The following is a 288,358-nucleotide window of genomic DNA, read 5'->3' on the forward strand; positions in this document are numbered from 1 at the left end:
CTAGTACAAAACATTTCTAACCCAAAAATCTATACAGTCATGTTTAAAAATAGCCATATACTTTTTAAACCTTTTGTCTGCCATTTGTTGTATCCAAAAATGTCACACACACGCCTACATTATTGGAACAGGTGTGCCTTACTTGAAAACCTGGGGAATTACTTTAAATAACAACGTTAAGAGGCCGGTATCGATTTTAGACGCAAAAATGTAAAATTGATAGATTTAGTCGATGAAATTGTACACCTTATGTTACGTAATAGAAATAACAAGTACTGGTATCTATTGGCACGTCTTCTCATCTTGCATTTGTACAGATCATTTTTTGAAAACGGACTCACTAAATTAGTAATGATTTTTTTTCTGATGGACGTTTAGATAAACGCGCGTAAAGCACTGATTTAGTCGATCTTATTTGTAAATGTCGTAAAGTTTTGACTGCTAAAAATGGTAATTTTGTATTACACATATCCTGTACTCCAACTTGCATAGACTACATTTTTGTTATATGATATTGAACAAGAGTAAATGAAAGTTAGACGAAATCAATTTTCACCAGAAATTACTTCAAAACAAGTGAACATTTTTCGTGAAAATCGACTTAATTTCAACGTAATTTTGATACCTAAACAATCTACAACATTTCCTGAAACTGTTCTTATACATCATTTTTTATAATTTATAACTATAATTTTTTGATGATTTTTTAAAAACTGCCCCTTCTCGTCATATATTGCCGGTGACGCTCGGGACCTTATTATTAAAAGGCAAGATGAGAAGACGTGTTAATAGAAACCAATACTTGTTATTTAGATATTACGTAACAAAAGGATTTCAATTTCAACGACTAAATCTATCAATTTTACATTTTGGCTCTAAAATCGTTAACGGAGCCTTATCTCTAGTGTCTTGTATAATTTTACGTCACATCAATTGTCTTTGACTAGAACCTAAATTACAAATAATTTCTAGCTTTGAACAAACTACCTAGGTTTAGGTCCTAATTATTGGTTACAGTTACATGGGGTCAAACCGGGGGGGCTAGCCAAGATGACAATTGTTTGAAACGAAACGAAACGCCGTTGCCTCTATCACTCTTCCATATTAGTGTATAAGAGACAGATAGCGTTTCGCTTCGTTCCTCTGCGAATTGTCACCTTGGCTAGTCCCCCTGGAATAAATAACATCAAGAGAGAGTGTTGTACGATGTCGAAAAAAATCGAAAAATAATGTCATTTTTCCAGTTTACTATAAAATTTACTACAGCAATGCATCAGGTATATCTATCATCATCGGTTATATACACACAAGTTGGCAAAAGTTGTTCCTCGGAGATATATAAAGTGCGTACGTTAACTGTAGGGGGCAGCACAGACGCCCCGTATTTATTAACGTATGTTTAGGTTCTGTTTTAAGCCACACACGCCCTCCAACCTCCAACGCATTAAGGACCGTGCATAAAATGTAGGAGGCATCTGCTCACTGAAGTCTGCTATTGGACTTATGTGCTTATTGTGTCTTTTTTCTTTTTCTTGCTTGTTTTATTTTGTTACTGTGTTTTGCGACAATAAATGACTTTTTTTTTGAAGTTCCAAATTTTCGGTTTCGATCACATGTGAAAGAACTGTAAACGCGCGGTGCTGGCGCTGCGCAGTGCCACAGAATAAATAATAGTACTAGGTACAGAAGATTCACTCTCTAACAAAACGCGTCTGTTACGAGTAGGACAGATATGACCGGTAGATGGCGCAAGCGCCACGCGCGGCTTAAGCTTTGGATTGCTCCGAAAGCGGTGCCGTCATATAGCGGCCGCAAAAGACGGCCGTCTTTACGGTGGCGACATGTGGAAAGTACCACGGCGTCATAACACACCGTCAGCCACCAAGGTCAAAGCGGCAAATTTGAAAAATGTAGGCGCGATGGGATAACGTCCCATAGAAAATTTGAATTTCGCGCCTTTTTCTACTGACAAGATTTGCTTGACCATCTATAATTTACTTGGAGGATGAAATATCATCAGAAGAGGAAAATAATCGTAGTACGGAATCATTTATTCAAATCTCGTGTCATTTATTCAAAATGGCGTCACCGCTATCTAATAAAACGTTCACGAAACTATCGACACCGTCATGACGACCGTCTTTTTACGTTACGTTGACAATCAACGCCGTCTAGGAAACCGCGCCATCTTGTTTACATAGACAACGTTCTAGTGACGTCATTCACCGCTATATTACGGCCGTAATATGACGGCACCGTTTTCGGAGGAATCCAAAGCTTTATGGCTAGCCACCAATAGGGAGTATTACTGCAATGTTTTGCCGCCAGAGTGCAGCACTAGTGACTTAAGTATACCATAGAGTAACTTATACATACTGTTTATACTGTTTTTTGACAAGTTTTCACAGACAATCAAATATGACATTGATACATCAAGGCGGTTTGCTTACAAAGGGCCTACCGGGGAACGCGAAATCGAAACTCAGCTATCTGCCTCTTTATCGCTCGAATATGCAAGAGTGATAGAGAGGTTAGATAACAAAATGTCAACTCTCTCGTTTGCGGTAGACCCTTAGATTGTTTACTTGTTGTTGATGTGGCGCCACCTACGCAGACTTTCGCGTAATATTCCCTATTGGTGTGGAACGGATGTACTTTTAGGTACTTGTTGCGACGCGACGAAATCGCGGAGTGAGCCACGCCTGGCAGTACTTATACTACGAGTATTATGTATATTAGAAAATAGTTTAGAAAGCTTTCTTGCTCCGTTGCGGCAGTATAGAGTCCTTGGCGAAACTGAAGAACGAGAGCAGCGAGTAGCGCTTGGACTTGCGAGACAGGTAATCCGTCACTACGTTGTTGTCGCCTGAAGAAAAAAAAAATTACTTTATCAGATACACCAGGGCCACAATCATCTACAATAATAAATACTTTATCGCTCAAATATTCGTTTATTTTAAGACTGTTTTTCAAATGGATGATGGAAGTAGATGAAACGATGAAAGTATTTCATAATTTAAAAATTAAATTAGTTCGCAATTGTAACATTGTTAAGTTATTTTGTACCAGGGATGTCGCGAATATCCGCATCCGCAACCGCGGAACTTCCGCATTATTTTCAACATCCGCATCCGCATAAAATCGATGCGAATTAAATGCGATGTGGAACAGGTCGGTACAGGAACGTCTTAGCATCGGCGTAAGTGCTAGACTGCTAGGTAATTTAGTCATTAACCAAAAAAAAACCTATTAGAAATGAGCAGTCAAGCGTGAGTGGAACTTAATGTACGGAACCCTTGGAACGCGGGTCCGACTCGCACTTGGCCGGTTTTTTGAAATAAAAATTACTAAAATGTAATAGTTGACGTTTTTTATATACCTATCTTGACATCCGCATCCGCGGATGTGAGCCTTTAAAAATCCGCATCCGAGGATGTCAAAAAATCGGCATCCGCAACATCCCTGTTTTGTACTATAGGCCAGTTTCGGCGACTACTAGCGACGTCTATCAGTAGAAGACCACATCATTCATCAGATTGCTATATAAAAAATAATTGCGTGCGTAATGTAATTAAAATCTATGTTACTGTGTTTCATATACTACAATAAACTACAATTACATTTCATTTTCAGACATATTAGTCCATAGTCTATAATTTGTCGACTTTTAGCTTCACTTGTCGATTACTACTAGCGACATCTATTTTAAGTTGGTACGCAACTAAGCTTGTAACTTATCTATAAATAAGTAAACTTGCACCGTAATACAGCCGTGGCAGTTCCTTAAGCTTTGGATTCCTCCGAAAACGGTGCCGTCATATGACGGCCGTCATATAGCGGCAGCAAAAGACGGCCGTCTTTACGGTGGCGACATGTGGAAAGTACCACGGCGTCATAACACACCGTCATCCACCAAGATCAAAGCGGCAAATTTGAAAAATGTAGGCGCGATGGGATAACGTCCCATAGAAAATTTGAATTTCGCGCCTTTTCCTACTGACAAGATTTGCTTGATCATCTATAATTCACTTGGAGGATGAAATATCATCAGACAAGGAAAATAATCGTAGTACGGAATCATTTATTCAAATCTCGTGTCATTTATTCCAAAATGGCGTCACCGCTATCTAATAAAACGTTCACGAAACTATCGACAAGGTCATGACGGCCGTCATCTTACGTTACGTTGACAATCAACGTAACGTAACGCCGTCTAGGAAACCGCGCCATCTTGTTTACATAGACAACGTTCTAGTGACGTCAGTCAACGCTATATAGCGGCCGTAATATGACGGCACCGTTTTCGGAGGAATCCAAAGCTTTACGGACTACGATGTCATTCAACATATTTTTGTTTATTTTATTGATTCTCTTTTAAGGATTTTAAATTTTTATGTGCTATTTCGAGTACTACTAGCGACATCTATTAGATTTGGGAAGACAACAAAATAGCGAAACGCGAAAGTACAGATGTCCTATAGAGTCTGTTCGGAAAGAGAAGAGTCGTGGAATGTATTGGACCCCATATGGGACCCCGGACCCCGGACTAATATATCAAAGGTATGCACACGGCCAGTATTTTAAAGCACAAGGATATTTTGTAAAAAATATACATTTTGTCATCATTTACATGCTTCCGCCGATCTTCGGTCTACTAGAACATGGTACGGCACCCAACTACGGCCAAAGTTGTCGTTTGAGTCACCTGTATATTAATGAAATAGCACAGCTACATTTAAACGTGTATGGCTAAATAAAACTATCAAATACATGCGACAGATCACAGTTTAAAAAAAAATTCAAAATTACATTTGTGATAAATTGATAATAGATGGCAGTTTAAAGTACTACTAGCGCCATCTAGTAACAAGACAACAACATTTCAAAGAGTTGCGTAGTTCATGGCAAGACAATATTTCCTATTTCTTTCGCACAGTATTCAGGCTAATTATCTAAGCTGGGACATCACAACCATAGAGAAAAAAATACATAGATTGCTCACTCCATACATCAGTTTTAGTATCAAAAAGACTATTAGCATCTAGCATCGAGTAGCGGAACTATCAGTACTGCTACTTGACAATAAATGTAGCACCGACCGGAAAGTCTTATGCTGTTGAGATAAGACTTTCCGGTCGGTGCTACATCTATTGTCAAGTAGCAGTACTGATAGTTCCGCTACTCGATGCTAGATGTAGACACTGAAATTAATAGTCTGAACTGATGTATGGAGTGAGCACTCTTGTCTTACTTATTTCTCTATGTCACAACACAGATAAATTAGCTCCAACAGGCACAAGATAAATAATGATATCTGGATCATAATTCATAAAGGAGTACCTAATGTAATGTCTGTACTTTTTTCTGTATTCTTTTTCATTATGTGGTGCACGATAAAGAATATATTATTTTTATAATGAAAAAAATTCCCAGTAGTTACCACAGTTTGGTAGTAAGGTTACGAAATATAAAGTGAGCCGATCTCCCGAACAAGTTTAAACAAGATCGGCTCACTTTATATTTCGCCAACTTTTTTTTTTTTTTGTTCTGGTTTGAACTGCCATCAGTCGGTAACGACTATAATCAGTTTTGCTGTATATAGTTATTAAACAATTTCGCCAACTTTAACTACAGAATAAATAATAGTACTAAGTACAGAAGACTCACTCTCTAACAAAACGCGTCTGTTACGATCAGCACAGATATGGCCGCTAGGTGGCGACAGCGCCACGCGCGGCTTATGGCTTTCCCTAAAATTGGGGCCGAACGGATGTACTTTTAGCTACCTGTAGCAAAGCGACGAAATCGCGGAGTGAGACACGCCTGCTTTAACTACTGGCCTATTGAGATTTTCTTCTCCAGTAGTTACCACTGGTAAAAAAGTGGGTTTTTTTTTTCAAGTAGTTTACTTACTAAGTAGCGGTTGTTTCTCCCCAGTAGTGGGCAGCACGTAGTCATTGGCTGACAGAGACACGAACAGAGCGAACGGCACCATCCACAGGCAGAGTGTGAAGTATGCCAACACCTGGAAATACGTAATTAATTTCCAATCACATAAATTTAGCTTTAGAGTGAATTTTGGACGATGGGCCATTCTCGGCGACTACTAGCGACATCTATTAGAAATAGACAACATCATTCATCAAGTTTCTTTATAATTATGAATTATTTGCTTGCGTATTACACATATCACATTATGTTTGAGATGTTACAATTTTATTACATTATCAGACATAAATTTAGTCCATCCATATATAGTCTATATTTTGTCGACTTTTAATATCATTTGTCGATTACTACTAGCGACATCTATTGTAAGTTGGTAAGCAACTAAACTTGTTGTCCAATGTGCATTGCGTCTCACTCTCTCATTGAGCAAAATGTGAGACGCAAATACACACTGGACTCCTACTATGAAAGCATGAATCTAGTATCTGGATCAGGCATGAGGGGTGAAGGGAAAAGGCCGAACGGGATAGTCTTATGTATCTTTCAGTAGGAGTAGCAGCGAAAGCGCTATATTGTTTGTCCTTGTCACAGTCTCACATTTTCTTTTATTCCCCACCATAAATTAGTATGTATTATGGTGGGCAACAAATAAATTCGACCAATCATAGTGTCGCATTGCCTATGTTTTGTCCCTCAAGGACGCACGCGTATACCACATCTATTAGGATCCTACCATCTATGTATGAGAGATTTGTTTCTGGGCTATAACCGCGAAAATCGAAGTTCATAAATTGCGGGCATTTTTCTCTGTCACTCTAGTTACGCCTTCATTGGAGTAAAAGAGAAAGATCCCCGCAATTTGCGAAAAACGGTTTTCGCGGTAGCCCCTCTGTCCTTATCACCATAGAGAAAAAAATACATAGAGTGCTCACTCCATACATCAGTTTTAGTACCAAAAAGACTATTAGCATCTAGCATCGAGTAGCGGAACTATCAGTACTGCTACTTGACAATAGATGTAGCACCGACCGGAAAGTCTTATCTCAACAGCATAAGACTTTCCGGTCGGTGCTACATCTATTGTCAAGTAGCAGTACCGATAGTTCCGCTACTCGATGCTAGATGTAGACACTGAAATTAATAGTCTGAACTGATGTATGGAGTGAGCACTCATCACTAACCTCCGAAAACGTGTAATGGACAGTGCCAAAAAACTTCAAAGCATAATAGTGCTGTGCTATCAGCGTCCCGACTGCCGCTATAAAAGGTGCGCTGGCCACCCGCACCGCGGGGAACTCTCTGAGCAGCAGCGCATGCAGCGCCTGCTGAATGATGCCCAGGATGTCCAGGTGGAGGGGCAGGTCTTCGAAGACTAGCAGGCCGATGTGGATGAGTGTGACTACCTGGAGAAATTAGACATAAAAATGACATTTTATTTATTTACTTATTTATTTATAGCCTTATATCAGAAATACATTTTTTTAGGGTTCCGTGCCCAAAGGGTAAAAACGGGACCCTATTACTAAGACTCCGCTGTCCGTCCGTCTGTCACCAGGCTGTATCTCACGAACCGTGATAGCTAGACAGTTGAAATTTTCACAGATGATGCATTTCTGTTGCCGCTATAACAACAAATACGTACTAAAAACAGAATAAAATAAAGATTTAAGTGGGGCTCCCATACAACAAAAGTGACTTTTGACCGAAGTTAAGCAACGTCGGGCGGGGTCAGTACTTGGATGGGTGACCGTTTTTTTGCTTGTTTTGCTCCATTTTTTGTTGATGGTGGGGAACCCTCCGTGCGCGAGTCCGACTCGCACTTGGCCGGTTTTTTTTAATACTCTAAAGCAGCGGTCGGCAACCCGCGGCCCGCGGGACGCATGTGTCCCGTGAACCTGTTACTTGCGGCCCGCGAGCCTCCCTAGTTATTTTGTATGTAATATTGACAAACGACAATGTCTGATAAAGTCATAAATATTAACAAAGTGCGGCCCGCGTCAACTTCGTTAACTACTATGTGGCCCTTGGCTGCTAAAAGGTTGCCGACCGCTGCTCTAAAGTTTCTTAATCTACGATAACCGTTCCTGTGTGCCTATGGGCAAAGGCATCCCCCAATCTTCTCCACTCTTATTTTGCACTAATCTGGTCCATGTTTTAGTCCTTCCAGCCATGTCTTCTATCTCATAGGACCATCTTTTAAATTGCCTACCTCTGTTTCTTTTATGGCCAAAAATGACATAAGACATGATAAATCTTTATACTTCGTTTTTTTTAGCATTAGAAATTTGGTAAACAATCTTTATGTGTCTTTTAATTGAAAAACACATTTTAAAAATAAGTTACGCTAAATATGTAACAATTATGAATCTAATACGATCTTTTATAGTCTTCTGCTTTCATAAGTAATAGTTATTGATTTTTAAAAGGTGTTTTTCAATTAAAAGACATGTCAAAATCGCTTACCTTCTTTGAAGTTCTATCTAATGCAAAAAAAAACGAACTATAGTGGCTCATCATGACATCATGACAAACCGTATAGTCATGATGGTGAGTGGTCACAATCAAATATTAACATTTGCAACTAAAAGTGATAGCAGGTCAATCTCAGCAAATTAGGAGAATAAATTTATTTTATTTTATTTTATTTATAAGGCACACTTTACAGACGACATTCAATACATGAATACAATAAAAGTGGTAGGCTATGTATAGAAATGCCACCCAAAATAAGTGAGCACAGCAAGAACAATAAATAATAACGAGCAAAAACTATCCTAAAATTATAAAATTATAAAAAAAAACACTACTACTTAACTACTACTGTTATTCTTTTTGAGTTTTTTCTTATTGACCGTAGTTCTGTTATCTGTAGAAAGCGACCAACTTTTTATTTTTGTCAAAGTGACTTACACCGTAATTCAGTGGCTTTGGTCGTTTTCTGCATGGATAAAAAAATTGTGTTGGTCGTTTTCTGCATAACTACGGTCTATTATGAAATATGGAAACACGTCATCATATTCATCATCTTCATCTCATCATTTATCTAGTTTTCATCATTTATCTCACAAGGAAGGGTACCCAACTGTCCGGCTCCGATTTGTTTTATTTTTCTACGAGGGGCGTTCAAAATATTCTCGGTATTGATATCTTACGACCTCTTCTAAAATTTCTTTCGTTACTGGCCGCTAAGGTTTATTCATTGACATTAAAAAAAAGTATAATTCGAACCGAGATAGTCTTTTGTTTTTCTGCAATTGCTGAACAAACATGAACATCCTGTGCGAATTGACAATGTTAACTAAATTAGAACATCGATGCGTGATAAAATTCTTGACAAAACAGGGTAAAAATCAAAAAACCATAAAAGAGGAAATGGATTGTGTTTACCGTGAGTCTGCTCCTTCTTTATCTACCATTCAAAAGTGGTCAAGCGAGTTTAAACGCGGAAGGGAGAGTATTGAAGATGACCCTAGACCTGGCCGGCCTGTAGTAGCTACTTCACAAGAAAATATTGATAAAGTGGAAAAACTTATATTGGAAGATGGTCGAGTGAAGGTAAAATCTATAGCACAAGTAACCAATCTCTCTATTGGTACCGTACATGATATTATACATGACCATCTTAATTTGTCAAAAGTAAGTGCAAGATGGGTTCCGCGAATGCTGACTCGGCTTCAAAAAGACATGCGTGTAGCTTGTTGTTCCGATTTTATTGACCTGTGCGGTGAAAATCCTGATGAGGTGCTGCAAAGAATAGTTACTGGAGATGAAACCTGGGTTCATCATTATGACCCAGAGAGTAAACAAGAGTCCATGCAGTGGCACATTAAGGGTTCAGCTCATCCCAAGAAGTTGAAGGTCATCCCTTCAGCTGGCAAGGTCATGGCCACGATATTTTGGGATTGTGAAGGAGTATTACTAATCGATTATAAAGAAAAAGGTGTAAATATCACAGGACAGTACTACGCTAACATTCTACGTCAATTAAAGGATTTAATTAAAGAAAAGAGGCGAGGAAAGTTAACCAAAGGTATTCTGCTTCTGCATGACAACGCCCCCGTCCATACTGCTCATATTGCCAAGGCAGCTATTGTTGAACGTGGGTTTAAAACTGTTACTCACCCACCGTATAGTCCGGACTTAGCCCCCAGCGACTTCTTTTTGCTCCTCAATCTTAAAAAGGATCTGCGTGGAAATAAATTTTCTGACGATGAAGCATTGAAGGCGGCAGTGGAGGAGCATTTTTACACGAAAGATAAAAAATATTTTTACGAGGGATTAAAAAAAATAATTGATCGATCTTTTAAGTGTATGAACATAGGGGGGGAGTATATTGAAAAATAAAAATATCAAACTTTTCGTACTTGTTTGTTTTCATTCTCATACCGAGAATATTTTGAATACCCCTCGTATATGTTATTGAGTAGTCTAAAATGACTGACACATATTTTTTTTAGCTGCCCATACTATACTCAACCTACTTGCGAGAAGTTGGCCTCCAAAGTACTGAAAAGTGACAAAACCCTCTAACTTTTGTAGAGTTTTGTTCAAGCAAATTGCAAATTAATTACTGGTTTGAATATATACAGGCTGCTTCCTGTAACAGGAGCAATGAATTAAACTAAAGGCTGTACTCCTCAAACTGACCAACATTTTGTTCAGCAACTTTTAAAAATTATGAATCCTTTAGACTTCCTCTTTTCCATACAAAATAAATATTGCCTTCAATATACGCTGACATCAGTTTGTTTGACGTTGCTTGTCACGCTTTAAACATAACAAAATTTGCAATACATTGCGTCTTAGAATAAACTTTAAAGTGTAATAAAAATCAAAACATGAGTTTTTTTCAAAAGTTGCTGAACAAATGTTGGTCAGTTTGAGGAGTACAGACTTTAGTTTAATTTATTGCTCCTGTTACAGGAAGCACCCTGTATATATTGGAGAACATGAAAAAATAATGGACACGTGTTTTGTTGGTCCGTATATGCATGCTTTTATAAAATAGCTTGTTACTTATTCTATACATTACTACTTTAAGATTCCGTTGGACTAAAGATGGATCAAATGTACTTACTGCAACTGTCCATGAGATCACATATTTGGCCATCACTGTATACTCTTCCACCAGCTCTGCTAAATAGTAGAGCCCCGCCGCTGCAAAAAGAAAGGTTTTATAAGTTTGACCAATATGTGTGGTTTTCTGTGGCACTGTAGCTCTTAAACAAGTAGGGGTAGGTAAGCGGTTGCTTTGGCAGTTTTTTTTATTTGAAAGCAGGTTTTCTAGTGCTGGTTCTTAAACATGTTCTATTAAAATCGGTTAATCCGTTTGATTACGTTCTGTGGCACTGTAGCTCTTAAACAAGTAGGGGTAGGTAAGCGGTTGCTTTGGAAGTTTTTTTATTTGAAAGCAGGTTTTCTAGTGCTGGTTCTTAAACATGTTCTATTAAAATCGGTTAATCCATTTGATTACGTTGGGGTTTTTTTATATATTTTATTTATAACATAGTAACTCGATTTGAAATGTAGGGACGTATTAAGTTTCCGCGCTTATGAATAGCTTTGAATAACGACATTAAAACTTTATTGTAGGTAATTAATTGCCATTAATGCCATTATAAATCAAATACAGCTGCGTCCAACTGCGTACATTTAACGTCACAGATTTGTCTACTATTCACTATTATAACACAAATTTATACTACAAATTAAACGATAAGCTGGTTTTCTATAAGAACAATTCAATAATAGTTCTATTCACACCGTTTTAATACATAAAACTATATTTTTCTAATATATTTACTACGAAATAAATTTTGCTTTTAATGTAAAAATACACACCCAAAGCTAGCGTTGCAAATACCGCCTGCACTACTAGTGATATAATAGTTAAAAAGTAAAAGAACCACATGTTATATGTATGTATTTTTACGTTTGTTTTGATATTTTTTGAGTATTTTTAAGGCTATACGCGTTGTCAAGTGCTAGGTCAATGACAAATGTTACGTCAACGTCAGTTCAATGTCAGATGCGTTCATAAATAATCGATTTAAAGCTTGCTATTCGTTGTAAATCACTTAAAAACAGGTGTCTGCAATTTGAAGTGTGTTCCCACTGTCGAAATACTAGGCGACGAAGGGAGCGCGGGGGCAGCGGCAGGATCTCAACACTGCTTTCTATTGGACAGCTATTCTCTAGGTGCACGACTGGTGCTGCCCTCATTTTGGCAGACTTTCTACGTTAAATCTTATGGAGTAAAATTAGTTCAAGCGGCTGCTGCTAGTACTAATGGCGGCCATTCCATAAGATTACCTGTGTTTGTGACGATCAGCGCCACTTCCCCCTCCACCGACTTCGCACCAGAGGCGTATTTACAAATTTGGCGCCCCGGGCCATTTTGATTTGCCGCCCCCCTTCATCAGTGACGATAAAGTATTTCATTTAAGAAAAAAAAACCTGCAACAAGTACCTTTGGGGTGTGAAATAAAAAAAAAAGTAAACATTTACCATTTACTCACATAGGCATTTTAGTTCAGTCATTATAGATTTTGACCCGTGAATAATTCGTTCTTGGTGTAAATTAAAAAAATAGACTGAATCAGGCTCCTGTGTATACCTATACGAAAAATGTTAAAAAAAAAAAAGAAAACGTTTTTCTTGAATAACTCGGCCATTTTTGATTTTACAGTAAAACCGCGAGGAAAAAATTGTAGGAAATTTGATTCTCTACAAGTTTGGTTCTCACAATTTTTCCTCTAGGATCGATATTTTGGGGGAAAAAAGATGGGAACCAAATTTATTCAGAATTTGATTCTCTACAAGTTTAGTCCTCTTCATTTATGCCGTAAAGTTGAAAATAAACGAGATAATGATAATTTTTAGGTCCAATTCAAAAAATATCGTTTTGGTGCAAAAAAAGTTCGAACAAAAATTGTTCAGAATTTGATTCTCTACAACTTTGTTTCTCTTCATTCATGCCGTAAAACGTGGAACATAGGAGATAATGATAATATTTTGAATTTGTCGCGTTTTTCAGGTTTAATTTCCAAAATATCGACTTTGGGGGAAAAAGGTGGGAAGCAAAATTGTTCAGAATTTGATTCTCTACAAGTTTAGTCCTCTTCATTTATGCCGTAAAGTTGAAAATAAACGAGATAATGATAATATTTCGAATTTGTCGCTTTTTTCAAATTTAATTTCCAAAATATATCGATCCTAGAGGAAAAATTGTGAGGACCAAACTTGTAGAGAATCAAATTTCCTAGAATTTTTGTCCTTACGGTTTTACTGTAAAGTCAGAAATGGCCGAGTTATTCAAGAAAAACCTTTTTTTTGGAAAAAAACATTTTTCAAATATACACAGGGGGCCGATTTTTGAATTTCGACTGTTCGATTTCGTGTATTTCGTTCAATAATATCTCCACTGCTAGGCATTTAAATTCTACTAATAGAATTGAAATCGAGTGGTCAATACCACTAGATTCCAAATTTCTATCACTCGTATTTCAAAAATCAGCATTTCGCCGTTTACCACCGATTTTCGAGTGACGAAATCGAGCGATCGAAATTCAAAAATCGGCCCCTAGGAGCTTGATTCAGTCTACTTTTTGAATTTACACTCCCAGTGACCCCCCCCCGAGGGACCTACGAAAACAAAATCCAAGAACTAATTATTCACGGCTAGGGTCGGTTTTTTGGATAAAATGACTGTACTATTTAGGTACATTGTTTTCCTATGTACAATATGTACAAATTGGTTGACAAAATCATCAATGACGCTGTCGTAATTTAAAACGTTTGTCAGCTCAGCTTCTATATTAAGAAGAGCTAAGCTATTCAGGCGCTCTTCGCTGATAGTGGAACGTAGATATTTTTTTATTCTTTTGAGTGCAGAAAATGATCGTTCTGCACTGCAATTAGTCACTGCGGTGCAAAGAAAAATGAAAATGGAATGCTTCTTTAAGGCCCTTATGCCCCTTATTTTTTATGAGTACCTAAGCTTAGTTGCCTTAAGCTCATTTTATTGTCGTAGGCGGTCAAAAAATGTTTTAATAAAACACATTCGTCTTGTAGGTCTACCGCGAGATCTAACGGGTATAGGTACTCTTTTAAGGTTTACGGCTTCGCCGCCCCCTCGAGGCCTGCCGCCCCGGGCCATGGCCCCCTTGGCCCTAGGGTAAATACGCCCCTGCTTCGCACCTTGGAATGACGGTACCGCGAGGGCATAGATCAAAGAGTAAAGTAAGTATTGGCATAGATAGCAAGAGATCTAAGGTCCACCACCTTGAATTTTGGAGACAAAGCAAACCGCTTGGAACAGGTGTTCCTGGGGGTGATCTGAGCTGATTTACCCCGGTTGCCGAGAGGTCCCCCCCAGCAGGTGGGCAGGGGAGGGGGGGCAAAAGTGCCTCCGGCGCGCATCACTCTAAATTTTATATCTGCATACATCTAGCAACTATATCAAGTTTGGTGTCTTTTTCGTATAATTCGAGGATGGAGAATTCATTTCTGTGACTAAACTTTCACTCACCCATACAAAAAAATCGAGAAATTCAAAATTCAAAAAAAGTCTTTACACTTTTTTTTTTTGAAAATCCTCTACAAAATTAAAACTACGAGGATTTGCTCTACAAAAAAAATACCTGTCAATAGCCTAGTTATCCTTATATATAGAATAGTAAACTTCTCAATCATTTTTCTTTTATAACTCTGTAAAAAAAAATATTTATGTCGCGCGGCGTACCTGCATTGTAAGAGCAGTATGCAGCTTTTAGGATTTTTAAGTATGTTTTGATGGTTTCTTATAAGTTATTATGCTTCTTTTTGTAGATTACATTAATATATTACTTCTTGACGTGATATATATGCAAATATAAATGAAATATATAAATAATAATAATAAGTGGCAGCACAATTCCAACAAGCCCTCGAGCTTGGTTCTCTCCCACCTTCCTGCTCTTCAAGTCCGGTAGTACCACGGAAGCAAAAAACTACAGACCCATCACATGCTTGCCTACACTCTACAAGCTCCTTACATCCATTTTGAGAGCAAAAATCAATGCGCACATTGTCGCAAACAATATTTTGGCTTCCGCTCAAAATGGATGTAGGGTTGGGTCCCGTGGTACTAAAGAGCTCCTCCTCATAGACATGACCATATGCCAACAAATCCGGCGGAACAAGGGGGCCCTCTCAGCCGCTTGGATTGACTATAAGAAGGCCTATGATTCGGTGCCTCATTCATGGCTGGGGAGGGACTTAGAGCTGTATAAAGTTGATGCAGCTTTGAGAGCCTTCCTAAGCGCGTGTATGAGGCAGTGGACCACAGTCCTTCGTCAACCAGGAGGCGGGGATGACCGCTCTGGCCCGCAGGATTTTATAAGGATTGAGCGAGGAATCTTTCAGGGTGATAGTCTGAGTCCCCTGTGGTTCTGCCTAGCTCTGAATCTCCTCATGAACCTCACCCTGCTGAAAGATTTGGGACTAGGTTGCCGGCTTCGGTGAGGGAATGAATGAAGGGTGAAGTCATTTCTCACCTTTTGTACATGGATGACCTCAAATTATTTGCACAAAATAGCCAAGACTTGTTGGACCTACTGAAAACTACCGAAGTCTTCAGTAGTGCCATCAACATGGAGTTTGGTGTCGATAAATGTGCGGTTATACATGTAGAGCGGGGGAGGGTTGTAAATTCAACAAATTTACAACTCTCTGAGACAATGGCTTTCAGATCTATCTCTGAATCAGAAACCTATAAATACCTTGGTATGTCACAGTTTCTGGGTATTGAGGACGAGGGTATTAGACGGTCGGTGAAGGAGCGCTTTTTCAGTCGGCTCACAAAAGTCCTTAACAGTCTTTTGTCAGGAGGCAACAAAGTGCGTGCCTTCAACGCCTGGGTAATGCCCCTACTCACATACTCCTTTGGCATACTAAGGTGGACTCAGACCGAACTGGACGCCCTAGATCGGAGGGTCCGATCACTGCTCACCATGCATCGCATGCTACACCCACGCTCGTCAGTTATGAGATTGTACATCCCACGGAAGTGTGAAAGCCGAGGCTTCCTAAACGCTAAGGATCTCCACAACCGCCAGGTGTACAATCTCAGGAATTATTTCCTTAACAACGAGTGTGGGATGCATCGTGTTGTGGTGGCAGTAGACAGGAACCTCACGCCGCTCTCCTTGGCAAACGAGAACTGGCGCAAACCTGTGGTACTAAGTACTGCGGATCGCAAGGCGGCATGGGAGAGTAAGGTGCTACACGGGCGGTTCTACAAGGCCCTCACGGGACCCGATGTGGACCTGCTCGGGTCGGTGAACTGGTTACGATTCGGGGATCTCTTCGGAGAAACCGAGGGTTTTGCCTGTGCAATTGCGGACGAAGTAATGATGACGAACAACTATCGGAAATATATCCTGAAGGACGGTACGGTCGACATTTGTGGGGCATGCCGCCGTCCCGGAGAGTCACTCAGGCATATCATTTCCGGTTGTTCTCATCTTGCTAACGGGGAGTACTTGCACAGACATAATCTGTGCAAGCTCGTAGCCAGGATTATTCACCAGCAACTTGCTCTTCTATATGGTCTTGTGGACCGCGAAGTACCGTACTACAAGTATTTACCTGCGCCTGTTGTCGAGAATGGTCGTGCCACGCTCTATTGGGATCGATCTATCATCACTGACAGGACTATTGTAGCCAATAAGCCTGACATTGTGATAATAGATCGATTGCAATGTCGGGCCGTGCTCGTTGACATCACCATCCCCCATGATGAGAATCTCGTGAAGGCCGAGAAGGACAAGTCCAGTAAGTACTTGGCTCACGAGATAACCGCCATGTGGGATGTTGATTCGACGATCATTGTCCCGATAGTCGTTTCAGTGAACGGTCTAATAGCGAAGAGTCTCAACCAACATCTTGAGAGACTCTCGCTAGGTGGTTGGATCAAGGGCCAGAAGGCGCCAGATGCAGAAGGCGGTGATCTTGGAAACGGCGCGGATAGTCCGCCAGTTCCTCTCTCTGCGGCCCTGACCACCGGCAGCTTGGGCCTTGCCCCGCTGCTGGCGGCACCCTAGGTTAGGTTTTTTATAATGTGTTTATATGTATTTTTTTATTGTTTTGTAAGTGTTTTTATATTTTACTTTTATATTCATATTATAAAAAACCTAACTTAAGATGAAAGATAAATAAAGTGAATAATAATAAAATGCTTTATTGCACACTACAAAAGAAATGTTACAAAAGTATGAACAGGTACAAAAATGTAGGTAACAACAGGCGGACTTATCGCTAAATAGCGATCTCTTCCAGACAACCTTCAGATAGTGAGACGGCGGAAAAGATTCAAGTTGACGGAAGTTAAATAAAGATGTTGGGAACTAATACCAACGGTCCCTGAGCGCGAGCGCCGCTGCACTGCACCGCATTCACCTCCGTTTAGATACCTACACTACACGCAAATTTAGTATAATTTTTATGTATACATAGATAAGTATCTCAAAAGACGTAGAAGATAAAAGGTCACAATAACTAAATAAAAAATTGATCTGTCGTGAAACTATCCAGTAGGTAGACAACTCATTCTGCATAGGATAAACCAATATTCAGTTATATCGTACTTATTGTAAATTCCTTTATTGTTTTAAATATTTACTTTCTGTACCTACTTGCTTTATGCTGAATAATGTTTTGAAGTAAATGCGTGTCTAAACTAAATGCGTGTAGGTATACCTACTTCAGCACGGTCCGCCGTGCGACACAAAACATTTTTTTAAATACAATTATTAGTTAAAAATGGTTGATAAGTTTATTATTCTATATAGTAGAATAACTGGGCTATTCACATGTATTTTTTTTAGAGCAGATCCTCATAGTTTTAATTATGTAGAGGATTTTCAAAAAAAAAAAGTGTAAAGATTTTTTTTTAATTTCGAATTTCTCGATTTTTTTGTATGGGTGAGTGAAAGTTTAGTCACAGAAATGAATTCTCCATCCTCAAATTATACGAAAAAGACACCAAACTTGATTTAGTTGCTAGATGTATGCAGATATAAAATTTAGAGTGAGGCGCGCCGGAGGCACTTTTCCCCCCCCCCCCCTCCCCTGCCCACCTGCTGGGGGGGACCTCTCGGCAACCGGGCGAAATTAGCTCAGATCACCCCCAGGAACACCTGTTCCAAGCGGTTTGCTTTGTCTCCAAAATGCAAGGTCCCCTTAGAAAACGGGATCTTAGATCTAGTACTAAGATGGTAGGATTCTCGGGAGGGCCGCTAATTTTCGATGTTGCCATTTAGTTCTGGACGACACAATTTAACTACTGTAATAAACGCCATTAAAAAAAAAAAAAAAACATAGATCTTCTAAAGATAGCGGGAAATGGAACACGGCATGTATAAATAGTACATTACTGCAGACGCCGGGAAAGAAGGGCTTGCCGGGTGAGTAGGTATAGCCGGCCGACCGTAGGGAGGCCGGATAGTGATACGAAGCCGGCAAGACCTTTTCACGGCTAGGCATGTATAGTGCTTTTCTCAAACATGCAATGAAATAAAAAAATACACCACTCAAAAAAACAAATTTATAATCTTTATAATAAAAATCCAACTTCACAACAAAAGTTTTTTAATTTTCCTTCCAATCCCGCCATAATTGTTTTTTTTTACGGAAGTCGTCCGTATTTCGCGAGTGTAGTGTTCGAATAGACCTTATTAGGGCCATTATACACAATCTGATAATAAGAATCTCAATTTCTATCATAGATGGTAGTATTTCTATAGATGTGGCCTACCGCGTGCCCCCGTAAGGGATAGACATAGATGACGTCACAAACCCGGGGATACCATATAGTTAAAAATTACCCCAATATTATCAAATACTGGGGTAATTTTAATCACGTTCGCGAGTTGTTCGCCTACGTAAGACGCAGAGATAAATAAAATATCAATGGGCCAATTTTCTTTTTTTTTTTTTAGATAACAAACAGCCTTTTACAAATAAGTCTTACAAAAATGACTAAAAATAGGCCTAAAGTTTCATACGTTACTAAGTAAACTAAGTTGACTATTACAATGAAAAGTAAATAGGTTACTTAATTATAAATTACCCGTAAGTATAGTTGTGAGTACAACACGCAAATAAAGTAAGAAAACAATGCAAAATATTTACTTGAAACAATTTTTCAATTACTAGTAAACAAAATATGCCGAACTTTATTCTTGAAAACGGACAAACTATGAACAAAAATGTCTATATCATTAAGCGATTCATTATACATCTTGGAGGATACAACTAAACGGAGTAGCCATTAACAGGCTTTCCCCTCTGTCGAAAATAGGCGGCCAACGGTCATACACAATGTATGGACTGACGTTTATCTGACATGGCTATTTTTACGTTACGCATACATTTGACGTTCCCCTCCCCCGCAAAAATCGGCAGACTGTTTTGTACAGAAAATTACAGACATGGCGTCTCCGTTTGATTATATCCTCCAAGTTATACATATTACAAGTACGCCTAAAGAAAGAATTTTTAGTATACTGTGTGCCACAGGAAGAAATAGAAAAGGTAGGTTTTCGTAATATGCTTTGAGCATATTCGGCAGTTTTGCGTCGGTGCCCAGTTTCTCCTTCCGGTTGCTAAAATCCATTTAGCACGCGTGCCTGCATCTTGTGGAAATCTGGAGGTAATAAACGAAATATTCATTTTGTAACCTGTCACTCTTATTGCATAATTAAGAATTAGTGCCTGCAGCATATCAATTAGATTCTCTGAGTCGTGGCAAAACCCCCTATAACGTTAGAAAGAATCCGTAATGCTTAAATAAATATAATTTACATTCTAATTTAAACACAGTTCAATTTTATGCTTCGTATATGTCCAGTTCTACACCAAAATTATTTATAAAAATGTTATTAAAATACAAAATACCCGAATTTTTGGGTAATTGTATGCATCACGGGCTGGTATCCCTCGAATAATAGCAATGCGACTAAATTGAATACACGTTATTAAAAGGGTGACGGCTTACTGTCAATATGCGTACGTAATTTGGTCGGTTAATTTATCAGGAAATATTTATAGGTTAATTTTTTTACCCGAGTTATTATTTACTGTAAATGCTTTTTCTACTCAGATTTTAATTGATATAGATTGTAGGATGCTGTTACTAAGCATGATAATGTGACCGAAGTATAAAATACTGTATTTACCTGTGAAATGTTACGTTGTCCTGTTTTTGCCGGCAGTCACTTGTACAGCGCAAAACTGAGCAATTCACCATATTTGTTGAATTGTTAAGTACTACTACATGCACACGAAACACTGATTTCAATATTTTTCCTGATAATCTTTGCACTGTTCATATGTTTCACACCAATTTGACGTTTACGCATTGTTTGTATCCCACCATAAACTACGGTGGGGAATAAAAAAATATGAGACTGTGACAAAGACAAACAATAATAGCGCTTTCTCTGCTATTCCTAGTCAAAGATACATAAGACTATCCCGTTCTGTCAGTTATCCCCACCACTCATGCCATGCCCTCGATTTCTATAAATAAAATAAATGCAGAGGATTTTAAATATTGTCTATGGTTTCTGGTGACTTACGTATAGACAAAATTTTAAATTTATTCATCAACACATTGAATCATACAGATTCGTATTCTTAATATCAGTACGTTCGTGTATAACAGGCGTTAACACGGATATTTCGGTCCGATAACCATTCATTCACCAAAAATATTTAAAAAAATATATAATTCGGCTGTTTAGTCTGTTCATGGACACAGACCCCATGTTTACATTAGAATTAAAAAAAAAATTACTTCCCGGCCTAGGCCTTCAATTTCGTATGAAATTCCTTTACAGTTCTCTGGAGTTGCTCCGCCCTAAACGTGATACTTCGAAGCCTGATATAACGCCCGGAGCGACGACATTTCATTGCATGTTTGAGAAATATTTTTTTATTTACTACTTATAAGTATAAGACACGGTAAAGATCCAACTTCGTTTTGTGCCGAAAAACGCCGGCGACATGCGATTTACACCAAATCAAATAATGACCCGCCCGACGTTTGTCTGATACGTAGTATCTTCTTAGTAGTTTGTGCGTCGCGTATAGCATAAAATAGCAGACCATAGCCTTATATATTATTTACGTCACCCTAGGCCCGTAAGTAGGTTTTTCTTCCCGCTACGCGAGAAGTAAATCTCACTTCCTGGCCAAGGCAAGACGTAAAACTTTATACATGGCTGGCGGTAATTCGTAAAGCCCCAGATCACCTCCCTAGGTATGTAATGTACTATTGAGATAAACTGATGAAATAATCACGACTAAATTGATTTTAATTAATGGTTATAAACATTAAAAAGTATCAAATGAAAATTAAACGGTAAATTGGTAAAGTTTATTTATTAAATTCCTTATAAAGTAGCAATACAAAAATTTCTTCGTTAGGTCAATAAATTATTGGTATGATACACCTCTTTCTAAATAGTTTATCTCAGTTTTTATATATTTGGTCCTAATTTGAAATACACTGAATTCGAAACTAAAAGTTCAAAGTTGTTTTGTCTCACGAGTAAATAACATAGAAACATATAAGTTCCCGCATGTCGAGCACTACATATTAATAGTCTTAAACAGTTCCTCGACAGTATAGGCCTCGGCATTTAACTTATCAACCTAACAACAGCCAAAACAACACACCCTTCACAATAGCCTTTGTACAAATAGCAAACGTTTTTCCCCCGAAGGGATAAAAACGATATATTTCATGTCTTGCCTAGGCTTGACCTGTGAGATTACGCCATTCAAACAACTATCGAGAACACGGAAATCTTATGTCCCCGCGCCGTCCAGCCGCGCGCGCGCTCCTCCCCGCCGCCCTCGCCCCGCGGGGGCGGCCGAGCGAAGGCGCGCGGGCGCGGTTCCTCAGTACCTTGAGATTGTAAAGTCGTCAAGGCATTACTTGGGTCAAGCCTAGGCAAGACATGAAATATATCGTTTTTATCCCTTCGGGGGAAAAACGTTTGCTATTTCATGGTCTGTGCCGTCGGCTTGACCTGTGAGATATGTTTAGGTTCTGACGACGCGGGGAAGCGTACTGTGAATGTGTTATATTATGCCTACATGTAGTACATAAAGTAGGAAAATATGGATTGAAAGGTAGGTAAGTTAAGTAAGTGCTTGTAATTAAACGAAAATGAGTAATCAACATGTTTGTAATCAACAGCCATTTCAATTAATAGCTAGCGCGTTTCATATATTAATGTTATTAGTTATTATAGAAATAATCATGTAACACAAGTTTAAAACAATAGACGGGTATGTCGTACTGATGACTTAATGTAATGCACATTAAGAACTATAACAAAAATAATCAACAGAAACTTACATTTTTGTTAACAGAAAACAAAACAAACTTAATGCATCCAACTCGGATGAAAAGTAACTCCTGTATTAGTTGTGTGTTGTGTAGGAATTGTAAGAATAATTAAAAACAGTATATAACTGACAATGAGATCTGGGGTTAACAACGCGATAACTGGTTGTTATACTTAACTAAAATAATGAATTTCAGTCTAAACATTTTTGATTGAGATCAATAGAAAATAGGCAATCTAATCAATCTGTTAAGTTACTACATTAACAGAACTGGACTTTAGAAGTCGATCACAATGTATTAAAACTAGAATCAATTAAATTGACATTAACATTACGTACTAAGTCAGGGGCTCTTATTACTTCCTTAAAGTAATGCTTGAGCACATTGCGTTCGCTTCGCCAATTCCCATTTCTAAGAATGTTATCTATAGGCATGTTGTTGTCCCTCCTGGAAGAGGCGACTGCCGAACGAATACTTCCAGGGGGGAAAGGAAGACTTAGTTCCACAAAGGCTGTCTTGATCCAGCCTGCAATAATTGCTCTTGAAGCTGCCTTAACTGGCCCCCGTGAGGTGATGAAAAGAGAATCAATCTGAGTATTTCCTGTTGATCTTCTGGTCTCTGAGAGCGACAGGTGTAGTTTTGTCCAACGAACTGGATCCAATTTCTCATTAGGTATCATAGAAAGCTGCCAAGCAGACTGTCTATGGGTTGTACTGTCAGTTTTGGAACCAAAATCAGGCCAGAATGTAACAGCTGTATCAGTAAGTAGCATGCTTGTCTCGTTTATGTTTAGTAGGGTAAGATCATGAACTCGCCTACCAGATGCCACTAACAATAATAGTGCAAGATGACGAGAGACCTGAAAGATGCTGTCTTCTTGTACGGGCGTTCTCTCCATCCAATCAATTAGTTGTTTTATATCCCAAATACGTTTTTTAACCAAAGTTGGTTCTGCTAAGTCGATAGCTTTAACCATCTGTTTTACTAAAATATTGTTAGAGATGGATTCTCTCTTTGTTGGGTTAGCGAAATTTGCGATGACTGACTTATGTAATTTTACCGTATTGGCAGACAGTTTCTTTATCCTAAATAAGTAGCTTAGATGTTGAGCTACAGAATTGCCATCAGGGTTGTATGGGTCAAGTCCCAGAGCTTTGCACCGGTCTAACCACGTTTTCCAAGGAGCTGAGTAAGTTTTTAGCGTAGACGCTCTCCAAGATTTTTCTAGCAGTTCTAAATCTTCACCATGCCAGTCTGCAGTTATGGTCGACCACCCCGTATCCTCCAAGCCTCCAAGCGTAAGTTTTGGGCGTTCGGGAGACCCGCTTGGGTTGTCATGTCTAACAAGTGATGATTGAGGTTGCGAATCTGGAACGGGGGATCCACTGCTCTCATCTTCAGATCCGACCTCCAAAATACTTTCTCCCACCGTGGCACAATTATGATGTACGTTCCTTTCGCATGGTTTAGGTGAGCTAATACTCGAGGAATTATTGACGGAGGTGGGAAAATCCAGGCCAGATCGAACTGCCATACCCTGCTGAAGGCATCGACGAACTGGGCTTCTTTGTCTTTTGCGTCTCGAGAGACATAGGCTGGAACCACCCTGGATTCTTTCGTTGCGAATAAATCTATTTCGGGTGTTCCCCATTTGCAAAATATCAGGTTCGTCACCTGCTGGGAAAGATGCCAGTCCGCCAGGGGTTTCTGACGAGATAGACTGTCTGCTATGTCGTTGTAGATGCCCGGGATATATTGAGGACATAGATCGGTTCGCAGGGTATTTGCCGTATGGAGTAGTTGTGAAACGAGCATTGTCAGATGACGAGAACGAGTTCCTCCTTGCTTCTTGATGTACGCCACAACCGTCCGATTGTCCGACTGAACTATGACCCTTTTCTCCCTTAGATAGGTCATTTCCGATCTAAAAGCTTGTAATACCGCATATAGTTCCTTTCTGTTTATATGCCATCGTTTTTGAGTTGGGGTCCATAGACCGCTGATCATTTTGTCGTCTATCTGAGCTCCCCAACCTTGGTCTGATGCGTCTGATGTTATAAAAGCTGTCTTTCGGTACTTTACGAGAGTTCCGTTTTGTTTCAAGTTCGCTAGCCACCAGACACATTCCTGAAGGGTCTGTGATGTTATAGGGAACATTCTCTTTTTTTGCTGTTCTGGTAAGTGGTTGGCTGCTCTTTGAAGATCTCTGGAGTGTAACCTTCCTAGGGGGATTACGAAACTGGCAAAATTTAGTTTGCCCAGTAAGCTCTTGGCGAGCTCCCAGCTCCACTTTCGATCCTTTAAGATTTTGTTGAAGTCTTTTTCTATTGATTGGATTTTCCTTTGAGGCAGTGAAGTTACGTTTCGCAAAGTATTCCACGTAATTCCCAGATACTCGATTTGTTGCGAAGGTTCGTTTAGGGATTTTTCTTTGTTTATAATCCAACCGAGTCTTGTCAAAAAGTTTACTGTCTTGATGGCATCCTCTCGTAGTTTTATTGGATCCTGGCAGGCCAGGAGGAAGTCGTCGAGATAGACTATGACCCTTATATTCATATCCTGGAATCGTGATGCCACCCAGTTTGACAGCCTTGCAAATGTGAGGGGAGCTGTAGAAAGGCCGAAAGGTAGGCACGTGAATTGTAGGATTTGACCTTGATTGAAGATTGCTAGAAATCTTCTGTGCTGAACTTTTATGGGCACGTGAAAGTATGCCTGGGAGATGTCGATCTTTACCAGAAAATCTCCAGGTTGCAGAAACTGAGGTACCTTGAAATGGTTTAACAGGCGAAATTTCTTTGGCAGAAGGTATTTGTTTAGACCTCGAAGGTTGATTATGGGTCGATTCTTTCCATCTGATTTTGGGACCGGAAACATCGTTGAAAGAAAACCTGAATGAGCTGATGTGTGTTCCAAAATGTCTTGATCTATGAGGGAGTTTATCTCTTGCGTCATTTCTTTGGTTTCGAATTTTTTTATAATTTGAGCATGAAATGGAATCAGAGGAGGTTTTGATACAAACGGGATTGTGTACCCTTTTACGATGTTTAGAATACTTTTGGGGGCTCCCTCCTTTTTCCAGACTTCTAGGTATGAGCGAAGCCTGCCTCCTCTGAAGAGCCGTATTTCAGGTACTTCTATGTTTCTTCGAAGAGTGTCCCTTGGACGAGCGCCCTCGGGCTGAGGAGGGATTAGAGTGATTTCTTTTGTCGGCACGTCTAGAACTCGATCCCGTTTTTTCGGATGGGCGACTTCTGGGCTTGACAAACGACTTCTTTTTGGCGGTCTTTCCCTGGGAAAAGCCGGTTGCGCTATTGTATTGTTTCGGTTGTGCCGGTTTTTTGTAGTGGCTGCGAAAGAAAGTCTGCTGTGGTGGTTGCTTAAGAACCTCTGTGAGCTTAGATTCACAGAAAAGATGAGTCGTTGATGGAGGGACGGAATTCAAAAGTGACGCCTGATACTCATCCTTGGGGATAAGAAAATTCCTTCTCTGTTCTATAATTTCGTTCCTACGCCCGCATGCAAATTGAAGGAGATCGTCTGATATGGTCTTCGTGGCAGAACCAGTAGATAGGTGGCTCTTGAGATCTTCTTTGAGGCCAGGGTGCTGATTCGAGAGTTCTTTGAGAGCCCCATGCATTGCATCTCTTTGCATCAAAAGCCCATGGATCATGGTACCCAGGACATAATCCATTTTACCCAGTTGTTCCTGGAAAGGGTTATGTGCTGTGTGCTTAACCAGGACTGGGTTGGCCTTTAAGGCACCAAAAACCGGCGCGGCGTGTAATTTTTTCTGTACTTCGACATACCTGATCTGGTTATACGCGGTGTCGCCTAGTCTTAGTACCTTAACCCCCTGTTCTGCAATGTGTGGTTTTGGGTTGGGTATAACAGGGTCCTGTGGCTTAGTGCAGGGTAACCAGTCAAAATCTTCTTCGGAGCCAAACGGAGCCTCAGGGGGCTCCCACGTAAGGGTAGCTTTGTTTGGAGGTTGTTCAGGAACAATAGTGTCGTCGATATCTGAGCAGTGAGCTGAAACGCAGTCATCATCGGAGCTTTCGTAAGCAGAGTTCTCCTGTGAGTCAAATGGTGTTTCAAATTTTTCCATGAAGGACTCCAGCATCTCCTTTAGCGCCACTTGATTTTCCTCTAACTTACTTAGTCTGTCTTGACGTTTAGTTGTACGAGCAGAGCTGTTGCTGCGCCGAGAAACATTCGTGACAGAGCCGCTGTCTTCCAGGTCACCGGATAACTCGTGGTTTGCCTCCTCTCTGCCGATCAATAGGGGTCTCATGTCTGCCAAAGCCGCGACAACCAGTTCATTCTGTACTGCAGAACCCCGTATCCGCGCTGCTAGAGAGGCAGGGCCGGTAATTAAACCGACACACAAAGGCCACTCCAGTAACTTGAGTTTAATATCTCTATAAGTTCTCTCAGAAAGAGAGGAACAGTTCGGCGAAAATGCGCGTGCCAAACCTACCGTCGGGATCGCGAACCTGATTTTGTTCAGAATTTGAGGGTCTAGTTCACTTCCCAGCAAATCTTCTTTGGAGTAGGTATGTACTTTCCATTCTTGCCAGCCGTCCGGAAGATGCGCTGCAATGAGACGTGTCAGCCTGCCGAGGACCACATTGTCTCCAGGGTCATCCGCTTCCCAGTCGAGTAGTGCTCCAAGGGAGCACATAGCTCCTGAACCCGATGCCTAAAACACAAGGATGAGTTACTGCGGGTTGGGACTAATACGGCTCATTTAATGATCTACGCGTAAAATTACGGAATAAGATTGAGCCGTACGACGTGTCAAAATGAGCCGCACGTGTCGCGAAAGTCACCCGTACGGCTCCAAAAAGTGAGCCGTAGGGGGTCATCGTCTGAGCCGTACGGCTCAGACTGACCCGTGCGGCTCACCAATCTGGCCCGTAAGGCTCATAAAACTGGTCCGTACGGGTCACTAAGCTGGCCCGTACGGCTCACTAGATTGACCCGTACGGCTCACTAGATTGACCCGTACGGCTCACCAGATTGACCCGTATGGCTGACCATTCTGACCCGTATGGTACAGGTCTATGTGACTCTTAAAAGAAAGGAGTCACGCGGTTCGCCACAATGGTACGTACGGATCGCTATAAAGCCATCAAAGTACTCGAGGTGCAAATATAAATTTACCGCTCTAGGTTGGAAAGACCGCAGAGACAGCAAATTAAATCATAGATCGAATCGGACCCGAAAGGGAAACGCGATTCACAGATTTGCGCCTGTACACGTGTACATCGAGCCTTGATTTTTGAAAGTTACTTGTATGTTGGCACAGTACAAGTAGGTATTTAACCTTAAAAGGTTATTATACAAATAACTGAAATAAAAGTCACAAGCACTTACAAATTAAAAAGAGAGTTCACTTACCATCGATATTCGAAAACAATCCTATAACACAATATTGTCGATCTAAATGATCTCGAACGAACTTCGTCGTTGTTAACTAAAGACACCGTGCACTCGCGTAGCGTAATGAAAGCGTACTGAGGAACCGCGCCCGCGCGCCTTCGCTCGGCCGCCCCCGCGGGGCGAGGGCGGCGGGGAGGAGCGCGCGCGCGGCTGGACGGCGCGGGGACATAAGATTTCCGTGTTCTCGATAGTTGTTTGAATGGCGTAATCTCACAGGTCAAGCCGACGGCACAGACCATGAAATGATGTGTTTTTCATGTTTCCTTGGTTCTTTTGAAAAATAAAGTGTTTTATTCTCGTTTTATTACTACTAGGTACTACTACAGCTGTGTCCAGACGAGACAATTTTTCGCCAATCTGATGAAATTGTCCGATCAAATCAGGACGTGCGGACGCAAACGCCAATTTGGCTCGCCGAATTTGACCGCCGATTATAACCGATAAAATGGGCTGCGGACGCAATAATACCAATTTGTGATGCTAGTATTTTCGTTTTGGAGCATTTTTTTTTAACTTAGAGGGCTCAAATATCACCATAAATCTTTAATTTGGTGATTAAATTGGAGATTGGCGCCAATTATTTTCCTGATCAAATCGGTCGATTTGCCCAGCCCGTCTGGACACGGCTTACAACAGAATGAAGTAAAAGTTGTCCATCTAAGCGACGTGCACTAGGGTCTCCGCGTAGACGTCCCCGACGGCGCTGGACCCCACGCAGGCGTAGTAACCGTTGTCCTTCTTCTGCACCTTGCTCAGGGTCAGGGTGTCCGCGGGGTCTTTGACTGGGGGAAAATATAGCTGGTCAACCAAATCTTGTCAGTAAAAAAAGGCGCGAAATTCAAATTTTTTATGGGACGATATCCCTTCGCGCCTACATTTTTCAAATTTGCCGCCTTTTTCTACTGTCAAGATGGTTGACCTATTTTTAGTAACTAATGTTAGTGAGAATCATAGACTAGGAATCCTCTAGACTGAGTTTAGAGTAATCATTTCATGAAACTGATGCTGCCAAAAATACGGGGGTGCGGGGGACGAGGTGAGCGAGTCCCGTGCCGTGATTGGTCCGTTCAAAGACACGGACCAATCACGGCACGGGATTGACTCGAAGATGGAGTAAAACTACCGTATAAGTGGCAGAGGGGGTAGCGTTACTATGCTCAGTCTAGAGGATGTCTTGTCTGTGGTGAGAATAGTACAAATTGACAATCTTGGGCTTTTTCTAAAAAAAATATCGAAAACCTGATTCTTTCAGATCTGGACGTTCTTGGGCTCATTCTACTCAGAATCGACAGCATTCTCCATTCCGCCATTAAAAAAAGATGTCCCAAAATGTCCATTCCATTACGTCATGTTATAGTATGAGAAAAATTTTCACTTGTATGGACGTGACGTAGTGGAATGTACAATTTTCATACAATTTTTTTTATCATCAGGATTGAATATGCTAGTGATTCTGAGTTGAAAGAACCCAAAAACACCAGGATCTGTGAGAATCAGGTTTTCAATATTTATTTTAGAAAACGCCCTCTTACGTTTAATCAGATTCTCTGGTAGCAGATTATGCGAACGAAGCCTAAGGGCCGGTAAACTCAGAAATTATGACAAGATGACGGATTATCAAAACGGTTTGTTGGATTTGATTACGTTTCAGAATAATACCACTAATCATGTCATCATTTCTGAGTTTCTTAGAAAGAGGCTACATTCAGAGGGATGCCGTTGCTAAGTTTCATGAATAAAGGAGAAAGAAAAAAAATCGATGTGAGACAGCTAAAATAGATAACGCTGTATTGGGCGTTTTTTTTTGTTGTCCCCTACACTTTTTTTCAAATTTGGGATTTTTTATGTTATTTCTACTCAGAATCACGAGCTCTTTTATCCTAATAGGAGAAAAAAAGTGTCCCAAAATTTCCATACATTTTTCGATCTTTCCATTACGCGACCACCATACAAAGTCGTGAAAAATGGTGACGGAATGTGGTGCTGATAGCACCAGCGCATCTTCATGAGTCCTGGACGCTCGGAGCAGAACCGGTCGTCCATCCGCGGCCGCGCCCGCGCACCGCGCCCCGCGCACCGCGTACGCCATTATCTCACCAACCGCGACACACGAAACACGACGGCTCGCGCCCGTCCCGCTCGCGATAGACTGTACGCGCCGCGCTCTGATTTATTGTAACGGTCAATTGGTAGTTTTTAATATATTTTTGCATAAGTTTTACAGTCCACTTATTTCTCTCCAGTAGCTAGACCAACAGAATGGAAATAAAAACCTTAGGACACTTTTTTTCTCCTATAAGGATAGAAAGAGCTCGTGATTCTGAATAGAAATGACATAAAAAAATCTCAAATTTGAAAAAAAAAAGTGTTTGGGACAACAACAAAAAACGCCCTATTGCGCCACGTTTTGTTGTCACTAGGTTGTCAAAATGTCAAGTTTCGATAACCAGAAGCCCGCTCCACACTCGTGCGCAGCGCAAGATTGCAGATCTGTGAAATCGACTTCAACTCCACACTCGCGTTCGCGGCTTCGCGCCGTGATTCGCGCACGAGAGTTGAGCGGGCTAGATGTATACCAAAGGGCAGTGCCGGCCCGAGCTCTTGATCAGGGTAGAGCGAAATCGGGTTTTGGCGTCCTTCGTTGAAGTTTTCAAGCGTATTTTCCACGCCCCCCCCCCACCCCTCCTCGCCACACTCGCGTCTTTTATTTAAAACTTTTTTTCTCATTCCCATCCGGCGCCTGGAGCGGTCGGTCCACTAGCTCTACCCTAGATCCGGCCCTGCCAAAGGGTCTACCGCGAACACCGAAATTCGCCAATGCAATTCTTTTATACCATAATTAATTCGGTGTTCACGGTAGGCTCTCTGAGTTACCATCTATATGAGCTGTCAAATTCAAAGCACGCATTTTCCCACTCAGGCCTTGAATAAATAAGTTTTTGGCAAAAATTTCATTTTTGGTACAAGCTTTTATCGCTGACTGTACTTTTCTTACGACAGACAACTAATACCCATTGAGCTATTATTACTAACGTAGTACATTATACTTCAATGCTAATACCTACTCATCGAGACAGTTCTAAAAACCCCAAACACAATTAGGTTGCGTTGTTTCATCACAGAGTTGGTCACCTCCTGTCTCCATCATCAGATCAGCTCGATGGTACCATAATATTGCATTGTCACCCGACTTACATGTGTATGCAAAATTTCAGCTCAATCGGAAACCGGGAAGTGGATCAAATTTAACTTGCAAGATTCCATTACATAGTTACATACAGGTCGACCTAATAAAAGCTTGTTAAAAATCTATAAATGTTACCTGCAAGGGGTTGTCCGTTGAACGACCAGGAGATTCTTTGGGCGCCGCGCACTTTGCAGGGGATCGTGATGTCATCTCCGACCTTGGCCAGCATCACGGGCTCGGGCTGCTTCGTGAACTCAGGGGCCTCTGTGAAAAAGAATTATGTAGGTAAGTGAGTTTTCATTCTGTAAACTACCAAGTGGTTCTAACCATGACAGGTTAAAAGGAACACTCCTTGATGTAAAAGTACGGTAGTAGTACTATTAGTTAATATTCTGTGGTAAAAGTAAGTAAGTACTATTATTATCTGGGGACTGCTGCAAATTGTCTCTAAATGCAATTAACTAGATTTACTATAATATTATAATCTGTTGCTGGCGTTGTCGTTGCTACTCTAATATATCGCTCAGCTTCAAGAGAGTAAGATAGTTATAATTTTATTTCTTGCATCTTATAGCACTAACAGTCCGATGAGACATTCGGTGAAGAATTGCATAAACAATCTAAGTAAAAAAAGGGGGTAAGTTTGACCTTATAGCTTCTTCTTCGTCAAACCATTCCTGTTTCTAGGCTGTTAAAGATATCTGAGAGTGGTAACTTAAAACTCTAACAAGCGGATCCTTAGGGCCACCCCACATCTAGCGTCTTTCGAGCGTCGGCGTCTGGTCAGCGCTATGGAAAATGACGTCGCTGCGCAGTTGCGTCGACGTTGCGTCGAGCAGCGGCCATTGAGTTGTAGACGCCGACGCTCGAAAGACGCTAGATGTGGGGTGGCCCTTAGCCGTAGTAACCGATAACCGTTGGGGTAGACGAGTTCTTCAGCGGAGACCGCGTATCGGCAAACGTAACGTAGGACGCCCTCAAACTATTAGCGATGACCTTCGCAAGGCGGCTGGCAAGAGCTGGATCAGAGTTGCCGGAAATCGTGCTCAATGGCGTGCAATAGGAGATGCCTCTGTTCAGCAGTGGACGAGAGTAGGCTGATGATCCTACCATTTTTTGCAGAACTTTAAATACTCACGTTGAACAGTCAGCTTGATCTTATGGCTCTGCGGCTTGCCAACTCCATTGTTCGCGACACACTCTTACGTCGCGTCATCTTCGGCCAGCGCCTTGGTGATCCAGAGGCGGCGTCCCGCGCTAAGGTTGCGGTGCGTTTATTTTGAATACTCACGTTGAACAGTCAGCTTGATCTTATGGCTCTGCGGTTTCCCAACACCATTGTTCGCGACACACTCATAGGTCGCGTCATCTTCGGCCAGCACCTTGGTGATCCAGAGGCGGCGGCCCGCGCTGCGATTGCGGTGCGTTTATTTTGCATTTTGAATACTCACGTTGAACAGTCAGCTTGATCTTATGGCTCAGCGGCTTGCCCACGCCATTGTTCGCGACACACTCATACGTCGCGTAACGTCATCCTCGGCCAACGCCTTGGTCATCCAGAGGCGGCCAGCACTGCGGTTGCGGTGCGTTTATTTTGCATTTTGAATACTCACGTTGAACAGTCAGCTTGATCTTATGGCTCAGCGGCTTGCCCACGCCATTGTTCGCGACACACTCATACGTCGCGTAACGTCATCCTCGGCCAACGCCTTGGTCATCCAGAGGCGGCCAGCACTGCGGTTGCGGTGCGTTTATTTTGCATTTTGAATACTCACGTTGAACAGTCAGCTTGATCTTATGGCTCTGCGGTTTCCCAACACCATTGTTCGCGACACACTCATAGGTCGCGTCATCTTCGGCCAGCACCTTGGTGATCCAGAGGCGGCGGCCCGCGCTGCGGTTGCGGTGCGTGACGCGGTCGCCCGGCTGACCGTTCACGTTCGTGCGGGTGCCGTCGCGCGAGATCTTGAACCAGTCGGGGTGGGCCATAGGGCTGGAGGATATAACATTTTATGAGATGCAATTTTTTTTTATCTACATATTGAACCCTTCGTATGTCCAAGCACTGATCAGTGCGAATAAATTTAAACCAATGGGTAATTACAATGGTAATTAAACAATGGATTTAAATTCATGCGCACCGAACAGCGCTTAGACATACGAAGGGTTAAAAGGAGCCTAAAAAATCTTTATCAATGAGACGTGTCGGCTCCGTTGGGCTACATGAGTTTGAATAAGTGTTACTAGATATCAAAAAAACTGTACACGAATTTCGCAGTTTTAGACAGGGGTTCCGCCAATATCGATTGGCAAACCCCAACATCAGTTACTGCATGTATACCTAGCCCCTAGCTTCAAATAGTTGTGCCCTCTTGTGTCGAGTCCGAACACATTGCATTCCATATAGGAAGTCATCTCGACATAGTCGCAGAGTCTAGTTAAGGTTTTAAGTAACAAAAAAAGGTCGAACCTTTTTTTGCTTGATTAAAGCATGAAACTTGGCACAGTTGTTCCTTATATCAAAATAAGCCGATTAAGATCGGTAGCCCGAGGGACCCCCCGCTTAAGCCCGAGAGGGGGGGGGGATCAAGTAGCGCCTCGCCCGGCTTCATTCTAAAAATTCTAACAGGCCCCGTTTAGCTAATAGGTCATATTTGGTATCAATTTCGGATAAATAAATAACGTAGAATTCATTTCTGGTATAAAAAATTGCAATTTGTTGACAAAAAATTAAAAAAACACAAAAAATCTAATTTTTCAAGTGTAATTTTTGTTTTTTATTTATTGCCAAAATTAAACTGCTTGGTTTTTCTACATACAAAAAATATGACAATAAAGCCTATTTAATGCAGATTTTAAAAACATAACTTTTACTAACCTTTATGAAAAAGAAATTGCATTAAAAAAACATATATCGTCCCGCGCCGGTGAATATCTTGTTACCGACATAGGCATCGATATAGACAACATCCGAAGTACACACTCTGGAGACCGACTAAATGTGTTGTTTATTATTGTAGATCATATATTAAAGATAGAAAGGCGTACATCATATTTGATTAGAAAAAAAATGTGTCGTTCAGTGAAAAAAGGGACCTTGGAAAAATTTATCATAGAGCCTCTCTTTTGTATAGAAGCATAGTTAATTCCAACTACTCCATGGACTCCATGGTCCCTGTTCTCAATGAATAAGAAGTAAACTGTAAGTATTATTTAATCTACTTACTTATTACATTATAGAATAATTTGCCAGTAACTGGCCGCTTTAATAACTAGCCGCTCTAAACTAAAAATGAATTCTATTCACCTATAAACAGAATTCATTTTAGTATAAGGTTCCAAAAACTGGCCAGCTTTCAATAACTGGCCACTGGCTAGGCTAAAATGAATTTTTGGTTTTGGGTGGCCAGTTACTAAAAGTGGCCAGTTACTGGCGAATTACCCTACCACACTTTAATTTTGCGTCTTGTGTCGTAATACAGTTCCTTCCCCAGACACATAAATGCGTACATTTCATCATTCATGTAGTTGCATCGCGTTTTTTATTCCGGTTTGCATTTACTTCTGGTCAGTTCCAACCATATTCTGACCAAAGCAGGTGTCAGACCAGTGTCGAACCTGTCGTCTGCTTCTTGCTTCCATTCCCAAGAAGTCTGACGGACTGAGCAAGTTTGACGACGAACTAACGTCTGAACTGAACCTAAACATCAACCCCTCGGTACACTGCGCGTAATAGGGCATTTATATGGCTCCCTTTTGTTAGAAGTAGGTATACATTATGGAATTTAATAATAAAATAACTTAGCAGTGACTTAATCTCATAGAACAGGTATAACATTATACAACTCTTCATTTCAATATCCCGGTGTAACTTGCCTTCTTCAATATTGCACTTATTACCGATCATATAATAACATTTTAGTATTTTAGGGGAATGCTTTTAGCCACTGCTATTGCTCCATCTTGTAAGGGCTTGAATCCTTGTAGTGGTTTGGTTGAACTCTGAACAGATTCCATGCTTCGAATTCACTTTTTCTCCCCTTTCCACTGAATGCTCGAAACAGGGCTAAGACTTCCGCTCTTTTAGGGTAAATAAAAGATAGTTTACTTAGCTTATATAATAGATAATTTTATTAGCTTAAAATATAATTCCCTGACCTGGATGCAATGGTGTGTCATGTGATATAATTGTGTTTTCCACTGTGTCAACGTGAGCCCACAATTCCTGTAGTTGGGGAAATATTCGTACGCATGAATCTAGTCTAGCTGCTATGACTACGTTCGTGTCTACTGTGCGTATCAATACCTTGCAATGACTGTTTTACAGCATCTGCAACTAGGGCCATCATATTAAATGAATCGGACTTTTCATGGTTCTTGGACTATTCGGAATCTCACGAGGAACATTACTTGTGACATGTTTCTCTACACAATTTCGCGATGGCATAAATAAGGACTTTTAACTCTTCGAAGTTTTGTCAACACAGTGTCTGAAAATGATTTACCTAGTGGTAAAGAAATGAGTTTCACTAAAAGATCAGTGGTTATAAGTGAAGCTTACCGTCATGGTAAATTAAACTCTAATTTATTTCTATCGGGCCCTGAAAAACCAGGAGTCGTACTCGTATTCCAAGCATTCTCTCGATCGACCTTGTAATACTGTAAGCTCAATAAGACTTGTGATGTGGGTACTACGTGATATATATCATATATATTTGATACATACACTCAAAACATCCATAGGTAATTCAGGAACAAGTATTCACGCTAAACAGACAAATAAATGCCTTCTAGAATTTGAACCCGGGTTCCCCATTCAATATAAGGTGTATAAAAGTGAGATCTAAGCATGGACCCTTTTTAGCCTGGCCGATACAAGGATTCAAGCTCCTACAGGATGGAGCAATAGCAGTAAATAAATAGCATTCGCCAAAACTTTATTATACCTTTATATGATGATAGGTGAAATAACCTTGTAAAGCAAAGTAAAGTGATACTTACAGATAAAGCCGTTGCAAAATAATTAAAAAATGCCCGAAATAATTCTTTACATGAATCGACTACTGAAATAGAAGCAGCCTTATCAGGATAGGATTATATGTTTGGGGTCAGACTTTAGTTCCTCTTTAAACTTGCTCAGTCCGTCTTCTTCGGAATGAAAGCAAGGAGCAGACGACTGTTTCCAAACTGTTCTGACAACCCTGCTGTGGCCAGAATATGGTTGAAGTTGAAACTGACATATATACGTGAATGACGAAATTTACCCATTCATGTGTCGGGGGAAGGAACTGTATTGTATTTGTATTGTATTTATTTATTGCAATTCACATGTACATTACAGGTTTTCCAAGTACTTAAGAGTATAGGTAGGTACACAAATGACACATGAAACCCTGTTGGGCGCAGCAATCAGGTAGATATGTAAACAATACTAGTCGTTTCGAGCATAATTTCATCAATTGCAGGGTGGTTGAATAGGTATTAATACACAAGACGCAAAATTTAAGTGTGGTATAATGTAATAAGCAAGTATATTAAAGAATACTTACAGTTTACTTCTTATTAATTGAGAACAGGGACCATGGAGTCCATGGAGTGGTTGGCATTAACTAAATACGAGTATGCTTCTATACAAACACGAGGCTGGCTGTGATAATTTTTTTAAGGTCCCTTTTTCACTGAACGACACATTAAAAAAAATTGTACGCTTTTATATCTTTATAATAGAATCTACAACAATAAACAATACATTTAATCGGTCTCCAGAGTGTGCACTTCGGATGTTGTCTATATCAATGCCGATGTCGGTAAAAAGATATTCACCGGCGCGAGACGATATAAGTTTTTTTTATGCAATTTCCTTTTAATAAAGGTTAGTAAAAGTTATGTTTTTAAAATCTGCATTAAATAGGCTTTATTGTCATATTTTTTGTATGTAGAAAAACTAAGCAGTTTAATTTTGACAATAAATAAAAAACAAAAATTACACTTGAAAAGTTAGATTTCTTGTGTTTTTTTATTTTTTTTTCAACAAATTGCAATTTTTTATACCAGAAATGAATTCTACGTTATTTATTTATCCGAAATTGATACCAAATATGACCTATTAGCTAAACGGGACCTGTTAGAATTTTTAGAATGAAGCCGGGCGGGGCGGTACTTGACCCCCCCCCCCTCTCGGGCTTAAGCGGGGGGTCCCTCGGGCTACCGATCTTAATCGGCTTATTTTGATATAAGGAACAACTGTGCCAAGTTTCATGCTTTAATCAAGCAAAAAAAGGTCATTTCACTTAACACCCTCACTAGTCGCAGATATCGCAGTTGGCCGACTCTGCTTTCCTCATCAGATGAGCAAACTTATGCTAAAATAGAGTTAGACCAAGAAAAGTCTGCAGAGATTTTGACAGCACACACAGTGCAGGTGTTATTTTAAAATTCAATCTTCTATGAAATTTTGACGTATAAGGTATAAGTAACACTTGCACTGCGTTTGCTGTGACACATGTCACAAATCTCTAGACTTTTCTTGGTCTGACTCTATTCACTAACAATAACAATATCCCCCTTTTTAGGGTTCCGTACGTGTCCGGTTTTTACATTTTTTTAATATGTTAAAAATTAAGTTATACCATTTAAATTTTATTTTAATATGGTCTTTCTTTTTTCAGGAGACTTCCTGCTCAGAGGGCAAGAAAATAATGTTGTTTCCCTGTCTTTCTTAGTAGCTAGAGTAGCTTAGTACTTATAGTGGATAGTGGACGTATTTTTACGGAAACGTACGAACGTGTTTTGCTATTTCAATCAGTTTCGGTACAAAAAGTACTGAGGTTGACTGAAGTAGCACGACAAATACCAACGTTTCCGAGAAAATACGATGGAAAACAATTATGCACTACATCTGTACATACCTACCTATACCTACGAAACGAAAACAATGAATGAATGAATGAATGAAAACCGAAAGGTGTTGTGTTTCGGAGGTTCCAGGGCAAACTGCCGTATCCGACACAAGAGCAGCCGATGCAACGGAGCCACGCCGTTTTATCGTTTTGGCGTTGTGTATATAGTGTTTAGTTTTAAGTTTATAAAATACATATGTATGTTAGTCTGTAAGGTATTTGTAATATGGGCCTTGTTGCCTGATTAAAATTTCTAATTAAATAAGTAAATATACCCCAGCTGCACCAAAAACACGATCACTTAGTAAATAGAAGCCATTTTCTAAAAACTCACGTGCCCCCGTAGATGCAGTACATCATGACGACGATGTCTCCAGTCTTGGCTGTCATGTCCTTGCTCAGGTACTGAGGGGTCAGCTCCCCGCTCTTGGGGCCCTTGGCTGGAGTCACGTCCTACAAGCAAACGTTGATAGGTATTCATACTATTAAATTGTACAACGGGACTTAATCGCGTATCTAAGTTTTAAGATTTACCTCAGGCGTTTCGAGGATGGCGTTTTCCCCGTGGTCTTGGAGACCACGAACGAATATCGACAGTCGATAAATCGAATATCGTTAGTGTTGTGTGTCGACAGAGTGACATCCCTAGTGCGCAAAACGTTCAAGCGGATAAACAAGACCAAGTGCGGGTAGTTCGAAAAACTCGCGCGGTTAAAAGATGCTGATGTCAACTTAAGCCAGTCTTCTCCGAGACCACGGGGACAACGCCGTCCTCGAAACGTCGGAGGTACTTAAATCTTAAAACTTAGATACGCGATTAAGTCCCGTTGTACAATTTAATAATGTGTAAAAATCGTGAAAGTTTAAATCAGTGTTAGGTATTCGTCATACCTACTTTTGATGTAAAACATAAGGGATTAATACATCTACAGATGTAGTGCATTTAAATTGTTTACCATCGTATTTTCTCGGAAACGATCGTATATGTCATGCTACTACAGTAAACCTCAGTACTTTTTGTACCGAAATAGAAGTACCTATCCGTGAAATTACGATAGAAAGTAATTATGCACTACATCTGTAAGTAAATATCCTTTCGTACTTTCTCTGTCGTTCTCAATAAAAAGTGTCCCGAAAAAGGCTAGATGTTTTAATAAAATAACCCCTTCATAGAGTTGGGCCAGCGACTCCAGCGAGTCGTGCCTTTATCACTTTCACTGCGCCTTATAAAACAAAGTCCCCCGCCGTGTCTGTCTGTTTGTGTATTTGTACGCGATGAACTCAAAAACTACTGAACGGATTTTCATGCGGTTTTCACCTATCAATAGAGCGATTCTTGAGGAAGGTTTAGATGTATAATTTGTTAAGGTTTTGTGTAACCCGTGCGAAGCCGCGGCGGGTCGCTGTGTCATAAGAAACACCCTTACCTACTTAACAGTTTGTTTGACAGGCAAATTTGTTCACAAAAAAAAAATTGTTTTTGATGGTTTCTGAATATTGTCTTCGGTTACCGCGATAGTTACTCATGAAATAAAACTATTGAAACGAATTATATCGTGTATAATCCGTTTCAATAGTTTTATTTCATAAATTGTTTCTGAATATTAAACGAAACAGGCAAACGATTAAACTTTCACGATTTTTACACATGATTAAACCACGGGGACAACGCCGTCCTCGAAACGTCGGAGGTAAATCTTAAAACTTAGATGCGATTAAGTCCCGTTGTACAATTTAATAATGAAACAGGCAATAGTTAACATAAGTTGGGGTAGAGCTTTAAGTTACTAACCTCAATGATATGTTCCGCAGCGACCAACTTATCATCCGCCGCCTGAGTCGCAACCAAGCACACATACTTCACATCCTTAGAAACATCTTCCTTAGTCACATTAGTAAAGTACAGATCACCCTCAGGTGATTCCAGCAGCCTCTTCTCCATAATATCCAAGAATTTGCCATCCTTCCCTTGTCTGAACCATTCAATGACCGGTTTAGGGTAGGCCTTGGTTACTGAGCATTCCATTTTGAAGGGCTTGCCTTCTTCAGGGGTGTGCTTCTGAAGGGTGTACTTCGGGATATCTACGAAGGTTTTCTTGACGCTGATGGGTCTAGAACCAGCGACGCCTTCAGTGGATGTGGCTAAGCATCGGTATACGCCCTCGTCAGAGTCGTTGGGGTTGTTGAAGATGAGCGTCCCTTCGCCGGCGCGCATTTTGATGTCTTCGGATTTTTCGTTGACGGGGAACGGTTTGCCGTTTTTGGTCCAGGTGTAGCTGTTGCAAATTGTTGAATTTAGAAATCTTACAGAAATTTACTGAGATATAAACTGAGCCTCGTTATACTAGCTTATGTAGGTACTATGACAAAACAGTATGTACCTACCTACGTACCTACCTACCTACCTACCTTATCTAGGTATACTGACTCAGTCTGACTCAAACATGAATGAAGTAAAGGGAAGTTTACGTTTTAACCTAGGGTATATATATACCTATATATAGTCCTCCTCATCGTTTTCGATGACGGCGACCCTAAATAAACATCATGGACGTTGTCTAGCGTGAGCCCTTATGTGGCTGGCCAGGCCGAACTTGGTCTTAATTACTTTGTTGCACGCGTGGCAATAAAGTTGGCCAGCTGCGTTGACCGTGTACACGTAGGAGGGCTTAGGTCTCTCTTTTCGTAACTGGCGTTTTGTGTCTAAGCTTGTGAGGCGGTTATCTTCAAACATTTTGACACCTTTATGGATGGTAGAACGCCAAGATGACCTTCTTCCAGCATGCTCCTCCCCTAACCTAGGGTAGCATAGCAGCTAATAGCAGTGTAAAAAATGTGAACTATATCCATTGGTGCAGCGTTAAGTTAAGTGGCGAATTTTTAAATTATTTTTTAATAGTTCTTCTGAAATGGAGTGGACAGGTTTCTAAAATTTCCGCGGCGGGCATGTTAAACTCGAAGGCGTCCATAGTCTTCGACTACCTCTTACCAAGTCTGTATGGTATGTATCTATAGGCCTTTTGTTGCCTGACAATTTGGGGCATTATCTATGAAAAGGGACCTTGCATTGCATTTATATCCGAGCATCGTTAATAATGGCGTAAGCGCCATCGATAATAATGTCCCTTTTCATAGATAACGTCACTTTTTTCTTTTTATAATAGTGGACTCACACAACTTTGTCGTTGGGCGTGGTAGTGGCGCAGGGGATGGTGAAGGGGTGAGCTTTGGCGGAAGACACCCGGAAGGTGACTTCGCGGGGGGGCTCCTTGAGAACCGGCAGGTTGCTGTCCACGGGCTGAGCGGCGCCTGGATTCAAATAAGAACGTTTTAACATTTTTGAAACTTAACGTAAGGGCGCGTGTACACGGTGCCGCCTCCGCGCCGCCGCCGCGCCGCCGCCGCACCTTCGCGCTATGTACACGAGACGCGTAAAACCCGCGGCGGCGGGATATACGAGTCTCGTGTACATAGCGCGAAGGTGCGGCGGCGGCGCGGAGGCGGCACCGTGTACACGCGCCCTAAGACTCACGATGATGGTGTAAATTCGAAAATAAGATATTAAAACAAAATATAAAATAAAACTTACACAAAGCGGCGCTCGCAGCGAAGAGGAGAAATACTTTAACAGCCATGATTATCGAAAACCTAGAAATATACAACATTTATTCATAATCTAGCCTGCCATTCATGCCCTCTTGAAAAGAAGGCCTAATTAAATAAAAAATAAAACTACTATATAGCAATAAACCTATGACATCTAGATTAATTAAAAAAACAGTTATGATACTACTGTCGGCTAGGCATAATATTCGGTAAATGTGTAATTGAATTTATGATTTATTTTTATTAAAAAATAAAAGATTAATAACTGAACGCACCCGTTAGTGTAGACACTTTGGCGGGAACCTAACCACTGCAGCAATGGCCGACGCGGAGCGTATTTATACGGCACAATATTTACAGGCGCTTTCCTTGTTCGTCACCATGCCATCATCACCCGCAGTCTGAATAATGTTCTAGTACATTATAAATACCTATACCGCAGGTAAAGAACCGGGAGACAACATGACAACAATCGCGTGATAAACAATTTAGTAATACAGTCTCTATCATATATCGGAGCGGCCAAGGTGCTCAAAAATACCTGAACATGCACTAACGTCATGATAAAAGAGGGCTTTACTGGACTGAGATAGGGTTTGGGTGATATAACACAACCCAATAATTGGGCCCACATAGAAAAGGTTAGATACAGTCAGTAGCAATTATGTAGAACGTTGCTAAGCGAGGGGGTTCAAAATGTTTTTGACGCGCCAAACGCTCTTTTAGCTGTATTTTGAGGTCAATTTCAAGCGGTTAGGACCTTGTGATTGTGACCCTTTTATCTAATCATCTAATGTGAGTAGGTAATTATTAATTAATATGTTACAGTTTAGTACCTATCGGAAAATATAACTTTTCCTTATTATGACTGTTAGTGATCGAGAATTGAGCGTGGAAATGTTCTAATAGTAGGTAAACAAAAGTACCTTATATTTTCCTTAAATACATTCATAAGTTGGATGGCGCATATGACTACTGGACTACTGCACACTTTTTCTAGAACAACGATCCACTTTCAGAGCATGAGAAATGAAAATAAAAAAATCGGCCCATTTATCTGAAGTATCTGATACCACCTACCAAATATTGCAAAGATTGTTGACATGGTTAAATCTGGTTATCGGTACCGTTGAAGCTAATTACCATAAAGTCTCATTAGTAGGCGGTTCATTGCGCCAGGGGATTACCTGGGAAGGTGGCTCGTAAGGCGAGTCACACACTGACATGCCATGAATTAACCATTTTACAGGCCACACGAATATAGGTATGTATATACAATGTTTTCCCAAAAATTGCAATTATACAGGGTTACCTGTAACACGAGCAAATAATTAAAACGTATATTATTCCTCAAACTATAAAACTTTTGTTAAACAACTTTTAAAAATTATGAAACCTTTAGACGTTTTTTCTTTTTCATATAATAATAATAATAATGTGAGCCTATATACGTCCCACTGCTGGGCACAGGCCTCCTCTCATGCGCGAGAGGGCTTGGGCTATAGTCCCCACGCTAGCCCAATGCGGATTGGGGACTTCACATACACCTTTGAATTTCTTCGCAGATGTATGCAGGTTTCCTCACGATGTTTTCCTTCACCGAAAAGCTAGTGGTAAATATCAAATGATATTTCGTACATAAGTTCCGAAAAACTCATTGGTACGAGCCAGGATTTGAACCCGCGACCTCCAGATTGAAAGTCGGACGTCATATCCACTCGGCACCACCGCTTTCTTTTTCATACAAAATAAATATTACCTTCAATGTACGCTAACATCAGTGTGTTTGACGTTGCTTGTCACGCTTTAAACATAACAATATTTGCAATACATTGCGTCTTAGAATAAACTTTAAAGTATAATAAAAATCAAAACATGAGTTATTTTCAAAAGTTGCTGAACAAATGTTGGTCAGTTTGAGGAGTACAGCCTACAGTTTAATTTATTGCTCCTGATACAGGAAACACCCTGTATTCCTATTACCTTATCAATCCAGCTTCTTGGTGAATCATTTGAATACAAATCCTAAAAGTGCAATCTAATTTGAACCTTAAATCGGAGTGCTAAAGTTGAAATTCTATTTGCGCGTATGTGTCAATAAATCGAACTATTAGGCGGGGGAAGAAAAAAGTTTGCTTGCATTAATTCGTACAGTTTCGAAAGCTTTTTCTAATCAATATTTAGGGTTTACAGATGCCCACGATACGATTATCTCCAGTACCGTAATTGAGCTCTTCATGAAATTAATGACCCTAGGGTCAATATCTAGAACACTATACAGACTAAGTCATACAGTCGGGATAATGTATCAATTATATGTCTTAAGTTAGTTCATGATTAATAACAAAGAAATCCCGAGAGTTTCCAATGAGCTGTGTACAGTAAGCTCAATCTATAGTTTTTTTTTTAAATAATCGATATAAATGTAACTTAAAAATTCCTACACAATTCGAAAATTTTATGATTAGGTCATAATATTAATCTCAATTGATATGGAAATTTGCACCACTCGGATACCGTGAGATCTATTTATTATGATTTTTTATTTTTTATTTTATGCTTAAAAAATATGTTTATTCATCCTACACTCGAAAATTTTATATTTCTACAATTATCTGTTTATTTAACACGTGTTATCAAAAAAATATTGGAATAATAACAAGTGCTTTGCGAGAAATCAAAATAAATAACAAATAATTTGAGACCAGTACTTTTAAAATTGCTACGCTCAAAATAGCTACGTTCAAAAAGGCTAATGACAATACTTTGAAAGTCAATATTTATAAAAAAAACGTCACCTTTCTCACTTGTTTGACCCTGACATATCCCATCCATACAAGTGTCAAGAGTGACGTTCCTTCAAAAACGTCACTTTTGTCACTTGTTTGACACTGCCATAGTCCATCCATACATGTCAAAAGTGACGTTTCTTCAAAAACGTCACTTTTGTCACTTGTTTGACACTGACATAGCCCATCCATACAAGTGTCAAGAGTGACGTTTCTAAAAAAACGTCACTTTAGTCACTTGTTTGACACTGACATATCCCGTCCATACAAGTGTCAATAGTGATATTTCATAAAAAACGTCACTTTTGTCACTTGTTTGACAACGACATATATCCCATCCATACAAGTGTCAAAAGTGACGTTTCTTAAAAAAAAAGTCACATTTCTCACTTGTTTGACCCTGACATATCCCATCCATACAAGTGTCAAGAGTGACGTTTCTTCAAAAACGTCACTCTTGTCACTTGTTTGACACTGACATAGCCCATCCATATATGTCAAAAGTGACGTTTCTTTAAAAAAAGTCACTTTTGTCCATGACATATCCCATCCATACAAGTGCCAAGAGTGACGTTCCTACAAAAACGTCACTTTTGTCACTTGTTTGACACTGACATAGCCCATCCATACAAGTGTCAAGAGTAACGTTTCTAAAAAAAAACGTCCCTTTAGTCACTTGTTTGACACTGACATATCCCATCCATACAAGTGTCAATAGTGACGTTTCATAAAAAACGTCACTTTTGTTACTTGTTTGACACCGACAAATCCCATCCATACAAGTGTATTAGTGACGTTTCTTAAAAAAATTTCAGCTTTCTCACTTGTTTGACCCTGACATATCCCATCCATACAAGTATCAAAAGTGACGTTTCTTAAAAAAACGTCACATTTTCACTTGTTTGACCCTGACATATCCCATCCATACAAGTGTCAAGAGTGACGTTTCTTCAAAAACGTCACTTTTGTCACTTGTTTGACACTAACATAGCCCATCCATACATGTCAAAAGTGACGTTTCTTTAAAAAAAACGTCACTTTTGTCACTTTTTTGACACTGACATGTCCCATCCATACAAGTGTCAAGAGTGACGTTTCTTAAAAAAACGTCACATTTTCACTTGTTTGACCCTGACATATCCCATCCATACAAGTATCAATGGTGACGTTTCATAAAAAACGACAATTTTGTCACTTGTTTGACACCGACATATCCCATCCATACAAGTGTCAAAAGTGAAGTTTCTTAAAAAAAGTCACCTCTCTCACTTGTTTGACCCTGACATATCCCATCCATACAAGTGTCAAGTGACGTTTCTTCAAAAACGTCACTTTTGTCACTTGTTTGACCCTGACCTGACATATCCCATCCATACAAGTGTCAATGTCAAGAGTGACGTTTCTTCAAAAACGTCACTTTTGTCACTTGTTTGACACTGACATAGCCCATCCATACATGTCAAAAGTGACGTTTCATAAAAAACGTCACTTTTGTTACTTGTTTGACACCGACAAATCCCATCCATACAAGTGTATTAGTGACGTTTCTTTAAAAAAAAGTCACTTTTTTCACTTGTTTGACACCGACATATCCCATCCATACAAGTGTCAAAAGTGACGTTTCTTAAAAACAAACGTCACTTTTCTCACTTGTTTGACCCTCACATATCCCATCCATACAAGTGTCAAGAGTGACGTTTCTCCAAAAACGTCACTTTTGTCACTTGTTTGACACTGACGTAGCCCATCCATACATGTCAAAAGTGACGTTTCTTTAAAAAAAGTCACTTTTGTCACTTGTTTGACACTGACATATCCCATCCATACATGTAAAAGTGACGTTTCTTTAAAAAAAGTCACTTTTGTCACTTGTTTGACACCGATATATCCCATCCATACAAGTGTCAATAGTGGCGTTTCATAAAAAACGTCACTTTTGTCACTTGTTTGACACTGACATATCCCATCCATACAAGTGTCAAGAGTGACGTTTCTTCAAAAACGCCACTTTTGTCACTTGTTTGACACTGACATAGCCCATCCATACTTGTCAAAGTGACGTTTCTTTAAATAAAAAGTCACTTTTGTCACTTGTTTGACACTGACATATCCCATCCATACAAGTGTCAAGAGTGACGTTTCTTAAAAAACGTCACCTTTCTCACTTGTTTGACCCTGACATATCCCATCCATACAAGTGTCAAGTGACGTTTCTAAAAAAAACGTCACTTTAGTCACTTGTTTGACACTGACATATCCCATCCATACAAGTGTCAAAAGTGACGTTTTTATTTGAAGAAACGTCACTTTTGACAGTTCATGAACGACCAAAAATCGTGATGTTGAATAAAATTATCAGTTTCGTACGGTAGTCCCCACGCTAGCCCAATGCGGATTGGGGACTTCACATACACCTTTGAATTTCTTCGCGGTACGGTAGACTTTTTAAACTTAGGTCAGCTAAACGTGGGACACATGTCGTTACAAGTTTCGCAATTTATACATTTTAAACTTAGGTCAACTGGACGTAGGAAAAAAGGTCGTTAGTATTTTCGTGCACTAGCAGACATTTAATTGCTGGTGACTGTACGCGTACGCTCGTATAAAACGCTACTCTGTAACCGCCCTAAGATACCTTCATCCTATCCAATCCGTTGCTTTGCGGCCGTGCGGCCTTGAGGTATCGCCATCGCTTCCCCTCCCGCCCCGCGCCGATCATTTAAATAATTTATCGATAGCCAATTTTACAATTGTGACAAAAGCTCATTGTATTAATAGGAGATTCTTTGACGTTGTGATAACATTAATTACAGGCTGTATGGTGCATTAAAAAAATATACTGTAGAATTAATGCGCGTGGGGTAAAATACGTTATAATTGTTTAAAAAATAGTAAAAATAAAATCCCCTGGTTTTTTATTTTATTAGATTGAGTAGAATAATTGGCGTAACAATATAGTGGAAAATCACCAAGTGTTTAATTATTGTTGTATTGTAATTATTTATTTCAAACATTTTTATTGCTCGTGACGTATGCACCACTAAAAAAGTGGTGCATATTTTACTTACAGTGTAAAATATTTAGTTATGCCTTTTGAACAAAAAATCGCTACTGTAGAATTTGATGTTTACATCTTTTTAAAAACTAAATTTTTAAATTTTTTTTTTCCAAAAATCTCAATATATTTTTTAGAGATAACTTTACACATACATTCACAAAATAGTGTTCTATTATATTCCAAACACAAATATACTGTAGGATATAATGTGATGCTCTCGAACAATTTAAAGTTTAGTAACCGGCCTATTAACCGCGCCTGCGGAACCCGCGGTCGCTAATCAAATCACAACAACCTAACTTATGGCTCCTCTACACGATGGGCCAGCGCCGGCTACTCCAAGGGACGCAGCTATGCGGTAGAATGAGATAGAAATATCACTTGCTCCCTCTAATAGGCGGATTAGACTCTCGCATGAGCCACGAGACGAGCCGCGAGCCGCGCCACGAGACGCGAGTGTAAGCGGTGGGCTCGCGGCTCGTCTCGTGGCTCGCAAGCTCGTCGAGCTAATATAATTTAAACACTAACGGCACGGCATAAGGTTTATAACCGAATGACAAGCTGGCCCGCTGGCCCATCGTGTAGGGGAGCCATTACCTACCTAACCGCCGCCATGACAATCGAGGTTAAACCACAATATCTGGGAGACCGAGCTTTGCTCGGAAAACATAAAAACTCAAAAATGCGCGTTTTCCCAGAGATAAGACCTAATAGGTCTTATGGTTACACGATGGACCTAGGTCTTATCTCTGGGAAAACGCTAGCTGGCTAAATCGATTTCTCGCCCCCGAAAACCCCCCATATAGCAAATTTCATCGAAATCGTTAGAGCCGATTCCGAGATCCCCGAAACAAGAATTGCTCGTTTCAAGGTATTAGATTTAGACGGTTCAAGTAGGTACTTGCATGCGATTTTTGATTGCGGTATTTACTCATCAATCATCATCGATTGACTGAATTCGTTACATTTTAATGTATCGAATATTGCATGCAAGTTCTAAAGCCCCCTCCACACTCGTGCGCGAATCGCGGCGCGAATTTCACACATCTGCGAACTTGACTCCCCACTTGCGTCAGGCGTGTCTCACTCCGCGATTTCGTCGCTTTGCTACAGGTAGGTAAAAGTACATCCGTTCGGCCCCAATTTTGGGGAAAGCTATAAGCCGCGCGTGGCGCTGTCGCCACCTAGCGGCCATATCTGTGCCGATCGTAACAGACGTTAGAGAGTGAGTCTTCTGTACTTAGTACTATTATTTATTCTGTGCTCGCGTTCGCGGCTTCGCGCCGCGATTCGCGCACGAGTGTGGAAGGGGCTTATTACGTCTGCTTTAATTCAACAGTTTTATAATATTACTATTTTTTATTGAATAAATATTTTACACAATTCATTATTGTCTAATCATGTGCTTGTGTAACTAGCTAATCCTCTTCCGAATCTTTCTCACAGCTAGAACGCAGCACGCAAACGGTATCAACACCCGGTTTTTTGTTACCATCAGTCTCTAAATTCTTAAAAGGGATGAGGCTCGCTGCCAGGACAGGAAATAAGATACAGGCGTTTCTCAAAGCAGTCACCAAAGGACCAAGATATAGGGCCAGGGTCACAGGATTCACTTTAGTCGCTTTGTTATAGCCTGGGCGGTTGTCAGGGGTTATGGGCTCTGCCTTGCGAGGATGCGGGTTCGCAACATGAGGGTACATTGGAAATGGATGGCTGTACTCGTGTGGATTATTATGGGGTTGGGGATGCGGCCAGGCCCATGTAGGTGGCGAATGTGGCGATGGATTGTTGTCACGCTGAGGGAAACCGGTCCTCCCAGCCATAACACTATCATCCGTCGTGGAGGCATTCAGTTGACACTCTATATCGCGACAGCGGAGCAGCCGATTTCTCTCGCGAACGCGTTTCATTAAATCCATAAGAGACAGTTCCTCATCCTCGTTGACATCTGGCACGGCGTTTAGCGTGATAAGATCATTTATGTTAGGCTTATTGCAATCTTCTTTTTCGAAATAACTACGAATTATGTTTGGAGTCGCCGGTTGTTCCTCTTGGCAATGCATTAAAGGTTCGCTCTCAGGGTCGTCTCCAATCTGAAAGTCTGAATGCTTGCCAAACTCTTCACAGTCGGAACTAGACATGTTCATTACAGCCGGCCCTGAGGTTTGTGGCGGTTTAATGACATCGGGATCAGCCTCGACTAGCGGCACTTCTTCAATGGTTTCTAATTTCTGCGTGAGCTTTTCTTCTTCTAAATTCCTTGTTGTTGCATTTAGCGTAGCTTTGGCTGAGAATGTTTCTCCCGGACATGTTTCTTCTATCATTGCAAAGCCAGATTTCTTGACCGTCGGTGAAGTGAACGCTTGCAATTCAGAATATGCCCGTAGTATCGCATCTAGGTGTCGTCTATTTGTGACTTCATCATTCAGATTCTTCTCTATATTTTTATCGGTTTTAGTGCGGTCGTTTTTGTTATGGTAACACAAGCAGCACGTTGTAAAATTCCCATTTTTCGCGAAAGCATTGAAGATTTCATATTCTATGGTAAACCACGCTTTCCACAGCTCGACGTACCGAACTAAAATAGCAAAAAAGGTAATGAACACAATTGCAAATATTGCGATTGCGAAAAATGTCACATCAGTTTAACATAGTTGCAAGAAAATGAGTTGAAATATAAGTAAGTAGTGGATATTCTCTGAAGACCCTGAAGTGTTTTTCCAAGCAATTTTGGTTTCTCCGGGCATCTGATAGTCTGGAGAAGCTCATGATTACTGGCCGCATGGCTAGAAAGTATGGCCGTACAGAATAACGACAGACTAAAACATTACAGGCTATGACAGGCTAGCATACCCCAGACCCAAGAAAGAGCGGCTTGGTGAGCACTGGTGAAGTGTCCACAGTCGTCACGTCCCTCAGTCATCAGTCAACCTCAGTCAGGTTACGACAAAGAAGACCATCTTTAAAGCATTCTCCCGATTCTTTGGTCCCTTTGACAAAGTTTATTAGGGGACCGACCCAACACCATAATGTCCATAACCGGTTAATAAGTACCTGATTTATGTCCCGGGGTGTTTTGGACGACCAACGGCAGATCGCTGCGGTGCTCGGTGTACGGTTTGTGCACGTGCTTCGGTTTCGTCCATTCGGTCTTGCAAAACCCCCGCGTCACCAGTTTATTGTGCACTGAAAAGGGAGAAAGGATAACTCGGGTATTCCATTTTACTTTGGCGTTTGATTTGAGCGCGATACACATATGACGGTAAGAGCGCACCGCCAACAAATTGTTATACTTTTTGTTATATAACAATAAATAAAAATAAAAAAATCTTCGCCCTCTTTTTCCTTTCTCCTCCATCTTTCCGGAGTCTTTTTCAAGGCCATCTCTTTCCATTATACATACCTACAGTGAAATATTGCATACTGTGCAACGTCAGCCTGTAGTGACCGAGTTTTAATTTGAAAACTATACACGTTGAGCAAAATATTTCAACTCCCGTCAGTTACTGAATTGTGGCTTTCCATACAGAAGGGTCCTTATGCTTCAATGCAAAAGCAATATAATGAACAAATTATGCAATATTTTGTTCATTATATTGCTTTTTTTGTAGTCGGATTATTTAGCTTAAAAATCGGTACCTATGAGGATGGATACTGAATAAATTAAATGATTTTTCCCTTTCGTTCTATGCAATATGTATAATGATCTGCCAAGTGCCAGTTAATAAAAATATATTACCTGCTAATTACATAACCGCCAATTTAGTATTTCATATGTATTTTTAGTCTGTCTTGAGAAGGTAGTGAATATCAGCTTTCGAAAAAGTCAGGCGCTTAGGGAAACCACCGCAAGGTAGCTCAGGGCAGTTTGGTCGGACTGGGCCCGGCTTGGGAAACGGACAGCCGTGGTACGGACACTGCAGCTTCCTCTTCTCGTACTGTACGGGGAAGGGCCACGATGGAACCGGTGTCCAGGGCTCGAAATCCTTTATCCTATTAAGTTTTAACGCCGGAATTTTAAGATAGCGATCTTTTTTCACTGGAAAGATCATATTTCTAGATTCTAGAAAGCCTCTTTTTATTAATTCGATTACAATTCTCAAATAGCCAGTGCCAGTGTCCAAAAGAGTGAGGTAAGGAGTTGTGGTCACAGGATCATCAACATTAGTGGCTTGGCATGGGCATTTAGGAGGCTGAGGAGGACATTTCGGTGGTGGTGGACAAGGACAAGGACATTTTGGTTCTGGAGGGCATGTGGGTGGCTCCGGAGGACATTTAGGTGGGTCAGGTGGACATTTAGGAGGATCTTTAGGAGGCGGACATTTAGGCGGCTCTGGTGGACACTTAGGTGGGTCAGGTGGACATTTAGGTGGCTCCGGTGGGCATTTCGGTTTCGGTGGCGGCGGGCAGGGCTTAGTGCATTCAGGTGGAGGTGGGCATTGCGGTCTGTCGCTCGGGGGACACCTTTTCTCAGAGTTCAATATTGTCATATTTTCGACTTGTGCTTTTATTTCGTTGAGGAATTGTAAACGATTACGCGCCTGTACGCGCCTTAGGAGCTCTGAAAGTGATAGATTCAAATCTAGCCTGAGCTTATCATCAACATCGATAGGTGCTGTCTGCACGCAACTCTGTACCATAGTTCCAGTTTCTCGAGACGGTTGTCTTGTTTCTTCCGCTATTATAGCTGATTTTGTATTTAGCTGTTCAGTGTTTTCCTCCGTGGTTTTTGACGTAATCTGAGCTTTTTCATACTTTGGAGTTTTTTGGCAAGTATCATCGTGATCTATTACTTTTGTTTCAGTTAAAAGCTCATTATGTGCCACTTTTTGCGGTTTGATTTCAAACTCTGGTTGAGGTTGCATTTGAATAATTGAATCGATACCTAGTATCGAATTGGTTGTGTGTTTCAATGGAGGTGGTGGTGCTCCCACTTGTTCCAGTACTTTGGCATGTATTATACTTGTGACTTCGTTATGTGGGACTGATTGAGGATTAATTTGTACAAGTCTATCAAATCTTTCATGGGGTTGTGTTGTGTTTTCCGACGCAGTATGTACATGTGCACCAACCTGTTCCATAATTTTGGCATTTATTAAGTTCCTTAGTTCAGTTCCAGTGTTCGGGTACGTTTCAGTTGTATCAGGTTTCATGTCATTGGGTGCTTTCTGCACGTTCTGAAAAACATCAATTTGCTGCTCCGGAAACTTTGGTTTCACTAAATTCTCGTGAGACAAAGGCTTTAATTCGTGATTTGGGAGTGATTGAGGATTAATTTGTACAAGTCCATCAAGTTTTTCATGGGGCCATGCTGTATTCTCCGATGGAACCTGTTCTACAACTTTGGCTTTTATAAAGTTCCTTAGTTCAACTTTTTTCGGCATGGTTTGGTCTTCAATTTGTATAATTGTCCCAGATTCCTGTGATGTATCTTTCACCGTTTGTACTTTAGGGGTTTTATGTTGATTATTACTCAATGAGACTTCAACATTGGTGTAATCACGCGGAAAAATATAATCAAATTTTGTAACGTCTGTGTCCTGATATAATACAGAGCTGTGAAAAATGTCAGCTACTGGTTTACTTGTGGTATCACAATCGTATAATCCTTCGAAGGATGTATTTTGTTCCAGTGTTTCAACAGCGTTCGAAGCAGGAGCAACCTCGTTAATCAAATTTCCTTGATGGGCAAAGTGAATTGGCTGAATGTCATCAACCTTTATACTCTCAATGGGTGATTCAATCTTATCTTTATCATCACTAACTCTCAGATCTAATTGGATAAAATCCTGGCACTGTAATAGATGAAATGGTAACATATCATCGTGTTCTTCAAATCCTAATTTCTCGATAAGCTTATTATTTTCGCTACTTTTATCGGACGAATTGAAATCTAAGAAACAATGTAACGGTAGCATATCGTAATGGAATTCATTAGGCCCATACATTTTTCGGTTTTCAGTGACACCATCCTCTGGATTTTCCGATAGATTATCTTTAAAATAAATATTCCACCAGCTTATTTTATCGTAGTACTGTGGATTGCTTACAGTCGCCTCTTTCTGTTGAGACTCTTCAGTCTTCGGCACAGGCACTTCACAAACATCTTCCTTTCCTAAAGAAACGTTAATGTTGATAGAGGGACTCGTAGCTCCGCTTGCTTCAATGGGTAGGCCCTGACGCTCCATATCTTGTAAGAGCCGTTTGTCAATTTGATCTCTTTCCATGGTCAAATATTTTTTTGCCAGTTCGTCAAAAGCCTCTGCTTCGGATTTCACCTCGTATCGGTAGCGGTTATGCGCGGGACGTGCATTAGGTGGATCAACAACAACTCTACTCTCGTCATTCTCACGAAAAGGTTCGGGTTTCTGTAGTAGTTTGTCGTCTTTATTTGCATCACTATAATTTCTGGTTGCAAATCGCCAAACATTATCTGTTTGCAGCGAATCATCTTTTGCTAAATGGTCTGTCTTCTTGTCTGTTTCTGCTGTGACCTCGTCATCAGCTGATGCCTCATTTTTTTGCGCTTCGTTAACAGCTAAATTTTGTCTAATTTTTTGCTGCAATGCAAGTTTTCTTTGTAAACTTTCTAATAACGTTTCAGTGTTTTTCTCACCATCATTACTCGTGTCAAATACTGTGGTGTGTGCTATGTATACTGTGGGTCTTAATTTATTGGGGTCGTCATAGTTGTGAGAGCCAAGGGTATAGTCATTTGTTCTTTGGTACTTCTTGCACATATCTACTCCATCTGGTGGCTGGTTAGAGCTCGTGCTCCTCACAATACCGTTGAATTTTGCTGAAAATAGCGAAAAATAGCCATGTTAAAAACGAAAAAAGTTCTCCTAAATTTGTTATTTTTTAATTTTTAGTGTGCTTGGGCATAACTTTGAGTGGCAACATCACAAAGTTACACATGGATATTTTTCGCAACTTTCAATCAAATATGGACAGTTGTATGGTTGTTATTGAAAATGAGAATCAAATTAAGTATTACTTTTTATAAGGATGAATAAAACTGCAAAAATAGGCAAACGGTTCTTTGCACGCACGCCGATAGATTTCATACATTTTTGACTGATATTAATAAAGCGATAGAATGAATACAGATATAGGCTACAAAAACGAACGCATAACTTACATACAAGAATAATTATTGTACGTATTCTTGTCGCTTCTAGATAGACACAATCTATCTAGAAGCGAGCAAAATTAAAATTATTTATATGCGTACTTACTGCAGACGGCAGACCGGACGGAATTCATAGGATAGAATATATGTCTATGTACGGTCGAAGATTTTAATTTATGACCCATTTCGTACCTCGTCTCAGTGACAATCAATATGAGGGTGGATCAATTATTTCTTGTTGTTATTCTGTCCGGTCAGCCAAGAGACAATAGTTTGCTAAAAGACATTGTACACCACCTTCTTCTGACACGCTTGTAAGACGACCCTCTAAGGAAAGGTTTATAAGTATCACAAAAAAGCGTGTTTGGTGAATTTAAATGCCTAAAAATCAGGCTTTAAAGAGTGACCCAGGAGAACGTAACCATGGCAACGAGTGACAAGAAAAAGTTGATTCACCCATGAAACTCGCTAGAGACCTCATACTATTGTCACTGTGACAGTGTAGGTACAAAAGGGGTCCGAACTTTTACAGTACAATTGGCCCTTTAAACTTTCGACATAGGCACGGAAATTCTTCATTCCCACACTTGCACTAGTGCAGGAAAGTAGCATCATATGTACTGTAAAATTCGCTTTCATTCTCATCATGCTCTGAAACTGGGTCGTTGTTGTTCTAAAAAAGTGTGCAGAAAATGAAACATTTCTCCTCTAGAGCACTGGATGTGTACGTTTATCTGTTTTATTGTTTTGCGATACAAAATTAAAATTTTGGTTTTGAATGGATTAGTTACCTACACAATTTTCATGCTGATAATTACTCCCCATTCCAAAAATAACGATATTTTTACCTAAATTGTTAATTGAAAGTACCTACCCTCAAGAAATACTACTCGCTTCGCGCGTGCATTATATTTCTCGCTTGCCTGGGCGCGACTAAAGGCAACTTGTACAATTTGTCACAAGGTGAGTGCTTCAATTTTGGAGCGTGTAGGTAGCTCAAATTTTAATGGAAATTAAAAAGGATCTAACTTCGAAGCTGTCTACGACAATCAGGTAAGTACTTTAGTAAATAATTAAATAGCTACTTACGCCTGCGGAACTTGCTAGGACTGCAGATCCCTTCACGAAAGATTCTCGGAACCATATTAATTTAACGAACTCTGTTTAATATTTGGCGCGTGGTTGGATACATTGATAATTTGGAGAAACTAAGTAAATTATTTTATTTAAAATTACACAACTACACAGCTCTACATTTTTTTTATTTGTCATTTATTTTAATTTTTACTTTGAAGTTTTCGTTAAGTTCTAGAAAGTACTAATGCTTTTGGCCAGTACTATGTTAAATTTATGTTTGGTGATAATGAACTCCTGAATTTGTTGGATAATGCATGGGCACCTTAAAATTAAATATTTTGAACGCATTCATATTCGCGTTTTGTTTACTGTATATGGAAAATTAATTGCCTAAACGAGATGTAAGAATAAATTTTACTCATTAAATTTTAGTTTAATTTATAGTAGTAGGTATTAAAATTTAAAATACTTTATTACATTCATTATTGTAAGAATTTGTTTCAGTGAATGTGTATACCTGACAATCCCGAAATGCGCACTACATGTGGCATACTTAACCTTAAGCAATATCAAAACGTCATTTCAAATGCGAGAAAATAACAAAGATGGCCGAAGAACAGGTGAGTACCAAAATATTGCGATTTTTATGCAATATTAACTTAATTCAGGCTCTTTGAGATTGACAGATGATCCTATAATACTCCAAAATTCAGGCTATCAACTTATTTTCAATGTTCGTGCATAACTTGCACGTGTTTTTTGAAGTGCATTTCCGGACTCCATACTATGGTTTGACACAGTTTTTGCTCTACATTTTCATGTTATTTACCTATTATACGTGATTATGTGGTGTGCGGTTATGCGTCAGATGAAGCAATATGAAACATTGGTGACATATACCGGCGCTTTGGTTATATTTTGATGTTAGTTGTTGACGTATTTCATGTATCCCGTACCCTTGAATTTGGCTTGTCAATGTTTTCATTTAGACACAATAAAATAATAGTACGAGGTACAGAAGATTCACTCTCTAACAAAACGCGTCTATTACGACAGATACGACCGTTAGGTGGCGCAAGCGCGAGCAGGCGTCCGTTCCGTAGCGGAGCGCGGCAACTACTATGGCTCGACACCAAAATTGGTGTGGGCCGCATGTACTTGTAGGTACATGTTCAGACGCGACGAAATCGCGGAGTGAGCCACGCATGATTTAGATGCCATTCTTATCGCAATATTTCGACATCCGAAACACGTCCACTAATCAAATCAAATCTACCTTACACTCAAATACTTAGGTCAGCTGTACTATTCTTATTCCTGATTCAATACTTTCTTTGTGACCAATATTTTGACCAAAAATTTAAACTTAAAATTTTATGCTTAAAATGTAAACATAACATATCTATGAAATTGATGTACAAATAAGTTCATCCAAAGTTGCCAGCCCCTTAGGTAAAATAACAAGCATCTGCCTACTTCTGCAGGTCAAAAGTTAACGCTGAAATTAGTATTGAATAGTGAATTATAAATACAGTAGGGGCTCGATAATCCGTACACAGGCTAATCTGTACAGTATATTAAAATTGGAGGTACAAATTAATGTTAAAATATTTAAAAACACCACACAAAAATGCTGACCGCACATTGTTTATGATCCCTGATGAGTTTTAAACAGGTTGTTATACAGTGAACCTTCTGTACCACAGACAAGACATCCTCTAGACTGAGCATAGTAACGCTACCCCCTCTGCCACTTATACGGTAGTTTCACTCCATCTTCGAGTCAATCCCGTGGCGTGATTGGTCCGTGTCTTTGAACGGACCAATCACGGCACGGGATTCGCTCACCTCGTCCCCCGCACCCCCGTATTTTTGGCAGCATCGGTTTCATGAAATAATTGCTCTAAACTCAGTCTAGAGGATTCCTAGTCTATGTTCTGTACATAGTACTATTATTTATTCTGTGGTAATGTTGACCTTTTTGCGCTTGTGTGCATTTTTGTATCGGTTTAACATTAAATTCATGAGTGTCTGACGTGTCTGTTTGTTCAGGAGGTGATACAGATAGAGTTGCTGTGCAAGCAACTTTACGAGTCTCAGGACCCCGAGGTGCGGGACCGGGCTGAGAAGGCCGTTGTCGCTTTTCAGGTAAAAAATTTAACATTTAATACACCCTGTTACACTCATCTTCCTCGCGTTGTCCCGGCATTTTTGCCACGGCTCATGGGAGCCTGGGGTTCGCTTGGCAACTAATCCCAGTAATTGGCGTGGGCACTAGCTTTACGAAAGCGGCTGCCATCTGACCTTCCAACCCAGAGGGTAAACTAGGCCCGTATCGGGATTAGTCCGGTTTCCTCACGATGTTTTCCTTCACCGAAAAGCGACTGGTAAATATCAAATGATATTTCGTACATAAGTTCCGAAAAACTCATTGGTACGAGCGGGGGTTCGAACCCGCGACCTCCGGATTGCAAGTTGCACGCTCTTACCGCTAGGCCACTAGCGCTTCTTACACCCTGTTACACTGATCCTTGTTATTTGTTTTAAAATCATAGATGGTAGGATCCTAATAGATGTGGTATACGCGTGCGTCCGTGAGGGACAAGACGTACGCAATGCGACACTATGATTGGTCGAATTTATTTGTTGCCCACCATAATCCATACTAAATTAACGGTGGGGAATAAAAAAAAAGTGAGACTGATAAGGACAAACAATAATAGTGCCTTCGCTGCTACTCCTACTGGAAGATACATAAGGCTATCCCATTTCCACCCACCTCTCATGCCTGATCCAGTGATACTAGACCAGTGGTTCCTAACCTTTTCAGTCTGGTCACCCCTATGACTAACTAGGGAACCTGATTTTACCCCTCCTCCCAATGGTAATAAAAAATAAAACGTGTACGTTTGTTGTATTGTTATATTAGGTTAGCTTATTACCCCCGTAAAGTACCAGTTTTACCCCCACGGGGGTAATTACACTAATTACCCCCAGGTTAGGAACCACTGTACTAGACTAATGATTCCACAGGAGTCCCCGGACACCCTGAGCAAATGCCAGGCGCTCCTGGAGCGCGCGGACTCCGCGTACTCGCAGCTGCTGGCCGCCACTACCCTCGCCAAGCTCATCAGCAGGTGAGAGCATCACCAGAATCCCCACTTTGTTCGTTTTTTTAGCATTAGAAAGAAGGTAAGCGATCTTGACACGTCTTTTTATTAAAAATCACCATTGATGAATAAGTCACAGCAAACATGTTGGAATTATAAATCATATACGATCTTTTACATTCTTTTGCTTTCATAAGTAATATAAACTATTTTTTTAAGCGATCTTCAGTATTGTTTAATAAGACACGTCAAGATTGTTTACCTTCTTTCTAATGCTATAAAACCGGCCAAGTGCGAGTCGGACTCGCGCACGGAGGGTTCCGCACCATCAACAAAAAATAGAGCAAAACAAGCAAAAAAACGGTCACCCATCCAAGTACTGACCCCGCCCGACGTTGCTTAACTTCGGTCAAAAATACATCATCTGTGAAAATTTCAACTGTCTAGCTATCACGGTTCGTGAGATACAGCCTGGTGACAGACGGACGGACGGACAGCGGAGTCTTAGTAATAGGGTCCCGTTTTTACCCTTTGGGTACGGAACCCTAAAAACGAACTATAATATTAGCGCAGAAGTTGTTTTAAAATGTAGGTCACGAAAACTCTCTATCTTCAGTCACGAATTTTTATTTGCCAATCATTTCGAATTTTGGTCGATTATTGCTCGTTATTCCACAACACAAGTCTATCCATCGTGTGTCATTATGTTAACTTGCAAGATGTAATGAAAATGATAATTGTAAGTTTAGATAAATTAGATAAAAATCAAAGCCAGCATGTGCCTTATCTGTACTTGCAAATACTTGCAATTTGTATTTGTCCTTACTCACCTAACATCCTAATTACTATATGCAAATATATATTACACCTTCTAGTCTATATACATATACCTAGTAGTAGTAAACTGCTGCAAAAATATCTGGCAAATAGACTTCTGGTGCATCCGGTTATAATATTAGCTGAAAATTGTTGAGCATTAAAGTTTTGCTTTGGAGCGACATCTATTGTCAACTAGGAGAACTGATAATGTCCGCTACTTGACGCTAGATGTCGACAGCGAAATAATTTGCGTTTTGGTAAGAAAACTGATGTATGGAGTTACCACTCTTTCTTTGCTTAGGGACCTTAGGGTTCATTTAGACGGCGCGCGAACTCGTATACGATTTTAGTTACATTGCGGACCATTGAGGTTACATCAATTCAGCCGACCGATCAAACGACGCAATGTAATGAAACTCGCATGCGAGTTCTCGCACCGTCTAAATGAGCCCTTATATTTCTCTATGGTATGATGAAATAAACGTAAACGTTACGAGCCAACAGGAGTGGTCATTTCTCCATACAAACGTACGCGACTGTTTCCTCCGTGGGTTTTAAAGCTAGAGCAATGATTTTTTCAACATAGATTAATATTGTCAATAGCTGTGTCGGACCGTTTTGCTTTTTTTTTAATGCGCTAGAGCCCTTCAAAAATGGCCAAAATGGCCTAATTGACTATGCCGCAATGAGAGGCGTGGTATTCAAAACTGATATCAATTAGCCAAAAAAGCAAAACGGTCCGACACAGATAATTTCATAATCATTTCGATTTCCAAATTTGGTTACGATTGGTTAAGCTTTGGAGGAGGAAACAGTCGATTTTTGAGATTTTTACGCAGGATTTTTCGCCTTGTCCTTATCGCACTAGTTTTAGGAGCCGCTTCCGTTTGCGAAACGGGTATATTTACCTAAAATATTTAAATCTCAGCTCCTGTTTCGTCTTAAAATGCTGTCTGTTTCAGGTCCACGACGAGTTTGACGGTGCAACAGCGTCTGGATATCCGCAACTACGCGTTGAACTACCTCGCCACCCGCCCCAAGCTCGCTAACTTCGTAGTTCAGGTACACCCGGGTCATAAGGACAAGTTAATTCAATTCAATTCAAATATTTATTAATAAAATACAATTTTACACGTCATAAATAATTACTATTCTATATTTAAATTACATTACTATATTTACATTTAATTATCAATATTACACTAGGTACATTATTTATTATAAATTAATATTACGTGCAGCCCTCATGTGCCATTCCTACATGAAGAATTCATTCAACGAATAGTAGGCAGCAGAGACTAGGTATTTTTTGAGTTTCAGTACGAATGAATTATTGCTATTCACAGTTTTTGTCTTCGGAGACACGGTTATAGATTTTGGGGCCGATTGTGTACAGACATTTTTTAGATTTCGCTAGCCATGTGCGGGGTGGACGAAGTTCGTCGCGGTGCCTAAAGTTGTATTTGGGTTCCGCAGCATTAGACTGGAACTGTTCCAAATTAAGCCTTACCTGTTTAGCTACCTCTAGGATATAAAGGCAGGGCAGAGTTAAGATTGTGTTGCTAATTAACAGTTCTTTAGCTTGGCAACTGTCAAAGGTTTGCATAGATGGCGCCATCATCATCATCATAACTTAAGAGCTGAGTATAGTGATCAGGGATGTTGCGAATATCCGCATCCGCAATCGCGGAACTTCCGCATTATTTTCAACATCCGCATCCGCATAAAATCGATGCGGAGTTTAATGCGGATGCGGATGTGGAACAGGTCGGTACAGGAACGTCCTAGCATCGGCGTAAGTGCTAGACTGCTAGGTAATTTAGTCATTAGCCAAAAAAACCTATTAGAAATGAGCAATCAAGCGTGAGTGGGACTTAATGTACGGAACCCTTGGAACGCGAGTCCGACTCGCACTTGGCCGGATTTTTCCAATAAAAATTACTAAAATGTTATATAAATATTTGACGTTTTTTATGTATCTATCTTGACATCCGCATCGGCGGATGTGAGCCTTTAAAAATCCGCATCCGCGGATGTCAATAAATCAGCATCCGCAACATCCCTGATAGTGACCAACTATAAATCTGACCGTTGATGTTATCTGCAGGCGCTGGTGGCTCTGTTCGCGCGCATCACCAAACTGGGCTGGTTCGACATGGTCAAAGAGGAATTCGTGTTCCACAACGTCATGGGAGACGTCGGGACCTTCTTACAGGTGAGTGTTATACATGTCGGCGGCCGATCGTAATATCCGCCAGATCATGAAATTCCTAGGCATGTCGTGAAACGTGAAAATCATTGTCTCATTCCCACTCGGGGGTCCGTATTTCTGGAAAGTTTGCCCTTCGGCATAGAGAAATATAGTAAGACAAGAGTGCTCACTCCATACATCAGTTTTGGCACCAAAAAGACTATTATTTTCATAGTCTACAACTAGCATCGAGTAGCGGAACTGTCAGTACTGCTACTTGACAATAGATGTAGCACCGACCGGAAAGCTAATGCTCAACAACATAAGACTTCGCGGTCAGTGCTACATCTATTGTCAAGTAGCAGTACTGATAGTTCCGCTACTCGATGCTAGATGTAGACTATGAAAATAATAGTCTTTTTGGTACCAAAACTGATGTATGGAGTGAGAAATCTTTGTATTTTTTCTCTATGCCTTCGGACATCATCTGAAGCACCCTAACGAACCTATCCCACCTATCTATTGGTTTAATGTGACTACTGTCAAAACATTACACAGGAACTTTACAATCGGGCGGATATTACGATCGGCCGCCTACATACTTATTAAAGATACAATTTAAGAGCCGACAGTAGCATTTTTGTCATGGATGGGATATTTTGTAGTGTAATATTTAAAACTTTCGCGTTTTGAACACATATTAACTCACATTTATAGACGGGTCTATCGCGAAATTTATTTTATTACCTTTATTTACCGACGTTCCGACACAGGTTTCACTGGTCGTGGTCGCGGCTAACTGGTGTCCCAGCAAAATGAAAAAAGTGTTTGAACAATCTGTAATTTTTTGATGATGGTTTTTAACCTTTGGCGTGACCGAATGCGTCACGTTGGTGTCGCGCGGTCTGTGTGACCGAATCTTTATGTTAAAGGTCAGGTTATATCCCCGGCTATGCGTCACGTTGGTGTCGCGCGGCCTGCGTAGCCACAGCTTTACGATAAAGGCTAGAGTCTGTTCGGAAAGACAAGAGTCGTGGAATATATGGGGCCCAATACATTTCACGACTTTTCTCTTTCCGCACAGAGTCTAGATCATATCTCTGGCTTTTTGCATCGAGCATAGCTTGCGTGTACGAACATCTACGTCTACGCAACGCAAGCCATGTACAGATATGTTTACTTTTTTCGCCTTGTTACAAAGGAGTAAGGTCACAGAATAAATAATAGTACTAAGTACAGAAGACTCACTCTCTAACAAAACGCGTCTGTTACGATCAGCACAGATATGGCCGCTAGGTGGCGACAGCGCCACGCGCGGCTTATGGCTTTCCCAAAATTGGGGCCGAACGGATGTACTTTTAGCTACCTGTAGCAAAGCGACGAAATCGCGGAGTGAGACACGCCTGGTAAGGTGCAAAAGTGTTAACATATCTTTGACGTTGACTGTACTACAGAGGGTGCCAGAGATGCTACATTGTTAACATTATGTTGTGAATATCTGCCTTTACTCAGACATCTGATAATCTATTTGTATCATTTTTAATCCAGGGCCCAGCAGAAATGTGCACAATAGGAGTGCAGCTACTATCGCAGCTGGTTCTGGAGATGAACCAAGTGTCGGAAGCTGATGCCAACCGCTCGCTGGCCAAACACAGGAAAATCGCTTCTTCATTTAGGTATGGAATGTTTCTAATTATAGTTGGTCTAGCAAATCTTGTCAGTAGAATAAGGCGGCAAATTTGAAAAATCTACGTTTGAATTGTTCGAAAATCGCGTGTCATTTATATCTTACTAGCGACCCGCCCCGGCTTCGCACGGGTTAACAAATTATACATAAACCTTCCTCTTGAATCACTTTAAAATATCTATTTAAAAAACCGCATCAAAATCCGTTGCGTAGTTTTAAAGATCTAAGCATACATACAGACAGACAGACAGCGGGAAGTGACTTTGTTTTATAGTATGTAGTGATATGTGGAACTGTTTTGTTTCCATTTCATCGTTCGATGTATATTGCTGCTTTTTGTTCGTTTCCTAGGGATACCATACTATAGTTTGCTTTACATTGCTACTGACATATCCAGCTTGACAGACTATATATATGATGCTTTTTCAGAGTTGCATATTGTACGCCGAATGGACAAATGTCAGACAAATTCCATGAAGGCGTTTTTATCAACTCGTGATATGCCTCTCAGGCTCTCGCTATAAAATAAAATCGTCTTTCTTAAGTAGTTAGTGTTTTGAAAGTTGAAAAAAGTTACTTTTCACTTAGGAGCGCAGAATGTCCCTAACTCTAACCTTTTCGACGCCGTGTCAAACACAAAAGCTGTCACGCTGACGCCACGTCACCGAAGTGTCAAAACTGAAATTGAACTTTATGCATATGCACGTAGGTCTATGTTGCTCTGTGATATGTGATCGATTAATCGGTCTTTGGCGTTGAACCTACCGTGCGGATATATCTGTCATTGGCGTCCAAAAGGTTAATCGACCTTAAGTATAAAATAGTACTTGCCTTTCCTCAGAGACACACAACTGTTCGAGATGTTCCGCCTGTCCTGCTCGCTCCTCTCCGGCGCGAGAGGGAAGGCACTAGATCCGCTCGACGCCAGCCAGCACGCCTTGATAGCGAGCCTACTCCGGCTCGCCCACAACTGTCTCACGTATGACTTCATCGGCACCGCCGTCGACGAGTGCTCCGACGATCTGTGCACCGTGCAGGTACTAATAATAGCTTATATTCCAAAAATAACAACAACTAGGAACTAGATTCCAGAAATAACCCTCAAGATTCCAATAATAACAACAGATATTATCCTGGTGCTATAAATAATAGTTAAGATTCCAAAAATAGCATTTCGACATGGAATCCAGTTTTATGCACGAGTACGACCTTAGCGAGCCTACTCCGGCTCGCCCACAACTGTCTCACGTACGACTTCATCGGCACCGCCGTCGACGAGTGCTCCGACGATCTTTGCACCGTGCAGGTACTAATAATAGCTTATATTCCAAAAATAACAACAACTAGGAACTAGATTCCACAAATAACCGTCAAGATTCCAATAATAACAACAGATATTATCCACGTGCTATAAATAATAGTTAAAGATTCCAAAAATAGCATTTCGACATGGAATCCAGTTTTATGCACGAGTACGACCTTAGCGAGCCTACTCCGGCTCGCCCACAACTGTCTCACGTACGACTTCATCGGCACCGCCGTCGACGAGTGCTCCGACGATCTTTGCACCGTGCAGGTACTAATAATAGCTATATTCCAAATATAACAACAATTAGGAACTAGATTCCAGAAATAACCAGGTGCTATAAATAATACCTATCTTAGATTCTAAAAATAGCAATCTAGTTTTATGTACGAGTACCGTGCGCGTTGGAGGGTTTGCATCTTTGTCCTGAATCGGAAACATACGTCATAGCAAGTGCTACCATCTACCGTTCTCGTACGTTTACTTCTGCATAGTAGGTTCTGCCATCTTGTGGGCTACATCGGAAGCATACATTTCACATTTACGCCTTGCGCCAAGAATCTGACGGCTCTAATGCTGCCCCTGCCCCCTATAGTTCATGCACGCTATCGGCACGGCGGTCGACGAGTGCATAACAATCTATCCACCGTGATGATAAATAGAGATAAAAACTTTGCAATACAGGTTGATTCAGGAAATGTGAGCAAGATCAACTCTGTGCATCCAGTAAATATTTATAAGCAACTGTTTGTGCCAGTATAAATAAATAAATGAAAAATTAGTATTCATGAAAGTAAAAGTAAATAATCGTATATGATTCATAATTGTTACATATTTTCCGTAACTTATTTTCAAATGTGTTTTTCAATAAGAAGACACGTCATGATTGTTTACCTTTTTTCTAGTCCTAAAAAAACGAACGATACATACCAATCATTTAAAAAAGCAATAATCTAGGAGCTAGACTGTTTCTCTTAGAGCTAGTTTTTAGGGTTCCGTACCTAAAGGGTAAAAACGGGACCGTATTACTAAGACTCCGCTGTCCGTCCGTCCGTCTGTCACCAGGCTGTATCTCACGAACCGTGATAGCTAGACAGTTGAAATTTTCACAGATGATGTATTTCTGTTGCCGCTATAACAACAAATACTAAAAACAGAATAAAATACATATTTAAGTGGGGCTACCATACAACAAACGTGATTTTTAACCGAAGTTAAGCAACGTCGGGCGGGGTCAGTACTTGGATGGGTGACCGTTTTTTTGCTTGTTTTGCTCTATTTTTTGTTGATGGTGCGGAACCCTCCGTGCGCGAGTCCGACTCCGACCGATTTTTTAAAATAACCTTTTGTTTTGAGATCCCCACCTCGTGGCGCGGCTCGTTCCTCGGCGGCGGTACGCTGGAGCTGTTCTTCGAGCTGCAGCAGTCGCTGAGCGGCGGCGGGCTGGCGGGGCTGGCGCTGGCGTGCCTGGTGCAGCTCGCGTCCGTGCGCCGCTCGCTGTTCGGCAACAACGAGCGGGCCAAGTTCCTCAACCGGCTCGCGCACGGCGTGCTCACCATACTGGAGAACACGCAGGTCAGTGCGCGGCTCGTTCCTCGGAGGCGGCACGCTGGAGCTGTTCTTCGAGCTGCAGCAGTCGCTGAGCGGCGGCGGGCTGGCGGGGCTGGCGCTGGCGTGCCTGGTGCAGCTCGCGTCCGTGCGCCGCTCGCTGTTCGGCAACAACGAGCGGGCCAAGTTCCTCAACCGGCTCGCGCACGGCGTGCTCACCATACTGGAGAACACGCAGGTCAGTGCGCGGCTCGTTCCTCGGAGGCGGCACGCTGGAGCTGTTCTTCGAGCTGCAGCAGTCGCTGAGCGGCGGCGGGCTGGCGGGGCTGGCGCTGGCGTGCCTGGTGCAGCTCGCGTCCGTGCGCCGCTCGCTGTTCGGCAACAACGAGCGGGCCAAGTTCCTCAACCGGCTCGCGCACGGCGTGCTCACCATACTGGAGAACACGCAGGTCAGTGCGCGGCTCGTTCCTCGGAGGCGGCACGCTGGAGCTGTTCTTCGAGCTGCAGCAGTCGCTGAGCGGCGGCGGGCTGGCGGGGCTGGCGCTGGCGTGCCTGGTGCAGCTCGCGTCCGTGCGCCGCTCGCTGTTCGGCAACAACGAGCGGGCCAAGTTCCTCAACCGGCTCGCGCACGGCGTGCTCACCATACTGGAGAACACGCAGGTCAGTGCGCGGCTCGTTCCTCGGAGGCGGCACGCTGGAGCTGTTCTTCGAGCTGCAGCAGTCGCTGAGCGGCGGCGGGCTGGCGGGGCTGGCGCTGGCGTGCCTGGTGCAGCTCGCGTCCGTGCGCCGCTCGCTGTTCGGCAACAACGAGCGGGCCAAGTTCCTCAACCGGCTCGCGCACGGCGTGCTCACCATACTGGAGAACACGCAGGTCAGTGCGCGGCTCGTTCCTCGGAGGCGGCACGCTGGAGCTGTTCTTCGAGCTGCAGCAGTCGCTGAGCGGCGGCGGGCTGGCGGGGCTGGCGCTGGCGTGCCTGGTGCAGCTCGCGTCCGTGCGCCGCTCGCTGTTCGGCAACAACGAGCGGGCCAAGTTCCTCAACCGGCTCGCGCACGGCGTGCTCACCATACTGGAGAACACGCAGGTCAGTGCGCGGCTCGTTCCTCGGAGGCGGCACGCTGGAGCTGTTCTTCGAGCTGCAGCAGTCGCTGAGCGGCGGCGGGCTGGCGGGGCTGGCGCTGGCGTGCCTGGTGCAGCTCGCGTCCGTGCGCCGCTCGCTGTTCGGCAACAACGAGCGGGCCAAGTTCCTCAACCGGCTCGCGCACGGCGTGCTCACCATACTGGAGAACACGCAGGTCAGTGCGCGGCTCGTTCCTCGGAGGCGGCACGCTGGAGCTGTTCTTCGAGCTGCAGCAGTCGCTGAGCGGCGGCGGGCTGGCGGGGCTGGCGCTGGCGTGCCTGGTGCAGCTCGCGTCCGTGCGCCGCTCGCTGTTCGGCAACAACGAGCGGGCCAAGTTCCTCAACCGGCTCGCGCACGGCGTGCTCACCATACTGGAGAACACGCAGGTCAGTGCGCGGCTCGTTCCTCGGAGGCGGCACGCTGGAGCTGTTCTTCGAGCTGCAGCAGTCGCTGAGCGGCGGCGGGCTGGCGGGGCTGGCGCTGGCGTGCCTGGTGCAGCTCGCGTCCGTGCGCCGCTCGCTGTTCGGCAACAACGAGCGGGCCAAGTTCCTCAACCGGCTCGCGCACGGCGTGCTCACCATACTGGAGAACACGCAGGTCAGTGCGCGGCTCGTTCCTCGGAGGCGGCACGCTGGAGCTGTTCTTCGAGCTGCAGCAGTCGCTGAGCGGCGGCGGGCTGGCGGGGCTGGCGCTGGCGTGCCTGGTGCAGCTCGCGTCCGTGCGCCGCTCGCTGTTCGGCAACAACGAGCGGGCCAAGTTCCTCAACCGGCTCGCGCACGGCGTGCTCACCATACTGGAGAACACGCAGGTCAGTGCGCGGCTCGTTCCTCGGAGGCGGCACGCTGGAGCTGTTCTTCGAGCTGCAGCAGTCGCTGAGCGGCGGCGGGCTGGCGGGGCTGGCGCTGGCGTGCCTGGTGCAGCTCGCGTCCGTGCGCCGCTCGCTGTTCGGCAACAACGAGCGGGCCAAGTTCCTCAACCGGCTCGCGCACGGCGTGCTCACCATACTGGAGAACACGCAGGTCAGTGCGCGGCTCGTTCCTCGGAGGCGGCACGCTGGAGCTGTTCTTCGAGCTGCAGCAGTCGCTGAGCGGCGGCGGGCTGGCGGGGCTGGCGCTGGCGTGCCTGGTGCAGCTCGCGTCCGTGCGCCGCTCGCTGTTCGGCAACAACGAGCGGGCCAAGTTCCTCAACCGGCTCGCGCACGGCGTGCTCACCATACTGGAGAACACGCAGGTCAGTGCGCGGCTCGTTCCTCGGAGGCGGCACGCTGGAGCTGTTCTTCGAGCTGCAGCAGTCGCTGAGCGGCGGCGGGCTGGCGGGGCTGGCGCTGGCGTGCCTGGTGCAGCTCGCGTCCGTGCGCCGCTCGCTGTTCGGCAACAACGAGCGGGCCAAGTTCCTCAACCGGCTCGCGCACGGCGTGCTCACCATACTGGAGAACACGCAGGTCAGTGCGCGGCTCGTTCCTCGGAGGCGGCACGCTGGAGCTGTTCTTCGAGCTGCAGCAGTCGCTGAGCGGCGGCGGGCTGGCGGGGCTGGCGCTGGCGTGCCTGGTGCAGCTCGCGTCCGTGCGCCGCTCGCTGTTCGGCAACAACGAGCGGGCCAAGTTCCTCAACCGGCTCGCGCACGGCGTGCTCACCATACTGGAGAACACGCAGGTCAGTGCGCGGCTCGTTCCTCGGAGGCGGCACGCTGGAGCTGTTCTTCGAGCTGCAGCAGTCGCTGAGCGGCGGCGGGCTGGCGGGGCTGGCGCTGGCGTGCCTGGTGCAGCTCGCGTCCGTGCGCCGCTCGCTGTTCGGCAACAACGAGCGGGCCAAGTTCCTCAACCGGCTCGCGCACGGCGTGCTCACCATACTGGAGAACACGCAGGTCAGTGCGCGGCTCGTTCCTCGGAGGCGGCACGCTGGAGCTGTTCTTCGAGCTGCAGCAGTCGCTGAGCGGCGGCGGGCTGGCGGGGCTGGCGCTGGCGTGCCTGGTGCAGCTCGCGTCCGTGCGCCGCTCGCTGTTCGGCAACAACGAGCGGGCCAAGTTCCTCAACAGGCTCGCGCACGGCGTGCTCACCATACTCGAGAACACGCAGGTCAGTGGACAAGTAATCAATGAGATTCCATTCATTACACTGAAGAACGCGTGCCAACTACCAAATCAAGACGAGATTCCAGAAATAATCGACGAGATTCCACAAATAGCAGTATTATCAGGCTGACGGGAGGCGTGTTGCAGATATTGCATGGAATACACCCAGGTGAGGTATAGAAATAATCGACGACATTCCAGAAATAATCGATGAGATTCCAGAAATAATCGATGAGATTCCACAAATAATTCACTCAAGAACAATGAGAACAGGTCACTACAATATTAAATTACGTATACATAGAAGGATTCCCTTAAGTGCTTTCACACGCCTTATTCATAACTGACGACTTTTGTCGCACCTATACATTAGACTCAGTAGAGATATCTGTATCTCACGTCTACGTATTGCTGCGTCCTTAACATCAGTTCCTGAATTAAGTAAGACGTGTGAAGCGTTTTAGAACCTCTCATTTCTCAAGTCTTTTATTGACTTTATTTTCTTTTCCTTTTGTAAGAATTTGATATGTTTTCTGAAAGAGCTACTTACGTATTTGTATGATTTCATGTTAATATATATTTTTTTGAACCCAATATCTATAAAGAAAAGTACCTACAGTGTATAATTGCATGAATTCTATAGTAATTTAAATTGTATCTTTCTTATTTATTCGTAATGCATGTTAATTATAAGATGTAATAATGTTTTGAAAGACGTGTCCCGCCGAGTTTGTTGCCGGTCCCATATTGGGATACCCTCCTCTAATTGAGGGGGGATTTAAATCTCGAGGCAGAGGTGTAGGGTTGGAGCCGGTGTAGCTTTATTTGGGGTCATCCATTAATTACATCACACGTTTAGGGGGAGGGAGGGGGTCAAGAAAATGTGACATGGGGGAGGGGGGGGACACAAACTTTGTGACGTCACTTTAACTTCATCAGTAACCGAAAATTTATTTAAATTATTTTATTCGCTTTACATTTAAATAACAAGTTTTTAAAACGATAATCGTTTTTATTCGTCAATTTTTTTTCCTAAGCAGTTTTGGGTTATAAAATTATTAATATTTATATCGTCAAAACTATTAATAATATAAAATATTAATACTTAGGTACTTAATTCGATTTGGCGATTTCGTAGAAAAAATGTGACGTCAAACTAGGGAGGAGGAGTTTGCCAAATGTGACCAAGTTTAAACAATTGTTGTTAAAACAATTTCAAATGTCATTCGACCTACTTGTCTTTTTTGATTTGTCATCATAATCGCCATGCATGTTCGCTTTTTGGATAGTATGTATTTAAGTTTAGTATATAGTGCATTAGTGCATAGCATAATATTTATGTTTAAAACTTAAAAATGAGCGCGATCTCGCCAACAAACTGCAATCGCAGTTTGGCGAGGAATATAAATTGTTAAAAATTGTTGTGTACTTTGTGATAAAAAAAAAAAAAAAAAAGTGTGACAAGGAGGGGGGGGAGGGGGTCTAAAAACCTAGAAACACGTGTGACGTAATTAATGGATGACCCCTTTGACGTTCATAAGCGCATTGTATATGCCTACTTGAATAAACTATCTTTTATCTTTATCTAAAATGTATCTTTTTTCTCGTTCCAGGGCTTGTCCGACCCTTCAAACTACCACGAGTTCTGTCGGCTGCTGGCGCGGCTCAAGTCCAACTACCAACTAGGCGAGCTGGTCATGGTCGACAACTATCCGCGTCTCATAGAACTCATAGCCAAGTTCACAGTTCAGAGCTTACAAGTACGTACCCAAAGTGAAATGAAAATGGACAAATGAAAAAATAGTGTGTGTGTATGTGTGCGTGTGCGTGTGTGTGTGTGAGGTTATGTTGAATGTATATTCAACGTTTTCATAATTTAGGTATTTTAGGCATTCAGATACTGAAAGTATGTTTTATACCACATCGGTGGCAAACAAGCATACGGGCCGCCTGATGGTAAGCAGTCACCGTAGCCTATGGACGCCTGAGGTGTGTTACATGCGCGTTGCCGACCTTTTTAAAAACCTGAACACTCCTTTTTTGAAGAACCCCATACTGTAGACCCTCAGGAAAACCTCGGAAGGGAGCTCATGTTGATTTGTTTCCAAAGTTGTGTATAGATGGCAGCACCAGTCTCTGTCGCTATATCGTAATTCCGTATGGAGATAGGAGGTGCAAGCGCATATTGCTTGCCCTTAGAATTGGTCAAAGACGCCTAGTCAGCTATGATGGCGCCATCTATGCAAACCTTTGACAGTTGCCAACCCCATACCATCCACATATCAATGATTATCTCGGGTCTCTATTGTTTCCCAAATAGTTTTAAGTCACAATATATTGTTTGCCCACGTTTTCGTTAGTCATAATTGATTTGGTTCAGAAACGCGTCACCTTTCAGGATTGCCATAAAACAAACCTAACCTAACCTATCTATAGGATAACCTGACGATAATCCTGAAGAGTTTACGGTTTCAATTTTATCACTAATGATAATATGATAAAGAATAGATTATGACTTAAAACTTTATGGGAAACAAAGGGACTCCGATTATCTCTAATGGAACGTTTACTGTCATCAAACCCTATAATTAATCATTAAAAATCAGGGTTGTTATCACTACATAGTATAAAACAAAGTCGCTTCCCTCTGTCTGTCTGTATGCTTAGATCTTTAAAACTACGCAACGGATTTTGGTGCGGTTTTTTTAAATAGATAGAGTGATTCAAGAGGGTTTATTTATAATTTGTTAACCCGTGCGGAGCGGGTCGCTAGTGCAGTATATTGAATCAAATTATTTTTTTAATTCCAGATGTGGCAATTCGCCCCCAACTCAGTACACTACCTCCTGTCGCTGTGGCAGCGTATGGTGGCGTCCGTACCCTACGTCAAGGCCACGGAGCCACACCTGCTGGAGACGTACGCCCCGGGCGTCACCGCCGCGTACATAGAGTCCAGACTCAACTCTGTGGCCGTCGTGGTCAGGTGGGTGGCTAACAACCACACTGTATATAGTGCCGTCCGTACCCTACGTGAAGGCCACGGAACCACACCTGCTGGAGACGTACGCCCCGGGCGTCACCGCCGCGTACATAGAGTCCAGACTAAACTCTGTGGCCGTCGTGGTCAGGTGGGTGGCTAACAACCACTCTGTATATAGTGCCGTCCGTACCCTACGTCAAGGCCACGGAGCCACACCTGCTGGAGACGTACGCCCCGGGCGTCACCGCCGCGTACATAGAGTCCAGACTCAACTCTGTGGCCGTCGTGGTCAGGTGGGTGGCCAACAACCACACTGTATATAGTGCCGTCCGTACCCTACGTCAAGGCCACGGAGCCACACTTGCTGGAGACGTACGCCCCGGGCGTCACCGCCGCGTACATAGAGTCCAGACTCAACTCTGTGGCCGTCGTGGTCAGGTGGGTGGCTAACAACCACACTGTATATAGTGCCGTCCGTACCCTACGTCAAGGCCACGGAGCCACACCTGCTGGAGACGTACGCCCCGGGCGTCACCGCCGCGTACATAGAGTCCAGACTCAACTCTGTGGCCGTCGTGGTCAGGTGGGTGGCTAACAACCACACTGTATATAGTGCCGTCCGTACCCTACGTCAAGGCCACGGAGCCACACCTGCTGGAGACGTACGCCCCGGGCGTCACCGCCGCGTACATAGAGTCCAGACTCAACTCTGTGGCCGTCGTGGTCAGGTGGGTGGCCAACAACCACACTGTATATAGTGCCGTCCGTACCCTACGTGAAGGCCACGGAGCCACACTTGCTGGAGACGTACGCCCCGGGCGTCACCGCCGCGTACATAGAGTCCAGACTCAACTCTGTGGCCGTCGTGGTCAGGTGGGTGGCCAACAACCACACTGTATATAGTGCCGTCCGTACCCTACGTCAAGGCCACGGAGCCACACTTGCTGGAGACGTACGCCCCGGGCGTCACCGCCGCGTACATAGAGTCCAGACTCAACTCTGTGGCCGTCGTGGTCAGGTGGGTGGCCAACAACCACACGGGACAGTACAGACAGCAGCAGAAGATGCTAAGCGGGCGAGGTGTTCAAAATGACCTTGACGCGCTCTTATTCTTTTAACAATAAAGCCGCGTCAAGATCATTTTGAACACCTGGCCCGCTTAACAACTTCTGCTGCTGACTGTACTTGGGGCACAACCGCGTCTAGTAGAGACGCGTCTACTGCTGGCTGTATGTCCTGGGCGTTACATCTCATATCACAATTACTAATTTTTATTCAAGTTTTCTAATTTTGCACTATTTGTTTTCAGGACCCCTACCCTTAAACTCCTAAGGGTGGTACCGTAAAACACCCTATTTTCGCCTACTTTTTGACATATTTTTGAAGTTTCCTCTTAGGGTACATGTTTATTGTGTCATCACTAGTATCTAAATGGTACATATAATGATAACACCTAAATTTAATTTAAAAATAACCCAATTATATGTATAATTATACCTAAAAAAAGAGCTCAAAAACAATAGGCGAAGTTTCATCTTTTTGCCTAATTTCGCCTACCATATCAAACATGACTAAACATAGGCACACTCCATTAAAATTAAGTTCTACCATCTGTATGATTCACGTAATTTATATTGAATCGTAAGCCGGTGTTATTAAGGTCCTATTACGCACATATTTTCATCATAGGCGAAAATAGGATGACATCCAGCGTTGTTTTCATACATATTTCTACGATCGTTCAGGGTTGTCAAAAATAATGTTTTTAACCAACTGTCGCAATTAAAGAGGGTTTTTGGTTCTCATGTCATAAATCATATAGGTATGAGAAAAAAAAAACATTTCAAAATCAACCACAAAATGTATTTAAAGAGTAATATTAATTAAGTACTTACTTAACAAAAATCCCGCTTACGTTAGGTGAAACATAGATAAATCAAGCTGCATAATTGGATGTACCTCTATCAAGTGTCCATGCAATTTTGCAACTGGGTGTGCATGATCGAAAATAAAGATTTGTAGTGACCCAATAAGTAACTAAATATTTTATATCACGATTCAAGTTAATCTTGTAAAATACCACGACACAAGAAAATAACCATGGTCTAGCTAGGTACTCAAAAAACAATGTCAACAAAAACACCACATGACTCAGTTAAAATTTCAGAATGACCTGAACACAACACAATAAACACGTGAATCGGCCATTCTGAAATTACTGAGTCATGTGGTGTTTTTGTTGACATTTTTTTTTCAGACTATGTGTTTGTAAATGGATTATAAACTATATCTATATCAATAAGAAAAAGAAGAGATTAACTAGTTATATAATTAGATACTTAAAAAAAACGATGAATATTATTGTACGAGATCATTAGGATGTAGTTATTTAATCATATATTATTTATTTAGTAATTTTTCATAATACTACCCAATTTAACGGATAGGGATAGTGGAGAAAAACAACAAAACTTAAGTACGTAACAAATTTTGACATACAAAAAAAAACGCAACGAGAACCTATTTTTTTTTCATTAAAGTGACAACCCTAGGGGTAGGCGAAATTTGGAAGGAAGATGGCGTTTTGACCTCCCAGGTGACATATTACAAGATAACTTTTTAATTACGAGGGATACGTGAAAACTAATTATTTCACGCGAAAGGTCATTAAATTTCGATTATAGATTGAAGTATTTTGTTGACTCACCTGTTAAACATGTGCCGCTGGAGACAGAAGTATTCACGAGCAAAAAAATCTTTGTCACACCTAACACTCTTTAAGACACTCTAAAAGTGAATAAGCTGAAGGTAGACACAAAAAAGTAACAGCAGTGTTGCCACAAATAAATTTCCTAATAGATATGGTAGTTAAATATGCCACGTTTGATACCAATTTAAGTAGAAAATTTAATATTTTTAATTTAGGCGATGTTTGGCTTGACAGGCGAGATTAGGGTGTTTTACGGTATTCCACCTGTCCAATTTCTTTGTCATTGTCAAGAGGGCGCCGATATTCTCATGTATAGGGTGACAGTTCATTATAGTATGAAAAATATAGCAGTGAAATTCCGCAACATGGCGCGTGATCATATATTCCCGGTCAGGCTTTATGGACGTGACATAATAGGGATGATGACACATGTTGAATTGTATAACAAAATCTAGTAAAATAGATAGCAAACGAGCAATTTATCACAATAATGTGGATCTTAAAATAAAATATTGAAAAATTACAAAAATACAGGACCTGAAAGTTTCAAAATTTAAGTTTTTTTTTTTCTAAAAACGATAAAAGTAACGATACCATTCGATTCCTTACATTTCATCCAAAAAAATATTGTATAGCAACTATATACATAAACGCAATATTTCACCGACAAAAACGCAATTTTCTTGTTTTGTCCATACTACAAGATGGGCGATGACGTCACGGCCTCTGGCCGTTTTGTATAGGGCGTTTCGCGAGTGAAGTGCGACTGTCGGCCTTTGACTACAATTTCTGACTTTCGTGTTACTTTAATGCAATGGATCCCATATAGACATTTGATCCTAAAAACAAACCCGACCGATTGATACCATAAAAAAAATTAGTCATGTAGCCTATTAACAAATTTGAATTCAACTATTTCCAGGGACGGCCTGGAGGACCCTCTCGACGAAGTGGGCTGCGTGCAACAACAGTTGGAACAGCTGTCGGTGATCGGGCGATGCGAGTACGGCAAGACGTGTCAGCTGCTGGTTTCACACTTCGATCGCGCCGCCGCCGCGTACAGCGTCGAGGGAAACGCGCACCAGCTCACTGTACTCAGAGGTACGTAGAATGTTCTAGAAGCTTTCATTGACACACGAGATACCCGCTAGCGCGCGTTCGGTGCGCGCTGATTTTTGAATTTGGAATGTTCTACATCGCGCTATCGACATTTTTTAACGCGTGGATATATACCCCGTGCATTGTAAACTTTATTGCAACGACATAAGAGCTGAAGCTCTATCCGTTAATGCGTTTAACTATAAGTGATCGGGCGCTGCGAGTACGACTGTACGACAAGACGTGTCAGCTGCTGGTGTCGCACTTCGACCGCGCCGCCGCCGCTTAGAGCGTCGAGGAAAACGCGCACCAGCTCACTGTACTGAGAGGTACGTAGAATGTTCTAGAAGCCGGTAGAAGCTTCTATCAACACACGAGATACTCGCTGGCATTTTGGGCGAGCGGGTCACGAGCGCGCGTTCGGGGCGCGCTGAGTTTTGAATTTAGAATGTTCTACATCGCGCTATCTACATTTTTTAAGGCCGTGCATCGAAAAATAACAGGATCTTAGAAAGGTGGCAGTGGCTAGCCCCGGAAACAAACAGTAGTGATTTTCGGATATATGTTTCTTGACTATATGATAAGAGATTTCGTAGTAGTCGAAACACGAATGCTTAAAATTTTCTCGATAGAAAATAAATCCAAACTTACGTGTTCATTTTTCGGTTTTAGCTTCGTGCAACTAGAAAACACATCCATATCCAGCACAACCCACCTTACAGCAAAGGTTTTCATCTCGTCTTAACTTTCAAAGAACTAAATATTAACTTATTATCCTTTACCGATGGATTTATTATCGATTTTTGATTTTATGAATTCAACAGCAAACGCCCATTTTACGCAGTTCGGTTTCTCATTCTGTCATGCGTCAAAGTCATAAATGCATCCTTTATGCCAGTAATGTTAGATGGCCGTCGTGCCTCAAAGAGGTAAGACCTATGTCACTTCGCGCAGCGCTCCGAATTACGTAAAATTTTAATATCCAATAAACGTTGAGTCGTAACTCCATTGAGTAGTAACGGAATCGGAGGTAAACCTATGATTGTGCCTTCTTACAGGCCTATACGTTACGCATGTGTGCGTGTTTGCTAGGCTACGTCATGCTACGTCGAAATCTATACTCTTTGTCAGTTACAACGGGTTAGGAAATTTCGACAGACATTGAAATGTATCGGTAGCTGTTTGGTATTTAGTCATCAGAATCTAACCGTAACTTTTTGCTTTATTTTTGTTTGAAAATAAAATATCTATAAGAATATATTTTTTGCTTTTTTTCTATTGTAATGATAAAAATAAATCTAGTATGTTTCATGCTCAAATAATTTAAAATATATGAATAAATATTAAAAACTAATTGATATTATTCGTTTTAATTATTATATTATTAAGTTTGTTTGAATAAAATATTTTATTTCAATAATACGAAAAGTTATTATATTTAAGTACCACTAAAAAAAGGTCCCTACTTACAAAAACTCACTTGCACGGGCCGGCGGGGTTCGAACCCGTGACCTCCGGTTTGAAAGTCGCACGCCACTACAATTTCACATAAGTAATTTACAATGACATGATACCGTGGAAAAAGTGAATATTACAATGTACTGTGTTACTATCATTTTATAGTTTATTTTGGCTTGACAAGGAGGAATGAGAAAAACGTGCAGAGCGAGAGGATTAAATCTCTCTGTCCCTTTCTTAAAGTAGCCAATCCTAATTATGACATCTGTTTTGATATTAATTCTTTGAACATAATTTGTCGATGTTCTTTTTAGGGTTCCGTAGCCAAATGGCAAAAAACGGAACCCTTATAGATTTGTCATGTCTGTCTGTCTGTCCGTCTGTCCGTCTGTCCGTCTGTCTGTCCGTCCGTATGTCACAGCCACTTTTCTCCGAAACTATAAGAACTATACTGTTGAAACTTGGTAAGTAGATATATTCTCACACAAAAATAGAAAAAAAAACAATAAATTTTTGGGGTTCCCCATACTTCGAACTGAAACTCAAAATTTTTTTTTTTCATCAAACCCATACGTGTGGGGTATCTATGGATAGGTCTTCAAAAATGATATTGAGGTTTCTAATATCATTTTTTTCTAAACTGAATAGTTTGCGCGAGAGACACTTCCAAAGTGGTAAAATGTGTGTCCCCCCCCCCCCTGTAACTTCTAAAATAAGAGAATGACAAAACTAAAAAAAATATATGATGTACATTACCATGTAAACTTCCACCGAAAATTGGTTTGAACGAGATCTAGTAAGTAGTTTTTTTTTTATACGTCATAAATCGCCTAAATACGGAACCCTTCATGGGCGAGTCCGACTCGCACTTGGCCGCTTTTTATATCATCGAAAAAGATTTTTATTAAAAAAATGTGTTGAATTTATATGTTTTATTTATGTTTTTTTGGCATAAATTTCATTACTTTTGACAAATTTTGATTGTGATGACAAACGATTTGATGTGATGTGTGAAACGAACCATGTGATCAACGATTTATCTAATAAAACTTCATTTAGTCGAAAAAAATAGTTGTCTACTACCGGGTGGAAAAAAATTATGGGCCCTGGAGGGAAAGTGCCTTAAAACCTTAAGTTTGCTCATTTTACTTAAATGAAACATTATTGTTTTTTAAAGAAACAACTGCATTCAAAGATTTTTGAAGTGAAAACTTCTTTAGCGGCGCTAGGCACTTTTTGAGGTGGGGAAAAAATGATAAACTCGAGACAGCGTAAGGCGATCATGTGACCGTAAGGTTTAGATGGCCAATCATTTAGATGGCATTTAAATCAATAAAGAAAAACTCATTGACATTACATGAAAAAGGTTATAATCTTGTACGGGCTGAAATATGAGGATCTCACAGTATTATAACTTTATATCACTCAAATATAATTCAATAAAGCTACATCTTGATGAAATCGCTTATTTATTTAGTCGTATGGCATTAGTAAAATTCATAGTCGCTTTCTTTACAAATTAATATCTAGGTTCTTCACCCAATGGGCTGCGTTTCCGCTTAACTTAAGTAAGTCCAGAGGATCTCCTTGGTACTTTCTTTTTGGGCACTCGTGGACAATGTGGGAAATGGACTGTACAGGTGCTCCGCAATCGCACTTCGGAGTATCTCGCCACCCACACTTAAACATAAATTCTCCGCATCGCCCGCTTTCAGTGCGGAGTCTATTTAGTTGGCACCATTCCCGTCTCGGAGCCGAAAAACCTTGCGGTTTGTGGGTGGGATCGTATGAATGAATAGGATGGGATGCCCTGGGCGAGTTGGCAGTCCAGTCCTCTCTCCATTTATCCTTGATGTTAAAGCTGCTCTCTTTAAGTTCCTGTGCCGTATTGTAAGGTGGATGCCGGGATTTTAAGCGTAGCCTGGGCGGACAGAAAAATTCCGAGTAGACGGGCAGCTTTGGGTTTGAGGCAATTTTGTTTGCTTCCTTTAGCAGGGCTTGTTGTCTCCTAAGATGCGGCGGAGCAATGTGGCTCAGAGCTGGCAGCCACTGTGTCGGAGTTGACTGTATGGTGCCGGTTATGCACCGCATGGCTTTTCGCAGCTGGACATCGACCTTCTCTACGTGCGCGCTATTGAGCCATACGGGTGCGCAATATTCGCCAGCGGAATAAACTAGACTGAGACCCGTCGTACGGAGCACGTCAGCGCTGGCTCCCCAAGTAGTTCCAGTCAGCTTGTGCAGAATATTATTACGGGTTCCTAGTTTTTTGCTCAAGTTACAGAGATGGGAGCAATATGTAAGAGAGCGGTCTAAGGTTACGCCGAGGTATTTTGGCTGTGGATTGTATACAAGGGTGTTACCGTCAAAGTTTACTGAGGGGGTGTATGAGGCCAGTCTGTTGTTTAGATGAAATGTGGAAATTTCTGTCTTGCTAGCATTTGGTACCAATCTCCACCTTTTAAAGTACAAGTTAAGCAATTGCAAATCTGTGGTGAGTTGCGTTTCCGACGATTTGAAAGTGCTGTGCTGGTGCGTTAAAGCAATGTCGTCAGCATAGACAAATTTTCTGGATGAAATCGCTAATAAAAGTGAACTCTAGTACTGGTGAATAAAACTCAAAATATCATGACCAAATATATTTAGATGCGAGGTCTGCAAGGTAACTTTACAATTTCTATTCGAATTTTAAACAATTAACGCTATAAATTTGAATTACGAATTTTAAACAAGCTCACTGACCAGCAATTTCGGAACCAAAAGTTTTCAATAGAAAGGAGGATTGGTCAATTATACATAGTGCTGCAGACATTTTGGACTAGTCATTGAGTTTTCACTTCTGTCGGCACTCCCGGAATGCAACACGTTGTTTTTTTTAAATTCGCTTAGTCGCGCCCGGGAATCGAACCTACTTTTTCCACACTGTATAAAAGAACACAAATGCTTTTCTTCTGGTAACTTAAATGTTCTATCTATCTTGGTGATATGTCAATGCAATCAAATAATCTGAAAAAATAATAATAACCCAATTTATGAATTCCGTTCCTTCAGAAAAATGCGAAATGTACGTACAATTTTTAGGGATATCGTACTTTTCCCAGAGACAAATTTAGTTGGCTAAGAGACATTTTCACTGATTTGGGGTCTGTACTAAAAATCTAACATAATATGATAAGGACTTAATCGTTTTAAGCTCAAGAGTGAGTTTTCCTAAAGCTTTTTCTAAAAATTATGTCTTTATTAACGTTAGGAGTGCACTGCAGCATGTCAAATGTATGCCAAAATGTCAAGGGAGAGAACAATAAATTAAGTTTCAATTCCACTTCCACTCATCAGCAAAGTGATATAAGTATATCAGCAGTTTAAAGTTATTTTAGATTACAAAATTAGCGCATCAAAAAAATCAAAGTGCATAGAAAAAAAGTCTCCTGAGTCATAATAAAATTGATGTCTCTTGGGTCACCAGAAAAGTCACCAGGGAGAACGATCACCCAAATCACATTTAAAAGAAAATGTAAATTTTGTGTACTACCTACGAACATTTTTCAAAAAACTATGTTTTTATAACATATTAGACCCAGGATAAATCTAATACCTCTTTTCGTACCCCGGATAAAATGGTCGGCGACTAAAAAAGTAACTGCGTTGTACCCTTGCCTTCGTTGCGATATGTTTGGTAAGTCAGGAGACTTAAAAAATGAGCCATGATTTTGGGACATATTAAAAAATATTTTTTTGAATAAGTATATATTAATTTTAGCGGACTTTAATAATTTACCAGTTAAATTAGATGTAAATACCGTTTTAGTTAATCGTTAATATGATATATTAAGTAGCAGTAAAACACTTTATTGTACAAAAAGACACATAAAACATGAAAAAACACACATCCTTCGTATATGGTAGAATATATTTTTCACACTTATAAGTACAAACCAAAACCGATACGCGATTGGGATACGCTCTCTTTATATGGGATACAAAAAAAAATTCTCCTGGGTCACCAAGACTAATCGACATATTAAAATAATTCAGTTCGTTTTTAAGTTCTAGTCAGATTGACTTTTTGGTTATTTGAGATAAATTACAATAACGCTTAGATTTGAAAAACATGATTTTCTATTTTGTTGCGATCGACCCGGGTAATAAAAATACGGCGAATTTGAACTTTTGTTTGTTGTCGTTGTAAAATGTATTAAAAAATAATGTACCCCTGACAATTGAAATTCAAAATTATCCAGAAAAAGCGGCCAAGTGCGAGTCGGACTCGCCCATGAAGGGTTCCGTATTTAGGGGATTTATGACGTATTAAAAAAAACTACTTACTAGATCTTGTTCAAACCAATTTTCGGTGGAAGTTTGCATGGTAATGTACATCATAAATTTTTTTTTAGTTTTATCATTCTCTTATTTTAGAAGTTACAGGGGGGGGGGACACACATTTTACCACTTCGGAAGTGTGTCTCGCGCAAACTATTCAGTTTAGAAAAAAATGATGTTAGAAACCTCAATATCATTTTTGAAGACCTATCCATAGATACCCCACACGTATGGGTTTGATGAAAAAAAAATTTTTGAGTTTCAGTTCTAAGTAAGGGGAACCCCCAAAAAAATTTTTTTTTTCTATTTTTGTGTGAAAATCTTAATGCGGTTCACAGAATACATCTACTTACCAAGTTTGAACAGTATAGTTCTTATAGTTTCGGAAAAAAGTGGCTGTGACATACGGACGGACAGACGGACAGACAGACAGACAGACATGACTAATCTATAAGGGTTCCGTTTTTTGCCATTTGGCTACGGAACCCTAAAAATGAGTGTTTCAAAAAGGCACCCTGTATTCATTACATACCTAAATAATCTCTTATTCAATAAAACATAAACTAAACACTGTGATTTATTTCAAATAAATGCAAATCGATCGGATAAAAGATATTAATACCTACCTATACAACAATGAATACGAGTACAGTCAGCTGCAATAATATGTTACACACCGAAGGCCGTTTTGCGGTAGATCATGTTAGATCTTATTTGTAGAGCCATAAGAGCGAGCGTGTCACATATTTTTGCGGCCGTCGAAGAGTAACATATTATTGCAGGTGACTGTACCTATGAAAAATTCGAGGGTTAAAAAGCATTTCAACCAAAGTATTTATAATAATAACGACTATGGACGCCTGCAACCCCAGGGATATTGTAACCCCATAACAATAAGGTTGAAATTTGCATTTAGTGACCGCAAAGTCAGGTGAGCGTAATCAAGTAAATCTGTTTTCATCATATTTTATCAAAAATAATCTCTTTTCTGTTCTTGTGCTATTTTCTTATTATCAATACTCTTAACTTATATGCTATATACGCTGCTGCTTCTATGCTGTTAACATCTTCCAAAACAACAATAAATATTCAGATTTATTAATTAATTATTTTATTGTTTGCTATTATGAACAAGTAACAACGCCATCTGTTTAAATTTTTTCCGAATTTAAGTTTCTGGCCGACCGCAGCGACCGCGTATAATGGTAGTTAACTTCTGTAACGTTAGATGGTGCTAAAGGTTCACACAAACTTCACGTGCGGCGCGAAGCGTTTCCATGTGTGCGTGTTAGCGGGGAGGGAAGAACTAGCGGGCGTGGTTTACGAAGCGCCAGACGCGGCTGCAGTAGGCCCTTAACGCGTGGATTATATACCCCATGTAATGTAAACTTTACTGCAACGACATAAGAGGTGCCGCGTACAGCGTCGAGGGTACCGAACCAACCGGGGTGTACCGACTATGGTTTTGGCCGACTAATCGGCGCTCGGATGGCCAATTAGTCGGCCGACTAGTCGGCACATCACTGCTTGTAATACATGAAGTCCCTTTCTAACAAAAGCTGTCAAAAAGGGACTTTCACTTGTATTACAAGTAACAAGCTTTTGATAAACAGGGCACAGGAATTTAACCCCTCGTTTGCTTTAGACACGGATCCGTGCGTGGGAATTCAAATCTATTGTTTTAAATGTCAAGGTCATTTTTTCCTATTATCAAATCTGACAGGCCGCATACGACGGATATAATGTCGACAATCGCACAGCAGTAAGCTACGGATGCCGTTCAAAAACTGAATAAATAAATAAATAAATGAATCTGCCCGCCGAACAACCACACTGTACTAAACTAGGATAACCCCTCGTTACGCAGTTTACTCGCGGGTACAGCTACATCTAGCGTGACATTGGAGAAACCAGAACAATGTATATTATACCATTATGAGTAATTCTTGTTTATTTATATATTAGCGACCCGCCCCGGCTTCGCACGGGTTAACAAATTATACATAAACCTTCCTCTTAAATTACTCTATCTAAAAAAAAACTGCATCGTAGTTTTAAAGATCTAAGCATACATAGTATAAAACAAAGTCGCTTCCCGCTGTCTGTCCCTATGTATGCGTAGATCTTTAAAACTACGATGCAGTTTTTTTTAATAGATAGAGTAATTCAAGAGGAAGGTTTATGTATAATTTCTTAACCCGTGCGAACCCGGGGCGGGTCGCTAGTATCTAGTATATAAATAAATAAGAATTACTCGTAAAGGTATAAGATACATAGTTCTGGTTTCCCCAATGTCACGCTAGATGTCGCTGTACCCGCGAATAAACTGGGTAACGAGGGGTTATCCTAGTTTAGTACAGTGTGGTTGTTCGGCGAGCAAATACATTTATTTATTTATTTATTTATTCAGTTTTTGAACGGCATCCGTAGCTTACTGCTATGCGATTGTCGACATTATATTAAACTAGCTTTTGCCCGCGACTTCGTCTGCGTGTAGTTAGTAATTTGGGTAGCTTATTTATACCCAATCTGCTTTTCAACGATTCCCCATACAAACTTCTAGCGATGTGACGAGTCCACTTTTTTTCAATTCGAATCATTCGAATTGATTCGGCCGCTGATTCGAATTCAAAATCGAGTTAACTCGACTCGACGATTCGCGTGGTTCGCGACAAGGTCACAGGCACAGGCGCGGAGCGAGTTGAGACGGCGAGTTACGCGGCAGTTGTTGTAAAAAGAACCTTCAGAGCACGGAATTAAGGTTTATTTTTGAATGGCCATACTAGCAGTGAACTCGAGTTGGTATACTTGGAATAGCGAATCAAGCGGCAGTTGTTGTAAAAAGAACCTTCGGGTTACGGAATTAAGGTTTATTTTTGAATGATCATAGTACCAACTCGAGTTGAGATGGCGAATCGAGCGGCAGTTGTTGTAAAAAGAGCCTTCGGGCTACGGTATTAAGGTTTATTTTTGAATGGCCTTAGTAGCAGTGTGATAGCGTTGGCTCGGCGAGTTGGCGATTTCGCCGAGTTAGCTAGTGGTCGAGTTGATTCGAATTGCCAATAGTCTTGATTCGAATTAACTCATCTGTAGACTGATTCGAATTATTCGAATCAGATAACTCGACTCGCCCATCGCTACAAACTTCCTCCCCTCTTTACACCCCCTTAAAGGGAAATTTTTGGGATAAAAACGACCCTATGTCCTTCCCCGGGACTCAAACTATCTCCATACCAAATTTCAACTAAATCGGTTCAGCGGTTATTGATTGCCCATACAAATTTCCACCCCCCTTTTCACCCCCTTAAGAGGTGAGTTCTGAGATAAGAAGTATCCTATGTCCTTCCCGGGACTCAAACTATCTCCATACCAAATTTCAACTAAATCGGGTCAGCGGTTTAAGCGTGAAGAGGTAACAGACAGACACACTTTCGCTTTTATAATATTAGTATGGATTCCTGTGCCCTGTTTATCAAAAGCTTGTTACTTGTAATACAAGTGGAAGTCCCTTTTTGACAGCTTTTGTTAGAAAGGGACTTCCGCATGTATTACAAGTAACAAGCTTTTGATAAACAGAGCACTGATCTCTCCTTGTAAGTACTTCTTATTCGCAAGTTTCGAAAGGATAGGGTTAGTCATTTTATTATTAATTAATGATTATAATTATATCTAGATTATTATCGTGACTATTCTAATTTAATTATGTATAGGAATGCAACATAATTAAATCAACCGGCCAAGTGCGAGTCGGACTCGCGCACGGAGGGTTCCGCACCATCAACAAAAAATAGAGCAAAACAAGCAAAAAACGGTCACCCATCCAAGTACTGACCCCGCCCCACGTTGCTTAACTTCGGTCAAAAATCACGTTTGTTGTATGGGAGCCCCACTTAAATCTTTATTTTATTCAGTTTTTAGTATTTGTTGTTATAGCGGCAACAGAAATACATCATCTGTGAAAATTTCAACTGTCTAGCTATCACGGTTCGTGAGATACAGCCTGGTGACAGACGGACGGACAGCGGAGTCTTAGTAATAGGGTCCCGTTTTTACCCTTTGGGTACGGAACCCTAAAAACAAGCAACAACGGTTGCACTCCGGGAGTGCCGATAGAAGTGAAAACTCACCTCACTATGTTACCGACGCCCGGTAACACGATACATACGTTTAGCGGAGGTATTCTATTTATTTATTACATATTATTATCATTCTCAAATAAGATCACACTTTTTCATTGACATGTTTATTTACATACTGCCATGACAACGTCAAATTATTTGAACATAGGTAGAGTCTTGAAAAGGAGCCCGCAATAAATGTCAAATAACATTGAGTATTTCTTTATTGATTTAATTGCCATCTAAATTATGATTGGCCATCTAAACCTTACGCCCCTTACGGTCACGTGATCGCCTTACGCTGTCTCGAGTTTATCATTTTTCCCCACCTCAAAAAGTGCCCAGCGCCGCTAAAGAAGTTTTCACTTCAATAATTAATTGTAAGTTTCTGTTTGGCCCAACGGTTGACTGGTAGAGAATGCCTTATGGCATTAAGTCCGCCATTTATACTTTCTTGTATTGTGCAATAAAGGTTTAATAAATAAATAACTATTAACTCACATTTATAGACGGGTCTAACGCGAAATTTATTCACGTACCTTTATTTACCGACGTTTCGACACAGGTTTCACTGGTCATGGTCGCGGCTAACTGATGTCCCAGCAAATTGTCAAAACAGAGATTTGTGCATTTGTGTTTGACAATTTGCTGGGACATCAGTTAGCCGCGACCATGACCAGTGAAACCTGTGTCGAAACGTCGGTATATAAAGGTATGTGAATAAATTTCGCGTTAGACCCGTCTATAAATGTGAGTTAATATGTGTTCAAAACGCGAAATTTTTAAATATTAAATAAATAACTCTTCTAACCCGCAGGGCAGCTAACGTGGTTGGTGTATATGATAGGGGCCTGCATCGGCGGCCGCGCGTCCGTCAACATATGCGACGAGAACGACGCCATGGACGGGGAACTCGTCTGTCGGGTGCTGCAGCTCATGGATCTCACCGACTCCAGGCTCGCCTCAGTAAGTCACGGGGAACTCGCGTGTCGGGTGCTGCAGCTCATGGATCTCACCGACTCCAGGCTCGCCTCAGTAAGTCACGGGGAACTCGTGTGTCGGGTGCTGCAGCTCATGGACCTCACCGACTCCAGGCTCGCCTCAGTAAGTCACGGGGAACTCGCGTGTCGGGCCCTACAGCTAGCTGCAGTAGGGGAGTAGCTAGTCTGTGGCTGTGTGCATGATCGGAGCCTGAATCGGCGGCCGCGCCTCCGTCAACATATGCGACGAGAACGACGCCATGGACGGGGAACTCGTCTGTCGGGTGCTGCAGCTCATGGATCTCACCGACTCCAGGCTCGCCTCAGTAAGTCACGGGGAACTCGCGTGTCGGGTGCTGCAGCTCATGGATCTCACCGACTCCAGGCTCGCCTCAGTAAGTCACGGGGAACTCGTGTGTCGGGTGCTGCAGCTCATGGACCTCACCGACTCCAGGCTCGCCTCAGTAAGTCACGGGGAACTCGCGTGTCGGGCCCTACAGCTAGCTGCAGTAGGGGAGTAGCTAGCCTGTGGTGGCTGTGTGCATGATTGGAGCCTGCATCGGCGGCCGCGCGTCCGTCAACATATGCGACGAGAACGACGCCATGGACGGGGAACTCGTCTGTCGGGTGCTGCAGCTCATGGACCTCACCGACTCCAGGCTCGCCTCAGTAAGTCACGGGGAACTCGCGTGTCGGGTGCTGCAGCTCATGGATCTCACCGACTCCAGGCTCGCCTCAGTAAGTCACGGGGAACTCGTGTGTCGGGTGCTGCAGCTCATGGACCTCACCGACTCCAGGCTCGCCTCAGTAAGTCACGGGGAACTCGTGTGTCGGGTCCTACAGCTACAGCTAGCTGCAGTAGGGGAGTAGCTAGCCTGTGGTGGCTGTGTGCATGATCGGAGCCTCCATCGGCGGCCGCGCGTCCGTCAACATCTGCGACGAGAACGATGCTATGGACGGGGAACTCGTCTGTCGGGTGCTGCAGCTCATGGACCTCACCGACTCCAGGCTCGCCTCTGTAAGTCACGGGGAACTCGCGTGTCGGGTCCTACAGCTACGGCCGCGCGTCCGTCAACATCTGCGACGAGAACGATGCTATGGACGGGGAACTCGTGTGACGGGTGCTGCAGCTCATGGACCTCACCGACTCCAGGCTCACCTCAGTAAGTCACGGGGAACTCGTGTGTCGGGTCCTATAGCTACAGCTAGCTGCAGTAGGGGAGTAGCTAGCCTGTGGTGGCTGTGTGCATGATCGGAGCCTGCATCGGCGGCCGCGCGTCCGTCAACATCTGCGACGAGAACGACGTTATGGACGGGGAACTCGCCTGTCGGGTGCTTATGGAACTCACCGACTCCAGGCTCGCCTCAGTAAGTCACGGGGAACTCGTGTGTCGGGTCCTACAGCTACAGCTAGCTACAGTAGGGGAGTAGCTAGCCTGTGGTGGCTGTGTGCATGATCGGAGCCTGCATCGGCGGCCGCGCGTCCGTCAACATCTGCGACGAGAACGACGCCATGGACGGGGAACTCGTCTGTCGGGTGCTGCAGCTCGTGGACCTCACCGACTCCAGGGTCGCCTCAGTAAGTCACGGGGAACTCGTGTGTCGGGTCCTACAGCTCACTAGAGTGCACAAAGTAATTTGACGACAACTTCTTCATGTTGGCTGGTAGCTGCTGGTAGATTTGACTTCAAGTGATGATTTTAAATGATAATAGTACATTGTGCAACGTGGGAGGTAAGTGAAATATTGTACGTCTATATATTCTATATATTGACTTAAAGATTCGAGGCATTGAAAATTGTGTATAAAATAATTTAACCGGCTATTAAATTAATCTAATTAAATATTTTTAAGCATAAACAAAAATAACAATAGATAAAAGTCAGTATTTTCAAAGTAAAACTTATATAAACCTCACTTTATTTAACTCTCGTGCCTTGAAACCCTCGCAACGATCTAAATTCCACTTTTCGATTCTATCGCTTGCTCGGGTATCAATATTTAGCACTAGGGGCTAAACAACAAGTTTGCCCCCTTGTAAAACAAATGACTATTATAATAGGCTACAATCGGCTACATGACTAATTTTCAATCATCATACAGGATTGTGACTCTTGGAGACCCTATACATCTCTAAGGATAATTTGATAAACTATGTTATTTTTTAGTTCTGACACTTAGAGACATTTACACCTCTAAATAAGTTTAGATTTTTTTTCCATGTATCTGTTTTGTTTTTATTTTAATATTATTATTATAGTTTTTTATGTAATTCGACATTAAGAGACCTTATACATCTCTAAGTAATTGTATTACGTTAGTTTGATTTGGTAGTTGTAGTTGTATTTAATAATTGTTGATGTATAATTATTATTATTTTGCTTGTATGTAAATTCAATGTTGACGTGTAAAAGTGCCCTTGTGGCCTATTTGCTGAATAAATGTTGAAGTTGAAGAAGTTGAAGTTCATTTATGGTAGCAATCGATCGGGTTTGTTTTTAGGATCAAATGTCTATATGGGACCCATTGCATTAAAGTAACACAAAAGTCAGTCACGTCAAGGTCTCTGGGAGCCCAAAATTATTGTCGTATGGACAAAACAAGAAAATTGCGTTTTTGTCGGTGAAATATTGCGTTTATGTATACAGTTGTTATACAATATTTTATTGAAATGTAAGGAATCGAATGGTACCCTTACTTTTATCGTTTTTGGAAGTTAAAAAAAAACTTAAATTTTGAAACTTTCAGGTTCTGTATTTTTGTAATTTTTCAATATTTTATTTTAATATCCACATTATTGTGATAATTTGCTCGTTTGCTATCTATTTTACTAGATTTTGTTATAAAATTCAACATGTGTCATCATTCCCATTGCAGGGTGGCTGTGAGAAACTAGAGCTGGCCATGATGTCGTTCTTCGAGCAGTTCAGGAAAATATACGTCGGAGACCAGGTCCAAAAGAACAGCAAGGTGATACAGCTTTCAATTTTATAAATACGCGAGCGCTGGTGGCCTAGCGGTAAGAGCGTGCGACTTTCAATCCGGAGGTCGCGGATTCAAACCCACCGCTTCGTACCAATGAGTTTTTCGGAACTTATGTATGAAATATCATTTGATATTTACCAGTCGCTTTTCGGTGAAGGAAAACATCGTGAGGAAACCGGACTAATCCCGATAAGGGCCTAGTTTACCCTGGACAGGCGTGGCGCACTCCGCGATTTCGTCGCGTCGCTACAAGTACCTACAAGTACATACGGCCCACACCAATTGTGGTGTCTAGCCATAGTACCTAGTTGCCGCGCACCGCTACGGAACGGACGCCTGCTCGCGCTTGCGCCACCTAGCGGTCATCTATCGTAATATACGCGTTTTGTTAGAGAGTGAACCTTCTGTACCTAGTACCATAGAGAAAAAAATACATAGATTGCTCACTCCATACATCAGTTTTAGTACCAAAAAGACTATTAGCATCTAGCATCGAGTAGCGGAACTATCAGTACTGCTACTTGACAATAGATGTAGCAGTACTGATAGTTCCGCTACTCGATGCTAGATGTAGACACTGAAATTAATGGTCTAACTGATGTATGGAGTGTTCTTGTTTCACTATATTTTTCTATGCTATTATTATTATTTATTCTGTGACCGTAGACAAGAGGTTGAAAGCTTTTTAACATGTAAGTTTCAGTAAATTGTAATCTTCTTTAACGTGATATGTTTCGTTGCAGGTGTACCGGCGGTTGTCCGAAGTGCTGGGTCTCAACGATGAGAGCCGGTTGCTGAGCGTGCTTATGAGAAAAATGTGAGTGAACCTGTTAACAGTTGGTAGCGCCGTCCACGAAACTCGGTTCCTATGTGTACATGCATGCATACAGTGGACTAGACCAATAGGCTACATGACTAATTTTCATTTATCGTATCAATCGATCGGGTTTGTTTTTAGGATCAAATGTCTATATGGGACCCATTGCATTAAAGTAACACAATAGTCAGAAATTGTAGTCAAAGGCCGACAGTCGCACTTCACTCGCGAAACGCCCTAAACAAAACGACAAGGGAACGTGACCTCAAGGTCTCTGGGAGCCCATCTTGTAGTATGGACAAAACAAGAAAATTGCGTTTTTGTCGGTGAAATATTGCGTTTATGTATATAGTTGCTATACAATATTTTTTTGGATGAAATGTAAGGAATCGAATGGTACCCTTACTTTTATCGTTTTTGGAAGTAAAAAAAAAAACTTAAATTTTGAAACTTTCAGGTCCTGTATTTTTGTAATTTTTCAATATTTTATTTTAATATCCACATTATTGTGATAAATTGCTCGTTTGCTATCTATTTTACTAGATTTTGTTATAAAATTCAACATGTGTCATCATTCCTATTGCATGAGGCATGAGGCCTTGAGCGGTCGCTTGTCGCCCCGCCTGTGGCATACGTCCGGCCGGTAAAACGGCCAGGCAATGAGGCAAATGCAGGTTTTGCCGGTCTCAAATTAGCGTCTAATGAATGGCCACATTTATTGGGTCTCTATTGTTTCCCAAAAAGTTTTAAGTCATAATGTATTTTCGTTAGTCATAATTCATTTGGTTCAGAAACGCGTAACTTTTCAGGATTGCCATAAAACAAACCTAACCTAACCTATCTATAGGATAACCTAACCTACCTAATCCTGAAAAGTTAACGATTTCAGATTTATGACTAATGATAATATGACAAACGATACATTATGACTTGAAACTTTATAGTACTTTAGGGTCACAGACAAGACATCCTCTAGACTGAGTATAGTAACGCTACCCCCTCTGCCACTTATACGGTAGTTTTACTCCATCTTCGAGTCAATCCCGTGCCGTGATTGGTCCGTGTCTTTGAACGGACCAATCACGGCACGGGACTCGCTCACCTCGTCCCCCGCACCCCCGTATTTTTGGCAGCATCGGTTTCATGAAATAATTGCTCTAAACTCCGTCTAGAGGATTCCTAGTCTATGTTTAGGGTAGACTAAGCGACGCGTATACTAAACTTGTCTGATGCGTCCTGCCACATGTTTCCAGCATCACCAACCTGAAGTACTGGGGCGGCTCGGAGCAGATCATAGCGAAGACCCTCGGGCTGCTGAGCGACCTCAGCGGCGGGTACTCCTGCGTGCGGAAACTAGTCAAGCTGGAGGAGGTGCAGTTCATGCTGACACATCACACGGTGAGTGTTGTACAGAGCGAAGACCCTCGGGCTGCTGAGCGACCTCAGCGGCGGGTACTGCTGCGTGCGGAAACTGGTCAAGCTGGAGGAGGTGCAGTTCATGCTGACACATCACACGGTGAGTGTTGTACAGAGCGAAGACCCTCGGCCTGCTGAGCGACCTCAGCGGCGGGTACTGCTGCGTGCGGAAACTGGTCAAGCTGGAGGAGGTGCAGTTCATGCTGACACATCACACGGTGAGTGTTGTACAGAGCGAAGACCCTCGGGCTGCTGAGCGACCTCAGCGGCGGCTACTCCTGCGTGCGGAAACTGGTCAAGCTGGAGGAGGTGCAGTTCATGCTGACACATCACACGGTGAGTGTTGTACAGAGCGAAGACCCTCGGGCTGCTGAGCGACCTCAGCGGCGGCTACTCCTGCGTGCGGAAACTGGTCAAGCTGAAGGAGGTGCAGTTCATGCTGACACATCACACGGTGAGTGTTGTACAGAGCGAAGACCCTCGGGCTGCTGAGCGACCTCAGCGGCGGCTACTCCTGCGTGCGGAAACTGGTCAAGCTGGAGGAGGTGCAGTTCATGCTGACACATCACACGGTGAGTGTTGTACAGAGCGAAGACCCTCGGGCTGCTGAGCGACCTCAGCGGCGGCTACTCCTGCGTGCGGAAACTGGTCAAGCTGGAGGAGGTGCAGTTCATGCTGACACATCACACGGTGAGTGTTGTACAGAGCGAAGACCCTCGGGCTGCTGAGCGACCTCAGCGGCGGCTACTCCTGCGTGCGGAAACTGGTCAAGCTGGAGGAGGTGCAGTTCATGCTGACACATCACACGGTGAGTGTTGTACAGAGCGAAGACCCTCGGGCTGCTGAGCGACCTCAGCGGCGGCTACTCCTGCGTGCGGAAACTGGTCAAGCTGGAGGAGGTGCAGTTCATGCTGACACATCACACGGTGAGTGTTGTACAGAGCGAAGACCCTCGGGCTGCTGAGCGACCTCAGCGGCGGGTACTGCTGCGTGCGGAAACTGGTCAAGCTGGAGGAGGTGCAGTTCATGCTGACACATCACACGGTGAGTGTTGTACAGAGCGAAGACCCTCGGCCTGCTGAGCGACCTCAGCGGCGGCTACTCCTGCGTGCGGAAACTGGTCAAGCTGGAGGAGGTGCAGTTCATGCTGACACATCACACGGTGAGTGTTGTACAGAGCGAAGACCCTCGGCCTGCTGAGCGACCTCAGCGGCGGCTACTCCTGCGTGCGGAAACTGGTCAAGCTGGAGGAGGTGCAGTTCATGCTGACACATCACACGGTGAGTGTTGTACAGAGCGAAGACCCTCGGGCTGCTGAGCGACCTCAGCGGCGGGTACTGCTGCGTGCGGAAACTGGTCAAGCTGGAGGAGGTGCAGTTCATGCTGACACATCACACGGTGAGTGTTGTACAGAGCGAAGACCCTCGGCCTGCTGAGCGACCTCAGCGGCGGCTACTCCTGCGTGCGGAAACTGGTCAAGCTGGAGGAGGTGCAGTTCATGCTGACACATCACACGGTGAGTGTTGTACAGAGCGAAGACCCTCGGCCTGCTGAGCGACCTCAGCGGCGGCTACTCCTGCGTGCGGAAACTGGTCAAGCTGGAGGAGGTGCAGTTCATGCTGACACATCACACGGTGAGTGTTGTACAGAGCGAAGACCCTCGGCCTGCTGAGCGACCTCAGCGGCGGCTACTCCTGCGTGCGGAAACTGGTCAAGCTGGAGGAGGTGCAGTTCATGCTCACGCATCACACGGTGAGTGTTGTACTGTAGGGCTAAAGCTTTGGATTCCTCCGAAAGCGGTGCCGTCATATAGCGGCCGCTATATAGCGGTGAATGACGTCACTAGAACGTTGTCTATGTAAACAAGATGGCGCGGTTTCCTAGACGGCGTTGATTGTCAACGTAACGGTCGTCATGACGGTGTCGATAGTTTCGTGAACGTTTTCATTAGATAGCGGTGACGCCATTTTGAATAAACGACACGAGATTTGAATAAATGATTCCGTACTACGCTTATTTTCCTCGTCTGATGATATTTCATCCTCCAAGTAAATTATAGATGGTCAAGCAAATCTTGTCAGTAGAAAAAGGCGCGAAATTCAAATTTTCTATGGAAAGATATCCCTTCGCGCCTACATTTTTCAAATTTGCCGCTTTGCCGCAATGTCACGCTAGATGTCGCTGTACCCGCGAGTAAACTGGGTAACGAGGGATTATCCTAGTTTAGTACAGTATGGTTGTTCGGCGCGCAAATTCATCTATTTATTTATTTATATATTTAGTTTTTGAACGGCGTCCGTAGCTTACTGCTGTGCGATGTCGACATTAAATTAAATTCTCGATCTCTCTTCATAGTCCTTAGTCCTTATTCTCATGTTTCGAAAGGATAAGGATTAGTCATGCGCAAAATGTGTCACTAAAAAGAAAAGATTGATATGCATCTTTCGTACGCTCTGAAGTACTTCACTCCTTTAGTTCACTAGTTCAGTTTAGTTCAGTAGCTCAACAGATCCATCTATATCAACAGTACTGGTTTTATATCTCTCATTCGCGGATATATATTGAGTAAAATATAGAATTTGATAGATTATTTCATTCAGAATATGACGTAATGAAATGAAACGAAGGTTGTAGAATGTAGGAGTGGGTCAATTAAATCTTTAAAAAGGTCACTTCTGTTGACAATACAAAACAGCAATTCTGGTACCTACATAAATATCGCGTTTTTCTTATTTGAGTCTCAAGTACGTAAAAATTTGCTTTAGATTCCCTTATTTTTGCGATGCATGTCTACATGAAAAGACGCGAACGAGTTAAGCACACTATAAAATGTGTATGACCGGAATTGTGGAACTCACAGAGTGATACATTTTTCATAGTAATTAAATACATTATAGTTTTTTTCTGTTTGACAAGCGTGTCATTAGGAAACAGGTTACGGGTAAAATAAGACAAAACACTATGACAACTATGATAAACCAGTTTATTTTCTATATTTGTTAACAAGAACGTTTGATATAAGTATAACTTTCTCGCGCAAGTGCAAGGAGTTTTTCCGATTTTGACGCCGCTCAGCTCACGGCGGTTCGCGCCAAAAGCTTTCGTGTTGCTTCGGCCGCGTTCGGGATTATTCGGGGTTATGGCGTCGGGACGCGATACGCTGTCCTTGTCACTTTATGAGCGAGTGAGCAAGTAAAAGAAAAGATAGATAAACTGAACTGCTGAAGTACAGTACTAAATGAATCTGAACTGAACTAGTGAATGAGTGAGTTACATCTAATGAAGTACTTCATTTGAATCGTTCATTCGCGAACTACCCATGTCTATTTAGTACCAAAAAGACTACTAGCATCTAGCATCGAGTAGCGGAACTATCAGTACTGCTACTTGACAATAGATGTAGCACCGACCGGAAAGTCTTATCTCAACAGCATAAGACTTTCCGGTCGGTGCTACATCTATTGTCAAGTAGCAGTACTGATAGTTCCGCTACTCCATGCTAGATGCTAATAGTCTTTTTGGTACTAAAACTGATGTATGGAGTGAGCAATCTATGCATTTTTTTCTCTATGCCCAAATTGGTTATTTGAAATACTAATTTGTGTTTAAGATCTGCCCCAATTCCTCGCTAGATGTCGCTGTACCCGCGAGTTAACGTGATAATGAGTTGCGAACCAAATTCCTACTTGGTGGAAGCGTACCGAATTTTCGTTATGTATTTAAGTATTTATATATTTTTTTTGGACGAAGGCTACTAGCTTTTCCTGCTAAGGAAGTCTCGTTGTATGATATCAAAAACCGGCCAACTCGGCCAAGTGCGAGTCGGACTCGCGCACGGAGGGTTCCACACCATCAACAAAAAATAGAGCAAAACAAGCAAAAAAACGGTCACCCATCCAAGTACTGACCCCGCCCGACGTTGTTTAACTTCGGTCAATAATCACGTTTGTTGTATGGGAGCCCCACTTAAATCTTTATTTTATTCTGTTTTTAGTATTTGTTGTTATAGCGGCAACATAAATACATCATCTGTGAAAATTTCAACTGTCTAGCTATCACGGTTCGTGAGATACAGCCTGGTGACAGACGGACGGAGGGACGGACGGACAGCGGAGTCTTAGTAATAGGGTCCCGTTTTTACCCTTTGGGTACGGAACCCTAAAAACAACGGCTTGCACTCCGGGAGTGCCGACAGAAGTGAAAACTCAATGACATCTTACGTCTTACGCTCTCGTGAGTTTAACTCTTTTTTTCCCCATCACAAAAAGTGCACAGCGCCGCTAAAGAAGTTTTCACTTCAAAAAAAAAATCATTATTGAAAAATAAGTCACAGCACAGCAAATATGTCTCACTCTCTCATTAAGCAAAATGTGAGAGGCAAATACACATTGGACCAAGATATTGGACAGATGAAATACCAACCTTAGTACCCGACCTTTCAAGTTACCAGATTCCTCGCTAGATGTCGCTTTACCCGCGAGTTAACTTGCTGACGAGTTGCGACCCAAATTCCCTCTTTAGTGGAAGCGTATCTCATTCGGTATCGAATAGTATTTAAGTATTTTTCGAATGGTATTTAAGTATTCATCGAATGGTATTTAGGTATACAAAAATTTTTGAACGACGGCTGTTAGCTTGCTGCTAAGTTGCCGTTGTATCACAAAAATAGGGCTCCCGATATCCGTGCTAAAGTGTCATTCAATAAAACTTGCTAACCTTCGATCAACACGGAAGGGATGCGGCATTCGCACTATTCCCCCTCTGCCTAGGTACAAGATCAACTGATCTAGCGCGGGTAATAAAACTAGTTGCGCTCGGATTTTAAACTAGACCGAGTCCAGTCGCGCGAGTGAACACAGCCGCAGAAAAAAATGCCTAATTGCTCGGTTTTTGTTGTAAAAAGAGGTCGGGGACATCAAATTTACAATAAAAAGGTGTTACATTTCACATCTAATATTTTTTTTACATGTCATACGTTTAATTACATTTAAACAATTATTATATTTTAGTCTCATGTAATTACTGGATTTATCGATTTTGCTCGCCCAGTACAAATTGCGAATCGGTGGAGCGACAAATCCGACTTCTCATCTCTCAGAAAACAATAAAATTCTTTGACGAAAATGTGTTAGTGTGCGTGTTGTGACACTTGTGGCTCGTCCGTACACAAAAACGAGGTGTGCTAGATTTGTCTGTGTAGGGTGTCATTTTCTATGTATTTGTGTCGTCACTACAGATTGGATTTTGTATGTAAGTGTGTGAGAAGTGCGACTGTGTGCACGTTCCCCCCCGCGAAAAATGGCAGAATGATTTGAATGTCAAGATATCGCTTGGGCCTATCCCTTCCGACGTGTCGGAAGCCCGTGTTGATCGAAGTTGCTAACTATGTAAACAAACCGCCATACTAAAATTGACACTGAATGTCAATTTACTAGTAACTTTTGTTTACATAGTTAGCAAGTTGTATTGAATGACACTTTACACGCCAACCCGTGCGTCCGTGTTCTTAGCCCCGGCGGTGCTAAGCGTCCGAACTACACGAACCCGACAAAGTTATACAGAACGCGTCCGATCGTCACTTTACCTCGAGAACTGGACGGACCCGCGTCAGGCGTGTCTCACTCCGCGATTTCGTCGCTTTGTTACAGGTAGCTAAAAGTACATTCGTTCGGCCCCAATTTTGGGGAAAGCCATAAGCCTCGCGTGGCGCTGTCGCCACCTAGCGGCCATATCTGTGCTGATCGTAACAGACGCGTTTTGTTAGAGAGTGAGTCTTGTGTACTTAGTACTATTATTTATTCTGTGCCCGTGTATAATTAATGTGGGTCGGGCGAACTCAAAATAACTTTAAAAACTTATATTATTGAAAAAAAAAAACACAGAAATATTACACCCGCGCTTCGTACGTCCGAAATCAGTCTCCCCGAATTCCCGGTTACAATTCAAAATCTGCCCATGGCGTTTTGCTATCTCGCTCCCAGGCACTTACACTCGGCATCATACTCTCTCATTCACACATCGTTCATTCCACAGTTCGTTCTCTCACTCACTCGTTCATTCCTTACGTTCCAATCCGCGCATCCTACATCCGCGGATCCGGACACACGGGTACACGGACCCTAATTACCCGTTCCGAACGGGCCACAAATCCGGTTTCGTGTAACACGAGAACGGGGGGGAACGGGTACACGAAACACGGGTGCGACCGCGAGCCCTAGTAATTATGTAGTAGATCTAAATAGGGAATATTACGCGAAAGTCTGCGTAGGGGGCGCCACTCCCACAACGAGTAAACAATCTAAGGGTCTACCGCAAACGAGAAAGTTGACATTTTGTTATCTAACCTCTCTATCACTCTTGCATATTCGAGCGATAAAGAGGCAGATAGCCGAGTTTCCATTTCGCGTTTCCCGGTAGGCCCTTTGTAAGCAAACCGCCTTGATGTATCAATGTCATTTTTGATTGTCTGTGAAAACTTGTCAAAAAACAGTTTAAGGTACAGTATGTATAAGTTACTCTATGGTATACTTAAGTCACTAGTGCTGCACTCTGGCGGCAAAACATTGCAGTAATACTCCGTATTGTATTTATCATGACATTAAATAGTACCCTCTGTAAAACCTGAAAAGTACTAAAACTATACTTAGTTAAAATTCGCCGCTAGATGTCGCTATACACACGAGTCAACTGGTTAACAATATACGCCCCCAGTATCACCTGACTTCATCAAAATTCGTTAAAACTTTGAGATTATGACAAACAATATTTTTGTAAAGCTTCACTTTATTTTAAGTGGCGCTTATTAGTACCAAAGAGAATAGTGTATAGAGAATTACTAGAAATATGGCAGTAAATTTACTGTGGCTACATTTACTTTGACAAAATCCGCCCATAGACTAGGAATCCTCTAGACGGAGTTTAGAGCAATTATTTCATGAAACCGATGCTGCCAAAAGTACTGGGGTGCGGGGGACGAGGTGAGCGAGTCCCGTGCCGTGATTGGTCCGTTCAAAGACACGGACCAATCACGGCACGGGATTCTGACACTTTGACTCGAAGATGGAGTAAAACTACCGTATATAGTGGCAGAGGGGGTAGCGTTACTAGAGTAAGACCAAAGAAAGTCTGCAGCGCCAGATTAAAAATAGTTTTTAAAAATCAGTATGTGACAACACCACAGAAAATGGATTAAATAGTCTTGGAAAAAAATCAGTTGTGCATTATAGTTATAAATTTAATTCCAACTATAGATGCCACTATATTAATATGTATACATATACAAATAAAAAATATATAATAATAATTTGAGCCTATATACGTCCCACTGCTGGGCACAGGCCTCCTCTCATGCGCGAGAGGGCTTGGGCTTATAGTCCCCACGCTAGCCCAATGCGGATTGGGGATTTCACATACACCTTTGAATTTCTTCGCAGATATTAATAACATATACAAATATTGATAAATAATATTGGGAGAATGCGATTTTGGCTTCATCAAAATTATTGAGCTTTTGCAATATCCGTGACGGCCTAGTGGTAAATAGGTACACCGGGCCTACCGCAAACACCGAAGTTCGCAAATTGCGGGCATCTTTCTCTTTTACTTTAAGGCGTAATTAGATTGACAGAGAAATTGCCCGCAATTTGCGAACTTCGGTTTTCGGAAAAACGAAATAAACCATTAAAACACCATTTGTACATTTTATTTGTATTTTGTGCAATAAAGTTTAAATAAATAAAACAATAAACATATATTAAAAATAAATTTAAGCTTTAACTAATAGGTACCCATGCCGTAAGCATAAGCATGGAGGTTGTGGGTTCGAGCTCGAAATCCGGCTAGTACCAAAGAGTTTCTCGAAATGTTAGAGGAAGTTCATATAGTCATACATGCCTATACCTATTAGGTGTGTTCAATTTGCTGTGAAACCTTAGTCTAAACCAATATTATATTATCTACATATGGTGCAAGTATTAGGATGTTTCATTCCACTTACCCGTCATCAACTCCAAATTTTGTAAACATTGTCGTTTATGAGCTTGAATCGCCTCGTGCTGATTTTTTACATGTGTAAAATTATTCTTCATGCCGAAAAGTAACTCCCGCACGCCGGTTTTGTAAGGGTTCACCACCTGATGCTGCCAAAAGTACTGGGGTGCGGGGGACGAGGTGAGCGAGTCCCGTGCCGTGATTGGTCCGTTCAAAGACACGGACCAATCACGGCACGGGATTCTGACACTTTGACTCGAAGATGGAGTAAAACTACCGTATATAGTGGCAGAGGGGGTAGCGTTACTAGAGTAATACCAAAGAAAGTCTGCAGCGCCAGATTAAAAATAGTTTTTAAAAATCAGTATGTGACAACACCACAGAAAATGGATTAAATAGTCTTGGAAAAAAATCAGTTGTGCATTATAGTTATAAATTTAATTCCAACTATAGATGCCACTATATTAATATGTATACATATACAAATAAAAAATATATAATAATAATTTGAGCCTATATACGTCCCACTGCTGGGCACAGGCCTCCTCTCATGCGCGAGAGGGCTTGGGCTTATAGTCCCCACGCTAGCCCAATGCGGATTGGGGATTTCACATACACCTTTGAATTTCTTCGCAGATATTGATAACATATACAAATATTGATAAATAATATTGGGAGAATGTGATTTTGGCTTCATCAAAATTATTGAGCTTTTGTAATATCCGTGACGGCCTAGTGGTAAATAGGTACACCGGGCCTACCGCAAACACCGAAGTTCGCAAATTGCGGGCATCTTTCTCTTTTACTTTAAGGCGTAATTAGATTGACAGAGAAATTGCCCGCAATTTGCGAACTTCGGTTTTCGGAAAAACGAAATAAACCATTAAAACACCATTTGTACATTTTATTTGTATTTTGTGCAATAAAGTTTAAATAAATAAAACAATAAACATATATTAAAAATAAATTTAAGCTTTAACTAATAGCCATGCCGTAAGCATAAGCATGGAGGTTGTGGGTTCGAGCTCGAAATCCGGCTAGTACCAAAGAGTTTCTCGAAATGTTAGAGGAAGTTCATAAAGTCATACATGCCTATACCTATTAGGTGTGTTCAATTTGCTGTGAAACCTTAGTCTAAACCAATATTATATTATCTACATATGGTGCAAGTATTAGGATGTTTCATTCCACTTACCCGTCATCAACTCCAAATTTTGTAAACATTGTCGTTTATGAGCTTGAATCGCCTCGTGCTGATTTTTTACATGTGTAAAATTATTCTTCATGCCGAAAAGTAACTCCCGCACGCCGGTTTTGTAAGGGTTCACCACGTTTTTTCCGTTCATCACAAAACACAACGAATATATAAATGATTTTGACAAACTCATACCATAGTGCATGACGTTTACTGACTGCTAAAAAACATTGCCATATATAGTTTTTTAATTCGCTGTCAGATTATTGCGCTGCAGACTTTCTTTGGTCTTACTCTATGCTCAGTCTAGAGGATGTCTTGTCTGTGAATCCGCCTCTATTTCAAATTCTCTTTGTTAGTACTGCATTCGCAGTTTTCAATCAGATTCGGCGAATAGGGTTGGTCGGTCGAAGTATTTAGCAGATGGCGCCAGCATAGCTTGCCCTGACAATCCCTAGAATAGGCTACATGACTCATTTTTATGTATGGTCTCAATCGATCGGGTTTGTTTTTAGGATCAAATGTCTATATGGGACCCATTGCATTAAAGCAGCGGTCGGCAACCCGCGGCCCGCGGGCCGCATGCGGCCCGGTAACCTGTCACTTGCGGCCCGCGAGCCTCCCTGGCTATTTTGTATGTAATATTGACAAACGACAATGTCTGATAAAGTCATAAATATTAACAAAGTGCGGCCCGCGTCAACTTCGTTAACTACTATGTGGCCCTTGGCTACTAAAAGGTTGCCGACCGCTGCATTAAAGTAACACAAAAGTCAGAAATTGTAGTCAAAGGCCGACAGTCGCACTTCACTCGCGAAACGCCCTGAACAAAACGATAAGGGAACGTGACGTCAAGGTCTCTGGGAGCCCATCTTGTAGTATGGACAGAACAAGAAAATTGCGTTTTTGTATATAATTGCTATACAATATTTTTTTGGATGAAGTGTAAGGAATCGAATGGTACCCTTAAGACAAGAGTGCTCACTCCATACATTAGTTAGACTATTAATTTCAGTGTCTACATCTAGCATCGAGTAGCGGAACTATCAGTACTGCTACTTGACAATAGATGTAGCATCGACCGAAAAATCTTATCTCAACAGTATAAGACTTTCCGGTCGGTGCTACATCTATTGTCAAGTAGCAGTACTGATAGTTCCGCTACTCGATGCTAGATGCTAATAGTCTTTTTGGTACTAAAACTGATGTATGCAGTGAGCAATCTATGTATTTTTTTCTCTATGATATGGTGCTACTTTACCGCCCTAGTGCGGTAATTAGCACAATACGTGCCTATGTAGAAAATTTAAAGGGCCATATGTAATGTAAAACGTTGTACAATACACGTGCGATATAGTACATTACATACCTAGGGAGGTGAATTCGTGAATGCTCCAGATCGCAGGTGTTTGTGGCCCGAACCGAAGGTGAGGGCCATAAATATGCGATCTGGGGCTTTACGAATTACCGCCCGTGGTTTGTTTAAAGTTTTACGTCTTGTCCTGGCCAGGAAGTGAGATTTTCTCCTCGCGTAGCGGGAATAAAATCCCACTTACGGGCCTAGGGTGACGTAAAGATAATTCGCAACCCATGTCGATTTAAAACACTCCCTTCGGCCGTGTTTCAATTTATCGCCACTCGTTGCGAATTTCCTACTTTTCGCACGTTTATCGTAATGTACAATTATTGCACACCTCACACAATTTACAATACAAGTACAGAAACAAATAAGGACATACATTTAAAGTACTGCAACAATACTTTCTTATTCGCCGCTAGATGTCGTTGTACCAACGAATCAACTGGGTAACAATATGCGTCCCAAGTATCACCTGACTCTATGATTTTGACTAATTTGTCAGATAGACTGATAGGTTGTCATAGTTTGACAAAGAAAGCGTCCCTGTTTATGTAGTGTCGCTTTTACAAGTTATATTTTGAAATTTGAATTGTTAAAAGTAAATAAATATACGTTAAGTATCGTCTGGCAAACACAACACGTAGGTCAGTTAAGAACAAAGAAAACTATACTTAGGCATCCCTTTCTATTGGGTACTAGTAAGACAAAGACAGTATGATTTTTCACTGTCTAAAGCTTTGGTTTCCTCCGAAAGCGGTGCCGTCATATAGCGGCCGTCTCCATACAAATACTACAACATCCATATTTAGCCGTATTATTTAGTATGAAGACGGCCGCCATATGACGGCACCGCTATCCTAGGAAAACCGATCTAATACCTTGACGACACGAACTTTATTCGCGAACTGAAATAGGCAGTTACCCAATTCCTCACTAGATGTCGCTATACCCACGAGTGAACTGGGTAACGATGTGTGTCTCAAGTGTCACCTGATCAATGATTTTGTTGACTTGTTAAATTTTTGTCTATGTTGTCAAGATGACACTATTGTTTTTGGAAAGCGTCACTGTTTATTAAGTCTCGCTTTTATTAGCTATGTGCACGACTGGTGCTGCCCTCATTTTGTCGGACTTTCTACGTTAAATCTTATGGAGTAAAATTAGTTCTAGCGGCTGCCGCTAGTACTAATGTCGGACATTCCATAAGATTACCTGTGTTTGTGACGATCAGCGCCACTTCCCCCTCCACCGACTTCGCACCTTGCCAATATCGAAACATAGAGAAATCTAAGTAAAAGAAGGAGTGTTAACTCCATACATCAGTTTTCTTACCAAAACCACAGAATAAATAATAGTAGTAAGTACAGAAGACTCACTCTCTAACAAAACGCGTCTGTTACGATCAGCACAGATATGGCCGCTAGGTGGCGACAGCGCCACGCGCGGCTTATGGCTTTCCCCAAAATTGGGGCCGAACGGATGTACTTTTAGCTACCTGTAGCAAAGCGACGAAAGCGCGGAGTGAGACACGCCTGCCAAAACGCAAATTATTTCGTAGTCGACATCTAACGTCAAGGTAGTGAAACTATCAGTACCGCTACTTGACACCAGATGGCATAAGTTTCGCTACTGACGAAAAATGTACTACTACAACAATTTACAACTAATATTATAAGCAGGAGTTGAAAATAGAGTTCCGGTTAATCTGCTTATAATATTAGCTAAAAATTGTCGAGCATTAGGGTTTTAGTTTGCCGCTACATCTGTTGTCAACTAGCAGTACTGATAATGTCCTACTTGACGTTAGATGTCGACTACGAATTACGAAATCATTTTTACATTTTTCTTAATTACAATACAATACAATACTCTTTATTGCACACCTCACATACACGTAGTTTATAATAAATGTACAATAACATAAACAAAGACAATAGAGGTAACAACAGGCGGTCTTATCGCTTAAGAGCGATCTCTTCCAGACAACCTTTGGGTATCGGAGACAAAAAAACTTAATTGTAATGTAACTCCGTATAAGATATAAGTCTAAGATAAAAACGTGCCATCTCCCAGAGGGGAAACTAGGTCTTATTGGGATTAGTCCGTTTTCCTCACGATGTTTTCCTCCACCGAACAGCAAGTGGTAAATATCAAATGATATTTCGTACATAAGTTCCGAAAAAACTCATTGGCACGAGCAGGATTTGAACCCGCGACCTCCGGATTGAAAGTCGCACGCGCTTACCGCTAGGCCACCTGGCCCCAATTTCACATCGGTGGCAGGTGCGACAATTGTAAAACATCACTGTTGCTCTCGTCACAGGCGTCCATGGGCTACGGTTACCGCTTACCATAGGCCACCAGCGCTTATTGTATGTAAAACCATAGAGAAATATAGTAAGACAAGAGTGCTCACTCCATACATCAGCTAGACTATTAATTTCAGTGTCTACATCTAGCATCGAGTAGCGGAACTATCAGTACTGCTACTTGTCAATAGATGTAGCACCGACCGGAAAGTCATATGCTGTTGAGATAAGACTTTCCGGTCGGTGCTACATCTATTGTCAAGTAGCAGTACTGATAGTTCCGCTACTCGATGCTAGATGCTAATAGTCTTTTTGGTACTAAAACTGATGTATGGAGTGAGCAATCTATGTATTTTTTTCTCTATGCCATAGGCCATCAGCGCTTATTTTATGTAAAACATCCATCTCGGTTTTATTTACCCAATTCGTCGCTAGATGTCGTTGTTGCTATGAACAAACTGGGTTACGAGACGCTGATGACGCTATGCTAAGCCCGCTTAGTTCGCTGCATATGCACTTACTTACTTACTTATTATACATTTTTTGTGCGGCGTTCGGTAGCTTATTGCTAAGTGAACGTTGAAATATTCAACACTAGCGACCCACTAGCTTCGCACGGGTTAACAAATTATACATAAACCTTCCTCTTGAATCACTCTATCTACTTATTAAAAAAACCGCATCAAAATCCGTTGCGTAGTTTTAAAGATCTAAGCATACAGACAGACAGACAGGGAAGCGACTTTGTTTTATACTATGTAGTGATACTAATGTTAAATGTAAATGCGAAAATGTGTCTATGTTACCTCTTCACGCTTAAACCGCTGAACCCATTTAGTATAGAGATGTTTTGAGCCCCGGGAAATGGAACAACAGGATAGTTTTTATTCCAGAAATCATTCTACGAGGTGGAATTTAGTATGGGGTACCAGCAACCGCTGAATGGACTGAGATGAAAAAGTTATAGAATAGTTTTCGTCCCCGAAATCATCCCTTAAGGGTGTAAAAAGGAGGCTGGACATTTGTAAGGGGCATCAATATATTTCTTAAAATAAGTTTTTGGCAAAAATTTCATTTTTGGTACAAGCTTTTATCGCTGACTGTACTTTTCTTACGACAGACAACTAATACTCATGGAGACAATTCTAAAAACCCCTAACACAATTAAAGGTTGCGTTGTTTCATCACAGAGTTCCTATGGCCACCTCCTGTCTCCATCATCAGATCAGATCGATGGTACCATAATATTGCATTGTCACCCGACTTACGTGTGTATGCAAAATTTCAGCTTCATTGGAAACCGGGAAGTGGATCAAAAACTTGCAAGATTTGATTACAGACCGACAGACAGACAGACAACGGGACAGGTGAAACTAAATAAAAGCTTGTAATAAAAAGGAGATCCCGTTATGTGTGGTTGAGACACCTTGCAAATCTACGATTATGTATTATGCTTATGACAAATAATATTAACATATTTTTTGGGAATAGAATTATAATGAGAATGACAACTGTCAAAAGTTTATATAGATGGCGCCTGCATAGGTATCTGTCTCTAGTTTTTTTTAATGATATTTGGCTGTAATGGCATCCCGGCCTTAAAATTTCAAAAAATAAAACAAGGTATTGACACTATTCGTAGGATTGACAGGAAAACCTATGCTGGCGCCATCTGTAAAATCCTTTGACCGGTCAACCCGATTAAGGGTTACAAATGAGTAAATAATCTTTTGACGACAGAGAATATAGTAGCCAGTTACTATTTGAACCCTTTACGTTATAAACAAAAACGTCGCTCACACGCTAACGTCCCGGGCGCAAGCAAGCTAATGCAAACCTTACTTGAATGTGTTAAGGTCACTTTGACAGTGTACGCCATAACACCTATAGTTGTCCATGGCGCGGTGAGCACGACTAGTACAGATCAGGGATGTTGCGGATGCAGATTTTTTGACATCCGCGCATTTAAAGCCTCACATCCGCGGATGCGGATGCGGATGCGGATGTCAAGATTTGGTACTTTAAAAATGACAAATATTTCATTATTAGTAATTTTTATTTAAAAAAAAGCGGCCAAGTGCGAGTCGGACTCGCCCATGAAGGGTTCCGTATTTAGGCGATTTATGACGTATTAAAAAAAAACTACTTACTAGATCTCGTTCAAACCAATTTTCGGTGGAAGTTTACATGGTAATGTACATCGTATATTTTTTTTAGTTTTATCATTCTCTTATTTTAGAAGTTACAGGGGGGGGGGGACACACATTTTACCACTTTGGAAGTGTCTCTCGCGCAAACTATTCAGTTTAGAAAAAAATTATATTAGAAACCTCAATATCATTTTTGAAGACCTATCCATAGATACCCCACACGTATGGGTTTGATGAAAAAAAAATTTTGAGTTTCAGTTCGAAGTATGGGGAACCCCAAAAAATTATTGTTTTTTTTCTATTTTTGTGTGAAAATCTTAATGCGGTTCACAGAATACATCTACTTACCAAGTTTCAACAGTATAGTTCTTATAGTTTCGGAGAAAAATGGCTGTGACATACGGACGGACAGACAGACGGACAGACAGACAGACAGACATGACGAATCTATAAGGGTTCCGTTTTTTGCCATTTGGCTACGGAACCCTAAAAACGTAACATTTAGTATTTGAGCAAGAATATAGGTGCGTTTTATTAATAAATAGTAACTTGGTCGACTTTTCGGGATCTAGAAGATTTCGTTATTATATAATGACGAAATTACCTAGCCTTACGCCGCCGCTAAGACGTTCCTGTTACCGACTTGGTCGACATCCGCATCCGCATGAGCTCCGCATCGATTTTATGCGGATGCGGATTATTTATTTATTGTATTTATTTATTAGAGATAAATCACAATTACATAATATTTAGATCCAAAAGCATCGTTAAACCACAGTGGTTTGTCTCGATACTCCATTCCGCAGTACTTAAATAATTAAATATACAATAGGCACTTAAAAACACATCTAATTCGTAAACAGCATAATGAATATAACTATTGCAAAAAATTACAAACTGAGCGCATCTGTTATCACACCGGCCGGCCGAGCAAGACAAGAACCGGTCGGCGCATACTCGGTATCATCATCATCATCATCATCCTGGCGTCAATCCCAGCTGTGCCGGGGCGCGGGGCGCGAGGACCCGGGGTCCGCCTTCCGACTCCTTCGTGTCCACTTTGCCCGATCTTCGGCGTCCCTGGTGGTGAGTCCGTTGGCACGCATGTCCTCCTTAACGACATCAAGCCATCGCTTCCTGGGCCGGCCTTTTCTTCCCGTACCGGGAGGAGGCGGCATGGCCAGGCATTTGTTACCCACGTAACTTGCCGGTCTGCGCGAGACGTGGCCATACCAACGAAGGCGGCACTCTTGCAGTTTGTCAGCGATGTCACGGACGCCAAGACTACCCCGGATGTGGGCGTTTCGGACGCGATCCTTGCGTGAAACTCCGCACATCCACCGCAGCATCTTCATTTCCGTGACACGCAGTTCCTGCTTGTGCCGCTCGGCGCATACTCGGTATATTTATGCTAAATGGAATAACATAATAATGCATTTTAGTTAAAATAATTTAGTTGTTTAAGCATTTCTTTTTTAAGAAATGCTTAAACAGATGGATGCAGATGCGGATGTTGAAAATAATGCGGATGTTCCGCGGATGCGGATGCGGATGGGAATATTCGCAACATCCCTGGTACAGATGTAGTGTATAATTGTTTTCCATCGTATTTTCTCGGAAACGTTAGTTTTTGTCATGCTACTTCAGTCAACCTCAGTACTTTTTGTACCGAGACTGACTGAAATAGCAAGACACGTTCGTAAGTTTCCGTGAAAATACGATGGAAATAGTATTTCAAATAGTTATTTGTTTTACAAGGGGGCAAAGTTGTTGTTTAACCGCTCGTGCTAATATTGAAACCCGAGCAAGCGAATGATTCCAAAATTGAACCACGAGCGTAGCGAGTGGTTCGAAAAAAATGGAATCTTGAGCGTTGCGAGGGTTTCAAAGCACGAGGGTTTAAAAAAAATTTGCCCGCGAGTGAAACACATTTTTTTTACCAGACCAACCCGAAGCAAATATTAAATGTTATATATGAAACAAAATCAAATACAAATGAATGTTATTAGATATTTATCATCCAAAATCATCATTTAATAGTATTTTATACCAGCAAACATAAGAAAACAATTCAAAATTAGCATTTGATTACTTTGCCTCACATGTGCATAAAATGCAACTTTGCTATCAGTTTTTGAAGTGCAAAGTAAGCCTTTCCGAGCGGGTGTGGTGAAAATAATTATGCACTACATCTGTAACTAAAAGCGCTGGTGGCCTAGCGGTAAGAGCGTGCGACTTGCAATCCGGAGGTCGCGGGTTCAAACCGCCCCCCCAGTTTTTCGGAACTTATGTACGAAATATCATTAGATATTTACCAGTCGCTTTTCGGTGAAGGAAAACATCGTGAGGAAACCGGACTAATCCCAATACGGGCCTAGTTTACCCTCTGGGTTGGAAGGTCAGATGGCAGTCGCTTTCGTAAAAAAGTTTATATTTATGCTGTAACTAAGTTTCTCTGTAGTGAAATGTATAATTTCTTTGAGAAAAAATAAAGTTCTATAAACCTAAAACTAGTGCTCACGCCAATTCCTGGGATTAGTTGCCAAGTGGACCCCAGGCTCCCATGAGCCGTGGCAAAATGCCGGGACAACGCGAGGAAGATGTTGATGATCTGTAACGATGATTTTAGGTTTTAGCGTTGAAAATATTAAATGTTGTACGTAATTTCACAATCCCCCGCTAGATGTCACTATACAGATCAGCAAACTGGCCAACGATGTGCGTTTTAAGTATTGCACAGTCGACATTTTGTTGGTTGGCGTAAATTACGTTTAACGTTAACAGACAAATATTTTTGTAAGCGAATACTTTTACATTGAGTATTGCTTTATTACAAGCTTTTTTTTTAGTTTCAAGTTTTCAACTGTCCCGTTGTCTGTCTGTCGGTCTGTAATCAAATCTTGCAAGCAAGTTAAATTTGATCCACTTCCCGGTTTCCGATTGAGCTGATATTTTGCATACACATGTAAGTCGGGTGACAATGCAATATTATGGTACCATCGAGCTGATCTGATGATGGAGACAGGAGGTGGCCATAGGAACTCTGTGATGAAACAACGCAACCTAATTGTGTTAGGGGTTTTTAGAATTGTCTTAGTAGTAGTAGTATTAGTTGTCTGTCGTAAGAAATTTACAGTCAGCGATAAAAGCTTGTACCAAAAATGAAATTATTGCCAAAAACCACGGAAGAAAGAAAGAGCGCGCCGCGCTCTAAGGGGAAACGGCATGTGCCTGGATTAGTATGGGAACCTATGTCGCCAACACGCTGTCACAAAAATTGGCCATATTTTCTTATTTCGAAAGGGATTATGAACCCTCACCCATCACAATAATTTGAACCTTAAGTAAAGAAAATTATGTCGAAATTGCACTACGATTTTTATTTATTGTAAATAGTCATTTATGCTCTATCCCTTTTACACTTGCATGGCTTTTCCAAGAGTGAATGCGATAGGATAAAATATTCGACTATGGCGTTCACATATGCGATAGGGATGTGCATGATTCGGTGTGATATCGATAAACGCTTATTAATATATAATTAGTTTAAGTACACGTAAACTACTCAGTTTTTTATACATATGTATACTATATTTTCTGGCGAAGATTAGGTTACCTACTTACTTTTTAATAAAAAGCGGCCAAGTGCGAGTCGGACTCGCCCATGAAGGGTTCCGTATTTAGGGGATTTATGACGTATTAAAATAAAACTATTTACTAGATCTCGTTCAAACCAATTTTCGGTGGAAGTTTCCATGGTAATGTACATCATATATTTTTTTTAGTTTTATCATTCTCTTATTTTAGAAGTTACGGGGGGGGGGGGGGACACTTAGGACATTAGAAACCTCAATATCATTTTTGAAGACCTATCCATAGATACCCCACACGTATGGGTTTAATGAAAAAAATTTTTTTTGAGTTTCAGTTCTAAGTATGGGGAACCCCCAAAATTTATTGTTTTTTTTTCTATTTTTGTGTGAAAATCTTAATGCGGTTCACAGAATACATCTACTTACCAAGTTTCAACAGTATAGTTCTTATAGTTTCGGAGAAAAGTGACTGTGACATACGGACGGACAGACGGACAGACAGACAGACATGACGAATCTATAAGGGTTCCGTTTTTTGCCATTTGGCTACGGAACCCTAAAAATTAGACGTGTAACATCACATAAAACTGCCCTGTCAGTTTATCACGGATACGTGTGTTCTGCTCTCAGATATGGAATTGTATTGTGGGGCAACTCAACTGACATATCGAAGGTTTTCATAACTCAAAAGCGCTGCATAAGAGCGATATTCGGATTAAAGCCTTTAGACTCATGTATACCTATATTTAAACAACACAGGATTCTAACGCTCACATGTTTATACATTCTGGAGGCATGCACTTTTGTAAAAAAACACATGGACCTGTTTCTGATTAAAGACAATAATAATAAGCGAACAATTACACAAAAACCTTTGAACATGCCAGTAGCAAATTTGAGCCTATTTAAAAATAATTCCTATTATATGCTAAGCAAAATTTATAATACAGTGCCGAAATCTATTACTAGTTTAGTTGGACATAAAGGGTATAGCCGGGTAAGCATGGCCAAACTGCCCTTAGCGAAAATAACAATTTCCTTTTACTGGATTATTAACCTATATATAAGTAGTGCTTTCACCAAATATTAAGCCTCAAATGCTTCAGATTTCAAAAAAAAATGCAAAAAAAGAAAAATCATTTTTATTTTATTACAGCCAAAGTACTAATGCGATTTCTTTGTAATTTGGGTATGTTGTATATACAATTAAGGTGGCTTTCTGAAAAAAACAATATTGAATTATCTCTTTAAATAATAGTAAAAAATTGAGATGAAAATTTTCAGAAAAATAAAAAAAATACATGCGAGATAGCGACAGTTATCAAATTTACATATTTCATGTAGAATTTAATAATGTTTAACATATATTTTTTTCAAAAATTAAAATCGGGATTAACAGTGTTAAAAATTCGAATTTGTAACGTCCCATAATACCTTCTCTTCATACAAAATAACTTGTACGTTATACTAGAAAGTTATATTCCCAACGCAATTTGAATTTAGAACGCGACTTATTTTGCTGAGCGCGGACCTTAAACTCCGTGGCTGTATGCGGCTAGGGCGAACGGCATTCAGAGATTTAAAAAACAAGTGCGAGTCGGACTCGCGCACGGAGGGTTCCGCACCATCAACAAAAAATAGAGCAAAACAAGCAAAAAAACGGTCACCCATCCAAGTACTGACCCCGCCCGACGTTGCTTAACTTCGGTCAAAAATCACGTTTGTTGTATGGGAGCCCCACTTAAATCTTTATTTTATCCTGTTTTTAGTATTTGTTGTTATAGCGGCAAAAGAAATACATCATCTGTGAAAATTTCAACTGTCTAGCTATCACGGTTCGTGAGATACAGCCTGGTGACAGACGGACGGACGGTCGGACAGACGGACGGACGGACGGACGGACGGACGGACGGACGGACGGACGGACAGCGGAGTCTTAGTAATAGGGTCCCGTTTTTACCCTTTGGGTACGGAACCCTAAAAAGCGCGGGAACAGGAAAATAGGCACGAATTTTATACACAGCGTTAACGATTGAAAAATGTCTGTTCCTTTGATGAATAAAATACGTCACATTCTAAATTCAAATTCGTAAAAACTGCGTTCACAATATACTTCATTCGTTTATGACTACTTAAGTACTTAGCTTTGCTTGTATGAAGAGAGAGTATTATGGGATGTTACAAATTCGAGTTTTTCACACTGTTAATCCCGATTTTAATTTTAAAAAAAAAATATATGTTATTATATATTTTTCTTTTTTTGCATTTTTTTTTTAAATCTGAAGCATTTGAGGCTTAATATTTGGTGAAAGCACTATTTATATATAGGTTAATAATCCAGTAAAAGGAAATTGTTTTTTTCTGTTAAGGGCAGTTTGGCCTTGCTTACCCGGCTATACCCTTTTATATAAATCTTAAGACATGGTTAATTGAAGAAAGTTACTATTCATTAAATGATTTTTTTAATAAAAATAACTCATAGAAATTGACATATTCATTACGTATTCTGACATTTAGTATTAATTAGTGGTCAATATGGCTCAATTGCTTACAAGAAATACTATATTATTTATAATTGCTTTATTTCTATCATTTATATAAATTTAGATTTAATAATAGCCAAATTATTAATGTATTTAAATTCATGTTTTTCTTGCACTCAACTCTTAGATAGGTATATTAATTGTATATAAGCTTGTGTACATATTGCAAGAGATTTTATAGATATATATAAGGTGTATATTTTGCATGCTGCAATTCAGCTAAATGTGTGATACTTTGCAATTTGTAATATTTAAGACCTTTTGTTAACCACATTAACGAAAATAAAGCTTTACTTTACTTTCCGCTGTCCGTCCGTGTGATAGCTAGACAGTTGAAATTTTCACAGATGATGTATTTCTGTTGCCGATATAACAACAAATACTAAAAACAGAATAAAATAAAGATTTAAGTGGGGCTACCATACAACAAACGTGATTTTTGACCGAAGTTAAGCAACGTCGGGCGGGGTCAGTACTTGGATGGGTGACCGTTTTTTTGCTTGTTTTGCTCTATTTTTTGTTGATGGTGCGGAACCCTCCGTGCGCGAGTCCGACTCGCACTTGGCCGGTTTTATGAATCACTCTTGTCTTTACGAATCCGAATGTATCAGTATATCCGTACGTCTCACTCCCTCAGCAACAATTTACTACAGCGGTAAGCGATGTCTCGGTCGCGCGTCGACCGAAGTAAGTGTGAGGCCTGAGTGGACGCTCGAAGCGGCGCGTTCGGCGGGGCGTGCAGCGTGGCGTCGGGCTCACGCGTGATGTGAGCAGCGTGCACTAACGCTACGTCTTAGGCTATGGTCTGCTATTTTATGCTATACGCGGCGTCTGACGTTAGCGTCAACGTTCAATTCCGCTCCGATCGACGTCTGAACGTAACGCACAGCGTCGGCGGTTATTACGTCCGCAGCAGAGAAGGGCGTTTCAGTCGCTGCTCGCGACTTTTAATGGTATATTTGTTACTAGAAGAAGAGGCACAAGACGACCGTATAAGAAGAAAAATAAGGGCAACACGGCATCGGTTATTTTTGAAGAGAAAGCAAGAAATCCGACTGCATCACAATTTTTTTCCCAACATTGATGTTTATAAACATTGTTTTTATGATTCTTGTCACTTTTATCATATAATGCAATAAATGATTTCACCGATTCTATTAACAATTCGTCGTTTTTAGGGTTCCGTAGCCAAATGGCAAAAAACGGAACCCTTATAGATTCGTCATGTCTGTCTGTCCGTCTGTCCGTCTGTCTGTCCGTCCGTATGTCACAGCCACTTTTCTCCGAAACTATAAGAACTATACTCTTCAAACTTGGTAAGTAGATGTATTCTGTGAACCGCATTAAGATTTTCACACAAAAATAGAAAAAAAAACAATAAATTTTTGGGGTTCCCCATACTTCGAACTGAAACTCAAAAAAATTTTTTTCATCAAACCCATACGTGTGGGGTATCTATGGATAGGTCTTCAAAAATGATATTGAGGTTTCTAATATCATTTTTTTCTAAACTGAATAGTTTGCGCGAGAGACACTTCCAAAGTGGTAAAATGTGTGTCCCCCCCCCTGTAACTTCTAAAATAAGAGAATGATAAAACTAAAAAAAATATATGATGTACATTACCATGTAAACTTCCACCGAAAATTGGTTTGAACGAGATCTAGTAAGTAGTTTTTTTTTATGCGTCATAAATCGCCTAAATACGGAACCCTTCATGGGCGAGTCCGACTCGCACTTGGCCGCTTTCTTTATTAAATCTCGTCATTTTGTGTGACGCGAGAGACAACCTTCACGCTGCAATGGTCCGAAATTACTAGAGACGCGGCGCACAGTGTTTAGATGCCGCGTACGACGTCAAGACGCCAACGTCGGCGTGTGAAAGAGACCACAACAGTACATCTCCATAGTAAGCATTGTGACGCAGCGTACGACGTAACGCGACGTCGCGTATAGCATAAAATAGCAGACCATAGCCTTACGTAGGCGAACAACGCGCGAACGCGGCGCGCCGCGCCGTGCCGCTTCGCGTCTAAATCGCTCACGTACGAGTAGGACATACCTATACGTATCAACGGTTTGTTTCATCCTCGCCGCGCCGCGCCGCGTTCGCGCGTTGTTCGCCTACGTAAGCCGTAGCGTAAGGCCGCTCCTATACGCTTGCATTTGTTTAACACGCACGCCGCACGCCCCGCCCCGCTGCACGCGCAACTCGAGCGTCCACTCAGGCCTTACACTCACGAACGAGCGACAGCGGTCGTTCGGGCGAGTCCGTTCGCGTCATGTGGTAAATATGCCGCGAGAAGTAGGTACAGTAAAAAAAAAAGTATAATCTCTCCCTCGCTGCTACTACTACTCTCTCTCTCTCTCTCACTCATAAGATGACGCATAGTCAGCAAGTGCCGATACACAGTTGCGAGCGGGACAACTGATTAATACGGATATAAATTTAGATACTGGTCTGGCCTAGTGGGTAGTGAGCCTGCCTGTTAAGCCGCGGTCCTGGGTTCGAATCCTAGTAAGGGCATTTATTTGTGTGATTAACACAGATATTTGTTCCTGAGTCTTGGGTGTTTTCTATGTATTTGTATATTATATATATCGTTGTCTGAGTACCCACAATACAAGCCTTCTTGAGCTTACTGTGGGACTTAGTCAATTTGTGTAAAAATGTCCTATAATATTATTATAAAGATATAAAAGAGTGATACATATCAGGGATGTTGCGAACATCCGCATCCGCATCCGCAACCGCGGAACTTCCGCATTATTTTCAACATCCGCATCTGCATCCGCATCCGCATAAAATCGATGCGTAGCTTATGCGGATGCGGATGTCGAACAAGTCGGTACAGGAACGTCTTAGCGGCGGCGTAAGTGCTAGGTAATTTCGTCATTACCTATAACGAAATCGTCTAGATCCACAAAAGTCGGCCAAGTTACTATTTATTAAATATAACGCACCTATATTCTTGCTCAAACACTAAACGTTTCATTTTTTTAATAAAAAAATTACTAAAAATGTAATATTTGACGTTTTCTAAGTACCTAATCTTGACATCCGCATCCGCGGATATGAGCCTTTAAATATCCGCATCCGCATCCGCGGATGTCAAAAAATCGGCATCTGCAACATCCCTGATACATATCCCAGTGACAGAAAGATATATATCACTCTTTTCTTCACATTTCGTCCATTTCTAGTACCTAATCTGACATCCGCATCCGTATCCGCGGATGTGAGCCTTTAAATATCCGCATCCGCGGATGTCAAAAAATCTGCGTCCGCAACATCCCTGGAACCATAGAGAAATATAGTAAGACAAGAGTGCTCACTCCATACATCAGTTAGACTATTAATTTCAGTGTCTACATCTAGCATCGAGTAGCGGAACTATCAGTCCTGCTACTTGACAATAGATGTAGCAGTACTCATAGTTCCGCTACTCGATGCTAGATGCTAATAGTCTTTTTGGTACTAAAACTGATGTATGGAGTGAGCAATCTATGTATTTTTTTCTCTATGCTGGAACAGAGTGAAACAGTTACCGAATCGGCCGTTAGATGGCGCTGTACCCACTAGCTAACTGGGTAACGGCACGCGCTGCATGTATTGTGTAGTCGTCTCTTACAACGCCGCCGTTTGATGATGATGATGCTTTTTTTGGAAGCGATGAGCACGACAGTGACTTGTCGCTTTATAAATAGAAAAATATATTGAAATGTACAAAGTACAGTCAAATAGACATGCGCAAAACCGTTCACTGAGTTGAAAAGAGTGATTCATAACTTTCGCTCGCGGTGATATACATATATGACTCATTTCGCTCAGTGGATCTGTAGACTATATTGTTCCCGAGTGAGTAGAGAGAGAAGTCAATCAATCAGATACCTACACCCATAAATGCGACCAAGATGGCGAATCACGCCATACGATCCCGCAATGTTTTTCCGAAACCCTCCGAATTCTTTTGAACCGTTCCAAAACCTATTCGCAGTCTCACTCACTCACTCGTTCCTCGCGCTCGTGCTACGTTTAAGCTGTGAGGTTTAAATTAAAACAAATAATCTCACTTGATAACAATTTATTTATCGCTCAAAACGTCGCAAGCATTCGAGAAGATCGTCGAAGGGTCAAAGTCCGTTAACCGTCTGATTTCTACTCCCGGTTCACGAAAGTAGTCGCTGCCCACACGCTAGTACTTCCCTGGCCCGCTGTGTTGCTGTGAGCGATGAAGGACTGAGGGACGTCAGCCGTGTTCCACCAGGGTCAGCACCAGGTCGTCAGGGTCAGCGCGAGCGTGTCATCGTCGGCCTTCTAGCCGTGCTATTGAACCCTGGAATTATTTTAGCTCGCCTTAGTAATTAACCCACGAAACGGCTCCCTTGACTGTGACCGGCTTGAAGAAGAAGAGCAGAAACGGAAGAGAAAGTACTGCGTGATAGCCGTGAGAATGCCTTGGTGATGTTAAAATGTCACAGTCAGGCGGAGCTTACAAAATGAGCAGTTAAGCATATAGTTTTTTAAAAACATACAAATTACAATTTTAATCCTGCTTTTAAATAAGACAGAAAAACATTAACACTAGCATTTAAGATTTGCAAGCGAAACTAAGCACCTATTAAACTACGCTAAGGAAGTTCATAATCAAACAAAGAAAAGATCGTTACAACTTAACGGTAAATAACCGTTGAACACACATTCAAATTTACTACTCCCTAAAGCACTCTTAAATGTTCAACACTTACCCAAAGGGGTTACACTGGCTCTAACTTTCATTACATGTACTAAACGAGTACAGAAACTGAGGCAATTTACTAAGCCCTCATTAAAATATAAAATTGTATGCGCTGCGAGTGCGCGGCTTGCACGGACGCTGCGAGAGAGCGACGTGCGCCTGCGTTGAATCTCAGAAACGAATGAATCGCCGGACGGACCGCGGCGCGGCAGCCAGACAGCGCGGGGGGAAAGCGCGGCAAGGGGCATGGAACCGGTCGGTGGCCCAAGTACTGATTTGCGCGGCGAGTACAGTCAGAAGCGCAAATAACAAGTTGAGATTTTAATTAGAACACACGTAATTACTTTAATCCCTAGATTAGTGTAGGTATCAAGTAAATGTTAGGTAAGTGTTAAAATATCGTACTTGTAAAATAATGTACTTATATTAATGAACGCAGAAATAATTACATACGATTAACCTAGGTTACGTAACATTTATGTTACAGTACCCCGGCGCGCCATGAAGGATTTTATTACCCTTAAGGAATAAAATCCGTGAAGCCTGGTTCCTGTAATTACACTGACGTTACATATCTTTCATACTTCACGCTTACATTACCACGTTAGCAATTACCCTATAGGCTTAATCACCACGCTCGATTCCAGAAAAATTATAAGGGTTTCCCGTTGCAAGAACTGGAGACCATACAAGAACCGTTACCTAAAGATGTCAAAGCGCAATGTAATTATCTTCAACAACAAATTTGAAGTGTGATCAACAGACATAATACTAACTAAAAATAATAAGTATAATAACCAACTACTTATTAAGACCCACTAACTTAAGATCCTTAACATGCCAAGTACCAAGATCTTTACCCCCTAAATCCTGCAAAACGTATACCAAAGGTGACTTTTTCCCAATAATCCTAGCCTTTATAAATTTAGGAGCCAGTTTCTTTGTGAATTGCTTGCCCTTGTCACTCAAGAAATAGGCGCGCTTCATAACTATATCGCCCACCGAAAATTCCACAAGTTGACGTCTAAGATTGTAGTGTGACGTACTTCTTTCATGAGCGTGCCACAGTTTCTTTTGCACGTCATCAAAAATAGCGGAAAGGCAACCCAAGTTTTCGGCGTAGATATCGCGTGGTAGGAACAACACCTCGTGTCCGATATCGTTGTCCGTATAATGTGTCCCACAAGGTACTAACTCGCGACCGTACACCAGAAATGATGGTGCATACTTCGTGACCTCGTTGACGGCGCTATTTATGGCAAATTGAACCCTGGGAATAAATACGTCCCAGGATCTATGGTCATCCTCAACAAAGGTGGAAATACAAGTAATAATCGTACGATTGTAACGCTCTACCAAATTGACCTGCGGACTATATTTCGGAGTAAAAAAAACGTTTGGAACATTATAGGATTTGAAAAAATTATCCATAACCTTCCCCGCAAATTGTGGTCCATTGTCCATTAGGACCGTTTGTGGTATCCCGTGCACTAGAAAAACAGAATCCTCTAAGTTTTGTACAATCACCTCCGCAGTAGCCTGTTTAAGCGGGAAAATCAAACAATATTTCGAAAAACAACACGTGACAACTAGAATGTAGTTATTTCTTTTCCTCGTAGTTGGCAACGGGCCCATCAAGTCAATAGAGATCATCTGGAATGGTCGTGAGCACTGTTTTGGCCTACCCATCACCCCTAAAGTTTGGTGGTTCTGAGCCTTATATGCCAGACATTTGTCGCACGATCCAACAAACTGAACAACGTCCTGATACATACGAGGCCAATAGTAACGTAAACAAAGTCTACGGTAAGTTTTAAAAATGCCCATGTGCCCTGCTGAAGGTTCGGAATGATTATCGGAAACGGTTGATTGACGTAACTCCATAGGAACAACCAACTTCCATGAAAATTCTGACGTAAGATTATGCTTATTTTTGGACAAGCGGTATAAGGAATTGTCCTTAATCATGAAATTTGGAAAATCAATTGGGTTATGAAGGCAACCGTTGAAAATATTAGTGTACCAAGTATCTCTGGAGGTCAGATGAGAATTTGAAGTACTAATAGCACCAACAGACGCACGAGATAACGCATCCGGAATGACGTTATCCACTCCCCTACGGTGTTTGAGAACAAAGTTAAATGCTGAGAGACGAACACCCCAACGAGCCAATCTTCCGGTGGGATTGTTAATAGACAGGAACCATTTAAGTGCACTGTGATCAGTGTAGACCGTGAAAGGCTGTCCATTTTCCACGTAGCAACGCCAATACTCCAACGCAGTCACTACAGCTAAAGCCTCGCGTTCGGTTATACTGTAGTTCTTTTCAGCAGCGGTCAAGGCCTTCGACATGTACGCGATCGGGTGCTCCTTACCATCGATAGTCTGGGTCAACATGGCACCTAACCCGTAATTGCTGGCATCACAGTGTACCTCAAACGGCTTAGAATAATCCGGACAGCAAAGCACCGGAGCAGAAACAAGTCGCTCCTTAAGTTCCCTGAATGCAGAGTCTGCCTCCGAGGTCCATTCAAACGGCGGAGAGCCCTTCTTTGAAGAAGTAAGCTTGTTTAAAGGACCAGCAATTGTACTGAAATTAGGTACAAAACGCCTGTACCACGTAGCAGTCCCTAGAAACCTCTTGACCTCCTTGCGACAAGTTGGAGTAGGATAATTTAAAATAGCCTCGACTTTTTCCGGATCCGTTCGTAAGCCAGAGCCATCAACCACATAACCGAGATATCTAAGCTGGCTGTTAAAGAAACGACACTTTTCTAAGTTAACCGTTAAGTTAGCTCTCTTTAACTTATCCAAAACGCGTAAGAGTAATGTTACGTGACTATTGAAATCCTCGGAAACCACTATTATGTCGTCCATGTAGGCGAATACTTTAAGACCGAACTCTGAGAATAACAGGTCCACTAATCTTTGTTGAGTAGCAGGAGCGTTAGTCAGGCCGAACGCAGTTCGCTTAAAGTGAAAGGTACCCCTACCAGGAACATAAAATGCCGTCTTGTTCCTATCCTCCGGAGCTATCTCAATTTGCCAGAACGCTTTGGACAAGTCAATACAAGAAAGATAACGAGCATCCCTAAGGTTATCCAGAATTTCGGAAATATAGGGCAACATATAAGCGTCACGCTTTGTCACCGAATTAAGCTTACGGCTATCGAGACAAAATCTAGGTTGTCCGTTCTTCTTGGTGACGATCAATACAGGCGAAGACCAAGCGCTCTCGCAAGGCTCAATTACATCAAGAGAAAGCATCTCGTCCACCTGCTCAACTAAAATGCGTTGCTTTTCAGGAGATAACCGGTAGTAGCGCTGACGAATTGGACTCGTATCGCCAGTATCAATGTGGTGTGTAATTAAATTCGTTACGCCTAAACCTTTACTACGAAAAGAAATATCCTCAAACTGTTTTACTACATTGTCCGCCAATAGTCTCCGTGAGTCATCCAAATTGTCGTATCCCTGAATGAAGGTTTCGCGATCAGGTTTGGTGACACTCCAAACCGACGAAGCACCATCATTCACGATGATAGCACAAAGTTGCTTGGGTACTATATCAAAAGCACGCCAAAAATCCCAACCTAAAATGAAGTTATTCACAACAGCCGGCACGATAAAAGCCTTCACAACATGAAACTGGTTATTAAAGTTAATAGGTAACTCTATGTAACCCTCACATCTATAAACGCTACCACCCGCTGCAGTAATCGAAGAACAGCTTCCGCTCATTATCTTAAACCCATTGTCAACGAGTACTGAATGAGCACCGTTGCCAAAGATTGTTACCGCAGAGCCAGAGTCCAACAACCCTGACAAAGTTAAATTACCGACTTGCACTGAGACGTAAGGCCTGTCATCATCCTCTAAATTTTGCCTCAGAATTGTGTCAACCCTATATGACCTAAAGAAAAGATTAACTGTACGCAACCAATCCTGCCAGTCCTCCTTATCAAATTTAGGTGTAGCACAACTATCGACACAATTCTGCTCTATCCGTTTTTTGGATCTGAGTTCTTATTTTTAATGCAATCAGGACAATCAGGAGATTTTACGCCCTTACGACCGCAAACAAAACAAACAATGACATCCTTATTCACTGTACATTGTCTCAAATTATGAGTATTCACCCGGCATCTCGGACAATAACGTGCCTTCGGCTCGGATTTAGTGACCGCAGCTACATAACTAGGAGTATTATTTGCTTTGCCATTAGTACTACCGCTATAGTTGCTATTACTCTGAGCATGCGATTTATTATAGTTTTGATTAAACTGTTTATACTTATAATTATAATTATTGTAATTGTTCCCATATGAATTAGTAGCAGAATTATTCTTATTTTTAGAAGAACCGCCAGAGTAGGCGAACTCTGGGGCCAGAGTATCAGAAGACGCACGTGGGGGTTCTTTGAACTGAGAAAGGCGTGACTGAATGTTCTCATAGTTCCTACATAAATTTTTGAGCTCCTCAATAGTCTTAATTTCAGAAACGGAAGATAAAGTGCTCGCGTAACAAGGCCGTATATTGTGCAATAAAATTTCCAACCTCTCATTCTCAGGCAAAGGCTTAGTTAAACGAGAGAAAAGACCAGACATGATCGCTAGGTAAATCACTATATTTTCCGTTTCCCCCTGTGTACGTGCCCTGATTTCATTGATCAGCTTGAAATCATAGCCAGCATGACAAAAATCCTGCCTCAAAAGTACAACAAGGTCATCCCAACTTGTTACCTTTTCCCTAACGCTACGAAACCAATGAAGCGCATTGCCTGTAAAAATTTCAGTAGCATTATGAAGAATCTTGCTACTCGAAATGTTCCTTGCCGCACAAAACTCGGATACGCGCTGAATGAATGCCCGCACAGAGGTCTGACCGTCATATCTTAACTTTGAGAACTTATTCGCGTCGTTACCCTCACACGTCACCGAGACATTAAGAGGCGCCGTTAAAGTGACAGGAGAAGCCTGCACACCAGTGCTAGTGGAAGCCAATGGATCAACCACGTCCCTAAGGGAACTGGCGCGGTCCGAGAATTGCCTAAATAAGCTGACACATTGATCATAAGCCTCTTTCTCTACCTCCTCGACACAAGTCACGCGATTAAGCCGATGATAGACGTGATTGATCAAATTCTGTGCTCGGAGCAAGGAACTTCTATTGAGAGGTTTGGAATCAAGCAATGTATTGACCTTCTCCAAAACAGAAGCCACCCCGTCTATATCCTCCTTCGCGTCAAACGGGCTAACAAGTATGTCCTCGGATGGAAAAACGGGACCACATTTGGCTATCTGCTTACGCAAGTCTTGGACTGAAGCAGCTGGAGTCTCACCCCGTATAGCCACTTCGTACTCTAATTCACTTTTTTGAAGAGACATAAATTTTATGGAATAAGCCATTACGAACTATTATTAAATAAACTTTGGCTAAATGTTGAACAATATTTAAAATAAAATCAAAATACTCCGCCTGTCACAATATAAAATGATAAAGCTACTAACGTTCTGGTTGAAGGTGTAAAAAAAAACGGAAAGATGAAGAAAAGAAACAAAGCACAGACACAAAAATAAAAATACACAGAAAAAAGCGTTTAAATTGCAACTAATGCGTACGAAACCGAGTATTACCGAAATTGAGCCGTAAAAATAAAATTCCAAAATGTAGCAGACTGTACTAGCGGACAAAATTACAAATTACAGCCGTTAGACAACCGTTGCAAAATTATATATGACTATATTAAATTTAAATTACAAAAATACGTCCGACTGTACCCTGAGAAAAACCTAAAGTTAGTTACACAATTAAAAAGAACAGTTACGTACACTTTAGTTGCTGGCAACCAAAAAAAACTTAAAAAACGTTTCACAAAAAAATAAAAACGTAAAAAGGAACAAACACCAAGCACATGTACCACAACTACTTACCCGGGAGTAAAATCAGACTTTCAAAAAAAAAACACGTAAGGGCGCCACTGCTACGTTTAAGCTGTGAGGTTTAAACTAAAACAAATAATCTCACTTGATAACAATTTATTTATCGCTCAAAACGTCGCAAGCATTCGAGAAGATCGTCGAAGGGTCAAAGTCCGTTAACCGTCTGATTTCTACTCCCGGTTCACGAAAGTAGTCGCTGCCCACACGCTAGTACTTCCCTGGCCCGCTGTGTTGCTGTGAGCGATGAAGGACTGAGGGACGTCAGCCGTGTTCCACCAGGGTCAGCACCAGGTCGTCAGGGTCAGCGCGAGCGTGTCATCGTCGGCCTTCTAGCCGTGCTATTGAACCCTGGAATTATTTTAGCTCGCCTTAGTAATTAACCCACGAAACGGCTCCCTTGACTGTGACCGGCTTGAAGAAGAAGAGCAGAAACGGAAGAGAAAGTACTGCGTGATAGCCGTGAGAATGCCTTGGTGATGTTAAAATGTCACAGTCAGGCGGAGCTTACAAAATGAGCAGTTAAGCATATAGTTTTTTAAAAACATACAAATTACAATTTTAATCCTGCTTTTAAATAAGACAGAAAAACATTAACACTAGCATTTAAGATTTGCAAGCGAAACTAAGCACCTATTAAACTACGCTAAGGAAGTTCATAATCAAACAAAGAAAAGATCGTTACAACTTAACGGTAAATAACCGTTGAACACACATTCAAATTTACTACTCCCTAAAGCACTCTTAAATGTTCAACACTTACCCAAAGGGGTTACACTGGCTCTAACTTTCATTACATGTACTAAACGAGTACAGAAACTGAGGCAATTTACTAAGCCCTCATTAAAATATAAAATTGTATGCGCTGCGAGTGCGCGGCTTGCACGGACGCTGCGAGAGAGCGACGTGCGCCTGCGTTGAATCTCAGAAACGAATGAATCGCCGGACGGACCGCGGCGCGGCAGCCAGACAGCGCGGGGGGAAAGCGCGGCAAGGGGCATGGAACCGGTCGGTGGCCCAAGTACTGATTTGCGCGGCGAGTACAGTCAGAAGCGCAAATAACAAGTTGAGATTTTAATTAGAACACACGTAATTACTTTAATCCCTAGATTAGTGTAGGTATCAAGTAAATGTTAGGTAAGTGTTAAAATATCGTACTTGTAAAATAATGTACTTATATTAATGAACGCAGAAATAATTACATACGATTAACCTAGGTTACGTAACATTTATGTTACACTCGGCCGACTCATTCGATTCATGAGTGGGAAAGAGCGCGCAAGGAGCAGTGAGCGACTGAGTTACTGAGCGAGTTAAATCATCAGTGAGTTGAAGAGTGAGCGAGTTGAATCAAATGATATAGCTCATTTAAATCACTCACTCGCAAACGACACATGTCTAGTCGAAAGTTTTCATTTATGACCCATTTCGTACCTTGTCACAGTGGCAATAACCCTTGCCCTTACCGGGATTCGAACCCAGGACCGCGGCTTCACAGGGCCACTACCCACTAGGCCAGACCAGTCGCCAGCAATAGTATGAGGTCTATAGCGACTTTCATATTGATTGTCACTGTGAAAAGGTACGAGGTCGTAAAAAAGTTCTTTTTCTACTCGTCGACTGCAATGCTTGAATTAAGACTTCGTATACGAGGGCTGGCTGGTAAGTCTCCGAAATGAAAGATTAAAAAAAATATAATTAAAAAAGTAATAATGTCATTCTAACCTCTTGGCTTTTACGTTAATGCGGAAGCAATATCAAGTTTTTATAATATAAATAATAATATATTAAAGCGACCTAAAGAAAAACTGTATTCATTTTCGTGAAAATGGAAAAATCGGAAGTGCGTGCGGTAATTAAGTTTTATGTTTTGAAAGGCAAAACTGCAACACAAATTAAAACCAAACTGGATCGCGTTTTAGGATCTTCTTCGCCTTCTTTAAGCACAGTTCACACTTGGGTTGTCGACTTCGGACGTGGTCGGCAGAGCTGTACAGATGCTCCCCGCAGCGGACGGCCCAATGAGGTAACGACTCCGGAAATTATCAACAAAGTAAAAAAAATTGCATTGGATGATCGCCGTGTGAAGTTGGTGGAAATAGCAGAGATGGTAAACATTTCAAAAGAACGTGTTTTTAACATTTTGCACCAACACTTGGAAATGAACAAGCTCTGTGCTCGTTGGGTGCCGCGTCTCTTAACAGACGAGCAAAAACTAACCCGCAAGGATGTTTCGACGGAGTGTTTGAAGAAGTACAGGCATAATCCTAACGAGTTTTTACGTCGCTACATAACGGTTGACGAGACGTGGATCCACCACTACACGCCTGAGACAAAAGAACAGTCTAGGCAGTGGACAAATCGGGGTGAACCTGCCCCTAAGAAAGCAAAAGTGGTTTTGTCAGCCGGTAAAGTAATGGCAACCGTATTTTGGGATTCCAAAGGACTGGTTTTCGTGGATTACCTTCAAAAGGGAAGAACCATTAACGCCCAATATTATGCTGATCTGCTACAAAACCTCGATAACGCAATCAAAGAGAAAAGGCCTCATTTAAATAAGAAAAAAATTTTACTCCATCAGGATAACGCCCCTGTTCACACGGCTAAAATTGCAATGGCTAAAATCGAAGATTTGCACTACGAATTGTTACCTCATCCCCCGTATTCACCAGATTTGGCCCCTTGCGACTTCCATTTGTTCCCAAATCTCAAAAAGTGGCTAGGCGGACAAAAATTTTCGTCGAACTCTGAAGTCATAGAAGCTGTTAATAGGTATTTTGAGGGACTCGAAGAATCGTTTTTTAGAAATGGGATAATAGCCTTGGAGAAACGTTGGGCCAAGTGCGTGGACTCAGAAGGGACCTACGTTGAAAAATAAAATATAACATTTATATATATTGTCTTATTTCTGTGCCGTTTCGGAAACTTATCATCCCGCCCTCGTACCAAAGTGAAATCGCATACTTTTTTCACTATGGGACCCCAACTCAACTATAATATTCATTTCGATACAGTTTAGTCAACTATAATGAAATTGACCAATCGAAAGCGCGGAGCAAGTACCAGGGCCTCATGAGTTACGAGAAGGTGTCGTTGACCAACCGGCCGGGGGCGCGGGGCGCGGGGCCGGGTCGCGTACGAGTATGAAGGTATCGCGGCTGCTCGCGCATCTTAGCTGTATACTTTTGGTTTTTTTACCCACATATATGATTCTTCTACTAATTTTAAGTATTTTTTTTGTTGACTCGTAGAAAAATGTTCTTTGTAAATAGGAAACTTACCCAGTTATTTGTTCACAGGCAGAACATTTCCCGTTCCTGGGTATAACCGGAGTAGGCACGACGGAGATGCGATGTCGCACCATGCTATACACGGCGTTGGGCCGCCTGCTCATGGTGGAGCTAGGGGAGGACGAGGAGCGCTTCCACGCCTTCATGATGCCGCTCACAGGTTGGTGATGCACCATGATGCGATATCGCACCATGCTATACACGGGGCGACTGCTCATGGTGGAGCTAGGAGAGGACGAGGAGCGGTTCCACGCCTTCATGATGCCGCTCACAGGTTGGTGATGCACCATGATGCGATATCGCACCATGCTATACACGGGGCGACTGCTCATGGTGGAGCTAGGAGAAGACGAGGAACGCTTCCACGCCTTCATGATGCCGCTCACAGGTTGGTGATGCACCATGATGCGATATCGCACCATGCTATACACAGTTGGGGCGACTGCTCATGGTGGAGCTAGGGGAGGACGAGGAGCGCTTCCACGCCTTCATGATGCCGCTCACAGGTTGGTGATGCACCATGATGCGATATCGCACCATGCTATATGTTCAGGCATAATAAAAACATGTCTATCGGCTACATAATTCAAATAGCGCGGGAAATCGCCGTGCTTGCGACAACCGCGCGACAGCCACGCCACTCGCCGGTCAGTTCCCTCCGTGGCAGAAAAGGGAAACTAGTCACTGCGGAAAACAAACGACGGACGGCACGTTTTTGCTATGGCGGTGCTGTAAAATTGGTTTTATTGTGAAAATACTATCTGTGAAGGTTCTGTGTGAGTGTATCAAGTGTCAGGAACCTCGGAACATTAAATTGAAACATCAACAAGAGCGGGGGCTCTGCCCCTGACCAGAAATGGAGCCGGCTTCCATCCCATCCCGAGGCGGTTAGCAACAGGTAACTACTGTGTTATTTGTTTATGCAGCTGATAACATGTATTTGCCTGAACATGGGGTTAATGTTTAAGTTACAATAATAAGTTGCAAACATAAATTTGGTCCTAAGAGCGCGGATTTTAAATCTACCTTGGTACTAGAAGACGCGTCTTCGATTGCGGACGGCGAACGTTTTGATTTAAGATACTAAGTACATTTATTCATTATTTATCGGCGGTGAATTCGGTTTTTGTGGCTAATTATTTAAAATTGTTATTACGTAGGTAATATAAAGTACATAGCTTTCCGTTCGGTGCGTACTTAATTCATAGGTGTTGGTATTGTTATTACGGCGTGTCTGTTGTGTTGTGAAAATTTTATGATTCAAGATGGCGCTTAAAAGTTACGAAGTAAAATTTAAAATTGAATGCGAGTGGTTTACGGACACGGCCGCTATGATTAAATCAAAGGATTACTCATCAGGGGTATTATCGGCTCGAATTCGTAAACTCGAAGACCATTATAAGAATCTATCGGTCGCTTATGAGAATTTGTTAACAAAATTAGATGAGGAAACAGACCAGGCACGCGTATCGGTATATGATGAGCAATTTAAGAAGGCTAATCTCTGTTACAATGAACTTGAAGCATTTTCTGTAAAATTACCGAATTCTGATGGTTCACACATGACGACGGAAAGTTCAGTGCATGGCCGTCTACCTAATATAGATCTACAGAACTATCACGGAGAACCATTCGAATGGTTCGGATTTATTAGTTTGTTCAACTCTCTAATATTGTCCAGAAACGATCTCTCCAAGACGCAAAAATATCACTATTTGTTTAGTCATGTTTATGACGAGCCCCGGACGCTTATACAACACCTGACTATGACGGACGACTCACTAGATACCGCCCTAGAAATTTTAAAGAGTAGATATGATAATAAAAGGATGATGATTGACCGATATCTAGGACGCTTGATTAATTTGCCCGTCTTGACGAATCCGCGAAATCTTCGCGTAGGGTTACTTAATCCGCTATTAGAATGTACCAGGTCCCTAAAAAATTTAGGATTATCTATCGAAGATTACATGCTTGTGTTTATGATGCTTGGGAAGTTACCCACAGAGTTAAGAACTAGATTTGAACAAAAACACGGTGGATTAAATAATGGATTACCGGAGTTTAAAATTTTTATAACGTTTATTCAAAATGAATGTCATTTCATTGACACTGCTACGGATTATAATTCGGTTACAGTAAAATCGGATGAACGGACTCGAAAGTTAAATACTTATGAGCAACGTAAACAACCCGTCGGGTGCCTATTCTGTAATAATACGAACCACAAGGTATTCGATTGTTTTAAATTTCTAGGCTCAACCCCGGATGAACGACGTACGTGGGTTAAGACAAAGGGATACTGTTTTAGATGTTTCGGTGGACATTCGGCTATTTCATGCACGCGTAATGTAGCATGTTCCTTTTGCGGCAACGTTGGCCATCATAAATTGATTTGCTTGACCCAAAACGACAAGTTCAATAAAAATAACAAAATAAACAAAAACACGCGTCACGTAGCCGTAGGTATGTTCGATTACAATGGTGAACGCAATACTGATTGTAATGACGATTACGATCACTTCGACAATCGGTCGGTCGACAGATTTGAGAATAACGCCCCGCATTCGGCTTATGGACGATTTGAGACGAATCGTGAGTACTCGTGCCGTTTTGACTCAAATGACAATCGTTTGACGGCACCGGCGCCGGCGATACAAGATGTACGCGAGAATAACGATATTCGTTTCTCGACTTCGCCCACTGCTGGGCAGAATAGAAACTCATAGCAATTAATTGACAGTCATGTCGCTTCATCCGTTCCTAAATTACCGGATAACATATTACTACCTACTGTAATTGTTTATGCACAATCGGCTTACGGTAACTTGGTACCTACACGCGCCTTGTTAGATATTGGCTCGCAATTAACTATAATTAGAAGTGCATTTAGTAACTTACTTTTATTAAAGCGACATAACTGTCATACTTCTGTTTACGGTGTCGGCGGAAAAGGTAGGCTTAATGATCAAATGGTAGTATTGAATTTGAAACCTAAAAGTAATGATAATAAGGTTTTATCTTGCACGGCCATTGTTATGAAAATTCCTACAGCCTATGTGTGCAAGTTGGCGAATATAATAAAATTTATAAATAAGGTTCCGATTTCAGACACGGACTTATTACAACTATCAAGGATCGATATTATTATCGGATGTGATATTTTAGGCGAGATTTTAACCGGCGAAATTGTAACGTTAGGGCCAGGTGGGCCATATGCGTTAAATACGATTTTCGACTATGCGGTTTTCGGTCCACTTAATAGTGGTATTTCGGCTCAGAACCTGGTTTCGCATAACATGGTTAATGAAAATTCGGTTTCATTCGGTTCGGCTTCGGTTAATATGTGTAACTCGGTTAAAGAAAATTTAGGTTTATTCGGTTCTGATTCAGTTAGTGATAATTCGGCTTTATTTGATTCGGTCTCGGTGAATACGTCTGTCAATGACAATTCGGTTTTATTCGGTTTAAATTCGATTCATAAGTACAATACGGTGGTAAATAATAATACGGATGCTGATAATATTTTGTTTTCGGGAAACGCACTTGTCGAAGCGGTTGAAAGGTTTTGGTCTTCGGAAGAACCACCTATGATGAAAATTAAGGACCCCATGAATATTGAATGTGAGAATTTATTTATTGAAACGACAAATCGGGGGTCAGATGGAAAATACACGGTACGACTGCCGCTTATACCTACACATCCTCAATTAGGCGATTCTAGACAAATGGCTTATCGGAGATTTCAAGCTTTAGAACGTCGGTTTAAAGTTCAGCCTGTATTCCGGGACAAATATGTGGAATTTATGACGGAATATATACAAATGGGACATATGAAGAAGTCAGACTTTTGTGACTATACGGATGAACACTATTTCCTAGCTCATCATGGAGTTTTTAAATCTGGTGACAAATCAAAAATTCGTGTGGTATTTGATGGAAGTGGAAAAACGTCGAACGGTGTTTCTCTAAATGACTGTTTATACGCTGGTGAAAAACTGCAAAACGATATAGTTGATATAATTTTGAACTTTAGATACTATAAATTCGTGTTCACCACAGACGTAAAAATGATGTTTAGGCAAACATGGATTCACCCCGATGATCGAAAATATCAACTAATTTTATGGAGAGAAAATAGTTCGTTACCGTTGACAGTATACGAGCTTACCACTAATACATACGGCTTGAAGTCAAGCCCGTATGTCTCGAATCGCTGTTTGCAACAATTAGCAAATGACGGAGAAGCAGATTTTCCCCGGGCGACTAAAATTCTACGCCACAATAGTTTTGTTGACGATTTGAACGGTGGAGGTGATTCTTTAGAGGAGGCTTTAAGCGTGCGTGACGAGCTTATTGCCTTGATGAACACTGCGGGTTACGAGCTGCGCAAATGGGCAGCTAACGATGCTCGGTTAATGCAAGACTTTCCTCGCGACCATTGTGAGATGCCCAACAACTTCGATAAAGATGATCAATACGGATGTATCAAAGTTTTAGGCATACAGTGGGATCCAAAAACTGATTGTTTTACGTATAAGGTCAATGTGCCCGATGAAAAACAACAAGTAACTCGGCGCACTATACTATCATCTACTGCAAAATTATTCGATCCACTCGGGTGGATCAGTCCAGTAATATTTCGGGCTAAACTGCTATTACAAGAGCTACTCAGTAATGGAGATGGCAATAAGGCCGTCGATTGGGATTCTCCCGCCCCTGAAGAACTTGTTCAAAAATGGCGTGAGCTCCTCTCGGATCTACCTAACATAACGAGGCTTTCAATACCTCGATGTTTGAAATTACCGGATAGTAAAAACAATACCTACTCACTGCACGGATTCAGTGATGGATCTGCTGTAGGTTATGGTGCTGTAGTTTACTTGCGCACAGTTAGCGGAAGTGGTGAAGTTACTATTAGACTTTTATTAGCAAAATCGCGAGTTTCTCCTCTACGGAAAAGAATGACTATTCCTCAGTCGGAATTAAACGGTACTTTGCTATTGACTAACCTTATCAACCATGTATATAACACTCTGGTTAACGAATTGTCTATAGAGATCAATGACGTTATTGGCTGGTGCGATAGCACCATTGTACTTTCTTGGATACGAACACAACCTCACAAATTGCAGGTTTACGAAGGGAATCGTGTATCGAAAATTATAACATCTGAAGTGAAAATTACCTGGAGACATGTTCCAACTGAACAAAACTGTGCAGACGTGGCATCACGTGGTACATCTGCTGCTATGTTATTGAACCATTCGTTATGGTGGAACCCGACATGGTTAACCGGTAAACCCAGCACTTGGCCAAGTAAAGGACCTGAATTTCCTGAAATATTACTTCCCGGCTTGAAATCTAAATTCGTCACAAATGTTGCAACTACTATAGACGACAGATTTGATATTATTGAGCGATATAGCTCCTTTAAAAAAATTGTAAGTGTTACGGGATTTATACTGCGTTTTCTCCATAATATACGTAACCCCAATTCGCGAATTTCAAAGACTTACCTTACAGTTAACGAACGTAGAAATGCTATAAGAAAACTTATTATTCTAGTTCAAAGAGATGCGTTTAGCGATGAAATAAATTCACTCAACTTAAAAAGTAGGATAAAATCACCCTTAAAAAAGCTAAATCTCTTTTTGGATAGTTTAGGTATTGTCAGGGTCGGTGGTCGCCTCCAACATTCAACTTTGCCATATGATGCCAAGCATCCAATATTGCTCCCGGGTAACAGCTCGTTTGTTAAACGTCTAGTTGAAGATTATCACATTACATTTTGTCATATTGGAGCTAATACGCTTGAATCAATATTATCACGTAAATACTGGATTCTGACAGTCAGACGAATAACTCGAAGTGTAACGTTTAAATGCGTTCAGTGTTTCCGAGTTCGTCCACGCTTTACTCAACCACTCATGGCAGATTTACCACCAGATCGTGTTAGGTCTTTGCGTCCATTTCAAGGTGTAGGCACGGACTTTGCGGGACCTTTTAACATTAAGACCAGCACTTTAAGAAATGCTCGAGTAGAAAAATGTTATCTTTGCATATTTGTCTGTTTGGTTACAAAAGCTGTACACTTAGAAGTAGTTTCTGGACTTTCCATAGAAGCTTTTGTAGACTGCTTTACACGCTTTGTTTCGAGACGCGGATTACCATCTCTCGTTAGATCCGATTGTGGCACAAACTACACGGGCACTGATAAATATTTGAAGGACATTTATGTGTACCTGCGGAATCATAATACAGAGATTAGTCGGGAACTTGCTAAATCTGAAATAACATGGTTATTCAACCCTCCGAGTAGTCCTAATATGGGAGGTCTATTTGAGGCAGCAGTAAAAACAGCTAAAACACTTATGCGTAGAGTTCTAGGCGAACAAAATCTGACTTTCGAACAGCTTAGTACTTTTTTCACCCGTGCAGAAGCAGTTATGAATTCTAGACCTTTGACGCCCTTAAGTTCGGATCCGAATGATTTTGAAGTCCTTACCCCCGGACATTTTTTAATAACTGAACCTTTGACGGCCTTACCTGAGTATGACTTTGAGGAGACAAATATCGGTCGACTTAATCGTTTTCAATTGTTACAACGCCTCTCGCAACACTTCTGGTCACGCTGGCGTAACGAATACCTACACACCCTTCAGTTAAGGCATAAATGGACGGATTCGACAGATTCGGTTAAAATCGGAGACCTAGTCCTTATTAAGGAAGATAACTATCCTCCCTTGCAATGGAGACGCGGACGAATAACTAAGTTACTACCGGGCAATGATAACGTAATACGAATTGTAGAACTTCGTACTCAAAAGGGGACTCTAATGAGGCCCGTTGCTAAATTAGCTAGACTTCCTCTTGATGCTTAAGATCAACCAAGCTCTACTTGGTTCGGGGGGGGAGTGTATGTTCAGGCATAATAAAAACATGTCTATCGGCTACATAATTCAAATAGCGCGGGAAATCGCCGTGCTTGCGACAACCGCGCGACAGCCACGCCACTCGCCGGTCAGTTCCCTCCGTGGCAGAAAAGGGAAACTAGTCACTGCGGAAAACAAACGACGGACGGCACGTTTTTGCTATGGCGGTGCTGTAAAATTGGTTTTATTGTGAAAATACTATCTGTGAAGGTTCTGTGTGAGTGTATCAAGTGTCAGGAACCTCGGAACATTAAATTGAAACATCAACAAGAGCGGGGGCTCTGCCCCTGACCAGAAATGGAGCCGGCTTCCATCCCATCCCGAGGCGGTTAGCAACAGGTAACTACTGTGTTATTTGTTTATGCAGCTGATAACATGTATTTGCCTGAACATGGGGTTAATGTTTAAGTTACAATAATAAGTTGCAAACACACGGCAAACACAAATTTATGTTTGCAACTTATTATTGTAACTTAAACATTAACCCCATGTTCAGGCAAATACATGTTATCAGCTGCATAAACAAATAACACAGTAGTTACCTGTTGCTAACCGCCTCGGGATGGGATGGAAGCCGGCTCCATTTCTGGTCAGGGGCAGAGCCCCCGCTCTTGTTGATGTTTCAATTTAATGTTCCGAGGTTCCTGACACTTGATACACTCACACAGAACCTTCACAGATAGTATTTTCACAATAAAACCAATTTTACAGCACCGCCATAGCAAAAACGTGCCGTCCGTCGTTTGTTTTCCGCAGTGACTAGTTTCCCTTTTCTGCCACGGAGGGAACTGACCGGCGAGTGGCGTGGCTGTCGCGCGGTTGTCGCAAGCACGGCGATTTCCCGCGCTATTTGAATTATGTAGCCGATAGACATGTTTTTATTATGCCTGAACATACACTCCCCCCCCGAACCAAGTGTTTGCCTACACGGCGGGGTTGCTATACACGGGGCGACTGCTCATGGTGGAGCTAGGAGAAGACGAGGAACGCTTCCACGCCTTCATGATGCCGCTCACAGGTTGGTGATGCACCATGATGCGATATCGCACCATGCTATACACGGCGTTGGGCCGCCTGCTCATGGTGGAGCTAGGGGAGGAAGAGGAGCGCTTCCACGCCTTCATGATGCCACTCACAGGTTGGTGATGCGCCATGATGCGATGTCGCACCATGCTATACACAGTTGGGGCGACTGCTCATGGTGGAGCTAGGAGAGGACGAGGAACGCTTCCACTCCTTCATGATGCCGCTCACAGGTTGGTGATGCACCATGATGCGATATCGCACCATGCTATACACGGGGCGACTGCTCATGGTGGAGCTAGGAGAAGACGAGGAACGCTTCCACGCCTTCATGATGCCGCTCACAGGTTGGTGATGCACCATGATGCGATATCGCACCATGCTATACACGGCGTTGGGCCACCTGCTCATGGTGGAGCTAGGGGAGGAAGAGGAGCGCTTCCACGCCTTCATGATGCCACTCACAGGTTGGTGATGCGCCATGATGCGATGTCGCACCATGCTATACACAGTTGGGGCGACTGCTCATGGTGGAGCTAGGAGAGGACGAGGAACGCTTCCACTCCTTCATGATGCCGCTCACAGGTTGGTGATGCACCATGATGCGATATCGCACCATGCTATACACGGCGTTGGGGCGACTGCTTATATTTGTGGAAAGTTGGCTTGTCAAAATGTTTGCAAACTCAACTATAATAGCTTTATTCTTGACTTGTATTTGTTTTCACCCCCAGCTGCCTTCGAAAGCCTGGTCAGCCTGCTGGGCCCTCCGGAGAGCCCGCTGTTCTCGTCTGAAGACGCCAAGAAGACGCTGATCGGTCTAGCGCGGGACCTGAGAGGTCTGGCCTTCGCGTTCAACACCAAGACCACTTACATGATGCTGTTCGACTGGATGTGAGTACACAGAGTACTACAGGCACTAACGCACTAGTCTAGAGTACTCTGTTCTCGTTAGAAGACGCTGATCGGTCTAGCGCGGGACCTGAGAGGTCTGGCCTTCGCGTTCAACACCAAGACCACTTACATGATGCTGTTCGACTGGATGTGAGTACACAGAGTACTACAGGCACTAACGCACTAGTCTAGAGTACTCTGTTCTCGTTAGAAGACGCTGATCGGTCTAGCGCGGGACCTGAGAGGTCTGGCCTTCGCGTTCAACACCAAGACCACTTACATGATGCTGTTCGACTGGATGTGAGTACACAGAGTACTACAGGCACTAACGCACTAGTCTAGAGTACTCTGTTCTCGTTAGAAGACGCTGATCGGTCTAGCGCGGGACCTGAGAGGTCTGGCCTTCGCGTTCAACACCAAGACCACTTACATGATGCTGTTCGACTGGATGTGAGTACACAGAGTACTACAGGCACTAACGCACTAGTCTAGAGTACTCTGTTCTCGTTAGAAGACGCTGATCGGTCTAGCGCGGGACCTGAGAGGTCTGGCCTTCGCGTTCAACACCAAGACCACTTACATGATGCTGTTCGACTGGATGTGAGTACACAGAGTACTACAGGCACTAACGCACTAGTCTAGAGTACTCTGTTCTCGTTAGAAGACGCTGATCGGTCTAGCGCGGGACCTGAGAGGTCTGGCCTTCGCGTTCAACACCAAGACCACTTACATGATGCTGTTCGACTGGATGTGAGTACACAGAGTACTACAGGCACTAACGCACTAGTCTAGAGTACTCTGTTCTCGTTAGAAGACGCTGATCGGTCTAGCGCGGGACCTGAGAGGTCTGGCCTTCGCGTTCAACACCAAGACCACTTACATGATGCTGTTCGACTGGATGTGAGTACACAGAGTACTACAGGCACTAACGCACTAGTCTAGAGTACTCTGTTCTCGTTAGAAGACGCTGATCGGTCTAGCGCGGGACCTGAGAGGTCTGGCCTTCGCGTTCAACACCAAGACCACTTACATGATGCTGTTCGACTGGATGTGAGTACACAGAGTACTACAGGCACTAACGCACTAGTCTAGAGTACTCTGTTCTCGTTAGAAGACGCTGATCGGTCTAGCGCGGGACCTGAGAGGTCTGGCCTTCGCGTTCAACACCAAGACCACTTACATGATGCTGTTCGACTGGATGTGAGTACACACAGTACTACAGGTACTAACGCACTAGTCTAGAGTACTCTGCTCTCGTTAGAAGACGCTGATCGGTCTAGCGCGGGACCTGAGAGGTCTGGCCTTCGCGTTCAACACCAAGACCACTTACATGATGCTGTTCGACTGGATGTGAGTACACAGAGTACTACAGGCACTAACGCACTAGTCTAGAGTACTCTGTTCTCGTTAGAAGACGCTGATCGGTCTAGCGCGGGACCTGAGAGGTCTGGCCTTCGCGTTCAACACCAAGACCACTTACATGATGCTGTTCGACTGGATGTGAGTACACAGAGTACTACAGGCACTAACGCACTAGTCTAGAGTACTCTGTTCTCGTTAGAAGACGCTGATCGGTCTAGCGCGGGACCTGAGAGGTCTGGCCTTCGCGTTCAACACCAAGACCACTTACATGATGCTGTTCGACTGGATGTGAGTACACAGAGTACTACAGGCACTAACGCACTAGTCTAGAGTACTCTGTTCTCGTTAGAAGACGCTGATCGGTCTAGCGCGGGACCTGAGAGGTCTGGCCTTCGCGTTCAACACCAAGACCACTTACATGATGCTGTTCGACTGGATGTGAGTACACAGAGTACTACAGGCACTAACGCACTAGTCTAGAGTACTCTGTTCTCGTTAGAAGACGCTGATCGGTCTAGCGCGGGACCTGAGAGGTCTGGCCTTCGCGTTCAACACCAAGACCACTTACATGATGCTGTTCGACTGGATGTGAGTACACAGAGTACTACAGGCACTAACGCACTAGTCTAGAGTACTCTGTTCTCGTTAGAAGACGCTGATCGGTCTAGCGCGGGACCTGAGAGGTCTGGCCTTCGCGTTCAACACCAAGACCACTTACATGATGCTGTTCGACTGGATGTGAGTACACAGAGTACTACAGGCACTAACGCACTAGTCTAGAGTACTCTGTTCTCGTTAGAAGACGCTGATCGGTCTAGCGCGGGACCTGAGAGGTCTGGCCTTCGCGTTCAACACCAAGACCACTTACATGATGCTGTTCGACTGGATGTGAGTACACAGAGTACTACAGGCACTAACGCACTAGTCTAGAGTACTCTGTTCTCGTTAGAAGACGCTGATCGGTCTAGCGCGGGACCTGAGAGGTCTGGCCTTCGCGTTCAACACCAAGACCACTTACATGATGCTGTTCGACTGGATGTGAGTACACACAGTACTACAGGTACTAACGCACTAGTCTAGAGTACTCTGCTCTCGTTAGAAGACGCTGATCGGTCTAGCGCGGGACCTGAGAGGTCTGGCCTTCGCGTTCAACACCAAGACCACTTACATGATGCTGTTCGACTGGATGTGAGTACACAGAGTACTACAGGCACTAACGCACTAGTCTAGAGTACTCTGTTCTCGTTAGAAGACGCTGATCGGTCTAGCGCGGGACCTGAGAGGTCTGGCCTTCGCGTTCAACACCAAGACCACTTACATGATGCTGTTCGACTGGATGTGAGTACACAGAGTACTACAGGCACTAACGCACTAGTCTAGAGTACTCTGTTCTCGTTAGAAGACGCTGATCGGTCTAGCGCGGGACCTGAGAGGTCTGGCCTTCGCGTTCAACACCAAGACCACTTACATGATGCTGTTCGACTGGATGTGAGTACACACAGTACTACAGGTACTAACGCACTAGTCTAGAGTACTCTGCTCTCGTTAGAAGACGCTGATCGGTCTAGCGCGGGACCTGAGAGGTCTGGCCTTCGCGTTCAACACCAAGACCACTTACATGATGCTGTTCGACTGGATGTGAGTACACAGTAGTATTATTTTGATTAAATATTAGTTTAGGCATAGAGAAAAAAATACATAGATTGCTCACTCCATACATCAGTTTTAGTACCAAAAAGACTATTAGTAGCGGAACTATCAGTACTGCTACTTGACAAATTGACAATAGATGTAGCACCGACCGGAAAGTCTCATCTCAACAGCATATGACTTTCCGGTCGGTGCTACATCTATTATCAAGTAGCAGTACTGATAGTTCCGCTACTCGATGCTAGATGTAGACACTGAAATTAATAGTCTAACTGATGTATGGAGTGAGCACTCTTGTCTTACTATATTTCGCTATGGTTTAGGCGAAGTTATGGTACGAATTTAGGGTCATCATCATCATTTCCTCGAGTTGTCCCGGCATTTTGGGAGCCTGAGGTCCGCTTGGCAACTAATCCCAGGAATTGGCGTGGGCAATAGTATTTACGAAAGCGTAATAGTTTTAAACTAGGCCCTTATTGGGATTAGTCCGGTTTCCTCACGACGTTTTCTTTCACCGAAAAGCGTCTGGTAAATCTCAAATGATATTTCGTACATAAGTTCCGAAACCTGATTGGTACGAGCCGGGGTTGCAAGTCGCACGCCGTTACCGCTAGGCCACCAGCGCTATTAGTTTAGGGTATGCAGTTGTACAACTCTTATTGACAAGAACTTAAGGTCTATTTTCAAACAATTGCACCATTGTCATTTTAGTTATTTCGTAACGTAACCCCTTTGTGTTCCAGTTACCCTGTATACATGAAGGTGCTTCTCCGCGGCATCGAGACCTGGTTCTCGGAGCCCGCGCTGACCACGCCAGTCCTCAAATTAACAGCCGAGCTGGCGCAGAACCGCAACCAGCGCCTACACTTCGACGTGTCATCTCCCAACGGGATCCTGCTCTTTAGGGAGCTGTCTAACATCATATGTGCCTATGGTGAGTCTAGATGTGGTTTTCTGAGCCCGCGCTGACCACAACAGTCCTCAAATTAACAGCCGAGCTGGCGCAAACCGCAACCAGCGCCTACACTTCGACGTGTCATCTCCCAACGGGATCCTGCTCTTTAGGGAGCTGTCTAACATCATATGTGCCTATGGTGAGTCTAGATGTGGTTTTCTGAGCCCGCGCTGACCACAACAGTCCTCAAATTAACAGCCGAGCTGGCGCAGAACCGCAACCAGCGCCTACACTTCGACGTGTCATCTCCCAACGGGATCCTGCTCTTTAGGGAGCTGTCTAACATCATATGTGCCTATGGTGAGTCTAGATGTGGTTTTCTGAGCCCGCGCTGACCACAACAGTCCTCAAATTAACAGCCGAGCTGGCGCAGAACCGCAACCAGCGCCTACACTTCGACGTGTCGTCTCCCAACGGGATCCTGCTGTTTAGGGAGCTGTCTAACATCATATGTGCTTATGGTGAGTGTGAATCTAACACTCAATGTAAACCCTAAGATGATTACAAATATGAGCACTTTTGTACAGATCCAAGTTGACGAAACTGTAACCTGGACTACTAGCGACATCTATTGTTCCGACGTTTCTTCTATGGGTTTAAACCGGGCGTGTCATAAAAACAATTCTTATGTAACTTTTCATTCCATTTTTTTGCTGCAAAAATAGTATTTTATACAATTGTAATATTTTATACGTCTTGAAGAGCTTTTCAGTCAAGTGCGCTGAGTGGCCTAAGTAAGATACGATATTGAAACGCTCGAATCTTCGAATCTTATGGAAAAACTACTGTATACAATAGTTTTTCTATAAGTAGAATAAAATATTACTTTAGACTAGTAACATCATATAGGTAATCAAACCAAACGTATACAGCCAAGATACGCGAGCAGCCGCGATACCTTCATACGCTGCAGCTGGCCGGTCAACGACACCTTCCCGTGACTCATGAGGCCCTGGTACTTGCTCCTTGCTAAATTCAGTTTTTGGACTTTTTTTTTTATTTTGATCGATGGATACTAACTAGCAATGCTAAGCGGTCTTCGTAGTCTCTGGATATTGCTATTTTAACACATTCAGTGCCGAAAATCCGACTATCGGGTATTTTATGATTTCGTTTCCAGGCCGGACGACCCGAGTCGGGATCGTGTTACTACACCTTTATGAAGAATGTTTTGTGGCCTGGCGCGGATGTCTTGTTTGGCTGGGTGGAAATGAATGTGTTACGGGTGCCACATTACTTACTAGATATTTTTGATTGCAGGCAGCAGAATATTGACGATAGACGTGAGCAAGAAGCAAATGTACGCGATGAAGCTGAAAGGCATCTCGCTCTGCTTCTGTATACTGAAGGCCGCGCTGTGCGGGAACTATGCCAACTTCGGCGTCTTCAGGTATACTAGCTCCCTCTACTACTATGCCTAGACACCAAAATTGGTGTGGGCCGCATGTACTTGTAGCGGCGTGGCGAAATTGGGAAGTGAGCCACGCCTGATATTGGGAAGGTGCGCAGTCGGTGGAGGGGGAAGTGGCGCTGATCGTCACAAACACAGGTAATCTTATGGAATGTCCGACATTAGTACTAGCGGCAGCCGCTTGAACTAATTTTACTCCATAAGATTTAACGTAGAAAGTCCGACAAAATGAGGGCAGCACCATACGTGCACATAGCAAATAGCTTCAATTTGTGCGTCATATTTTCTTTCTACACAATAATAATAAGACAAGGGTTGGCTGGTATACATTTTATTTCTATTTATTTCTGCTTTACAGGTTGTACGGCGATGAATCCTTGGACAACGCGCTCAACATGTTTGTCAAGTTACTATTAAGTATACCTCAAAGCGATCTCTTAGTAAGTATTTCCAAATTTACATAGATGTAGATATGACAAACATAATATAGTGACGAAGAAGTAGTACTTGTATGGTTGAAATTTTCGAATCAAATAAATATTACGAGTAATAGGGATGTTGACATGAATCGCGAATATATAACATGTTATGTTTTTACCATAGCAGGGAATATTAGAACGCGGAAAATCATATTTTGCAAGTGTAAATATGCGTAATAAATTAATTAAAAATAATCAAAAGTATTTAAAATAATGCCCAGTATCACGTGACTGCAAACGCCAATCGGAGCGCGTGACGTAATCGCAGTGGAATCACCAAAGACAAGTTATAAAACCTGCCTAAGTGTCTACAGATTATCGTACCGAAACGCGATCTTGGTGCGGTGCGGCGCACGAATCGATAATGTATAAGGTGGTACGTTAAGGACGCAGCTATAAGTTAGAGCGAGAAAGAAGGTCGCTGTCCGATGCGGTAGTGTGTTAACGCTTTAAAAAAAATTGTCAGTTGCCATATAAAGAATTTAAAAAAATGACTGACAGCAGTTTGTTTAAAACGCCGTTACGTCATCAAGGTCACGTGACAGTTTGGAGCGTTTAGGCACGAAATTTAAACACGAAACTTATTATACATGTTTTTTTATTCAAAATTAATGAATATATTTTTTTAATATTTTTTTCTGTAATTATTACGTGGATATCTACAAAATGAAACCAGTTCCAAAAAATTGTCAACATCCCTATTGTTAGGGTATTTTCCTACTAGTCAAATCAGTATGAAGGCATAGAGAAATAAAGACAAGAGTGCTCAGTTGCTCACTCCATACATCAGTTCAGACTATTAATTTCAGTGTCTACATCTAGCATCGAGTAGCGGAACTATCAGTACTGCTACTTGACAATAGATGTAGCACCGACCGGAAAGTCTTATCTCAACAGCATGCCCAATGAACTCCGGCGTGCCCAACGGGCATGTTTCATGCGCGCCACTTATACATATGTACGAAGACTACTTTTAAAATCACACAATATACTTAGGGTTGAATATTGTACGATTACGATCCCAGTCACAGAATAAATAATAGTACTAGCACAGAATAATAATAGTACTAGCACAGAATAAATAATAGTACTAGCACAATAAATAATAGTACTAGCACAGAATAAATAATAGTACTAGCACAGAATAAATAATAGTACTAGGTACAGAAGATTCACTCTAACAAAACGCGTCTGTTACGATCAGCACAGATATGGCCGCTAGGTGGCGACAGCGCCACGCGCGGCTTATGGCTTTCCCCAAAATTGGGTCGGAACGGATGTACTTTTAGCTACCTGTAGCAAAGCGACGAATTCGCGGAGTGAGCCACGCCTGGTACTAGGTACAGAAGATTCACTCTAACAAAACGCGTCTATTACGACAGATATAACCGCTAGGTGGCGCAAGCGCGATCAGGCGTCCGTTCCGTAGCGGAGCGCGGCAACTACTATGGCTAGACACCAAATTTGGTGCGGGCCGCATGTACTTGTAGGTACTTGTAGCGACGCGACGAAATCGCGGAGTGAGCCACGCCTGTCTCAGTCCACACACAATATTTAATTACAAACGCCTTCTCCCCGCTTGTTGTACAATACAATACAAATGCTCTTTATTGCACAACCCCAGAATAAATGTACATGGAAACACAAACAATACATGAAGACAGAAGTAAACAACATGCGGCCTTATCGCTAAAGATCATATTCATATATTCATATTTATTTGCAGAAAAAGGGTTAGTTACAGGTCTTATAGTTAGGTTAGTAATGATCCACCTTGATCACCTCTTCCTCCTCTTGATCTTGATCGATCTCTTCCAGACAACCTTTAGCCTTTGTTGTAATGAAGTATTCCGTTCCAGGATTATCCAAAGCTGTCACAAACGTACTACGTGCTGCTAGAGCGCCTAGCGCAGGACCACATGGCGTTCCTTGCGTCCCTGCAGCCCGAGGCCACCCTGTATGTGCTGTCATCTATCTCCGAGGGACTGACAGCATTAGGTACATACAAACATACATACATAACTAGTTGGCGTTATGAGCTGTAGACTAGAGACGCCACGAATATTCGGCAACTATTCGGTATTCAGTCAGTAGAAAAATTACACAAAAAAAATACCAAAAATTAGGTATTTAAAAAGTATTATTAGAAAGTTGTTAAATAGGAAGACTCTTTTTTAAGCATTTGTTGATTATGAAATATTTAATTTTTATCATAGGTCTGATTTGATTGACTCTAACTACATTCATTAGTTCTGTTTTACAAAAAAATATATCTTAGCAAATGTTGTGCTTTGTTGGCGAACAGTTTTCATAATAATTGTGACTCAGAATTTTCGCATCTTATGCCGAATATTCGGTATTCGGCCGAGAGAGTGGCCGACTATTCGGTGTTCGGCCAAAACCACTATTCGGGGCATCTCTACTGTAGACCTTATTATCTATCTGCATGGCTTCGCAATTTTGAAAGAAATTGATGATGAGAATTCTTTGACTGTTAGAATAAGGTGCCGTGGGTTCAGTCATGAAAAATCTTTCTCTGTCTGATCTGAATTTATAATAAAATACCGGAAAGCATACGGAAACTACAGGACTTACATATATTCAAAACAGAACTTTTCAAATTTCTCGTAAATAAAGCATATTACTCCATAAATAGTTATTTGTACAACAAGAGATCAAAGTTTGATATTTCTTCGAGTGCTTATTTTGAGTCCCGTGCAAGCGAAAGATTCTATAATAGATTCACGAGCGTAGCGAGTGAATCTAATTTAGAATCTTGAGCGTAGTAAGGGACTCAAAAGCGCACGAGATGTAAATAACTTTGATCTCGTGTAGTTCACAAAACTTTTCACCTCAGCAGTGAGAACATATTAGAGAACCCGAAAAATGTATTCCTTCTTCATCACTTACCTCTATTCACTCATGTTTTCTTAAGATATGCCAACAATTAAATTTTCACCTCAGCATCTCGAACAAGGGTACTTTGCTACTTAAAAACAGTGAGCAAAATCGAATTTTGCTCACTGAGTGAGCAAAATCGCATTTTGCTCATTTTGTCTCACTCAGTGAGCAAAATGCGATTTTGCTCACTGTTTTTAAGTAGCAAAGTACCCTTGTTCGAGCTGCTGAGGTGAAAAGAATATTCTACATGACTATGACGTATGACATAAACATTAATTATAACCATGACTAATGATATATTTTAATATATTTTTTTTAATTATATTTTATTGGATTTTAAATTTAAATGTATAATGTACTTTTTCTACTCCCGTACTTTTATCTGTCATTTAAAGGGTCGTGCACACACCTTTAAACCCCTATCTTATAGTTGTCAAGACAAGTCTTTAGTCTATTCCCCAAAAAAGTATTTGTGCATACACGCAGTATCTTTTTGGCACTTTTACGATACTTCGTGTAATCACCACTTAAAAAATATTGTATGAAATACATTGTTGCCAACCTAATTTTAATTGTCATCTCTGACAGATGAGTGAACCATAGACATGTTTTTTTTTATTTCATTCATTCTTTTCCCGCCCGTACCGGATTCTTTGCTACTTTAATGAAAAATATTTGTTAAATTTACAATTTTATTTCAAAGTAAGTGCTTGGTCGTAGAAAAAGTATTGTATGCAACGTTGTTTAACTGAGTCAAAAAATACTCGTGGCGTCTTTATTAACAATTTTCGGCTTCGCCTCAAATTGTTACTCACGCCACTCGCCTTTTTTGACCTCTCTTAAACAACGGTTGCATAAAATACTATAATAATATTTTTAACTGTAATTAATTTATTTTATAAAGGTAACATTTGCAAGACTAAATTATATTTTAGTTCTCTTTGACATTTGTATGCCAACCGGCAAAACATAGCGCTCAAATGTAACCTAAGACCCATGTATACCTATGTTTTACAAATAAAGCATTCTGATTCTGATTTTGATTCTGATCTGATTGAATAGGGTATATTACGCGAAACTCTGCGTAGGGAGCGCCACTCCCACTATAAGTCACACACAATCTAAGGGTCTACCGCAAACGAGAGAGTCGAAATTTTGTTATCTAACCTCTCTATCACTCTTGCATATCCGAGCGATAATGAGGCAGATAGCTGAGTTTCGATTTCGCGTTTCCCGGTAGGCCCTTTGTAAACAAACCGCCTTGATGTATCAATTTCATATTTGATTGTCTGTGAAAACTTGTCAAAAAACAGTTTAAGGTACAGTATGTTTAAGTTACTCTATGGTTTACTAAAGGCGCTAGTGCTGCAATCTGGCGGCAGAATATTGCAGTAATACTCCCTATTGATAATGATTGTGTTATTGCAGACACGAGCGTGTGCACGGGATGCTGCGCCACGCTGGACCACATAGTCACATATCTATTTAAGCAATTAGTACAGAAATGTGAGTATAACTTCTTCATCTATTATATTATTAAGAGAAAAATGGACGTGTCCTCATTTTCCTCTCCGGATACTGACATTATAGAAAATATTTTTGCACAATTTGATGTGTATTATAACTATGCCCCTTCGTTTGACATTTTTTTTTACAGGAATGTAAAACAAATTCCATACACAATTAAAAAGCGTTTAACTCTCATAATCACTACATAGTATAAAACAAAGTCGCTTCCCGCTGCCTGTTCCTATGTATGCTTAGATCTTTAAAACTACGCGAGGGATTTTGATGCGGTTTTTTAGATAGTGATTCAAGAGGAAGGTGTATGTATAATTTTTTAACCCGTGAGAAGCCAGGGCGGGTCGCTAGTGATTGATAAATCAACAAAATGTAACAAACGGGCATAGCTGTGGTGAATATACATCAAATTGTATGATAACGTTTTCTATAATGTAAATATCCAGAGACAGAATAAAATTGGGGACTACTTTTGTTTGGAAAAGTGCTCATCCCCTTTCCTCTAAATATCATACACCACTGAACCAAACAATAAATTGCACCAAAGAGACGAAGTTTTTAGACGGTCAGTCAGATTTGAACCACGATTTCTACATTTATTTGTATTAAAAACCGGCCAAGTGCGAGTCGAACTCGCGCACGGAGGGTTCCGCACTATCAACAAAAAATGAGCAAAACAAGCAAAAAACGGTCACCCATCCAAGTACTGGCCCCGCCCGACGTTACTTAACTTCAGTCAAAAATCACGTTTGTTGTATGGGAGCCCCACTTAAATCTTTATTTTATTCTGTTTTTAGTATTTGCTGTTATAACGGCAACAGAAATACATCATCTGTGAAAATTTCAACTGTCTAGCTATCACTGTTCGTGAGATACAGCCTGATGACAGACGGACGGACGGACGGACGGACAGCGGAGTCTTAGTAATAGGGTCCCGTTTTTACCCTTTGGGTACGGAACCCTAAAAATCAACGAATCTTCACTACATAGTATAAAACAAAGTCGCTTTCCGCTGTCTGTTCCTATGTATGCTTAGATCTTTAAAACTACGCAAGTGGTTTTGATGCGGTTTTTTAGATAGAGTGATTCAAGAGGAAGGTTAGTTTGTTAACCCGTGCGAAGCCGGGGCGGGTCGCTAGTTAAATTTATATTCGAATAGTACTTATTTGGTTTGTTTTTCAGCAAGCAACAAAATCCCTCACGGGCGGCAACCCGAGACGAGCAACATGTTCATACAAGTTCTACAGCAGCGGCCCGAGATCATGCAGCAGCTGCTGGCCACGGTGAGTTGTGGTTTCACAAAGTTTTCCGTCATTAAGGGCTCATTTAGACGGTGCGAGAACTCGCATGCGAGTTTCATTACATTGCGTCATTTGATCGGTCGGCCGAATTGATGTAACCTCAATGGTCCGCAATGTAACTAAAATCGTATACGAGTTCGCGCGCCGTCTAAATGAGCCTTAATTGCTATAATATTCTGTGACTTGTGAGCCAAAAAAATAAATAATGTTGTATTTCCGTGACAGGTCCTAAACGTGATAATGTTCGAAGACTGCTGCAACCAGTGGTCCATGTCGCGGCCTCTCCTCGGCCTCATCCTGCTCAACGAGGACCAGTTCAGCCGCATCCGCGCCGAGATGATCTCCCAGCAGCCCCGGGACAAGCAGCCGCAGCTAGCGCAGTGGTTCAGCGGACTCATGCAGGGCATCGAACCCAACCTGCTCACCAAGAACAGGGACAAGTGAGTAATGATGGTGACACAGCAGCCCCGGCACAAGCGGCCACAGCTAGCGCAGTGGTTCAGCGGACTCATGCAGGGCATCGAACCCAACCTGCTCACCAAGAACAGGGACAAGTGAGTAATGATGGTGACACAGCAGCCCCGGCACAAGCGGCCACAGCTAGCGCAGTGGTTCAGCGGACTCATGCAGGGCATCGAACCCAACCTGCTCACCAAGAACAGGGACAAGTGAGTAATGATGGTGACACAGCAACCCCGGCACAAGCGGCCACAGCTAGCGCAGTGGTTCAGCGGACTCATGCAGGGCATCGAACCCAACCTGCTCACCAAGAACAGGGACAAGTGAGTAATGATGGTGACACAGCAGCCCCGGGACAAGCGACCACAACTAGCACAGTGGTTCAGTGGACTCATGCTGGGCATCGAACCCAACCTGCTCACCAAGAACAGGGACAAGTGAGTAGAGACACTAGAGACTAGAGACAAAACAGTAGAAGCTATCAGAGAATGGTAGATACTTTTGGCGCAGTCAGATATGCGACTTTTAATGGTGACTGTACCTACCTTTCATTATCCAAAAAAAATTTAGTGAGGGTTAAGGAACGAACTTATCGTCTCACATTATCTAGAGTCTGTGCGGAAAGAGAAGAGTCGTGAAATGTATGGGGCCCAATACATTCCACGACTCTTCTCTTTCCGAACAGTCTATGAGTAGTTATACTGGATCAACCAAATCTTGTCAGTAGTAAAAGGCGGCAAATTTGAAAAATCGCGGGCTAGCAACACTGTGTTCGAATAATTCCAAAATCGCGTGTCATCTGTGTGTTATCTGTGGAATGTGGATCGTGAATGACAGCTATCATCTTATTGTTTACATTCTGAATCGTTTCTATTTCAAGAGAAATTTCTGCTGTCACCATTAAATACCAAGATTATGCATGACCTCAAGCAAAGCTAAGGTGCCTACAATGTACAATCATACTCGTTGACGGTAAACATTACTAAAATTTGAGGTTATGAATGTTATGATAATTCACTCGAACTGACGTATGAAGGGCGGAAAAATAAACACGTTTTGTTCGATGTACATTGCTGCTTTTCCTAGCGCAATTATGCTCTTTGAGTGTTACATGGTGTTACCCTACTTTAATTTGCAGTACATTGCTACTGACAAGATTTGCTTGACGCACTATATATAGCCATTTATGAAAATGAAAATGAAAAATTTTGTTGTATAAATTTAGACATACAGTAAATCACGTCCCTGTGTCCTGATCTAGGAAACCCTGTGTTACAGGACAGGTTTTATTTGTGGACTGCATGTGTGTGTGTGTGTGTATGTGTGTCTGTGTGTGTGTGTGTGTGTGTGTGTGTCTGTTAGTGTGTAAAAATGCATTCTATAATATTTATGATAATGAAGTATTATTTGAATGTTATTATTATAAAATGTATATCTATGTAAGTATTGTAAATATTTAATTAATTATTTTAACACGTTTATTAAGTGATTATTCTTCTATTCCAGATTCACACAGAACCTGTCCATGTTCCGGCGCGACATCAACGAGTTGCTGAAGGGCGCCGTGAGCGGCGCCGCTTGCAACGACATGATGACGTCATAGGTCACTCGCCACACACACACACACACACACACACACACACACACACACACACACACACACACACACCCGCACACGTGGACACTTGCACGACACTTGTACGCAACTCACAAGAGTGCAGTGAGAGCAAACATGAAGGCACCTTGATGCAATAGGTCCAAGGTTCAAATACGGTATGTCAACCGTGTTGAATTGGGTTGGCTGGGGCATAGAGAAAAAAATACATAGAGTGCTCACTCCATACATCAGTTGTAGTACCAAAAAGACTATTAGCATCTAGCATTGAGTAGCGGAACTATGAGTACTGCTACTTGACAATAGATGTAGCACTGACCGGAAAGTTTTATCTCAACAGCATAAGACTTTCCGGTCGGTAGACACTGAAATTAATAGTCTGAACTGATGTATGGAGTGAGCACTCTTGTCTTACTATATTTCTCTATGGCTGGGGTGAATAAGGAAAAAACTTAAAATCTGATTTACTTGACATTAAAAAAAATTTTTAGAACTATCCGTAATGTTTAGGATTTGTTGTTATAGCGGCAACAGAAATACATCATCTGTGAAAATTTCAACTGTCTGGCTATCACGGTTCGTGAGATACAGCCTGGTGACAGACGGACGGACAGCGGAGTCTTAGTAATAGGGTCCCGTTTTTACCCTTTGGGTACGGAACCCTAAAAATCACATTTGCTTATGTTTCACAGTATCGTCACTTGTGAGTCGTTTTCTTTGTATAACAATAAAATATTTTCCGTGAATCGTTAGAAATCTGTAAAACACCGTAGTAATATACCGTACCAGTGTAATAGACGTTTTAAAACAGTCGCCATCATATATCGGAGCGGCCGAGGTGCTCAAAAATATCTGAACATGCACTTAACAATGTTGATAAGTAGAGGCTTTGTTCAGATATTTGTGAACAGCTTGGCCGTTCCGATATATCTGATGGCGAATATACACTAATAGGCTACATTCCTACTAGTCAAATCAGCTTCCTTTTTAGAACTGTCAAAACGATTTGCTAATATGGAATTTATATGAAAACGAATGTAGTGACGTCACGGTAAACTCAGCTACTTTTTATATTTCAATCCGATTTATTAAATACGAATTGTGTTTAAAAATAGCTGCTGTCTATGTTTTTCTAATAATTATCTGGTGCTTCATTTCGTGCACGGTTTGAAATAATTTATTTTAAGTACAGGAACATCCCTATTGTGTGCAATGTGCGGGTGGTGTAGAGCATTTAAAACGGGTCATTTTCTATTAGAATTTCCTTATAAAGTGATCCGTTTTAATAGCATTTAATAGATTAGATTTCGTCATCGTGTCGAAATTTAATGGAAATAATGGAATTTGTTTTATATCGATGTATGTATTTCATTCGAGTGTTAGTGACAAGCGAGTTGTTGATTATGATCGTATTGTGAGCGTTTATACATTTAAACGGTCAATAAATTTACAGATTTAAGTAATTTTTGACCGAGAATAGCTGAAGTTGGAGTATAGTTTTTCTGGCAGTGAAGTTTTTACAATAGGGAATATTACTGCAATGTTTTGCCGCCAGAGTGCAGCACTAGCGACGTTAGTATACCATAGAGTAACATATACATAATGTACCTTAAAACTGTTTTTTGACAAGTTTTCACAGACAATCAAATATGAAATTGATACATCAAGGCGGTCTGTTTACAAAGGGCCTACCGGGAAACGCGAAATCGAAACTCAGCTATCTGCCTCTTTATCGCTCGAATATGCAAGAGAATAGAGAGGTTAGATAACAAAATTTCGACTCTCTCGTTTGCGGTAGACCCTTAGATTGTGACTTATTGTGGGAGTGGCGCCCCCTACGCAGACTTTCGCGTAATATTCCCTATTCAAAAGGGGTCAATTTACCCAAAATGACATCTTAAACTTAAAATTTTAAATAATAATTGTAAAGTATTGAGTGCATTTAATTTTTTTAAATACACGAATGAATATCACTGCTAGGAAATATTTATAAGTACAGTCAGCTTCAAAAGTATAGCGGATCAGACTACGCGTCTAAAGTATTTAGTGGGTCTCTATTGTTTCCCAAAAAGTTTTAAGTCATAATGTATTGTTTGCCCGCATTTTCGTTAGTCATAATTCATATGGTTCAGAAACGCGTCACTTTTCAGGATTGCCATAAAACAAACCTAACCTGACCTAGGATAACCTAGCGAAAATCCTGAAAAATTAACGGTTTCAGTTTTATGACTAATGATATTATGACAAACAATACATTATGACTTAAAATTTTATGGGAAACAAAGGGACCCCGTATTTAGTATTCTCAAACACAATTAGACTGTAAAAGATATTCTTAAATGCGGGATTTAACGCCGGCGGAAAAGTACGCCGAACTATTGATGCTGAGTGTACTTCAATATTTAAGTCTAATATGTCTTACCTGTTACAAATGGACTTAGGACACAATTTTATAACAACCTGAAACTTTGTTCAAAGCTTACTTTTGTAGTAAATAGCCTTTCTTGTCTTAAGTTGGTATTCTGCCTGTCCAATTTCTTGGTCCAATTTGCATTGCGTCTCACTCTCTCATTAAGCAAAATGTGAGACGCAAATACACATCGGACAAAGAAATTGGACAGGTGGAATACCACCCTTAACCCTTTATAAGGCATAAGGGTGTCAGAAATTATGCAACTTTGAACCCTATCACTTTAAAATAAAGTTCAAAATCAGGTGGGAAATATTTTCCCTCTGCCTTATAAAGGCTTAAGTGAACAGGAGAGACCATTTTGTTTTAAACTAATCATTGTTTGTAAAAGCAATTTTTAACTTTTCTATTTTTGTCTCCATTCCAGTCTAACGTAACAGTATTATACCATTACATGTTTGAAATATAAAAGTAGTTTGTCGTAAATTTCAATAACTAATATCATTTTAAAGCACTAGGGCCGCGTAGTATTTGCCGCGCACCGCTACAGAACGGACGACTGCTCGCGCTTGCGCCACCTAGCGGTCATATCTGTCGTAATAGACGCGTTTAGTTAGAGAGTGAACCCTCTGTACCTAGTACTATTATTTATTCTGTGCCAGGGTGTAAAGTGCGACTTGTTTACTAAAATATCAATTTCAATTGTCCTATTCCGTACTCCATTATAGAAAAGTTAAAAATTGCGACTCAAACACGAGGAACGTTCCGCATGTGACATGCCATGAGGCGCCTAATGTAACTGTAAAGTGTTGGTTCCGTATACCCTAGCCTTGTATACTTGGATGTTAGTATAGCGGCCGATGTAAATAGTTCATAAAATACATTGTGATTTGTACAAAGTACACTCTGCTTTTATTTCCGTTCCTATACCTCTCGTGTCGAATGATAGACTATATAGGGACCGTGCGCGTTGGGGGGTCTGCCATCTTGTGGCCTGAATCGGAAACATGCACAGTTGCACAAGTACATTGCCATAGCAAGTGCTGCCATCTACCGTTCTCGTCGGTATGTTTCCTTGTGCATATTAGGTTCTGCCATCTTGTGGGCTACATCGAAAGCATAAACGACAAATAGACGCCTCACGCCAAAAATCTGACAGCTCCTATGCTGCCCCCTATAGTTCATGCACGGGGCCTATGACAGTGCATTTTATATGTACCTACGGGAAGGAATAAATAAAAAACAGAAGGTTTTGTTTTTTAACCGTATACACATATTGGTTACACTAAATGTAAAAATTACGAATGTACACTAACATAACAATTCGAGAAATGTTTACTAATACGTTTCTAATCATTCTAAATAATGAAATGCTAATTTCATAAAAAAAAACTCAACTACGAAAATTGCACTTGTATTTTTGGCATCAAAGAAATATCTTGAAATTCGTGCTATCAAAGATTTTATAGAGAGTTACTGTCATGGTAAATCATGTAGCCACAGCCATAGAGAAAAAAATACATAGAGTGCTCACTCCATACATCAGTTCAGACTATTAATTTCAGTGTCTACATCTAGCATCGAGTAGCGGAACTATCAGTACTGCTACTTGACAATAGATGTAGCACCGACCGGAAAGTCTTATCTCAACAGCATAAGACTTTCCGGTCGGTGGTTACATCTATTGTCAAGTAGCAGTACTGACAGTTCCGCTACTCGATGCTAGATGCTAATAGTCTTTTTGGTACTAAAACTGATGTATGGAGTGAGCACTCTATGTATTTTTTCTCTATGCCACAGCATAGAGAAAAAAATACTAGATTGCTCACTCCATACATCAGTTTTGGTACCAAGTAGCGGAACTATCAATAGATGTAGCAGTACTGATAGTTCCGCTACTCGATGCTAGATGTAGACACTGAAATTAATTTAATAGTCTTTTTGGTACCAAAACTGATGTATGGAGTGAGCACTCTTGTCTTACTATAGTTCGTTTTTTTTAGCATTAGAAAGAACTTGAAAGAAGGTAAGCGATTTTGACATGTCTTTTAATTGAAAAACACTTTTTTAAAATCAATAACTATTACTTATGAAAGCAAAAGACTATAAAAGATCGTATTAGATTCATAATTGTTACATATTTACCGTAAGTTATTTTTAAAATGTGTTTTTCAATTAAAAGACACATCAAGATTGTTTACCTTATTTCTAATGCTAAAAAACGAAGTATATATTTCTCTATAGCCACAGTAAATTTACCGCCATCTTTTGACACAAGATTAAAACTGTTAGAACGCCATTTGACTTTGATCCTTATTCTTTCACTGATATGTGTTAATTTGTAAATATTGAAATTAACGCCGTCTAGCCAAGCATAGGCCAAAGGTTATGGCGCCATCGTGCGAAAAGATTGCAATTTTAATTTTATTCTTCTGTCAACAGATGGCGGTTAATTTACTGTGGCTACATAATTTAGTACTATTACCATGACAGTAATGCTTTGGTTTCCTCCGAAAGCGGTGCCGTCATAGCGGCCGTCTCCATACAAATACTACGACATCCATATTTAGCCGATTATTTAGTATGGAGACGACCGCTATATGACGGCACCGCTATCCTAGAAAAACCGATATTAACTCTATAAAATCTATTCACTTTGATGCTATCATTAGTCAGTGTATATATAGGGTATAACTGTTTTTGTAATTCACATTTAAATTAAAAATGTCGGTAATGATAGGGACCATACGGTATGGTTATGGTACCTTAAGATCGGTTTTCCTAGGATAGCGGTGCCGTCATATAGCAGCCGTCTCCATACTAAATAATACGGCTAAATATGGATGTCGTAGTATTTGTATGGAGACGGCCGCTATATGACGACACCGCTTTCGGAGGAAACCAAAATATAAGCGAATAAAGAAACAGAAACAGAAAATGGCTTAAGAAAAGTTTCTTACAAAACATACAACCGAATTGATAACCCTCCTTGGGATTTGGAAGTCGGTTAAAAATTAAACATTGCTTTGTTTCCTGTAACTTTTTGGAAACTCCGCAACTTGCATATCTGTATTCAATAATGAGTAGATTAAGATTAAAGGATGACTCACGTTAGACCGGGCCGTGTCTGGGCCGGAGCTTCGTTTTCTATGGAAAGCATCACGTGATCATCTGTCATAGAAAATTAAGCGCCGGAAGCTCCGGCCGAGTCATCTAGGTCATCCTTAATAAGATGCGCGCCTTTTATAGCATAATACCTACTATACCTACGTCTGTTTTTATGTTTTGCATACATGACTTACTTCAATGACAGCGACTGCCCCGCATGGGTCACCATATGATCATTCAGCTCCATCTTCCCACCGAAAACCAAAAAGCAAATCTTACATTGAAAACTCTTCTGCGAGCTGTCCAAATGCCTCTTCGCATGCGCGTTCAAAGATCCCAGATCAAAGAACTTGTCGCCACACACCGGGCAAGTGAAGTTCTTCTCCTTCAAATGAACCCTATTCACGTGTCGATTGAGTAAAGACTTGTTTAGAAAGGTTTTAGAACACTCCTTGCACGTGAATTCCATCTTCATATGAGTGCTATGCAGGTGAAGACGTCTTAAATAATGCGAACCGAACGTTTCATCGCATTTATAACATTTGAAAGACTTAATGTTATGCTCTTTATATTCATGGCTAATTCTATTCGCGTCTAACTTAAATTTCTCGTTGCAACGGCTGCATTTGAAGTTGGAATTAGAATGATGCGACTGCACATGCTTTCTTAAACTGAAATCTGAGAAAAAACTTTCACCGCACGCCTCGCAAATGCGCTTAGTGCCTTCCAAATGGACTTTATTCATATGGGAGTAAAGCATGCCGAAAGACTGATAGGATTTAGCACATTTCAAGCAAGATATCTGATTGTCAGCTAGCTTGAAAGGTAAGAAACACTCCTGCTCTATATCTCCTATTACTTTATGGCCTTTTAAATGTAAAATCAGCCCTTCCAAGCTATGTTCCTCATGTTTACACTTGAGACATTTTAAAGTTTCTCCGATATCAACTTTTATGGGAGCGAAGTCTCTAGTTTGTGTTAAATGCTTCATGATGGGCAGGTTTTGGTGAGTTCTGGTGTGTGTCCTCAAGCTGGTTGCCTCGGTGAAGGTGTAGTGGCAGTAGAAGCAGATGTAGCGGTTGCCGCGCCAACGGAAGGGGAGGAGGGAGGAGTGGGACAGGACGGAATGGACGTAGCGACGGGCGGCTGCCTTTTGCCATTCGATCTGCGTTGGGACGCGGAGATCGTGCTTCTTTGGATCTGTGGATTTAAGATAGATCCGAATAAGTTCTAGGCAGAATTACAAAACGGGCAAGTATGAGCTTCAGTGAAATGTGATAAGTGTTTAAGATGCTTGTTCCTGAACAGGAATTTATATAGACGAAAAAAAAATTGTTTAGGCATGTGCAGGAATTTACCTCTGACGACATATTTTATGTAAATTTGAAGTGTTAACAATTACGTCCTATCTCAATAATAGGTATCAGAACATACACGGTAACTTAATAATATTTTATTGTTACCTGCTTTTTCCGGTACCTATATCTGACAGCAAATGTACATACATACGGGTCTATCTATACGGGTACCTAAGTGTGACTTTGCCTTGACATTAGGGCCTGTTTACACATTGATTAGTTTTTATTGCGAGTTCATACATTTGCTACAAGAGAGGTAAGGAAGTATAAAATGAAACAAAGTTAAATCTAAAACTATTTATTAAAAATATTGTCTACTACTTCCACGTATCATTACTAGAATGATGCACCCTCATATGCAGCTTGAGGCTGGTCCACTGCACGAACGATCTCCCGCACTCCTTGCACTGATACCGCTTGTCGTTCGTATGTATCCTCCTGTGAAACTCCAAAGTCTTCTTTCTTTGAAATGTTTTCTTGCAGAAATCGCACTCAAACGGTCTAGCATCATCATGCTTCACCATATGCCGCTTCAAAAGATCTTTACTGAACACTTTATGCCCACAAATTTCGCAGGCAATGTTTTTTTCTTTCAAATGCACACAGGACTTATGCCGAAGCAACTTGTTTTTCAACGAGAAAATCTTGTGACACTCGTCACATTTAAACTGCGCGCTTTTCACATCATGTACGAAAGCTAAATGATGTTTCTTTAAGTATTTGCTGCCTAGAACTTCCGGACATTTAGGACACTTGAATTTGGCTGGAGTGTGGACTTTTTGGAAGTGATAAGTAAGTTTGTACTGTGTAGAGAATGTTTCGTCACACTCTTTGCAATTATAGTTGCAGTTGGACGTTTTGTCGTGTATTTTCCGATGGTTTTCCACGTTCGCTTTAGCTATAAATCCTTGCCCGCATATTTCACAAAGGAACGGCTCAGATTTGGTATGATATTTATGTGTGTGAATTAAAAGTGGGCCGAAAAATCTAAAAGACATCCCACATTCAAGACAGGACATATCGTTATCAGTAAGAATGAATGGATAGCAGCAATGTGAAGCCTCTTCATCTATAGTAAAACCGTGTTGTTTGATATGGATGAAGAACTGTTGTAAGCTGCTCATAGGTTCGCTGCATTTCTTGCAAGCTAGCTCCGACACGTCGAGTTTAATGCTCCTGCTTTTCGCAACAGTGGTTCTCAAGATGGTTTTGAGTTTGGCGTTCTCGTGTTCAGTCTTGGTGTGATGCTTGAGGGCCGAAGGGTCGGTGAAGGGGCAGCCACAGTAGAAGCACAGGAAGCCGTTGGCCTGCCATTTGAAAGGTATGACGGTGGAGTTTTCTATCACAATGGCGAGCAGTTTGGTCAATTCCTCCCGATTGCGGGCGCCCTGGTCTGTGCTCTCTGAAATTAGATAAAGTTCTTGTCACTTGGTTGTTGGCTGCTCTCTTTTGTATTAGCTTTTGTATTTTATAGCTCAGAAAGGTATTTTATAGATGGAAAGTCCAAAGGTACCTGCGCAACACATAGAATGAATGTTCACTGTTGCACTGTTTAAAACAAAACATTGAATAACACCAGAGTAAATGTAGATAATAGGTACATTTTGTAAACTTACGGGTAGGTGCCATATCTATGTAATCCGGTGAAATATAATATTATTGTTCAACGGGTAATTTTGTTCTGGTTTCAATATCATTATAAAACAAAGATCTACCAAATTCTTTTGATTGAGTATAAAGAGAGTGAGTGAATGGTAATGGGTTGACTAAAAAGGTACAGAATTTTTCATGTTTATTTTCTTTACACTTATATATAGACATTTAAAGCCAAGAAATTATGTTGTTTTAAACGATTCTTAACTCAACTCAATGGATACTCGCACATCACTTCGACTGTTTCTTCCCAACCCCGTGCCGCACCCGCACGTGCAGCTTCAAGCTGGTGGTCTGCACGAACGCCTCCCCGCACACTTGGCACACGCACGGCTTCTCTCCCGTGTGTATCTTGGTGTGTAACACCAGGGCCTTCTTTCAAAGAATTTGTCGCCGCACACGTCGCAAACTTTAGTTTTTTCTTTCATGTGTATCCTCCTCTTGTGGATATCTAGCTGATTTGCAAGCAGGAAGACTTTAGGACAACTTTCGCATTTAAATTCGGACTGCCTAACATTATGGACGTTGGCTAAGTGGGTTGCCTTTTTAAACGCGCTGCCTAAGATTTGGTTACAAATATCACATGTGCTAGCTTTCATATCGTGTATTCGCTTCTCATGATTATCACGTTTATGCGGAGTCGGGAAGTTCTTGCCGCATTGCTTGCAGGTGTATGTTTTCTCATTAGTTTCGTGAGCGCCTTGGTGATGTTTGGCTAAACTTTTTTTGGTAGCGTAGCTGATGCCGCAGGTCTCGCACATGAACTGCCTCACTTTGTGCATTCTCAACGTATGCAGGCGTAGCTGATTGAAATATTGAAAATTCTCGTCGCAAATGAGACATTTCATTTCACTGTCAGATAATTTATAGCTGTCTATATATTTTAAAGGTTCCATATCCAGTCCTTCGTTGTGAACTTCATTCAGATGAGTTAAGAAGTTTCTTAGTGAGTTAAATTTGCTGTCGCATGTTTTGCATTTTAACTCAGTAACATCTAGTTTGATAAAGCTTCTCAGACCATCTCCGCAACGATTGACAGTTCTAACTTTCTGTTCGACGTATACGTGGGTGTTGGTGTGATTTTTTAAATCGCTGGCCTTATGGAAGATTTTCTGGCAGTAGAAACATTTGTAGGTGTTGCCCCTCCTTGTGAAGGGCATAGCTGTGGAGTTCTGTAGGACCTTGAGCAGGAGTATCCTCATGCGACGCGATTCGGCGGCAGGGTCCGCAGTCGGCCCTGCAAGTAAAGTTCCGATTGAGGAAGGATCCAGGGCATCGGAAGTATCGGAACTGTACGGATATGGTCATTTATCAGTACATGAGGAGAATTTTCACCATAAAAACGAGTTTGCATATGTTTATATGTATTTAATTAGAATATAATCAGTGATAAATGTTTGTAAGTTATGCTAATGTATACCGTAGTATAGCTAATTATAGGTTTACTAGATAACTGTAGATAAATACAGATGAATATGTATTTTTATATAACCTCAATAGTTCAATGAAATATTTATTAATTATTATATGCACGGATCAAACGCTTATCTGAAGGAGTTCTTAATATATAGGTACCTAACAAGTTTAGATACTTATGTTATGACGTCAGAATAATTAATAGTACTTAATTATTAAACCTTGAAGGTGCGCCCAGATCTAGCGAATGCGGAAGCGTGCTCGCTGCAGATTGCGAGCAGCATGCGAGCCTCACAATTTTGTATACTTAACAATTAAAATTTAAAGTAACATTATTCTAACCACAAATTTACTTAATGCCTATTAAAATATGCACTTGTCATATTTTATCAGTCAAAACTTTAGTTCGGCTCCGGCTTTTTCTCTATCCCGTGATGCACCCTCAAGTGCAACTTCAAGCTCGCCGTCTGCACAAAAGCCGCCCCGCACATCTGGCACACGCACCTCTTGTCACCTGTATGCGTACGCACATGCATATCCAAACCCTTTTTCCTCGTGAACTTCTTATTGCATATTTCGCACTCGAATGGTTTTTCGTCGCTGTGTCTCACCATGTGCAATTTAAGCAAATTGTTACTGTAGAACTTGTCCCCGCACACCATGCAGACCTTGTTTCTCTCCTTTAGATGTACGCGCTGGACGTGGCTGACTAAATGGTTGCGAAGCCGGAAGAATTTCGGGCAGCTTTCGCATTTGAACTCTCCCATCACGTTGTGGACGTTTTCCAAGTGCATCGCCTTCTTGAACGTGCTGCCCAGTATTTCCCCGCAGATATGGCACTTCCTGGCCTTCTCGTCATGAATCCTCTTTTCATGCTCCCGTCTGTTATGTGACGATGAGAACGTTTTCTCGCAATGTCTGCATGGGAAGATTTCTGGGTTTTCGTGGGTCGTTTGGTGTTTTTTCAGACCGTACTTGCAGCTGAAGCTCTGGCCGCACGTTTCGCATTTCAGCACACTTTCCCTGTGCGATCTCACCGTGTGAATCAGCAGGGGATAGAAGTACTCGAAGGTTTCGTCGCAGATTAGACATTTCATGTTGCCGTCGGATATTTTGTAGCATTCAATGTGTTTCGTCGCTTCGATGGAGAATACTTTTTTATGGTCCTCCTGCAGATGGACCAGGAATGTCTTTAGGTCGTCATAGTCCATGTGGCACAGGTTACACTTGAGATCGGTGATGTCTAGGCAGGTTGGGAATTGGATGGCGCATCTCTTGACGGTTCTGAACTTGAGTCCGTCGTCGACGTGAGTGTCGTGGTGTTCCCTGAGGTCGCTGGCCTTGTTAATGTTCTTGTAGCAGTAGAAGCACTTGTAAATGTTGGCGGCTCTCCGGAACGGCATGGCGGTGGAGTAGTGTATGATCTGATGCAGTAGTTGTCTCTTTCGGGCGCGCTCGAAGTGATCACTTTGCACAGTGGCGTCTGAAAGGGAATTGTAAGGTAGTTGTTTTAATGTGCTCGTTGAATTATTTTGCTTACACATTAAGTTGGCAACTGGACTTATTCACACATCAATATATTAAATACTCTACTGTATCAGATCAACACATTGAGTACTGTAGGTACTACTTGAATATCTACATTAACTCTATTTAATAAGTAGTTATTGTTTTCTTTAGTGATAGAAACTACTGTTATAGATAAAAATTAATTCGTTTCCATACGCTTCAATAGCTCATTTGAACTCGTTAGATCATTTTCACTTAAAATATGTAAATAAAACTGCGATTTAATTCCAACTGAATTTATTCAATAAATAATTGAATCCATACATCGTTACCTCTAGCAGTACTAATATAAGAAGCGTCCTAATTTTTAACCTAGCCTTATTTAGTTATTATAATGAGATTTTTGGTCGGTGTTTTAATCAGTTGTTTATATCGTTCAGTTGCAAAAATAGCATCGCCAAGTTACGATATAGGTACCTGAATATCGATCTTTAACTCTAAAACAATATGAATGTTAACGGCGAAACGGAGAAATTGGTTTTGACCTCCCTAGATGTGAATCGGTTAAATATTTTCGGGAACCTAGGTTTAATCGATTCTAAATTTGACATTATGTTACACCAATGCCATTGCCGGAATGGATTGAAAGAAGTGTTGCCGCAACATCTATCGCAATTATCGTAAACGGATTAACCGAGTTCCGGTTTTGTAAAGGATTTTTAATAGTGGTGTTTAAAACGTTTTAATTTATAAAAAGATGCTGTTATTTTTTTGTGCAGCCGTTAATACCCTACATAGCCATCACAAGCGTTCATAACAACAGGCGCATTCTTATGCATCCTCGCGCAGTGCGCTTTCATAATCTTCTTCGTAGTAAATGCCTTGTCGCAAGCGGTGCATTTAAAATTCTTCTCTCCGCTATGCTTATACATGTGGTTCTTCAGTCTGTTGCTGTTGAAAGCCTTCCACCCGCACACTCCGCACACATGATTCCGGACTTTTAGGTGCGTGTCTCTTAAATGCGTCATCATCATACTTCTGAACACGAAAGTTTTCGGACAATGGAGACACTTGACTTCCTGTCGATTCTTATGTTCTGCTGCCATGTGTCGGGATCTTTTGTAGTGGCTTTGGAAAGTCAGGGAGCAGACTAGACACTTATATTTCTTTTCCATGTCGTGATGGTTTTTCTGGTGCGTTTTTAGCTTGGCCCGAGTTTCGAATTTTTCACCGCATTCAGGGCAGAGGAGTCCCGTGTTTTCGTGAACAGTTTTTATGTGTAGTCTCAGTAAATTGGCATCTTTGAAATGCTGGCCGCATATGTCACAGAGGATGGCCGAGGTTCCTTTATGGTCCTTGTTGGTGTGGTGTAGTAAAGGTCCGAATGTGTAGAAGCTTTGGCCGCAGGCGAGGCAAGTAACTGAGAAGTTGTCCAGTTTAAACGCCACCATACACGTGCCGACATCTTTGTTATACACGACTCCGTGTTTAGCGACTAGATGGTCTATCAAATCGTACAAGTCTGCCACGTTGTCAGTGCAAAGTCTGCAACTTAAATTGGATATGTCGATGTAGACTACAGGTTCCCAGAAGTTGCTCATGGCTTGTTCCTTGATCTTGTCGCCGGTGTGGACTTGTTGGTGGTTCTTCAAGTCGGAAGCCTCTTGGAAGATGTCGTAGCAGTAGAAGCAGCGGTAGGAGCTCTTGAGCCATCGGAAGGGCATGACGGTGGACTTGACTAGGACTTGGACTACGTTGTTTCGGAATATCTTCCGTTTCTCTTTGGGTGTGAGCGTTTTGTTGGCGCTCGTCACTTGTTCCTCGTCGCTTTGCGAGTCCGAGTCCGGTGTAGTCACCTTGGACTGTTTCTGTCTTACGTCGCCTGAAATTAAAATTGGTCTTGCTTCGTTACATTGCGGTGTTATACTTATTTCCTAGTTTCATGCATGCCGTTGGTTTTATCTTGATAACTTTTGCTGTCTAGTTATGATATTTGAGATATGTAACTGAAGTTCTCTGAAACTGGTATATCTGTTTGAAAAACCTAACATTTACACTTTTTTCTTGTAACGTAATAGGTAATTGGTTTAAATTATATCGTAATTTTTGTAGATGGGCGATCAGGTTTATATATTTTGTGTGTCTGAGTAAATGGAGCTTTGAACTCTGCTTAAAATCGTGCCACTACCACTAGTAAACCGAGACATTCTAAAATAACGTTTGTGTGATTGGGTAATAGGTATGTGTATAATATCATGCCTAAAATCCAAAGTAAAATAAATTTGTCCCGCATGTTTGTAACATGCATTTCAGACATGAAGAATTGAGCTGAAATGGTTAAGGCTTAATAGCAACATTATTTTGTGCAAAAACACACTTCGTAAAATAAACTGCAGATTTTAGTCAAAAATAGGGGTAAAAAGTACTAGGTCCATGGGTAAATATTGAAATTAAAAGAAATAGTTACAAAGATATTTGCAAAATTATTTAATATATACTTACAATAAATTATTTCTACTTATACTCAAAAATATAGATGCCTACGTATGAAGTTCATTTGATCTGACTTCATCAAGTTTTTGAAGCCGTTTCCTCTCCCGTTCTAACCGTTTCTGCTGTCTCTTTCGCACTCTAAGTTCTTCCTCTCCGATTGCAGTCAACTTTTGTTTTTTCTTCTTCTGTAACTTCTTAATTCTCTCGCATTCCTTCCTCTTGAAGTCTGGGTCCTCAAGGGCCTTTCTCTGTCGCCATCTCTGTAGTCTGATTGCGTTCGAGCTTCGGTGCGGATCTATTAGAAATTGAGACAAATCAGACTCAAAATTAGGCAGAAAACGTGTAAGTTTTACGATGATCACTGAATACAACATGTCAGCGATAGCACAGAATAAATAATAGTACTAAGTACAGAAGACTTACTCTCTAACAAAACGCGTCTGTTACGATCAGCACAGATATGGCCGCTAGGTGGCTTATGGCTTTCCCCAAAATTGAGGCCGAACGGATGTACTTTTAGCTACCACCAAAAATGCCACAAAGCGTTCAAAATGTTAGGTGGAATATTCTAGGAGCTCGAGTAGAGAAATAAAATGTTGACATATTTAAAAACCATTTAATATCACAAGTAATATTACATTTCTGCCAATATAACTTAAGTAGCTTAGGCATAAGATAAATTATTACAAAAAAATTGAAGTAACAAATTTAAAAAGTTCATCAAACGAATTCTTAGACAGCAGACATTTAGGTAACCAAAGTTCAGGGAAGTCAAAACTAGAGGTTCCTGTTATATTAAGGCTTGCTAATTGAATGTAAATTATCAATTAATAAAAATACCTAGGTACCAAAAATCACTGGTATATCCCACCAAAAAAGAAAATTTTTGGTATAATTTTATTAGGAGTATTATGAACAGCATGCAAAGAACCAATATATAATCACGAGAAGACAACATATAGGTACTTCAGAATGCGGGAATGTGGCATAGCATCGCATACATTATGTAAATACAGACACAAAAGTCCTCAAATACTATTTAAAACAAGGGAAAGTGCGTCCACGACACAAGCGCTTCTAATCCTTGTCTCTATGCGTAATTAAGTATAAAAAATTATGTGTTTGAGACAATATGTTAATGAGTATTCTTTCCCTTTCTAGTCATATTTTTTATTTACGCCAAACGGAGCCCAGACAGCCTACCGTGAAAACCGAAATTCGCAAATTTTGGGGATCTTTCGCTTTTACTCCAATGAAGGCGTAATTAGAGTGACAGAGAAAGTTGCCCGCAATTTGCGAACTTCGATTTTCGCGGTTATAGCCCAGGACTCACACAGACTTAGGCATTGGTCAGTTAGTGAATTTTGGTTATACGATATCATAAAGAAACGACGAGTCGTTATTAAAAAAAAGTTATACATAGTTGGTATAGTAATGAGACTCCTTCTCATGTTTCTCCAGAGTCTCCAAATCCGTGAATCCCCTCTTGCACCAGCGGCACACGCGCCCGAAAATCCCCGTGTGCACCTTCATATGAGCGCGCAAGTTGCTCGACCTCCCAAACAGCCTATCGCAAATGCTACATGCGTAGTTCCTTTCCCCGAAATGCTTTCGTTTATGAAGTTTTATCATCCATTTTATAGCTGTCTTGTACTCGCAGAGATCACATTCGTACCTAACATCGGAATGCATAGACTGAGCGTGGAGTAACATTGCTCCTTTGGTAGTACAGATCTTTGGGCAGTGCTCGCACTTAATTCTATATTTCTCTACGTTATGCACTTTTCCTAGGTGAACCTTCACTTGGTAATCGTTGTCGAATTTCGCGCTGCACAAGTTACATTCGTGCGTTTTCGTGCGACCGTGAATCCTTTCCTTGTGTCTGTCGAGTTTGTGTGAGGCGTCGAAGATTTTTTCGCAAATCTTGCATTTGTGACCTAGATGGCAGTTGTTTATATGTCTAGTGAGGCGCACTTTGTCAATGAAGCTGAGACCACACACTTGACAGATGGAGTGGTGCGCTATATGCTCCTTATACATATGAGTGACCATGGATGGAAAGTTGTCGTAGCGGTTTTCGCATAAGACACACTGCATTATGTCCTTGTTGAGAATGAATGGAAAAACGCAGACTCCAGCTGAATTGTCGTACAATTCTCCGTGAATAGATATAATATGTGCTATAAGCTCTTCTACGCTGCTTAGAGATTCAGAGCATTCTTTGCAAGCCAACTCCGACACATCTATTTTCACTGGTACATTTTTGGTTACAATTCTTTGCGGTATAAAAGTTTCTAGATCAACTGAAGTGTGTTTGGCCAATGTGTGTTCTCTTAAAGTGTCGCAGTCTTTCATAGATTTCGCACAATAGAAGCAGCTAAATCCCTTAGTGTTCCAATGGAATGGCAGTACGTTTCCGTAGCGCAGCAAGTAGAGTATGTTCTTCCGGACAGTACTGAGCCGTTCCAAATAAGTCTCGTATGCCCTCCTTCGTTTGGTCCCTGGAAAGAGAGTAGTCCAATTTACGGATTTATAACTCGGACTCAAGTTAAAATCACGCTATTTAAAGCGTTATTATTGTCTATACGATCTGCCTGTGGCTCAAACTGAAATCAGAAGGCGCTCAGTGCCTGGAGGGTTCAAAATAATAATGGCTTTAGAATGTTGTTGAAATTGCCGTTTCTGTAGAGCTTCTAAAATGTATGCGGAGGCGCGCACAGATGGGTTCCACAAAACTCGTCAGATACTCGTAGTATAATGCGTAGCAGCAATGTTTGAAGGAAAACCTGTTTCCCCTATGCACAAACACATTAACAAATTAATGATCATGTGTGTGTGTTTTAGTTAGTTTTGTGGAATTGATTTTAATTCATTTAATTTATTTATCATTTCAAATATTAACAATATATTTTATGTCACTATGTAACTAATGGATCCTAGTAAATTGAATGCGTAATTATTATTATTATAACACTGCAGCAGAAAGTAAGCTGATGTCTCTTTAGTAGTTATTAACTGATGAATAATTTAAGCTAGATGCCGTAAAGAAGAATTTATGTGAAGTACGTACATATATCTACTACAACCATTGGTTTTCTCAGATTAGAATTACACAAAATAACCATTTACGGCACTACTAATTAAACTAGTGCAGTGCCTACTACTAAGTTACCCCTGCAGCATTTAAGTTTGATTAAAAAGCTTATACTTTTTTTTATCAATGAAAAACACAGTTTTAGAAGCGATATTTATTAAATATGAATAGGCAGCTACTACACCATAACAACAAAACATCCGAAACCATGATTCCATGATTTAACTCATTATTGGACGACATACGTCCCAACTACTTCAGCGCCCTCCAAGTCATCATGTATAAACTCCTGTGTATGTGCATACACTTCCACAACTTCCGTGCTCTGATCCTCTTCCGTGATGTGATCCTGATCTTCCTTGAGCACGTTGTTCTGATGCATACTCTTCATGTGCATGGTGAGGTTGGTGTGATACGCGAAGGCCTTGTTGCATATATTGCAGGTGTATGCTTTTTTGCCAGTATGCATAGCAGAGTGTGAATTTAAATTGCTCTTTTTAGAGAACTTCTTTCCACAGACGGAGCAGATGAAAGCTTTCTCCCCGCTGTGTTTCAGCATATGAAGCTTCACGTCGTAAGGTCCGAAGAACTTCTCGCCGCATACTTCACACTCCACGTTTCTTTCTCTTAAATGAACTCTCCTCATATGCCGAGACATGATGCTCTCCTGTGGAAATACTTTAGGACAATATTGGCACTTTATTTTCAATTCTTCTACACCGTGCACGTTGGCTAAATGCAGCTTCTTAAAATAAGGACTTTTGAACGTCTCCGGACAATGAGGACATTTCAGCAAATTGACCATATGAACGTTTTTCTCGTGAATAATCTTTTTAGACAGAGTTGTTAAGCTGACGTCGCAATAGTCACAGGTGTACCCTCCTTCCCTATGGTAGTATCTATGGTGCATCTTTAAATGATTTTCCCCTTGGAAGCTGGTGCCGCAGACATCACAAATGTACTCGTGGCATAAGTGGTACTTATTGGCGTGACGCAGTAAGTATTCGAAGAAGACGAACTTCATATTGCAAGTTGGACAAGTGGGGTTGTCCTTGTCTAGTTGGAAGGGCAGCAGGCAGTTAGGGACGCTGACATCGTACTCAGCATCGTGACCGATTATGAGGTGGGAGATCAGTTGTTCCAGGTCTGGAACTTGTTGGGAGCAGAGTTTGCACGAGATGCCAGTGACGTCTATTTTGATAGCGGCGTCTTTGTTTCTGTTGTCTTTAGTTCTGTCGAAGACGGCCAGCTCGAGGTTGGCGAACTGGTGGACTTTAGCGGTATGCTCGCGCAAGATCTCCGGGTTCTTCATGGGCTCTGTGCAGTAGAAGCACCGGTACTTGCCCTTGTACCACAGGAAGGGCGTCACGTTGCCGTACTGGAGAACGTACTCTACGTTCCGCCGTTTGATCAATTGTTTACGTTTGATTTCCATTTTCTTATGTTTATCCTCCACTGAACTGATTTTTGCACCTGCAAAGAAACGGTCGTATTTAGCGTCTCATGATTTTGTCCCACTGCCCTCCGGTCGTCATGTTTAATGATAAAAATCTCTCTCTTAAAACTTTTCGCCGCGTAAGCTTATCGTAATAGATTTAGCTGCGTGCTGCGTTCATGAGTAGGGATTAATTTAAAGATAAAAAACGGGAACTTAATGGTACTGAATATATTTATTTGGAAACAACCTTCTTACAGTAGGTGGGAAATTTAAGACTATAATCACATGATATTCAAAACTATTTCAACGGAAATGTACCTATAGTCAAACAAACCCTAAAGTTGAATTAAGTAATTGACTTGCTATTAGCTCAATTGCTTAGGTACATAAAAAATTACATATTGTATAACATGAGAAAACTTTTCTCGTTAAAGCTTTACCTATTTAATTATTTTTTGCAACGACTACAAAAAAAAGTAATAGAGCAACATCATAACATAAATGTGCAATGTGCTCAATAATGAAAACCTTCAGTATCAAGCGCGCTATACGGATGATCTACGAATGTTACATAGGCAAGTATGTAATTGACATAATAGTTAATATTAGTTAAGTCACTTAATTATTATTTCTCATTTTTATTTTCTAGATTAATTAAATTTTCACGCGTCCGTCGACGTGTCTCTTCAAATGAGCCTTCAGCGTACTCTTCCTCAGATACGCTTTAGCACACACGTCGCACGTGTACATCTGTCCGCCCGTGTGTTTCACCATGTGCGCGTCCAGGTGCGCCTTGTTGAAGAACTTGTATCTACAGACCTCGCATTCCACGTTCCTCTCCTTGTAATGTACCCGTCGAACGTGTGCGAGCATTATACCCTTCTGCGGAAACAGCTTTTGGCAATGAGGGCACTCGCTGCGGCATTTCTCTACGCCGTGAACAGTAGCCAAATGGAGGTTCTTGTAATATTTACTCTTAGAAATCTCCGGACAGTAAGGACACTTCAAATGGTCGATCAGATGGTAGTTCTTTTTGTGGTTGTACCGTCTCGCGGCTGTAGTGCAGACAAGACCACATATATCACAAGGATATCCACCTTCCTTGTGGTAGTCATTGAAATGTGTCGCAAGCGCATTTTTGCGGTGAAAAGATTTTCCGCACACGTTGCATGTGAAGTCGTGGTTGAGGTGATGCTTGTTCGCGTGTCGGAGTAGGTACTCGAAGTAATTGAATTGTATGTTACATATAGGACAAGTAACTTTTTCGTTACCGAGCTCAAAGGAGAAAAGGCAGTCATTTATCGAAGTGTCATAATCTGCTTCGTGAACTTGGATTAAATGGTCAATGAGCCCTTGTAAATCAGAGATGGGTTGTATGCATAGTTTGCAAGAGATGTCTTTGACGTCTAGCTTGACGGGGACCTCACTATCCCACGTGTTTGATATCCTCATGTTCAGGATTTGGTCGAGATCGAGGAACTGATGCATAGCCTGTATGTGATCTCTTAGTTCGTAGGGATCTTTGGCGGGCTGCCTGCAATAGAAGCAGAGATAGGTGGAGCGCGCCCACATGAAGGGCATCACGTTTCCGTACTCTAGTATGAGGTGGACGTTCCTCCGAATCAAAGAGAGTTTGTAGCGCCGCAGCGCGGTTTTCTGATGCTTCTTATCCTTTGGTTTGCCATCTGTAAAGAAAGCGCAGCGTTTATTGTCGCCTTCCTCTTCTTAGTCCAGGATACGGAACTTCACAGTTGTGTTTAGTTTAGCCTAGCTCAATGCAATTAAATAGTTTACGAGAAAGATGCAGTAGAAATCGTATTTATGACAGTTTTACTTCATTACTTTTATTTGTAAATCAGTGGAAGTTTGGAATCTCAGTTTCTCCGCAAGGCAATGTTTTTTCTTATTCTTTTATTTATTATTATTAACCTAACTTCGTTATACCTACTAGGGTAACATAAGTCTACGTGAATAAAGATTTCTTTCAAGCTATATCAGGACAGATTAATTATTGCATAATTAAAGCATACATAAAATTACGATGGTGTAGTCAGACTCGCATATCTCGTATCTCGTGTATCTATACAACAATATAATGGAATTACAATTTACAATTTAATGGAATTATAGATAAAATTATATTTGTGCCAATAGTAGAAATGAAACAATATAAAAATGATAAAGACTGTTTAATTGTATGAGGCGTAAAAAACTTTACAAACACACTACTGTCCTGTACTGTGTGTATACTGTGTCCACTTCTTCTATTTCACCACCACAACTTCATCTATTTCATCTGACCTGGAGTGGTTCAATTTAATATGCCTCGCGAGATATGAATTCCTCATGAAAGTTTTCCCACAAAAATCACAATTAAAGTCCTTGCGTCCCGTGTGCGCCATGAGGTGCACTTTCATCTGGTAACTCTCGAAGAACATGTCCCCGCACACCGGGCAAACGTGCTCCTTCACTTTCTGATGAACACGCCTTAGATGCCGCACCATTATATTGTCCTGAGGAAATACTTTCGGACAACGTGGGCATTTAATTCTCTTTTCTTCAACCCCATGCACTTCAGACAAATGCACATTTTTTAAATAGAAACTCTTTAAAGTTTCGTCACAAATCGAGCACTTGTACACTTTGGCTTGATGGAGAGTCTGCTCGTGGAGAGCTTTCTTCGGATTAGAGGAGAGTACCATATCACAGTATTCGCATTCGTAACCGCCTTCCTTATGGAAATCTTTTAAATGCGTTGTATAATATCGTTCGGAAAAGAAACTTTTCCCGCAAATCTCGCAAATGAAACTGTGTTCCAGATGTTCTCTGTTCGCGTGTCGTAGAAGATACTCGAATAGATCAAATTCCAAGTTGCACGTGCCGCAGGTGGGCGTGCCTGTCAGTCGGAAAGGGAGGAAGCAGTTCGGTATGTCGAGATCGTATTCAACGTCGTGATTATCAATTAGATGTTGTATGAGCTCGTCGAGATCATGCACGTCGGATGAGCATAGCTTGCAATGTAAATCTGTGATTTCAACTTTGATTGCCGCTTCTGCGTTGCCCCGCAGCCGAGTGTACTTTTTAACGGCTACGGGTAAGTTGACGCAGTCGTGAGTTTCGTAGTGGCAGAGTATTTCTTTGGGGTTTTTTTGCGTGTCCATGCAGATGAAGCACTTGTATTTTCCGCGATGCCAGATAAAGGGTATAACGTTGCTGTATAAGAGGACGGACTCGATGTTCCTCCGTTTTGTTTCGAGCGTCCATCGAGCTTCTGGTTTGGTATCGGCTCGCGACAGGTATTTCGAACCTGCAACCAAACGAGAGCTTTGCTTAGAATTCTCCACTTTGGACGGTAAAACGTTGCCGTCGACAGCAGACCTGGCGACGGACTATCATTGCAGGCTATTGGGAGAACATGAAGCGAACTCAAGCACGAAGCTCAAGACGAATCCAGATGGCGGCGCACTGTGGACGCCCTCTGCCCCATCTAGGGGACATATAGGACATTAAGTCAAGTGAGTCATCTTCCTCCGAATAAAAACTCCGCCTAAAATTAACAGCTACAAAACAGGCGATATTGTATGATTTGTGCGCCTAAATCATGAGTTTCACGTGAACAAATGCGTTATGAATTTTTTTGTGAAAAAATTAATAGTTTTAAAAAATGAAAGTACACAAAAGACTCGGGTCTCTAACGCGTTGAAAAAAAAACAAGTTTCGTCTTAATTATTACAGGCTGTAAAACTGAGTCGAGTCTGAAAGCAGTGGACTCTAAGGACTCGATTCTTAACCAACACTAACAGGTCTAAAAGAGAGACCAATTTTTAAAGCATCGTCTGTCTCTGAGAAATTCAAGTGGTAGGAGTAGGAACCTAGTCAATAAAACGACGAAGTCAAACATTAGTACGTATATTTATAAACCGTACTAGCAGTTACAGATCCTTAAGGCTAAGTATAATCAACTTAGAAGGCTAATAGTATAATGCTCCTTAAATACAAACATAAGGAATTACATATTACATAACTACAGCTATTCTATATATCATTCGCACAACTCAAGTTACATAGTAAACTGTATTTTAAAAATACTGTAATAAATAAAAATACAAAAAAAAATTACGTTACTTTAAGATCAGATCATATTTTAAAAATATAAATAAATGGCTCCAGACTATATTACTTATACAGTAATTTTGATTCTATCAAAATATATCAAGAAAAAATGTATAAAGAATTCGGATCAACCGAACTAATTTTTAACGACAGGCGGTTTTTATTCTTATGATTCTTAACTTTAACATAAATAAAAAAAGTCCTAAAGTAGAAGTAATAGATTAACGATAACGTTGTACCATTTCTAAATTAATCGCTATCAAGCGTTCTTGACACAAAATCGTGACGATTCGTATCTTTGTTAAATTGGCAAAACATGGTCAGTCATTAGTATAAATATACCGATTTTAGGTTACCTAAACTATTAATCCCCTATTTCATTCCATGATTTCTACATTTGTAACACTTGCGCAGTCAACGAAAATACTTTTACTGGACTAACTCCGGTGTTCAAAAGAGTAAGAGCGTTTTCATATTATCCGATCCGATATCGAATACGACCACAAAGGAGCAAAATGTAGAAAGTGACTTTTTAAATTTATTTATTACTCATTTTATAAATGTTTATTGTTAAAAAGAAAGCGTTAGTGCAAAAATTAAAGGATTCAATGTCATAGGACAGTCTCTAGCAGCTCTTTCTCCAAGGGTCATCTGACGAAATCGGATCGGACAATGTGAGAACGCTCTAAGAGTTTGTCATGACTGCTGGCTTTATACCAGTCGTGCAAATAAGTAAATGTTAAAACGAATATCGTTTGTAGCTACTTTTACGGAAGTAATACTCAAACGGAAGACATAATCACCTTGTCAACTAAGTCATTTACAAATTCAAAAGAATTGTACTCGCAATTTGAACTAAAACCTAATTTATTTTCAATGAATAAGGAAGTCAGTTAGGTAAGTTCTTATGCGCCTAATGAGATCGAACTAAACTTGAACATGGCCGTATTTTTTGTGCATGTCCATGTGAGAGCTGAGATTGCTTCGCCTGAGGAACGCCTTACCACAAACTTCGCAGCTGAACTTTCTCTCTCCCTCATGCTTTACCATGTGCATGCGAAGGAGATAGTTATCGAAGAACTTTTCGTTACAAACGGAACAAGGCACGTTTTTCTCCTTCAAATGCGTTCTACGGATATGATCCTTCATAAAGGAGTTCCTTGTGAACATTTTGCCGCAGTAGGAACACTTGTGACCGATGTCGTGGGTTGTTATTAGGTGTTTCTGCTTGTGGTACTGAGATTGGAATTGTTCGGGGCATTTAGGACACTTGTAGTCTTTCGCGTTGTGGGTTTTAGCCTTATGTCGCGCGAGACACCATTGGTTTTTAAATTTAAGCCCACATACGTCACATTCGCATGACCCGGTATGAGCGTAAGTGATGTGAACTTTGAGATTGGTGACATTTTTAAAACTACGCCCACAGAAATCGCAGATTCTGTTATTGTTGCTGTGTTCGGAGTTGATATGTCTTAGAAGGGTGCTGAAATATCTAAAAGTCTTATCGGAACATAGGGGACATGGCATATTGTCTTTGATTATTCGGAAAGGTTCGAAGCAACGTTTTAGAGACTTGTCGTAATTAGCTTTATGGTCAGCTATGAGATGGTCTATTAATATGTCCAAGTCGTCGATAGGCTGACAGCATATTTTGCAGGCTAAATTGGCGACATCCACCTTAACATTTATCCTTTCACCTTTGCATTTCTTCATGCACTTAGATTTGACGTCGCAAATCGGGTGTTCCCTTAAAGTATGTTCTTTAAGTTCTTCAAATTCGACAAACTTTTTAGAGCAGTAAAAACACGAATACTTTGAAAAGAATTTGAAAGGTATAGCGGTAGACATGTTGAGTACGCATTGGATATTTTCCCTAATTTGTAATATGTTCTGTTTCTTTCTGGGCTCGATGTAAGACTCTTCAAAAGCGTTACTAGGCAGAGGAGCATCGATTTGAGAAAGTAATCTTACTTCGCATTTATTAAGATGCTGTTTGAGACCCTGCTTAGAATGCAGCTCCTTCGCGCAATAAATACACTTCAAACTGCCATCGTCTGGATGGTCTAACTGTATGTGTTTCTGTAGTAGGCTATGAGACGCGAACGTTAACGAGCAGTCTTTGCATTTTCTGAAATGGAATGTGTTTTGGTGTTTCCGCAACATGCCTTTCGTTTTGAAATTGCTGGTGCATTGGTCACACGGGTACCCTCCCTGACGATGGTTATCTCTCGAATGCAGAGCGAGATCTCTTTTCTTATTGAAAGTAAGTCCACAGTCATCGCATATGAAGCAATTTTGTGGGTGAACGCTGTTCACATGCTTTACCAAGTATCCGAAGTAGTTAAACTGCTCATCACATAGTAAACATCGGAAATCTGACAGTCTGTATAACTGAAACGGGATTTGTACGCTGGTGTCGTATCTCAGATCATGTTTCGAGTTCAAATGTTCGACGACTTCGTCAAAACTGTTAAAGGGGTCGCAACAAATCTCGCAAACGATATCTGAGACGTCGATTTTAATCTCTATATGGTTTCCTTTAATAATTTTAAGGGAATAATCGTTCGTAGAGCAGAGCCCGTGTGACTTTGTGTGCTTTCTGAACTCCGGATACTCTGTATAGTTTTTCCCGCAGTAGAAACATAGGTACGTGCCCCGCCATTTGAAAGGCATCACGGAGGTGTTATTGAATAATATTTGTAAATTTTTCCTCCGCCGCTGAGAGGTACAGCTGTCGTACGGGCGGTGCGGATATTCATCTGAAAAGAAACGATTCTTGCTGTCAATTCACTCTTACAACTCCTTAATTAACGACGCTTAATATCAGGTAAGTGCTTGAGTAGCGTTTTTAACATGGGAGGCCATGTGACCGCGGAGGTTTTTCTTCCATAGGAACTTCTTACCGCATACATCGCAGTGGAAATTTCTCTCCCCTATATGTTTCACCATATGGCTTTTAAGGAGCGCAGCATCGAAAAATCTGTCGTTGCAGAGCAAACACTGCACGTTTTTCTCTTTGAGATGCGTACGCCTGATATGGTTGTCCATGAAGGAGTTTCTGGTGAATAATTTTCCGCAGTAAGAGCACTTGTGGCCGGATCCGTGTATCGTAATTAGATGCCGTTGCATCGCGTATTGCGACACGAATTTCTCCGGGCACTCGGGACAGTCGACTGTCTTGTCGCCATGGACCCTGCCCATGTGCGAACGGAGATCTACCGTTCTTGTAAACTCTAGTTTGCAAGCGTCACAATTGTACATCTTGCCTACCTTGTGACGTCGCGTGACGTGCGCCCGTAAATTTGGTTTCGTCCTAAAGGACTTTCCGCAGTACATGCATATATTTTTATTATCCGTATGGGCGATACTAACGTGCCTTAGCAGAGTGCTAAAGTACCTTAATACTTTTCCGCAAAAAGGGCAGGCAAAATTGTCCTTTATAAGTCTGAACGGTTGAATATTCATTTCTATAGACTTGTCAAAACGCGCCTTATGTTCCGAGGTTAGGTGGTCTATCAAATGGTTCAAATCGTTCATAGGTTCAAAGCACATCTTACAAGATAAAGATGATATGTCTATTTTAATCGAAATGTCCTCTCTATTTCGTAATTTCATGGATTTAAACTTGGAATCGCAATGGGGATGCTCGATCATAGTATGTTCTTTGAGTTCGTCGCATTCTATGAAATCTCTGGAGCAATAGAAACATCTGAATTTATTCATGAAATATTTGAACGGTATCGCTGTGGACATGTTGAGGATACAAGCGATGTTGTTCCTAATCTGTTTAACATTGGGCCTCCTTTCTGTATCGTCGATGGACACGATTTCGTCGATGATATGATGCGATTTGGATTCGTCTTTCGCGGAAGTGCAGCCGGCCGCGTGACGCAAGAAACCCTGTTTGGTATTCATCGTTTTCAAACAAAATCCGCATTGCAATAAGCTATCGCCTACATGTTCTGTTTTCATATGTTTTAGCCGCTTATCGGACGACGAGAAGCTTTTAAAACATATATTACAAGCCGACGAGTGTGTCTTAAATTTGTGATTACTAAGCGCCCAGTTAGTAGGAAAAGAAATAGCGCACTTATTGCAAGTGTAACCTCCCTTTTTATGATAAGATCTGAAATGAGCGGTCAGGTCCCGTTGTTTGTTAAATTTCTGATGGCAGACATTACACGAAAGGACTTTTAGAGGATGGCTATTGTTAACGTGAACGATGAGCTTGCTGAAGTGATTGAAGCTTTCCTCGCAAAGTAAACATTTGAGATCGGCAAGTCGGTATTTGACAATGTGAAGATCGGCTTGTTTGTCATAGGGTAAGTTGTGTTTGTGTATCAAATGGGAGATTATCTCATCGAAATTTGGGGGTGATTCGTTGCATAATTGGCAAGTGATGTCGGTCACGTCAACTTTGATCTCGACATCAGTGCCTGATACTCGGGTAAGCGCGCGGTCCTGTAAAGTACATGGTCCGTGCGCTCTCGTGTGCTTCCTAAGCGCATCATAGTCGGGCACGTCCTCGCCACAGTAAAAACAGAGATATTTTTGCCGCCATTTGAACGGTATCATCGAGGTGTTGTTGAATATTATTTGTAGATTTCTCCTCTTCCGATAATTGGTGCTTTTCACGTTTTTCAGCCCAATTTCATCTGAAAAGAAATTTACTTCTCTGTAATCTTTTGTAATTCACAATTAGGCCAATTTTGAGCGTATTTTGTCTAAGCTTTCTTCTTTCGTAACATTCAAACTATATGATAAGTAAACAACAACTTGGCACGAAAATATAACAACAACAAATGTAATTGACGGAAAACTAAGCGCTCCGTTTGTGCGAAGACATATGGCCTCTTAAATTTTTCTTCCAAAGAAAAGTTTTTCCACATATATCACAATGATAATTCCTCTCCCCGATATGTTTCACCATATGTATATTCAGTCTCGTCTTATCGAAGAACTTTTCCTTACATACTGAGCATTCCACGTTCTTTTCCTTCAAATGTAGTTTCCTGATATGGTCTTTCATGTAGGAGTTCCTAGCGAACATTCTGTCACAGAAAGAGCATTTGTGCCCCGAGCCGTGGGCGTCTATGAGATGTTTCTGCCTGAGATACTGAGTGGCGAATCTCTCGCTGCATTTGGAGCATTTGAAAGCTTTAGCCCCGTGAGCGTTTGCTCTATGCGTTGTAAGTTTAGGCGGGTTAGGAAACACTAGATCGCAGTCGGGACATTTACAAGAGTTCGGCCTGTGATACCTCGCTAGGTGACCTCTATAGGACGGCGTACTCCTAAACGCTTGGCCGCAGTAAACGCATATCACGTTGTTATTAGAATGGCTTTCGTTCATGTGTTCTAAAAGTTTAACAAAGTACCTAAAAGCTACGTTTGGGCAGAGCGGACAAGCCATGTTGTCCTTAGCTATCTTAAATGGTTGGACTATGTCCATCATCAATTTATCGTGTTTCGTATGGTGATTTGATACTAAATGGTCTGATAGAGCGTCTAGGTCACTAATTGACATGCAGCACAACTTGCAGGCTAAAGAACTAATATCTACTTTGACTATAGCATCTTTCCCTTTAATGGATTTCATGGCTATCCCCTCAGGGTCGCAGTAGGTATGTTTAGTTAGAGTGTGAGTCTTGATTGGTTCAAATTCTGGATGGTTTTTTGAGCAATAGAAACAACGAAACCTATTCATATAGTATTTGAAAGGTGTAGCCGTGGACATGTTTAAGACACAGGCAATGTTCTGTCGTCTGAGCTTGGCTATCCTTTTCTTTTCTACCGCGTCGGGATCAAATGTTTTCACTTTAGCTTCAATGACATCTGGTTCTTCTTTAATGTCTATTGGCTCGTCGTATTTATTATAATCATGTGTATGAACTAGTTGCTTATGTAACTTCAAGCCTTTTTTCTTACTAAACATTTCTGAACACAATTCACATTGCAAATTGTTTGAATGCGAAGTTACGTGAGCGTTAAGTATTTCCATTTCAGTAAAATTTTCTTTACATAGTGGACAGCTAAGGTCTATTAATTTGAATTGTTCAACATACATTTCAACCTGTCTGTTGTATTTCAAATCATGCTTCGTTACAAGATGATTTACAAGATTGTCCAGATTGGGAAAGTTTTCATCGCAAAGTTCACAGCTCGTATCTGAGACGTCAATTTTAAGCTCGACTTTTGACCGTAATTTGGCTAAAAAGTCTTTAATATCGTTCTTATCGTGCGATTTAGTGTGTTTAATGAGCTCGTCACACAGAAGCCCTTTAGAACTACAATAGCAACAAGTAATGGAGTTCCATTTCCATCGGAACGGTATGACGCTCGTGTTGCTAAAAAGTGTTTCCAGATTTTGCCGCCTCGCCGTTTTGCAGGCCTTTTTGTGCGTTTCATCTGAAAACAAATTGTTCCTCTATATGTTCTGATTAATGTATCACAAATTTCTAACCTATATTTAGCTGGATTATGCTATCTTTAATTTCTACAGGTTATATGAGTGTTCAATAGATGTAATTGATTAAGTACTTTCTCCGATAAAAGGAAATTTGGCAATGGTCGCACTCGCATACTAGTATAGCTCCACTTGGCGTTTGCCGTAATATCCATCATGTTTTGTTTGTGCGAGTAGATCCAACCCGTAATCAGATGTAAACTTCACATGTATTGTTGTGCACTTGAGTCTTCAAATTGTCAAAGCGCGGTGATACTTCACTACAAATTCTCAGATCTATGTTAAACACGTTCCATGTGTAAATCTTGTCTTTCTCGGGGCTTTGAGCGAAGTGAAAACATCGCCACGGCGATTCACGAGTATGAACTCTCTACGGCCGAATCAAATAACGAAACAGAAAAGATCTCATTGCATAGGAAGCATTCTACATGCGCATGTCCAGACTTTTTACTCATTGTTTGAGAACGGGACAAGTAGGTACACAATTTTGGGATAAATAATTATTTGTCAGTTTGTCCAGACAGCACTAACCTTTCTCCAGGGCTTGTGATCCGCACAGAGGACTCGGCCAGGGCACAGGATTCTTCCAGGTATCCGAAATTCACAATGTTCGCGGAGCACCACACAGGCGTTTAGGTGCATGTCTTATTTCGTCTGTCTGTAGGTGTCAACTAATTAGAGGACCGCGCGGGCCGGGGGTGTGGGGGGAGACAAATCTGCATGTATAGACACATGTATAGGTAGTATTTTGAACATACCCCCGCCCTAAACATCACCATGTTTACGAGAAAAAAAAATTATATATACTTCTAGTAATTTGTTGCATTCTGGAATGGAATAGGTTAATTGACAGGTTTGTAAACGGGTAAACGAATAATTCTATTGGTGGGTCTGGTCAGAACGCCGGTAGCCGTCCGGACCTGTACAACGCGCACAACGCCATCCTTCCCAGGACGGATTGATATGATGCGACCGCGTCGCCATTCTAACGGAGGAACATTATCTTCCCTGAGGAGTACTAAGTCCCCAACGGCGGGGGGGTCTGTATAGGATGCCCATTTAGGCCTTGTCTGCAAGGTACATAGATATTCTGTTTGCCACCGTGACCAGAAATGTTGAAACATCTGTTGCACCAGCTGGAATCGGGTGAGTTTATTAGTTTTAATATCCTGTAGCGGATATTCAGGAATGGCAGTAAGGGGTTCTCCAATAATAAGGTGTCCCGGTGTCAGAAGCTTTAAATACTCCGTGATGGGGTACAAAATAATGCTCTACCGAACGCAAATCTACGGAGGATATTGACATGTGATTTAACCTCTGATACTCGCGCATGAATTCAATATATTTAGATTTTAGCCGTGGGTTCATTTGTAACCGCTTTTCTAAGTTAAGGAATCTTTTTTCAGCTATACCGCGGGTCTCACCGAGGGAGGGACGATCACTTAGGAGAGGCAATCTTGTCACGAAGGTACCATCAGAGTTTCTAGTAGTGGTGGTCTTAAAAAATGTCTCACATTCAATATCTAAAGGGTTGGGTTGAGGTGGCTCAGGGGGTTCCTCTATTTTCCAGAATCGCTCAACGACTTGAGTTAAAGAAAGGGCTGTCATAGGGGGCTTTAAACTAGGGAGATTCGTAACTGGCCCAGATATGATGTAACCAAAATTAGTTGATATAGCTGTTAGACCGCAGGGTTGTAGCTGAATTACGTCGGGTTGTAAAAAGGATCCAAAAACGTCAGCTCCTAATAAAACATCTATTTGGCCGGGTTTATAAAATAAGGGATCGGCGAGGTGCAGTGATCGTGTTGCTGATCGGACCGATAGGGGCAGTTCCACATCCGGGTGGATACCGGCAATTGTATCTACGACCATAGTTGAGGTAACCGTAGTAACTGGTGAGGAGGAGTGAACAGGCTTGAACGTGACAGGGATACAATCGCGTATTGTCAAGGCGGGAATATTTCCAATGCCATAAAGTACCATTGGAGATGAGGGGGGAGGGGTTAAATGCACATTGAGCCGGGTTACCGCTAAATTACAAGTAATCATACAGCCTTGAGCACCATTATCAATCAGAGCCCGTGCTTCAACGTAATATCCGTTAGAGGTTTTCATATGAATAACAGCAGTAGCGAGTACGACCAGATCTGGGTTTATAATTATTGAAGCACGAGAAGGGAGTGGGGGAGGGGGGCAGTCTAGTTATTGTGGACTCTCGCGGTGAGAGCCCTTATAAGTTTCAGGCCGAGAAGGGCGTGGAGACGCTGCACGCCTATCTCTACTAGTCGTAGGGGTAGGGGAACGCACATCACGACGAGGGGGTGGGGAAGAGTACCGTGTAGGAGAGTGGTTCGGAGAGCGGCGCCATGATCTAGAAGAAGATGGAGGGGGGGATGCACGGGGTGAGGTCGGTGAAGTAGGACGGGGTGAAGAGCGGTTCATGACGTAATAGCGAGCACCCCCGCCCGTGCGAGGGTGGGGGGAGCTAGGTCTGTTTGGTTCAGGAGAGCGACGAAAGGCAACCGATCGATTCTGCGGGTTTTCACGGGGGTATACCGGGTTACGCGGGTCATTAAAACACAAAAGTGTGTGATGGGTAGGACGGCGGCAAGTACTACAACGATAATCGCGCGTACACGATGCGATTGAGTGTTTATCTAAACATCTATAACACAGGCCATTTGATTTTACGAAATTCGAGCGATCGCGGGGACTCATATCCAAAAAATCTCTGCACTCGCGTAGGTAATGAGCTTGGCTCGAACACATAGGGCACTTCGAGGAACGGCCATTGGATTCGACAACCAACGCATGACGTGGGTCACGTGGGACTCGCGGTACCGTACCGGTTTTGGAGTAGGAAGGCGCGGCATCCACCAGAGAGGTATTTCCAACGTTATCGTGGTGCCGGCATTCTTCTTCTAAGAAATCTATAAGCTTATCAAAGGTAGGCAAATCCTTTTGGCCGTCCCCGTGGCGGCGTTCAAAACGTGACCTCAAGTCCGCGGGAAGCTTTCCAAAACAAATATGAACAAGTATATAAGACCAGTGTTTCACTGGTAACTCGAGTCGTTCTAAACAACGATAGGCAGTAAGTAAAGGATTGAGGAAACTGGCGCGTAGTCCAGTCAACCGAGGACTAATATCCGGCAGGGATATTATTTGGGCAATGTAGGTATCGGCCAGGACGCGCGTATTATGATACCTTCTTTTAAGAAGGTCACGGGCTACACAATAATTACCGGCTTCGACTTTCAAATGTTGTACCAAACGTTTTGGTTCGTCAGATAAAGCACTCATTAAATAATGCATTTTATGGGTGGGTAATAAATCACTTCGGGTATCAACGACGCTGTCAAATTGATCAATAAAGCTAATCCAAGCGTCCGATCGCCCATTAAACCGTGGGATTGGAAGATCAGGTAATTTTTGGGGACGCGGGAGGTCAAAATCAGCGGCAACAATAGTAGCCCGGTCGGGCACCGAACGCATTGGAGTACTCGCGGAGATAGGGGCGACTATCTCGTTACGTTTAACTTTAATATCGACAACTTGGTCGCGCACTGTGCGAACGAGGCCTTGAACATAGGTATATTCCTCCACATCTATCGCCTGGTCTAAACCGCCAAGGAGTTGGGCACTAGCCTCCCGAAACTCCTTGTATTGTTCTTCAAGGTCATTTACATAAACCATAAGTCGGGCGCGGTCCGCGGTATTAATTTGTGAGTGCGCATTCGAAATCCACTCACTGGTTAATCTTAAAGTCCCGATTGACTTTCTATAATCAGCAGTTTCCGTGAATAATGTCGATCTAATTGTATCATTATTTCCGTCCTCACCCATTATAACTCAAACGATAAACACCACTTAGCAACAGGAAAATTGAATATTAATCGTAAAGACACTTTAAATTGAAACGTATGCACTTGCAGATAAGGGTCTAATTGGGAAGCGCGATGGTTTGCCTAACAACAACAATTATTTTACGTAAAAATTAACAATTCTATTTTGCAGTCAGAATACTAAAGGGGGCTTAAAGAATACTAGTTAAACGAATTTCTTTTAAGGGGAACGATTATATAGCATTGATTTTATTGAATGTAAATTTTAAATCCACGTGTTAGTTATTAAAACTTGCAAGCGATATTGAGCCGTCGGCCCTTGAAATAAGGTACTAATTACCACACGGCGATCGGGTTAATCTAAAGACGAGTCGATTGCAGGATACCGTTATAAAGTTATGTAACCAATTCCAGAATGCAATTTTACGATTTAAAACTATAGGTAATTCACTGAACGGGGGAATAAAGTTAAGAAAAGGGGGAATTGTAGTTGTTTATAGCAAGGGGCGTAAAAATTACATAAAGAGGGGATCTAACCACGCTCTGCTACCAAAATGTTTGAGAACGGGACAAGTAGGTACACAATTTTGGGATAAATAATTATTTGTCAGTTTGTCCAGACAGCACTAACCTTTCTCCAGGGCTTGTGATCCGCACAGAGGACTCGGCCAGGGCACAGGATTCTTCCAGGTATCCGAAATTCACAATGTTCGCGGAGCACCACACAGGCGTTTAGGTGCATGTCTTATTTCGTCTGTCTGTAGGTGTCAACTAATTAGAGGACCGCGCGGGCCGGGGGTGTGGGGGGAGACAAATCTGCATGTATAGACACATGTATAGGTAGTATTTTGAACACTCATTTATAATTAAAAATGTATACTGAAAGTAAATTTAACGAGAGATATGAAGTTGAGGCATATAAAACGTTCACAACATTATTTACGAAATCAACGTTTAATACTATAAGTTAATAATTTTAGCTTGTTTATTATGAGACGCCATATGCACCCGCAGGTTTTTCTTCCAATAGAAACTCTTACCACAAACATCGCAATGAAAATCTCTTTCCCCGATATGTTTTACCATATGAATCTTTAGCAGAATATTGTCGAAAAACTTATGATTACAGACAGTACATTGTACGTTTTTCTCCTCCATATGTGTTCGTCGTATGTGGTTTCTCATGAAGGAGTTTTTAACAAACATTTTACCGCAAAACGTGCATTTATGGCCAATATCGTGAGCCTGAATTAGGTGTTTTTGTCGCTCGTATTCGGAGGGGAACTTTTCGGGGCACTTCTGGCAGGGGACCTCACGGACCCCGTGAGTTTTTGCTCTGTGGCTCTTGAGTTTTAAGGCCGAGTTCAACTCTATATTGCAGTCGGAACATTTGAAGATTTTAGGGCCGTGTATTCTAGCTATATGCATGGTTAGAATCGCTTCGCTGGCGAAGACCGCTCCGCAGTTCGAACAAAGATACGTTTTGGCTGAATGTTCTTGATTCATATGCTTAAGGAGAATGTTGAAATAAGAGAATGATTGAGGACAGAGAGGACACCCCATATTATACTTCTCAAGCCTAAAAAGCTGCATAATCCCTGTTACGTTTTTGTCATAATTCGCTTTATGATTCATGATTAAATGATCGACTAACAAATCAAAATCTGTAAACGGCTCAAAGCAAATCCTACACGATAGAGATGATATATCGAGTTTTATACACAAGTTGACACCTTTTAGCGATTTCGGACACTTTCTCTCCAAATCATAAAACGGGTGTTCCATGAGCGTGTGTGTTCGCATGTCTTCATGCTCGTTGAAGTCTTTCGAGCAATGAAAACAAGTGAATCTGTTCTGATAGTACTTGAAAGGTATGGCCGTAGTCATGTTTAAAATGCACGCTATATTCTCTCTATTCTTTTTAGCTAGAGCGTTCCTTTCGCGCAGTCTTTTCCTTTGCGTTTCAATTTCACAATCTTCTAAATCTTCGAATGGTGTTAAGGCGTCGTCAGATATTATAGAGTTTCTTGCTCGCAAACTGGAAAGGATTCTAGTGCATTTCCGTTCAGAGGAGCCGTGAGTGTTGATGAGATGGAGTCGGAGTAAGCTGGAGGTGCGGAAGCAGCGTTCGCATTTAACGCACTGGTAGCCCGCACGTCTGTGGTATATCCTACAATGAGCCATCAACTCTGACTTCTTGTTAAAGCATCTATCGCACTGCTCGCAAGGCAGCAGTTTCTCCATATGATTCTTTCTCACATGCATCACTAAATTACGGAAATATTCAAACATTTTTCCGCACTCAGTGCATTTGAGATCTACTAGTCTATAGGCGGATAAAGATATGGGCACTTCCCTATCATAATGCAAACAGTGTTTAGTGTTTAAATGAGTTATTATATCATCTAAGTTATTGGAGGGCTCATCGCATAGTTCACAGGTGATGTTGGAAACGTCTAACTTAACTTCAACCGTACCAAACTTTTGGTTTATCAAAGACTTGTGTTTAACATTGCAAGGACCGTGGGATTTAGTGTGTTTAACGAATTCCTTGTAATCCGGGTATTTGTCCCCGCAGTAGAAGCAGCCGTATTGGCTGCCGCTTCTGAACGGTATAACCGAGGTGTTGTTGAAAAGTATCACGAGGTTATTCCGCCTGCGCTCGGTGGCGCTCGGCCCGCCGATTGACCGCTGTTTTATATCTGAAACGATATATACAACGTGTCAATCGGGGGCTAACACGCTTTATAAATATATTTGTATTTTTTACGACTAGTATCTGTCTATTATTGGCGAAAAATTTAACGAATGTGACGAACATGATCACAAATTTCAAAATCTTCAAAACTTTTTGCAGATGTCAATAAGAAAATGTTTATTATGTGTATAAATGGCGGCCAAATATATGGCAACCGATATAAATTACTTAAGCTATGTGGAATAAATAAATGACTAGATGGAGACTTAAATATGTACAGGATTAATATGCTTATTATGCCTAGCCATATGCGTCCGTAGGCTTTTTCGCCAAAAAAATCTTTCACCACAAATATCACAATGAAAATTCTTCTCGCCGCTATGTTTAACCATGTGGCGTCTCAGAAGAATGTTGTTGAAAAACTTCATGTTGCATATGGAACATTCCACGTTTTTCTCTTTTAAATGCGTTCGTCTAATATGGTCCCTCATAAATGAGTTCCTAGTGAATAATTTGCCACAATAAGTACATTTGTGGCCTGAGTCGTGAGCCTCGATTAAATGTTTTTGTCTTAGGTATTGTGTTGAAAAGCTCTCAGGGCATTTAGGGCATTTGGCCGCTTTCACCCCGTGTGCTTTAGCCATATGCATGTATAACCTAGAAGGTATATTACATTCGGCGCCACATATGTTACACTTAAATCTACCGTCCCTGTGGTGGCGCCAAATATGAACACGAAGATTTTGGTCCCGTCTAAAGGTTTGACCGCAATACACGCAAATAATATTATTGTTGGTGTGTTTGTTGTTCATGTGTTTTAGCAGAGTGCCGAAGAATCTAAATGTTTCGCCTGGACAATGGGGGCAGGCCATATGGTCTTTGATGAGTCTGTAAGGCTGTAAGCAGGTCGTTATTGATTTATCGTAGTTGGCGTTGTGTTTTAAAATTAAATGGTCTATGAGTGTATCAAGGTCTGGGAGGGACTCGAAGCATACTTTACACGCTAGGGCAGAAATGTCTATTTTGACGCACGCTACCGATTCCCTACACTTCCTAATGCATTTCTGTTTGACATCGCACGTAGGGTGTTCTATTATAGTATGTTCTCTCATTAAATCCGAGTCGGGAAAATCTTTGGAACAATAGAAGCAGTTAAACTTATTTTTATAGAAGTTGAATGGAATAGCCGTCGACATATTGATTACTATGACTATGTTCTCCCTGATCTGCTTGACGCTCGGTCTTTTGACAGGATCTTCGTAATTCTGATCCAGATCCATTGGGTCGTAGTCTTTTTTCCTAACATCTACGCTGAAAACCTCATCATCTCCCTTGCACTTTCTAACGTGCATTCTAAGACCCTGTTTCGTGTGGAATTCTTTGAAACAGTTATCGCATTGCAAAGAGCCATCGTCAGGGTGTTCCAACTCCATATGCTTCTGTTTTAACGCCGCTGAAGGCAGCTTCAACTGACAGATACTACACCTAGTCAAATGGCGATTGTTTCTATGTTTCCGAAGTATATTTAGTGAGCTAAAACTTAAAGGACACAGTTCGCATTGGTAACCTCCCTCCCTATGATAATTCTTCATGTGAGAGAACAGATCTCGTTTCTTGTTGAACTTTTGCTCGCACTTATCACAGATGAGACAGTTTTTAGGATGACTATTATTAACATGAGAAACCAGATAACCGAAATACGCGAATTTTTCATCGCAAGCTAAACAGCTAAGATCGACTAGTCTATACTCTTCTATGGCCATTTCAACATCGCGGTCATATTCTAACTTATGTTTAATAAACAGATGTGTTATAATATCGTCTAATGTAGGAAAAGGTTCGTTGCAAATTTCGCAGGTGATATCAGATATGTCGATTTTAATTTCCATATTTTGGCCTCCTTTCAAGACTTTCAAAGAATGATCATCGGTCGAGCAACGTCCGTGGGACTTGGTATGTTTCCGAAGCGCGGGGTATTCGGCAATGTCCTTGCTGCAGTAAAAGCAGAGGTATTTGCCCCTCCATTTGAAGGGTACGACCGAGGTGTTGTTGAACAACACAGCGAGGTTGTTGCGTCGTCGCATCGAGGACGATTCGCAGCCTTTGTATTTCCGCGGTTTAACATCTGAAAAGAAATTCGCCACTGTAAATGTACCCATGTAAGTTATGCTAAACACACTTCAACTTTTTAAATTAAAAATGGTGCAAATTCAAACTACTAATAGGGTACATTTAAAGTGCTTCGATTTCGTATGGGAAGAGATTGCGTGATTTCAAAAACGCATTGAGCTACAAATAAATTTAATATTGTATAAGGATTCTTATAAAAATATCTGATACATATTAATACATTAAATATACATCAAGATTTACTACTTATATATTGCCTACATCTTTCGAGGAATTTCTAGGCATTAACAGATTCGGGATGATGTACCCTCATGTGCAACCTCAAGCTGTTGTTTTGCACAAACGCTTGGCTGCACAGCGCGCACACATACCTCTTATCATTACTATGTATTCGCATATGATCTCTCAACGTCTGTTTCCTCGCGTAAGACTTCTTGCAGATTTCACACTGATGCACTCTCTCCCCAAAATGCTTGACCATGTGCTTCTGAACGTGAGTTTTGGAGAAAAACTTCTGTTCACACATGGTGCATGAATAATTCTTCTCTCGCAAGTGTACCTCTTTTAAATGGACTTGCATTTTGCTTTCGATCTCAAACGCTTTGTGGCATATGGGGCAATTGAATGCAGGGATTTCTAGATTATGTACGGAGTGGTGATGTCTTTTACGTAGCATGTAGTTAGGGAAGGTTTCGTCGCAGTAGAAGCATTTGCAGAGTTTCTCCTTGTTGTGGACTTTAGTTTCGTGATTGATTCTTAATGTTAGAGAGTCGAAGGTCTCTGAGCACATGGTGCATTTGAATCCAGAGCCGTGGCTGAGAACGTGGCATCTCAGACGGTTTTGGGACAAAAATCCTTTGCCGCATAATTCGCAAATGTAGTTCCCGAAATGTAGATTCATATGTTCGTTGAGTTTGATAAAGTATTGGAACTCTTCTCTGCAAATAGCGCATCGGAAAGAGGTGGAACCGCTTTCTAGCTTGTAAGGGATTAGACCGAAGGATCCGCACTGTTCAGTGAATGTTTTATCATGGATTGAGGTCAGGTGAGTTAAGAGTGAGCTAAGGTCGTCTAGTTTGACATTGCAGAGTCTACATTCGATGTCAGAGACGTCAATTTTGACTTTTTCGTCCCTCCTTAGGTAAGAAACGGCCGCTTTGATGTTAGATTTCTTGTGTTCGTCGCGGGTGTGGTCTTTTAGAGAGTCTGTGCTTTTGAAAGTCTTGTGGCAATAGAAGCAGAGGTAGTGCTGCCTCTGCCACTTGAAGGGGACAACTGTGGAGGTCTCTAGGACTATGGCGGCGTTGGCCTTCATGAGGCGATTGCGTTTGGTGGCCGAGATGGGCTTATCGCTCGGTACAACGGCCCGTTTCTTACCTAAAAAGTGAAATTAACTGTCAACATTGACGTCTGCGGCCTGAGAGTTAGCAATATTGGTAAGTTTGGTGTTAAAGTAACGTAGAAACGAGTTAAATATGTATTTGTGCGTCAAATAAAAGTTTAGTTCCTAAGATGTAGTATGTAAAACGTAATTCGGTAAAGTAAAAAAGATATGTTCCAATATTCCGATTTAAAAACAGATGACCAAACGGTCAATACTCAATTTTAGTTTATTGTTAAAGTTTAGGTCAGTTTGTATAAAGATAGAAGTTTCATTCGTAATTCGGTGACGATAATGGGCCGGACAAAACAAAACGCATAATACAGAACGATATTATAAAAACAACGTGACTAGATACGTAACTTAATATGAATGAAAGTTTAAAACGGAGTTTTTATAATATCATCCTACGAATAATGAGTGACTTGACACACTTTTAATAAAACGGCCTGTTTATGGTCTCTTTTTGAAAATTAATCCAATTAAAAATCCAGTCGTGTCTCGTCCTATAGGCGATACGCTACGGTAATACACAAGGTATTTAGAATAGGGGTAAAATGGCTGGGGTAGTTAACTGTCCCCAGCCATACGCCGCCTACGGGTAGTATCCTAGTATCGCGCCCCGCGCTATATATTCCATATTTTTCTTACACTCGAAAACTGACGCCCTACAACACAGTACCGCATATGTTAAAGCTAGCGGCTACCTATTTGATCATTTTGACCTCACATCGCGAAAAGTCGCGATAAAAAATCTTTGCTCAATATATATTGCTCTGTCTTCCTACTACCCATATCTGGCTTAGTAAACGATAGGCCATTTATAGGGAAAAAACTGCCGGTTGCACCAACTATAAATGATGTATTGGTTAACATAACATAACACAGGTGTTACAGCAATTTAAAATGTTTCGATTATAGAGTTGGTGCAACTGGCTGCATGTGTCAAATCACTAAGCAATTAAAAAGTGTTGAAAACCTTCCGGTTACCATAATAATGTTGAAAATTTCTAGCCATTATTTAAAAGCTGTAAATAAAATAAAAATATAAACGAGAATTTAATTTATTTTTATACTTTATGTACTGACCCAGTTTAGTTTATTAATATTGCGGATAAATCCTTGATATAAAAAATTTGTAACGTTTAAGGCAGGGATTATTTGTATTTTTTACTTTAATCAAATAATAATGTATTGTAAATAGGATAGTTTAAACTGGTAACAAGAAGATATTCAAACATAAGCTTCTTGAGGTGGTGCTGATAACTTTGTAACATTTTGTTAAATTTTTGTAACAATCCATATTTTAAAGGCATCTTTTTTTCTATATTTTTGGCAATATTTCTTACGAAACAGTGCCTATACGTATCAGGCGCGAATACAGAATTAAGTTCAGAAATTTTAACGCGCCAAAATGTAGTCAGCAGCAGAAGTTACCAAGCGGGCGAGGTGTTAAAAATTACCTTGACACACTCTTATTCTCGTAACACAAAAGTCGCGTCAAGATCATTTTGAACACCTCGCCCGCTTTCAACTTCTGCTGCTGACTGTAGGTATTTCACTTCAATTTTGAAGAGTCAGAACACAATAAGTGTGTATAGATCATAATAAACACCTCAAACAATTAGCTATGCTGCTATCAGTACGCGATCTATACTGCATTTTAAGGCATCTTTCACATAAATCGGGATGCAAAATTGTACTTTTCAATATCCGCAACAAACTTCTCTACACAAAATTACCAACACAACCTCAAGAGCGGGGGCACCAACAGCGACAACCTACCTTTAGCAACAGCTTTCTTGGGCTTCTCCTCGGTCTTGGCCAGCTTGGCCTTCCTCTCCGGCTTGGCGGTCTTCTTGGGCCGGCCGCGCTTGCCTTTCACCGCTAGCGAGGAGACGGTGATGTCCTCGGACACTGAGGCTTCGCCGTACTCTTCGTTTTTGAGGAGATCCTCTGGAAATTGTACTTGATGAAATAAGGTTAAAAATTCAAATCTGGCCTGCTAATATAATAATTTAGCGCCACTTGCACCGTCTCGCTAACCTGGTGTTAACCGGTTAAACTGTTAACCCAGTGTCAAATTGTACTGGTAACCATGGTAACTCCAGGTTAGCCATGGTAGCCGAGGCGGGTCGCTAGTAAACTATAAAGTAACTGAAAAAATTTACTGTTTTCTGTAAAAACTAATATTTTTTTTGATTCAAGAGAGGACTCAAAACCGACTCAAAACTGAGTTACAACCTTCTAATTTAGACTCATGAGTCTCATGACACTCCAGTTGTTACCAACTCCTAGCTCAAGCTGTGTGTACTCTGTATAGTGTGTCTGTGGCAGTTTTGTAGTTTTTTCCCCAGATACCATACAAACATAAAATTGATTGGAGTGTTTAACCTTGACACAAAAAATGTTTAGGATTTATCACCGAGAGAGAATTGTTTACGAATTATAGAGGGGTCTAGCTTTATAAATCTGGCTGGGTGGTCAATGAACTAGCTCCAAACTAAAGGTAATTAGAAAAATTCAGATTGGAGCCCTATCCTTGTGTCACGTCTGCAGATTTGCCGCAACAGGAGACTGGACTGACAAGTCTGTATTACAATAGTAGACCATCACCAGACTAGGAAGAGAAAATTAGTTATTATTTTCGAAATTTCAAATAGGATATACATTATTATTTTTTATAATTAATAAAAGACAAAGGTGCAATACATATGAAATTTCGTTTTAGTTAATGTATTTTCATATGTTTCAGATTTCGTTTCTTGCTCGTGTCACAGAATAAATAATAGTACTAAGTCCAGAAGACTCACTCTCTAACAAAACGCGTCTGTTACGATCGGCACAGATATGGCCGCTAGGTGGCGACAGCGCCACGCGCGGCTTATGGCTTTCCCCAAAATTGGGGCCGAACGGATGTACTTTTAGCTACCTGTAGCAAAGCGACGAAATCGCGGAGTGAGACACGCCTGCTCGTGTGCGAAATGTTGATCAACTTAAGTATATTTCTGTTGTTGCTTACCATCAACAAAGTCTGCGTCCTCCTCGAGGTATTCGACCTCTCCGCTGTCGTCAGCGCCGGTTCCCTCCTCAAGCTCCATCATCTGTTCAGTCTTCATCTGGGTCTGGTACAGCAGCACTGGAAATTACATCTTTGTAAGTGAAAAATCACGGTGGGCCCGAACTGGAGAAGAGTGGCCCACGATAGACCCCAATGGAAAGAGCTAAAAGAGGCCATTGCCAAGCGGCACACTCAATTAAGAGACATACTCTAACTCAGATTAAAAGGGCTTAATAGATAGAAGTGAAAGTCAACAGTTGTTCCCCTTTTTAGTTCAGGTAAGGCATAATAATCATGTATGTATGTTGTTGATGTATTATTATTACCAAATTTTATATAAATGGAAAAAGTTACGCTTCCGGCAGGGCTTGAACCCGCATCTTCCGCAATCCGTGCGTTGCTCTTAACCAATTGAGCTACGGAAGCCTACCAGGACATCGCAAATCTTTCCATCCCTTCCTTTATGCATACACGCCATAAGGGTGGCGTATAGCGACATCTACCGAAAGACGATTACATCTTTTGACGGTACGGGATTAAGAGCAACCCACGGATTGCGGAGGATGGCGGGTTCAAGTCCTGCCGGAAGCGTAACTTTTTCCATTTTTTCTTTAATATAAAATTTGGAATATCGCTCGCAGACGTATCTGCTTGTTAAAAAATTGATTTTGTATATATATATTTTTTGCTTGTATGTAAATTCAATGTTGATGTGTAAATGTGCCTTGTGGCCTATTTCCTGAATAAATTTAATGTTGAAACTTGAAGTTGAAGTTATGCTCTTGAAAGTATCAATGAGGTCACCACACTGTCTTCTTCACTCCAGGGTTGTTTTAAATAAACCCTTGTATTAAATAAAACATAATTATTTTCATACATAATAAAAACAAAAGTTTTTAAATTGTTACCTTTTGGTCGGAACTCCCCTCTGCCCACCATATCCACAAACTTTTTCTCCGACTCCAGGACTTGCTTCTTGAAGTTACAAGCATCCCGCAGCCGTGTGATGCACACCTCGCAGATCAGCCGGTTGGAGCCGTTGGGGCCGGTCGGGTGTTGAGATATCTGCATCAATTAATTTTTAATGCCACAAATTTCTGACATCCATCTACTATTTACACCTCCTGATTATTCTACTACAGAGGAAGATAATTTAGCAAATAGTAAGAGTGGGCAAAAATACCATTGATTAATTAGACTTGAGAGTTATTTACATAATTTTAGATTAGAAGAAAATATAGTTGGAAAAATATATTCTTTTGTTATTAATTTTTTAATCATTCTAAATTAGAATACAATGAAACATACTTATAAAACATAAATAATGAAATGTTATCAATTTCTTATACCACATACATCATACATAGGACAGTCATGTAACTCATGTAACATGAGCAATAATAAACTTATTATAAATTTAGTTACAAAAAGGCAACAACAAAGCATTTCCCTGGCACACCCCATGCCAGTTCGATTAGAGAAAATAATTAAGAATTACTAAAGATTAAATGGATATTGTTTTAAGAACATCTAAGCGTAAATAAGAAGATTAGAAACTTACACTAATATCAAAGCATTCCAGCAACATATCGGCGTAAATTTCTGTTTCACTCATCCAACTATATTCTGATCCTAGGTCTTTGTAGCATCCCTCAGAAAGACAACACCGGCACAAGCCGGGGCTTTCTTTCACTACAATTTCATCGAAATCCATTTTCGTAACACTATTAAAACATACTCAGAACACAAATAACAGTTTTAAACCCTTATAATTATTAGAAAACGCAAAGCGTCGATAATTTCACAGCCCACCCGCCATTTTGTTAAGAACGTCTTTGTTTTTTTTTCGACGACGCTTGAACACGCTTCGATCGTTAAAGTACCATCTACCTATGCCCTTTTTACTTTATTTTAATTTTATTAACTTTGCTAACGCCATCTGCTATGAAGTAGCGGTACTATTAGAACAACAATTTTAACGCCATTTAGAAACCACATGTCACACGAATACTTCCTCGTAGCGCTATTAGATGGCAGTACTCGGTATTACTTGTTCCGAAAAATCACAAGATTCACAAGATAGAGTGATACTGATAGATAACTATTTCTTTATTTTGATGATAACATAAGTATCAAACAGCAGAGGCGAATTTTACTATTTATTGTGCGCAAATATTTTCTCAGCTGATGGGCTATACATTTAACATATTTGTATAACTAGGTCAACTATTAGGTACAATGGGCAAATAAAACAAAAAGTTCTTGAAAACAATTTAATACTACATATTTATTTTATAAATATTAATAAATAATGGCTCATGGCTCTTCCCAGAGCACATCCGCAACTTTGACCAAACTTTGCGAAATGGTCTGGAAATCATCCTCAACGTCAGCTTGAATGATTCCCAGTGGTCTCAATCTTCGCTGCCCATCCGATATGGTGGTCTCGGGATTCGTCGAGCGCACGATGTCGGACTAGTGGCATTCATAGCCTCCGCTCACGCTTCCATGGATCTTGTCACTCGAATCTTACCAGTAAACGGTGGCAGTGTCCGAATTCCTTTTTTGGAAGAAGCCTTTTATGAGTGGAGGGCTAGGTGCCCAAATGACGCGAGGCCCGAAAATCTGAAGCTCCAAAGATCCTGGGACGACATTCTTAGCAAGAAAACATACGATGACTTACTCGAAGCGGCTGTAAATGTCGATGTGGCGCGTTTGAAAGCAGTGGCATTGCCTGAATCCGGAGCATGGCTGCACGCGCTACCATCACCATACTTGGGCACACTCCTTGATACTGACTCCCTTCGCATAGGTGTGGCACTGCGACTGGGCTGTACTGTTTGCGAACCCCACCAGTGTGTGTGCGGGGCTGCAGTCCAACCAAACGGTCACCACGGACTGAGCTGCGTTCGTTGCGCCGGTAGGTTCTCCAGACACCAGTGCATTAACGAAATTATTCGTCGTGCACTGGTGTCTGCGAATATTCCCTGTGTCTTAGAGCCCCAAGGCTTAAGCAGGACCGACGGAAAAAGACCAGACGGTCTGACGCTGGTCCCATGGGAGCGAGGACGCAGCCTCATTTGGGACGCGACGTGCGTAAGCACATTTGCCCCTTCCCATCTCAGCTACACGGTGCACAAAGCTGGAGCTGCTGCCGAAAACGCCGCCAAACTAAAACGGGTTAAATACTCAAATCTGGAGCCGACCTTCGATTTTGTACCAGTAGCCATAGAAACCAGCGGGCCTTGGTGTGCTGATGCTAAAAAATTCATAAGAAAGTTAGGTCAACGCCTACGAGAGAAAAGCGGCGACCCCAGGTCCGGCGCATTTTTAATCCAGCGTATCTCGCTAGCGGTACAAAGAGGGAACGCCAGCAGCGTACTAGGTACATTCAGCCGGGTACCTATGGCCTAAATGCATACAATACCATTAATTTTTATATTTACCTAAGTATATTAAATTTGTAAATTTCTGTACCTAATAAATAACATTTCTGATAAATAATTACTTGCTATAATCTCCAATACAATTGCGTTTAAATATGGACTTAAAACTACGCAAGATAGGAAACAAAGACAAGTAAATAATGAAGACTGTGGTATTGCCCTATACCATCACGCCATCATCATCATGGATCATGTATCTGTACCCCCATAACAAGGCTCAAGGGCCGTAGCCATCCCACGAGCCTTTCCAATCCCTGAGGAAAGCCCGCGGCTGTGACATGAGAAGTTTTGGCCCACATGAATTTATACGAGATGTATGATACAAACAGCAGACTGGAACTAGGGTCAAAAAGTTTACCTACATCTTATGCGCAACTTTCATATGGCGCAACAAAACCGCCTTTATAGCAAACCGTTCACTACAAACTGTACATTTAAACACGTCAGAATCGTGCGCCACTATCAAATGACGATTCCTCATGTAGTAAGAAGAAAATTTCTCCTTGCAGTACGGGCAATAAGACACTTTACCTTCAGCCGAATGCACCATTTTGATATGATGATGTAGGTTAGCTTTATTATTACAAACTTTCTCACAATGCTCACACACAAATTGACCGTCCTTATGTGTATAAGTATGCGAACTCAACACCTTATTAAAGGCGAACGTAGCATCACATTTATTACAATTATAATTTTTAAAATGAGTATGCATGTGTAGATATAATCCTCTGAAACTTTCAAAATTTAACTCGCAAAGAACACAGTTATTCAAACTTTTATGTAACTTAAAAGGGAATATGTGATCTTTTATATCATTGTGAAATACCTTATTATGAACTTTTACTATATGCTCTTTAAAATCTGACAAACTGTCCATGTTTTCGAAGCATATCGTACATTTTAAATCGGTTATATCTAATTTGACACCGATATAAGTTATTTTTAACGCTTGCATGTCTAGAATTAAACGGTCTTCCTTATGTACATCTTCCGAGTGTGTTCTTAAGACGGAAGGCTCTAGAAAAGTTAGGTCACAGTTCCCGCAGATGTAACCTAAATAGGTTTTGTTTTTGAAGCGAACGGCGTTTGAATATTCGAGTATAGTTTGTAGGTTTTCAATTTGTTTTTGTTTAGGAGTTTTCGATCGCACCCATTTAAAAGATGCGTCTCTATCTTCGCCTTTTCGTTTGGCGGGTCTCTTCCGTGCCCGTTTCTTAGGAGGGTCAGCATCTTCACTGGAATCTGTAAAATGATAAGTTGGCCTTATAAATTAACTTTTCCTGGTAAAAAAAAATCTTTATAGGGCTGTATCTCCTAAACCGTGCGTCGTAGAGCAAAAATAATTCCCCTATTATACCCCACGCACTGATTAACCTATCGCATTAGGACATGAAACAATCATCATTATATTTTTATTATAATTTCATTGCAAGTTTGAGAAAATCACTATACAAATCTCAGAAACGGGGTTGCCGGCCGCGTATCCCTATCCGATCTCGCTACGCTCGGCCGTCTATATCTACTTGGCCAGCAACCCTTCGTTTCGCGGCCTCTATAGTAATGTAGCTGTATTACTATAGCCTGACCAGTAATATATGATAATTGTCAAGAGGGCGCTGTTATTCTCATGTATAGGGTGACAATTCAGTGTATGTAGTATGAAAAAATTAGTTCCAGTGAAATTCCGCAACATGGCGCACCCTCAATAGATCCTGGTTCACCTATATATGGAAATATTTTTTTTTATTTTTTATTCAGAAACAAACAGTCATACATGGTTTATATAGGCACATATTTTAAAGACAATAAGAATAGACCTATAGTTTCATAACAGAAAAAAAACATATAAATATTGGAAATAGTCATGTGACTTCTCCTAGCAGCTGTCATCTAAATACATTTTTATCATTTCGTTTTGCGTTTGTCGTTTGCCATGTTGGCTATGCCCTTTGGTTTTATTATAGTTTTATTCTTATTTTAATTTCGTAAGGCTCACGGTCCTTCCTATAGCACCTACTTATTACAATTGTTTGCTTTGTTCAATTCTTAATTCTATTTCCTACACCATATGTTGAAATTTCCCTGGCAATTTTTTTCTTGTTTGGCTGGGCTAGGAGGATTATAGTCCGTCGCAGTTGAATGCACACCGCGATCCCGCGTCGCTCCGTTATAGGCGGAGTTGGCACTCGTTGGGTTTTTAGACGGTAGTAGGTCTCGCCCTTTAGTCCGTCATACCCGTCTTGCTCCCCTCGAGACGGGATGCATAAAAGCATTTTCCCAACGTAAAAAAAAAAGGAGGATTATAGTCAAACCTGGGTTATATGTGAATGTGTCGCCACGTTCCTCGTGCTCCAGGGGCTCCAGCTTCAGGGAGACTTCGTCGTCGCCACCCGCGGGGGCTGCGGCAATGTATCCAGGTGTATGCAACTTATAAAAGGATATTCAGGCCGTGGCCTGCGGCGGTATCATGGTCGCATTTTAACCACTTGTCATGTCTTGTGTCACTTTCGCACTTACGTACTTGTTGGAACGTGACAGGCATAATGACAGATGATAAAAAACCGACCATCTTAATAGCCCTACAGGACACACGCGACAGGCGGCAGATCAAGGCAATTCATACATGCGCGCGACCAAATGTAAAAGCGGCCTTGATCTGCCGCCTGTCGCGTGCGTTCAGGCCGCGGCCTTATTAGGATAAGGCTGCGTTTCCACCAGAGATAAACGAGGATGCGATGCGTAGCGAGGATTCATTTACCTATCCTCGCTCAGCGCAGGGGACCAACCGCGAAAACCGAAATTCGCAAATTGCGGGCATTTTTACTCTAATGAAGGCGTAACAAGAGTGACAGAGAAAGATGCTGCGAACTTCGATTTTCGCGGTTATAGCCCAGGTCTAGTTGGCAATTTTTTATTGGTACTTGACAAACAAAAACCCCTCGCTACGCGCACATCTTTACTTGAAACGCAGCCTTAATAGGTAGTCTAAAACTTTGTTTTTTATTTCCTGCTACCTTATTACGGTTGTCTGGTCTGAATCGCTTACATTGGTAAGGCCGCTTGTTGCTACCTAAATTATTAATATTTTTACTATTATCCTTAAGGATTAAAGTTGTCTACTCTACCTTTATTCAGAATCAAGTCTGCCTACAGGACATGCTATAGTATACTAAATACTAATATTACAATTACATAGAGTTAGACCAAGAAATTCCTGAAACGATTTTGATAGCATACGCAGTGGAAGTGTTATTTATACTATACGTCATAATATCATAGAAGTTTGACGCTCAAAATAACACTTGCACTGCGTGTGCTATCAAAATCGTTGCAGACTTGTCTTGGTCTAACTCTGGTTACCATTGATATAGCTGGTTACAGTGGTTACCTAGGGCAGCAAAGTGAGAAATATCTGAAGCAACGGCGGCGAGCGGCAACTTTGTTTAGCTTCGGCTACGTCATTTTAATAATCGGCAAAACATGTCTCCATAATTAATTGTTCAATAGCCAGTTTACATAGCGATGAAGCCCGTACTCCTCGGTTGACAACCAAGTTTCCGACGGTCCAAGGGGACCCTGTCGGAAGCCTCGTTGTCGACCGTGTATTAGGGCGTTTGAGCCCTATTACCACATTCATTGCCGCAAACCCGACTATCGGGTATTTTATGATTTCGTTCCCAGGCTGACCCTATAGTCGGGATCTTGGTACTACAGCTTTATATGAAGAATATTTTGTGGCCGGGCGCGGATGTCTCGTTTGGCTGGGTGGCAATTTAATGTTTTTATTGTAGGTACATTTTAAGCTTAAGCACGTATTTATTTGTGTGTTAACTGGCTAAACTAAAGGTATGTTAAGGAAAGGAAACTTGTCATTTTAATTCATTTATTTATTTGCAAAAAAAAAAAAACAATTAAAAACAAATAAGTACCTAGCTACTATTTTAACAATATCGTCAGCCGGCTGTATTGCGGTGCCTTGTAGGCCGTAATGCTTTGGTTTCCTCCGATAGCGATAGCGGTGCCGTGCCGTCATATGGCGGCCGTCTCCATTCTCCCTACAAATACTACGACATCCATATTTAGCCGTATTATTTAGTATGGAGACGGCCGCTATCTGACGGCACCGCTATCCTAGGAAAACCGAGCTTAACGCAGAGTAGACAGAGTTCCTATTTCATCACCGCGATACGACGGGCCGGCTGACGATATATTATTTACACAATAGTATAAATAAAGTCTGTCAAGCCATTTCCGTCAGAAGAAAAAAGCGGCAATAAAAAAATGTAAGCGCCGGTTATTGTTATTGTCGCCGGGTATTAAATTGAATTTCGCGCCTTTTTTACTGACAAACTTGTTTGACCAGCTATACATGGCTATACCTAATTGGGATGCGATAAACATTTTTTGAAGTGAAAACTTCTTTAGCGGCGCTGTGCACTTTTTGAGATGGGGAAAAAATGTTAAACTCGCGACAGGTCACGTGACCGTAAGACGGACACGTGACCTGATCGAACTATTACAATGTCATTGAGTTTTCACTTCTGCCGGCACTCCCGGAGTGCAACCCGTTGTTTTTTTTTCTCGTGTTCATGTGACCAAGCTTTCCAATGCAACGCGATACAACCGGCTGACGATATTTTCAATTTACAATAGCATCTAAACTATCATCTGACTAAGTTGTTTGACCAGCTATATAATCGGGATGCGATGCCAAAATTATTTTACGTGATTAGGTGTGGCCATTCCTTAACCCACCCACGGTTTAGGGCAATGTGTAATGAATAGAATAGAATAGAATATCTTTATTGCACACATGTTGGTGTACAGGTCTTACTCTATACATAGGTGCAATAGTTACAACATGTTATCCACATGTAATTGCAATACCTTTGTAGGTATTGCAATTACATGCGCATATAAAATATACACATAAGAAATGAAATGAAGTCGAATGAACACTCGTGTACGTCAGCTGTCGCTCCGTTGGCGTGTTGACGAACGGCAGCCACTCGCGTAAAAACATTAGTCATCGCTTCCTGATTGAAACTTTATCAGATGATAGTTTACAGTTTCTAAATTATTCATAAACGGCTGCTGACTTAATCAGTTGATGATCGTCGTTTGTCCCTATCTGTCGTTATGTCATAGAGAGGGAGAAACGATGATCATCAGTGTAAGGCCTGAGTGGACGCTCGAAGCGGAGCGTTCGGCGGGGCGTGCAGCGTGGCTGTGGGCTCACTCGTGATGTGAGCAGCGTGCACTAAGGCCGCTCCTACACGCTTGCATTTGTTTAACATGCACGCCGCACGGCCCGCCCTGCTGCACGCCCAACTCGAGCGTCCACTCAGGCCTTACACTAAAATGACCTTCGAATTTCTAAATACCTTTGAGAGAAAGATATACGTTCACTCTTAGTCTTTGAGGTACCGGACCTATGTAATAACTTATCAATAGCGGCTTTTGGATTTCTATTTTCACTAGTCACATGCGAGTTACTAAATGGTCTTTCGCGACCAAAATTTACGGTTTTTGGTATAGCAACCGTGCCTTTGAGCCATTCACTATTTTTTGTATAAAACGCAGTCTGTTTTCTATGCGACTTATACCATCTTCTCTTAAACTCAGTCTTAAGAGTCGCGAACCTTCTAAGAACAGCCTTGGATTGTTCTTCCGAATAATCATCAAATGACAACAGGTATTTTTTAAGAAATTCCAATTTGTCTTCCAAAGTAGGTAGCTCTTGCTGTTGCATTTTATCGAACAAAGCCTTTTTCGTAACTTTCACATAGCACTCTGGTGGTCCTACAAAATAAAAAATACAAATTGACAGTATTTTAATGTAATAATATCTGGGAGACTGAGCTTTGCTCGAAAAACATATAAAAACTAAAAAAGGCGCGTTTTCCCAGAGATAAGACCTAGCTAGATCGATATTTCGCCCCCGAATGTATATGTATATTAGAGTTGTATAAATCTGTCTTGGAGGATATCGTGCGTCCAGTCGGCCTTAGTGTAAGGCCTGAGTGGACGCTCGAGTTGGGCGTGCAGCGGGGCGGGGCGTGCGGCGTGCATGTTAAACAAATGCAAGCGTATAGGAGCGGCCTTAGTGCACGCTGCTCAAATTACTCCTGACCCCGACGCCACGCTGCACGCCCCGCCGAACGCTCCGCTTCGAGCGTCCACTTAGGCCTTACACTTTTACAGCTCGGCCACGACATTGAGCGACCTGCGACGGCGGCAGCGATAACCATAGGTTGGAGCGAGACAGCGATCGGACCTTTTGTTGTTGACCTGTGGTTGTCGCTGCCGCCGTCGCAAGTCGCTCAATGTCGTGGCCGAGCAGTTAGGGCTCGGTCGTTCTTACCCGCCACCTGCGGGGAGCAGCGGCTGGTGATACACGCACGCCGCGGACCAGTGTTGGCCGAAACGTTAATGCAATTGAAAATGTTGACCATTAACCATTATAAATTGAACCTTAAACCGTAACGGACGATTACAGTTTACGGTTCAATTTATAATGGTTAATGGCGAATATTTTCAATTGCATTAACGTTTCGGCCAACACTGCCGCGGACAGCGGGTGTTTTGAAGAAATTCTTATCATACATCGATAAGGCCCCGCTTGGTGCTATATTTACATTGTAAGTCGGTTTCTGAATTTGATTTATTTGTGATGAAATAAAGAATATTCCTTTAGTTACCTAGTTAATTACTTAAATTTATTAAAATAAAGGAAAAATTTAATATCTCGGGCGTGATTCACTATAGGTACCTATCCTTAAGGATTACAGTTTTCTACACTATGTTCTTCTATATTCAGAATCATAAAGTCTACCTACATAATCTTTTACTGACATTAGCCGGCAAAAAATGTCTCTAGAATAACTTTTTCACTTGCATATTTACGTAAAGCTTAAGGTATCAAAGTTAAAGAAAAAGACTAAGTAATTTTAATTCATTTATTCATTTAGAAAATGATGAATATGAATAACAATGAATATGCCAGCCAGCTGTATTGCGATGGAAAGACCGTCAGGTGATTCCACATCTATCACTTATTGAAATGCACCAGAATCACCAGATGATTTCATCACCGCGATGCAACCGGTTAACGATATTAGATAAACGATATTCACAACACATTAAAATATACATACACTCATCTGTCAAAGTTTCAACCGGAACTAAATTTCTATTTATTTTACGTGTTTGGGTGGCTGCCAGTGCTTAAGCCACCAACGGAGCGGCAGCTGACGTCCACGAAGGTTCATAACACATCGCCCTTTCCGAGTTACCAACCGGGATGACTCTGTTCCTGCCTGGCGCTATACGTGAGCTTCTAAAGTGTCCTTCGAATTTATAAATATTCTTGAGAGAAAGATATACGCTCACTTTCTGAGATACCGGAGCTATGTCATATGTACAAACTTGTCAACTGCGTCTCCTGCGTTCTTCACTTTTCACATGTAAGTTAGTAACTGTTGTTTCGTGACCAAAATTTACGGTTTTCGGTATAGAAAACATGCCTTTTAGCCAATCACTATTTCTTCTATAAAATTCACTCTGAAATCTATGGGCCCTATACCACCTCTTTTTAAACTGAGCCTTAAGTGTCTTGAACCGGTTTATCAAATCCTCGTATTGTTCGTCTGAATAATCATCAAATGACAACAGGTATTCTTTGAGATATTCCAATTTGTCTTCCAAAGTGGGCAGATTTTGCTGTTGCATTTTCTCAAACAGCGCCTTTTTAGTAACTTTCACATAGCACTCTGCTGGTCCTAAAAATAAAATATATTTTTTTACGTAACTATGTTGCTGGATTCGTCAATCTATGCGTCCAAAGTTAAAACGGCCGTTTTGCAGACTTGACTTGGTCTAACTCTATTGTGCTTAGACAAACATTTTGTGACGCCTACTCCATAGGTCCATATAAAAACTGTCATAGGGATCATGAACGCGTTATAGCCTCCTAAGGCCCAAGGCCCTACCTATAGTACCTATTCAGTCGATGTAATTTAAACCATATTCAATTGGAACAGAGTCGCTTTTGCTTTGTTTCGTTAAATTTTCAAACGACGCAAAATCAACTCTATTTCCTACATTTTAGGTTCAAATTTCAGTGGCATATTTTGGATTTCTCGTTTGTATGGCTGTGTGGGCCTTAGGAGGATAGACTGGTAATGGTGTGGTTATATAGTTTAAAACTTACCTGTATAAGACTGAGTTGTGACCCCGTGCTCCTCAATATCGATCTCTTCAGGCTCCGACTTTACCGTGATGGTGAACGCCTGGTCTTTGGAATCTGCCGGAGATACACAAGGCTGTCAACTGAACTGAATACTATATTACTGTGTGGATCAACTAGTTCTGGTTGTTATTTTTATTTATTTAAAGCCGCGTCTCCATTACACGCGGCGGCCGCGCGAGCATTGTTCGACCGCGGCAAACCTGTATTTTGGCTCGCGAGCCAATTCAGGCACCATCTTGAACTATAGCGCGGCCGCCGCGTGCGGCAGGCGATCCGACGATCGACCACATTATATCACAAAAATTAATTATTCGGAACGAAGTATAGCCAAATAGAAAAATGATCTGTTGCAATAATCACTACATTTACTGTTCCATAGAAACTGTTTAGTGCCGTATAAATTTAATTAAAGTACGACACTTTTCATTATCCATGTATGCGGCCGCGCGAGCCAACTGAAATATATACACATCCGTCCGAACTGCGCGCGAATCCTTTGCCGCGCGTGAAACACCAACAATGAATGGTTCGTCGCGCGGCGCGTTCGAGCGAGCCAATGATCGAGTTGGCTCGCGAGCCAGCCCGGTATCCATTGCGCGCGGCTGCCGCGCGAGCCAATGTTCGATAGCTTGCCGCGCGATATGGAGACGGGGCTTAATGATATAGGAGGCAAATAAATGGAGCAACATTGTAACACTATGGCACCCTAGAGGACATAAAAGAAACAGAGGTAGGCAATTTAAAAAATGGTCTGATGAAATCAAAGACATGGCTGGAAGGACTAGAACATGGACCGATTAGTGCAAAATAAGAGTGGAGAAGATTGGGGGATGCCTTTGCCCAAAGCATAGAGAAATATAGTAAGACAAGAGTGCTATTAATTTCAGTGTCTACATCTAGCATCGAGTAGCAGAACTATCATGCTACTTGACAATAGATGTAGCACCGACCGGAAAGTCTTATCTCAACAGCATAAGACTTTCCGGCCGGTGCTACATCTATTGTCAAGTAGCAGTACTGATGTTCCGCTACTCGATGCTAATAGTCTTTTTGGTACTAAAACTGATGTATGGTGTGAGCACTCTATGTATTTTTTCTCTATGCCCAAAGGCATACAGAATTGGTTATCGTAGATTAAGGAAAACTATAGATATAGTATAAAAATGTATTTCTGATATACGGCTAGAAATAAATAAAAATATAACTTACTTGTGTAAGACTGACTTGTGACCCCGTGCTCTTCAATATCGATGTTTTCAGGCTCCGTCTTCACCGTGATGGTGAACGCCTGATCTTTGGAATTTTCTGTGGATAGATAAAAGTTCCTTATTCTGTACAAAATAAGCGCAATTTCGCTGTATGTCCTAAACTCTTCCACTGAGTTACGGAAAACGTATGGAATGTGGAATATTCCATAACTCAATGGGAATTCTCATAAAAAAAAATTGTCCCCAATTTGGTTTCAGTGTTTATTCCGACCAGAATAAGGAGCTTTTAAAACCTACCAATTTTATGAAAATCTGATCTGACAAAAAAATGCCCAGCTAGCAGTTATTTTTAAATAGTTGTTCTAAAAAATAGAACCACTATTTAAAAATTGTTGTTTTGAAATTGTGGTTCTACTAGCTTATAATTCGTTTTTTTTTGCATTAGAAAGAACTTGAAAGAAGGTAAGCGATCTTGACATGTCTTTTAATTTAAAAACGCTTTTTAAAAATCAGTAACTATTACTTATGAAAGCAGAAGAATATAAATGATTGTATTAGATTCTTAATTCTTACATATTTGCCGTGACTTATTTTTAAAATGTGTTTTTCAATTAAAACACATAGTTAGGGAGGCGAATAGGGGAATTTTCGGCAATACTCGAGCGTGGCAGTTTAAGATATGAGAGATACCTTAGACCTAATAGAACAACCTTGTAAAGTATTTAGCTCTATATGTAGTGACGCGCGCCTAGGATAGACGATCAGATTAGTAAAAAAAAATGGATAGTCTGAAATACTCAAGCGCGTCAGATTAAGATATTGGGGGTTGATTTTAGTGTTTAAAGACTAAATTTAACTAATCTGACGATAAGTCCTTGACGCCGCCGAGTTATAGGGTCGCGAACTTGTAAAAAAAAAACTGTAATCCGGCATTCTCGAGCGCGATTTTTTTATTTTTTATTTTGAAGAATATAATCTAAAACTTACTAAAAATACAAAATCTGCCGGTTTCCGCATGACCGGAAGTGTGGAGGAGCCATTTCGTCTTCCTAAGAACGCGTTGCGGCATATAAGTCGCGAACGATACATTTTACAAAAAAAGTTTAAATAAACAAAAAAGGTAATTTTATTTTACACAAAAAAAGGTCTCTTTACATTTTTGTCCAAATAAAAAGCGCGGCCACGGAATTTTTTGAACCAAAAAACCTTTTTCGGTCGTCCCCTTCGGCCGTGTACGTAACCGACCTTTCGTAACTGGTAACGAAGGAAGAAAAAATGATCTTTGTACGATACTGGTTTCGAATAAAGATTATTTTTTCTTCGTACGTAACCATAGTTACGAGAGAAGAAATTTTCTATTTGAAATTACGAAAAAAGACTATCTATTCCTCATACGTAACTGAGTCAAAATGTTTTAATCATCATTGAGCGTAGGTAACATACTGATATGAAACCTCTTCAAACTCGAGAAGGTTCCATTGTGGTTGCATTCGATGCACATGGTCCAGCATAAGCGTTTTTGCTTTAGCAGCGCAAAGAGGCTGATGGGCAGCTGAGAAATCTCAAGCACCCTCTCGTTCGTGACCCTATCCTTCCAGTATATGCCCAAAATGTTCCGGGTAAATATGTGCTACGCAACGTATAAATATTCATATTTTATTCTTCGACACATGCCTGTAAATGGCAAAGTAGAATGTTTATAATAGATTTTATTTTACTTCATTGGTTTTGTTGTTGGACTAGAGAGCCCTTACTTATGTTTAATGGTTCACTTAGGTATCCTAAAAATTAAACTAGAAAATAATATGTATTGTTTCTTTTATTTATTCTATTTCTAAATTTAACACTAATACTTAAACAAATTTATAATAATAATAATAATTTCATAATATTGACAATGTCTTGTACATGTTCTGTTTCAAAATTTACACGTACTGGTTGTACAGTCGAGTACAAAGATATGTATACGCCTGGAAGTTACAAAATTATGTATCCATTTAAGTTTGTAGCCATATTTGGTTACTATATGTCCAAATAAGGTGACAGTGCCGAGTATACGCCCAATGTTACAAATTTATGTATACACTAACACGTAAACAATAATGTGCACGTAATGATGCATGTTTATATCGCTCGCTTAGTCTAGGCGAAGGATCGTATTAAGAAAATTAATTCTTACTATGTAACTGGTTACGAACCACCTTCGAAAGATGGTGACTGATTACGTACGAGGAAAAAATAATCTTTATTCGAAACCAGTATCGTACAAAGATAATTTTTTCTTCCTTCGTTACCAGTTACGAAAGGTCGGTTACGTACACGGCCGAAGAGTTTCGGTCAGATTAAGAGAACCCACCAACATTTTTGTCAGATTAAAAAAAATATGCTTTCAGGATACCGAGATAAACCTCCCCTATGAAAATCTGACGCGCTCGAGTATTTCAAAAAAACTTTTTTTTTTGCATTTTCAAAAATTCATCGTAACTTATCGTCACGCCGAAATCGTCAGTTTTTTAAAGGAAGCTTCCTTGGGGCCTACTTAACACCCCTTCCGAAAATCTGACGCGCTCGAGTAAATTTTTTTTTTTTGCATTTTTGACTACTTTATATGCCTACCCCCACCACGCAAACCGGCAGATTAGTATACCGTTGTTATCAGAGGCACTCGGGGCATACGTAGTATGAATATCTGACGCGCTCGAGAATGCCCAAGTAACCGTTTTTTTTAACATTTTTGAAAAACCGTACACGCCAAACCCACCGCTAAAATGGTTTTTGCCATACGAGATTTTCTTTTCGAAATTATTTTATCTTTCGATTTTGATAGGTCTCGACGGCGCCGTTGAATTACGCCATTTAGCTACCTCGCCTCCCTAACTAACACATCAAGATTGTTTACCTTATTTCTAATGCTAAAAAAAACGAACTATAGCAACCCTGCTTACACATTTGTATGCATTGATGCTAACACTTCTGATGACAGTACAGTCGCTGTCAAAGATATGTTTACACTTTTGCACCTTAATCCTTTGTAATAAGGTTAAAAATGTAAACATACTTCTATAGAAACCTAATAAAAAGTAAATATAGTGTGTAACCAGAATATTACCATACGCCTCCATGTATACAATCATCTCGGCCAGTTTCTTCTCATTGGCAAGCACCTGCTTCCGGAATGTGCAGGCGTCCCGCAGCCGCACCACACAGTCTTCGCAGATGAGCCTGGCGGCTCCGATGATGCCATTGCTGTTTGGGTATTGTAATATCTGTAACACAAAATTTGTATAAATTAATAAGTAGTTTTTTTTAACGTAGAAATATGCGTATTATGCGACAAAAGTTAAAGTTAAAAAGAACGCCAGATTTGTTTGATTTAGTAGCATGAAATTTGAGGATTTTAAATTAAGGATATCTCAAAACCAATGCCAGTATCTTACAGCACTGCTTTGATCTACATTTTTAATCCCTTTACCAAATATTTTACTTTTCTTGACTTTCTAGGACTGAATTTTCTTAAAGACATGTTGAACAAACCCCTCCGTGTTCAGGGAGCAGCCAAAATATTAAGAACTTACCCTAATATTGAAACATTCTTGTAACATTTTGCTGTAATTTACAGTTTCATCCATCCAAACATACTCCTCGTTTAAATCTTTAAAGCACCCCTCAGAATGACAGCACCGGCACAAGCCAGCGTCCTGCTTCACAGCCGCTACTTCTAATTCCATCTTTTAAAATCTACAAGACAGTCAACACAACACTTAATTTTACAAAATAAAGTAGTACGAACTTACGAAGTACCGTTTTGTATGAGATTGACAGATTAAGATTATTGTGTACAAGTTTTTTTTTTTAGTTTGACGTTTGACTCTACGAGTACCGTCTACCAGTGTCGATTTTTATTTATTGTTCTTATTTTTCGGCCATCTAGCAGCGAGTAGCAGAACAATATATAATAGTTGAGCTATCTGCCAATAGAGGTCGTACCATGTCCTGTTAAAATTTAGTTTCTTGATAGATTCATAGATGTCGCTTACCTTCTATTGTAGCGGCCAACATTTTTTATTGTCTCTATCTCTATCTAATTGTGCAAAATTAAATGATTTATAAACTTGTACTTGGTTTAACACTTAATTAAATTTGGTTTAACCTTTCTCTGGTACAAACTATCAAATATAAACCGAACTGGAAACGTTGAAGATTACTTTGACAACGTAAGCCAAAGCATTTAGAAGTTTTTAACGCCACGAGCACTTCTTAAGCTTTGGTTTCCTCCGAAAGCGGTGCCGTCATATAGCGGCCGTCTCCATACAAATACTACGACATCCATATTTAGCCGTATTATTTAGTATGGAGACGGCCGCTATATGACGGCACCGCTTTCGGAGGAATCCAAAGCTTTACGATGCCTTTAAGGATTCTTGGCGTTCAAAATGTTAACAAGTTAGTGTGGTGACGTAGTATTACCATGTATTACATACATATATTGATGGTCACAGAGGGAATAGAAAAAACAATAATGTGAGAAATCTTGTTTTATTCAAGTTCAAGTTCAAAATATACTTTATTCATGTTGGCCTAGCAACAAGCACACTTATGAATCGTAACTAGTTATGTATTATCTTAAGCTAATTAACAGAGCAATTTATTGATGTTATTTGTTATATTTCTGTGGCTTAGTCTTAACAAAAATATAATCATAATAAAGTAAAACATTCTTACCCTTATTTACAACAGCTTTTACAAGTAAAAAAATATTCACGTGAAATTACAACATATACAGCATATACTTAGGTATAATTAATGTACATTTATATGTATTCCCTACGACCGTTTATATTACAGGAGTTACATACTGCCGCGCTATCCATATGTAATATTGGACTTGTTGAACGGATAGTTACACAGAAATTATGGCAGAATTCCTATAAGAAAGTTCAAAATCAAATACTTAACTAACAATTGTAACCCAAGGGCGGCTACAGTCCAATATCAACCTTCCTGCACTCCGACAAGGTTCACGATGGCGCGCCGCGCGATAGGCGTGACGTTTAAATGATTATCAAATACACAAAACGACATCTAAAGGACTGCAAGCACAGAATAAATAAGTACTAGGTACAGAAGGTTCACTCTCTAACAAAATGCGTCTATTACGACAGATACGACCGCTAGGTGGCGCAAGCGCGAGCAGGCGTCCGTTCCGTAGCGGTGCGCGGCAACTACTATGGCTAGACACCAAAATTGGTGTGCGCCGCATGTACTTGTAGCGAGGCGACGAAATCGCGGAGTGGGCCACGCCTGCTGCGGGGAAAAAGTGGTTCCAGGTCGCACAGAACCGTGACGAGTGGCGTAAAACACACATTACATATTTAAATAAGTAATAATATGCATGCACTAGAATAAGTAGTTAACTAGGTTAAAACAACTCTAATTTTCACATGCCTAACGGCCGAATGTATTAAGGTTCAGTGTCTTTATTGTAACATCCCATGTACCATATGTTCTTGTGAATAAATGATAATTCAATTCAATTCAATTCAAAAAGGAAGGAGGCCTACACCCGAAGGGTAGAGAAGCGTTAAAGAGCGAGAGAGAGAAAGAGACTATTCGGTAGAAGCTATATCGCAAGCAGCCATACTAATACCATGATTCGACAGCAGATGGCTCTTCAAACTACACTTCTGTACGAAAGTCATTGCACAAACGTCACACTTAAACCGTCTATCATTATTATGTATCCTCATGTGTTCCCGGAGCGTATACTTCCTCGCATAAGACTTGTGGCAAACTTCACACGAATATTTCCTTTCCCCGGTATGCTTTACCATATGGGCATTCAGCGCTTTCTTACTAAAAAACTTGTAGCCACATTCGGTACACTGGCAATTCCTTTCCATTAGATGAGTTTTCTTAATATGATACATTAGTAAACTCTTTAGTATATAAGCTTTATCGCAAACATTGCATTTGTATTTCGCTTCCGAGTTATGCACTTTAACCAAATGTTGGTTCCGCTGGTAGTAACTCCGGAACGGCTCGTTGCAGAACGGGCAATTTGAAACGTTTCTTGAACCTAAATGCTTAGTTTTCACATGGTAATGCTGTTTAGATTTACTAGCGAACACTTTGTCACAGTGCGGGCACTTGTGACTGCCTTCCAGATGAGTTGAGCGGTGCGAATTCAAAGACCGCTTAGTAGCGAAAGCGGTACCACATTTTTTACAATTATAATTCGCGTAATGCTTATTCATGTGCTGTTTGAGCATCTTAAATGTCTCGTAAGTGGATGTACACAGCGCGCAGTCGTACACATCACCTTTCTTTAACTTAAACTGCAATATATGATCTTTAATATCGTTGTAAATAGTTTTCTTATGTACCTTGACTAAATGATTCTTCAGAACGGTTAAATTGTCCATTTTTTCATCGCACAGAGTACAAGTTAGTTCACCAACGTCTAATTTCACGTTGTACTCTGTCATATCGAAAGTAGATTTGTGGTCCAAGCCTTCTTTCTTATGTTGTTTTTCGGTGTGAGTTCTTAAATCAGCCGGGTCGGGGAAACGCTCTTCGCAGTACCCACATAGGAAGCCTAGAAGTGACTTGTTTTTGAAAGGTACAGCGTTGGAGCAAGTTAGTATAGTTTGGAGGTTAGCTCTGTGTTTGTTCTTGTCGTTTTTGACCCGTGAGGTCCAAGCGAGGTCTATCCTTTCCCGGGGCAACCTCTCTCGGGGTATCCTTTCGCGGGGCTCCGGTCTGGGTTGCTTTCGTCCCGTCTTGACGATCTGGTTTATTTCTTTCTTTTTTAGAGTCGTTATGTCTGGCAGCTCACAGGAATCTGTAAGTTCAAGAATCAGTGTCAAAAGTTGAAGTTGATTTAGATATCACGCCGAGTAATTTAATTGACAGATTGAAGTGCTGCGGGCGCAACATGGTTTCAATTTTATCGCCTGTATGGCTGTCACTACGCCCGTCACTTTCGCACTTACATTGTTAGAACGTGACAGGCATTGTGACAAGCGATAACAATGCGACCGTGCTACCGCCATTGGAGTAGAAAAAAAAATTAGAATGTAACGGGCCTTTTTAAGGGCTCTGGGAGGCTAATGGTTAAAACCCTGATCATTTTTAGCGTTGTCACGACTAGCTATAGCCTAGGTTCCCCTCAGCCACCTAACCCCAAGAACTGTTGCAGGCAGTTTTAACACATTCAGCCAAACAATACATTCCACAAAAATTTCGTCATATAAAGCTGTAGTACCACGATCCCGACTATCGGGTCGTCCGGCCTGGGAACGAAATCATAAAATACCCGATAGTCGGGTTTTCGGCACTGAATGTGTTAACCTCCTAAGGACCAAGGTCCTACCTATAGTATCTTTTCAGTTCGATTGATCCTGTTCAATTGGAACAGTCGCTTTTGCTTTGTTTCGTTGAATTTTTATTAATCAACTCTATTTCCTACACAATAGGTTCAAATTTCAGTGGCAAATTTTGGATTTTTCATTTGTATGGCCTTAGGAGGTTAATTTAAAACTTACTCATGGAGGAGGCGAGCCTGTTCACGAGCGTCCTGATCTTCCTGGCGCGCTCCCGCTCCCTCTTGAGGGGCCTCTTCTGCGGGACAGCCTTCTTCACCTCCCGGGCTTCGGGCTTGATCACCTGCACGGGAACTTCTCTGGCTGAAATATAAACATGTATGCTAATACTGGTTTAAACTTTCACGATTTTTACACATTATAAAATTGTACAATCGCGTATCTAAGTTTTAAGATTCACCTCCGACGTTTCGAGGACGGCGTTGTCCCCGTGGTCTCGGAGAAGACTGGCTTAAGTTGACATCAGCATCTTCTAACCGCGCGAGTTTTTCGAACTACCCGCACTTGGTCTTGTTTATCAGGTTGAACGTTTCGCGCACTAGGGCTGTCACTCTGTCGACACACAACACTAACGATATTCGATTTATCGACTGTCGATATTCGTTTACGCTTACATTTACTAATGACTGGATTCCATGTGGACGAGATCTTGAAACCCTCGTCCCGATTGAAATTACTATGTTTTTTGATTTCAATGGCTTCCCGTACTTTCCTGCTGTAGAAATGACGATCCGTGGACAGGATTTTAGGGTTATGCAGCTCAATTCAGTGGTTTGGTCCTGACTCCAGTAAATGCTCAGCCACGGCATCGTCGCACGGAAACGTCGGAGGTAAATCTTAAAACTTAGATACGCGATTAAGTCCCGTTGTACAATTTAATATATATGCTAATATTTTCTATTAAGACGTAAAATATTGCGGACCGAATATTCTTTAACTGCCTCTACGGAACCAAATCCAATCATCGAATCATATATTTTATTTGTAATAAGGTGACTAGGAAATTAGCGATTTTCGTTTTACGCGGTAAGGCCTCTAGTCTGATCTCACTAAAGAAAGAAATATATATGACACTGTAAGATTGTGAACCCGTCAGTTTACAATCTATCGTAGTTATAATTTAACTAGCAAGATTGTAAACTAACGAGTGTTTACAATTTTACGGTGACAAATATAATGAATGAATGAATGAATGAATGAATGTGGAATGTACCTGTATCCGCCAGGAAGTAGTCATCGGAGTCGTCATCGAATGAGAGCTCATATTTGGGCTCCACCTTTACTTCGAATGGCTTCTCTTCTGTTAATCAGAATAGTTGCAATTAGGAATAAAATAAAATATTCACCATATGAACTAGGGCAGGGGTCACCATGGCGGACCGTCCGGACTGCCGACCTGTATTATTTTTTCACTTATTTAATAAACTCAATTAGAAATGGACCGCGATGGTCATATTATTTTAAAAACGGACCCCTAAAGATACTAATTGGTGATCCCTGAACTAGGGAGTGCTCCCGGTTCTGGTTTTCTATACAAATACATTACTAGAACCTACCTGTTGTTTACCCTCTTCTTTTCTGTACTCTTTGTATTGTTTTCTGTAATGAAGTGTGAAATAAAGAGTATTTGTATTGTATTGTAGGACCGGGAATTCCCGGTTCTCGCCATACAAACTCAGTGCCGGGAGCATTCCCTAATACCAACATGCAATGTAAAGGCTGTCTTTATCATAGAGGTTTGCAGAGGACCATTGAGTGCACCGACATCTGACCGAAAGGTATCGTGTTTCCGAGGTTCGGGCAAACTGCCAAATCCGACACAAGAGCAGACGATTCTAGGGGTCCACTTATTTTTTAAGTTTATAGAATGTTTAGGTATATATATGTTAGTCTTAAAATGGGCCTTGTTGCCTGAATCAATCACTACATAGTATAAAACAAAGTCGCTTCCCGCTGTCTGTCTGTCTGTATGTATGCTTAGATCTTTAAAACTACGCAACGGATTTTAATGCGGTTTTTTTTAATAGATAGAGTGATTCGAGAGGAAGGTTTATGTATAATTTGTTAACCCGTGCGAAGCCGGGGCGGGTCACTAGTAAATAAATATGTCGGCGCAAGGCACCTATAAGCTTATAATGGCTGAGGCCGTGAAGGTGGCCCGCATTCCTGGTCAAATGTTTACATTAACAGCATTAGGCGTGATTGTCACAGAGTATTACGTCGTTGTTCCTTAAAGCGGGGCGATTATTGTAAACACTGCCGAACGTAGCCGTGGGTCTGGTATTTGAATGAAATTTGATGTTAGTTATATGTTCTGAGCTTAGCTTTGAATCAGCGGTCAATCGGGCATTAAGATTTGGGCCATGGTTGAGTTGGGACGCGTGTCCCGTAAGCCCGTAACCGCGCCGTGCGATTTTGTGTGCGCTATAAGTACCTACATGCACCACTTGACCCACGGATTCGTTTCTTGATAACTTTGTGGTGTAAGCTTTGATTAACTTGGTGTGATTTGGAACTTAATTGTGATTGTGATTTAGTGACATTCGGTACCTATACGTAGTACTAGTGTCAGTGAGTTTATTGCATTCACATTGTATTGGACTTGTGTGCGAAATATGCCCACTATTTCCGCCCACCATAGAGCCGATGCCTGGTCCCCTGACGCTTTCGTAGAGCTGTCAGCTCCGACAAATAAATAATTTTATCATTATGGCAAACTCGTAGAGAGCCAATTAAGCTGGTATGGCCATGTGATACGACGACCAACAGAACACATGACCAAAAAAGTCCTGGATATGGCTGTTGCAGCTCGGGGAGGCCCCTGACAACCTGGATGGCAGTTGTAAGACAAGACATGAAGAATGGAAATCTAAGACCAGAGACGACCCAGGACCGACCGGCCTGGCGACGCATGATTAGAAGGGCCGACACCAATTAAATGGGAAGGAGCCAGGCAAAAGAAAGATAATTATGGCAAAGTAAGTTGATAGTGTTGATACAAATTTTGGTTGGTAGAATTAACTTTCAAAATGATGTTTTTGTGGAGACTCACCATTATCAACGCAAGACTGCAGCTGCCTGAGGAACTGCCTCTCGGAGACCAGCACCTGCTGCTTGAAGCGCATCGCACTCCGCAGTTGCATGATACAGTTCTCGCAGATGTTCCCGTTCTCCAACTTGGCCAGCTAAGCAAATAACACACATTGTTTAATTTTATCACAGACTACATATATACAGACGCTGCTATCCCATACATTCAAATGTGACCGCCTAAAAGCGCACCATTACCAGATGGCGTAACTGAAAAAGCACTGTTGCCTATCATGGATACAAGATGGCGCTGTGTCACATCCAAATCATAGAATTCCTAACGACATCTATACGTCTTCATTGAAAGTTAGTAGACATATGTCGTTGCCAACGATTAGAAGTAATCAACAGATGTCGCTTTATAGCGTATTGAATAAATCATGAATCTAGTTTAAAACTGGATCAAGCATGAGGGGTGGAAGGAAATGACCGAACAGGATAGTCTTATGTATCTTTCAGTATGAGTAAAGAGAGTTCGGGCACTTAAGGAGTACAGGGAGGGAAGGGAGAGGCAGGGTACAGAGAAATAGCGTAGCCAAACGGTATAACCATAAAGTAATTTCGGAAAACGATACTGTGGTGATGATAATATTTATATATTATAAGAATGCTACATAAGTCTTGCCGAAACTATTTAAACCGGCTGAAAATAAATACCTGTCATAATAATTTTGCGCATGCTACCATTGGTGCATGGCAAAAGGATTAGACATTACTACTGGCGTAAGTCCGTCTATATGCCACCATGCCACTGGTACTTGAGCGTTTCTTTATATTTTTTTAATCCAATTGCTCAAAAAGTTTAGTTTTTGTAGCTGCAAATCGTGCGTAAAGTTTGATTTTTTTACACTAGTGCTAAAAAGTAATCTGATTGATACATTTTAAATAAATGAGTATTATGCGAGACCCGCTTATAAATGACCCACCTGAACAACGCGCGATTGGGCATAAAGGAGTATTATTCGAGACCCAATAGTATTACTTGAACAGCGCGCGACAGAATGAAGCTGACGTTCGTACAATACACTTTATACACTTAATATAAATGTAATTAATTAGATATATATCAATATAATGAAATAACAAAAGATTCATGTTTTTTTACATATAGCTGGTCAACCAAATCTTGTCAGTAAAATAAAGGCGCGAAATTAAAATTTTCTATGGGACGATATCCTTTCGCGCCTACATTTTTCAAATTTGCCGCCTTTTTCTACTGTCAAGATCTGGTTGACCATGTATAATTATATGTTCTGAAAATTAATTTTATTAATTTTAATAATACAATTTCTCTTCAATTGGCATAATGCTGACAACAGTGACAACAGAATCCACATTGAAAAAAATGGCAATTAAAAGTAAAACTTTTTTTATTCCCTTCCCGCCTTTTTTATTCAACATTTAAAGTGATTTATGTTTGTAAGTAATTGCCAAGAAAGCATAAGTTATTAAATAAAAATGAGTGATTCAGACGATTTTGGAGTTAATTTAACGCCACCAGATATCAAAGCAAAGGCATCCGTTGTAAGTGACAGGGCTATAACCGCGAAAATCGAATTTTGCAAATTGCGGGCATTTTTCTCTGTCACTCTAATTACGCCTGCATTGGAGTAAAAGAGAAAGATCCCCGCAATTTGCGAATTTCGGTTTTGGCGGTAGCCCCTCAGTATATTTCCGGAAAAATCGAAAGCTCGGTACTCGTGCAAAATGACATACTTCTCGCACTTATATCGAAAACTACTATTTTTTGCCATTTTTTATATTGTGATCTTTTTTGCCACTTTTGTGTTATTTGTACTCAAATTCACGAGCTCTTTCGATCCTAATGAGATAAAATACCTCAATTCATGCTCAATTCACTCTTATCGTGCCTTCTAAAAATTTACGATACAAGTTGCATTGCAATAACTATAAAAAAGTAACTGATTTGACTAGTACGAAAATACCCTATTGTAACAATACGATGCGACGTTGTCGAGTTAAACTGGACTCGCTTCGCAGTAACTCATAGCAGTTTGGCAACGTCGCGTCGTGCTTTTATTTTTAAGCAACAGATTTGTACATGATTTGTACCATCTTAGTACCTATACATACAAAGATATGTTTTCATAACGTTCCTTTTCAACTTCTCCCATGGCAAAACCCGTACCTATCAAACCTGAAATTATTATACAAAAGCATTTAATGTTTGTTTTAATAAACTTTTTCTGTTATAATTAGAATAAATATATCTAATTTTGCGTATATTGACCAGGCAGGTGTTTGTATCACTAATTATGTGACCTATAAGTATAGACAGACAACAGCGTGCACAGAAACGTCAAAAACGGCATCAAGTAATGATTATTGCTATTTTAAAATTAGTCCCCTACTTCAGGGTAATGTTATACGCCTGTTCCTTAAAAAAGCTGAGGGCCTACCGCGAACCACGTTCGACGTGTTGCCTCCCTGTCACACTTACGTACGAATTTACAAGTGCGACAGAGAGGCAACACGTCGAACGTGGTTCGCGGTAGGCCCTCAGAAATGGACACTGAGGCATAATTATCATTATTTTGGAATTTAAGTACTATATAATATTATTTGTAGTCTTTTGGAATATCATATTTTATTTGAACTAATAATATTGTATAATAATAAATCATAAAAGCTCTATTTAGGGACAAGAAAGAACTTTCAACGGCAACACTAAAAATAAACTGTCAAATAGTCAAGTCGCCACAAAGCGGCACCGCGTTTGTTGGTTGCCTTTGCTTTGTTTCTGTTTATACAAACTTATTAATTTCATATTATAGCTTCATTTGAACTATAGTACAAGTACGTGAATAGAATACCTAGACGTGTCTTGCTTGGTGCAGTTGCGTAGGTATGCTAAAAGGAAAGTTGGAAGACCGATGTGGCGCTTTAAAGACTGTGCTAAGCGTGACATGTGCCCAAAATGTGGGAGGTCGTGCCGCTCACGCATCGGCCTCCACAATCACCAAACCCGTTGTCTAAACAGCAATGCATAAATCGTCTGCAATAGACGAAAAGACCTGTGATGATGACGTGAATTGCCGATGTAGTAACGGAACACTACTAATGGTAAAACCTACATATTAATCTGACAGTGTCTACTGTTTGCCAATAAATGATAAAATTGATAAAAAATTAACACTTCAGGTAAGTTTGTTTTGAATACAAAGGTTAATTAAATAATTTATCACCACACCAACTGGTAAAGGCCCCCTTGATTGTTCAAATACTAATGAGAAAATTGCATTTATGATTTATCCCACATGTGGGGCAAAGTAATCAGATCTAAATTTTGAGTTTCCTTATGTTAGCTGGTAGAATTTACTTTTAAATGATGATTTTGAATTATAAATTCTTTATAATGTTCATGTGGATTTGATTTTTTTGGTATTTTATAGTTGGTATTTTCCCTGCATTGGCATGGTGATAAATTCTGTGTTTCATTAGGTGGCAATGTTTGTTTAACCCTCGTGCCTTGAATTCTCACAACGCTCAAGATTCCACTTCTCGAACCACTCGCTACGCTCATAGTTCAAATCTTCTGCTTGCCCTGGAATCAACATTAGCATGAGCGGTTAAACAACTGCTTTGCCCCCTTGCCCACTAATAACTATTGTCAAGTTTTATTTTAACCCCCCATGCTAATATTGATACCCGAGCAAGCAAAAGATTCCAAAGTATTTAGAGTTAGAGCAAGAAAGAAGAAAGGTACGTCATAATTTCAAAGATGTTTGACATTTAAAATAACACATGTACTGCGCAGGCGATCAATATCGCTGCATACTTTTCTTGGTCTAAATCTATACAATGGTTAGTGTTTGCAAACAGACTCCAATGTGAAGGCAATGTGTATTAAACTTTATTGTGATATTATTACATTTTATATATAAAAAATATGTTTCTGATTTCAGGACCCAGCCTCTAGCCACTAGAAGTTACAATGTATGCAACAAGAGAGTGAAGATGAAATAGTCAATGCATCTCTGTACAGTCGCCATCAGATATATCGGAACGGCCAAGGTGTTCACAATATCTGAACACGCACTCTAACGCCCTGACAATAGAGGCGTGTTCAGATATTTGTGAGCGCCTTGGCCGCTCCGATATATCTGATGGCGACTGTACCACAAGTAAAATATTTTGAGTGGAAGATGGTTGAGATTGATTCCTGTTTCAACGGACAGACACATGCTATGAAGATTCTCTTAAAAATAATAAAATACAATTAATAAATTCAATGTTTAACATGATAGTGACTTTATTTTGTCTACCCACTAACAACCAATTTGTTCAATGCTGGCGGGCAATGGCGGTAAACTTAAATATTTGATGTGGTATGAAGCTAAATGTTTTGAACATAATGGCAAGCCACTAAAAAGTTTTAATCCTAGATTAGCCATTAAACTGTGGCTGCCAGTCTGATTTGTTAATTGTTATATAAGTACAGTCAGCGTCATATAGTAGGTAGCATCCAAAGTATTCAAATAGTTCGGTACACCATATTATTTGTATGGCGTACTGAACTATTTGAATACTTTGGATGCGACCTACTATACGACGCTGACTGTACTTAATTTAAATATATATAAATTGTATATTATTTCTACGGCCTCCTAGCTAGTCAGTAGTGACAGTGACCCTGCTCTGCTATGTGCTATGAAGTAGGAGGTCCTGGGTTCAAATCCTCATAGGACATTTATTTGTTTTTTAATTGTGTGTGTATATATTAATGGTCTATATCTATTCCCATCTGTCCACACCTCTTGTATGGCGGCGGGGACAAATGGGCCACCACCATGGGACACCATATTAATACACTTTTAGGGGGATCCGAACCTAGGACTTCCAGCTTTGATATGATCATAAAATATAAGATATGTATGTATTTACATTTACACATTGTATTATTGCTCTCATACATATAGGGATATTTTTTTAAATGTCGGATGTCTCTTCTCTTTTGAGCATGAATAGAAGCAGGGGATAACTGACAGAACGGGATAGTCTTATGTATCTTTCAGTAGGAGTAGCAGCGAAAGCGCTATTATTGTTTGTCCTTGTCACAGTCTCACATCTTGTTTTATTCCCCACCGTAAATTGACCACCGTGATTGGTCGAATTCATTTGTTGCCCACCATAACAAATAAATTCGACATCGCATTGCGCCGCTATGATTGGTCGAATTTACATGTTTTGTCCCTCACGGAGGCACGCGTACACCACTTCTATAGGATGCTACCTTCTATGCTTTTGAGCAAGTTTTTGTCACCTGCCCTGCTATTCAAACTACTCAAGAATTTACAATGTTTTGTTACCAAGTAGGTCGATTAGTGTAAGACTGTCCTAAAATATATGTATAGCTATATGAGGACAATTTTGTAATGCGTAAGGTTAAGTAAATTAATATACAAACAGCAACACTCCTAACTGTACATCGGTACAGTTAACACTTAACAGTGTGGCTGATGATACCATGTAGGTTTAATATATTTTAATTATTATCACGTTTCTAAGAACAATAGTACATTATTGTCGAGGTTCGGAAGTAGCTACTTGCAAGCTGAGGATTCGTTTTAAACGGACGACCTTGGGAGTCCGTTTAATTGAATCCGAAGCCAGCAAGTAGCCTTCCAGCCGAGTCATATATAGTGCTTTTCTCAAAAATGGTGCAAGAGATATTTTACAGAAGCAACGTTCTAATTTTCACAGAGAAAAGTAAAACCATTAAAAAGATTTGCTTGCCGCCTTTAAAAAAAATAGAAGTGTATTTTTCTGCTGAAAATACGCCAACGTATTTGAGACACCTAAATAGTCGCGGTACCAACATTATATTAATAATAAGTGCTGATCATCTGTTCGGCTGTTTAATGGACCTATGCCTTCATTTGATATGGCCATTTAAAGTTTTAAAAAGTTTGGAACTCGTTTAATAATGGAATTTGTATGCAACATTGCAGTCCCGAAATCGAGACAGCAATGTTTTTAACTTTTTAATTTTTAGAATGACCATAAACTACACACTTCGCGACCTATTTTTTAACCGGCAACGTCGACTTTGCCGTCCATTTTTGAGAAAAATTATATTATTTATTACTTAATAATGTTGATATGTTGTCTGTGATATGATCATAAAGTATGAGGATTTACTACAGTGACATCTATTGATAGTCTTTCTCAAACAATCGAGCTATTTAGTGTGTTACAACGGCAAGAAACTAACTGTCTAGTAATGCGATAGATGGCGCTTAGAATAGTTCATGCCATTATTTATTTATTTTTTTCTGCGTCGATTTACTATGTGTAAATGGATGTTTTAAAAGGTTTTTGTTGTAATATGCTAAATAAATTAGAACTATACATGTTAATTTAAAAATTGGCAAGATTTGAAATAACACAAATATATATTTAGGCCCAATGGTGCTCTGAGTGACATCTCTTGGATTTTTGTGGAACTAAGCGAGGCTTGTATGGGCCGATTACTCTATACTATACTTACTTTATGATTTTATACATATTTTGCGTAATCACGGTATCGGAAATGTGATACAAGAAATAGTTTACAACATAGTTATAAAAGTATAACTAACACGGGACTTAATCGCGTAACACTTAGGGCCACCCCACATCTAGCGTCTTTCGAGCGTCGGCGTCTACAAGTCTATGGCCGCTGCTCGACGCAGCGTCGACGCAACTGCGCAGCGACGTCATTTTCCATAGCGCTGACCAGACGCCGACGCTCGAAAGACGCTAGATGTGGGGTGGCCATTATAGAATAAAAAAATAATCTTTATGTTGATACAATTCCTCGCCAGTCTGCCTGTGACCACGAACGTAACGTCACGTTCGAAACGTCAGGTCATAAATAGACGTAATTTTTTAGACGACGATTTTAGTTATAAAAGTATGAGTGAAAATCGTGTTACTTTAAATCAATATAACATGACATATATTTACTTTTACAACATGAGACAACTACGTTTACTTTACTGCTGCAGATAAATTCACAACTTTACACTTTTAGTTTTGATTAAAAACAGTATAATCTGTAATTTTTTAACCTCATCAAACTGAGATTCAGTAGTCTGTAGTCACCAAACCCAAAATCATGAAAAAAATTTGGTTGATCAGATGTGAATGTATTTAATAGTCGTCAATTTTTGCAGGTGGTTCCTTAGTAAAAGCATAAGCAATTATTATCATCAAAATTTAGCTAAAGGTTAAAAAACGAAGACTGTGACCATGCTCAGTTTCCTTTTTTTTTTCGTTATCTGGACAGGCTAAAGCTCTAAGCTATACTTCCTTGTGATAAGTAGATTTTTTTCTTTTGAGTTTATTATTATTATTGGGGTGGTATCGGGCCTTTGAGTGTCACGTCGACCAAGTATTGATCTATTGTGACGGCCCTTTAAAGTTCATTACTAATGCCCGTTGCATCCAGAAAATTACAGATGCTTTGGGCCGTAACGTTCTGTACCTCATAGGGTTGCAATATATGCCACCCTAAGTAGGTACTTCTTTTTGACATTAGTGGTCCACAGGAACAGAGAATGTGCATTGCAGTCTCCTCTGACTCCTGGCAGAACCTGCATGTCGCATCTTGTTTCTTGCCAATTTGAAACATGTGCTTGTTCAACTTACAGTGTCCAGTCAGTATTCTAGTCACCGCGCAAGTTTTGTGCCTTTTGAGCCCCAGAAGCTCCTTAGCGATTTTGCTGTTGAACCCTTTGATTAGAGCTTTCGAGTGTACTTGTCCTTTAGCGAACTTCCACCAATCGATTGCTCTCTTTTTTTCTAAGTCGCTGAGCAGAGAATATGCATCCCGTTTTGTGATTCCACAGAACGGTTCTGGGCCGACCAGGGGTGTGTCTGCGCCCTTTCTTGCAAGTTCGTCTGCTTCTTCGTTTCCGTTAATGTCGGAGTGCCCTGGTACCCATCTAAGTGTGACTTTGTTGGAGTTAGCCAATGCATTTAGGTTTGTTTTACAGTTCTGGACTAGTTTTGAGTTTGACTCAAGGGATTCTAGTGCCAGCAGAGCAGCCTGGCTGTCTGAGTTGATGTAGATATGTTGGTGTCTTAGGTTTCTGTCCAGGTTAATCTCCGCACATTTGTTGATGGCGAAGACTTCTGCCTGGAAGATTGAGGCCTTTGTGCCCATGCTGACGCTAGCTCTGAGCTTAGGTCTCTCACCATAGATCCCACATCCTACATCATTTCCTTTCTTTGAACCATCCGTGTACCAGATGTGGCTTCCCTCTTCAACGTACATTTGGTTGTTAGTCCATTTGTTCCTAGGAGGTATTTCTACTGTGTACAGTTTGGTGAAATGACATTCGGTGTGCGTGTCATCAGTGGGCATGCTAAGGGTTTTATTTGCAAAAACCCAGGCCTTTAGTTTGGCTAATGCTTGGGAGCGCCATTTTGGCCTATTTAGCGTGCATATTCTGTAGACGCACTGCTTGTGCTAACTTCTTTTGAGTTAGTTCTATCCGGTAAACATCTTCAGTAAATACTATTCATATTAGGTCAATTCCGATATCAATGTCTTCAGTAGTTTTCATTTTCATAGTACTTTAAGTAAAAGCGTCTCTTTCAGTTATTTAGTCATATAAGTTAAAATTAATTTTCAGAAAATATTTTGACCAGTGCGCCTTTTTCGTTCAACGTTCACGCCCATGCTCAGTTTCCACTGACTTGGCACTCAACAAAAAAAAAAGTTTTTTTTTACCGTTGAATGACTATAACTATTGTTTTTTTAACCTTGTAAGTTGGTCCCAGTGCAATATTTGTGCTTTTTTTAATCTTTCATCTGTACTAAAACTAAACACTCGAATTAAATTTTACAAATACGTGAGGACTTAAGATGATAAAAAACGAAGTTCAAAGTCTTTCGCGAGAGATGATACAACCAAAAAGAACATTGTACTGATACTCAGTTACGAATTTCTTGTGTTGTTCTTGTGTAAATGATTATGATTATGATTATGATTACTGTAGTTGGGTGACATAGAACAAATTTAAACGAAAATATACTGAATACTTACGGCAATATTGAAACAACCCTGCAGCATATCCGAATATATTTCGGTGGTGTCCAGCCATACATAGCTGGAGTACAAGTTTTTTACCAAGCCTTGGGACAAACAACATCGGCACACACTTGATAAATCCATCGTGTTTGTTATGTCATTCGTTCGAAAAACAATACTAAAGCCCTTGCTACACGGTCGCCGACAAGCCTTCTAACCGTCTGTCCTTGGTCTGACCTTGGTCAGTTTTGGTCAAATTTTGTTGGAAACAACTGTCTACACGGTCCGTCCAGACCAAGGCCACGAGGTCTGAGGGGCTTGTCGGCGACCGTGTAGCAAGGGCTTTAAAATCTACCTATAATGTAAAGATTTTGCTGATATTTCGATTTTACGATTGAGATGACATAAATAAATGAAAATGAGCATTATGACATTTCATTTCAGTTCATTTGATTTGACCAAAGAGCATATAATCACTACGTTCTAAGAGACGGAACTCCATAGTACGTAATTATTTGACAGTACTTGTCAAACGGTTTGGTTTGACGTTTATCGTCGGAGTTCCATTCATACCAACATAATGAAAAGTTTTTTTTCTGGGATTTTATGGCCTGGTTACGAGACCTTTAAGCCAAATGACAATTAGTTTATGGAAAGTAGTGCTGCGAAAAATCAATAATAGTGAGTTCTCGAAACGATAATAACCGACATGACAGAAAGTAGTGCTGCGAAAAATCGATAATAGTGACTTCCTAAACCGATAAAAACCGTCCGCTTGATAATCCTACTCCTCTCCTACTCATACATTTTTTTTATCGTAGAAAATAAAACACCAGTGAGTTTATAACAAAGTTTATTAATTTCTTAAGTTGATACTTGGTATATACATATTTGTTCTTATTGCACAATTTGAATACTGAATGTACAAATAATTATGCTGTACCTATATTTTTACACACTGAACTGTACAAAATATATTCAGGTAGAATTTAAAAACGGATACACTGTGCTCGTTACAAAATCAAATATTTTGGTCTAAAGATTTTTTACCCAATCTTAGAATTTAATATATTTAAATAGGATAAGGTAAACAAAAATATAACTGTAGGAGGGAAGTAGGAACTAACCGAATTATATATACCTAACACACTTAAGAATCGAAATTATATATGCCTAGGTAGGTAACTTTAAGCCGGATCTGCTGTGGACTGTGTGATGTGACCCTTATTAACCCCTGACACAGAATGGCTACATAAGTACAATCACCAAGTTAATACGAATAAAACAAAAGGCACGTATTTAACTGGTCAACTAATTAATCGAATTTGGGTAGGTAGGGCAAGCAATAAGAAGTTATAGAGGGAAAAGCTAGGAACACAATTTTTGACTCCGTAACTTTGTTTGGACTAGTTAGGAGGTGAACATATCAAAAGTCCCCGGCCGTAGCCGCGGTGCTGGGGGGGTAGAGGGGGCAAAAAAGGTCTCATTTTTCGGTTTTTCACTTATATCTTGGAAACTTTGCGTCTTAGCGAAATGACTACTAAGAAACACCAAAAGCTGATAAAATTTGTTACAAGTTTTATTCAGTCAAGTTTTTCGATATCTTGAATAGTTTTTGAGATATCCGCTCTTGAAAGTTTTTTCTTAGGAATGGTGGTGGACCACCCAACAAAAATAAAATTCAGCACCCCCGATTTATACGAAAATGATACCAAACATGGCCTAACAGCTTCACTGATGTAGATATCAAGATAAAATTAAAATCCCTGAATAAACTTTCAAGAGCGGGTATCTCAAAAACTATTCAAGATATCGAAAAACTTGACTGGATAAAGCTTGTAACTAATTTTACAAGCTTTCGGTTTGTCTTAGTATTCATGTCGCTAAGACGCAAAGTTTCCAAGACATTCCAAGATATCAATGAAAAATCGAAAAATCCGACCTTCTTACCCCCCTCTACCCCCCAGCACTGGGGCTACAGCCGGGGACTTTTGATATGTTCACCTCCTAACTAGTCCAATCAAAGTTACGGAGTCAAAAATTGTGTTCCTAGCATTTCCCTCTACAACGTTTTTTGAGCATTCATTTCCTGACCTACGTTTAAAACAATAGAAATGGGTACTAAAATTAATAGTTAGGCAACAAAAACGGAGCCTTAAAATATATAATATGAGACAACATTTTAATACCATTACAGCTTTTGTTTATTTTTAGGCAGGTACCAAATATTTATTTGCAACTGAATTATTATATTGGAGACTATTTATGAAGCACATTTTGAAAAGAAAACAGGATCGTGTAGTGACCAGACAAAATATTTTAAAAGAACTTAATTTTTTAATTAATAGATAGCCGTTTTCTTTTTAAAATGTGCTTCATAAATGGTCTCCAATATAATAATTCAGTTGCCAAATAAATATTTGGTACCTGCTTAAAAATAAACAAAAGCTGCAACGGCATTAAATGTTGTCTCATATTGATATATTTTAAGGCTCAGTTTTTGTTGCCAATCTATTAATTTTAGTACCCATTTCTATTTTTTTAAACTACTCAAATTCAATTAATTAGTTGACCGGTTAAATACGTGCCATGAATAAGTATTGTGATACAGCGAGGACTTATTACTTTAATGCTCATTGTTTTAGTTTAGATTATGTCACTGTTATTGTCTTGTGTTTTTTAAATAAATATATAAATATACCTATGTGACAATCTTTTTGTGAATAAAATGTACCTAATATCTTGACATGTAAAATATGTTCATTTTCAACAAGATACAAATAATCCTATAACTGTGTTCTAAGTAGTTTTCGTTATGGCAGTTATGAATTAGGCTTACTATTTATATCCTACTTCCCTCTGTACTCCTAGCTATGGTTTTAAGATGGCAAAAAGCTGAATAAAGTAAAGTCGATTACACTTTCTGGAGCTTCTTCAGCAATTCATTCTTCGTTGTAGTGTAATCTGTAACAAGTCCAAATTAATTTTAAAGAAACTCCGTAGAAATCTTTGGTCTCGTAAATGCATTATTCGTACAATGCAAACATAATACTACATCCGCGGAAAAATTAAAAGATGTATGAGAACCTTTTACCAAGTGGATGAAATTAGGTTTGTTTTAAGCAATGGTATGTATTATGCAGGCTAATATTAAAAAGTATTATTTGGTACCATTCCGCCGTATACATCCTTTAAACCGAAGATGAGATAATAATATGCTGTGCATAAATATGAACTTTGGAATTAATGCTTCAAACTACTGAGAGATAAACTTATTTTTAGGGTTCCGTACCCAAAGGGTAAAACGGGACCCTAGGGTTCCGTACCCAAAGGGTAAAACGGCACCCTATATTACTAAGACTTCGCTGTCCATCCGTCCGTCTGTCTGTCACCAGGCTGTATCTCACGAACCGTGATAGCTAGACAGTTGAAATTTTCACAGATGATGTATTTCTGTTGCCGCTATAACAACAAATATTAAAAACAGAATAAAATAAAGATTTAAATGGGGCAATAAAATTAAAGATTAAGTTGTATGGGACAACAAAGTTAAGCAACGTCGGACGTCGCGTGGTCAGTACTTGGATGGGTGACCGTTTTTTTTTGCTTTTTACCCTTCGTGCGCGAGTCCGACTCGCACTTGCCCGGTTTTTTAATATGAGTAACAAAACCGTATTGACTTACCAGCCTTTTCTTCGTTTTTCGATTATCAGAAGCAAGAACTAGAGTATCCCTAGATCCAACAGGTAGTTCGTCAGCAAGGCCCCTGCGTTTCGCTGGTATTGAAGCTGAAATTAAATAATCCGCATAATTATAGAGGTATTATTATACGAGCGTAGTAGGTACCTACGCGCCGTGTCGCGTACTACCTACGCAGCGCGTGCATTAAGGACGCGGCGCTGGGCCATCGTGAACGTGACCTCTGCTTGCCTCTGTTATTAGTACCTACCTACTTAAAAATGGAGACCTACAAGTATATGCTCTAGGAACCACGGACCGGAAGACGCAGCGTGGGAAGGTCCTCTACAAGATGGAGTTGCATGGGGTCGGCGTGTGCCCGGCCGCTGTGGAGATCGTTGAGGGAGGCCTTTGTCCATCAGTGAACGTTTTTCAGCTGATATGATGATGATGGAGCTTTCGGAAACCCGTCGCGCGAGTGACTAAAAATACGTAAAGGCTCTACCCATCCATGCAGTATCATACTATGACCGTGCTGTCGTGAACGTATCAAGCATGGAATGTAACGCGATACGGACTAAAAATATAATAATTTTTTTATAAGTTGATTTCAGCCTACCTTTAGTTCAGTCTTGGGTATTTTTGTTAAACTACCTAAATCAATTTCATTAATTTGGTAGGTAAATAAATTAAATTCACTATCTTATCACTCCTACAGCATCTGACAGTAAAAAAATCTACTTTCTGTCATGATTTGTTAGAAATAGTTAGGTACATACCTATATCTTGGTCGAGTTTTCTTTTGTTAGTGTTAGGGGTAGGAGTAGGGTTTGATGTACCCATTGCCACCTTTCTCCAGAAAGACTCATCTGCATAAAATAAAACGATTTCGATTATTCCGATACTCTTTACCTATATTGTGCTTATTAAGCGTGAAAAATTAGGTAGCGCTATATTCTCCTCCGGCTCCTCCACGAATGCTAGCAAGGTTTTCAGGTTGCTAACTATGCCTCCTTAAGTGTGCAAGAATGTAGGTACCTGTTACTATACTATAGGTACTTAAATTATATCTGCTTGCAGTGTAGAAGAACGTGTTTTGTTGTTACATGCACGCTCATGCACATGAGGCTATCTGTTTTCTGTTTAGTGTGTTATTCGCCTGTAATGAATCCTACTATCTTTAGTAGTTGGTGTTTAGGTATCTGCGGTAGTATTTTGGTGAGCTTGCGGTTCAGCATTCATATGTGTAGTGGTTGGAGTCCTAGCATCGCGAAAGTCTGTTCTCTATTAATTTATTATTATTAGGGAAACGCGTTTCAAGCCGGAACTCCACTGCTGCGCAGTTGCGCCGTGCGTGCGGTCTAGCTAATTGGAAGTATTGGAACAGAGGGCGTACCGCGAACACCTTCGCAAATTGCGGGCATCTTTCTCTTTTTTTACTCCAAGTAAGGCAGAATTAGAGAATGACATAGAAAGATGCCTCCAATTTGCGAACTCCGGTGTTCGCGGTACGCCTTCTGTTCCGAAGCGCCCCCCACGTACACCCTAGCGCGCGTGGCAGACGAAGCACCCACGCTGAGGGAACGGGGCAGAGGAGGAGATAGCATCGTACGCCTTGTAGGCGGGCCGTAAGCTTGTTTGCCGCCGACGTGGTATAAAAATCGTTTTATACGGAAACGATACCAAACTTGACCTAGTAGCTTAAACGATACAGATATCAAGATCAAGTTGAGAGCCCCCCCCCCTTAAAAATTTACATCAAAAATCTCAGTGGCTCCACTTCTTAAATCCATCCTTGGGTCCTAAGGACCAATCCTGCTAAAGGAAATCTCTTGTTCAGGCAACGCCGTGGTTGACTTTTTGCTCTGAGCAAACTCAACTATGTAGTAGTGATAAATAAGACGACTTCTCATACATTAAATTCCTTCCAGCTGTTTGGACTGCAGCTCGTCAACATAGGCAGAGTTTTTTTAACAGTCCTACAGTCAGTAGCAGAAGTTACTAAGCGGTCGAGGTGTTCAAAATTACCTTGACACGCTCTTTAATTCTCTTAACAATAAAGTCGCATCAGGATCATTTGAACACTTGGCTCTTATAGTAAAAAACCTTATAATGCATCAAGTCCAATAAATTAAATACCTTTGTGCTTAAATAATTTTAATACTTATAAAATTATTGCATATTTCACAACAGGCTTCACTTATACAGACTCTACTTGTCTGGTCAAATTTATGGTTTTAAGCTATTAGGGGTCATCCATTAATTACGTCACACATTTAGGGGGTGGGAGGTTTTGGAAGTAGGTAAGTAATTTTCGTTCCTAATTGGTTTTGTGTTATAAATTTACTAATATTTCTTTTACCAAAAATATTAAAAAAAAAAAACAATTATAGCGTGTGACAGGGACAGCACGCCCACGCGTGCGTTAGAAAGGGATATCGCGCCTTGTAAGCGTCTCCCCAAGAGAACCAATCGCGGTCGACCCCCGGCTCGCTTCTTAACAGATTAAGCCGCGGGTCAACTTATGGTGGGCGCGTGTGCCGCCATGTTGTATCGCGTGATCGCTGAGGGCGCTGCGCGCGAGTTAGTTCGGTAGCCGACACCTTTGTGTATAAACGTATGCGTGTATCCGACCCTACGACCGATCATAGCTTTGTTCAATTGTAACAGTTTTAGGGCCAGTTGCACCAACCACATTTGACAGACTGATCATCGTCAGCCGGCGCGCCCCGCGCCTTTACTATGAAACTTTCCATACATAAAAATTTAGCGAACTCTTTAACGTTCGTAACAGTTTGGTGCAACCGACCCTTAGTATTTTAATGTGTAGTGGACTGTGTTGTATCGTAATCCGTGTACTTTAAGTTTAATAAACTGCTTTTAACTTCAGTGCCGACTATTACTATACCCACGCCCGCTATACAATGCCGAGTTAGTATTGCCGATTTCGTTGAAAACAAAATTGCCTAAAATGTGACGTCACACCAGGTGGGGAGGGATTTGCAAAATGTGACCAAGTGTGACAAGGAGGGGGGAGGGGTCAAAAACCTAGAAATTCGTGTGACGTAATTAATGGATGATCCCATACCTAACCATTTCTTGTTCGGTGGACAAGTCGCATGCTCAATAGCATTTAATTGAGCCAATAACATTTTCATAATTCTACGCTTACCTTTATCCGGTTGAATTCTTAGGCATGTAGATTGAAGATCAGCTCGAATGGTAGTCGCAGACGTTGCGGTGTCAAACACTGGGGTTTGTGCTTTCGTCGACGTGTCTTCCTCATCATCATTATGTTTAAAATAATTGTGATCACGAAGAACATCTTGCACTGAAACAAAATTAATTTAAATTAATAGCATTAAAACCAATCGGGACAGAAGTAAAATTACATACCTACATTAAATTATCTAAAGAAATTTCACACGTTAAAATAAGTTTCAAAAAGAAATTACAATCATAGGTAGGTAGGTACATAATACATTAGTTAGTACCATCACTTATTTTTATTTGTCAGTCCTAGTAGGCGGAGGCGGTAAACCAAGTGTAAATATGTAGGTATGTACATTACTTTGAACTTATTCTTATCTGTTTTAGGCCCCCCCCACATCTAGCGTCCTTCGAGCGTCGGCGTCTGTCGGCGTCTGGTCAGCGCTATGGAAAATGACGTCGCTGCGCAGTTGCGTCGACGCTGCGTCGACGTTGCATCGAGCAGCGGCCATAGAATTGTAGAAGCCGACGCTCGAAAGACGCCAGATGTGGGGGGGCCCTTATACCGATCTATTTGACCTACTTATAGGGCCTGAAACTTTCCATACATAAAAATTTAGCGAACTCTTTAACGTTCGTAACAGTTTGGTGCAACCGACCCTTAGTATTTTAATGTGTAGTGGACTGTGTTGTATCGTAATCCGTGTACTTTAAGTTTAATAAACTGCTTTTAACTTCAGTGCCGACTATTACTATACCCACGCCCGCTATACAATGCCGAGTTAGTATTGCCGATTTCGTTGAAAACAAAATTGCCTAAAATGTGACGTCACACCAGGTGGGGAGGGATTTGCAAAATGTGACCAAGTGTGACAAGGAGGGGGGAGGGGTCAAAAACCTAGAAATTCGTGTGACGTAATTAATGGATGATCCCATACCTAACCATTTCTTGTTCGGTGGACAAGTCGCATGCTCAATAGCATTTAATTGAGCCAATAACATTTTCATAATTCTACGCTTACCTTTATCCGGTTGAATTCTTAGGCATGTAGATTGAAGATCAGCTCGAATGGTAGTCGCAGACGTTGCGGTGTCAAACACTGGGGTTTGTGCTTTCGTCGACGTGTCTTCCTCATCATCATTATGTTTAAAATAATTGTGATCACGAAGAACATCTTGCACTGAAACAAAATTAATTTAAATTAATAGCATTAAAACCAATCGGGACAGAAGTAAAATATAAAACAGATATATTATATGTATACCCATGTCTGTAGCTTTACTATCTCCGAGTACTTAAAGGTCACTGAGCTAAAAGCCACGCACAGACAAATAGATGAACGGACACGGCGAAACTGTAAGAGTTCCTGGTTGACTATACTTACATTTACAAAACCCTAAAAATCAAAACTCTATCACCCCATCCATTAAAATTTGTCACGCCCTGTCGAGCAAATCATACTTAAAACTAAAATACAAAGGTACTATTTTCATCGCACAACTAATTTAAATCTATAACGTCACATAATCATCGATATAATGGACTGATAAACATCACTCAGGAGAGTCAGGAGTGAACTATGAAACTTCCCAGACAATAAAACTTAGCGAACGTTTTAACGGTGACAGACTGTTTGGTGCAACCGACCCTAAATCTAGATGCCTAATTTTCTTGCCGCTTCGCAGACAATTAGCATACCTACTCATTAGGAAATAATTCTACCAGTAGGTACTTAGAGTTACACCAAGAAAAGTCTGCAGCGATTTTGATAGCCCACGCAGTGGAAGTGTTATTTATACGTCATAATTTCATGGAAGTTTGACGATTAAAATAACACTGGCACTGCGAGGGCTGTCAAATCGTTGCAGACTTTTCTTGGTGTAACTTCACCACCCTCATACTAGTAATACGCTTAATAGAAAAAAAGCGGCCAAGTGCGAGTCGGACTCGCCCATGAAGAGTTCCGTGACAGCAAGTAACATAATAAAATTGGGGTTTACGGTTTATGTTATGACGTATTAAAAAAAACTACTTACCAAATCTTGTTCAAACCAATTTTCGATGGAAATTTGCATGGTAATGTACATCATACATTTTTTTTAGGTTTATCATTCTCTTTATTTTAGAAGTTACAGGGGGGGACACACACATTTTACCACTTTGGAAGTGTCTCTCGCGCAAACTATTTAGAGTTTAGAAGAAAATGATATTAGAAACCTCAATCATTTTTGAAGACCTATCCATAGATACCCCACATGGTCGTATGGGTTTGATGAAAAAAAAAATTTTGGGTTTCAGTTCTATGTATGGGGAACCCTAAAAATTTAATGTCTTTTTTCTATTTTTGTATGAAAATCTTAATGCGGTTCACAGAATACATCTACTCACCAAGTTTCAACAGTATAGTGCTTATACTTTCGGAAAAAAGTGGCTGTGACATACGGACGGACAGACAGACAGACAGACATGAGGGGTCATCCATTAATTACGTCACACGTTTAGGGGGAGGGAGGGGGTCAAGAAAATGTGACATATTGTGACATGGGGGAGGGGGGGAGACAAACTTTGTGACGTCACTTTAACTTCATCAGTAACCGAAAATTGATGTAAATTATTTAGTTCGCTGTATATTTAAATAACAAGTTTTTAAAACGAAAATAGTTTTTAATCGTTTAATTTTCTTTCCTAAGCAGTTTTGGGTTATAAAATTACTAATATTTATATCGTCAGAAATATTTTGATAAAATATACTTGTTAACTCACATTATAGACGGGTCTAACGCGAATTATATTCAATTACCTTTATTTACCGACGTTTCGACACAGGTTTCACTGGTCCTGTGTGTGGTGGACCTGTGTCGAAACGTCGGTAAATAAAGGTAATTGAATATAATTCGCGTTAGACCCGTCTATAATGTGAGTTAATATGTATTCAAAACGCGAAAGTTTAAAATATACTTGGTCAAGCAGATCTTGTCAGTAGAAAAAGGCGCGAAATTCAAATTTTCTATGGGACGATATCCCTTCGCGCCTACATTTTTCAAATTTGCCGCCTTTTTCTACTGACAAGATCTGCTTGACCAAGTTAGTATATTAAAATAATACTTAGGTACTTACTTAATTCTATTTGGCGATTTCGTAGAAAAAATGTGACGTCACACTAGGGGTGGAGGGGTTTGCCAAATGTGACCAAGTGTGACAAGGGGGGGGGGAGTCAAAAAACATAGAAATTGGTGTGACGTAATTAATGGATGACCCCTGACGAATCTATAAGGGTTCCGTTTTTTTGCCATTTGACTACGGAACCCTAAAAAACACAACCGAATTGATAACCTCCTCCTTTTGAGATTTGAAAGTCGGTTAAAAAAGGTACCTTTATCCGGTCGAATGCCTAATAGTCCAGATTGCAGACAAGCTTGGCTAGTACTGGTAGATGCAGCAGCTGATGAAGTTTGTGCTGGAACCCAAAAAAATACATACCTACATTAAATTATCTAAAGAAATTTCACACGTTAAAATAAGTTTCAAAAAGAAATTACAATCATAGGTAGGTAGGTACATAATACATTAGTTAGTACCATCACTTATTTTTATTTGTCAGTCCTAGTAGGCGGAGGCGGTAAACCAAGTGTAAATATGTAGGTATGTACATTACTTTGAACTTATTCTTATCTGTTTTAGGCCCCCCCCACATCTAGCGTCCTTCGAGCGTCGGCGTCTGTCGGCGTCTGGTCAGCGCTATGGAAAATGACGTCGCTGCGCAGTTGCGTCGACGCTGCGTCGACGTTGCATCGAGCAGCGGCCATAGAATTGTAGAAGCCGACGCTCGAAAGACGCCAGATGTGGGGGGGCCCTTATACCGATCTATTTGACCTACTTATAGCTGATACTAATAACCTGCTTGAAGACATGCATATCGGCGTCCGCGTGAGAGCAAATCTCACTTATCTAGTAGGAGTAGTAGGTACCTAGTAAAGAGTCCTCAAGTAAACTATTACAAAGCAGTCAGAGCATGCGAAGACCATCAACTATGAGTTTCTCCAGACACGTCCTGCCTCGCACAGACAAACTGTGGAATGAACTGTCGCGTGTGGTATTTTCGGACCGTTACAACCTTCAAACTTTCAATAAAAGAGGCCTGCAATGAAATTACAACCCCTATGGTGTTGCGGGTATCCATGGACAACGGTAATCTCTTACCATCACGGTGACTCGTGTGCTCGTTTGCCTCCTATGTCATATAAAAACACATGTTCCAAATTTTATTAAAATACCCATAATCTTATAGTTTTGGAGTAAAATGACTGTGACATACGGACGAACAGACGGCCATGACGAAACTATGAGGGTTTCTTTTTTGCCATTTTGGCTACGGAACCCTAAAAATGTTCACAAATCGGAATATAGGTTTCGAATAGCAACGTGATCTTGAGATCTGTGTGAAAATACTTTTAAAACAAAACTAGCATATAATTACCATTTTCACTGGTATTAACAAAGTACAAAAAAATTCACTTCCACTTAACTTGTAGAGGAGATGTTCCTAGTTGACTACGGAATCCTAAAAAGGGTACAATACAATACCAAGTAACTAAAAAACCGGGCAAGTGCGAGTCGGATTCGCGCACGAAGGGTTCCGTACCATAATGCAAAAAAACGGCAAAAAAAAACGGTCACCCATCCAAGTACTGACCCCGCCCGACGCTGCTTTACTTCGGTCAAAAATCACGTTTGTTGTATGGGAGCCCCACTTAAATCTTTATTTTATTCTGTTTTTAGTATTTGTTGTTATAGCGGCAACAGAAATACACCATCTGTGAAAATTTCAACTGTCTAGCTATCACGGTTCGTGAGATACAGCCCGGTGACAGACGGACGGACGGACGGACGGACGGACAGCGAAGTCTTAGTAATATAGGATCCCGTTTTACCCTTTGGGTACGGAACCCTAAAAAGCGGCCAAGTGCGAGCCGGACTCGCGCATGAAGGGTTCCGTAACAGCAAGTAACATAATAAAATAGCGGTTCACGATCTATGACGATTAAACAAAAAACTACTTACTAGATCTCGTTCAAACCAATTTTCGGTGGAAGTTTGCATGGTAATGTACATCATATATTTGTTTTAGTTTTATCATTCTCTTTATTTTAGAAGTTACAGGGGGGGACCACTTTGGAAGTGTCTCTCGCGCATTCGCATTACATTAGAAACCTCAATATCATTTTTGAAGACCTATCCATAGATACCCCACACGTATGGGTTTGATGAAAATAAGTATGGGGGACCTCCAAAATTTATCGTTTTTTTTCTATTTTTGTGTAAAAATCTTAATGCGGTTCACATAATACATCTACTTACCAAGTTTCAACAGTATAGTTCTTATAGTTTCGGGAAAAAGTAGCTGTCACATACACGGACAGACAGACGGACAGACAGACGAACAGACAGACGGACAGCCAGACGGACAGACATGACGAATCCATAAGGGTTCCGTTTTTTGCCATTTGGCTACGGAACCCTAAAAAGATCTCTCCAAAACTCCATCACACCTTTACTTAAAAATGCCCAGTCGAGGAAATCAGCTATGTACTCTATTTTAATCTACGTCACTCAGTTTTATAGTAAGAAAACTATGAAACTTTCCATGCTTACTATAAAACTTTGCGAACGTTTTAATGATGACAGAATCTTTGGTGCAACCAAACCTAAATATGACTACCTAATTTTCTTGCCAGTTCGCAGACAATTCGCATATGTACTCAATAGGAAATAATAAACAAATAATTCAACAAGTAAATGAGGATGTTACTTAATATATAATACGCTTACCTTTATCCGGTTGAATGCCTAATAATCCAGATTGCAGACAAGCTTGGCTAGTACTGGTAGATGCAGCATCTGATGAAGTTTGTGCTGGAACCCAAAAAAATACATAACTACATTATCTAAAGACATTTCACATGTTATAAAAATAAAATAAAATTTGTTTATTGCAGACTTCTTCATAACGGTCCATACATGTTAGTACTTAATACTTACTATCTTAATAAGGAACTAAAATAAATTATTGTTATTAGAAATTATTCAACAAGTAACATCCTCATAATAATATGCTTACCTTTATCCGGTTGAATGCCTAATAGTCCAGATTGCAGACAAGCTTGGCTAGTACTGGTAGATGCAGCAGCTGATGAAGTTTGTGCTGGAACCAAAAAAAAAATACATAAATACATTATCTAAAGGCATTTCACATGATATAAAAATAAAATAAAATTTGTTTATTTCAGACTTCTTCATAACGGTCCATACATACGGTACTTAATACCTACTATCTTAATAAGGAACTAAAATAAATTATTGTTATTAGAAATAATTCAACAAGTAACATCCTCATAATAATATGCTTACCTTTATCCGGTTGAATGCCTAATAGTCCATATTGCAGACAAGCTTGGCTAGTACTGGTAGATGCAGCAGCTGATGAAGTTTGTGCTGGAACCCAAAAAAAATACATAACTACATTATCTAAAGACATTTCTCATGTTATAAAAATAATATAAAATTTGTTTATTGCAGACTTCTTCATAACGGTCCATACATGTTAGTACTTAATACTTACTATCTTAATAAGGAACTAAAATAAATTATTGTTATTAGAAATTATTCAACAAGTAACATCCTCATAATAATACGCTTACCTTTATCCGGTTGAATATTTTTATAAGTTATTAATTTTAATTTACAATATTATAATATATCTATTTGGCTGGAGCCAGGCATATACACTACTAATAATAACTACATACACCATTGAGTGTACCCTGGTCCGGTGCACGAGAAGCTGACTATCAAGCCTGTCAGCTATAACTGCCGGGAGACTGTTGCGGCTGTCCCGCAGGCGCCGCAGCACGTATAATAAGTTTAAAAAAGATATTACAAACATACCTGGTAGTGGTAAGTGAAAGGTACATATTACATTACCATCACTTATCACTTTTATTTGTCAGTTGTAGTCGGCTGTTAACCAAGTAGAGTATGTACCTATACTACTTCCATACTATAGCTGTAAAACTGTGGCCTTTTTCCAGTGATAGAAACATTTCTGTCACGTATATGGGACTCTTTTTATCACTAATATATATAAGTAGTCGCATATATGTGATAGAAATGAAATTTATTTGTTGCTGTGCTGGACCTATCCACTGTTTTAAAGGATAATTAATAAATATGTTAACTAATAAAAAGTTACCTCGTCTACTTGCTACATGTTGAGGGAATCCTCTTAATTGATGGTCTGTCAGTGGAGGTGCGGCAAGATTTAATTTTGGATATGCTCTTTTTTTTAGCTTATTTCCTGTCTTCCCAAAGTCTCTCCGGTCAAAGTGGTCACCACAAACATGACGTAGCTCATGCAACTTCTCTATGGGGACATGAATCAGATCTTCTTTTCCAACCAGTCTAAGCCAAGTTTTACACCTGTAAACCAATAATTTAAGTACTTTAGAAAGGTAGCTAAATATGAAAATGAATTACATCAAAGCTTTTGTAGTAGGTAAGTAATTAAACTTCATATAGGAACAGACTACGGTCTATGATGTCACCCTAGAAAGTCTAAACCAAAGTTCTATGGGCGAGCAGTACGTGCTTGCTCCTCCTATTTGAATCCCTTGCGGCATTACGGAGTGAAGGATTCGAACCGGCTTCTCAGTCGGCCTTCAGCTTACGCGGCTAACAAATCAAAATGTTTAATAAAGTAATTTGATTTATTCCCTAGTTGTATTTAGGAACTTGTTGACTTACCGCAGTTCATCCTTGGGAAATTTGGCAAAGAAGCCTCCTCTGAAAATTTCTCTCACGCCGCATATCTCACAATATCGGCTTTTTCCGACCATTTTCACACACACAACAATCCAATGTAGGATTTCAAATTTTTGCAAAATGGTCGACTGACACTCGTATGTACGCATTAATGTCAAGTTCCGGTTCCGGTCCGGTATGTTGTCGCCTTGCGAACTTTATCGCCACATATTTTTTGTCAATAAGGGAGTTTCCAGAGACTGGATTTGACAACATGACAACATATTTGTAACGTTCCGTTTAACAAGAATACGAAAAGAGGCCCTTTTAAATGTTTTTTTTTATGGAATACATTAATTACTTTATCAATCCGTACATTTTTCTTTATAAATGTATATTAATACGAGAAAATTAAAAATCTTAAAATTTATTTGATCAAATATTAGTTTGCTTGTGTGTGTTTTACTGACCTCTGTCGTCGAGTAGAGTAACTAGACTTAAACCAAGAAAAAAAGCCGTAACACACTACCGCACCGCACCAAGGTCACAGTGCGCCGCACCCACCCATAAGTGACACTCTGCGGACTCTTAAGAAACAAAATAAAGTGAACTTGACAGGACATAACATAAAACATAACAAGTTTATCGTTTAGTATGAAACCTTCCTCCTCATTTTAGGGTTCCGTCCAAGTTCCGTCCGTGAGCTCGAATACTGCAATATTAAGGTAATTTATTACAATGCTGTACAAAAATACACGCGTGTCAAATTATCTTAACAGTTTGGGTAGGAGATGTACTCATATCCCGCATGGAGGGGGCCTGACGGACCACAACAACACCACGCCCGCCAAAGTCAGGTCATATCAGAGCCATTCCACAATGATGATAAGCAGGTTGATCGTATTCGTAACATATCGCAAACAGTACATTACTGTCTACGACAAGTACGATTGATCGTTCTGGTTTACCAACTTCACTGCCAAGATACGGACTCGCTAGGAGTTTGATAAGTAATGATTTATTAATACTGTGAACACACATTAATCTTAATAGCGTGATGCAAAACAATTTGAGTTTTAAATTAGAAAAACGTTTGTTGAAAAAATCAACGATTTGTAATCCAAATACATTATTTTTGCAGAATTTTAATACGCAGACTAAAGTTAAACCGTATTTTTAGTTTTTGTTTAATTTATGAGGTTCATGTGACCACAGCGCCATCTAGCTGCCATAATTTCAAATTAGTTGGTGCTCATGCCTACCGTCCCTAGCGTCTTCATGGAGGGAATCGTGTTTCCTAATAAACCAATTATGTATAAATCAGTATATTACTATTGTTGTCCTACTGATTCCCCAACTTTTGGTCTTGGTCACAGTTTGGCTTATTTTTGCTTTATCACCTGACGGAAAAATGTGGCCACCATTTACCGTTTAGTTGAGAGGACCCATGAAGACGTCTGTTGCCATATCGTCGCCTTGAACCCCGACCAAGATCTCAAGACAGTCAAGACCTAGGACCTAGCATGGCTTTAAGTATCATAAGGGCACGGGAATCTTCGGTCAACTGCGAGCTGATCCAAATACCAATAGGTACCCGCTGTGCGTTCAGATGCAGAATTGCAGATACAGACTAGGGAACTATGATGGGAAGGTTTACGTTAATAATCAAATAAAAAATAAAAATACCTTATATGTTATAAAATTTCATATAATGATGTAAATAAAGTGATATATTTTGTTTATAGCTACTTATATATTAATTTATTGCAAAGTATCTTAGGTCATACTTAAATCTAATTGAGGTCATCTAAAATTTGGTTTTATAATCCACGGGGTCATTCACCCTGACTTTTTGGCACAACGATTATAGTTCACATGGTCAGTCTTGTGCAGTTTCTGAACAAATCTCCGCTCACACATATCACATGAATAGGGCCTCTCGCCGGTGTGTATACGCTCATGTCTTCTTATCCTCTAGTCGCCCATACGTCAAACCTTGCCAAGCAAAATGAAATTTTATTTCGTCAACACAAAGTTCAAATTAGACTGGAACAGGAGACCTTTTTATAGGTCTCTGGGCGGCTAGAGGATAAATCGCCCGCTTTTGTAAATCGCTTATCGCATATTTTACAAGCATAAGGCTTCTCTCCGGTGTGTATTCGAATATGGGCATTCAAATGTGGTTTTTGCGTGAACTGCTTGTGGCAGATTTCGCAGATAAATGGTTTTTCCCCAGTGTGAACTCTTCTATGGGAATCTAAATTATTTCTATGTGTGAATTTCTTTTGGCATATGTTGCAGTCTAACGTCCTGTTTGTGTGGATGCATTCGTGAGTGTTTAAATTGCTTTTATTCGTTAATTGTTTGTCACACCATCTGCAAGGGAACGGTTGTTGTCTAAATTTGTTCCTTTTTGATATGCGAGTTGGCGACCATTGGTTATTTTAGTGTGCACGCGTATGTGCATCGCGAGGCTGAACGCACTGGGGAGTGAGGTGCAGCACACAGGACGCGCATGGCTACCGTTGTGAGTCCCATTACTCGCTGCTAACTTCACTAAAACAAAAATATTAGTTCGTTATTCACTTGTCTGTACTCAAGGTTATCTGAAGGAGTCAATTTGCGGTCGAACTGTATGCTGCTTTTGCGTTCAAGGCAAGGATGGCAGTACTAAGTAAAGATAACTTGGTTGCAGTTATCCACGGGATGGCGACATTGGTAACGCTCAGAAAGAGCTCGCTCATTTTAACAAAATGCGCAACACACGCGTTGTCAATTGAACACATTTTAATTTTAATGTGTAATAGGTAACATGTCTAAACCAAGTCATTTAGTGGCAGCCAGGACGCCAAACAGGCGAGGAGTTTTTCACAGAAAACTTAGTAGGTACCTACTTATGACATTTTAGTCTCTTATTGCGGTTAAGAATACACCTTAAAATCTGTCAGGTTATTCGAACTCACTATGTAGGTACCTATTATGTGATATGCCTACGTAATTCTCTCTGCCAGATACAGTCAATGATGATATACATTGAGGCTGAATAATTAACTAATATGATAATTGTTAGGTATATTATTTCCAAAATGTTACCTATTTTATTTTACTTCAAACACAATCTTGTATTGTTGATGAATAAATATGATATGATGATGATATGATTATAAGTAAAACATCGTCGCTACAAGTCTGGATGGTACTTCACCATGTGGTAGTTGAGGCTCGCTTTCTGCACGAAGGCGGCCCCGCATTCTGTACAAACTTTATTCTTCTCCCCCGTGTGTATCTTCTCGTGCAAAGCACAATTCGTTCTACGAGCAAACTTCTTGCCACAAAATCTACACTCGTACGACTTCTTGCCTTCGTGGCTAACCATATGTCTCTTTAAGTCCCACACATCGAAGAATTTAAAATTACAGATATCGCTTTGAAATGGACAAGTTTTTTATGCCGTATCACTTTGCTCGTAGACGTAAATTTTAACCCACACAGTTCGCAAGCGGGCAAGTCGTTTTCGTGGTAGTCTCTTAAATGCTTTATCATGCCTTTTTTCGTGATCTTTTCTGAGCATAAGGAGCATTGGAAAAGGTTGTGAGCGTATTTTTTATGCCTCTTCAGTTTAGTGATGTTTGTAAACACTATATGTATTGCATGATTCGCATGAGATTATTGACTGTATTAGATCAGGATGTGACTGTTTTACGTGAGCTTCTAATAGCTTTGTGTCTGTTATTATTTCGTGGCATTTTGGACACGTGAGTCTGCGGACGTGGCACTTTGTGTGTTGTGGGGTGGCATAGCGGGTGGCGGACACAAAAATGCCAATTTTCGAAGTTAGTATCTATGGAATGCAAATTGGTGATTAAATTGTGTACGAGTGGACGCTATTGGATGAGATTGGTGCCAATTATTTTCCTGATCAAATCGGTCGATTTGTCCAGCTCGTCTGGATACGGCTTAAATAAATGGTTTCAATTGCGTTCGGATACCATATTATAAATGCTTAAAATTAAACAAAGTTGAAAACAAATAACTTACTATTTTAATAATATTTGTGTATTTAGTTTTTCAAACTAATTAAATTTAGCTTTGTGTAAATTTTACGTATTCAACCGTTATTAATTACATTATTCACAAACAGTAAGCGGAAATGGTTGGAAAGAATGTCTGGTGATATTAAACACGAACTACTACTCTCTGTCAAAGTCAACTGTCAGTCATCAGTCAGGGTCGTTTGGGCAAATGGGCACATCTCGGGCCTTTGGGCTAGCTAGCTACATATTAATAATCTGTGCTTTGGGCACGGTTGTAGTTATTGTAGTTTTGTTTTGTGGTTTAGTTAGGCTATGAGTATGCTCAAAAATAATTATATATAGAAAAAAAGAACTTGGCTCAGCAGCCTCAGAGTACTTTTTTTAAGGTTGTTCCACTGAAGCTATACAGTTATTTTTACTATGTGTTACCCTTGTGTGTATGCTAGATTCAATAATATTTATTATGACTTTCCGGTATTTGGTATATTTTATTAAAGCATATATTTGAATGATTTGAGTTTAAAATAACGAAGAGAATATACTAATGCAATAATGCATCAGTGCTGCGTACTTGGATGTAGAAATGCAGGGCATCATATGTTTCCGAGAGATCAACATTTACGAAAACTATGGGAAGCGGTCATACCCACACGTCATAACGTGTTTGCAGCAAAGAAAACCACAAAAATATGTGCGGCACATTTTAAATCCGAAGATTTCATTCAGGTTGGAAGGTTTTCAGGTAAGCTCTTCGAAATTATGGAATAATTATACAACACTTACCATTCTCATACATACAATTATCTCTTTTAATTATCAATATCTGGGAGACCGAGCTTTGCTCGGAAAACATATAAAAACTCAAAAACCAGCGTTTTCCCAGAGATAAGACCAAGCTAGATCGATTTTTCGCCCCCGAAAACCCCTATATACCAAATTTCATCGAAATCGTTAGAGCCGTTTCCGAGATCGCCGAAATATATATCTAAATAAATAAACAAGAATTGCTCATTTAAAGGTATTAGATTGAAGTGAACATCATCTTTCTCTCGTTGTCCCAGCTTATTGCCAGGGCTCATAGGAGCCTGGCGTCCGCTTGGCAACCAAGATAAATAGCGTAGGCACTAGTTTTTACTAAAGCAACTACCATCTGCCCATCCAACCCAGAGGGGAAACTAGGTTTAATCTGGTTTTCTCACAATGTTTTCCTTCACCGAAAAGCAAGTGGTAAATATCAAATCATATTTCGTACATAAGTTCCGAAAACGAGGTAGCTCTACTCTCGCCACCCCAGCTCCTCCATGAAACCTAGCAGTGTCTTCAGGTTGCAACTGCCTCCTTCAGTGTGTATGGAGTCCCTAGGACCCCTAGGTATTGGTTCCTGTATGTGTATACTAATAGGACCATATATGTGTGCTAAGCAGAACCTTAATTAGTGTTCAGTCTGTGTGTTCAGTACAAAACTTTGTTTACGGAACACTTATGGGATCACTTTGGTCTTGCAAATCGGTTAAATGTGTTTTTCTCAGAGACCGTTTGGCGTAGATAGCTAAAATTTGGAACAGTTATAGCAATTACAACCACTAACATTATTTTGTTATTATTTTCAGGATTAGTGAACACCAGGCGCATTTTGAAGAAGGGAATAGTGCCTTCCGTCTTCCAGTGCACCAAAACGACAAATTTAAAATCTAAGCAAACGCCAGAACGGGCTGGAGCGGGTGAGTCTAAACAAAAATAATTTTTTTTACATACAGTAGAAACGGTTTATAACAATTTCCCTTATTGCTACTCGGGTACAATGACACAGAATAAGTAATAGTATTATCATACAGAACGGACACGCACCGCCCCGCCCCGATTCAGATTACCTCGCCCGGCACAGCGACATGAATGTGTGCGTAAGTCGCTTTACTGAGAACATGTCAGGATTCCGTCAGAAACTCAATGACGCGTGTACAGACGTGCCGCGCACACATATAAACGCAAATCATTTTTGATGTATGGCGTGTCCGCCCTGTGACAATGACGCAATTTTGAGGTCCCATCACATTACAGTATTTACTATTTAAGTTGGTTATAGCCAATACCAGTTATAATGACCACATTTTATATTTAGATTTCTTTTTTGTTTTATACTTATTATGTCCAATAAAACACTATTTAAATGGAAATAACTTTTAATATGCTAGGGAGCACATATTGACACGACTTACATAGGAATATAAGTGAAGTACCTTCAGTTACTTTTTATCATAGAAAGTAAAAGAGTCTACCCACATCTTTACATATATATGACATATCTCCCCCCTAAGTAAGTGTGTATGAATTTGACAAATTACAAAAATAGAAACTGGCCAAAGCAGACAATCAAACTCCACTATAGCAAAACTACATGAATCATTTAACTTGATTAGTTGTCACTCTTCCCTGGTCTATCGTAAGGAGCCTTAGAATGCTGTCTAGCTTTCCTATTGACTTTCCCTACAGATTGACTTGGTTCAATTGGAGGTATGCCCAGCATAGCAGCCCATTGATTAGAGCTAGGTATTTCAATAATTGTGTCGTCCTTATTATCAGCATCACTGGAACTCTCCATCTCTGTATACTTCTCATTATTATCTTCATCTGTTGTACCTTCTCCCCTAATCACCTCTTCTTCAGGCAACACTCTGTCTGTTACAGTTGAGTCCTCTGCTGTAGTTTTAATTAATTGATCAATGTGTCTGTTAACTAATGACCCATCTGTGGCTTCAACTTGGTAACTTGAAGGACCACCTTTACTAACTACAGTTCCTGGTAACCATTTAGCGCCTTTTCCATAATTTCTGTACATAACTTTTTGGCCAATGTTACTTTCTCTTCGTTTCACTTGTGCATTTCGATCGATTTGCTGTTCTACTCTTTTATGAGCTATATTATCGGGGTGAATGACGTCCAGCAAAGTGCGTAGCTTTCTATTCATCAGTAGTTCAGCAGGGCTTTTGTTTGTTGCCGAGCAAGGGGTCGACCTCAAACCTAAAAGCATGTTAGTAATTAACACCTCCCATGGCAAATTATTCATTTTTCTCAACTTATTTTTTACCGTTTGAACCATCCTCTCTGCTAAACCATTTGTGGCAGGATGATAAGGCGCAGTCTTAGCATGTTTTATTTTATTAGCCTGAAGAAATTGCTGCATTTCTATCGATGTAAATGCTGTGCCGTTGTCAGACACTATAGTTTCACATAAACCATGGGTAGCAAACAATCCACGCAAGTGTTTAATGACTGTAGCCGAGCTTGTATTAGGGACCATGAACACTTCAGGCCATCTAGAATAAGAGTCCACCACTATCAGAAAAATCTTTCCTTGAAAAGGGCCCGCAAAATCCACGTGTATTCTAGACCACGGCCTCGTGGGCGTAATCCACTCATGACTGGTCTTAGGTGGCATGTGCCGATGTTCCAGGCATATGGAACAGTTCCCAATAAGCTTTTCAATTTCTTCATTGAGTTGTGGCCACCAAACATAACTCCTTGCCAGAGCTTTTGTTTGTACAATGCCGTTGTGAGTACTATGAAGTACTTGTAGAGTTGCTTTACGCAACGCAGGGGGAATCACCAATTCACCACTCGACAGCCCAATAGTATACAGTCCTCCTGTAGAGATAATTCCGTACGATGCAGCCAATACGGTCGTAACTCATTGTCGGTTATTTTAGCAGGCCAGCCACGGTATATGTGATTCATGACTGCCGCCATCGTAACATCTTTTTTTGTTTCTTTTGCTATCTGATCAGCATCAAAAGGGAAGTCTTGTGGTGTTTCCGCTATCAGTAAAATCTCGCCGAGATCTTGTTCCGGTTGATCAGGCACTGGCTGTGGCCATCTACTTAAACCATCGGCATGTCCGATCTGTGGTCCTGGCTTGTAGATTATTTCGTAGCTGTGTGCGGTCAAAGCAAGAGCTATTCTTGTTAGACGAGGTGATATCATGCCAGGCATTGGTTTCTTCGGATCAAAAATACCAAGCTGCGGCTTATGATCTGTCACAATTGTAAAGGAACGTCCGATTAAATAATTGTGAAATTTTTGAATGCCGAACATTATCGATGCCGCTTCTTTGTCGAGTTGAGAATAACGACGTTCATGAATATGTAGCGTCCGCGAGCTCATGGCTATAGGGCGCTCCTGGCCGTCGTCCATCACGTGCGCGAGCACCGCGCCCACGCCATATTCCGAGCTATCACATGTCAGTAATAAACGTTTATTCAGTTCATAATGAACTAAAGTCATATCAAATGACAGTAAGTGTTTAGCCTTTTCGAATGCCGTTTGTTCGATCTCTGTCCATTTCCACGCTTGAGTTTTGTCGAGCAGCCGATGAAGAGGTTCAAGCATCGTAGCTTTATGTGGAATGAACCTCTCATAGAAGTTATAAAGTCCGAGAAAAGCCTGTAGTTCGTGTACATTTTGCGGTTCTGGAGTGTTTATAATAGCTTCTACTTTACTTGGTGCCGGGTGGATACCTACGGCATCAATAACGTACCCGAGGAATTCAACCTTTTGTCTGGCTAGCTTACACTTGTTGCGGTTGAGCCGAAGGCCAGCTTTACCAATACGATTGAGTACCTCGTCCAGGCGATGCCACATTTCGGAAAGGGTGCGACCAGCTATGATGATGTCGTCGATGAGGACCGCCACCCCCTGAATTCCGGCTAACAATGCTGTCATCAAACGCTGAAAGATACCCGGACTCGCCTTGACTCCAAATGCTAGGCGATGAACCGAGTACAAACCTTTGCAAGTATTCAAAGTAAGTAATTTAGCCGTCGCGTCATCCACGGTCACCTGTGTGTATGCCCGGTTCAAATCTAGTGTTGAGAAATACTTGCCCCCTGCAATGGTAGCGAAAACTTCATTAGCGGTCGGCATCGGATAGGTATCCGATTCTGTAGCTTGATTTACCGTGCTGCGGTAATCCCCGCACAATCGAATGTCACCTGACTTTTTTATAATGGGTACGACTGGAGTTGCCCATTCAGAAAACGACACTGGGCGAAGTACCTCTTCTTGAACCAATCTGTCAATTTCACTTTCGACACGATCTTTAATAGCATATGGTACCGGTCGCGCTTTAATGTATTTAGGCGCAGCGCCTGGTTTCACATGAATGGTCACTGGTTGTCCTCGGTATGTACCTAATCCGTCTTTAAATACCTCACTATGTCTCGCAATAATCGTATCTGTATTATGATCGCTGTCTAAGTTCAATACACTGTCAACGTTCAGTGAGAAGTTAAGCGGCGCAAACCAATCGCGGCCTATAAGGTTAGGACCTTTACCCTTAGCGACAAAAACACTTAAATCACAAGTAATGTCCTTATACTGCACATGAAGAGTCGTCTGCCCGAGCAACTCGAGGGGCGCGCTCGTCCAGGTGTGTAGCGCGATCGGCGGCTGCTTCAGCGGCGGCCGCGCCAGCGCGCGCCACGTGCGCTCGTTCACGAGCGAGTAGGCTGCGCCCGTGTCGACTTGCATGCGCTGCGGCGCGCCGTTCAGCGCCACCTGCACGTCGAACGGCGGTACGCGGCTGTCCGCGCCCACGTTGTAGATACCGCCGATGTACTCATCTTGCTCTTCTTCAGTGTGTGTATAGTTAACGGTCCTGTTGCCACCTTTTTTCTTAGCGAGGCATATCTTTTCCAGATGTCCCTTCTTCTTACAATAACGGCAGATTGCGTTAGCAAAACGACATTCTCCTCCATGGTGATCTCCACATCTGTAGCACAACCTGGTGCTTGTGCCGCCGGGAGTGCGCTTGGAATGTACCGCGTTGACATCCATGGGCTCCGGCGCAGTGGACGCCGCCGCCGGCTCGGTACCGCCGGGCGTCGCGCTCGATGTGGACCCGTCGGAAACGGAACTACCTGTCACGATCATACGAACGTCTTTCTCCGCACTCTCGGACGAAAGTATCGCATCAACCACGTCTTTGTAACTGAGTGTATTCTTTTTTAACAGTTCATATTGCAATTTATGATCATTCATACCGCACACAAGACGGTCGCGTAGCATCCGTTCCAAGTCCTTGAAATTACAAAACGAACCAATTTTCCTCAAGGCCGTAATATATTCAGACGCTTTTTCGCCTTGTTTTTGGTCTCGTTTATAAAACTTATATGACATTGATATTTCATTGGGCTTAGGGCTGTAATGTCCCGTTAGAATAGTTACAATTTCACTGTATGTCACTTCACTTGATTTTTTTGGAGTAATTAATGCTAAACACGTCTCAAACACTTGAGAGCCACACACTGTAAATAAATTGGCCTTTTTTGCATCGTCCGTACTAACACCATTGGCTTCAAAACAATAGTTTAACCTATCCAGGTAATTTTCCCAACAGTCTGTTTTAGGGTTAAACTCATGAAATTTCACTGCTTGTTTTGACATCTTGATAAAAATATATCCACTTTACGTACGTCGCCACTATTATGTCCAATAAAACACTATTTAAATGTGAGAGTCAGAATGGCGGGTGTATGTAAATAAAATTAAACAAAAAGCATACCATATTTTAGTACCTAATTTGTACTATTTGGTACCTCATATAAAAAAATTAGTACCTCACGGTATTTAAAGTTATCAGCAAAAAACGTTACACCCGCCAACCTGACAGTCAGAATGGCGGGTGTATTTTATTACGCTATGATCCCGCGATTATTGATAAATTCTATAAACGCCAAATTTTAGTACCTTTTTAGTACTTTCATATTCAATTATAAATTGAGCCATTTTATTTGTGGTTTCCGAGTTATACTCATTTTACACTTTGCATTGCTATTCAAAAAATTCAGGCGCTTTAATTTTTCACCGTATCGATATCGTTTTTAAGAAAAAACGCTACGCTACAACTATTTTTATTACGCCAGGATTTAGTACCTTTCATGATTAATCTGTTACCCTTTCACGGTTAATCTGTTAGGTTCAATTAACTATGAAAATTACGTCTTACAAATGGCCAGGCGCCATGTCAAAGGATTCTTCCTAAGAAATTCCGCTCTTCATTGTGGCCTCATCTGTAGTGCGAACGATTTTTGTTCAGCTGACCGATTTTAGTCAACTAAAATACTCGCCACTCGACTAATATAGTCCGAACTAGGCTATAGTGATTTTTTTTTTCAAAAAACTGTTTAAGGCATAGTATGTAGGTACATGTAGGTACAGGCATAGGCTATCAGACTTTGGAACGTTCTCCCACTCTCTATCAGATAAGCGCAGACCAAATTCACATTCAAGCGTACCTATGCTGCGCAAGCATTTCCTTAACAAACTTTCTTCTTCGTCAACTTAATGATTCACACTAGTTAGGTATACAGGTTGGCCAAAAAATACGTGCATTTCCGTTGCCAGGGAGGTTTTGGGATTATACTTATTGAGCAACTTTTACTATGGGACCAACCCCGAAATTACGAAAAAATAAGGGTTATTCCCACTAGTTACCACCAAGATGTTACCAGTGGTAACTACTGGGAATTTTTTCCCACTTTTTACCGCTGGTAACTACTGGGAAAAATAATTCCCAATAGTTACTACGAACTCGGTTTGGGAAAAAAAACATTTAACGAGGAATATCTGCGTAGAATGTGTAGGTACTTACTTACATTAAATGTTGGCTAACATTCACAAATTCGACGAACAGATTTAAATCATTTTCATTCAGGAGCAGAAAAATCGGTAGGCGTGTAGGTAATAGGTATATGTGACGCATGATATTATTACTTACCTATAGGGATTGCAATCCGATCTGGTTTTGAATCCGGCCGGATCCGGTCGGATTTTGGCCTCAATCCGGCGGAACCGGCCGGATTGGTATTGCAGATAAAAAAATCATCAAGTCACGTATTTTATTATGGTTTTTAGCGTTATATGCGAAGTTAGGGATATTTTTTAGTACACAGTACTTACGGTGCACGGGAATCTAAACACTACGACACATATTTCGAGCGAGAAAATAGAACGGCAACGTCGCACCCGGCGCATATATCACGCGCGTCGAGCGACGTTCGAATATTGGCGAGAATTATTAAATTATAGCAGTGTTTTAAGCTGTTATTTTATATTTTAGCGCTTTGATTCATTTTACCGGATCCGGTAGCTTGAAAAATGTGCCGGATTCGGCCGGATTATCGGATCCGCCGGACCGGATTGCAATCCTTACTCACCTATTTATATGCAAAGGGTTAGCTTTATTTACTTAGGTATATTTCATGTTTTGAATATTGGAAATTTGATTATTTATTTCTACAATAAGTAGGTACCCGTACATAGCACAATACACCGGCATCTTGAACGTTCCGTCATCGCGTCGCTAACCAAACTGAGAGTACGCCAGAAGTCCGCCAGATTCATGTCGCGAGGCGAGTTAATGAGAGTCGGGGCGGGGCGGTGCGTGGCCGTTCTGTATGATAATACTACCTATTACTTATTCTGTGCCACTGGGAAAAGGTGGGAAAAAAATTCCCAGTAGTTACCACTGTTATTTTCTGCCTCTGACATTTGCTCACAATAGGGGAATGTGAAAAAAAAAATCATTCACTGCAAGTGAGTTTAATTGTTCAAAGTATTTAATTAAATTATTTTTGTTCACATTACCCCTTTTCCCCATAATAATAAGCAGTGTTGTCTTTGAATGAATATTACTGTCACTTAAAATTTGTTTTAAGATATTTTCAAAGCTACAGCCTAGCAAAAAAGAGTAGAAATTAAAAAGTGGCAACACTGTAGTGTCGTCCCTTTCAAATCAATATATATAAGAGAACGGGATGACACTACAGTGTTGCCACTTTTTAATTTCTACTCTTTTTTGCCAGGCTGTACTATGAGGCAGACAATTGCTGATTGTACTAAGTCCCTTTAGGTAAAAGTTTAAAAATTAGCCCATATTGCTTCCAATTTCATCACAATAAGATAAGATAAGATAAAAGATAGTTTATTCAAGTAGGCATAATTACAATGCGCTTATGAACGTCAAATAAAGCTAGGTAGACCGGCTCCAACCCTACACCTCTGCCCCGAGAAGATTTAAATACATAATACACAATACATAATAACATTAGGTTTAGGTGTGCTCTGTTGTGTAGTGTGGAAGGAGCTGTATCATTTATTTACTGTTGTGGTAAACCGTCATACAGGCTTGGGTCGAGTACACTGGTCAACACTTGCGTACAAGCACATGACTGGGCATTGGTCAGGGACTCAAACCGCTCTGAATTAAGCTTAATCTGGGAGATCCATGGCCAAAGAATATTCATTAATCACCTTTTTTGAACTCTCATTTATTGTTTCTAGGGATTATATTGATTCCCCTAAACTCTGATATTTTAATTTAAAAGTCTTCATATTGTAATTGACTATTTTCTAACTGAGCAGAATACAAATATAAGTTATCCACTAAATTTAAGTTAATTTTATAAAATCTGATTTTCAACTATTTATTTATTTTTGACAATTTTTGGTTTTTTGTACGAGTCTATTTAATTAAATGAAAATGAAAATATTTATTAGGGTAACAAACAAATTACAGTTACAAGATATGGCTGGAATTTCCTAGTAGATGAGCATACATCTGTATCAGTCAATTTAATATATTTCATTAGTTTGTTTCTGCTGCAATTTACTAACCTTGGTGTGGTGGCATCATTGACTAAGGCCCACTTGCACCATTCCACTAACCCGGGGTTAACCGGTTAAAACTAGAGTTACCATGGTTGCCAGTACAATTTGACACTAGGTTAACGGTTTAACCGCTTAACCACGGGTTAGTGGGAAGGTGCAAGTGGGCCTAAGTCTTTAGTGGCCACAGGGTTTTTAATTGGTGCGGCAACCAACTAAGAGTCTGGCCGGACCAGTTCTTTGAACAAGGTCTGAGTGTGTGCCGCTGCTGCATTGTTTTGGGCCTCCTGTAGCTCATAGATTTGTTCGTGGGCGTCGTGCAGTGCTCTCTCCAATGAGTTGATGTCCTTCAGGGCCTGCTCATATGCAGCACTACACTCAGTGAACCTGTCTCCTGAAGCCGGGCCCACTCTGAATTTACATTATTGTAATCAGCTTCAAATGAATTCGGTTCCTTTTTCAGCTTATCATTGCTATTATTTACTAATATTTTAGTTCCTTCTCACTGTCTTCTCTTTCACTGAGCAATCGAGCACAAGACTCCTTGGATATTTTCAACTCCAGCAAGGTAAGCTGGAGTTTATCAGTCTCCTGCTGGCGAGCCGCTGCGGCTGCTCTGCGGGTTAGCATTGTAGATGGTTTGTAAATTATATTAAACCCAAAAATAAACAAGGAATCCCCTACTCTTACTTACTTACATGAAATAGTGACGATTGACTATGTCTACACTGTATTCTAACCCTGTACAATGATTAACGCTTTAATATAAACACACTTGGTAATTACTAGTTATAAAAAAAACCAGAAAGGATTCCAAGGCGAACACAGGGGTCAAATGTATAACCTGTAACGGCTACAAATTTGAGATATTACAAGTCACTTGTAAACGTCACTAAAGCAGTTCACTTATTATGTATACATAAAGCTCAATGTTAAAACTATTTAATTCACGCTTACGATGCTTACCATTACCTGAAAAAACATTAAAATTAAAATATACAAGGGACCTAGCAAAATCAGCTGCTTATCTTTTTTTTTTATTGTATGGTCGCTTATCGTTTGACAGCTAGGGTTGCCATCCTTGCATTCATGCCTTCATGTATTGTACAATAAAATTATAGTTTGTCAAAGGACTGTCTCATTTCAAACATAGACAGAGAGAATCATACTATCTTTGTCTTACACTAAGTACTAGCAACCAAAAGAAAAGGATGAATATAGTTTTTATAACATTGCAGTAATACTCCCTATACAGCCGTGAGTAAATGTGCGACCATAAGCCCCCATTCGCACGGCAGCTTTTTCAACGCGCGTTAAAAAAGAGCTTGAATCTGTCAGCACTCTAAATTCGATTGAATGACCAAGGCTTAAAGTCGAAAATCCAACAACGCTTGATAAAAAGCGCCACCGCTGTCGTGTGAATAAATACACATGTATCCATTTGTGTCATTCAAACGCTTTTTTAACGCGCGTTGAAAAAGCTGCCGTGCGAATGGGGGCTAGTGCCCCATCACACGAACGCTTTTTCAACGCGCGTTAAAAAAGCGTTGAATCTGTCTGCACGCTAAATTCAATTTAATGACCAAGGCTTAAAGTCGAAAATCGAACACCGCTTGTAAAAAGCGTCAACGCCATCGTGTGAATAAATACAGTCAGCAGCAGAAGTTGCTAAGCGGGCCAGGTGTTCAAAATGATCTTGACGCGACTTTATTAGAGAATAAGAGCGTGTCAAAATAATTCAGAACACATCACCCGCTTGGCATCTTCTGCTGCTGACTGTACACATGTATCCATTTGTGTCATTCGAACGCTTTTTTAACGCGCGTTGGAAAAGCGCTCGTGCGTATGAGGCCTAAAGTGATTAACTTGCGAACTTGGAGCGTCGCACCCATAAGTGAGAGCAAGAAAGAGATATCTGTTTCTCGCTCTCACTTATGGGTGCAACGCACCAAGGTCGCGGTACGGTGCGATAGTGTGTTACCACTGTAAAATACAAATAGGAACAGTATTAGGGTATGCGCGCACGGACAACTTAGTCGCCAGGCGACTTATTTGTCTCTTACGACAAATTAATCGCCTCCTCGCCGTGATGCGCGCACGAGAGCGACAGCAACAATACTTTTTTCTACGCAGTCATCAACATGGATTGCGAAGAGACGGCTGTGGTCGTTGCACTCGTATTAAAAAAACCGATGAAAACGTCGAAAAATCAATATTGGGTGCATCCATTATGACTATGTTGTTTAAGTTAAATAAAGGATTCTACTTAATAAATAATTATTACAAAATATATAGAGGTCTCCATTCCACTTCTTTAATTAGCCTACTATTATCGATTATCATCTTCTACGACCGGCATTTTACTTCGTATTGAATGCGGGCGCGTATCCGTACACGTACACATACAAGCTCTCGCCGCGGCGGTCGAGTGGAATCTGAGGGCCTACCGCGAACCACGTTCGACGTGTTGCCTCTCTGTCGCACTTATAAATTCGTACGTAAGTATGACAGGGAGGTAACATGTCGAACGTGGTTCGCGGTAGGCCCTCTGGCCGGCCGGCGACTTATTTGTCGCCCGTGCGCGCACTAGCATTTAAACCAATAGGGAAGGCGACAGTTGCGTCGCGGGCTTGTCTCCGAACCCGCGGACAAAAAAGTCGCCCGCGAGTCGCGTCGCTACGTGTGCGCACTTCCATACTAACCCATAGACTTGACGTGAGAGACAAAATAGTCGCGGCGACAAAAGTTGCCCGTGCGCGCATACCCTTAAACCGGCTTTAAATTGCGTCTAATATCTACAATGAAAAAAAAAATTACAAGTTTTAATTTTAAATATTGTTTACGTCTTAAGGCCCCAGTACACAATGGACCATTGCCGGCCACTCCAAGGGACGTAGCCATGCGGTAGAATGAGATAGCAATATCACTTGCTCCCTCTAACGCATAAATGCGTCCCTTGGAGTGGCCGGCGATGGCCCATTGTGTACAGGGGCCTTACCAGACTATCGCACCGTACCGTGGCCTTGGAGCGTCGCACCCATAAGTGAGAGCGAGAAACATATATCTCGCTCGCGCGGAAAGTCGCGGTGAAGGTCGCGGTGCGGTGCGATAGTCTGTTAGCTACTTTATAACCGTTTACATTCTCGTGCGCACCGCGAGCCGAGCCACGAGCCGCGAATGTAAATTAGCTATTACATTTCATCGTTGTTCAATGTACATCGCTGTTTTTTGTTCGTTTCCTAGGGATACCATACTTTAGTTTGCTTTACATTGCTACTGACATATCCAGCTTGTCAGACTATAAACGTTTAAAATTTTATCTATATACATATATATATATCTTTATCTATCTGTATACTTGGTCAACCAGATCTTGACAGTAGAAAAAGGCGGAAAATTTGAAAAATGTAGGCGCGAAGGGATTTCGTCCCATAGAAAATTTGAATTTCGCGCCTTTTTTTACTGACGAGATTTGGTTGACCAGCTATAATTGAACCTTTTATCAATTCCAACTTTTTTAAATACGTGGCAAAAATCCGTGATGCCGCGCGCTGAACACAGAGCGAGAGATTTAAAAAAAGGAAGGTTCTTGGAGGGAAACATTAAACAGATAAAAACTTGTTATAGGTTTTGTAAAATTATTTAGCGATCAAATTATTCATTTTAAATCTCTATTCATCCAAAAGTTAGATTGTTACTTATTTTATCGTTTCAAGTGCAAAATGGAAAGATTGAAAGAACGGCCTAAAGTTTTTATAAAACATAAACTCGCGTATTGTATGAAAGTTTGTAGTGTCATATAACATAAGAATTATGAAACGTGGAAGAAAAAATGTTGTAGACATAGCAGAGCAGAAAATCGTCTTGGAGAAATATCAGCAATACTTTCAATCGCGAAATAATTTGCCTTCGCCCAATGATAATATATTTACAGAAATTTGCAATGAACTAGAACAAAAAATCTCCACGAAAGCTTTGTTTTTGTCAGTAAAAAGAAACTTTGATTATTTTTTTCCGACGCACAGCGAACAACAAAGTATTTGTGAACAAATTTCGTCAGATGAAAGTGATACAATGGGTAAATCCACGGTGACTCACGTTACTTTGTAGTCACTATTCCTAACAATCTTGTCGTATATTTGAGATCAAGAGCTTTCTACGTCAAAAACTTGATAATAATATCACAGAGTACATTACTGCGAATCATTTATCGAAGTACTTTTTCTCCATCAAATTATAAAAATTGGAGAAAAGTGGAAAATAACTCCATGACTCACGTTACAAGAAATGGACACGGAGTTTTACGCCTTTTGTGTTTATTGATTTCCCTTTGATTATTGAATGAATTAGTTTTAACAAAATAACAAAACAATGACATAAATATGCAAGCTTCTTTAATAGTTAACCAAATAAAATCAAAGATACACCCTTATTTAAATAAAATATAAAACCTTACGAACTCACGTTACAGCGATTTCGTGAATCACGTTACTTGCGACTACCTAGAATATTTTGATATTTTTTATCATTTCTAGCAAACAAATAGCATATTTTTTACTTATTATTATTAGAATTAGAACTTTTCTGATACGTTATTTAGCTCTACCCAAAGCTTGGCGATTAATTAACATCGAAGATGAGGATGCAATTGAACTATCTAAGGCTCTTGCTTATTCAGCTTTTTTCTTTGATCTATATGTTTTTCAACTCTTTTTCTGGTTTTTTCTCTTTCATCCTTTATAAATTGGTTTTTCTTTTTTTGAGTCATGTTATCTAGCAACTTCTTCTTTTGCCTGATTTTTTGGCGGCAAGCCTATGTTTTTTCTTATACTCTTCGTACTTTCCGTCGTCTTTCAGCTTCTGTCTTCTTCTTTTTGCCCTTTCTGCCGCTGATAGAGGCATTGTAGCTACAAAATACATTCAAATATTTAGTTACTCGCTTTACAGTTGCAACAACGCGATTCACTGTGACTCACGTTACAAGTATCTCAAGTCATGTATTTCTATAAAATAACACTTATGCGGAGAAATAAACCGCGAGAATGACACCATCTAAGCCCAATCATACACATAGTTCAATATAAGTTCGTTTGTCCAAAACTTCAGTACAGTAAATGAAAAATATTGTTTTTTACGTTACTCACGTTACTCAACGACATGCAATTTTCATTCACCTCTTACATATTTTTCTTTCAACTTATGATAATTGTAATCAAAGTAACGCGTGAATAATTTAATAGACAACAGATAAATAAAGGTTACTTACCTCTTCTTTGCGTAAAAATCAATTAAAGTCGTAATATTTATAATCACTTATTTTACGTTCGTAGTTGATTCCGCAAGCAGCACTTACAATGTCGGAAATTATGACAACCGTTGACTTATTATTGACTTAAGGTTATAAAATTTGTTCTGCTACCCTCATTTGATTATTCTACATTCAAACACATTCTAAATTCAATAGTTTATTTTTTCGTTGTCATGTCCGAGTTACGCGGAAAGACCCAATTAGTGACACTGATAAGTCATTTCAAGAAAATGAATTGACTGAAAATAATGACGAGTCTCAATGTATTTCCTTTTCATTAGATATATATCAATGGAAAAAAATTCAACCAATAAGAAAGTGTTCCGTTAGAAATAATATTGATTCTGGGTGCCATGTTCTACAACAAAAGTATGTATTACCCAAATATGAATGGTCTGATTTATTACGGGAGAAAATTTGGACCTCGTGTAAATTCCCTTGCAGTTGGAGATTTAAAACACATTTTATAAAATATGACGATCGAATAACATGCTTGGGCCAATGCAAGCAATGCCAAGCGGTGATTAAAATATGCATTGAATGGCCTACTGATAATATAGCGTCTTGCACTGGCATAATAACCGGATTTGATAAAAAGTTCCATCATGATGTACAGAAGAAAATTAAAATGTCAGTAATAACGCGTAAAGATTTGTTAAAAGACTTACAGGACGAAGCTCCGATAATAGTGCATAAAAAAATGGTTAATGCGGCATTGGAATCTGGTGATGCTGAGCCTCCACATTTGCCTTCACATGGTTGCTTGCGACAAATTAAACATGAATATAAAGTAAGTCAACATTACCATTCTGATCCCATTCTCGCACTATTAGTTATGGCAAAACACGTGAAACCCTATGATGACTTTATAAAGCAAATAACTTTACATCCAAATTTTTACGTACACTACTGGTCATTGGCTCAAGACACTTTCTATGCCACGCACGCTCTTTCTAACAGAGTTATAATGAGTATCGACGCTACCGGAAGCCTGATAAAAGAATCTGACATAATCGAGAGAAATAACATCTTCCTATATGAAGCAATTATGTACAGCGATAAAAATGGACGGAGTGTCCCCATTACTCAAATGCTATCCAGTAGCCACACAATGGATACCATATGTTTGTGGCTCAAATCTTGGAGGGGCAATAAAATTCCTAACGAAGTAATTTTGGATGATTCATCCGCTTTAATCGGAGCTACAATAAAGACATTTACTGACTGCAATTCTACCAATGATTACCTAATAAAATCATTTGAGAAATTAGAAAGCAACGAGAGAACACCAGACGAATGCTTTGTTCGTCTTGACACAAGCCACTTTGTTAAAATCGTCAACAATCTCTCTTGTTTAAATAATGTGGACTCGAGGACAAAATACTTTTACACAAAATGTATTTTGTATATAAAAAATCTGGATGATTACAACGAGGTAAAGAAAATTATTACAGATATAATAATCGTATCTCTCAACAAGTACGACGACAGTTCGCGCGTACAAGACGCTAAATTAAGACTAAAACAATTAGGACAGTCAGTAATTATTGACGAAGACAAGGACAAAGAAGTGCTTAAACGTGACATTGAAGAGCATACCAATTCGGAAATATTACATTCTAAAGACAATAACACCTCTGCTGTGACACTATGGTTTAACGGCACCGTAGATCGCGAAAGTCTTATAGTCACTTTAAGTCAGGACGACGAAAATGTTTTGGGAAATGAAAATTTATTTTACATGCCGTCATTCATACCAACACTAAAGCGATTAGTTCGGCAACTTCCGTTATGGAGTAATATTATGATACATACTTACCAATCTGAAAATTTTACACCATCTTCGTCGAATGTGGAGAGCTATTTTAAAACACTCAAACGATATTTATGCCACATTGCCATTAAATCAAACAGACTGAGATTAGACGATTTCATTGCAAAACATATAGATTTTATAGAGGGAGAAGTGAAAGAAGGAATAAGTAACAATAATAGACTAGTCATCACCTCTAAACCTAAAAGGAGACCAAAAGTACCAAAAGCAGAAACGAAGACCTCGACGGAGAAAGAAATGGAAAAAATGTTCAAAGACGACTCAATTTTTTCGAAGCATCCATCATGTGTCGAAAATTGGAAAGGAAAAGGTAAGACGAATTTTTTTCGTCTATTTTTAAAGTTATAGGTCCTCTCTTCCAGTATACCGGCGGCCTACAATTCTTATTACTTTGTTAGGGTTCCGTACCCAAAGGGTAAAAACGGGACCCTATTACTAAGACTCCGCTGTCCGTCTGTCTGTCTGTCCATTTGTCTGTCCGTCTGTCTATCTGTCACCAGGCTATATCTCATGAACCGCGATAGCTAGACAGTTGAAATTTTCACAGATGATGTATTTCTTAAATGATTTTACAGTACATATGTGGTTACTTTTCCGTACTAGTGCGTAAAATAGCACTTTTCGTGCGTGTGTCGAAACTTTAAAGTGCCATATGTACTGTAAAACGTTGTTCGATACACGTGCGAATAGGTAATTCGCAACTCGTGTCGATTTAAAACACTCCCTTCGGTCGTGTTTTAATTTATCGCCACTCGTTTCGAATTTACTCTTTTTCGCACTTGTATCGAAAATAACTATTCCTACTTCTTTTTCTATTATTTTAGGTAAGACGATTAAAAAAGGAACCAAACGAAGAATAACGCAGAAGACACAGGTTCCCTTATTACTGAATGGAACACTGGCTGCTGGAGCTGCTAAAAATATTCATGTATCGAATACATGTGCTTTCGACTCAGTTTCGCAAGTAATAGCGGCTGCTTGTGTCGAAGGGTTTGATGTAAGACGCAGAGTGACAACCAGCGAAGACCAATACTGTCAATTCATAAAAGCAATGATTAATGCGAAAACGAGAAGGGCGGACTTATATAAAAGAAGAACCGAAATCCTCCAGCGACATTTTTCTGCACAAAGCGTCGGTGTTGACACCTACGTTAGTTGCGAATGCAATGTAAACTTTATTTTTGAAAGAATATTGTTTGATGAAATTTATAGTGCTACAGTACGAGAATCTTGCACAAATACGGCTTGCGCAGTCAATAATATAAGGAGAAATATTGCATTTCTACCATTAAATTGTGATATGCCGATTTCTTCATTAAACCAGTCAGCAGAGTCGATGTTAGTTGAAGACAATAACATAGTCCAATGTAGACGTAATGACTGTAAAGGTGTAAGAACTTTTATGTACCAATTGTGCGACACTATAGCCTTTGAATTCAACCAAACGGATATTATATCACTTGATGACGTACCAACTGACATAAATTTAAACAGTATAAAATACGACGTGTTAGGACTTGTGGAATTTTTACCTTCTAGTGGTGACATCACTAACATAAATGCAATTGGACACTACAGGGCACACTGTCGTGTAAACGCTAGGTGGAAGTGTTACGACGACCTCAAATTTAACATTAGTAAGAGCCCTAAGCGTTTGATGGCGAACTGTGTTCTCTATGGAAGAAAATCTATCTGATTTTAAAATAACTGAAACCGCAAGAGACATTTATTTTATTTAGTGTACCTGTCTACCTACGTACCTACGTCATGCTCTCAGGCAACCACATTGCGTTTTGTCATTTTTAATCACAGAACTAGATGACAAAGAACGACTGTCACTACTTCAAACGAGCGAGCCGCACTTTTGAAGTAGTGACAGTCGTTCTTTGTCATCTAGTTCTGTGATTATAAAAAGACAAAACGCGATGTGGGGTTGCCTGAGAGCATGACGTACCTAGTTAGACATTACACTAAATAAATAAATAAAATAAACGTCTTTGCGCACCAAAAATTAAATGCAAGTGTGTGCGTAAATTGTCTATGTGAAATCTCTAGTTATGTCATGTTACAACATGATATCTGGGAGACCGCGCTTTGCTCGGAAAACATATAAAAATTCAAAAATGTGCGTTAGCTGTTAGCTAGATCGATTTTTGGCCCCGGAAAACCCCCGTTTCAGAGATCCCTGAAATATATATGTAAATAAATAAATAAACGAGAATTGCCCGTTTAAATGTATTATTAAGTATAGATATTAGATTAATAACCTATCGGTGTTTTGACTGTTTTATATCGACTAAGTACTTTTTCAAATGTCGTTATTTTATCTAAATAAAAACGTGCAAGCCGTGTTTGTGCAAGATTTTCGTAATGTACCATTATAAATTTCATTACTGAACCCTATTAGCGCCTTTTGTGTCTTTAATTTTCCTTTAGAGCGGATGGAAATAAGTAAATAACGAAACTTAAAACCGAAATCTGGATCAAAATGGATAGAAATATATTTCTTAATTATGCTCTGATAGAATGTTGTTCTAAAAGGTGTTGATGATACGTTTCTGCACTACGTAGAGCATGTTACGTTACGTTGCAAATAAGACTATGTTAAAATTTTAACGATAAGCAATTGAAATTTGAGTTTAAATGGATTTGTTATACAATTTCCATTCTGATATTTGACTCCCCATTCCATAAATAACGATACTTTTGCCTAAATTGTGAGGTAATAGTAATAAGTACCCTCAAGATTTAATATATAATTTTATACTTAGTCATGTTTTAATAAAACACGTATTTTACTTTCCTCGTACCGTAAAATGGGGTGAGTAGGTTCAAAACTGAAATTCAAACCTCGATAACATTTTATTTTTACATATGAAAACTGAATGGTGTATATAATAAGTGTTCCGGACGTTTGTATTTTAGTTTTTATTTTATTTTGGGTAGTTCCATTTCATAACTTTGACGATAAAGAGGAAAACCCACCTCACCCCGTAGTGCCTCCTATTTGGGGTGAGAGGGGTTTTCATACAAAGGTGATTTTGGAAGATTGTTGGATCGATTTTTTTTTATTATGCGTATTACTATAGCTCCATTTTAAATTGGAATACATTATTTTTGTAGCAGTAGCCTTAAAATCCCTTCTCACCCCCCTCTCAAACCTTCTCTCCCCATTCATAACCCACCTCTCCCCGCGAAACCTACTCACCCCGTTTTACGATATTCGAAATGAAAAGTAGAGTGTTTAACTCGAGTGAAAGGCATCATATCAGCCTCGGACTATTGGCGCTCTCACTGCGTTCGAGCACCAAACTACCTCGGCAGAGATGAGTGCCTTTCATCCCTTGGTTAACAATCTACTAGTAACACACCTTTGTTTTTATCATGAAATGGTGTTAAAAAAATACCGCTAAACATGTGCATCCTTAAAAAAGTTCAACAATAATTGTTATTTTAAGTCTAGTGTGAAAATTATAATTTCTTGTAAAGATTAATAGAGTCTGTGCGGAAAGAGAAGAGTCGTGAAATGTATGGGCTGCCTTGAAAATGAAAATGAAAAAATTATTTATATATATGCCTTACATTCCACGACTCTTCTGCACAGACTCTATCTACTGGTCATATGATCAATATGATTATCATAATCCTGACTTACCATAATCATAATTGCATATAAAAGTGCCAAAACGCCGAGCATGACGTGCATGCCTATTTCTGTAAATTTAATTAATGTATATACTTAGTGAACAAAAGCCACATTTTTAAGTGATTGTTAAAAATAAATAATTACAGCATTCGTTTATTTAATTTGATTTCAAATTGTTTAAGTATTTTCCTCGCGTTGGTGTGGAAAGATTGTGTTTCATTTGGTAGCAAAGTTTTTTTAAGCCTCATGCGTTGTAGTTGAAACCCTCGCAACTTTCAAGATTCCTGTACTTTAGAACCACGCGCTACGCTCATGGTTCTATTTTTGAAACTTTCACTTACTCGTGTATCAATATTAGCACGAGGATATTAAACAACAACTTTGCCCCTTGTAAAACAATTGCACATTAATGTGCCCAATAATAGGGCAGACATTAACGAAATAGAAATTGCTCAGGACGGATAGTTAGTGTATTATTATAAATACATATTATTATTTTTGTATCTCCTTGGATATCACGGGCCTATAATCCCGGTTTTCTGATAGGCTTGCGTGGGGACACAGATCCAACACGTAGAGGCCCCTTGGAGAGCTTTTATGTCAAGTAGAACGCCTGCTGGAACCCGTTCACAGGTGCAACAATAGACACCCATGAACCGGTATCAGCAGGCATTGGGACTATTGTAGAAAAAGAGAACAGTATACCGATCTATGGATTGAAGTTTTGGGTGGACTATAAGACTGGGTTATTACAAAGACGTACGGACACCTGCCATAACAATGTGTTCACAAGTTATCGAGGCAGGTGGTGACTTGCCGCGCACTAGATGGGCCTATTATTTTTATTATTATAAGCCTATACAGTGTCCCACTGCTGGGCAAAGGCCTCCCCCCTCGATCTCCACTCTTCTTATTTGATTAATCACCATGTACTTAAGAGTAGGTATTATGTACACAATTACATGCACAACGAAGAGCGGAATTTCTTCTTAGGAAGAATCCTTTGACATGGCGCCTGGCCATTTGTAAGACGTAATTTTCATAGTTAATTGAACCTAACAGATTAACCGTGAAAGGGTAACAGATTAATCATGAAAGGTACTAAATCCTGGCGTAATAAAAATAGTTGTAGCGTAGCGTTTTTTCTTAAAAACGATATCGATACGGTGAAAAATTAAAGCGCCTGAATTTTTTGAATAGCAATGCAAAGTGTAAAATGAGTATAACTCGGAAACCACAAATAAAATGGCTCAATTTATAATTGAATATGAAAGTACTAAAAAGGTACTAAAATTTGGCGTTTATAGAATTTATCAATAATCGCGGGATCATAGCGTAATAAAATACACCCGCCATTCTGACTGTCAGGTTGGCGGGTGTAACGTTTTTTGCTGATAACTTTAAATACCGTGAGGTACTAATTTTTTTATATGAGGTACCAAATAGTACAAATTAGGTACTAAAATATGGTATGCTTTTTGTTTATTTTTGTTTACATACACCCGCCATCCTGACTCTCACATTTAAATGGAAATAACTTTTAATATGCTAGGGAGCACATATTGACACGACTTACATAGGAATATAAGTGAAGTACCTTCAGTTACTTTTTATCATAGAAAGTAAAAGAGTCTACCCACATCTTTACATATATATGACAATACTGTGCCATTTTATTTAAAGTTGTCCCCTACACTTAAAAAAAAAAATGGGATTTTTTATGTTATTTCTACTCAGAATCATGAGCTCTTTTGATCCTAATAGGAGAAAAAAAGTCTCCCAAAATTTCCATAAATTTTTCGACCGTTTCCGTGACCGCCATACTAAGTCCATGAAAAATGGTAACGGAATGGAAAAAAACCTTGGGACACTTCGTTTCTCCTATTAGGATAGAAAGAGCTCCTGATTCTGAGTAGTAATAACATAGAAATTAACAAATTTAAAAAAAAAAGTGTAGGGGACAACTTTAAATAAAATGGCCCACTTGTGTATGTTATAGTTTATCACGAATAAATGCGATGATTCTGATTCTGGATTTGTATAATAATTCGTATTATTGATGTTTTATTCACTTTTCTTTCTTGCAGGTATGGTTACATTGGAACTGGAAGTATTGAATAAGGAAGTACCCGTGACAGAGGTGCCCCCGTGTCAAGACTTAGTCAGTGACCATGCTGCCAGCCTGTACGACGTCCATGTGGCCAAAGATGAGGATGGTTAGTATTATAGTTTGTCAAAGGACTGTCTCATTTCAAACATAGACAGAGAGAATCATACTATCTTTGTCTTAGACTAGTACTAGCACCCAAAAGAAAAGGATGAGTATAGTTTTCCTGGTTCTTACTGACTGACAAATTGGTTTGACCAACTATAGAAACTATCAGTGGTATAACAAAAGAAAAGGTATTTTTAGTATACCAGAAGGAAAGTGGACCACAAATTAAAATGTTATAATCAAGTCTCAATTTAATGAATAAAAAAAAACTATTAGCTTTTTTTTAATTTTTATTTTATTTGATTTGATTTAGTCTAGTTGTACAATCATTAGATATATCGGACCAGCCGAGGTGGTCAAAAATACCTGAACATGCACCAACGCTTTGACAATAGAGGCGTGTTGAGATATTTGTGAGCACCTTAGCCAATACAATGTGGCGGGCCGCACGCTTGTTTGCCACCATAGTGGCATGAAAAAATTAAGGTACGGATATTAACTCTAATTTGTTGCAGGTATGCTTACATTGGAACTGGATATAGTGAAAAAGGAAGTGGTTGTGAAGGCGGAGCCCCCTTGTGACACGGGGAGTGAAGACACGGTCAGCCTGTACGCCGATCGTGTGGTCAAAATAGAGCCCGGGCCAGGGCCTGAGAGCCTTCAGCAGCATGGTTAGTATAATAAATAATAATAAATTCATTTATTTGCGACCAACTTGGATCAGTTCAAAGTGTTAGTGACAGTAACTATCTTAAGGCTAATGTTAGTATAATATACAAAATGATCTACTACTAACTATATACAAAATCATTTCTTATAAATAAATAAGCAGATTGCAGTATGAAGTACATAGTTACGGCTCCGTAAACGTAAACCCTAGGTTGAAGCACGACACAGCGATCGGACCTTTCGTTCCCACCTATGGTTGCCGCGGCCGGTCGCGCAATGTCGTGGCCGGCCGTTAAAGTCCCCAACCAACCTAAAGTATTTTTCAAACACGATGGGTACGGTTACAGGTATCATCTCCATATAATTTAGAACCTTAAGGACTCATTTAGACGATGCGAGAACTCGCATGCGAGTTTCATTACATTGCGGGTTTTGATCGGTCGGTTGAATTGGACGTAACCAACAGTCCGTAATGTAACTAAAATCGTATGCGAGTTCGCGCGCCGTCTAAATCAGCCCTAAAACGCCAATTGGCTAGTTTCCTACTAGTCAAATCAGCTTCTTTTGTAGAACTGTCAAAACGATTTGCTAATATGGAATTTATATGAAAACGTGTGTAGTGACGTCACAGTCAACTCACCTACTTTTTATACTTCCATCCGATTTATTAAATAGAAATTGTGTTTAAAAATAACTGCTATCTTTGTTTTTCTAATAATTATTTCGTGCACAGTGTGAAATAATTTATTTTAAGTAGAGGAAAGTACCCAATTGTCACAAAATTGTACTGAGATGACATCTGTCATCGTACCCTTCTTGTTTAAAAGATAATATAACTGCATGGCATTTGCAATAACCAAAGTGTGGCAATATCAAAACTCATGTCAAATTTCTATGGACATATCTATTTATTATTGCACAAAAGAAAAACCTTATAGTACAAAAGGCGAATTTAATTCTCTACCAGTCAACCTTAACCAGTGCTTAGCCAGAGCAGGCGTGGCTCACTCCGCGATTTCGACGCTTTGCTACAGGTAGCTAAAAGTACATCCGTTCCGCCCCAATTTTGGGGAAAGCCATAAGCCGGGCGTGGCGCTGTCGCCACCTAGCGGCCATATCTGTGCTGATCGTAGCAGACGCGTTTTGTTAGAGAGTGAGTCTTCTGTACTTAGTACTATTATTTATTCTGTGGCCAGAGAGATTGACGGCGACATATGACGGTTATTATGACACTCCTCACTTTGTTCTTCTTCTATTCAGTTTGGTGCATTAGTTAGCTTAGAGAACTATCAACTTTTGTCTTGCAGGTAATACATTGGATATAGTGAAAAAGGAAGTAGTCGTGAAAGAGGAACCCCAGAGTAAAGGCAGTGAAGACAACCATGTGGTCCAAGCTGAGCTCACGCTTGGAGTAGTGTTGTGAATAACGCTCATTTCGAGGCCTAAAGACTCGAATCCTTAGGACTCTCGGTTATATATATTAATATATTTGTATGTATTTTTATATATATATATATATATATATGTATATGTATATATGTGTATGTACATATATTATATGTATGTACGTAACAATTATATATCCATAATAATATTAATACATACATATAAATATATATATATATATATATTATATGTATATATATTAGCTATGAGCGCCGCGCCGGCGCGCCGCCGCCGCCGACGCTGCGCTATCGGCGTGGCATCGGCGTGACCTTGGTAGTTACTACTACTTTCGGAATCAGATAATATATTTTTAATCGAGTTTAGATCATTAACGGCGCCACTTCGAATAGTTTATAGGCATTCAAAAGGTATTTTCTTCTTCTTCTTAGTCGGATACTCTTGTCAGAGCAGTCGTGGTCATTGGGGTCGTTGTACGGCTTTTTTCGTTATTTCCCGCCATCCTTCTCTATTTTCTGCATTCCGCACGCACAGATTTAAAGGTGATCCGGTGAGATTTTTAACTTGGTCGGTCCATCGCATTGAGGGCCGCAATCTGGGTCTTGTGCCACCCACTCTGCCCTGAACAACAAGCCTCTCCATGGCGTCGTCTTCCCTGCGCGTAACATGACCGAAGTAGCTAAGGATGCGAGAGTGAACGATTGCCGAAAGTCTTTGTGTAACCTTGAGCTCCTGGAGAATGGATATATTAGTGCGACGCTGAGTCCACGATATCCGCAGCATCCTTCTCCAGCATCACATTTCCAAAGCATCAATGCGTTTCCGTTCACTCTCTCTTACTGTCCACGTTTCAGCACCGTACAGCAACACTGGAAAGACGAGAACTCTTACCAGGCGAGTCTTCGTTGCCTTTGTGATGTTACGGTCTCTCCAGATCTTACCGAGTTTCTCCATTGCAGACCTAGTAATAGCTATGCGTCGCTTGATTTCATCTTCGGAGCCTCCGCTGTCTGAGACCAATGACCCCAAGTATATGTAAAAGGTATTTTAGGCCCATATAATTCAAAAATATCGAAGGCAAATGCAAACTTATCTGTCTAGTAACCGCGCTACTAGTCTTGGGGAAACGAAATTATTTAATATCAATTTTAACATCAATATGCTTGTAATAAACATACTGATTCCTTTCCATTTTTATTGTGGAACGTTCCACATTACAATTTATAGAGTGTATATATACACTAGACATAATATATGTCTAGAAATCAGTAACTTTTTGACTGAAAACAATATAATAAACAGTAAACAATACGGTTTCCAAAAAAACCGAAGTACCTCTCAGCTACTTTGTGACTTTAACAATGAAATCAACGAGCACATGCATGAAAAAAGGCATGTGCTCGTTGTTTTCATTGATTTCAGCAAAGCTTTTGAAATGTTAGATTATCAAACGTTGTATTACAAACTAGAGCAGAGCGGTATACAGGGCCCTTTAGTTAACTTGCTGAAAAACTATCACACAAATAGACATACACGCGTAAAGATAAACAACACATACAGTGACGAAATAAAAACCGAAAAAGGCACAGCGCAGGGATCCATAATCGGCCCAACTGAGTACTTGCTGTATGTTAATGATATGTGCAACATAATAACCGAGGGCTCGGTCTATCAGTTCGCGGACGACACATGCATTATCACAGCCGACCGTGACATAGTGGCCGCCGAGCGTACAATGCAATCTAACTTCAACACCCTTTGCAAATGGGCGCATGACGTCGGTTTAGTAATTAACGCGCAAAAGACGAAAATAATGCATATTCGTTCGGCTCAGAATAAAACTACTCATGACATTACTGTGGTTGCACACCAACATAGCTGCCTGCACCAACCTAATATCACAACGTGTAACTGTGATAAAATCGAAGTAGTCACAGAACACATGTATCTTGGGCTCATAATCGACCACAGATTCAACTGGGGGCCTCATATTAATTATGTGTGCGATAAATTAAGAGCAATTCTAAGTAAAATGTCAACACTAAGGTACAAATTACCGTACAAAACCTTACGTATGTTGTATTTAGCCCTCGCTGACTCTGTGATCGGTTACGCTCTGAGCACATATGGTAGAACCTTTAAAACATATATAGAAAAAATATATAACTTACAGATAAGACTATTAAAGACACTTGTACCTAAGCATATAAAAAAGAAGCACGAAACAGACTACGCACAACTTTTCAAATACTGTAATGTACTCCCAGTTCAAAATAAATGTAAACTAGCCATACTAACTGAAGAATATCACCATGTCACTAAACTAAAAGAATATAAAAGATGTACAAAACTAAGAAGCCTACAGAACCAAAACAAATATTGTTTACCCAAATATAATAACATATATGGCACTAGGCTGTATACATATATATTGCCTAAAATATTAAATGATTTACCAGAAGATGCTAGAGCAAAATATGTAAACGGGAAAAATATAAAAAAAGTTATTAAAATGCACTTGTTGCAATCTAACGACCTTAGTTACATATAATAATAATTTTAGTTATTATAAGATAGATATGTATCATGATTTCTTTTTCTTGAACTCCCCATCGGCACACAAACCTCCTCAAGGTTTTGCCCACGATGGGTCCTGTAATATTAACATGCATGTAACTTGTATTATTCAATAAATTAAATTAAAAAAAAAAAAAAAAATGTCAATCACAATGAAAAAATTAACTGTGATCAACTCTGGCTAACGTGAGCTCGAACTCGAACCCACATCTTTGGATTACCGATCTTAATTTTGCCAGCTAACCATCATTTACCGCGAATTTAGCCATTGCAAGCATGGTTAAACGTCTTTAAAAGGTATAAAATGGGGTTAATTTTGAGATATTAAGCGTTTCCACGTCCAAGTCCAAATGTCCGGCCGTTGGCTTCGCACAGAAGCGCGCCGCAATCGGCGCTCCAGGCGTTCGGCCGTCAGCCAATCTAACACTTGGCGTTCGATTATTAGCTGTATACTTACCTGCAGCTCATCCTCTGGCCTCGCATTGGGAGGCGTCGGAATCAAGTCTTCGGTGTTACATGGAGCTCGGCGTTGGGCCTCACTTTGGGCCTCACTATGGTTATCGATATTGGTTATCGATACGGAGACGGAGCTCGATTTTCTTTGGACTGTCGAGTCTGTCGACAAGACGTTTCCCTGATACAGTCAATCCGCAATTTTTAAGTTAGCATTAGCACAAAAGAGTGCCTCGCTAAGATCTTCCGGCCAGAACCTCTCCAAGATTAAGTCCGCCTCACAGTTTATACGATATCAATTTTTTTCGTACCATTATTCAATAAATTACCCTTGAAAATAAAAAATGCATTTATTTCATAACTTTCTTACAGCAAAATCATGTTTTTTCGGTAAAATTTTGGTTTGAATTCTTTTTCCATTAATCGAAGGTGTTTCAAGGCCACGCCGCCGATTCGCCGCCGCCGCCGACCAATTTTGACCGGCGCGCCGCCGCCGGCTATATGCCTATCGGCGCTCATATCTAATATATATATATATATATATATATATATATATATATATATATATATATATATATATATATATATATATATTTATATGTATGTATTAATATTATTATGGATATATAATTGTTACGTATATTTATATATGCCTTTGCACCTAATGCCGGAACCACACTTCGCTATGCGTTATTTGTTATGCGCGTTATTTGGCTGCATACGACGAAGTGTGGAGGGTTCATTCGTCTATATTTGCTATATTTGCCCGCATAACGCATAAGCGCGAATAGCAAATACGCCTATCCGTCCACCTGTCGGTTTTTTGACACACTTCAAAGGACACGAATAAGCCGAATATGCGTCTCGACTGCCCACACTTCGTTCAATCATTCACTCGCTTACGCTTTTCAAAGTCAAAACGCACCACATATGTTTGGCACACCGGCACCAAGTTTGGCACACCGGCACGAAGTGTGGATGCCGTGTTTGTTGTTCGCTCACATAACAAATATTTGAGCGAATACAGCGTAGTCGCATAACAAATAACGCATAGCGAAGTGTGGTTCCGGCATAATGCATCGCATCGTATTTAGTTATGTTTCTAGGGTTAGCTACTTCTTTTAAGTCTCGCCGTCATGTACAATTTATTTTAGTTTGACTACCATTTCATAATGTATCTCTCAGTTACTTAAAGGTTAGCTGGAAGAGATCCCTTAACGGGATAAGTTCGCCTTTGTACACATTTACTGGATTATCTCTATGTTATATACTTGTTTTGTGCAATAAAGTGTTTACTACTACTACTCTCGAGGCCTAACGCCTCAAAGGCGGCAAAGACGATTTCTTACATCCATACGTGTAAAATAAATACATACAATTCTTAAATATAGTCGAGTCTTCAAGACTTACCAGTCTTGAGGGCTCGAGTCTTTAAGCCTAAAAACAAGCGTTATTCACAACACTGGCTTGGAGCAGAGAGCATGGTTGGTATCAGCGATAGAATATATCGACTAAGCTGTCAGTAGGTATATAGCGATAGAATATATAGACTAAGCTCTCAGTACACTTATGACTTTAACGGTACAATCCAACTTATGGTTCTTTACTAGAAATCGTAGAACTATAGTCTGTCAAGCAGGATATATCAGTAGTAATCTAGTAATGTAAAGCAATCTAAAGTATGGTATCCCTAGGAAACGAACCAAAAGCAGCAATGTACCTCGAACAACGATGAAATGTAAACAAAACAGTTCCACAGATAAGATATACATGACACGATTTTCGAACAATTCAAACGTAGTGTTGCTAACCCGCGATTTTTCAAATTTGCCGCCTTTTTCTACTGACAAGATTTGCTTGACCAAGTATATTTAATATTTACGCACGTTACGGCGATGCAAATAAATAATTACCTAAATGTAAGCATCTGTATATGAATGGTACAAAATAAAATTTCATCTGAAAATGTATTTAGTTTTATTAAAATTAAATTGAACATCATACTAGGGCAATGTATAAGTACCTAAATAGTAATGGCGTTATCCATAAACGGCTGCTAACTTAATCAGTTGATGGTCGTCGTTTGTCCCTATCTGTCGTTATGCCACAGAGAGGAACAAACTATGATCATCAGTTGATTAACTTTGCAGACGTTTATGAATGACGCTGTATCGCTGTAAGTTGTTAAACATAATAAGCACCTACTTCTAGAAATATGCAAATCATCACAATACCTCAAATATGGGCAGTCAAACCGCTTGGCTATCGAACGCGGAATGGGGTTGGGGTGGCCCGCACCCGTACCCAGGGTTTGCACGACGGATCTGAAATGTATGGGAAGATCCGCGGATCAGAATCCAGATCCGGATAATTTCATAAATTTCGGATCCAGATTACAAACCCTACCCTAAGTAAAGTTCTCGCTAACCCTTTAAACGCCACGCCAAAAATAGATTTGTTCCAGCCGCTGTAGATATTGTAAATACGAGCGCCTTCGGACTGCCTCCGGCCGTTGTGGTCGCAGCACCAACCAGCGAGCGCGACTGCGCTTCCGTCGGCCCCAATACGTCAACCAAAAAGACGCCTAAAGTGGAGTCCAGACGAGACAATTTTTCGCCAATCTAATGAAATTGTCCGATCGAATCAGGCCGTTTGTGTCCAACGTCAATTTGATTCCCCGATCATATCAGCAGGTGCGGACACAAAAATGCCAATTTTCGAAGTTAGTATCTATGGAATGCAAATTGGTGATTGAATTGTGTACGTGTGGACGCTAGATGAAATTGGCGCCAATTATTTTCCTGATAAAATCGGTCGATTTGGCCAGCTCGTCTGGATACGGCTTAAAACCTGCGGAACTTGCAAAAAGACTTTCACCCGAGTCAGAAGGTTAAACATACATAAACTGATACACACGCGCGAGAAACCACACTCGTGCAATGTTTATGATAAGTTTTAAGCGCGAGTATGATTTGATGTTATATATGACATATACACCAACGAACGCATACCGGAGAAAAACCATATTCGTGTGACACATGCAAAAATCAGTTCGGGACTTTAGACTAATTCTAAAACACCAATGTTAAAATTCGCAAGATATAAAAGGCTATTTTATTTATTATTCGAATACATCAGGGACTGAGACCATACTCCTGCGATATATGTAAGCAGCCATGAAAGCACATAAACGCACTCATGATGAAACGGCATTTTCGTGCGATATTTGTGGTAAATCGTTTAAACAAAATAGTTATTTACGATACAAGTGCGGAAAAGAGGAAATTCGAAACGAGTGGCGATAAATTAAAACACGACCGAAGGGAGTGTTTTAAATCGACACGAGTGTGCTAGCTGCGGCATTTCGTTGAAAATTTTAACAAACGTTTGCGTTTGTGTATCGAAGCGAAAGGAGGCTATTTTGAAGACAATTAATTTTTGTTGCATAAAAAGAGTGTAAGTTTTCATTTTTAACTTATTTTGTACTAGTTACGCAAGTACTTAATAAAATAATTAGAAAAAAAGTTGTCAATGTATTTTTGGGCCACCCTGTATAATACCTACTTATTACATGTTTACTGAATACTAGTAACTTTGTGAACCGTAGATCTCGCAAATCCTCATGGCTCCGGCATTTTGAAAAAAATCCAAAAGAAAAATAGAAAAAACCTGATACAGCTGTCACCGAATTTAAGAATTATTTCGCCTAAAAAATGTAAGTGTGATGAAAATGGTCAATCAACTATTTCTTGTTGTTATTCTGACCCACCAGCGAGGAGACAATAGTAGCATAGATTGTTAGAAGAACTGCTGTACCATGTTCTACTAACATGCTCAGTAGATGTCCCATTATGGAAAGGTCTTAAAACTACCATAAAATGCAAATTTGGTTCATTTAAATACGAAAAACCTAGAGTTTTAAGAGTGACTCAGGAGACCGTAACCATAGCAACGTGTGACAAGAAAAAGTTGATTAACCCAAAAACATCGTGTGTAACTCCGGGGGTAAGAATGAAGCAAACTCGAGTCTTTAATGCACTCCTAAAATTTCACTTTCCCCCTTCGTTGCACAAGGTACTATTTCACGCGTATTGCAGTCATGCTATTTTTCCTCTGCGTGGTGCGTTCGTTTATGGTGTTTATAATGACCCCTATGTTTAAAATTCTTTTTGCATATTTCACAGAAATACGGTCCCATTTGAGTATGAAATTTCTTGTGCAGTTTTAAATGTTCTAGTGTCGTATATACATCACAACATATATCACACGAGTATGTTTTCTCTCTATGAGTTTCTTCGTGCCTTTTAAAATAATACAAATTACCAAAAGTCTTGACACAAATCTTGCACGTGTATGATTGCTTTTCATGGTGAACCAGTGTATGTGCTTTCAGACTGTAATGATTCATAAAAACCTTTTTACAAATCTTGCAAGAAAACGGATTATAACCGGAGTGCATCCGTGCATGTAACATTAAACCGCTAGCTAGCAGAAACTGTTTTTTACATATTTCACAAGAATAGGGTTTTTCACTATTGTGAATTATTTTATGTTTCTTCAAATTGGTCGGTGTAGTAAATGCCTTTCCGCATTCGCAGGCATACGGTCTTTCTCCTGTGTGAAATAGTTTGTGCTTCTCCAAGTGAGTTAACGACGCAAAATCCTTGTTACATATATCGCAGGTGTGTGGGTTGTATCCTACGTGGCTTAACTTATGGACCATTAATTTTTCGTTTTGGTCGAATTCTTGGGCACATGTTTTGCAGGTGTATTTTTTATTTGGAATATTTTCTATATGTCTGCTGGATGTAGTAATAGTAGTACTAGGGGATTGTCTACTTGTTGATCTGTCAGCGGATCTGGTGGCCAGCGGTTGCCCACAGGTGTTCAGATTAGCTCCATCCACTGCAAAAAAATAATCTTTGTTATATTAATTACTAGCGACCCGCCCCGGCTTCGCACGGGTTAACAAATTATACATAAACCTTCCTCATTAATCAATCTATTAAAAAAAACCGCATCAAAATCCGTTGCGTAGTTTTAAAGATCTAAGCATACAGACAGACAGACAGGGAAGCGACTTTGTTTTATACTATGTAGTCATAAATTCGCCATGCAAATTTGACATTTGTTAATAACAGAGACTAGGAAAAATGTTTCGTTTTCTTCCTAATTCCCAAAAGTGTCTATTTTGTACAACTTTTATATACAATAAATGCTGCAAGGTGATCTTGATTATAAGAAATGATAGTAGAGTAAATCAACATAAACATACCCGAGCCAAGAGGTGCACCGGGCTTTTGTAAGCACTCCGGTTCCAGCACCAGTTCCTCCTTCACTATGTGATTGGCATAAAGACTGGGGAAGTCTTCAGTAACGCGCTCATCCTCCTCACATGGCTCCTCCTTCACTAGTAACTCCTCATGCAACCCTAGTCCCTCCTTTTCCACGTGGCCGGTATTAAGACTGGCTAAGTCTACAGTAGCGCGCGAGTTGTCCTCTCGGGGCTCCTTCTTTACTACTAACTCCTCTTGCAGCACTACTCCCTCGTTCATCTCGTGGTCAGTATAAAGATTGTCCAGGTATTCGGTAGCGCACAAGTCGTCCCCCTCTAGGGGTTCCTCTTTTACTAGTAACTCCTCATGGTTAGTATAAAGACTGTTCAGGTCTTCGGTAGCGCACAAGTTGTCTTCCTCCTGGGCCTCCTTCTTTATCAGTGACTCCTCTAGCTTCGCTACTTCCTCCTTGTCGTGGTTGGCGTAAGATCTGCTCAAGTCTGTGGTAACGCACGAGTCTCTCTCCTTATAGGAGTCCTTTTTTAACACTGACTCCTCTTGAACTAGTTCCTTCATCACCTTGTAGTTGGTATAAAATCGGTCTTCAGGCATGCACGAGTTACCCTCCTCACACTGTTTCTTCACTATTATGTCCACCTTTTTCACACCTGGAACTGAATAAAATGCACTAATATAGCAAGTACTTACTTTGGATGCATTTTATAAGATAAAAGATTGTTTATTAAAGTAGGCATAATACAATGTGCTTACAAACGTCAAATAAAGCTATACAGGGCGTCCCACGGCTATGCCACATGTAGGGAAAGTACCTTAAATATCATAGGTAGGATATTTTGCTGAAAGAAGACTTTATTTTATTTTTTAAACTTAGTAAAACTGCATTCAAAGATTTTTCATTTTGTTTTTAAATTGTATGGACAAAATTTAAGGTGTTACACGGCTATGCCACATGGAGGAAAAGTACCTTGAAAATTGTAGATGGAATATTTTACTGAAAAAAGACATTATTTCGATTTTAAAAACAATTTGAACTGCATTCATAGATTTTTAAATAATTACATGGTTAAACCGGGAATCGGGAAACTAAGTTTTAAAAATAAAATAAAGTCTTCTTTCAGCAAAATATCCTATCTATGATATTTAAGGTACTTTCCCTCCATGTGGCATAGCCATGGGACGCCCTGTATAGCTATATATTGTTGGATTTTTTGGTAACTTAATAAGTGATATAGCCAAACTGAGGCTAATAGCATTTTTGACGTCCATCGATATTGTGTGAATCATATTTACCTAATGTTTCTTAACATCAAGTAACACTGTTTTCCAGCAATTCAAACTTACTTGTTTTATTAGCATTCACCGCTTCCATTTCTTTTTTTCTTCGTTCCATATATCGTTGAAACCTCGATATTTCAGCTTTTTCGTTAATCCGTCTTGATTTGTAATTGGCGGGAAATATCCTTGGAACATAACTGGGACTAGCTTGCTCATCAGCCTTTCTGCCGCCGACAAAGTGAGCACTGCAAATTCTGTCGTCCGTTTTTGGGTGCCATAGGGATCCATCAGGACTGTAATATAGTATTACACAGTATAATTTTTACTTAATATGGTTACAATATAAATCAAATCATTACATATTTAAAGGAAGAATATCTGGCAGACAGCGCTTAGCTTGAAAACATATAAAAACTAAAAAATGCGCGTTTTCTCAGAGATAAGACCTAAAGTCTATTTTTTTATTCGGTAGACTAAAATGACATTTCATAGTATGAACATCATGTGTCATTTCATACTATGAAATGTCATTTTAGTCTACCGTATAAAAAAATAGACTTTAGGTGAATCAATTTTTCGCCCTCAAAAACCCCCATATTTTTATCGAAATCATTAGAGCCGAGATCCCCGAAATATACAAATACAAATACAAATAATTTTATTGAGAAAAGTATAGTACAGTGGTTGCTCTTAAAGACTAATAATTTATAAAGACAAGTGATTTACAAATGCCTGAACTAGGATTCCCTGTGTTTCAGGCAGCAAAGGACAATATTAATTATTTATTACTTATTCACTTAATTATAAACTATAGGTATGGTACACAATATAAGTCTTATTACCTAAACAAAAAGTGGATTCTTAAGTTCCATTAAATATCAGAGTACAGTAGGTAATCATTTTACGACTATTAGTAAGTTCTCTGTATCATCGTACGTCATCTATTGAAGGGCGTTGCTATTAAGACGTGTCTTATTGGTGTTAAGTAAAATTGCTTGCTGGACATTTTTGGTCAGGTACAGCATACTATTTTCTGCATCAGCAGAATTATAAACGGGGCCAAAGTCAATATTGCGTAAATCATCTCCAAGTTTGTTTATATTTAAACAGCGGCGAACATGATGTTTGCAGGTTTCCACATCGCATGCTTTAGACTCTGATACAGAGAAACTATCTAGGTCAGAAAATATGCTATTGTTCATAGGTAGTTAAACTAATGAAAGTGAATGAAGTGCTATAAAAGTATGTGAAAAGTTAGCGCTCCTAGGCGCCTTCATAATCTATAGAGTTTAAATACCTTTTTTCGGCCATTTTTCTAGCTGGGCAGTCGGCTTCGCCTGTTTGGTGGTTGCATGGTTTCTTGTAGTACGAGCATGTTGCACATTTTGGTGCTTCGTCCTTTTTTGTGCATTCCTTAAATGAGTGACCCGCTTCGCCGCAGTGGCCGCAGATGTGAGTCTCCATTTTGCAGGTCTTCGCTGCATGATTGTAAAGCTGACATTTGAAACAGCGCGTAACCAAGGTGAAATCCCTAACAGGGCACGATGACCAGTTCACAAAAACTCTGTCGTTCGTAATTAAGGCCTTGCGTATCGCTCCAGAAACTTCAATTATATAATTACAGGTCTCGGCGTCCTTTTTTCCGGATTTGTGACTGAGCTTAGTGGAAGCCATAAATTTTTCGAGCGACCAATCTTGTAATTTATCGGCTAAGTTTTGATGGAATATGCACTTGAGGACTTCAGGTTCCTGCATGTCCGCGGGAACTCCAATGACTACAATTCTGGGCTTGCGTTTTTGTGGCTCGTCAACGGTGAGTCCAGAGGTCATAAGCTGCGCCGATTGCTTGAGTTTTATTACGTCTTCTTTTGAGTCAGTGCTTATCACTACGCCGCCGTTTTTGATCTTGCGCAACCCTCTCACGTGCAGCTTCATTTCTTCGGGCCGGATAATCTTTTGAACGAGAGATTTTGTCTCCTCACTCGATTTCAACTTGTCAACCGGATAGATTGCGACTGAGCTAATGTTAGACGGTTGAACGTACCTCGTTCCATTTTTCTTCAGGGCGTCGGCAAACGATACAGGTCCCGAAACTTGTCGGCTGGATTCCTCAATTGACTCCTTTAGTTCTTGGATGCGTTGTACGAGGTCCATTTTTTCCTGATGCGCTTGGCGAGACTGATATGCTTGGACTGCGTGGCTTTTTAGGGATTGGTATTCAATAGCCATTTGTGAGGCTAAGTGGCTCACGTTGCGACACAAGTTGTTAATTCTGATCTTCTGGTCAGTGTTAAGTTTACCTTCTGCAGATGTAGAGCATACGTCGTGGAGGTTCAGTTCGATCTTTTTCAGCCAGGTCTGGATGTCACTCGTGGGAAATACCTTCGGGGGCTCTTCTTCCTGCTGCATGTTTGCTGGTGTGGGCCCGGGCGGGCCGGGCTGCGGCGTGGGCGTTGAGGGCGGGCTGCGGCGTGTTAGTCCACTCCGATTAAATGGACTATTCTCCGACATTTTTCGCTTACACTTGTTTACTACACTTATACATTATACTGTAGCCGTAGGTCGGGGTAGATGACTAATGACCCAGATAATGCACGATTGGAAATGCAGACAATCACGAAATTATGCACGTGAATAATTAATTATTTTAATAAACACGTCCGATCTCATTGACGGCTCTTGTTTCAATATATATATACAAGAGTTGCTTGTTTAAAAGTATACGATTTAAGAGGTTAAGAAACATGATTATAATCATTTATTTACAAACAAGATATATCAGTGTATTATATTATAGGTCCATGAGTGTATTCATATTTAATTACACAAACGGGTCTAACGCGATATAATTTCATTGTTTTTACCTTTAATTCCGACGTTTCAGCTGAGTTGCACCAGCTGTGGTCACGGAAAGACTGACGTCTCAACAATATCGCGTTAGACCCGTTTGTGTAATTAAATATGTGTACAAAACGCAAGAGTTTAAAGTGTTACATGAGTGTATTACTAAAAGAAATTAAAAACTAGCTTAAATCTAAAATAGGCCCTTGAGGCATTGTACCAAGGATGCTGGCGACATTTCCTCGCTGTATCACAATGCTGATACGTTGTGCGAGGTAGCCGCCAGCTCTTCGGTCACCAGTTACGTCAACCAGACGCTTCGCGATTTCTGCGAACAACTTATGCGCGCTGGGACCCCATGGACCTAGAGTTTCAACTCCAAATGGTACAAAATGGTACTCTCTACCGAGGCTCTTATATTTGTTACCTTTTAAAATTAGAGGTTAAGTGACTTACTTTGTTCTTTTTACAGCAATTATCCACTTATTTCGTTGGTCTTGCTTCCACCATACTTGTGGAAATCTGTAGAATTTACAGTCACTATTTTTGTTAGTGTTTGTACAATTCACAACGACACATCTTGTTAGACGTACCATGTTTATCTAAAAAACAAATTAATGTTTACTGCAAAAAGTGCAAAAGCACATATGACAGCTCATACCAGGACTATTGATTTCATTTTTAGCCGTCGCGAGCGCTGTGATCGTTTCGGCTTCCCCCACCAACCACTGATTTAAGTTTGACTGCATATTTTAAAAATTACTAGAATTATAAAAATTAACCTTGTTGTTGTGCCTTCATCCATTTATAAGTACTTTTTTAACGAAATAAATAGATTAATTTAATTTTGGTTTCTTCATACTTGTATAAATTTATTCTTTGTAATTCTGAATCTAAATAATAATTACCAACGTTTTATACTTACGCACTTAGTTTTAAAATCACACGGCGAATTCTCCAAGGAGGTGGATCACTCTGTTACTACCATTTAGGGGCTCCATTGCACCTTATTGAGTTATCTAAGTAATTGATCTTCAATTTTTATAATATGTTATTCGTAAGTACAATAGTATTTTAGTGTATTATTCATGATTCATGACATTTTAGGTATTTTTAGTTGGTATTCAATATACAATTTGTGGAAGCCTGGAAGGAATACTATTTGCTTGAGAGGACTTAAATTAAAAGCTAAACAAAACAAATTCGGATTACAGTCGGAACAAAAACGCAGAATATTCAGCAATCACAACATGATCCAGCTGAGCTGACATTGACAAGTTGCCACAGATAAGATAAATGAATAATGTGGGTGTACCGTGGTGTACCGCGACCGAGTACGCCGCTAGAGGCGCCACTGCGACGCGGTCACCATAAAAGACATAACACACTACCGCCCCCAATAGGACACAACATTATTTAAAAAGGAAGGATAAAGAAAAACATGAACAGACAGGGTGTTTCTAATAGCATAATATATACTTGGTCAACCAGATCTTGACAGTAGAAAAAGGCGGCAAATTTGAAAAATGTAGGCGCGAAGGGATATCGTCCCATAGAAAATTTGAATTTCGCGCCTTTTTTTACTGACAAGATTTGGTTGACCAGCTATATATTTATTAATACAATGTACACGACGATGGTTTTAAATTTAATATACTTACTATACAAATTGCTTTCCATAACACGTGACAGTTGAAAATTTCAGTGCATAATTTTCTTGTAAATAAACATATAAAATTAAAAGTAAAAAAACTATGTATATTCGTTAATATGTACAAACATGGGTGACTTAGCCTTAAAAAAATCTTATCTGTGATGTGGTTAGGGTGGTATTCCATCTGTCCAAGTCCTTGGTCATTGCATCTCACTCTCTCATTAAGCAAAATGTGAGACAAAATACACATTGGAAAAAGAAATCGGCGAGGTGGAATACCACCCATAAGAACATCTGTCAGGTGTCAGTGTCAAATTTGTCGAAGCGCACAGTGTATCATATACAAAGAAGAATAAATTTTACTAATTCTAACAACAATAATAGTGCTTATCTTCACTACAACTATAATGGCATCGATGGAATGTGAGGACGCCATGGAGGTCCTGCATTTGTGCGGCTGCTGCCTGCTGCGCGCTCCACACGTCCCTGACTCACGTATAGCCAGCAACATGAATTACATGAAGATATACTGGACAATGCTGCAAGAATGCTTCAATATACAAGTAAGTAGAATATTCTCATATTGAACATTCTACGAGTGCATACGTACTTTGGGAGGGAATGAATCCCATGCAAAGTATGGTTAATTTCGAGTTGCAATTGCCGCAGCGGAGGTATTAACCTTTTAACACTTTCGCAACCAGGCAAAATTTTAAACAATACCCCAGAAACCGACAGTACTCGCTAGTCGGGCGACGACGTGCAACTCAATGCCGCACGCCGCGAACCCGCTAGTCGGGCAAGCGGCGGACGCTCAGGGCTGTGCCAAGTACTAATTATCGTAACTATTCAAAGCTACTTGTTACCTTTTGCTTCCACGCAGTTGCAGTGCAGTGCTGTTTTATGATGACTGACGTATTGTCTTTTTCTGAGAACTGCCGCTTAGAAGTTAGAATGTTGTTAGGTACTTAGTTGAATTTCTTGGTTTATTTTTCTCCGAATTTTGTTTCACAAAAATCATCCTATGAGTACTCATGAAATGTATAGCTACCTATACTTACTAAATATTCGTAAACACAAATTAGGTTGTACGATTTACGAAAATTCTAACTCCTATTGATACATACCCGTGTATATGCAATTTCACGTAACCAACTAATAAGAATTTTTATTTTGTAATCGCATTAGGTAAAGTAAATAAAAATACAAAGTGAAGTAATAAAATATAATAATCAACTGTACCAACTTTTCGACCACATAATAATCAGAAGACTTACAATTTTTTCTGTTAGTGGCAGTGGCAGCCCTGAGATAGTGAAGATGCAATGCTTGCCCGCCTGTCGGGCACTTCGGCGTCGCGTGTAGGTTTATAGCTCTTGCCCGACTAGCGGGTATGCCGGCATCTGAGTAAAGTTTACGAGTGCCCGAGAGTCAGGTATGCGGTGTCGAATGTGTTAACACATTCAGTGCCTGCAACCCGACTATCGGGTATTTTACTCGGGTACTTATCGGGTACTGATATATAAGACATACAAAACTTTGTATTTGTACCCCCCCGGCGATACGAGCACGCTCAATTACAAATTCTATGGCAGTTAAAAGTATAATTATTTGTTTATCGACAAACTATCAAAACAGTGAAATCGTGCTAAGTGAACTATGATTTAGACGCACCAGCATCAGCTGCCTGTCTAAAACGAAATAATAATAATAATAATATGTTTATATGTATTTTTTATTGTTTTGTGTTTTTTATTTTACTTTTATATTCATATTGTAAAAAAACCTAAACTAAGAAGATAAGTAAATAAAGAGTATAATAATAAATACTAATACTTTATGGTTTATTATATAACTTGATAGCAATAAATATAAAGTGCTAGTAATAAAAAATAAAAGCAATAAAGAGTATAAAGAGAAGACTGTATGATAAAAACTGGCCATGCATGATCTGGTAATACATACAATATTCTTACCAACTGCACATTATTAAACAGTTCTTATATTTTTAATAATCTGTAGATATAAGTCCTATAAGTATAATTATAATTAAAATTCAATCAATTGTCAATCATATTACTGATATTACCTACAATGTATGTGTGAGTTTTCTCGAATAGGTATATTTTATAGAATAAATATTCTGTCAATAAGAAATGTATATTTTTTAATCGTATTATTTTTTAACTTACGTAAGCCAGGCATCTAGGTATTAAGTATAACCAAAACAAGGTATTAAGTAAACCATGATAAATAATCATAAGCCCACCCGCCCCGAAGCGATACGGCACTCATATTATTTTGTTACTTAGTGTGGTGTTAAAAATGAAACGTGGTTATTTATTATATTGTTTTATTTAAATTATTAGCTTGCGGTGGTAAATGTAATAATTTACAAAGATGCAGCTGATGAAGAATTTACCTGTCTTTTTCTTGCTATCCGAACTTTATTTGCAACAAAAATCATTTTCACTTGTAATATATTATTTTTGATTGTTGAAGGTTTATAATTTATAAGAAAGAAATTGATTATATCTGATTTTTAGGGTTCCGTAGCCAAATGGCAAAAAACGGAACCCTTATAGATTCGTCATGTCTGTCTGTCTGTCTGTCTGTCTGTCTGTCCGTCTGTCCATCTGTCCGTCTGTCTGTCCGTCTGTCCGTCTGTCTGTCCGTCCGTATGTCACAGCCACTTTTCTCCGAAACTATAAGAACTATACTGTTGAAACTTGGTAAGTAGATGTATTCTGTGAACCGCATTAAGATTTTCACACAAAAAGAGAAAAAAAAAACAATAAATTTTTGGGGTTCCCCATACATCGAACTGAAACTCAAAAATTTTTTTTTCATCAAACCCATACGTGTGGGGTATCTATGGATAGGTCTTCAAAAATGATATTGAGGTTTGTAATATCATTTTTTTCTAAACTGAATAGTTTGCGCGAGAGACACTTCCAAAGTGGTAAAATGAGTGTCCCCCCCCCCCTGTAACTTCTAAAATAAGAGAATGATAAAACTTAAAAAAATATATGATGTACATTACCATGTAAACTTCCACCGAAAATTGGTTTGAACGAGATCTAGTAAGTAGTTTTTTTTTTATACGTCATAAATCGCCTAAATACGGAACCCTTCATGGGCGAGTCCGACTCGCACTTGGCCGCTTTTTTATGACACGATTTTATCTAGTAGTACGTATAACTGTTTATATACCTACACGGAAAAATGTTGATTATACCTATGTTAAACTTATTAATCTTAAATTTACATTGTTACCTTAGATTTTGTTATATAACAAATATACAACGCTTTATCATAAATAACCGTGTTTCATTTTTAACACCACACTAAGTATAAAAATAATATGAGTGCCGTATCGCTCCGGGGCGGTCTATCGTCCTACACTACCAAAACGTAATATCTAGAATATCAGTGACATTAAATTTGAACCTTAATACTATGACGATACCGGTTGTTTTTCAATATGAATGTTGTACTGGTACGTGCTAACTCGCGCGGGAGCTAGCGGCAATGCGATAATAGAGACAATGGCCTTTGTTTGAAAGATTAACGTTTGAAGCGAAAAGTTCACCTCAGAAGAGCCGTACTATATCTGCCGCTGCATTTGTTACAATTTCTTGTGTAGAAGTGTTCACCTTATTACACCGACATAAAGCTTATAATTGGTTGTGGCAGTTCTGATAATGGTTTGGGAACCTACTTGTTTTCGGCGATATCAGACAAAAGGGTATTGGAAAACAACACGTTCTAATGAATGGAACACCAGCGGCCGGCATTTATTACCTGAACACTCGTGTGAAAGTGACCCAAGTGAGCATGAATGATTACCAATTTTGAGATTTATCTTAATGTTTTTAACAATATAATCGCTAGGTAACCAAGGTAGCATGGGGTTCTCGCGTGAAATCCTGCGTTTCGAATGCCGCTTGTGTGTACTTTTTTTTGCGACGTTGGCAGATTTGCTGTTTTCGCTCAGCAGTAAATTGATAATAATAAGATTTGGTGCCCTCGGGAGGGTGCCCAATACGCAGGCGCCGTTCCCGCGCTGGATTGTGATTGCAATTCTCTGCGCGAGAAAGCTGCCCGCGCGGGGGTCGCCCGTTGCAAGAAGAAATAACCACGAAGTAATTCATACTTATTTTCTTAACTGTTATTTTTAACTAATATAGATAGTATTTGTCTGCACATCTATTCTTCACGAAACTATATTACTTACACAATTATACATGTATAAAATGTATTTCTTTGATTGAAATATAATTATATTAATTATGTAATTAATAAAGAATATGTTAGCTTAAAAGCAATAATAGTAAAAAAATGAAGGTTTTAATTTAAACTGGGGACGAGTAGGTTTAAAATTAAAAATAGTAGACAATATAGGATAGGGACACCTACTTCGATTAATTGGCTAAATATGTTATAACAACACAGTTATAAATAATTTAAAAAAAATCGTACGCCAAACGAGTTCGTCTGAAGTCAACATTCAATATTAGACCTTACATACCCAGACCTAGAGCATTGATTGGGTCAACCTGTTTCGGATCCGTTCGGGCCGGTGTTAAGTACCCGTGTAAACGGAGATACGTATCTGAGAAACGTGTCTTGGGAACGTTTATTGGATACGTATCCGGATCCCCGCGGTTCCGTGTAAACCGTGTTCTTAGCACCGCGGGGCTTAAGAACACGGGTATTCGTTTCGGCGTGTAACACGGATACCGGGAGCCCTAGAAAATACTGTAAAAACTATGTGTATGGCTCACTGTTTGCTAATGTGTGCAGGTGATTGAAGCTTCGGAATATGGCATCTGCCAGCAGTGCGCTGGTCGCCTCCGAGACGCGAGCGACTTCAAGCTGCAAGTGCAGCGCAGCCAGGCAAAGCTGCAGTGGAGGCTGCGAGTGCTACAACCCAAAGGCAAGTTATGATGAAACCTTGTCAATGTAATCAATGCTGCAGTTCATTGAAAATAAGGATTGGAACAAATATATACCGTAAATTAGCCTTTAGTAGTTACTAAAGGCTAATTTACGGTATATACAGCAGTACGGCAGTTGCCTAACTATCTAAAATAACCAGACATAGGAATCCGTGGGGCAAATTTTCTTGACAGGTAGGGACTTCCTATATCGATAAACTCAATTATCGATGCTCGTTCTATATACTAGTGATCACTCAAAGGTTTGCTTGTAAAAATATGTTTTTATTAAAAGTGTAAAAATCAAATAAAATAATAACTCAATTAGCTTTGATTGATAATCAATCAATAAAGAGGTTGAGATAATATTGACTATTTCATAGTGCAATAAGTATTACGCCCTACCTTTATATAACCTAGCGATAATTTAAAATATGCTATGTGTGAATTTCATACTTGTCTTCAAAACAATATTTACAAAAAACACACAATGTTGGGGGCGATCACTAGTATAGGGATTATTACATAAGTGCGACCCCAAGTGTGCGATGCATGATTGTGCGACATAATTTTTTTAACGACACTGCAATTCTGCGAAGTGATATTACTATTCGACCAAACTATAGTCCGGCAGTATTTTTGATCGAAGTTAAATTGTGCGACATATTACGGCTCAACAATACTTCTAGTGCACGACAGTATTTGTGGGTCTACGGGTAATTTATTTTTAACATGGTCTCCGTACTTACACTGTTTCTTCTCAAAAAACATTTCCTTTACAACTGAACTTGACGGAGCCCCGCATTTCTGGGCGCTTTGCCCTTCGGGCATCTGAAGCTACCTAACGAACCTAACCTACTTATTGATTTATATTTCGCACACACGATGATTCGCTCAAACGGCACATCGTATAGTCGTGCATCGCCTAATAATGTTTCGCACGAACAATAGTTCCCACAAATGACATGTCGTACAATCGTACATCGCCTAATCATACGTCGCAGTAACAATACTTCGCACAAGCGTGTGTCGCACTCCCGTAGTAAAGCCCTAGCATATAGAACGAACATCGATAATTGAGTTTATCGATATAGGAAGTCCCTACCTGTCAAGAAAATTTGCCCCACGGATTCCTATGTCTGATAATAATTTTGCCTTAACTCCACTCTGAAGTATATCATGGGATTCATGGGCATATTCTATGTTAACGATTTTGAACAAGTTTTTGTATGATTTTCATGGCACAAAAAAAATATAAGTCAATGGTGATGGTGGTGTGTTTGGTGATGATGATAGCTTATTTTAGCGATCTTACTTTTATACTACGGGTATTTTTAGCAAAATGTAGGCCTGAGCGTAAGGGCGCGTGTACACGGTGCCGCCTCCGCGC

At 40.6% G+C, this 288,358-nt stretch overlaps 14 protein-coding genes across 20 annotated transcripts; 2 read left to right on the top strand and 12 right to left on the bottom strand.

Moving 5' to 3' along the window:
- Positions 1–2,738: 2,738 nt before the first annotated feature.
- LOC134659583 (protein TEX261) lies at positions 2,739–11,970 on the bottom strand. Its single transcript, XM_063515246.1, has 5 exons — positions 11,791–11,970; positions 11,027–11,106; positions 7,131–7,352; positions 5,914–6,025; positions 2,739–2,866 (listed from the first exon to the last, which is right to left on the bottom strand). Exons 1-5 carry the CDS (start codon positions 11,858–11,860, stop codon positions 2,748–2,750), a joined length of 603 nt encoding a protein of 200 aa, XP_063371316.1. The 5' UTR covers positions 11,861–11,970; the 3' UTR covers positions 2,739–2,747.
- An 11,642-nt stretch (positions 11,971–23,612) lies between these two features.
- On the bottom strand, positions 23,613–28,036 carry LOC134659432 (uncharacterized). Its single transcript, XM_063515075.1, has 4 exons — positions 27,818–28,036; positions 26,833–27,054; positions 26,162–26,427; positions 23,613–25,644 (listed from the first exon to the last, which is right to left on the bottom strand). Exons 1-4 carry the CDS (start codon positions 28,034–28,036, stop codon positions 23,613–23,615), a joined length of 2,739 nt encoding a protein of 912 aa, XP_063371145.1.
- A 393-nt stretch (positions 28,037–28,429) lies between these two features.
- Positions 28,430–41,863, bottom strand: LOC134659698 (hemolin-like). Its single transcript, XM_063515387.1, has 8 exons — positions 41,765–41,863; positions 41,473–41,531; positions 41,057–41,192; positions 39,676–40,159; positions 38,218–38,336; positions 32,760–32,977; positions 31,120–31,248; positions 28,430–28,579 (listed from the first exon to the last, which is right to left on the bottom strand). The coding sequence occupies exons 2-8, from the start codon at positions 41,516–41,518 to the stop codon at positions 28,455–28,457; spliced, it is 1,257 nt and encodes a 418-aa protein (XP_063371457.1). The 5' UTR covers positions 41,519–41,531; positions 41,765–41,863; the 3' UTR covers positions 28,430–28,454.
- Positions 41,864–48,754: 6,891 nt separating this feature from the next.
- Positions 48,755–55,745, bottom strand: LOC134659433 (uncharacterized). The gene is made up of 3 exons (XM_063515076.1): positions 55,558–55,745; positions 50,391–50,522; positions 48,755–49,914 (listed from the first exon to the last, which is right to left on the bottom strand). The coding sequence occupies exons 1-3, from the start codon at positions 55,610–55,612 to the stop codon at positions 48,755–48,757; spliced, it is 1,347 nt and encodes a 448-aa protein (XP_063371146.1). The 5' UTR covers positions 55,613–55,745.
- A 395-nt stretch (positions 55,746–56,140) lies between these two features.
- On the top strand, positions 56,141–149,951 carry LOC134659684 (exportin-7-B). Its single transcript, XM_063515369.1, has 25 exons — positions 56,141–56,165; positions 57,598–57,693; positions 58,579–58,682; positions 60,437–60,536; positions 61,582–61,689; positions 63,214–63,341; positions 64,194–64,389; positions 66,015–66,233; positions 71,008–71,154; positions 72,205–72,377; positions 76,007–76,185; positions 86,896–87,044; positions 89,936–90,028; positions 90,787–90,860; positions 92,114–92,258; positions 127,391–127,541; positions 136,074–136,233; positions 139,989–140,179; positions 141,461–141,590; positions 141,970–142,051; positions 143,950–144,088; positions 146,420–146,497; positions 147,695–147,795; positions 148,039–148,253; positions 149,779–149,951. Exons 1-25 carry the CDS (start codon positions 56,151–56,153, stop codon positions 149,873–149,875), a joined length of 3,270 nt encoding a protein of 1,089 aa, XP_063371439.1. The 5' UTR covers positions 56,141–56,150; the 3' UTR covers positions 149,876–149,951.
- Positions 149,952–155,595: 5,644 nt separating this feature from the next.
- LOC134659434 (zinc finger protein 91-like) lies at positions 155,596–159,618 on the bottom strand. The gene is made up of 3 exons (XM_063515077.1): positions 158,748–159,618; positions 157,101–158,165; positions 155,596–156,605 (listed from the first exon to the last, which is right to left on the bottom strand). Exons 1-3 carry the CDS (start codon positions 159,616–159,618, stop codon positions 155,596–155,598), a joined length of 2,946 nt encoding a protein of 981 aa, XP_063371147.1.
- Positions 159,619–160,197: 579 nt separating this feature from the next.
- LOC134659758 (zinc finger protein 260-like) lies at positions 160,198–193,895 on the bottom strand. Of its 6 annotated transcripts, none has more exons than XM_063515456.1 (5): positions 193,616–193,895; positions 192,963–193,119; positions 192,016–192,132; positions 190,779–190,949; positions 160,198–161,315 (listed from the first exon to the last, which is right to left on the bottom strand). In XM_063515456.1, the coding sequence occupies exons 1-5, from the start codon at positions 193,766–193,768 to the stop codon at positions 160,234–160,236; spliced, it is 1,680 nt and encodes a 559-aa protein (XP_063371526.1). In that variant the 5' UTR covers positions 193,769–193,895; the 3' UTR covers positions 160,198–160,233. The 6 variants fall into 6 exon arrangements, with proteins under 6 accessions (XP_063371526.1, XP_063371525.1, XP_063371527.1 ...); XM_063515455.1 differs by lacking the exon at positions 160,198–161,315 and adding an exon at positions 162,115–163,223; XM_063515457.1 differs by lacking the exon at positions 160,198–161,315 and adding an exon at positions 169,014–170,051.
- LOC134659761 (zinc finger protein 254-like) lies at positions 177,286–178,994 on the bottom strand. Its single transcript, XM_063515459.1, has one exon. The coding sequence runs from the start codon at positions 178,541–178,543 to the stop codon at positions 177,299–177,301; it is 1,245 nt and encodes a 414-aa protein (XP_063371529.1). The 5' UTR covers positions 178,544–178,994; the 3' UTR covers positions 177,286–177,298.
- LOC134659759 (zinc finger protein 26-like) lies at positions 185,686–187,744 on the bottom strand. The gene has a single exon (XM_063515458.1). The coding sequence runs from the start codon at positions 187,639–187,641 to the stop codon at positions 185,749–185,751; it is 1,893 nt and encodes a 630-aa protein (XP_063371528.1). The 5' UTR covers positions 187,642–187,744; the 3' UTR covers positions 185,686–185,748.
- A 10,224-nt stretch (positions 193,896–204,119) lies between the features above and the next one.
- On the bottom strand, positions 204,120–208,734 carry LOC134659435 (uncharacterized). Its single transcript, XM_063515078.1, has 4 exons — positions 208,538–208,734; positions 208,072–208,228; positions 204,964–205,059; positions 204,120–204,136 (listed from the first exon to the last, which is right to left on the bottom strand). Exons 1-4 carry the CDS (start codon positions 208,688–208,690, stop codon positions 204,120–204,122), a joined length of 423 nt encoding a protein of 140 aa, XP_063371148.1. The 5' UTR covers positions 208,691–208,734.
- A 1,833-nt stretch (positions 208,735–210,567) lies between these two features.
- On the bottom strand, positions 210,568–224,649 carry LOC134659672 (zinc finger protein 761-like). 2 transcript variants are annotated; one of them, XM_063515355.1, is made up of 5 exons: positions 224,491–224,649; positions 215,397–215,529; positions 213,558–213,644; positions 212,507–212,638; positions 210,568–211,803 (listed from the first exon to the last, which is right to left on the bottom strand). In XM_063515355.1, exons 1-5 carry the CDS (start codon positions 224,617–224,619, stop codon positions 210,569–210,571), a joined length of 1,716 nt encoding a protein of 571 aa, XP_063371425.1. In that variant the 5' UTR covers positions 224,620–224,649; the 3' UTR covers position 210,568. The 2 variants fall into 2 exon arrangements, with proteins under 2 accessions (XP_063371425.1, XP_063371424.1); XM_063515354.1 differs by having other exon boundaries at positions 212,507–212,647.
- Positions 224,650–243,742: 19,093 nt separating this feature from the next.
- LOC134659808 (uncharacterized) lies at positions 243,743–265,864 on the top strand. Its single transcript, XM_063515512.1, has 3 exons — positions 243,743–243,937; positions 244,806–244,916; positions 265,731–265,864. The coding sequence occupies exons 1-3, from the start codon at positions 243,748–243,750 to the stop codon at positions 265,862–265,864; spliced, it is 435 nt and encodes a 144-aa protein (XP_063371582.1). The 5' UTR covers positions 243,743–243,747.
- A 9,461-nt stretch (positions 265,865–275,325) lies between these two features.
- Positions 275,326–276,849, bottom strand: LOC134659437 (uncharacterized). The gene is made up of 3 exons (XM_063515080.1): positions 276,237–276,849; positions 275,664–275,866; positions 275,326–275,355 (listed from the first exon to the last, which is right to left on the bottom strand). The coding sequence occupies exons 1-3, from the start codon at positions 276,847–276,849 to the stop codon at positions 275,326–275,328; spliced, it is 846 nt and encodes a 281-aa protein (XP_063371150.1).
- A 1,797-nt stretch (positions 276,850–278,646) lies between these two features.
- On the bottom strand, positions 278,647–280,065 carry LOC134659498 (uncharacterized). The gene has a single exon (XM_063515142.1). The coding sequence runs from the start codon at positions 280,042–280,044 to the stop codon at positions 278,797–278,799; it is 1,248 nt and encodes a 415-aa protein (XP_063371212.1). The 5' UTR covers positions 280,045–280,065; the 3' UTR covers positions 278,647–278,796.
- Between the last annotated feature and the right edge of the window lie 8,293 nt (positions 280,066–288,358).

The sequence above is a fragment of the Cydia amplana genome, chromosome 25 (assembly GCF_948474715.1).
Source record: "Cydia amplana chromosome 25, ilCydAmpl1.1, whole genome shotgun sequence".
Classification (NCBI taxonomy): Eukaryota; Metazoa; Arthropoda; class Insecta; order Lepidoptera; family Tortricidae; genus Cydia; species Cydia amplana.

Bases quoted from the DNA above. Each gene is read 5' to 3' on its own strand.
- LOC134659583 (XM_063515246.1), bottom strand. From the start codon at position 11,860: ATGTGGTTCTTTTACTTTTTAACTATTATATCACTAGTAGTGCAGGCG. The intron at 7,353-11,026 runs GTAAGTACATTT...TAATTTCTCCAG, and splicing joins TGATCTCATGGACAGTTGCA to GTAGTCACACTCATCCACAT. The intron at 6,026-7,130 runs GTTAGTGATGAG...ACGTATTTCCAG, and splicing joins TCCATTACACGTTTTCGGAG to GTGTTGGCATACTTCACACT.
- LOC134659432 (XM_063515075.1), bottom strand. From the start codon at position 28,036: ATGGTCTGTGCCGTCGGCTTGACCTGTGAGATTACGCCATTCAAACAA. The intron at 27,055-27,817 runs GTTCGTTCGAGA...CTTGTGTTTTAG, and splicing joins CTTTAGTTAACAACGACGAA to GCATCGGGTTCAGGAGCTAT. The intron at 25,645-26,161 runs GTATGTCGAAGT...GGCTTTTCCCAG, and splicing joins ACCGCGTATAACCAGATCAG to GGAAAGACCGCCAAAAAGAA.
- LOC134659698 (XM_063515387.1), bottom strand. From the start codon at position 41,518: ATGGCTGTTAAAGTATTTCTCCTCTTCGCTGCGAGCGCCGCTTTGT. The intron at 41,193-41,472 runs GTAAGTTTTATT...ATTTGAATCCAG, and splicing joins CGCTGCGAGCGCCGCTTTGT to GCGCCGCTCAGCCCGTGGAC. The intron at 38,337-39,675 runs GTTAGTAACTTA...GTTTGCTTGTAG, and splicing joins CTGCGGAACATATCATTGAG to GACGTGACTCCAGCCAAGGG.
- LOC134659433 (XM_063515076.1), bottom strand. From the start codon at position 55,612: ATGGTTCCGAGAATCTTTCGTGAAGGGATCTGCAGTCCTAGCAAGTTC. The intron at 50,523-55,557 runs GTAAGTAGCTAT...CTCCCTTTTCAG, and splicing joins TCCTAGCAAGTTCCGCAGGC to TGCACAATAAACTGGTGACG. The intron at 49,915-50,390 runs GTACTTATTAAC...TTGCTATTTTAG, and splicing joins CACCCCGGGACATAAATCAG to TTCGGTACGTCGAGCTGTGG.
- LOC134659684 (XM_063515369.1), top strand. The intron at 71,155-72,204 runs GTACGTACCCAA...TTTTAATTCCAG, and splicing joins TCACAGTTCAGAGCTTACAA to ATGTGGCAATTCGCCCCCAA. The intron at 141,591-141,969 runs GTATACTAGCTC...TCTGCTTTACAG, and splicing joins GCCAACTTCGGCGTCTTCAG to GTTGTACGGCGATGAATCCT.
- LOC134659434 (XM_063515077.1), bottom strand. From the start codon at position 159,618: ATGAGGATACTCCTGCTCAAGGTCCTACAGAACTCCACAGCTATGCCC. The intron at 158,166-158,747 runs GTGCGTGTGCCA...ATCTAATTTCAG, and splicing joins ATACACACGGGAGAGAAGCC to AGAGCACAGACCAGGGCGCC. The intron at 156,606-157,100 runs GTAATGATACGT...TTAAATCCACAG, and splicing joins TATGAGGGTGCATCATTCTA to ATCCAAAGAAGCACGATCTC.
- LOC134659761 (XM_063515459.1), bottom strand. From the start codon at position 178,543: ATGTATGTTGAACAATTCAAATTAATAGACCTTAGCTGTCCACTATGT.
- LOC134659759 (XM_063515458.1), bottom strand. From the start codon at position 187,641: ATGGGTACATTTACAGTGGCGAATTTCTTTTCAGATGTTAAACCGCGG.
- LOC134659758 (XM_063515451.1), bottom strand. From the start codon at position 193,768: ATGGATTTCGATGAAATTGTAGTGAAAGAAAGCCCCGGCTTGTGCCGG. The intron at 192,133-192,962 runs GTAACAATTTAA...TGTAATTTCCAG, and splicing joins AGGGGAGTTCCGACCAAAAG to TGCTGCTGTACCAGACCCAG. The intron at 190,950-192,015 runs GTAAGCAACAAC...TACAATTTCCAG, and splicing joins GGACGCAGACTTTGTTGATG to AGGATCTCCTCAAAAACGAA.
- LOC134659435 (XM_063515078.1), bottom strand. From the start codon at position 208,690: ATGGAATTAGAAGTAGCGGCTGTGAAGCAGGACGCTGGCTTGTGCCGG. The intron at 208,229-208,537 runs GTAAGTTCTTAA...TTTGTGTTACAG, and splicing joins AAGAATGTTTCAATATTAGG to ATATTACAATACCCAAACAG. The intron at 205,060-208,071 runs GTAATATTCTGG...ATCTATCCACAG, and splicing joins TGTATACATGGAGGCGTATG to AAAATTCCAAAGATCAGGCG.
- LOC134659672 (XM_063515354.1), bottom strand. From the start codon at position 224,619: ATGGATTTATCAAGTGTGTGCCGATGTTGTTTGTCCCAAGGCTTGGTA. The intron at 215,530-224,490 runs GTAAGTATTCAG...TTATTTGCTTAG, and splicing joins AGGGTTGTTTCAATATTGCC to CTGGCCAAGTTGGAGAACGG. The intron at 212,648-213,557 runs GTACATTCCACA...TTTATATTTCAG, and splicing joins CTACTTCCTGGCGGATACAG to CCAGAGAAGTTCCCGTGCAG.
- LOC134659808 (XM_063515512.1), top strand. From the start codon at position 243,748: ATGCATCAGTGCTGCGTACTTGGATGTAGAAATGCAGGGCATCATATG. The intron at 243,938-244,805 runs GTAAGCTCTTCG...TATTATTTTCAG, and splicing joins TCAGGTTGGAAGGTTTTCAG to GATTAGTGAACACCAGGCGC. The intron at 244,917-265,730 runs GTGAGTCTAAAC...TCTTTCTTGCAG, and splicing joins GCCAGAACGGGCTGGAGCGG to GTATGGTTACATTGGAACTG.
- LOC134659437 (XM_063515080.1), bottom strand. From the start codon at position 276,849: ATGCCTGAAGACCGATTTTATACCAACTACAAGGTGATGAAGGAACTA. The intron at 275,867-276,236 runs GTATGTTTATGT...ATTTTTTTGCAG, and splicing joins CGGTGCACCTCTTGGCTCGG to TGGATGGAGCTAATCTGAAC. The intron at 275,356-275,663 runs GTAGGATACAAC...GAATCATTACAG, and splicing joins TGGTCCATAAGTTAAGCCAC to TCTGAAAGCACATACACTGG.
- LOC134659498 (XM_063515142.1), bottom strand. From the start codon at position 280,044: ATGTCGGAGAATAGTCCATTTAATCGGAGTGGACTAACACGCCGCAGC.